The 278,420-nt window shown below is 45.0% G+C and overlaps 1 protein-coding gene across 1 annotated transcript; it reads right to left on the bottom strand.

Annotated features, from left to right (window-relative positions):
• Window positions 1-43,549: 43,549 nt before the first annotated feature.
• Window positions 43,550-241,545, bottom strand: LOC141121259 (von Willebrand factor A domain-containing protein 5A-like). Its single transcript, XM_073611071.1, has 18 exons — window positions 241,332-241,545; window positions 214,941-215,008; window positions 197,281-197,483; window positions 181,696-181,918; window positions 170,618-170,787; window positions 167,640-167,781; window positions 147,117-147,286; window positions 122,222-122,301; window positions 121,692-121,806; window positions 105,332-105,490; window positions 104,399-104,502; window positions 103,787-103,995; window positions 100,481-100,627; window positions 93,172-93,246; window positions 84,039-84,098; window positions 61,327-61,499; window positions 51,618-51,744; window positions 43,550-43,945 (listed from the first exon to the last, which is right to left on the bottom strand). Exons 1-18 carry the CDS (start codon window positions 241,478-241,480, stop codon window positions 43,866-43,868), a joined length of 2,454 nt encoding a protein of 817 aa, XP_073467172.1. The 5' UTR covers window positions 241,481-241,545; the 3' UTR covers window positions 43,550-43,865.
• Between the last annotated feature and the right edge of the window lie 36,875 nt (window positions 241,546-278,420).

Consider the following 278,420-nt stretch of genomic DNA (forward strand, 5'->3'; position numbering starts at 1 on the left):
TTCCATAGACTTGTTATCAGTGTTGTGATACATTGTTGCACTGTGGACTATTTTTCTGTGTTGTGTCCTACTACCACCCTTTCTGTATGCTCAAGTTCCCCAATAAACACCCAGACAGTACAGAGGACCCACCTGCCCAGGGAAAGTTCTTTCTTTTGGCACTAAGGAGTTACAAAGAGAGCACCTCTGTCTGAGTATAAACCTGCTGGGGGGATGTGAACCTGAGACTGAGAGTGAGGACACCCAGGGGAAGTGCAGCACCGCCCACATCACAGATCCTGCGCTGCTGTCGCAAAGGGGCTGGAGCATCCACTCACCCTCTTCTTCCCACGGCTGATCACTTCAGGTTTTCAAGGAGAAACTGAGGGGCCCCTTCTACAGCAAGAGCCCAAAGCAGCAACCTGGTAGAAGGTGACCTAAAATCACCCCCTTAGACATCTAAGTAGACCATCCTTACACTGGTGATCTAAAAAAAAGACAACCTCGCCCCTTCTGACAATTGGTGGGAGATTCCCTTGTTGATTTCATATGCCAATGAGAAATATCTGGGCCTATGTACATGTTATCTGTGTTTATGTTTAGTTGCTTGTTTAAAGCGGAGGTCCGACCCAAAAAAAAATAAAATAAAAAGCCAGCAGCTACACATACTGCAGCTGCTGGCTTTTAATAATACGACACTTACCTGTCCTGGAGTCCAGTGATGTTGGCACCGCAGCTGATGTTTCTATCAGCTGTCGGGTGCTGCTGCTGCCATTGCGGGTAAGGGAACCCGGCAGTGTAGCCTTACGGCTTCATGCGGGGAACCCTACTGCGCATGTGCGAGGCCCCGCTCCTCTCTCCTACTGGCCCAGTGACAGGGGAAGGGGGAGGGAGAAGGAGGGTGCCCTGCAGTGATGTCACGGGCCGTGGCGCGGACTCCCAGAAGTGGGAACAGGATACCTGTGCCCCCTCCCCCCCGAAAGGTGCCCATTGTGGCACCGGAGGGGGAGAGGAGACAAATGAGCGGAAGTTCCACTTTTGGATGGAACTCCGCTTTAAGTTAAGGTAAAAGGAGAAGTAGGGCCAAAGTTACCTCTCTTGTAGGCCACAGGATTGCACTTAGTTCTGCACTCCTGCGACCTGTATTCACTGAGCCGGTACAGGCTCTGGAGAGATCCTGACTTTAATGTTGGGATCCACCCAGATTCCTGACCAACTGGCTCAGCCTGTCAGCGAGCCGCTGAGAGCCTGAGCCAACTGCTTCTGCATCCTCCACAGCCTGGTGCTCCAGTGAGCGCTGGAGGGACAGAGCAGAGAGTGCTGCTTATTGAAGACCGAGACCAGCGCAAACAGCGGCCTTTGATCACTCGGATCTCAGTCTTAAGCCTCGTACACACAATCAGATTGTTGGCCAACAAAGCCGTGGACTTTTGTCCGAAGGGCGTTGGCCCTAACTTGTCTTGCATACACACAGCACACAATTGTTGGCCAACAATTACGAATGTAGTGATGTACTACGTGGTATTTCAGCTCTTTAGCGCCACCCTTTGGGCTCCTTCTGCTAATTTCGTGTTATGCCGCATACACACGGGCGGACTTTTCGACCAGACTGGTCCGACAGACTTTCCAGCGGACTTTTGACGGACTTCTGACGGACTTTCTAAGGAACGGACTTGCCTACACATGATCACACCAAAGTCCGATGGATTCGTACGTGATGACGTACACCGGACTAAAATAAGTAAGTTGATAGCCAGTAGCCAATAGCTGCCCTAGCGTTGGTTTTTGTCTGTCAGACTAGCATACAGACGAGCGGATTTCTGGGTCCGGCGGAGTTACGTCATAAAGATTTGACGCCTGTTCAAATCCTAAAGTCCGTCAGAGTTGCGACTGGAAAGGTCAGCTGAAGTTCCGGTGAAGCCCACACACAATCGGATTGTTCGCCGGATTTGGTCCGTCGGCGTCCGTCAGACCAGTCCGGTCGAAAAGTCCGACCGTGTGTACGCCCCATTAATAGAAGTTAGGTGAGTGTTGATTCGTGCTTTTCATTTTGCGCTTTTCATTTCGCGATTTTCAGTTTGTTTCTAAACAGCCGTTCGTCAACCAGCCATGCTGCGGAATCAGAGGAGATAATGTGTTATTTATTATTGGCCTTGGAGTTATTGCTTTGACATGATTTTTTTGGTTGAATAATAATTTGATTTGTTATATTTTCTATATTTTTGGATGCAAAGAATGCACTTTTTGGTTAAGTTCTATTGGCAGATAGCATGTCTAATTTTATTTGTTTTCTTTTTTTAATGCACAATAAAAAAATTGTGGAGAATAATACTTGGCTATGTGTTTTACTTCATTTAACAGTTTGGGAGTAGACAGTTACAGATAAAAAAATACAATGTAAAATTGACAAGGGACACCAACATAGTTGTATCTTTGATCTTAAAAACTATGGGATAATGGTGATGTGGTAACTTGCCCAAAAAAATAAAAAATTAAATAATATTATTCTTGGTATTACTAGAAAAAAAAGCCTTGGAAAATGTGTTTGCAAAAACTCCATCAGTATCACCAACAAAGTTCACTATTATCCCATTAAAGAAGAAGAGAATTGTGCGCTGCATTTCCAGATTTCATAATTTGCCGCGTCACGAATGTTAATTCTCTATTACGAACGCTAGTTTACAAGACTGACCGCTTCTGGTTTGTCCTTGCTTCCGAGCATGCGTGTTTGTACTTTGGACTTTTGTCCCACAGACTTGTGTACACACTGTCGGAAAATCCGACAACAGACATTTGTCCGCGGGAAATTTTAAAACCTGCCATCCAACATTTGTCTGCGGAAAATCCGACAACAATTGTCCGATGGAGCATACAAATGGTCGGATTTTCTGCCAACAACCTGTCATCACACAATTCTCATCGGAAAATCCTATCGTGTGTACGAGGCTTTAGAGGCAGCAGGGGGCAGATGCAGCATCAGATTGATACTGCATCCTAGGCGAGTATGTATGTTTCGTTTTTTTTTCTTAATTGCCATACTTCTCTTTTAATGCTATGGAAGCTATGTGTTCGAAGGACGTCGTCCCATCTTCCGGTGGGGAGAGTATGTAAAAAGGTGCTGGACTACAGAAACATGGAGAAGACATTTCCCTCTTAACAACCAATTCACTTTAATTTACTACTGAAATGCTGATGTTATGCTGCACCATTCTCTTCTGCCCAGAAGAACCTTAACTATAGCGACAGGTGTTTTAGGGGGTTGTGGTCATCGTGATTTGTGCTCCACTTGGTGGCCCTGCCAGAAACTGACCGCATTTTCATCCAGAATCTTTGGCCTTCTTCAAACTTTATTTCACTTAGTGATTCCTAACGATGCTAAGATAGCTTTTCTCCATGGTCCGATTCCAGGCCTCTTTCCTTATCGACAGATATTAGCCATGTATCTATTTTTGGTTGACAGATGATAGCCAAAACTCTGAAGAAATCTTCCCATTCTTTTTTAGGAAGTCAAAGATCGAATGAATCTGATGCTAGTAAATGATGAAACTGTCTAGCATCCTCAAATGTCTCACAACCAAAATTCCTCCCTCAAAATATAGAAAATTGGTTCATTATGCCCTACCTTCCTTGAACCTTTCAAGCCTGACCTACTTATACAGTGGGGCAAAAAAAGTATTTAGTCAGCCACCAATTGTGCAAGTTCTCCCACTTAAAAAGATTGAAGAGGCCTGTAATTGTCATCATATGTATACCTCAACTATGAGAGACAAAATGTGGAAACAAATCCAGACAATCACATTGTCTGATTTTTGAAAGAATTTATTTGCAAATTATGGTGGTAAAAAAGTATTTGGTCACCTACAAATAAGCAAGATTTCTGGCTCTCACAGACCTGTGTCTTCTTATTTAGGAGGCTCCTCTGTCCTCCACTCATTACCTGTATTAATCGCACTTGTTTGAACTTGTTATCAGTATAAAAGACACCTGTCCACAACCTCAAACCGTCACACTCCAAACTCCACTATGGTGAAGACCAAAGAGCTGTCGAAGGACACCAGAAACAAAATTGTAGACCTGCACCAGGCTGGGAAGACTGAATCTTGCAATAGGCAAGCAGCTTGGTGTGAAGAAATCAACTGTGGGAGCAATAATTAGAAAATGGAAGACATACAAGACCACTGATAATCAAATCAAATCAAATGGGGGGACCTAGTGAATGACCTGCAGAGAGCTGGGACCAACGTAACAAAGGCTACCATCAGTAACACAGTACACCGTCAGAGTCTCAGATCCTGCAGTGCCAGACGTGTCTCCCTGCTTAAGCCAGTACATGTCCGGGCCCGTCTGAGGTTTGCTAGAGAGCATTTGGATGATCCAGAAGAGGATTGGGAGAATGTCATATGGTCAGATGAAACCAAAGTAGAACTGTTTGGTAGAAACACAACACATCATGTTTGGAGGAGAGAGAATGCTGAGTTGCAACCAAAGAACACCATACCTACTGTGAAGCATGGGGGTGGCAACATCATGCTTTGGGGCTGTTTCTCTGCAAAGGGAACAGGACGACTGATCCGTGTACATGAAAGAATAAATGGGGCCATGTATCGTGAGATTTTGAGTGCAAACCTCCTCCCATCAGCAAGGGCATTGAAGATGAAACATGGCTGGGTCTTTCAGCATGACAATGATCCCAAACACACCGCCTGGGCAACAAAGGAGTGGCTTCCTAAGAAGCATTTCAAGGTCCTGGAGTGGCCTAGCCAGTCTCCAGATCTCAACCCTATAGAAAACCTTTGAAGGGAGTTGAAAGTCCATGTTGCCCAGCGACAGTCCCAAAACATCACTGCTCTAGAGGAGATCTGCATGGAGGAATGGGCCAACATACCAGCAACAGTGTGTGACAACCTTGTGAAGACTTGCAGAAAACGTTTGACCTCTGTCATTGCCAACAAAGGATATATAACAAAGTATTGAGATTAGGGATGAGCTTCGTGTTCGAGTCGAACCCATGTTCGACTCGAACATCGGCTGTTCGATCGTTCGCCGAATTGCGAACGTTATGGGCCGTTCGCGCTAAATTCGTGTGGCGCGTCACGGCCCATAATTCACTGCGGCATCGCAGTGCATTGCTGGCTGATGATTGGCCAAGCATGCACTATGACCCGCATGCTTGGCCAATCACAGCGCTGTCAGTAGAGAGAGCTGTAATTGGCCAAAGCCAGGGTGGCTTTGGCCAATTATGGCTCAGGGGATTTAGTACACACCCCACACTATATAAGGCCGCCTGCACGGCGGCCCTGTGTAGTGTGTGTTCCGGTGTGCTGAGAGATAGAGAGAGAGAGAGACAGTGTCATTTGATTTGAGTTAGATAGATTAGGCAGAACAGTCAGTCAGTTAGCTGCACTTACAGTGTATTGTGTATATATATGCATCCCAGGTGTTGCATATATATATATACACTGTATTCAGTTTAGCTAGATCCGTTCCTGTTATCTTCTATCTAGACTATTTACATTTAATGCAGTGCGTCCTGCTCACAGTGTTCAGCTAGATCCGTTCCTGCTATTTACATTTAGTGCAGTGCGTCCTGCTCACAGTGTTCAGCTAGATCCGTTCCTGTTATCTTCTAGACTATTTACATTTAGTGCAGTGCGTCCTGCTCACAGTGTTCAGCTAGATCCGTTCCTGCTATTTACATTTAGTGCAGTGCGTCCTGCTCACAGTGTTCAGCTAGATCCGTTCCTGCTATTTACATTTAGTGCAGTGCGTCTTGCTCACAGTGTTCAGCTAGATCCGTTCCTGTTATCTTCTAGACTATTTACATTTAGTGCAGTGCGTCCTGCTCACAGTGTTCAGCTAGATCCGTTCCTGCAATTTACATTTAGTGCAGTGCGTCCTGCTCACAGTGTTCAGCTAGATCCGTTCCTGCTATTTACATTTAGTGCAGTGCGTCCTGCTCACAGTGTTCAGCTAGATCCGTTCCTGCTATTTACATTTAGTGCAGTGCGTCCTGCTCACAGTGTTCAGCTAGATCCGTTCCTGCTATTTACATTTAGTGCAGTGCGTCCTGCTCACAGTGTTCAGCTAGATCCGTTCCTGCTATTTACATTTAGTGCAGTGCGTCCTGCGCACAGTGTTCAGCTAGAGCCGTTCCTGCTATTTACATTTAGTGCAGTGCGTCCTGCTCACAGTGTTCAGCTAGATCCGTTCCTGTTATCTTCTAGACTATTTACATTTAGTGCAGTGCGTCCTGCTCACAGTGTTCAGCTAGATCCGTTCCTGCTATTTACATTTAGTGCAGTGCGTCCTGCTCACAGTGTTCAGCTAGATCCGTTCCTGTTATCTTCTAGACTATTTACATTTAGTGCAGTGCGTCCTGCTCACAGTGTTCAGCTAGATCCGTTCCTGTTATCTTCTAGACTATTTACATTTAGTGCAGTGCGTCCTGCTCACAGTGTTCAGCTAGATCCGTTCCTGTTATCTTCTAGACTATTTACATTTAGTGCAGTGCGTCCTGCTCACAGTGTTCAGCTAGATCCGTTCCTGTTATCTTCTAGACTATTTACATTTAGTGCAGTGCGTCCTGCTCACAGTGTTCAGCTAGATGCGTTCCTGTTATCTTCTAGACTATTTACATTTAGTGCAGTGCGTCCTGCTCACAGTGTTCAGCTAGATCCGTTCCTGTTATCTTCCTACTGACAGGCAGGCTTGTCTGGTTACAGTATATAAAGCTACCTGAAGAAAATTACAGGTGTTCTATTTGATCCTATTAGTACCACGGTCAGGCAGCTAGACTATTTACATTTAGTACAGTGCGTCCTGCTCACAGTGTTCAGCTAGATCCGTTCCTGTTATCTTCCTACTGACAGGCAGGCTTGTCTGGTTACAGTATATAAAGCTACTTGAAGAAAATTACAGGTGTTCTATCCCAGCTTAGTGCAGCTACAGGCCATTAGTATGTCTGGAAGGCCAAGAAGGAGAGGCAGACAGTCACAAGCCAATAAGAGAGGGCAAGCAGGCTCTGTGTCTAGTGCTGGTCGTGGAGACGGTGCATCCTCATCAGCACGTGGCCATGGGACACGCTTGGCCTTTTTTTCGGCAGCTGGCCATGTTGAGCCGCAACATGCGGAAGACTTGGTCGAGTGGATGACCAAGCCGTCCTCATCCTCCTCATCCTCTCTCACCCATGCCCAGGGTGCTTTGTCTGGCAAAGCAGCGGCCTCTTCCCTCAGCTCAATGTCATCAGTGACTCCTTCCCTAGCTCCACCATGTCCTCATGAGGATTCCCTCGAACTGTTTGACCACAGTGTTGGGTACATGCTCCAGGAGGATGCCCAGCGTTTGGAAGGCTCTGATGACGATACTGAGCTCGATGAAGGCAGTAACATGAGCGCGGACAGAGGGGGTGCCCAAGAAGGACAGCAATCTGGCAGTCATGCTCCCCCTGCTGCAGCATACTGCCAGGTTTGCTCCAGTGATGAGGAGGGAGGGGATGATGAGGTCACTGACTCAACGTGGGTGCCTGATAGGAGAGAGGAGGAGGAGGAGGAGGAGGAGGCGGCAGCACATCACCAACGAGGCAGGATGCCCTCCAGGGGCCAGCCTAAGGGCAGCACATTGACTGCATCACACCCCAAAGCTCCACATGTGCAGGGCGCTGCAGTCTCTGCGCGTTATTCAAAAAGTTCTTTGGTGTGGGCCTTTTTTGAGACGAGTGCATCAGATCGCACCGCTGCTATTTGCAACATATGTCTCAAGCGTATCTCGCGTGGCCAAAATATCTCCCGCTTGGGTACCACATGCTTGACCAGACATATGTTGACCTGCCATGCAGTTCGTTGGCAAGCGTATCTAAAAGACCCACACCAAAGAACAAAGAGGATCTCTCCTTGCTCCTCATCAGCTGAGATTTCCAACCCCACTAGACCTTCAGTCCTCTCTGAGACCTGCAGTGAGAGGAATGAAGGTGTAGAATTAGGTGTGTCACAGCCAAGTACTTGTGGGCAATCTGCTTTTGGTACACCGACGTCAGATTGTACCAGGCAAATTTCCCTGCCCCAGCTGCTGCACCGCCGAAAGAAGTTTGCTCCCAGCCATCCACATGCCCAGCGGTTGAATGCTAGCTTGGCAAAATTGCTAGCACTTCAACTGCTGCCTTTTCAGTTGGTAGACTCTGCCCCCTTCCGTGAGTTTGTGGAATGTGCGGTTCCTCAGTGGCAGGTACCCAAACGCCACTTTTTCTCACGGAAGGCGATTCCGGCTCTCTACCGGCATGTGGAAGGCAATGTCCATGCCTCGCTGGACAGGGCGGTCAGCGGTAAGGTGCATATTACCGCTGACTCATGGTCCAGCAGGCATGGACAGGGACGTTACCTAAGTTTCACGGCGCATTGGGTGACTCTGCTGGCAGCTGGGAAGGATGCAGGACAAGGTGCAGTAGTGTTGGAGGTTGTTCCGCCACCACGCCTCCAAAATGCTGATTGTGACACACCTCTCTCCTCCACCCCCTCCTCTTCTTCTTCCTCCATGGCCTCTTCCTCGGAACCAGCGGTGCTCCGTAGGCGTTCAAGGGGCTACGCAAGTACGCAGGCCAAAAGATGCCATGCGGTGCTTGAGCTGGTGTGCTTGGGGGACAGGAGCCACACTGGGGCAGAGGTTCTGTCAGCTCTGCAGGGGCAGGTTCAGAGGTGGTTGACGCCACGCCAACTTAAGGCAGGAATGGTGGTTTGCGACAATGGCACCAACCTCCTCTCTGCCCTCCGACAGGGACAAATGACCCATGTGCCCTGTTTGGCTCACGTCCTTAACTTGGTGGTGCAGCGGTTCTTGGGCAGGTACCCGGGCTTACAGGATGTCCTGAGGCAGGCCAGGAAAGTCTGTGTGCATTTCCGCCGGTCATATAATGCCAGTGCTCGGCTGACGGACCTCCAAAAGGAGTTTAACCTGCCCAAGAACCGCCTAATCTGTGACATGCCCACCAGGTGGAACTCAACGTTGGCCATGCTGCAGCGGCTGCACACGCAGCAGAGGGCCATCAATGAGTACCTGTGCGACTATGGCACCAGGACAGGGTCAGGGGAGCTTGGTTTTTTTTCCCCACGCCAGTGGGCCATGATCAGGGATGCATGCACTGTCCTGTCACCATTCGAGGAGGCCACGAGGATGGTGAGCAGTGACAGTGCATGCATCAGTGACACTGTCCCCCTTGTCCACCTGTTGGAGCACACGCTGCGTGGAATAATGGACAGGGCACTTGAGGCAGAACAGAGGCAGGAAGAGGAGGACTTCCTTAGCTCTCAAGGCCCCCTTTATCCAGACAGTGTTCCTGCGTGCCCGCCGATCACACAGGAAGAGGACGAGGAGGAAGAGGAGGAGGAGGAAGATTGTGTCAGTATGGAGGTGGAGCCTGGCACTCAGCATCAGCAGCAGTCTTTAAGGGATCAGTCCCAAGAAACACATGGACTTGTACGTGGCTGGGAGGAGGTGGCTGCGGACCATGTCGTTCTTAGTGACCCAGAGGACTCCGGACCGAATGCCTCAGCAAACCTACGCTGCATGGCCTCCCTGATCCTGCAAAGCCTGCGTAAGGATCCTCGTATTCGTGGTATCAAGGAGAAGGACCAATACTGGCTGGCAACCCTCCTTGATCCACGTTACAAGGGTAAGGTTGCGGACCTTATCTTGCCATCGCAGAGGGAGCAGAGGATGAAACATCTTCGGGAGGCCTTGCAGAAAGGTCTGTGCAACGCGTTCCCAGAGACTGGGAGGTTACAAACTCCTGTTTCTGGACAACGTGTTGCTGAGGCTTCGGTCAGTCAAAGAAGGAGCGGTGGAGAAGGTGGCCGTCTGACCGATGCGTTCAGACAATTTTTTGGTCCGCAGCCCCAAGGTATGATCGGTTCCAGCAACCATCGCCAGCGTCTGTTTTACATGGTGCAGGAATACCTAGGGGCAAGATCAGACTTGGACACCTTTCCCACCGAAAATCCTCTGGGTTACTGGGTCTTGAGGATGGATCACTGGCCAGAGCTTGCACAGTATGCAATTGAGCTACTGGCCTGTCCTGCATCCAGCGTTCTTTCGGAACGCACATTCAGTGCTGCTGGAGGCGTGGTAACCGATCACAGGGTGCGTCTGTCCACCGACTCGGTCGATCGGCTGACCTTCATAAAAATGAATGAGTCTTGGATCACCACCAGCTACCAAGCACCTGATGCTGATGTAACCGAATAATTTTTTTGAAATCTCAGATCCCTTCAAAGACTGCCTATGCTGATGCTGAGTGACTATCCCTGAGTAATTATCCTCTTCCTCCTCAATCATCACGCTGATAGCTTGTAAGAACATTTTTGGTTCTGGGCGCCACCACCAGTGCCTAAGGCACAATTTTTCAGCCCCTGTTTAACAGGGGCGTGTAATTACAATTTTTGATGTAATACTTTGCAGCAGGGCTCGTTCCTGCATTCCAACTAGAGTGTCTGTGAGGGGTTGCAGTGTTGTGGCACCAGCACCAGTGCCTAGGGCCCAATTTTTCTGCCCCTGTCTAACAGGGGCGTGTAATTACAATTTTTGATGCAATACTTTGCAGCAGGGCTCGTTCCTGCGTTCCAACTAGAGTGTCTGTGAGGGGTTGCAGTGTTGTGGCACCAGCACCAGTGCCTAAGGCCCAATTTTTCTGCCCCTGTCTAACAGGGGCGTGTAATTACAATTTTTGATGCAATACTTTGCAGCAGGGCTCGTTCCTGCGTTCCAACTAGAGTGTCTGTGAGGGGTTGCAGTGTTGTGGCACCAGCACCAGTGCCTAAGGCCCAATTTTTCTGCCCCTGTCTAACAGGGGCGTGTAATTACAATTTTTGAAGCTATAATTTGCAGCAGGGCTCGTTCCTGCGTTCCAACTAGAGTGTCTGTGAGGGGTTGCAGTGTTGTGGCACCAGCACCAGTGCCTAAGGCCTAATTTTTCAGCTCCTGTTCAACAGGGGCATGTAATTACAATTCTTGATCTAATATTTCACAGCAGGGCCCTGTGAGGGCTTACAGTGTTGTGGCCACAGCAACACCTAAGGCCCAAATTTCTGCTGAGTATATAGGGCAGGACCCTACTTTCAAACATCTAACTTACAAACGACTCCTACTTGCAAACGGAAGGAGACAACAGGAAGTGAGATGAAATCTACCCCTAGGAAGGGAAATTCTCTCCTGTAAGAGTTAATATGGGAAAACAAGTTCTCCTTTCCACTGATGCTTTCCAATCCTTGTTCCACAAAAAAACACAAATTTTCAAAAAACATTTTTCATTGGGACAAAAAAGTGAGGTGAAATCTTCTGAAGAGGAGGAAAGACAGCAAAACAAATGTCACAGGGGTGATAACCCTTCCCTATGTTTTCCAAAAAGCTTAGAAAAGATTTTTTGGCTGGAGCTAAACACGTTAAAAATGTTCAAAATTACAAACAGATTCTACTTAACAACAAACCTACAGTCCCTGTCTTGTTTGCACCGCCTGTATACTGCTGTTCAGAGTATATAGGGCCTGGTGGCCCCACACCTTTCCTTATTTTAATTTGGGTGCGGGGTTCCCCTTAATATCCATACAAGACCCAAAGGGACTGGTAATGGACTGGGGGGTACCCATGCCGTTTGTCTCACTGATTTTCATCCATATTGCCATGACCCGACATGACATTAAACCCGCAAGCAGTTTTAAATGAGATTTTTTCCTTTAAAAATGACATTTGGTGCAGGGACTGTTCTAAACATGGGAAACACGCGTCACTTTACAGGCATACTATAGACACCCCCCAGGTACGATATTTAAAGGAATATTTCACTTTTTTTTTTTTACTTTAAGCATCATTAAAATCACTGCTCCCGAAAAAACGGCCGTTTTTAAAAGTTTTTTTTGCATTGATACATGTCCCCTGGGGTAGGACCCGGGTCCCCAAACCCTTTTTAGGACAATACCATGCAAATTAGCCTTTAAAATGAGCACTTTTGATTTCGAACGTTCGAGTCCCATAGACGTCAATGGGGTTCTAACGTTCGTGCGAACTTTCGGTCCGTTCGCGGGTTCTGGTGCGAACCGAACCGGGGGGTGTTCGGCTCATCCCTAATTGAGATAAACTTTTGATATTGACCAAATACCGTATATACTCGAGTATAAGTCGATCCAAGTATAAGTCGAGGCCCTAATTTACCACAAAAAAATAGGAAAAACTTATTGACCCGAGTATAAGACGAGGGTGAGAAATGCACAGCTACTGTAAGTGGAAAAGAGCGTCAACAATGCCCATCTGCAGCCTCACTGTGCCCATTTGCATGCCTCACTGTGCCCATTTGCAGCCAGAGGTCCCCCGAACTTCACACACTGTAGTTAAGGATTCCAAGATGCCCCCTAGCTGCAGCCAAAATTTGGGGTCTCTGAACCCAAAGGGTTCTGAAATTACATTGCTGCAGATGGACACAGTTTACCGACTTTGGGGCCCCGTATCTCGGGGCCACTTAGTGCTAGGAACCCCAAATTTGGTGTGCACCATAAAATATCCAAAGCTGGGGTTTCTAGCACCAAGTGGCCCCGAGATACAGGGCCCCAAAAATCGGTTCAGAAAATGTCAAGCACTTTTCTACAGCAGAGAATGACATTTTCTGAACCTATTTTGGGGCCCCGTGTCTCGGGGACACTTGGTGCTAGGAACCCCAGCTGTGGATATGTTATGGTACCAGTTCCACTGGGTTTGCACACCATATTTGGGGGTCCTAGCCCCAAGTGGCCCTGAGATACGGGGCCCCAAAGTCGGTTTGGAAAATGAAATTTTTTGCTGCAGAAAAGTGCTTGACTCGAGTATAAGTCGAGGGGGGCACTTTCAGCACAAAAAAATGTGCTGAAAAACTCGACTTATACTCGAGTATATACGGTACTTATTTTCCACCATAATTTGCAAATAAATTCTTTCAAAAAATCAGACAATGTGATTGTCTGGATTTGTTTCCACATTTGTCTCTCATAGTTGAGGTATACCTATGATGACAATTACAGGCCTCTCTCATCTTTTTAAGTGGGAGAACTTGCACAATTGGTGGCTGACTAAATACTTTTTTGCCCCACTGTAACTTATCTAATTGGCTTTTACCATGGGGAATATACCCTAGGTTTCTCCCTCCTTTCCCCTGCTCTACCCTCTTCTCCTTCTACCTTTCTCTGAACCTCTCCCTTCCTCTTTGAAGTTTATTTGGGTTCCTGCAGGGTCCGGATTCATTTTGGTGCTAGCAGTACCCATGTACAGTCTTAGAACTGGGACCCCGGGGCAACGCAATTGTTTTTATTATGTGCTTGTTTTTTTTCTGCATATGTTCAAAATGCTCACTACAGGCTTCCTGACCCCATGGGCAAAAATATTGAAATGGAAATATAAAAGTAGAATTCCAGGTTTGTTTGACATCAAATAGTTTGCGCAGGCCAAGCTGATCCAAATAAACTATTTTCACTACTAAATGATCTGACTGCTGTGTGCACTTTAATATACTGTAGTAGCATTAGGCACATACAATAGTTGCCGCTCTGTTTCGGCAACTTCCTGTCTACTGATGGAACTAAATGAAGTCCCAGCCATTCAGGAGAAGCCTTGTATTTTTATCCATGAACACAAGCTTCCCCTCATTGGCTAATGTGTGACATCACCCAACTGCCTGTCCGCCTAGGCCTTGATAAAAATACAAGACTTCTCCTGAATAGCGGAGAAGCATTCAGGCTGGCTTGATTTCGTTCTGGCAGCAGATGGGAAGTCACCTGCACTGCTGCTGGAACACAGTCCATTACAGTGCACACAGAAGATGGATCATTTAGTAATGGTAATAGCTAGACCCAAACAAACTAAAGTCAAAGTAAACCTGGAGTTCTACAGTAAATAGTGGAATCTCTCACCTATCAGTAAGATGCTATTCCCTCTTTACATAAGTATTTTACAAGTGTGGGCTAATGTTTGTGTTCCCCTAATAACAGATCAGTACTTGAAGGGGTTCGCACACTAAACCAAATACAAAGCAGCTTCTGACCAGACTGAGTCCTCCACCATACTGAAACCAGGAGGAGTATTTTCACATTTTACCCTCAGTGCCCCCTGAAGGTACAATATGGAATGGGCCCTTACCCATAGAAATATACAGGCTCTCTTTGAGCAGTGTTATATCTCAGGGGCTCTCCAAACTTTCTAAACAAAGGGGCCAGTTTACTGTCCTTCAGTCTATAGGGAGGCTGTACTGTGGCCAGAGGGAGTAGATAGTGCCCCAGCCTCAGTGGGAGTAACAATGCCTCAGAGTTGGTGGCTAGTGGGAATTAAAAAAATGACATGACGCCTGTAGTCAGTAGGATGAGGAATAGTGCCCTATTATTAAGCTTCTTTCACATTGTGGTGTTGGGGGAGTCGGCGGTAAAGCGCCTCTATTCTAAGCGGCGCTTTACTGTCGTTTTAGCGGCGCTATTCGGCCACTAGCGGGGTGTTTAAACCTCCGCTAGTGGCCGAAAAAGGGTTAAAACCACCCGCTTCGCCGGCGGTTCAGCGGCGCTGCCCATTGATTGGTTGATTTGACAATGGGCACTGGCGCTGTTGTAGATGCTCTGCAAAGATGCGGCTTGCAGGACTTTTTTTTACCGTCCTGCAAGTGCACCGCTCCAGTGTGAAAGCACTCGGGCTTTCACACTGGAGTGAGAGATGAGGCTCTTTACAGGCGCTATTTCTAGCTCTAAAGGGCCTGTAAAGCGCATCAGTGTGAAAGCAGCATTAGTATTAGTGAAAGGAATAGTGCCCTGTCATTGGTGTCTGTGGAAAGAATAATGCCCCATCGTTGGTGTTCGTGGAAGGAATAATGCCCCATCGTTGGTGTTCGTGGAAGGAATAGTGCCCCAATGCTGGTGTCAGTGGAAGAAATAGTGTCTGTTGCTGGTGTCAGTGGAAGAATAGTGCCCTGTCATTGGCATTCGTGGAAGGAATAGTGCCCCGTCGGTGGTGTCAGTGGAAGGAATAGTGCCCCGCCATTAGTGTTCGTGGAAGAAATAGTGCCCCATTGGTGGTGTCAGTGGAAGGAATAGTGCCCCGTCATTAGTGTTCGTGGAAGAAATAGTGCCCCATTGGTGGTGTCAGTGGAAGGAATAGTGCACCGTCGGTGGTGTCAGTGGAAGAAATAAGGCCCCGTCGGTGGTGTCAGTGGAAGGAATAGTGCCCCGTCGGTGGTGTCAGTGGAAGGAATAGTGCCCCGTCATTGGTGTTCGTGGAAGAAATAGTGCCCCGTCAGTGGTGTCAGTGGAAGGAATAGTGCCACGTCGGTGGTGTCAGTGGAAGGAATAGTGCCCCACCCATCATTCATTGAAGCACAGGTGTGTCAGAAGGAAGGAGTCTCTGGAGCTGCTCCAGGTGATCCGTGTGAGAGGGGAGTGGTGGTGAAATCTATCCTAGCTCTCCTGGCTCCTTTCTGGGGAAGCCATGGAGGCCAGCAGGGCCTCTCCTGCTGGAAGCTCCCAGCCATCTCCTGGGCCATCAGGTGACATGCCTGCCCCTGTGCAAACCATGGCTTGTGATCTCTCTGCCCCTGGTGAGAATGAAGGCTCAGAGGCAATTCAGGAGCGAGTGGTGGCCGGGATTAAGGTCCTGAATAGGGAGAGAGACAAGCTCTATAAACTGAGAGCGGAGGTGAAGCGATTGAGAAGACAGCGTGAGGGCTTGCATAGCCAGAGACGTGGGTCCATGGATCCGGAGATCCAACTGGCCAAGGTCCGGGTGGAACACCAAGAAACCATTGTGGCCATGATGGAAGGCAGAGATGGGCCCCTTAAGGAAAAATTCTGCAATGACCGAAGGTTTGCCAGGATGACAAAAATGGAGGTGGAGGAGGAGACCCCCAGTTCAGACCCCCTGCCCCCTCAGGGAGAGGTAAGCAGCCCCATGCCTTCCCAGGACTCAGGAGGCATGCTCAGGGTAATCCAAGCAATGGAGTCTCCTATGCGGGGTGATCAGTTGGTATTTCATGAGGAGGACATTACAGATAATGTGCCTGACAAGGTAAAGCCTGTCAAGCCTCATGTGGTGCATAAAACTGTTTTTGTGAACACTGTGACTGATACTGACAATGTGCCCAGTGACAATCAGGCTGCTAATCCCATGTGTAGCAATGCTGTGCCTGCTGATGCTGCAGTGCAGCAAAAAATGCATTTAAAAAATGACATTCCTGCCGAGGAACTACAAGATTCAACAGAACCAATTAACCTCCCTTTAGCTGAGTCTAAAGTTGTTTGCCCCACAGCTGCTGAGGACTCTACAGCACAGCTTCAGGAGACAGCTGGTATTACATCAGAAACTGTGACTATTCCTGATGGGAATGGGAATGTTTGTGTGACTGATAAAAATCTTCCCAGCACAAGTATGATGGACAGTCCTACCAACTCCATTCCAGCAGATAATAATAATAATTGTAATGTACAGACTAATGTTACATCAGTGTGGGGCCTTGGCCCTGATAAGCCTACATTTGCTCAGGTGGTACGCTCTGCTCCTGGTAGCTCTGCCCCCAAGAGGGTTTTCCCCCTGCGACCTACCACCTTGAGCACCCCAGGATCTGGTCTTGGGTCTCTGGCTTCTGCTGGGGGTCCGAGACGAAATGTAGTGATTCTTAAATGGGAAGGTGGTGCAATCCCTCCAGCACGGCGTGGACATGATTTTGGAGATGGGTTTTGGGGCAAACGATCTGTATGCCCTAATACATGTTGCTGGGACACGGGATTATACCATTAGTTTCACCAGGCCAGAGGGTCTTGACCTGTTCTGGGAGAGATATGAGGCTCGGTGCAGGTCAAGACCCGAATGGGAAGGTCTGACCCCAGTTGCAGTTTCACAAAGGTCTACGGTGAAAAAAATCACAATTATTCTCACTAATGAGAGTGTTCCTGCTCGAGATTTAGAGGTCTGGTTAAAGAATTATGTGAGGTATTGACTAAGCCCAATAAAATACTTGATGAGCGTAACATCTGGACTGGGGGTTGGTCGGTTACAGTCAGGTTGGCCAGGGATGGGAATGTTGTCTGTCACCTGCCCTCCTCAGCTTTTATAGGGAGGGATAGGAGAAAAGGGTCATTTGAGTTCCTCCTGTTCAGCCTTGATATGTTCAGTGTGTCCGGGTCAGGGTCATATGGCCAAGGACTGCACCGAGATGATCAGGTGCAACCTGTGCCTGCGCCTTGGCCACCCCTACAGCAGATGTCCTGAAGCCTGGCACAATATAGAGAAGGAGGTAATTGATGACATGTCAAGGCTGGACAGGATGGAGGGTGAGGCCCCTGGTGTACCATCCTCCTCTGCGGTGACTGACTCCCCTGGTCCTGCTCAGGATCCCTCCCCAGTTCCTGTGGCCACCCCTCCTGTGTCTGTAAGTATTCCTTCTGTATCTGTATCTGTCTCCCCCCAGCCTACTGTACCCTCTCCTCATGTGTCAGAACCTTCCAAGTCTGTGCCCCCCGAGTCAGTTCCCCCCCCAGGAGTCTACCCCTCCTAAGTCTGACTCAAAGGGAGCACCCCCCCCCCCACCAGGAGTGGTAACATGTACTAAAAAGGTTGCTTCTTCCTCTGTAAAGAAGTCTTGTGGAAAGACTTCACAGAAAAAAAGTAAGAGATGAGGGCATCTCTGAAGCTGACCTGCAGTACCTGGAGGAGAGGAGGAAGGTTGGGAAGCGGAAGAAGCAGGTGGTGAGGACGGAACAGGCTCCAGTGCCTGTCTCAAACCATTATAGGTCCTCTAATTGGGATAGCTCTTCATCTGGAGCTTCTTCGGAGCGAAGTTCTGATTCCGAAATGGAGTTTGAGGCGGCCTCAAGAAAGAGAGGCATCTGGTGATGAGCAGCAGAGGGGAGCTAAGAAGCAATCCACCCAATAACCCAAATGGCGGTTCCCCCTCCGTTAAAAGTGGTGACAATAAATGTCGCCAGCATTAAGTCAGTAAGAGCTCGTTCTATGGCCTTCTTTTTGTTCAGCCAATTAGATGCTGAAATTTTATTTTTGCAAGAGACTAGGCTCACCTCCTTGGCAGATATTCATATGGCCAAGAGAGAGTGGAGGTATGGTCCATCTTACTGGTCTCTTGCGGCCGAGCCTTACGGCGGTGTGGCGGTGTTGTTTAAAACCGGCATGGTAACTGTCCGGCGGGTTATTGAGGTGGAGATTGGGAGATGTATGGTCTTAGACGTCCTTGTGGGAGGGCAGGACCTGCGCCTAATTAATGTTTATGGGCCGCACACAAAGTGGGACAGGAAATGCCTTTTACAAGGATCAAGCCATTTCTTTTTACATCCCGGCAAGTGGTCTTTGGAGGTGACTTTAATACAGTAACTAGACCCAAGGACAGGAAGGACTTCAAGGACAGGCTGGGATATGATAGCGTTTTTTTAAATAGTATGGTTAGGGATGCTGGTCTTGTGGATGTGCACATTAAGCACCTCCCGGATGACACTGGGTTCACCTTTCATCGAGGTAATAGTCAGAGTAGAATAGTTTTTTTTTAAGGAGACCTCTGCTTTCTCACCCCCAGTGGTGCAGGCAGTAGAGTTCTCTGATCACTGTATGCTATCTGTGGTCCTGAATGCTTCAGACGCCCCTCAGAGGGGCAAGGGCATCTGGAGATTGAATTCGACTCTACTCAAGGAAGAACATGTTAGACAATCCTTTGAGGAATTCTTTCAGGCACAGGTGACCATCCTGGACTTTTGTAGCAGCAAGGCTGAGTGGTGGGAGCTGACCAAAAAGAGGATTGCTGGATTCTTCAGGGGCCTAGCCAATAGAAAGCAGTTTAATAAATACATGACCTACCAACGTTTACGGAGGAAGCTGGATATTCTTGTCTCGAGAGGAGGAGATCCTGGGGCAATCTCCGAAGTGAAACTCCTTCTCAGGAAGTGTCAATATGACCGGCATGCCTCTTTGGTTCTGGAGAGGGACTATGGGAAGTACCACTCGCCTGACCCTTACCAGAACTGCAAACAAGGTGTAGCTGTTAAAACGGTCGTTGGCCTTAAGGACAGTACAGGTTCCTTGACAAAGTCCAGGTCAGGGATTCTGGAGGTCGTGAGGTCCTTTTATGCTGACCTTCTTGGGAGGAAAGAGCTTGACCGTGACAAGATGGAAAGCTTTTTGGACTCTACTCCAGGTCTAAATGATGAAGATGTCCCATTGATGAATTTGACAGAGGAGATCACAGTTGAAGAGGTGATAAGGTTGAACAGCTTGCCATCAAAAAGTCACCTGGACCGGATGGCTTGACGGCTGAGTTTTACAAAGCTTTTAAGTCTATTCTGGCCCCACATTTGGTAGAGGTTTTTAACAGTTGCCTTGCTGAGGGGGTACTTCCCTCTTCCATGAGGCACTCAGCTGTGATTCTTCTTTCAAAGGGTAAAGATCCTTCGATGGTTGAGAATTGGCGCCCCATCAGCCTTCTTAATGTCGATAGAAACATACTGGCAAAGATCATTTTCTGGCGCCTATCGTCAGTAGCAGAGTCTTTGCTTTCTCGCCATCAGCACTGTTCGGTCCAGGGTAGGTGCACCTTCACAGCAGTTTTAGCTGTCCGGGAGGCCTTGGAGCGGTGCAGGGCTGCAGGCTGGGGAAAGTATTTGCTGACATTGGATCAGGCAAAGGCTTTTGATCGTGTTAACCATGAGTACCTGTGGTTGCTCCTTAGTAAGTACGGTCTGCCGGGTGGTTTTGTCGATTGGTTAAAAGTCTTGTATGAGGGGGCAGAGAGCTTTCCTCTTGTTAATGGTTGGGTTGGGCAGTCCTTTGAGGTTGGCTCCGGGGTGCGCCAGGGTTGTCCCCTGAGTCCCCTGCTCTATGTGTTTGCAATCGACCCCTTCATCAGGAGGCTAGAGAGCGGCATGTTGTGTGGGATGCCAGTGGGGCTTCCGAGTGAGCCGCCTTTGAGGGTTGTTGCCTATGCGGACGATGTGTCGGTGATTGTCACTGGGGCGGATGAAGCAGAGGAGGTGGTCTCTCTGACATCACGGTATTCTGAAGCATCAGGCTCCAAGATCAATCAGGAAAAGAGTGAAGTTTTCTGGATGGGAAAGGAAGGTGAGGGGTTTGATCTCCCGGACACCTTTCCAGTGCCCCAGGAAAGAATTAAGATTTTAGGCATTGAATTTGGACCTGGCGATTATGGCCTCAAAAACTGGGAAGGCAGATTGGAAATTGCCAATACTAAGGTGGTCAGCTGGAAGAGATGGAAGTTATCTATGAGGGAAAGGGTTGATCTGATTAAGACTTACCTGATTCTGATCTTCTTGTATGTCAGCTTTGTCTGCATCTTGCCAGTGTCTCTCTATGCTAGGGTCAGTAGTGTGTTCTTCCAGATGTTGTGGGGGAACAGACTGAACCCCATCAAGAGGAATGTCACCTATCTATCCAGGAGGGAGGGTGGCTTAGGTATGGTCAACCCAGTTCTTTTCTTTTCACTGCTTTTTCTCAAGTTTAATATTGGTAATATGCTTGCAGTGGAACCTCCTGGATGGGCAGGCATATTTAGATCTTGGTTTAGGCCTTTTCTACGACTTTGGGAAGAAGGTGGCCAAGTGAAGAATCTCAGGGGTCATCGTGGTCAGCTACCAGCCTATGTCGCTCCGTGCCTGAAGTTACTACGGCAGTGGCGATTGTCGGCTGAAGATCTCAGATCGGTTCCGAGGAAAGTCCTTATGAGTCGAGTCTTGAGCGAAGTCTTTCATGACCCACTGGCCTTAAGGGATTGCCCAGGCCCAGTTTTGAGGGCAGGGTTAAGACTTATTAATTTGGACAGAGTACCCCCTAAATTCAGGGATCTGGCCTGGTTGTGCTTCCATGGGAGGCTCTATGTTAGGGGCAATTTGAAATTCCGCAGTGGGGTGGATCGTAGCTGTCCTCGGGAGGAGTGTGCAGGTGAGGAGGAGACTATGGACCATTTTCTGCTTCATTGCCCTTTTAACATAGAGGTGTACAAACAGGTGGGACGGGCCCTCGGTGTCCCTTTCCTCTCCAGGCTGGGTTATGCTGAGTGGGTGTACGGAGCATTCAATACTGGTGGGGTTTTTTTGTTTAGATACACTTTTTCTAGTTAGCCTAGTAGTCCGTTATTTCACTTGGAACGCACGGTGTCAGGTCTGCATTCGGCGTAAAATCCTTCCTGTTCAGGTGGTGGTGTATGACATTTTGCATGAGGTAGAGAAGATTCGGGTGCTCGAGAGAGACAAGCGGAGTCAGGGGGCTTGGTTGAAGGCGTGGAGGGGTTTCAAGCCTCCCTGACTGCCAGGAGTCTCTTTCCCGGGTGTGGCTGTCTGTCTCTTATCACCCTAGATTATTATTTTTTTTTGGATTAATTTTTGATAAATGGCTGCGTACATAGGTGATGGGTTGTGCCTCTTAGGCCCTCTCTGCTGCTTTATGTAAATAATTTTGGTAGTGGATTATGTATGTATTGTATATATTCTGAACATGGATGTGTATTCCTTGGATTTCTGTTGAAGTTTTGTACTATGGTTTTGTTTTTTACTTTTGTATAAAATTGGTTGCTTGATTCTTTTAATAAAAGATCAATAGTGCCCCACCCATCATTCATTGGAGCACAGGTGTGTCAGAAGGAAGGAGTCTCTGAAGCTGCTCCAGGTGATCTGTGTGAGAGGGGAGTGGTGGTGAAATCTCTCCCAGCTCTCCTGGCCCCTTTCTGGGGAAGCCATGGAGGCCAGCGGGGCCTCTCCTGCTGGAAGCTCGCAGCCATCTTCTGGGCCGTCGGGTGACATGCCTTCCTCTGTACAAGCAAATCTCTCTACCCCTGGTGAGGATGAAGGTTCCGAGGCCATTTGGGAGCGAGTGGTGGCCGGGATAAAGGTCCTAAATAGGGAGAGAGACAAGCTGTACAAGCCCAGAGCAGAGCTGAAGCGCTTTAGAAGGCAGCATGAGGGCTTGCATAGCCAGAGACGTGGGTCCATGGATCCGGAGATCCAACTGGCCAAGGTCCGGGTGGAACACCAGGAAACCATTGTGTCCATGATGGAAGGCAGAGATGGGCCCTTTAAGGAAAAGTTTGGCACCGACAGAAGGTTTGCAAGGATGACAAAGATGGAGGAGGAGACCCCCAGTTCTGACCTCCTAACCCCTCAGAGAGAGGTAAGCAGCCCGATGCCTTCCAAGGACTCTGGAGGCATGCTGAGAGTGATTCAGGCAATGGAGTCTCCTATGCGGAAGGATCAGCTGGTGTTTAATGATGAGGACATTATTGATAATGTGCCTGACAAGGTAAAACCTGTCAAGTCCTATATGCTGGATAAAACAATTTTTGTGCCATTCAACACCATGACTGATACTGACAATGTGCCCAGTGACAATCAGTATGCTAATACCATGTGTAGCAATGCTGTACCTGCTGATGCTGCAGTACAGCAAAGTTTGCATTTAAAAAAATGACATTGCTGCAAAGGAACTGCAAGAATCAGCAGAACCAATTAACCCCCCTTTAGCTGAGTCTAAAGCTGTTTGCCTCGCAGCTGCTGAAGACTCTACAGCACAGCTTCAGGAGACAGCTGGTATTGCAGCAGAAACTGTGACTATTCCTGATGGGAATGTGAATGTGTGTGTGACTGATAAAAATCATCCCAGTACAAGTGTGATGGACAGTCCTACCAACTATGTTCAAGCAGTTAATAATAATAATAGTAATGTACAGACTAATGCAACATCAGTGTGGGGCCTTGGCCCTGATAAACCTACGTTTGCTCAGGTGGTACGCTCTGCTCCTGGTAGCGCCGCTCCCAAGTGGGTTTTCCCCCTGCAGCCTACCACTTTGAGCACCCCAGGATCTGGTCTTGGGTCTCTGGCTTCTGCTGGGGGTCCGAGAAGAAATGTGGTAATTCTCAAATGGGAAGGTGGTGCAATCCCTCTAGCACGGCGTGCGGTGGTGGATTTGATTTTGGAGATGGGTTTTGGGGCAAATGACCTGTATGCCCTAATACATGTAGAAAAATGGAAGAGAGAAAAATCAGAAGCACCACATCCCAGAAAGTACATTTGTAAAGAGAGGGGACATTGGGGCCAGGTACAGGCCCCGGGACCTATTGAGGTTCATCCTTACTAACATCCTTACTAACAACATCTTTTTGTTTGCACGCTCCCACTACCTCCAGGTGCAAGGAGTCGCAATGGGGACCAGGTGTGCCCCCTCTTATGCGAACCTGTACCTGGGGGAGTGGGAGCAAAGACTTTTTTCAGGGAGGATATGCAATCCTTGGTGGAATACATACCGATATGGAAACGGTATATTGATGATGTGTTCCTTATTTGGACGGGCAGTAGAGAGGATCTCTCCCGTTTCTTTGACGGATTAAAAACTAATCCTTATAATTTAACCTTCACTATGGAAGCTAATCAAACCACTCTAACTTTCTTGGACATTACCATTCTGATTAATCCCGACAGAACCATAGGGACTACCCTATTCCGTAAACCATCAGCAGAAAATTCGCTCCTGCACGCCACCAGCTCACATCCATTGTCACTCATCAATAATGTCCCGTACGGACAGTACTTAAGACTAAGGAGAAATTGCAGTGAACACGTCCACTTCGAATCCGAGGCTAGAGCACTAAGAGCACGTCTCAAGGCACGAGGCTATAGTAATAAATGCCTTAAAAGAGCTTACCTCAGAGCCAAAAAGAGTGATCGCAGCCAACTCATTCATGGCCGCATCAATGCTAAACCAGATCCATGCTTAAGATCAATCACAACCTTTTCCGGTCAACATCAGCAAATGCGTGATCTGCTACAGAAGCATTGGTATTTGCTGATGGGTGACCCCAGCGTGTCCAAACATCTCAAGGATCACCCTGAGATCACCTACAGACGATCTCGGTCAATTAGGGATCACATTGTTCACAGCCACTATGCTCCCCTGTCCGCAACTGCTACTAAAAACAAGGGAACAATACCCTGTCACAAGTGTGACTTCTGTAGATACATTTATTCATCTCGCAATATCGTTCTTCCAAATGGACGGCTTTATAATCCAAACTTTTTAGCCACATGCCAATCCATCGGTATAGTCTATATTATGATATGCGAGTGTAATGCATTTTATGTGGGGAAGACCAAACGTCCCTTTTTACACAGAATCAGAGACCATGTTTCCTTAGTAAATAAAAAAAAGATGGAAACTCTCATCAGTCGACATATGGGGTTATGTCACCAGTTTGATGACAGCAAAATGCACTTTTTCGCCCTGGAGTACGCCCCCCCAACTGAAAGGGGTGGAGATTACGATAGGACTTTATTACAACGTGAGACTAAATGGATTTTTAGTCTAAACGCTTTGAAACATCCTGGGCTGAATGACGTTCTGAGTTACAAACCCTTTCTTTAAATTTTGTCTGTCAGTATGCAATACATTTATTTTTTTATATTTTATTGTTTTTTTTTTTTTTTTTTTTTTTCACACAATTTATATCGTGTTTCCAATTCCATCTGTTAGAATAAATGGTTTATGGATTTTGAATTTTGATGTTATACTCTACACTCTATATGCGATTTTCCATTGAGACCTTTTTTTTTTTTTTTTTTATTGACACAGCATTTTTATTAATTTGTGCATTATTGGGGTTTTTTCTCTCTCCCCCCAGCCCGTCACCTCCCCCCTCCTTTTTTGGCATGTATGGACACCCGGGGACATCGGTTCAGCTCTTAATCAATGTTTTGACTGTATGTTTGCCCCTTCATTGACAACCAATGCAGTGTCGTCTCTCCCAGGTATTCGTGCGTGAGAATAGTCTATTTATTTTATCTATTGATTTCCCCTTAGCCTTAGGGCTTCCGTAGTGCTTATCCTAGGCATCGGATTTTCAAAGATGGCCGCGGGTCAATCAAAGACCTCTGACGCCGCTTAAGCTGCTTCCGCACTGAGGCCGGGAGGTGCGCGCATGCGCGGTTGCCTTTTCTCGGTCCGCAGCGTGGCGGCGAGTCAGACGCCGTCACACTGGAGAGGGTTAAAAAGCGGGCTCTCCCGCTACTCTCTGTCATTCCCTCTAGACACGCTGGGCAGGCAGACGTCCCTGGATACCTTTGGCTGGTGTTACAATCGGCTTCTACACAAGTAAGCTCCTCTGATTGGTTCTCTGATTTCCTCATATGTAGCCTTATCTATTTTGCTTCTAATCACGTATTTGAACTTAGTCCATTTTTTGTTATTTTACCCATAGGTTCTTTGCGCTAGGCTGCAGATGACCTTCTAGGTCTGATCACCCACTATATATATTTTTTGTGGGTGCTCGAACACTGCATCCTGCCCCTTGTTCAGCTGCTATCCTGCTGCATAAAAAGAACCACCTATCTGCATATTCAGCAATCAGGCTTTTCATCGTCTTTTGGATGTTGATCCTTTATTTACGAATTGATTCTACTTACTATATTGAAGGTACCTTATTGCAACACTGCTATCCCTTTTACTTTGCCTAATGTTAGCTCATTTATGCTTTTGACTTATGCATCAGATCCTATGACACCTCTTTTCTCGTTTCCAAAGAATTTCATCCACTGTTGCAATATTTTTTATCCCTCTCTGCATGCTAATCAGTGAGGTGCGGACTGGAGGGAGAATTTTCCGCTTGCACAGATTTCCTTTTTAAAACCTAGATTCTTTTTTCCCCCGATTTACGGGTAAGATCAATGTACAAGTTATGACGTGATGTATGCTGAATCAAATGTGTACACATATGTATTGTGTGTTTTTTTTTTTTTTTTCCATATACATTATTTTTTGTCTATATTATTTCTTCGTTTCACGATACATTCCACCTTTGGGTCTATATATTGTAAAAACTCTCTCTAATAATTCTTTTCAACAATTGTCCTTTTTTGACTTAATGGATATATATTATGATATTTTAGCAGACATAAAATTCTTATTGCTGTTTTTTCTACCTTATAGTTGATCTAATGCCACATTATGTCTCCTGAAGAAGCTTAAGAAAGCGAAACATGTTGAGAAAGTGGTATCAACTCTTGTATCAATCAATTATCCTATTTGCTTTGTAAAAGTGTTTTTTTCTCTGTCTGTTTTTTAAAAGATTGTTAAATAAAAGATCTTTTTATTCTACTTTTTCTACCTCATTTACCCCAGCACCGTTAAAAGTCCCGGGGCCTGTACCTGGCCCCAATGTCCCCTCTCTTTACAAATGCCCTAATACATGTAGCTGGGACACGGGATTATACCATTAGCTTCACCAGGCCAGAGGGTCTTTGTAAAAATGTGGAGAGGGTGTAAAAACCTTCTCTTCTCACAGACACGTGTTATGTCAACAGTGTCTTAGGCGTTTTGTTCAAAAGTTCAGTAGCCAGGCTGTCTTAAAACAAAGTGTGAGTTTATTTGGTCACACTTGGCAACAACTTGAAAATATATACAAAGTTAAATTCTTCTTACAGCTTGATGTAGTAAAACAAAAATAATAGGAACAAAATCTTGTATCAAGAGAGTTCAAGAGATGTTTTCAGCTCCGTTTGTGCTTTTCTATGTCAGAGAGATGTCCGCTCTAGCAGCTGTTTGTGAGGTAGGCTGTATTTAGGCCTAATGTCTTCTTCAGTGTAAGGATGCGTGTGTCCTTCTTTGTATATGTGAAAAAGTAGTGAAGTCCTTCTGTGTGTGAGTAAAGGACATGTGTTGTGTTGTGTCGTGTAGTGAAGTGTAGTGAAGTGTGTGGTGCGTCCTGAAGTGAAGTGTCACTCTGTTTTTATACTATTTCAAATCAACTAGTCAGCAGACTAAAGCCATAGCCATATACGGCTAGAACTAAAAATGAAATGATCATATTTGTGATTCTTCTAAATATTCTCTTTGCCAACAGCTGACACGTCTCTTAAACTTCTTTGATTGTCAGTAACACACAACATATTCTTATAAAAAACTAAAGGTGAATGACCTTTCCAAATGGCCGAATTCTTGTAATGGATATTCTTTAAGCTACAGAAATGCAATTCTGTACCAAACCTTACAAATGCATATTAAACTATAATTGGAAACATATAAACATATATTACTTCACACAAACTCAATCTAGCTAACTAATTAAATAACTATATCAAATAACTAACTATATTATGGATAATATATGTTTTTACTTTTAAAAAGATCTTTACAATAAAGTCTATGACAGATATACTGAGTATATTCTTATCTGTGAATCCACTGACCTACTGACCTCTAGCCATTAACTTTGCACATGCAGAACAACTGGTACAAAAAATGACACGCACACAACCTAGCTATTTCAAGATTTGTCTTATGCTGAGCTGAGTGAGCTTTTTCAAAGTCAAAGCTTAAAAGGGACCCAGACTGCATACTTACAGATCTTGATTATAAAGCCGAATTAATATAATTATTCTACAATTCCCCCTGAATATAATTTATTATATTAACTAAATCACGCACACTCCATTTATGGCCCTTTCATACACATTTTGAATCAGTTGTTCCAGATGTACCACAGTCAATCACAGGATCAGATAAGCCAGAAGTAATTTTCCGACTAAAAATACCTGTCATAATTTTTTCACCTTTTTTCATCTCTTTCTTAATCAATTTGTAAAATTGTTTCATTCTAACCATAATACAGATTTGCAATAAAATACATAATATCATGATAATAAATATAATAACTATAGGATGCAATAAACAAAACATTATAATTCCAATGTACCTTAAAAATAACAAAATAATCTTTCCAATTGGCATCCCAGTTGACATCTCTGTTTGCATCCCTGGTACCTTAAGATCTATGATTCTTAACCATAACTTTAGCTACTGGAATAAATTACTAAACATACTCATAAGAAGTAGAAATCTCATTCAAGACATCATTTCTATTTCAATTTAGCAAAGGCCTAGCCATAATTTGTGAACAAACTTCTGAAATACCTGTACCTGTTGTTTGCAAAGTTTGCAACCACACTTCTTTCTATACAACAGATTATATAAAAATAATCTCAAAAGACATCCTGTCATTAACTCAAAAAGTTAACAAACCTAATGTTTAAAAAAATAATAACGTTTTTAAACTAAGACTATAACAGGTAAATAAGTCACCCAATCTTTACCTTATTCTTGAATCATCTTACCCTATTTAGACTTTATAATACTATTCATACGTTCTACAATACCTGAGTATTTAAGATGATAAGAAACAAAAACTTTACTAAATACCTAAAATTGCATACATATGCTGCAAAATTTTAAATCATAATCTGATTCCATGGTTTGAAATCCAACCCCAATGGAATATGACATAAGTTCACAACAACTTAGCTTTTGTTAAAAATATTATTTTTTCTAGAATAACCTCAATTAATTTATCAAAAAGAAACATTAACTAAAAAAAACAAATCCTAATATCCTCCTTTAGTAGGTGGAAAAAACTAATATAATCAATCTATAAAGATTTGCCAAATTCCTCAATACTTTGTAGTATCAGGTTACTCTTTCCTATTGGATTGTTCTATAAACAAATAAAACATTATTCAGAAGTTTGATGACAAAGTTTTCTAAAATGAGTAGTTCAGAATTTCTTTCATTAGCTTAAACAAAAAAATCAATCAGTCAGTCAGTCAGGTACCTGGATATGCAAAAAGAAAAAATTTAATTTAAAAATAACTCTATTCATTATTGTTGGAATTATTTTTTTTTTTTACAATAAATATTATCTTCATCAGTCTGTACTGATTCTAACTAAAACAAAATGTCATAGTCCCCCTTTTTATCCTGTGACTAATATTAAATCATGTAAAAGAATAATCTTACCAGATTATTGTATTTTTTCTTTTACACTGACAATTTAGGTTGGGCTTTCCCAAATATTCTATTTCTGAAAGAAATGTGATCATGTTGAAATTTCTTTTCAGAACCAAAAACATTCCTCTCATACAATATGATTGAATGAACCACACATGCTCTGTCACTCTGACTGCTAAACACATGGCAGTCTAAAGTTCAGCTTTTAATGCAGACACTTACAGAAAGTTTAATATTGTCATTCCATTGTGCCAATATTTGGATCCATCTATAGAAGCACAAGAAATTCTTTCCCAATAAATGTCCACTAAAAGTTGACAAAGTGACTTTTTCCTTCATTTATACAACTGTGGTTCTATCCCTCACACTGCATCTATTTAATCCCCATGTATTTTTATATACCACTACAACTGATCTTTTTAACATCCAATTGCCACTAGACAAAGCTGTGTGTGTTGACACCTTCTGTTTTCCTTGTAATAACACCTTTAGTGTAACATAAGATGCTTTTCTAAACAAATGGTGCAAAACCCACAATGTCTCTGATCTGTAGCATTGGACAATGCACTTCTAACACATTTTTATATTTTTTATTTTTTATTTTTTATAAATACCAATGAAATTGTCCCATCACCCACATACACTTAAATGTAAAATGGCTGAGAGAGATCTCTATATTAATCAAAAAATACTAAATTAATAAGGGCTTTCTTTAGATCTTCAAATTATTGTATATAAGTTATAATTAGTTATTAAAAAATATTTGCCCTACAGTAAGCCTATGTAATTCATTAAAATTCACTCAGACAAATTCTTTGTCTGCAAAAATCTCAATGAACTCTTAAGAAAAGTTATTAAGGCCCAAAAAATCTTTTTTTTTTTTTTTTTTTTTTAAACAATTACTTTAGTAAGTAATAATACCTTTTAAAAATACATTTTTCTCGTCAATGAATCCTCTTCCAGATATTTGGAAGACTTAACACAAAAATGTGTTGTGTTTTGATCCACAGAAGTGAAAACTGTCATGGCATGACGACTAGTCTGTGTAACTTGATCTGCATTTCTCTGTTGGTAATAGGCTCCACCGTATGTCACAAACTCTTCAGAGAATGATCTGTTACTGTCAGTCTTAGCTATCATGCTTTGTATACAATACACTGTGCAATTCGGTAACAATCTAGTTTTTCGTTTTTAAAATGTTTAACCTTTTTACCACTTTTTTAAACATATTTTGTTTGTACATCTGCCAAAAATCATGTACACTACGTTATATGACTTTCCTGATTATAGTAATGACAAAAAAAAATTGTTTAGAGGACAATCTCGTGAAACTCACAGATTGGATCCTGCCCAAAAACTGCGATTGGCCATATCCCCGAGAAAACTCCTCCCTCAATCAAAGTCCTCACTTTTACCAGAAATACTAATTTACAAAGACTTTTAACAATTGTTATTTTTACAATTTTTTAGATTGAACAAAACTTTCATATTTTAATATTTTCTCTGGGTAGTCTTAAATAAATTAGAACAATCTACTACTTTTAATTTAATAACCAAATCTAAGTTTGTAATTTTTGTATAAATTGTTCAATCCTTAACTTATTATTTCCTGCAACCAAATCTGTAGGATTTTTGTAAGACACTAAACACCATGTTATTTTCCATAATCTCAATTTCATACAGTTCTTTCCACAATCTTAATCAATACTTTTTCTCTGAAAACTTTTTTCTGCCCCCTATATATATGTTTTAAAATGACCACGTGTAATAACACACATTTCTGTTTTTCAGGGCTAAAATATTCATAAACATTTACATGCAGCATTAAACTTAGTTTCCTTATTAAATAACTTCTTTACACTCTGGAATTAATTAATTACCTTACTACTGCATGTATTCCTGATGGTACAGGAAAATACTTCTGAGCCTTGAGATGTTAACCATCCCATGTTACCCTTTTTATATAAACAAACACACTCACCCCTTGTTAGTATGATAGTCCTTGTGTGCACTTAAAAAAAAACAAGAGATGAATAATGTCCTTTAAATTTGTTGTTCTTTGCCTTTTCTTTCGTTTGTTGCTTTTTCTTTCGTTTGTTGCGTTTTCTTTCTTTCGTTGCTTCTTCTTTCGTTTGTTGCTTTTTCTTGGAAGAATCATTTTCTTGTAGCTTTTTGCCTTGTTCCTTGTATTGTGTGCTGTAGTGTGCTTTAGTGTGCTTTAGTGTTCTTGCCTGTTGATTTTTCTTTGCCTGTTTCTTGGACTTTCCATCTTCAAACATCAAAATCCGACTTTCATCTTAGCTCACCCAAAGAGTACTATCTGCCTGTTGTACACCAATGGTAGCTTTTTCAAATAACGTGAAGTCTCAGTTCCTGATTCAACATTTTTAGGAACTAACCTTGGCAGAAATCTTCACGTACGTAACGTTACGTTTTCACAAACAAAGTCTTGGATTTCCAACCATAGCTTGAAGCATACCGTCCAAATGGCCTTGACAATCAACTTCGTAGGCTGGGTCTTCCTTTTTTTTTTTTCTTCAAAGTTACAAATTTTGGCTAGAGGTGAGAAAACAGACATAGAAAAACTCACCCGCGACTTTTATTGAACTGTTGTCCACATCTGACGCAAACGCCTCCGTCTAGGTTCTTTACTTAGTTTCTTCTTGGAGCTGCTTGTTCCTCCATATTTGATTATCAGAAGCCATATCTTATTTAGAAGAATTTCTCGTCTTTAGCTGGCTCAGTTCCTTGGACCTTGCATCCTTGTCTGATGGAACACAAACGCCGCTTTCTAGGTTCTTTGATCGTTTTTTCCCGAGACTTGATCAATCATGAAAATGTGTGAGTCTCCCCCCTTTGTCGAGGAACAGGGAAAAAAAACTGGACTGGCTGGCAATCGCCAATGTAAAAATGTGGAGAGGGTGTAAAAACCTTCTCTTCTCACAGACACGTGTTATGTCAACAGTGTCTTAGGCGTTTTGTTCAAAAGTTCAGTAGCCAGGCTGTCTTAAAACAAAGTGTGAGTTTATTTGGTCACACTTGGCAACAACTTGAAAATATATACAAAGTTAAATTCTTCTTACAGCTTGATGTAGTAAAACAAAAATAATAGGAACAAAATCTTGTATCAAGAGAGTTCAAGAGATGTTTTCAGCTCCGTTTGTGCTTTTCTATGTCAGAGAGATGTCCGCTCTAGCAGCTGTTTGTGAGGTAGGCTGTATTTAGGCCTAATGTCTTCTTCAGTGTAAGGATGCGTGTGTCCTTCTTTGTATATGTGAAAAAGTAGTGAAGTCCTTCTGTGTGTGAGTAAAGGACATGTGTTGTGTTGTGTCGTGTAGTGAAGTGTAGTGAAGTGTGTGGTGCGTCCTGAAGTGAAGTGTCACTCTGTTTTTATACTATTTCAAATCAACTAGTCAGCAGACTAAAGCCATAGCCATATACGGCTAGAACTAAAAATGAAATGATCATATTTGTGATTCTTCTAAATATTCTCTTTGCCAACAGCTGACACGTCTCTTAAACTTCTTTGATTGTCAGTAACACACAACAGATTCTTATAAAAAACTAAAGGTGAATGACCTTTCCAAATGGCCGAATTCTTGTAATGGATATTCTTTAAGCTACAGAAATGCAATTCTGTACCAAACCTTACAAATGCATATTAAACTATAATTGGAAACATATAAACATATATTACTTCACACAAACTCAATCTAGCTAACTAATTAAATAACTATATCAAATAACTAACTATATTATGGATAATATATGTTTTTACTTTTAAAAAGATCTTTACAATAAAGTCTATGACAGATATACTGAGTATATTCTTATCTGTGAATCCACTGACCTACTGACCTCTAGCCATTAACTTTGCACATGCAGAACAACTGGTACAAAAAATGACACGCACACAACCTAGCTATTTCAAGATTTGTCTTATGCTGAGCTGAGTGAGCTTTTTCAAAGTCAAAGCTTAAAAGGGACCCAGACTGCATACTTACAGATCTTGATTATAAAGCCGAATTAATATAATTATTCTACAGTCTTGACCTGTTCTGGGAGCGATACGAGGCTCAGTGCAGGTCAAGACCTGAATGAGAAGGTCTGGCCCCAGTTGCAGTTTCGCAAAGGTCAACGGTGAAAAAGATAACCATCATACTCACTAATGAAAGTGTTCCTGCTCGGGACCTAGAGGTTTGGTTAAGGAACTATGGTGAGGTTTTGACTAAGCCCAGCAAAATCCCTGATGAGCGTAACATCTGGACTGGGGGTTGGTCAGTAACAGTCAGGTTGGCCAGGGATGGGAATGTTGTCCGTCACCTGCCCTCCTCAGCTTTTATAGGGAGGGATAGGATGACTATTTTTTTACCCTGGCCAGCCGAAGCTGTGTCACCGCTGTGGAGAAAAGGGGCATTTGAGCTCTTCCTGTTCAGCCTTGATATGTTCAGTGTGTCGGGGTCAGGGTCGTATGGCTAAGGACTGCACCGAGATGATCAGGTGCAACCTGTGCCTGCGCCTTGGCCACCCCTACAGCAGATGTCCTGAAGCCTGGCACGATATGGAGAAGGAGGTAATTGATGACATGTCAAGGCTGGACAGGATGGAGGGTGAGGCCCCTGGTGTACCATCCTCCTCTGCGGTGACCGACTCCCCTGGTCCTGCTCAGGATCCCTCCCCAGTTCCTGTGGCCACCCCTCCTGTGTCTGTAAGTATTCCTTCAGTATCTGTCTCTGACCCTCTCCTCTTTCCTCTTGTGTCAGAACCTTCCAAGTCTGTGCCCCCCGAGTCAGTTACCCCCCAGGAGTCTACCCCTCCTAAGTCTGACTCAAAGGGAGCCCCCCCCCACCAGGAGTGGTAGCGTGTACTAAAAAGGTCGCTTCTTCCTCTGTAAAGGAGTCTTTTGTAAAGACTTCAAAGAAAAAAACAAGAGATGAGGGCAACTCTGAAGCGGACCTGCAGTACCTGGAGGAGAGAAGGAAGTTTGGAAAGTGGAAGAAGCAGGCGGTGAGAACGGAACGGGCTCCAGTGCCTGTCTCCAACCGTCATAGGTCCTCTAAGTGGGATATTTCTTCATCTGGAGCTTCTTCGGCGTCCTCAAGAAAGAGAGAGGCTTCTGGTGATGAGCAGCAGAGGGGAGCTAAGAAGTAATCCACCCAATAACCCAAATGGCAGTTCCCCCTCCGTTTAAAAGTGGTGACAATAAATGTCGCCAGCATTAAGTCAGTAAGAGCTCTCTTCTATGGTCTTTTTTTTGTTCAGCCAATTAGATGCTGAAATTTTATTTTTGCAAGAGGCTAAGCTCCTTGGCAGACCTTCATATGGCCAGGAGAGAGTAGAGGTATAGTCCATCTTACTGGTCTCTTGCGGCCGAGCCTTATGCCGGTGTGGCGGTGTTGTTTAAAACCGGCATGGTAACTGTCCGGCGGGTTATTGAGATGGAGATTGGGAGATGTATGGTCTTAGACGTCCTTGTGGGAGGGCAGGACCTGCGCCTAATTAATGTCTATGGGCCGCACACAAAGTGGGACAGGAAATGCCTTTTTAAAAGGATCAAGCCATTTCTTTTTACATCCCAGCAAGTGGTCTTTGGAGGTGACTTTAATACAGTAACTAGGCCCAAGGACAGGAAGGACTTCAAGGACAGGCTGGGATATGATAGTGTTTTTTTAAATAGTATAGTTAGGGATGCTGGTCTTGTGGATGTGCACATTAAGCACTTCCCGGATGACACGGGGTTCACCTTTCATCGAGGTAGTAGTCAGAGTAGGATAGATAGGTTTTTTTTTAAGGAGACCTCTGCTTTGTCGCCCCCAGTGGTGCAGGCAGTAGAGTTCTCTGATTACTGTATGCTATCTGTGGTCCTGAATGCTTCAGACACCCCTCAGAGGGGCAAGGGCATCTGGAGATTGAATTCGACTCTACTCAAGGAAGAACATGTTAGACAATCCTTTGAAGAATTCTTTCAGGCACAGGTGACCATCCTGGACTTTTGTAGCAGCAAGGCTGAGTGGTGGGAGCTGACCAAAAAGAGGATTGCTGGATTCTTCAGGGGCCTAGCCATTAGAAAACAGTTTAACAAATACATGACCTACCAACGTTTACGGAGGAAGCTGGATATTCTTGTCTCGAGAGGAGGAGATTCTGGGGCAATCTCTGAAGTGAAACTCCTTCTCAGGAAGTGTCAATATGACCGGCATGCCTCTTTGGTTCTAGAGAGGGACTATGGGAAGTACCACTCGCCTGACCTTTACCAGAACTGCAAACAAGGTGTAGCTGTTAAAACGGTCGTTGGCCTTAAGGACAGTAAAGGTTCCTTGACAAAGTCCAGGTCAGGGATTCTGGAGGTTGTGAGGTCCTTTTATGCTGACCTTCTTGGGAGGAAAGAGCTTGACCATGACAAGATGGAAAGCTTTTTGGACTCTACTCCAGGTCTAAATGGTGGAGATGTTCCATTGATGAATTTGACAGAGGAGATCACAGTTGAAGAGGTGATGAGGGCAATTGAACAGCTTGCCATCAAAAAGTCACCTGGACCGGATGGCTTGACGGCTGAGTTTTACAAAGCCTTTAGGTATATTCTGGCCCCACATTTGGTAGAGGTTTTTAACTATTGCCTTGCTGAGGGGGTGCTTTCTCCTTCCATGAGGCACTCGGCTGTGATTCTTCTTTCAAAAGGTAAAGATCCTTTGATGATTGAGAATTGGCGCCCCATCAGCCTTCTTAATGTCGATAGAAAGATACTGGCAAAGATAATTTTCTGGCGCCTATCGTCAGTAGCAGAGTCTTTGCTTTCTCGCCATCAGCACTGTTCAGTCCAGGGTAGGTGCACCTTCACAGCGGTTTTAGCTGTCCGGGAGGCCTTGGAGCGGTGCAAGGCTGCAGGCTGGGGAAAGTATTTGCTGACATTGAATCAGGCAAAGGCTTTTGATCGTGTTAACCATGAGTACCTGTGGTTGCTCCTTAGTAAGTATGGTCTGCCGGGTGGTTTTGTTGATTGATTAAAAGTCTTGTATAAGGGGGCAGAAAGCTTTCCTCTTGTTAATGGTTGGGTTGGGCAGTCCTTTGAGGTTGGCTCCGGGGTGCTCCAGGGTTGTCCCCTGAGTCCCCTGCTCTATGTGTTTGCAATCGACCCCTTCATCAGGAGGCTAGAGAGCAGCATGTTGTGTGGAGTGCCAGTCGGGCACCCGGGTGAGCTGCCTTTGAGGGTTGTTGCCTATGCGGACGATGTGTCGGTGATTGTCACTGGGGTGGATGAAGCAGAGGAAGTGGCCTCTCTGACATCACGGTATTCTGAAGCATCAGGCTCCAAGATCAATCAAGAAAAGAGTGAAGTTTTTTGGATGGGAAAGGAAGGTGAGGGGTTTGATCTCCCGGACACCTTTCCAGTGCCCCAGGAAAAAATTAAGATTCTAGGCATTGAATTTGGACCTGGCAATTATGGCCTCAAAAACTGGGAAGGCAGACTGGAAATTGCCAATACTAAGGTGATTAGCTAGAAGTTATCTATGAGGGAAAGGGTTGATCTGATTAAGACTTACCTGATTCCAATCTTCTTGTATGTCAGCTTTGTCTGCATCTTGCCAGTGTCTCTCTATGCTAGGGTCAGTAGTGTGTTCTTCCAGATGTTGTGGGGAACAGACTGAACCCCATCAAGAAGAATGTCACCTATCTATCCAGGAGGGAGGGTGGCCTAGGTATGGTCAACCCAGTTCTTTTCTTTTCACTGCTTTTTTTCAAGTTTGGGAAGAAGGTGGCCTAGTGAAGAATCTCAAGGGTCATCGTGGTCAGCTACCAGCCTATGTTGCTCTGTGCCTGAAGTTACTACGGCAGTGGCGATTGTCGGCTGAAGATCTCAGATCGGTTCCGAGGAAAGTGCTTATGAGTCGAGTCTTGAGCGAAGTCTTTCATGACCCACTGGCCTTAAGGGATTGCCCAGGCCCAGTTTTGAGGGCAGAGGACAGAATACCCCCTAAATTTAGGGATCTGGCCTGGTTGTGCTTCCATGGGAGGCTCTATGTTCGGGGCAATTTGAAATTACGCAGTGGGATGGATCGTAGCTGTCCTCAGAAGGAGTGTGCAGGTGAGGAGGAGACTATGGACCATTTTCTGCTTCATTGCCCTTTTAACATAGAGGTGTACAAACAGGTGGGGTGGGCCCTTTGTGTTCCTTTCCTCTCCAGGCTGGGTTATGCTGAGTGGGTGCACGGAGCATTCAATACTATTGAGGCTTTTTGTTTGGATACACTTTTTTTAGTTAGCCTAGTAGTCCGTTATTTCACCTGGACAGCACGGTGTCAGGTCTGCACTCAGCATAAAATCCTTCCTTTAGAGGTGGTGGTGTACAGGGGCGGACTGACAACTCATGGGGCCCCCGGGCAATAGAAGATCATGGGGCCCCCTGTGTCTGTGCCCACATGCAAGCCGCACCTACACAAAGCCCCACTTACATGGGGCACACAGTAAGGCACATCACATGGCACACAGCAGAGCACGGGGCACATTATGGGGCACAGGGCATACAGTAGGGCACATCACAGGACACATAATGGGGCACCCAGCAGGGTTTATTATGCTGTACACATCAGGGCACATTATTGAGCACAGCATGGTGCATCACAGAGGGTACAGGGCACATCAGTGGGTACACAGCGGGGCACATCACAGAGCACATCAGGAGATACACAGCAGGGAGCGTGCCGCACATCACAGGGCATGTGGCAAATAGTAGGGCACACAGCAGGGCACACAGTAGGGCACATCCTTGGGAACAGGACACAGGCGGTACACATCAGGGCACACATCCCAGGGCATGGGGCACACAGTAGAGCACATTACAGGGCACACAGTAGAGCACAACAGGCGGTACACAGCAGGGCACATCACAAGGCACATCACAGGGCAAGGGGCACAGAGTAGGGCACATAAGGGGGTACACTAGCAGGGCACATCACAGGCCATGGGGCACGCAGTAGGGCAAATAGCAGGGCACAAACCAAAACACAGGGCACACAGTACAGCACTGGGATCCTCCAGGCTTAACACAGTGTCTTTCAGGGTAGCCATCAGGGGGAAGGCGACACAGTGGGGGTGGAGGACACAGGGAGACACCATGGGGGGGGGGTTGGAGGGCACAGGGGGACACTGTAGGTGGGTGGAGGGCACAGGGGGACACTGTGTGAGTGGCACAGGGAGACACCATGGGGGGGGATAGAAGACACAGGGGGACACTGTGGGGGGTGAAGGGCACAGGGGGATACTGTGGGGAGGTGGAGGGCACAGGGGGACACTGTGGGGAGGTGGGGGGCACAGGGGGACACTGTGGGGGGGGTGGAGGGCACTGTGGGGGGAGGTGGAGGGTACAGGGGGGCACTGTGGGGAGGTGGGGGGCACAGGGGGACACTGTGGGGAGGTGGGGGCACAGGGGGACACTGTGGGGAGGTGGAGGGCACAGGGGGACACTGGGGGGAGGTGGAGGGCACAGGGGGACACTGGGGGGGGTGGAGGGCACTGTGGGGAGGTGGGGGGCACAGGGGGACACTGTGGGGGGGGGGGGGTGGAGGGCACAGGGGGGCACTGTGGGGAGGGGGGAGGTGGAGGGCACAGGGGGGCACTGTGGGGGGCACAGGGGGACACTGTGGGGAGGTGGGGGCACAGGGAGACACTGTGGGGGGGTGGAGAGCACAGGGAGCACTGTGGGGGGGTGGAGGGCACAGGGGGACACTGTGGGGGGGTGGAGGGCACAGGGGGGCACTGTGGGGAGGTGGAGTGCACAGGGGGACACTGTGGGGAGGTGGAGGGCACAGGGGGACACTGTGGGAAGGTGGGGGGGCACAGGGGGACACTGTAGGGAGGTGAGGGCACAGGGGGGCACTGTGGGGAGGGGGGAAGTGGGGGGCACAAGGGGGCACTGTGGGGAGGTGGGGGGCACATGGGGACACTGTGGGGAGGTGGGGGGGCACAGGGGGGCACTGTGGGGAGGTGAGGGCACAGGGGGACACTGTGGGGAGGTGGAGGGCACAGGGGGGCACTGTGGGGAGGGGGGAGGGGGGGCACTGTGGGGAGGTGGGGGGCACATGGGGACACTGTGGGGAGGTGGGGCATTGTGGGGAGGTGGGGGGCACAGGGGGACACTGTGGGGAGGTGGGGGGCATAGGGGATCACTGTGGGGAGGTGGGGGGCACAGGGGATCACTGTGGGGAGGTGGGGGGCACAGGGGGTCACTGTGGGGAGGTGGGGGTCACTGTGGGGAGGTGGGGGGCACAGGGGGACACTGTGGGGAGGTGGAGGGCACAGGGGGACACTGTGGGGAGCACAGGGGACACTGTGGGGGGCACAGGGGGACACTGTGGGGAGGTGGGGGGCACAGGGGGACACTGTAGGGAGGTGGGGGGTACAGGGGGACACTGTGGGGAGGTGGAGGGCACTGTGGGGAGCACAGGGGGGCACTGTGGGGAGGTGGGGGCACAGGGGGTCACTGTGGGGAGGTGGGGGGCACAGGGGGACACTGTGGGAGGTGGGGGGCACAGGGGGACACTGTGGGGAGGTGGGGGTCACTGTGGGGAGGTGGGGGGCACAGGGGGTCACTGTGGGGGGTGGAGGGCACAGGGGGGCACTATGGGGAGGTGGGGGGGCACAGGGGGACACTGTGGGGAGGTGGGGGGCACAGGGGGACACTGTGGGGGGGGGGGGGTGGAGGGCACAGGGGGGCACTGTGGGGAGGGGGGAGGTGGAGGGCACAGGGGGGCACTGTGGGGGGCACAGGGGGACACTGTGGGGAGGTGGGGGCACAGGGAGACACTGTGGGGGGGTGGAGAGCACAGGGAGCACTGTGGGGGGGTGGAGGGCACAGGGGGACACTGTGGGGGGGTGGAGGGCACAGGGGGGCACTGTGGGGAGGTGGAGTGCACAGGGGGACACTGTGGGGAGGTGGAGGGCACAGGGGGACACTGTGGGAAGGTGGGGGGGCACAGGGGGACACTGTAGGGAGGTGAGGGCACAGGGGGGCACTGTGGGGAGGGGGGAAGTGGGGGGCACAAGGGGGCACTGTGGGGAGGTGGGGGGCACATGGGGACACTGTGGGGAGGTGGGGGGGCACAGGGGGGCACTGTGGGGAGGTGAGGGCACAGGGGGACACTGTGGGGAGGTGGAGGGCACAGGGGGGCACTGTGGGGAGGGGGGAGGGGGGGCACTGTGGGGAGGTGGGGGGCACATGGGGACACTGTGGGGAGGTGGGGCATTGTGGGGAGGTGGGGGGCACAGGGGGACACTGTGGGGAGGTGGGGGGCATAGGGGATCACTGTGGGGAGGTGGGGGGCACAGGGGATCACTGTGGGGAGGTGGGGGGCACAGGGGGTCACTGTGGGGAGGTGGGGGTCACTGTGGGGAGGTGGGGGGCACAGGGGGACACTGTGGGGAGGTGGAGGGCACAGGGGGACACTGTGGGGAGCACAGGGGACACTGTGGGGGGCACAGGGGGACACTGTGGGGAGGTGGGGGGCACAGGGGGACACTGTAGGGAGGTGGGGGGTACAGGGGGACACTGTGGGGAGGTGGAGGGCACTGTGGGGAGCACAGGGGGGCACTGTGGGGAGGTGGGGGCACAGGGGGTCACTGTGGGGAGGTGGGGGGCACAGGGGGACACTGTGGGAGGTGGGGGGCACAGGGGGACACTGTGGGGAGGTGGGGGTCACTGTGGGGAGGTGGGGGGCACAGGGGGTCACTGTGGGGGGTGGAGGGCACAGGGGGGCACTATGGGGAGGTGGGGGGGCACAGGGGGACACTGTGGGGAGGTGGGGGCACAGGGGGACACTGTGGGGAGGTGGGGGTCACTATGGGGAGGTGGGGGGCACAGGGGGACACTGTGGGGAGGTGGGGGTCACTGTGGGGAGGTGGGGGGCATAGGGGGTCACTGTGGGGGTGGAGGGCACACAGGGGGGCACTGTGGGGAGGTGGGGGCCACAGGGGGACACTGTGGGGAGGTGGGGGGCACAGGGGGACACTGTGGGGAGGTGGGGGCACAGGGGGACACTGTGGGGAGGTGGGGGGCACAGGGGGACACTGTGGGGAGGTGGGGGTCACTGTGGGGAGGTGGGGGGCACAGGGGGTCACTGTGGGGGTGGAGGGCACACAGGGGGGCACTGTGGGGAGGTGGGGGGCACAGGGGGACACTGTGGGGAGGTGGGGGGCACAGGGGGACACTGTGGGGAGGTGGGGGGCACAGGGGGTCACTGTGGGGGTGGAGGGCACACAGGGGGGCACTGTGGGGAGGTGGGGGGCACAGGGGGACACTGTGGGGAGGTGGGGGGCACAGGGGGACACTGTGGGGAGGTGGGGGGCACAGGGGGACACTGTGGGGAGGTGGGGGCACAGGGGGATACTGTGGGGAGGTGGGGGGCACAGGGGGGCACTGTGGGGAGGTGGGGGCACAGGGGGACACTGTGGGGAGGTGGGGGGCACAGGGGGACACTGTGGGGAGGTGGGGGCACAGGGGGACACTGTGGGGAGGTGGGGGGCACAGGGGGACACTGTGGGGAGGTGGGGGTCACTGTGGGGAGGTGGGGGGCACAGGGGGTCACTGTGGGGGTGGAGGGCACACAGGGGGGCACTGTGGGGAGGTGGGGGGCACAGGGGGACACTGTGGGGAGGTGGGGGCACAGGGGGACACTGTGGGGAGGTGGGGGGCACAGGGGGTCACTGTGGGGGTGGAGGGCACACAGGGGGGCACTGTGGGGAGGTGGGGGGCACAGGGGGACACTGTGGGGAGGTGGGGGCACAGGGGGACACTGTGGGGAGGTGGGGGGCACAGGGGGTCACTGTGGGGGTGGAGGGCACACAGGGGGGCACTGTGGGGAGGTGGGGGGCACAGGGGGACACTGTGGGGAGGTGGGGGGCACAGGGGGACACTGTGGGGAGGTGGAGGCACAGGGGGATACTGTGGGGAGGTGGGGGGCACAGGGGGACACTGTGGGGAGGTGGGGGCACAGGGGGACACTGTGGGGAGGTGGGGGGCACAGGGGGACACTGTGGGGAGGTGGGGGTCACTGTGGGGGTGGAGGGCACACAGGGGGGCACTGTGGGGAGGTGAGGGGCACAGGGGGACACTGTGGGGAGGTGGGGGGCACAGGGGGACACTGTGGGGAGGTGGGGGGCACTGTGGGGAGGTGGGGGGCACAGGGGGTCACTGTGGGGGTGGAGGGCACACAGGGGGGCACTGTGGGGAGGTGGGGGCACAGGGGGACACTGTGGGGAGGTGGGGGCACAGGGGGACACTGTGGGGGGGTGGGGGGCACTGTGGGTGGGAAGCTGTGCAGCAACTTTCTAATAGCAGCACGTGGTACAAGCTGCTGCACTTTCCTTCCTACATGCAGAGTAGCGCGGGAAGCGGCTGTATACAGACCTCTCGTGATGCGCTCCTCCTCGCCGGCCCCTCCTCTTTTCTGTCCGTCCGAGGTGATGACAGATACAAGCACCTGGGGTGGACGGGAGGGAAGGAGGGGCCGGCGGGGAGGAGGAGGAGCGCATCACGAGGTGTTCTGTATACACTGCAGTCTCAGCAGTGAGCAGGGACCCGATCAGCCCGTCAATCACAGCTAGCTGACGGGTAGATCGGGTCCCGACTCCCAAAGTGGAAGCTGCCATGGGGCCCCCTACTGGCCACGGGCCCTCGGTCAGCGTCCGAACTGCCCGATGGTCAGTCCGCCCCTGGTGGTGTATGACATTTGGCATGAGGTGGAGAAGATTCGGGTGCTTGAGAGAGACAAGCACAGTCAGGGGGCTTGGTTGAAGGCATGGAGGGGTCTCAAGCCTCCCTGGCTGCCAGGAGTGGCTGTCTGTCTCTTATCACCCTAAATTTTATAAGTTATGATTCATTTTTAATAAATGGCTGCGTACATAGTTGATGGGTTGTGCCTCTTTGGCCCTCTCTGCTGCTTTATGTAAATAGTTTACTAAAAATGTGTTGGTAGTGGATAATGTATATATTGTAAATATTCTGAACATGGATGTGTATTCCTTGGATTTCTGTTGAAGCTTTATACTATGGTTTTGTTTTTTACTTTTGTATAAAAGTGGTTGCTTGATTCTTTTCATTAAAAGATCAATAGTGCCCCGTCGTTGGTGTCAATGGAAGGAATAATTCCCCCGTCGCTGGTGTCAGTGGAAGGAATAGTGCCACATCCTTGGTATCAGTGGGAGCAATAGTGCCCCTTTGTTTGTGTCAATGGAAGGAATAGGTCCCCATCATTAAAGTCAGTTGAAGGAAAAGTGCCAGATAACTGGTGTCTATGGAAGGAGTAGTGCCCATCCTTGGTGTCAATTGGAGGAATAGTGCCCCATCATTGGTGTCAGTGGAAAGGTTTGGTCCCCATCATTGCTGTCAGCAGGAGGGATACTGCCCTATTATTGGTCAGTGGAAGGAATGAATAGTGCCACATTCTTGGTGTCAATGGGAAATACTTCCCCATCCCTTGGAGTTAATAGGAGGAATCATGCCCAACTGTTAGTGTAAGCAGAAGGAATTTTGTCTTGTATGAGTGAGAGGAATAGTGCCCCTAAGGGCCGGATAAAGATAGTGAAAGGGCCACAACTGGCCCATAAGTGGCAGCTTGGAGACCACTGCCATGTCTAACAAAACATACACAGCAGGACAAGGACACATCTATGATGATTGTGGAAACTGATGAACCATTACTACACTGAGAGGTTTTTCAGTTAGAGGGGATCCCCTTTAATTTATTAGAAATACAGACAATGGAAACTTAAAAAGGTTTATTCCTTTAAACATTACTGCATCAAAGTATTACGCAGAATAGTAAAAAAATAATGACCTGTAATAGTGCAAACAGTTATTATTTCCTGAATAGCAAACTCGGCACATCTAACTTTGGTATCGCTCACAGATACAGGAACAGAGTACAAAGGCACACAACTGCGAGGAATTTATAAGAGCACAAAGGCACAAAACTGGTTAGGTAAAAAAAGAGATGCAGCAACATTCCAGGAAGATTCCAGAATCCATCAGGAGAAGCCTTCCGTAATCTTGGTTCCTCCAGACGTCTACTCTTACCTCTTACAGGCCGAACACTTTGAGATCCACGGAGGATTTCAGCAGCTCGTTCCCGGCTCTGACAAACTCCCATAGAGAGGAACCTGAGGACACATCAAATGTCAACTTTTATTTATTCCGGATGCAGAATAATGGGTGATAAATGAACAATCTGAGAATTATCAAAGGCTTAGTTCACCTTTACAAAAAAAAACTGCTTATGCAGGCAAGCGGCATCTGTGGATAAATACAAACTGTGCAGCTTTAACCAAAATTTAATAATGCCCTTGCTATACAGTAGGTGTAGGTAATTTATGTACCTCTTGAAGCCTGACTGAAAAAAACTTGGGAGACACACAATGGTGCGCTGCAGTAATGTTTGATGTGTTGACAACTCAAAGTTATTGGGCTGTCTTAAAGAGGACCTGTAATGGGAAAGTTGCTCACAAATAATAAGACAAGCAAAGGGCAAAGTCCCCAGTGCTGCTTTTGGTCTCTCTGCAGCTGATCTTTTTCCCATTGCTAACTTATCATGCCTTCTTCTTCAATGTGTCTCTGTGTGGGGTCAGCCAACTTCATATTGGCAGGACAATGCATCATGTTAGTCTCCCCCCAGGCCCAGACTGGGACAAAAAATAGGCCCGGGCATTTTAGACTGAGCAGCCCATGACATATTTACCAGGAGGCACGGAGAGCATTAGAGGGGGTGGGGGTGGGGGTGGAGAGCACTAGGGGGGCAGGGAGCACAGGGGGATGAAGAAAACGGGGGGTCGAGGCCACTAGGGGGAGCCGGAGAGCACAGGGGGGCTGGAGAGCACTGGGGGGGTTGGAAAAAACTGAGGGGGCGGGGACCATGGGGGGGCTGGAGAGAACAATCAGGGCAGAGAAGAGGGAGACGGGGAGCACAGAGGGGCAGGAGAGCATGGGAGGCTGGAGACCACGGTGGGGCCGAAAGTACAGGGGGGGGCGATGAGCACAGGGCCTGAGAGCACTGGGAGGGGGGTGGAGAGTACAGGGGGGCTGAGGACCACAAGGGGGCCTGATAGCATGGGGAGGGGCTGGAGAGCATAGCATGGGGGGGGGAGGTGGAGAGCATGGGGGGAGGTGGAGAGCATGGGGGAGGTGGAGATCACTGGGGGGGGGGCCCAGAGAGCACTAGGAGGGCCGATGAGCACTGGGAGGGGCTGGAGAGCATGGGGAGGGGCTGAAGATCACTGGGGGGGTCCGGAGAGCACTAGGGGGACCTGGAGAGTACAGGGGGGCTGATGAGCCCTGGGAGTGGCTGGAGAGCATGGGGGGAGTGGTAGATCACTGGGGGGGCCCAGAGAGTACAGGGGGGCACCTGAGAGCATGGTGGGAGCCTGAGAGCACAGGGAAGGAGGCCTGAGAGCACTAGGGGACAGTAGAAAGAAGCTGGATAGGAGGAGAGGCTGCATACACAGTAGAAGAATACATCTCCTTATTTTTCTCCTACCTACAGCCTCTAAATGCCCATGGGAGAGAGAGAATGAAAAGCAGGCTTTCAAAGACACAGTAGAAGAATACATCTCCTTATTTTTCTCCTACAGCTTCTAAATGCCCATGGGAGAGAGAGAATGAAAAGCAGGCTTTCAAAGACTGTAGGAGAAAAATAAAGAGACAGATTCTTCTACTGTGTATGCAGCCGCTCCTCCTATCCAGGCACACATATGGGGGGCCGCACTCACTTTGCCTCCTGTCCGGCGTCTTGTGTAGATCCCCTCCCTATTCATGGTCACAGGTAACGTAACGCAGGGAGAGGCCGAGTGAGCGGCGTGGGCTCAAAGAGCAGCTCAGCTGCCTTGGCCCCACAAGGACATGCGGCCCCGGCCCCCCGGGCAAGTGCCTGTGTGACCCATTTGGCCAGCCCGGGCCTGGTCTCCCCCACCTTGATGATTAGTAATCTGATGACTTGTGGGGTAAAAATTAACCACCAATACTGGGCACATATACACCTTCCTGCCCAGACCAATTTTCAGCTTTTAGCATTGTCGCAGTTTGAATGACAATTGCGTGGTCATGCTACACTGAACACAAACAACATTTTTATCATTTTGTTCCCACAAATAGAGCTTTCTTTTGGTGGTATTTGATCACCTCTGGGATTTTTATTTTCTGCTAAACAAATAAAAAAAAAGACCGAAAATTTGGTAAAAAAAAATGTTTTTTTTTGTTTTTGTTACAAAACTTTGTAAATAAGTCATTTTTCTCCTTCACTGATGGGCACTGATGGGGCTGCACTGACGGGAACTGATGGGCACCGATGAGGTGGCACTGATGATGGGCACTAATATGGGGCACTGATAGGTGGCACTGATGGGCACTGATAGGTGGAACTGATATGCAGCACGGATGGGCACTGATAGGCAGCACGGATGGGCACTGATAGGCAGCACGGATGGGCACTGATAGGCGGCACAGATGGGCACTGATAGGGGGCACAGATGGGCATTAGGATTGCCACATCATCCCTTTAATTCAGGACACACATTAATTTGTGGCTGATTAAGGTGGCAATTAAACTCACTTGGTGCCTTATCTGTATTAAATCGGCCTCAGAACCTGTGTAATTCATATGTGTCCTGGATTAAAGGGATGATGTGGCAACTCCAATGGGCACTGATAGGCGGCACAGATGGGCATTGATAGGTGGCACAGATGGGCACTGATAGCTGGAACGGATGGGCACTGATAGGTGGCACTGTACACTAATAAATGTTACTGATGGATGCCAATCAGTGCCAAACAATAATGCCTGCCAATCAGTGATGCCCATTGTGGGCACTGATTGGCATCCCTGGTGGTCTAGGGTGGCATACCTGGTGGTGACTAGTGGTGGCATCCCTGGTGATCCTAGTGGCTTCCCTGTTGGTCCAGTGTGGGCATTCTTGGGGGGAGGTCTGCACTGATAATCGATCAGCACAGACCCCCCTGTCAGAGGAGCAGCCGATTGGCTCTCCTCTACTTGCATCTGACAGACGCAAGTGAGGAAAAGCCAGTCACTGACTCTTCCTGTATACACTGTGATCAGCCGTGGTTGGACACAGCTGATCACGTGGTAAAGAGTCTCAGTCAGAGACTCTTTACCTAGATCGGTGTTGCGGGGTGTCAGACTGACACCCCACAACAACAATCGCAGCGATGCACGCCCCCGGTGCGAAACCACTTTGCCGCCGTCATTTTGCTATATGGCGGGCGGCAAGTGGTTAAAGTAGGAAAAGTGTGGGAGTGAATAAATAAAACCAAACACATACTCAAGTCTATGGCTCCAGCATCTCTGTGATGCTACAGCTGTCCCACGCAGACTCAAAGACTGAGAACTCACATGACCGCTGATTGCTCAGTTCTTGGTCCACTCAGCAGAGAACTGTCAGTCACCGCTCTCTGCTTTGCCCCTCCAGTGCTGTGGAGAGTACTGAAGCAGCTGGCTCAGGATCTCAGAGATGCACTGAGAGGCTGAGACAGCTTCTGTTTAGGTATCTGGGTAGATCCTGACATTATTTTCCTGATGGCTTTGTGACATTAGCTGACAGCTGGATTTAGCCCGCTGTTGGCCGATTCTGGGTCAAAGGGGTGCAAAAGTAAGTACGCTCCTTTGTCCCAGAAGTAAAAGTATGACCAAAAAAGCTTTGGCCATACTTTTCTTTTAAAAAGCATCAGGTAGCTGAATGAAGGTATCAGAAGCAGGGAGATCCTACCACTGCAGGTCCTCAAGTACAGTTTCCTCTCCAGCAATGAGAACAGTTAACAGTACAGTAGTGACATCACCAACTACCTAGGCACAATTGAAAATTCTAGATGTTACTTTTACCATAACAAATCTTTACGTTTTGAGTTCAGGTCCACTCTACTACAACTCATTTGACACAATAACTCACACATATATGTAAAGAGGGTGTGAGAACTAAATTAAGTATGAGAGTTCTCATATTTGAGAAACAGGGGAATGAGAACAAGAATCCATACTAGGGGGTTGCCAAACTTTTCAGTATATGGACTACATCGTATATATCATAAATATTCGAGGGCTGAACAAAAAATCAAATCATCAGAGTTCCCCCTTACATCAGGCTCCCCATCAGAGTACCCCCTTTCAAGAGGTTACCCATCAAAGTGCTGTCATTTCTCCTGCGCCCACACTCAGGGGCGGCCCGTCCATTAAGGGCACACGGGCGCCGCCGCCTCATCCATTTGTCTAGCCCATTTCAGGACGCCGGATGCATGAATTCCAATGACGGGGGTGTTTTTCAAAATATTCAAAATATGGTGGTCTCGGAGCAGCAGAGAATGCGCTCGGAACCCACCCAGGTGTGATAGAATAGCGAATGAATATTCACTATTCTCACACTGAGCCTAGGTTCAGATTACTGCGATGCGATTTACTGCAAATTTGATGCATTTTTTTGTCCTGTGTAAGGTGCGGATTTACCTTGCGTTTTGAGATAGACAGGTGTGAATTTACTGCGATTTTTCCTGCAAATTTCAGGAGACAGACAGTGAACAATTTGCAGAGATGTGAACTGTGTGCTGCGAGTTTACTGAAAGTTCAATTGAAGCCTATGAAGATAAAATTCGCACTGCACCATAGAAATACGCATCGCACCTGCAGTCAACACGCACGGGACCCTTTTTTTTTTTTCTTGCACCAAGTTCGCAATGCATAAATGTGAACCTAAGCCATGGAATACCATGCTTTTTACATGACCTGCAAATCTGTGTGTTCCTAAATGCATCAAACCCGCTGTAAATTTGCATCAGTGTGAACCCAGGCTAAATCTCCTTTTCCCGATTGGCCGAAAGAAGAAGCGTTGTGATTGGCCGCCGAGGAGGAAGGAGGAGACGGAAGCCACAGGGGAAGGAGAAGCTGCTCGTGATGCCTACAGCCGTGATGCCCATGGAGGAGAGCAGGGGAAGCCGCCCGTGATGCCAGAAAATGGATGGGGTAAGTGCATGGAACGACCAACCCAACTTGCCGCCCCCCTCAATAAAAATTACCAGCCACCACTGCCCCCACTGCAAGGGTTAATAGCTAATTTTGTCTAGGAGAGATGAGAAACCATTTTACCTACCTGATCCTCCGCTCCCTGGAAGGTGATGCTCTCTCATGTTCCAGCAGTGGACTGTTCCTTAGGGCTCATTTATACTTGCTTTGACTTCAACACACATTAAAGCGCCCACCGCTTCAACATGCTTTTATGATGTGTTTTTGATGCTTCGATGAAGCTTTAGTGATGTTTCTGTTATGTTCTTTTGAAGCCTTGACAAATTCCCCGTGTGTGTGGGTATCTCATACCTGCAGTTTCTCCAAAACTAAGCAAAGCTAGAGCTGAATTAAAGCCTCTCAAAAGCTGCAGGTGCTTCAAGCGAGCTTCAAGGGAACTTTGTCTTACACTTCTATGGAGGTTCTGAAGACGCTTTGAAGCACCACTAAAGTGACATGGGGTATAATTTTTAAAGCAAAGCAAAAGCAAAGCAAAAGCAAGGTGTAAACAGGACTGTAAGTTAACCATTTTATTTAGTGACAGGAGCTTTGACATTCAGAGAGCTTTTACAAAGCGTGTCCGAAGCCTTGTTTTGCAGCAAGTGTAAACTAGCCCTAAGCCCAGGTTCACACTTGTGCGATCTGAGACATCGCATTTGATTCGCACCCACACCGCAGGTGCGAATCACATGCGATGGCTGTGCAGTGCGAGTTCAGCCATACAGTTGTATGGCTGAACTCACATTAGATTTGCAGGAAAAAAAGTGCAGGGACTTTTTTTTCCCCCCGCAGTGAAATCTGATTGCATGGGTGTTCTCACCTATGCGATCCGATTCCTGTGCGAGTTCACAGTTTGCACTGTGATCTGTGAGCCGATCTGTGGGTGTCATCAACGCTGAATCTTGGCCTAGGCCGACAAGGCCCAGGCCTAGGGCAGCATTTTGCAGGGGGGCAGCACAGAAAGAGTCCCCGCCGGCTTTTGCTACACTGTTAGCGTAGCACCAGTCTTATGGGGCAGACTGGGCTGGGAGGCAAATTAGGCTAGCTCCCCATAAAGTGGCCGCACTGCTTCCGGTATGCGGGCGGACGGCATTCAGCAACTGTGGGGGGAGGGGCGCTGCTTTTGATTGTCCTATCATCCTCGACCACAAACCTTTCTCACTGTGCTATGTTTTCTGCTGCACCATTGGTATGGTTATATCTTCTTAGTCCTCTCCATACAATTATCAGAAATTTGTGCTTAAAGTAGAACTATAGGCAACACTTTTTTTTTTTTTTTTTGATAGAATAAGGGAGGGTTATAGTCCCTGTTAGTTTATTTTTTATCATCCCTGTCCCATTGCAGAGATTTCCCTTCACTTCCTGCCCCATAGCCAAACAGGAAGTGAGAGGAAATCTATGCAAATTAAGGGAATCGATTGCCCCCCCCCCAGGCCCTCAGAACAGTGTTCCCACTGGAAAATTTAAGGGTGGGTCTTAAACAGTGTGTGGCCTTGACAGGGAGGGTGGGTCATATTTAAATTAGGGGGCGCACGAGTTTAGTCAGACCCAGGGCAGCACAAAACCTAAATACACTACTGGGTGTCATTAACAATGTATTGACACCCACAGCGGTTCGCGGAGGGCAGTGTGAACTGCCTGCGGGAGAAGTGCGAAGTGGGAACCAGCGTTGTAATCACCCTGCTTCCCGCATCGCACTAGTGTGAACCCAGGCTTAGTGTCCTCATGTCTAGAGCAGGGCTATGGACCCTGTTCTGGTCTTGATGACGTCAGGCCCAAGGATGGGCTAGGGCGTGTTCGCAACTCCACGTGCCCGAGCCCGCCAGGAAGTTGACACTCCGCAGGGCTAATCACAGGCAGTGAGACATTTCCCAGTCTGTTTAGCCGCCGATCAGGAAATGTACCTTTGGCTGTGATTAGCGCTGCTCTGTGTCAGCTTCCTGGCGGGCTCAGGCACGTGGGGTTGCGAACGTGCCCGAGCTCATCCTTAGTCAGGACTCTAGACCAGTGGAGCATGAGAGTGCAGAGGATAGAGTACGTAAATCTTTTTTTTTGTTCCCCTAGACAAAAACTATTTTTTTTGCCCGGGCTTGGGCTTTAGGTTACTAATGCCTCGTTTCCACCGAGCGGATCGGATCAGTTCAGTTTGGTACGGTATGCTATTTTAAATGTTTCCATTATGAAAGCGGCCCATATAACCAAACCGCTCCATTCAGGTTCCTGCTTCAGATGTGGGGCCATAAAAAAATGGAACGGTTCGGTTAGGGCGGAGCTACGATACATTCCACGAACGTGTGACGCCATGCTAGGCATTTTTTATAAACCCACATATGGCCCCTGTCGGTCCGACTTGCAGTGGAAACACTCGCCTGAATAGGCCAGACCATTCTAGGCCTTCCAAACTGTACCGACCCGAACTGATCCGCTCGGTGGAAACGAGGCATAAGTTTGGAGGTTTGCTTGTGTACCACACCCCATGGGGAGCCATTTGTTCCAAACATGTAGCAATTGCTCGATACACTAATTAGTGATCAACTGCAAATGATTTTGGGTGCATAATTGTACTACTAAAAATCATCTGTGTACTCCTGGCCTCAGGGGTAATTAAGAATTATTTACATTAAAAAAGCAAAAAAAAAAACTAAATGGAAAAAACACTCAAAGTGATGTAATTGTAGACCTTAAACAGAATTTGTTGTAAGGGAGTCATATCATTAAAATGTGGGTTCTGATTGGTCCGTGAGGGTACTCCAGCCTATACTTACAGTAGCACTTACCTGCTTTAGCCTTGACCCAGTAGATGGCTTTCTCCTCCAGCAGCTCCCACTCCTCTCTCTGATCCACACAGGTGGTGTGAAGCCAGATCACCGCCAGGACCGTCACCCACACCGACACCTCCATGTTCTGCAGAGAAGGGAGGAAGTTTATATAAGACCTGAAATGTTACATATCGGTCTAATTCTGGATTCTGAATTCCTGTACTCTTGTCAAGCCAGGCTTTATCTAGATCTGAATGCAGGGACCAGCTTGGCTTTTGGAGGCCACAAGTCAACCGTCAAAACACCGTCTGCAAATAGGTGAATGTATGTATCATGGTAATAGAAGTTTTTTTTTCCTATGAGTCTGTGCACAATGCTGAGATCACAGACCTGCATTGAGAGAGAAGAAGCGCAGGACCAAAATTTATATTTTTGTAAAAACCATGAGCAGACCGATAATATTACTAGTCTAAAGCTGAGCTATGGCCTCACGTACAAAACCATATTAAATGCTAACACAGCAAGTCATGTGATACCATCATTAAAAAAATATATAAATATTTTATATATATATATATATATATATATATATATATATATATATATACATATACACACACACACACACACACACACACACACACACACACACACACACACACACACTATAATGGCAAAAGTATTGGGACACCTACCTTTACACACACATGAGCTTTAATGGTATCCCAGTCTTAGTCCGTAGGGTTAAATATTGAGTTGCCCCCCCCCCCCCCTATAACTTCAACTCTTATGGGAAGGCTGTCCACAAGGTTTAGGAGTGTGTCTATGGGAATGTCTGACCATTCTTCCAGAAGCACATTTGTGAGGTCAGGCACTGATGTTGAACAAGATGGCCTGGCTTTCAGTCTCCACTCTAATTCATCCCAAAGGTGTTCTATGAGGTTGAAGTCAGGCCTGTGCAGGCCAGTCAAGTTCCTCCACCCATATATAAATATACACACATATACTCTGCTTCCAGTGTAGCCTATATCTACAGTGCATTTGGTGGTGTACTGTTTCTAATACACTTTAGGTGGTGTACACAGTACTGTATCTAATACAGTGTGTACAGTTTCTACTACAATTCTGGTGGTGTACACAGTATCTAATAGTGTGGTGTTGCAAAACAAAAAATACATCATGTCCAGAAGGCCACCAAGGAGAGGCAGACGCTCACAGACCACTAAAAGAGGGCAAGCAGCCTCTGTGTCTATAGTCAACAGTGGTGGTTGTGGTGCAGGTGGCCGTGGGACACGCTCGTCCTTTTTTTTTCTGCAGCTGGCCGTGTTATTGAGCCACGACATGCAGAAGAGTTGGTGGAGTGGATAACAAAGTAACAAAGCCGTCCTCATCCTCCCAATCCTCTGTCACCCAGACTCAGTGTAGTTTGCCTCCCAACGCAGCTGCCAAAGCGGCCTATTCCACCGGCTCCTTGTCCACAGTTACTCCTTCCGTAGCCACACCATAATGCATGGAGGAGTCCCCAGTATAATTCGGCTACAGTGTTGGGTACATGCTGCTGGAGGATGCGCAGTGATTTGAAGGCTCCAATGTTGGTTCCCAGGTTGAGGAAGGGAGTAATGTGAGCCTAGAGAGAGGGTGTGCCACAGAAGGACAAGAAACTGGCAGTCATGTTCCCCTAGCTGCAGCATACTGCCAAGTTTGCTCCAGTGACGAGGAGGGAGGGGATGATGAGGTCACTGACTGTACTTGGGTGCCTCAGAGGAAAGGAGGAGGAGGAGGAGGCACAACTTCAACGAGGCAGGATGTTCTCTAGGGGGCAGCCACCCTATTACATCACACCGCAAAGCTCCGCAAGTGCAGAGCGCAGCTGACTCCCCACTGACTCCTTGGTGTGGGTTTGACACGTGTGCAGCAGATCGCACCATTGCTGTTTGCAACCTATGTCTGAAGCGGATCAAGCGTAGCCAAAACAGCAGCCGCTTGGGCACCACATGCTTGACCAGACACATGACGACTTGCCATGCAGTCCGTTGGCAACAGCACTTGAAAGACCGACATTAAAGAAAAAGGCAGACTTCTCCTTGCTCCTCATCTGGGATCTCCAACCCTACTATACCTCCAGTCCTCTCAAAAACCTGCACTGAGAGGAATGAAGGTATAGCAATAGGTGTCCTAAGTACTTGCAGCCAATCTGCTAGCAGTACACCACCAATTGATGATTTTAGCAGGCAAATTTCCATACCCCAGTTGCTAAACCGTAAGAAGAAATTCGGTCCCAGCCATCCACATGCTCAGCGTCTAAATGCTAGATTGACCAAATTGCTAGCACTGCAACTACTGCCTTTTCAGCTGGTAGACTCTGCCCCTTTTGTGAATTTGTGGAATGTGCTATACTTTAGTGGCAGGTTCCAAAACGCCATTTGTTTTCACGGAAGCCATTCCAGCTCTCTACCGGCATGTGGAAGGCAATGTTTTGACCTCGTTGGATAGGGCGGTCAGCAGTAAAGTTCATATTACCGCTGACTCATGGTCCAGCAGGCATGGGCAGGGATGTTACCTTTCCTTCACAGCGCACTGGGTAACTCTGCAGGGTTTAGTATTGTTGGAGCTTGTTCCACCACCACGCCTCCAAAATGCAAGTGGTGATTCTGCCACAGCTCTCTCCTCCACCCTCTAGTCTTCTTCTATGCCCTCTTATGCAGATTTGTCCTCTGAACCAGCGGTGCTCCATAAGCGTTCAAGGGGGTATGCAAGCAGTCAGGCTAAAAGATGCCATGCAGTGCTTGAGTTGGTCTGTATAGGGAACAGGAGCCACACTGGGGCAGAGATTCTGTCAGCTCTGCAGGAGCAGGCTCAGAAGTGGTTGACGCCATGCCAGCTTCAGCCAGGAATGGTTGTATGCGACAAGGGCACTAACCTCTCCGCTCTCTGACAGGGACACTTGACCCATGTTCCATTTTTGGCACACGTCCTGAATTTGCTGGTGCAGCGGTTCTTGAGCAGGTATCCAGGCTTACAGGATCTCCTGAGGCAGGCCAGAAAAGTCTGTGGTCATTTCCACTGGTCATACAATGGCAGTGCTCGGCTGGCTGACATTCAAAGGGAATGCAACCTGCCCACCAACCGCCTCATTTGTGACATGCCCACCAGGTGGAACTCAACATTGGCAATGCTGCAATGGCTGCACGCACAGCAGAGGGCTATCAATGAGTACCCATGCGAGTATAGCACCAGGACAGGGTCAGGGGAGCTTGGCTTTTTTTCGCCACGCCAGTGGCTACTGATCACGGATGCATGCACTGTCCTGTCACCATTTGAGGAGACCACAAGGATGGTGAACAGCGACAATGCATGCATTAGTGACATTGTCCCTTCCTGCTGGAGCACATGCTTTGAGGAATCATGGACAGGGCACTTGAGGCAGAACAGCGGGAGGAATAGGAGAACTTTCTTTCCTCTTAAGGCCCCCTTTATCCAGATAGCATTCCTGTGGGCCTGCCAAACACAGAGAAAGAAGAAGAGGAGGAGGATTGTGTCAGCATGGATGTAGAGGATAACACTCAGCAGCAGTCTTCAAGGGATGGTTTTCAGTCCCCAGAAACCCAAGGAGTTGTACGTGGCTGGGAGGAGGTAGTTACGGATCATGTGATCCTCAGTGACCCAGAGGACTCAGAATTAAATGCCTCTGCAAACTTACGCTGCATGGCCTCCCTGATTCTGCAAAGCCTGAGAAAGGACCCTAGGATTCGTGGTATCAAGGAGAGGGATCATTACTGGCTGGCAACCCTTCTTGATCCACGTTACAAGGGTAAGGTTGCAGAACTCATCCTGCCTTTGCAGAGGGAGCAGCGGATGAAACATCTTCAGGAGGCCTTGAAGAAAGGTTTGTGCAACGCATTTCCAGGCCCCGGGAGGTTACCAATTCCTGGTGCTGGACAACGTGTTGCTGAGGCTTCGTTCAGTCAGAGGAAGAGTGGTGGAGAGGGTGTCCGGCTGACCGATGCCTTTAAACAAATTTTTAGTCCTAAGCACCAAGGTCTGATCGGTTCAAGCAACCATAGCCAGCGTCTGCATTATATGGTGCAGGAATATCTAGGGGCAAGAGCAGACTTGGAGATCTTTCCAACAGAGCATCCACTGGGTTACTGCGTCTTGAGACTGGACCACTGGCCAGAACTTGCTAAATATGCAATTGAGCTACTGGCCTGTCCTGCATCCAGCGTGCTTTCTGAACGCACATTCAGTGCTGCTGGAGGGTTTGTAATGGATCAAAGAGTGTGCCTGTCCACAGACTCCATTGATGGCTCACATTCATAAAAATGAATCAGTCTTGGATCAGTAGCTATCAAGCACCTGATGCTTATTGTCATGGCCGGGATATATAAATATCTTCATAATTCATGAAACACTCAGCTAAGGAGTCGTCATACCAGAGGAGTGCCCCCCCCACTAGAAAAGGTCGAGTGGATCACCCTCTCCAAGTGGAGGTCAATATACAAACCTCATGTTGAAACAAAGTCACCTGCATAATAGTGCCCTTTACACGAAAACAAAAGATAATTACCTGTTTTGTTCTCCTTTTGAAACCACTTAAGACAAGAATAGAGAAAAACTGGTTCTTCAGACAATCAACTCATTGTGAAGCATAAATCAAAGATATTTACCTGTCCTTGTTGGGTAGATAAAAGGATAGACCCAACACTGCCATAGAAAGTTACACAGATATGTAAATGGATTGTTCTCACGAAGAAATTACCCTTATCTAACGGAACCCATTGTTTAGACTCAAGAAATTGTGTAGACAGCTAAACTCTATGTAAATATTCATTGAGTCTGTCCAAACTTCACTTCAGAAGACTTTTAGGAAGACATGTGAGAGTTGTGCATTCAGCATTATTTTAAAATACCTATATTTGATTATAAATCACTCAAATTATATATTATATTCCAGGGCATAGATACAATTATGATTTTAGTGTCTACTGACCCAATGATAATTCTATCGTAGGGTAAAAACATAGACTTAGATGTAAGAACAAATTAGAAATAAGAATTGTTTTAAAATGCCAATCAGTGTTATGAAAGACATATGAATTGTGACTATAACTGTATAAAAATATACCTCTAGCATGTGGTGTTTTCCTAGATAAACAAGTATTCACAGGATATACAAGAATTATACATTTATCCATGTATATACCGTATATACTCGAGTATAAGTCGTTCCGAGTCCCTAATTTACCACAAAAAAATGGGAAAAACTTATTGACCCAAGTATAAGACGAGGGTGAGAAATGCAGCAGCTACTGCAAGTGGAAAAAGAGGGTCAACAATGCCCATTTGCAGCTGTATACCTCCCTGTGTCCTCTGCATGTATCATGTGTCCTGTGCATATGTGTCATGTGTCCTGTGTATATGTGCATGTGTCATGTGTATATGTACCTGTGTCATGTACCTGTGTATATGTGCATGTGTATATGTACCTGTGTCCTGTGTATGTGTATATGTACCTGTGTGCATGTGTCTGTGTGTCTGTGTGTGCATCCTACCTGTGTCCTGTGCATCCTCCATGCGCCGCTCTGCACCGATCAGCGTGTAGTATTCGGCGGCCATTCACTGTTCAAAAGCCGCGCCTCCTCCTCGTCCAAAAAACTCCATTTCCCAGCAGTCAGCGGTCAGCCTATCACGGACATTCTCTCATCCTCATACCACGGACGAGGATGAGAGAATGTCTGTGATAGGCTGTACACAGACTGCCTATCACAGACGAGGAGGCGCGGCTTTTGAACAGAGAGAGCCGTTGTCGAGTCTATGCAGCACACGCTGGCCGCCGTCTGCCTGCATGACACGCTGATCATGTAGGCAGATGGCGGTGACTCGTGTATAAGTTGAAGGGGGCACTTTCAGCCCCAAAAAAGGGGCTGAAAAATTTGACTTATACACGAGTATATACGGTAACCATTTTTTGTGATATTGATTAATCAAAATTATACTGAGCGTATGTTATATTGCAGCGGTCCCCAACCATTTTGGCACCGGGGACCGGCTGTGTGCAAGAAAATTGTGCCAAGGCCTGGGGGGGGGTTATAAGCGCGCGGGGGTAAGCGATTTTTGGCGGGCAATTTTTCAGGGCAATGGCTGGTGTTAGTGCTTCAATCATCCCAGCACTATGGTTGGTATGGTGTCAGGATGATTGAAACGCATTATTTCTATCATTACATTGTAATATAAATAAAATAGTTCAACTCACCATAATGCAGAATTATTGGGAGCCTTAAGCGTGTCACTTGCCACCATCGCTTGTCACTTGCCACCATCGCTTGTCACTTGCCACTATGCCTGTCACCAGATGGGGATGTCACTTGCCACTATGCCTGCCACCAGATGGGGATGTCACTTGCCACTATGTCTGCCACCAGATGGGTTGTCACTTGCCACTATGCCTGCCACCAGATGGGGATGTCACTTGCCACTATGCCTGCCACCAGATGGGGATGTCACTTGCCACTATGCCTGCCACCAGATGGAGATGTCACTTGCCACGCTGCCTGCTACCAGATAGGGATGTCACTTGCCACGCTGCCTGCTACCAGATGGAGATGTCACTTGCCACGCTGCCTGCCACCAGACGGAGATGTCACTTGCCACGCTGCCTGCTACCAGATGGAGATGTCACTTGCCACGCTGCCTGCTACCAGATGGGGATGTCACTTGCCACGCTGCCTGCCACCAGATGGGACTGTCGCTTGCCACGCTGCCTGCCACCAGATGGGGATGTCACTTGCCACGCTGCCTGCCACCAGATGGGGATGTCACTTGGCATGCTGCCTGCCACCAGATGGGGATGTCACTTGCCACGCTGCCTGCCACCAGATGGAGATGTCACTTGCCATGCTGCCTGCCACCAGATGGAGATGTCACTTGCCACACTGCCTGCTACCAGATGGGGATGTCACTTGCCACGCTGCCTGCCACCAGATGGGAATGTTACTTGCCACGCTGCCTGCCACCAGATGGGACTGTCGCTTGCCACGCTGCCTGCCACCAGATGGGGATGTCACTTGCCACGCTGCCTGCCACCAGATGGGGATGTCACTTGCCACGCTGCCTGCCACCAGATGGGGATGTCACTTGCCACGCTGTCTGCCACCAGATGGAGATGTCACTTGCCACGCTGCCTGCCACCAGATGGAGATGTCACTTGCCACACTGCCTGCAAGCTACATTTAAAATCAATCTCCCCCCAGCATTGCAGAGTACTTGCAGCCAGGTACAACGCTGTCAGCCTCTCCTCAGCGCAGTTACAGCTGCAGGTGAAACACAGGCACATGCGAGTGAGAGATGAGAGTAAGGGCGGGCGGTGAGAGATTACGTCATTCTCTCTCTTCTGGGTCGCGGCTGCAGCTCTGTGTAGAGCAGCCTTCGCGACCCTGTAAGTAAGGGCAGAACAGCGGTGCAGGCAATGAGAGATGTTGATCTCTCCCCCACCGCCGCACCGCTGACATTACCTGCCTCCCAGCAGCCTGGCAGCAGAGGCGCCACGGCCCGGTGTTGGGCCGTGGCCCACAGGTTGGTGACCTCTGTTATATTGGACCGGTTACAGGAGTATTTAAATAATATATATATTCCAGCACCAATATACAAACAGATACACATTATGAAAATAGAATATATTATTTAACAGATAGTTCAGAACATGTTTTCCTGCCCTCAGATATGCCTAGTGGTTGAAGGTGATATTACCTGAACTCGCCAAAGTAAATCATTTGATTTTTCCAACCAATGGAAAATAAGCCATACCTTCTGGGCTGAGCTTATTATAATTTTATGAGCTTATTGTCCCAGATAGTATAAAGTATGTGAGGTACCATAGAGCGGGAGACAGACCCACACACTGACATACACCCTCTGGACGAACACAGATTTGGTAATAAGCGACCACTCCCCATCACGTTGGACATTGCTGCTAGGACAAATTGAATATACATCCTTTCCTTTAACAGTGGTGAGATGCTGACCAAACATTGATAATATTTTCTCTTCCCAAAATCATACGAATTGTATCTTACTGTATACATTTTATCTTATCCAATACTGTGTGAAGGGTAGTTTAGTATTAAACAATTGTCCCACGTTATTGGCCTTGTGTCTTGAAGCCGCTTGTGGGTGAAATTAAGGTCAAACTGTATTACAACAGATTTGACTACTGTGGTCCCAGGGAAATCATTTATCGCCCCATTCAATCTGGTAGCTCTGTTAAATTAATACTCCCTTCAAATTTATAATATCTATCTGTTGACTCCGCTAGACATACTTTGTATTCCTTCCAGCTGGAGAAATTCAGAGGATTGTTTTCCTGAGCGACAATAGATATTGGGGGTTATTTACAAAAGGCAAATCCACTTTGCACTGCAAGTACACTTGAAAGTGCACTGAAAGTGCACTTGGAAGTGCAGTCGCTCTAAATCTAAGGGGTAGATCTGAAATGAGGGGAAGCTCTGCTGATTTTATCATCCAATCATGTGCAAGCTAAAATGCTGTTTTTTATTATCCTTGCATGTCCTCCTCGGATCTGCAGCGACTTTACTTCTAAGTGCACTTTCAAGTGCACTTGCAGTGCAAAGTGGATTTGCCTTTAGAAAATAACCCTCATTGTGCTTTTGAACTTAAGGTGTGATTACCGCAAATCTTTTTAACATAGTCATTTGTACTATCTTTAGGTTATTTATCAAATATTAAGGAAAATTGTTTTATTGCCGCGTTGATATCTTTGGTAGGGTGTATGAAATATTAATCACCAGAAATCCCAATTCTGTATGAAATTGTATAATTATACTTGTAAATTAATAAAAAATTATTTACTTATTAATTTTATTGGGAGATATGCATACATTGGTAAGAATTCCCAATAGATTAATGAACTCAGGACATTATTGTGGTATGTTACTGATTGTCTGAACAAAGTTCACATTTTTACCATAAGGTTGGAGGCACTGCGCAAAACATTAAAATTTTATGTAATTCAAATTCCCCATATGTATTATTAAGATTCCATACCACACTCACAACATGATGTAACTGATTGAATTTGCTATGGATGTGGGATCCCTTGAAGACTGCCTATGATATCTATCCTATTCTCCTATCCTATACTCCTCAATCTTGATGATGCTAGCTTCCAACAATATTTTTGGTTTAGGGCACCACCACCACCCAAGTCACAATTCTTCTGCACCTGTTTAACAGGGGCATGTAAATACAATTTTTGATCTAATATTTCACAGCAGGGCCCGTTCCTGCGCCCAACAAGAGTATCTGTGAGGGGTTACAGTGTTGTGGCACCACCATCCAAGGCCCAATTGTTCTGCCCCTATTTAACAGGGGAATGTAATTAAAATTTTTGAATATAATATTTCACAGCAGGGCCCGTTCCTGCGCCCAACAAGAGTAACTGTGAGGGCTTACAGTGTTCTAGTACCACCAACACCTAAGGCCCAATTTTCTGCAGAGTATATAGGGCAGGCCGTATAGTATATATACTGCTGGTCAGAGTATATAGTGCCTGGGGGCCCCCCACGCCATTTTTTTTTTAAATTTTGGTGCGGGACATTTTCATTTTTTTTCTTCCTTTATTTATTATGGTCAGAAATGAAAAAATTGAATCCAAAATTTTTTTTTGTAAGGAAAATATAAAATATTGCAGATATGGTCAGTAACACAATACCTGGTCAGGGTTCCCGGTCTTTATGTCTGCCTCAGATATTCCCAGGACAGCAGAGATTTCGGAGGTCAGGTTCCAGGATCCGTCCGCATTCTGCACAGTGATCAGCCTCACAAGAGCGGGGGTCCCCTCTGGGACAGGGGGTGAGGGCATAAGCTCCATACCTTCAAATACATCTATAATATACATATATATAAATAAATATAAATATATATATATATATATATATATATATATATATATATATATATATACACACACACAATTATCACTGTTAATATCTGGTCGCTGCAACCATTTTTTCAGGTTGTTTTTCCTTTATTATGAACTGGTGATCCTGCCAGTAACACGCTCCCTGTCCTAGGGTGACAACGCTCACTGTACTGCACCTATGAAGAAGCAGACTTGTCACCCTAGGCTGCTTCCCTGATTTGAGCTACAAACACCCCCCTTGCCTCATTTCTGTTACAGTGGGGAAGGTGTTTTTTAGTCCAGAGAAGTGGAAGTGGAAGAACCAATAATACTGCTTGATAAGCAGCGCAGAGATTACAGAAATAGATCAGCTCACTGGATTCCTGGCAGAATCACACTGTATTTTTTGCACTTATTCAACAGATATAAGAAAACGTTTTCAATGGAATATTTAAAGCGTAACTCCACTTTTGTTGAGAGAAAAACATTCTGGGTGATTTATGTACATTATAAGGATTTTAACAAACTTTGTCGCAGATTCCTATCTTTTGTTATTCTGAAGAAATCCCTGTGTGTTTGTCTGCGTCCTTGAGTGAGTCTAATGGGAGTGGTTTAATAATTATCAATCAGCTGTGCACCTGCAGGGCACTAATGAGAAAAGCTGCTGCGCCTGCATCCCTTTAGACATGATTTCCTATTGGAAGTATCTTAACCAAAATTACATTTTCTTTTCTTTTTTTTTTTTTTCAAACTTAGTTTTATTGTATGTTTTTCCAAGTAAAAATGAAATTTTTGTTGCAGGGGATGAAATCTGGCTTGAAATCTGACTTATATCTTAGTGTAGACTTCTGGGAAAATCAGTGAGCCAATCACACAAGCAGGAAATTATGTTTCTGGGGGATGTTCTGTACATTATCTGTGTACAGAACACCTCCAGGTCACCACATTGCATTTCCAGAAAATGACAGCGGCTGCAGATTGAAAAGGAAAGGTAATTTTTAATAACATTCCATTGCAATATGACTTGTGTCACAATTGTATACACTATACTATTTTTTCTTTATTTGCTCCCCCCCCCCCACCAAAGTGAAGTTACCCTTTCACCACTTGCCGACCAGCCACAATACATATACTGCGGCAGGTCGGCTCTATTGCGTGAAACTACGTACCTGTACATCATTTCGTGCAATAGAGTGCTGGGGCGCACGCTGATTGGCCAGAGGGGGAACCAATCAGCAGCGATGTGCACCGGGACCCGCTGATCGTTCCCTCAGACGGATGTTGGCTCAAACTTGTCTTGCATACACACTGTCACACAAAGTTGGTTGGAAATTCGTAACGTCAAGAACGCGGTGACTTCAACAGCCAGTGCGGCTCTTCTGCTTGATTCCGAGCATGCGTGGCACTTTGTGCGTCGGAATTGTGTATACGCGATCTGAATTTGCGTGATCGGATTTTGTTGTCGGAAAATTTGAGAACCAGATCTCAATTTTTGTGCAACGGAAATTCTGATGGAAACTGTCCGATGGAGCCTACGCACGGTCGGAATTTCCGACAACAGGCTCCAATCGCACATTTTACGTTGGAAAGTACGATCGTGTGTACGGGGCATTATAATGTCACTGGTTCCCAAAAAGGTGTCAAAAGTGTCAGATAGGTGTCAGATAGGTGATTTGTCTGCCAAAATTCGCAGTACCGCTAAAAATCGCTGATCGCCACCATTACTAGTAAAAAAAGAAAAAAAATGCCATAAAAATATTCCAGTTTGTAGACTTGTATAACTTTTGCGCAAACCAATCAATATACACTTATTGGGATTTTTTTACAAAAAACATACAGCAGAAAACATATTGGCCTAAATTAATGAAGAAATCAGATTTTTTACATTTTTTTTAATTGGATAGGTTTCATAACAGAAAGTAAAAAAAATGATTTTTTTTTTTTTAATTGTCGGTCGCTTTTTTTGTTTATAACGCAAAAAATAAAAACCGCAAAGGTGATCAATTACCACCAAAAGAAAGCTTGATTTGTGGGAAAAAGGGACATAAATTTTATTTGGGTAAATCGTCGCACGACTGCACACTTCCTGTTGTAGGGCTCTGTCCCTTTCTCCCAATTGTGCTCCTGCCTTGTCACCCATTTAGCGCGCTCAGAGAACAGAGACGGTTAGGGAAAAGCCAAATGGATAAGCGGAAAGCCAGCTCACAGCATGGGACCTTAAAGGTTATCTCCAAGCATCTCCAAGAGGACATGACCATACAGCTACCCACGCCGTTGATCTTCTGTGATACCTTACCTGGGAATACCGCTCTCAGCGGTAATAAGGTATATGGGGACTCAACGGTCTATGACACATGCTTATATTATTTTGATACATTGTAAGTGTACATCTATATGGGATCACTTTGTTTTTTAAATAAAAGTATTTTAATTTACTGGATTACGCTAAGGGCACTTCTATTTCTTCGCTCGTTATGAGCTTAATTTAGATGGAAGTATGCAGAGTGCGCTGACAGCTATCCAAATATCCATTCACGGATCCAGTCCTATTTGAGTGAACTAAGTCCGTCGATATTAAACCAGTGAAAGGCACACTGTTAACCCATCACCTTCTGGTAAGTGAATTACCTATAGGGGATTCCCATAAAAGCAATGTGGTGAAGGATTTATCTGGGATTCTGATCAGCAGAGAGTTGGTGTTCAACATTCTTTATAAACGGATCAGCTACCACCCCACACCCTGCTGTACACAATTAAGACACAAGTGGAACTGCTGCTAATGTTTGAAAGACTTTTGTTTTTTTAACATATTTTTTGATACAGTTTACACTTTTATAGTAGCAGCTTTAACCACTTCAGCCCCGGAAGGTTTTACCCCCTTCCTGACCAGAGCACTTTTTACAATTCGGCACTGCGTCGCTTTAACTGCTAATTGCGCGGTCATGCAATGCTGTACCCAAACGAAATTTGCGTCCTTTTCTTCCCACAAATAGAGCTTTCTTTTGATAGTATTTGATCACCTCTGCCGTTTTTATTTTTTGTGCTATACACGGAAAAAGACCGAAAATTTTGAAAAAAAATGATATTTTCTACTTTTTGTTCTAAAAAAAATCCAATAAACTCAATTTTAGTCATACATTTAGGCCAAAATGTATTCGGCCACATGTCTTTGGTAAAAAAAATGTCAATAAGTGTATATTTATTGGTTTGCGCAAAAGTTATAGCGTCTACAAACTAGGGTACATTTTCTGGAATTTACACAGCCTTTAATTTATGACTAATAATAATAAAAGGTGCAGCGCTAACTCAATGGGTGACCATACAGAGAAATATATAATATATAATAAACCGGAAGCAAAAAGAAATGTCCAACAGTAAATGTCCCAAAAAGACTGACATAAATCCACCAGAGGTGTGATGATAACAGCAGACAATGATGTGTGATACTGGAACCCTTCACCATAGATCGAATGGCCTCTCACCTGGTCCTAAAGATAATCAGGCAATGATACAAGATCGGCAGACAAGGAGATCTACATGACAAGGGACTCCTCCGGATGATCAGATGGCAGGTGGGTATCATAAGCATGTAATCACAAAAGGGACAGACATAGTGCTCTCCGTATTCAAATGTTTATTGTAAAACGAATAAAATCAAACTTACATATCAGGCACTTCACAAGTGCCAGGAAACGAACATGGACACACAGTGTGTGAGCGGTGGAGCATGCGCAGTAGCAGCGGATGACGTCACGACGTCACGTTCTAGACGCGTTGCGTCCCAGTGGGCGGGGACTTCCTCAGCAGATGTCGTGACTACGTGGGCACCCGCGCTATAAGGAGGTAAGTTGTCATGGCAACACCAAAGACAACTAAGATGACGTGTACCGGAAATGGGCAGACTCCGGAAGTGTCTCCACATACATCATTCCGAGCCTATGTAGCCCAATTAAGTATAGAGAAGGCTCAAAAATACATATAAAATAGTAAAAGTATATAAAACAATCTGGTGTCAGCACAAGACATACCCGAAAGTGAAGTCTTGAAAGAGCAGTATCAGAGCACCATAATGTCTAAAATAAAAATGCAAAAAAAATGCATGATAACTGTCATCCGCGGCCACCGACTGCTCCCCATCATAATATAATAAAAACATTATTACCATCATGGTACTAATTGTTACATGATATGGTAAAATAAGGACATTATTACCGTCACAATACTTTCTCATTACACAGACAATAAGAAAAGGGAAAAAAGAAAAACTAAAAAACTAAAAAACTTTATCGATCAGATAAAAAACAGTTGGTATCGAATTCTACATTTAACCCATCGGGGTGCATGACCCCTGTCTCATAGATCCAGTGGGATTCTCTTTTACTAAGCTGCCGGATGAAGTTACCCCCTCTCCAGTGCTTAGTAACCCTTTCAATGCCCCAAAATTTTAAATACTTAGGGTTTTGTTGGTGGGAGATCTTGAAATGTCTAGACACGCTATGGGTCTTGAGACCTTTCTTGATGTTATTAACGTGTTCAGCCAGCCTGACATGTAAGGGTCTTGACGTTCTTCCAACATACTGTAGACCACAGCTACACTCCAGCATGTAGACCACCCCAATAGTGTCACATGTAATGAGCTGTTTAATCTCATACTCTCTGTTAGTAACCGAGGCCAAGAATTTTTTCCTCTTTTTGATATTACCCTTAGAATGTTTACAAGGGACACATCTACCACAGGCATAAAAGCCTCCCAAAAAGGAAAAAAGCTTATCTGAGGTAGGTACTGGGGGGTCAAGAACACTGGGTGCCAAGCGATCCCTAAGCGTAGGGGCTTTTTTGTATATAAACTGAGGTCTATCAGGTAGTATGGGGCCTAAGACTCTGTCTTGTTTCAAAATAGCCCAATTTTTTTGAATAATTTTCTCAAATTTCCGGTGTTGAATATTGTAATCCAACACCATTTTGAAATTGTGGCTATCATTAGCAAGGGGCTTAGAGGAATTGGCAATCAGTTCATTCCTCTCTAATAACATGATTTTAGATACCTCTTCATCTAATAAGGCCCTATTGTACCCCTTCTGTTCGAATCTCGAGGTGAGGACCTCAGACTGGCTGACAAAATCCTCCACAGTAGTACAATTCCGACGCAATCTTATATATTGCCCCCTGGGGATGTTACACAGCCAAGAACTGTGATGGCAACTCCCCAGGGGAATATAAGAATTACGGTCGGTGGGCTTAAAATAGTTAGTAAGAGAGAATTTATTTTGCAAGATACTAATAGATAAATCCAAAAACACCACTTTTTCAGAGCTGATGGTCCATGTGAGAGAAATATTTCTGGAGTTGTTATTTAATGATTGAATGAACTCATCCAACCTGGATCTCTCGCCATTCCAGATCAAGATGAGATCATCAATAAATCTCCTGTAGCACAACAGCTCGGGGGGGCGATGGAGAAAGACAGCTTCATCCTCCCAGTGGGCCATAAAGATATTAGCCACACTGGGAGCAAAGCGGGCCCCCATGGCAACACCCCTGGTCTGCAGATAATATTCTCTGTTATACCAGAAATAGTTCCTCTTGAGGCAGAAATCCAAGCAACTCAAGAGGAACTCCTGGTGACCACCAGAAAGGGAAGACGAAGCTAATGCCCATTCAACTGAAGTCATTGCATCCTCATGGCCAATGATAGTATACAGTGAACTTACGTCCGCTGTTACCAAGAATGTGGAAGGCGAGCAGTTTAAAGTATCAAGAATTTGAATAATATGTTTTGTGTCCTTCAAAAATGCTGGAGTTTGCATGACCAAGGGCTGCAAAAAAAAGTCGATATATTGTCCTAATCTTGCGGATACAGAATCGATCCCATTAACAATGGGTCGTCCCGGGGGGTTAACCGTGTCCTTATGGATTTTAGGTAAGAAATATATGATGGGTGTTCGACAAAATAAAGGATCCAAGTATAAAGCCTCTTTTTTATTCAGGATTTTACGGTCTTTACCGTCCTCAACAATGCTATGTAGCTCGTCCTTAAAAGATAACATGGGATCTTTATTAAGAACATGGTAAGTGTCACGGTCTGATAAAAGGCGGGACATTTCATTTTGGTAATATTCTTTACTAAGGATAACCAGCCCACCTCCCTTATCCGCCGGACGGATCACAATGTCCTTTCGTTCAGTTAAGGATTTAATTCCCCGTTTGATGAACAAAGGGTCAGAAACTTTTTTAATATGTAATTTCTCCAAATCTTTGGAGACCATATTTTTAAAAACATCTAAATGTTTATTGTCTGAGATCTGAGGGTTAAATGTAGATCTGTTACGTAAAGTGGAGTAATTTTGTCCAGAGGGCCTGGGCCCTTGAGAGGGATGGGACAAAAAATATTTTTTCATATTCAATGTTCTAATGTATTTTTGAATACTCACATACGCACTAAATTTGTTGAGATTTTTTATGGGTGCGAATTTTAAGCCACGATCAAGGACCTTAACTTCATCGTCACTAAGGACAGCATGACTAAGATTGTAAATCCCTAAACCTGATGTGGCCTGGATTTTTTGTATTCGCTTCCCCCCTCTGCTTCCTCTCTTTGTTTTCGCTTTAGGGGGGGATTGGGATTCGATGGTGTGTGTGGTGCCCGGTGTCGCCAAGGTTCCTCTTGGGCAACCGGATACTGAGATGGGGGGTATCTCGGTGCCCCCCGTTGTCCTAAAAAATCATCATTATTGTAACGGTAATTATATTCTGTGAGTGGTGCATACCTATTCTGTGTAGTGATAGATTTTTCATACACAGGATAAGGACTATCTCTAAAATGACCCTCTCTTCTATCATTTGGATAGCTGTTCCTATAAGGAGGGGGGTTAGGGGGGGGTGGATCTCTCAGATTCTGTGATTGTTGAGTGTATGGCCTGGAGCTTCCTCCTCTCCCTCTCCCTCTTCCCTTTGTGTTTTTCCCTCTTTTGTTATTAACTTTCCTGAAGACATTTTGATTATGGTAAGGTTGGGGTTCAATAGGGTAGGGGAGGTCATATTCATAAACCGGATTCACTCTAGAAGTACTGGAAGGAGCAGTTTCAGCACTCGATTGAGAGGTTTGAGAATTAGGGGCAGTTTCCTCTACTATGGGAGTGTTTTGCCATTTAAAAATTACCCCTCCATTGAAATCATCAAAGTCCCTGATGAATTTTTTCTTTTTCTTATTCTGCGTCTCTAGATCCCATTTTGCAAGTTTATTTTTGAGTTCACCTGATAATCTCAAAAACTCTTCGCTATCCTTAGATGCTTCAATAATTTGAGTAATCTCCCCAATTTGGGAATCTAGAGCCAGCATTCTTTTCCTTTTACGTATCAGGAGAAATTCCAATAATTCAAAGCCTCTTTTGATAAAAAAATCGCTCCATTCTGACATGGACTGTACGTCCGTGAGACCATCGTTAGGGGGTAAATCCCACCTTAACCGTCTCGGAATCAGTCTGGCGGTCAAATATTGCTCAAAAGAGGTGATGTCCCACCATGTTTTAATTTTTTTCTCATAAATATAACCCAATTTCCTAAATGATTGGGGGAGATCATTGCGGGACTCAAATGTTGGATTCCTAGAAAATACTTCATTAATCTTGATATCTCTTTGATCAAAATACCTAAAAACATCCATACTGCAGCTAGATATGTGAACGTTGTAAATTAGCAAAAATATAAAAGTATATCAGCGCACGTATGTCACAAAATAAAAATGTAAATAAAAAATGAAGCAGCTGAACACCAGGGTAAACGATCAAATCCCTCTAGACAAATAATAATAAAAGGTGCAGCGCTAACTCAATGGGTGACCATACAGAGAAATATATAATATATAATAAACCGGAAGCAAAAAGAAATGTCCAACAGTAAATGTCCCAAAAAGACTGACATAAATCCACCAGAGGTGTGATGATAACAGCAGACAATGATGTGTGATACTGGAACCCTTCACCATAGATCGAATGGCCTCTCACCTGGTCCTAAAGATAATCAGGCAATGATACAAGATCGGCAGACAAGGAGATCTACATGACAAGGGACTCCTCCGGATGATCAGATGGCAGGTGGGTATCATAAGCATGTAATCACAAAAGGGACAGACATAGTGCTCTCCGTATTCAAATGTTTATTGTAAAACGAATAAAATCAAACTTACATATCAGGCACTTCACAAGTGCCAGGAAACGAACATGGACACACAGTGTGTGAGCGGTGGAGCATGCGCAGTAGCAGCGGATGACGTCACGACGTCACGTTCTAGACGCGTTGCGTCCCAGTGGGCGGGGACTTCCTCAGCAGATGTCGTGACTACGTGGGCACCCGCGCTATAAGGAGGTAAGTTGTCATGGCAACACCAAAGACAACTAAGATGACGTGTACCGGAAATGGGCAGACTCCGGAAGTGTCTCCACATACATCATTCCGAGCCTATGTAGCCCAATTAAGTATAGAGAAGGCTCAAAAATACATATAAAATAGTAAAAGTATATAAAACAATCTGGTGTCAGCACAAGACATACCCGAAAGTGAAGTCTTGAAAGAGCAGTATCAGAGCACCATAATGTCTAAAATAAAAATGCAAAAAAAATGCATGATAACTGTCATCCGCGGCCACCGACTGCTCCCCATCATAATATAATAAAAACATTATTACCATCATGGTACTAATTGTTACATGATATGGTAAAATAAGGACATTATTACCGTCACAATACTTTCTCATTACACAGACAATAAGAAAAGGGAAAAAAGAAAAACTAAAAAACTAAAAAACTTTATCGATCAGATAAAAAACAGTTGGTATCGAATTCTACATTTAACCCATCGGGGTGCATGACCCCTGTCTCATAGATCCAGTGGGATTCTCTTTTACTAAGCTGCCGGATGAAGTTACCCCCTCTCCAGTGCTTAGTAACCCTTTCAATGCCCCAAAATTTTAAATACTTAGGGTTTTGTTGGTGGGAGATCTTGAAATGTCTAGACACGCTATGGGTCTTGAGACCTTTCTTGATGTTATTAACGTGTTCAGCCAGCCTGACATGTAAGGGTCTTGACGTTCTTCCAACATACTGTAGACCACAGCTACACTCCAGCATGTAGACCACCCCAATAGTGTCACATGTAATGAGCTGTTTAATCTCATACTCTCTGTTAGTAACCGAGGCCAAGAATTTTTTCCTCTTTTTGATATTACCCTTAGAATGTTTACAAGGGTACAGTTCTTGGCTGTGTAACATCCCCAGGGGGCAATATATAAGATTGCGTCGGAATTGTACTACTGTGGAGGATTTTGTCAGCCAGTCTGAGGTCCTCACCTCGAGATTCGAACAGAAGGGGTACAATAGGGCCTTATTAGATGAAGAGGTATCTAAAATCATGTTATTAGAGAGGAATGAACTGATTGCCAATTCCTCTAAGCCCCTTGCTAATGATAGCCACAATTTCAAAATGGTGTTGGATTACAATATTCAACACCGGAAATTTGAGAAAATTATTCAAAAAAATTGGGCTATTTTGAAACAAGACAGAGTCTTAGGCCCCATACTACCTGATAGACCTCAGTTTATATACAAAAAAGCCCCTACGCTTAGGGATCGCTTGGCACCCAGTGTTCTTGACCCCCCAGTACCTACCTCAGATAAGCTTTTTTCCTTTTTGGGAGGCTTTTATGCCTGTGGTAGATGTGTCCCTTGTAAACATTCTAAGGGTAATATCAAAAAGAGGAAAAAATTCTTGGCCTCGGTTACTAACAGAGAGTATGAGATTAAACAGCTCATTACATGTGACACTATTGGGGTGGTCTACATGCTGGAGTGTAGCTGTGGTCTACAGTATGTTGGAAGAACGTCAAGACCCTTACATGTCAGGCTGGCTGAACACGTTAATAACATCAAGAAAGGTCTCAAGACCCATAGCGTGTCTAGACATTTCAAGATCTCCCACCAACAAAACCCTAAGTATTTAAAATTTTGGGGCATTGAAAGGGTTACTAAGCACTGGAGAGGGGGTAACTTCATCCGGCAGCTTAGTAAAAGAGAATCCCACTGGATCTATGAGACAGGGGTCATGCACCCCGATGGGTTAAATGTAGAATTCGATACCAACTGTTTTTTATCTGATCGATAAAGTTTTTTAGTTTTTTAGTTTTTCTTTTTTCCCTTTTCTTATTGTCTGTGTAATGAGAAAGTATTGTGACGGTAATAATGTCCTTATTTTACCATATCATGTAACAATTAGTACCATGATGGTAATAATGTTTTTATTATATTATGATGGGGAGCAGTCGGTGGCCGCGGATGACAGTTATCATGCATTTTTTTTGCATTTTTATTTTAGACATTATGGTGCTCTGATACTGCTCTTTCAAGACTTCACTTTCGGGTATGTCTTGTGCTGACACCAGATTGTTTTATATACTTTTACTATTTTATATGTATTTTTGAGCCTTCTCTATACTTAATTGGGCTACATAGGCTCGGAATGATGTATGTGGAGACACTTCCGGAGTCTGCCCATTTCCGGTACACGTCATCTTAGTTGTCTTTGGTGTTGCCATGACAACTTACCTCCTTATAGCGCGGGTGCCCACGTAGTCACGACATCTGCTGAGGAAGTCCCCGCCCACTGGGACGCAACGCGTCTAGAACGTGACGTCGTGACGTCATCCGCTGCTACTGCGCATGCTCCACCGCTCACACACTGTGTGTCCATGTTCGTTTCCTGGCACTTGTGAAGTGCCTGATATGTAAGTTTGATTTTATTCGTTTTACAATAAACATTTGAATACGGAGAGCACTATGTCTGTCCCTTTTGTGATTACATGCTTATGATACCCACCTGCCATCTGATCATCCGGAGGAGTCCCTTGTCATGTAGATCTCCTTGTCTGCCGATCTTGTATCATTGCCTGATTATCTTTAGGACCAGGTGAGAGGCCATTCGATCTATGGTGAAGGGTTCCAGTATCACACATCATTGTCTGCTGTTATCATCACACCTCTGGTGGATTTATGTCAGTCTTTTTGGGACATTTACTGTTGGACATTTCTTTTTGCTTCCGGTTTATTATATATTATATATTTCTCTGTATGGTCACCCATTGAGTTAGCGCTGCACCTTTTATTATTATTTGTCTAGAGGGATTTGATCGTTTACCCTGGTGTTCAGCTGCTTCATTTTTTATTTACATTTTTATTTTGTGACATACGTGCGCTGATATACTTTTATATTTTTGCTAATTTACAACGTTCACATATCTAGCTGCAGTATGGATGTTTTTAGGTATTTTGATCAAAGAGATATCAAGATTAATGAAGTATTTTCTAGGAATCCAACATTTGAGTCCCGCAATGATCTCCCCCAATCATTTAGGAAATTGGGTTATATTTATGAGAAAAAAATTAAAACATGGTGGGACATCACCTCTTTTGAGCAATATTTGACCGCCAGACTGATTCCGAGACGGTTAAGGTGGGATTTACCCCCTAACGATGGTCTCACGGACGTACAGTCCATGTCAGAATGGAGCGATTTTTTTATCAAAAGAGGCTTTGAATTATTGGAATTTCTCCTGATACGTAAAAGGAAAAGAATGCTGGCTCTAGATTCCCAAATTGGGGAGATTACTCAAATTATTGAAGCATCTAAGGATAGCGAAGAGTTTTTGAGATTATCAGGTGAACTCAAAAATAAACTTGCAAAATGGGATCTAGAGACGCAGAATAAGAAAAAGAAAAAATTCATCAGGGACTTTGATGATTTCAATGGAGGGGTAATTTTTAAATGGCAAAACACTCCCATAGTAGAGGAAACTGCCCCTAATTCTCAAACCTCTCAATCGAGTGCTGAAACTGCTCCTTCCAGTACTTCTAGAGTGAATCCGGTTTATGAATATGACCTCCCCTACCCTATTGAACCCCAACCTTACCATAATCAAAATGTCTTCAGGAAAGTTAATAACAAAAGAGGGAAAAACACAAAGGGAAGAGGGAGAGGGAGAGGAGGAAGCTCCAGGCCATACACTCAACAATCACAGAATCTGAGAGATCCACCCCCCCCTAACCCCCCTCCTTATAGGAACAGCTATCCAAATGATAGAAGAGAGGGTCATTTTAGAGATAGTCCTTATCCTGTGTATGAAAAATCTATCACTACACAGAATAGGTATGCACCACTCACAGAATATAATTACCGTTACAATAATGATGATTTTTTAGGACAACGGGGGGCACCGAGATACCCCCCATCTCAGTATCCGGTTGCCCAAGAGGAACCTTGGCGACACCGGGCACCACACACACCATCGAATCCCAATCCCCCCCTAAAGCGAAAACAAAGAGAGGAAGCAGAGGGGGGAAGCGAATACAAAAAATCCAGGCCACATCAGGTTTAGGGATTTACAATCTTAGTCATGCTGTCCTTAGTGACGATGAAGTTAAGGTCCTTGATCGTGGCTTAAAATTCGCACCCATAAAAAATCTCAACAAATTTAGTGCGTATGTGAGTATTCAAAAATACATTAGAACATTGAATATGAAAAAATATTTTTTGTCCCATCCCTCTCAAGGGCCCAGGCCCTCTGGACAAAATTACTCCACTTTACGTAACAGATCTACATTTAACCCTCAGATCTCAGACAATAAACATTTAGATGTTTTTAAAAATATGGTCTCCAAAGATTTGGAGAAATTACATATTAAAAAAGTTTCTGACCCTTTGTTCATCAAACGGGGAATTAAATCCTTAACTGAACGAAAGGACATTGTGATCCGTCCGGCGGATAAGGGAGGTGGGCTGGTTATCCTTAGTAAAGAATATTACCAAAATGAAATGTCCCGCCTTTTATCAGACCGTGACACTTACCATGTTCTTAATAAAGATCCCATGTTATCTTTTAAGGACGAGCTACATAGCATTGTTGAGGACGGTAAAGACCGTAAAATCCTGAATAAAAAAGAGGCTTTATACTTGGATCCTTTATTTTGTCGAACACCCATCATATATTTCTTACCTAAAATCCATAAGGACACGGTTAACCCCCCGGGACGACCCATTGTTAATGGGATCGATTCTGTATCCGCAAGATTAGGACAATATATCGACTTTTTTTTGCAGCCCTTGGTCATGCAAACTCCAGCATTTTTGAAGGACACAAAACATATTATTCAAATTCTTGATACTTTAAACTGCTCGCCTTCCACATTCTTGGTAACAGCGGACGTAAGTTCACTGTATACTATCATTGGCCATGAGGATGCAATGACTTCAGTTGAATGGGCATTAGCTTCGTCTTCCCTTTCTGGTGGTCACCAGGAGTTCCTCTTGAGTTGCTTGGATTTCTGCCTCAAGAGGAACTATTTCTGGTATAACAGAGAATATTATCTGCAGACCAGGGGTGTTGCCATGGGGGCCCGCTTTGCTCCCAGTGTGGCTAATATCTTTATGGCCCACTGGGAGGATGAAGCTGTCTTTCTCCATCGCCCCCCCGAGCTGTTGTGCTACAGGAGATTTATTGATGATCTCATCTTGATCTGGAATGGCGAGAGATCCAGGTTGGATGAGTTCATTCAATCATTAAATAACAACTCCAGAAATATTTCTCTCACATGGACCATCAGCTCTGAAAAAGTGGTGTTTTTGGATTTATCTATTAGTATCTTGCAAAATAAATTCTCTCTTACTAACTATTTTAAGCCCACCGACCGTAATTCTTATATTCCCCTGGGGAGTTGCCATCACAGTTCTTGGCTGTGTAACATCCCCAGGGGGCAATATATAAGATTGCGTCGGAATTGTACTACTGTGGAGGATTTTGTCAGCCAGTCTGAGGTCCTCACCTCGAGATTCGAACAGAAGGGGTACAATAGGGCCTTATTAGATGAAGAGGTATCTAAAATCATGTTATTAGAGAGGAATGAACTGATTGCCAATTCCTCTAAGCCCCTTGCTAATGATAGCCACAATTTCAAAATGGTGTTGGATTACAATATTCAACACCGGAAATTTGAGAAAATTATTCAAAAAAATTGGGCTATTTTGAAACAAGACAGAGTCTTAGGCCCCATACTACCTGATAGACCTCAGTTTATATACAAAAAAGCCCCTACGCTTAGGGATCGCTTGGCACCCAGTGTTCTTGACCCCCCAGTACCTACCTCAGATAAGCTTTTTTCCTTTTTGGGAGGCTTTTATGCCTGTGGTAGATGTGTCCCTTGTAAACATTCTAAGGGTAATATCAAAAAGAGGAAAAAATTCTTGGCCTCGGTTACTAACAGAGAGTATGAGATTAAACAGCTCATTACATGTGACACTATTGGGGTGGTCTACATGCTGGAGTGTAGCTGTGGTCTACAGTATGTTGGAAGAACGTCAAGACCCTTACATGTCAGGCTGGCTGAACACGTTAATAACATCAAGAAAGGTCTCAAGACCCATAGCGTGTCTAGACATTTCAAGATCTCCCACCAACAAAACCCTAAGTATTTAAAATTTTGGGGCATTGAAAGGGTTACTAAGCACTGGAGAGGGGGTAACTTCATCCGGCAGCTTAGTAAAAGAGAATCCCACTGGATCTATGAGACAGGGGTCATGCACCCCGATGGGTTAAATGTAGAATTCGATACCAACTGTTTTTTATCTGATCGATAAAGTTTTTTAGTTTTTTAGTTTTTCTTTTTTCCCTTTTCTTATTGTCTGTGTAATGAGAAAGTATTGTGACGGTAATAATGTCCTTATTTTACCATATCATGTAACAATTAGTACCATGATGGTAATAATGTTTTTATTATATTATGATGGGGAGCAGTCGGTGGCCGCGGATGACAGTTATCATGCATTTTTTTTGCATTTTTATTTTAGACATTATGGTGCTCTGATACTGCTCTTTCAAGACTTCACTTTCGGGTATGTCTTGTGCTGACACCAGATTGTTTTATATACTTTTACTATTTTATATGTATTTTTGAGCCTTCTCTATACTTAATTGGGCTACATAGGCTCGGAATGATGTATGTGGAGACACTTCCGGAGTCTGCCCATTTCCGGTACACGTCATCTTAGTTGTCTTTGGTGTTGCCATGACAACTTACCTCCTTATAGCGCGGGTGCCCACGTAGTCACGACATCTGCTGAGGAAGTCCCCGCCCACTGGGACGCAACGCGTCTAGAACGTGACGTCGTGACGTCATCCGCTGCTACTGCGCATGCTCCACCGCTCACACACTGTGTGTCCATGTTCGTTTCCTGGCACTTGTGAAGTGCCTGATATGTAAGTTTGATTTTATTCGTTTTACAATAAACATTTGAATACGGAGAGCACTATGTCTGTCCCTTTTGTGATTACATGCTTATGATACCCACCTGCCATCTGATCATCCGGAGGAGTCCCTTGTCATGTAGATCTCCTTGTCTGCCGATCTTGTATCATTGCCTGATTATCTTTAGGACCAGGTGAGAGGCCATTCGATCTATGGTGAAGGGTTCCAGTATCACACATCATTGTCTGCTGTTATCATCACACCTCTGGTGGATTTATGTCAGTCTTTTTGGGACATTTACTGTTGGACATTTCTTTTTGCTTCCGGTTTATTATATATTATATATTTCTCTGTATGGTCACCCATTGAGTTAGCGCTGCACCTTTTATTATTATTTGTCTAGAGGGATTTGATCGTTTACCCTGGTGTTCAGCTGCTTCATTTTTTATTTACATTTTTATTTTGTGACATACGTGCGCTGATATACTTTTATATTTTTAATTTATGACTGCCTATGTCGTTTCTTGAGGTGCTAAAATGGCAGGGCAGTACAAAACCCCCACAAATGACCCCATTTTGGAAAGTAGACACCGCAAGGAATTTGCTGAGAGGCATGTTGAACCCATTGAATATTTATTTTTTTTGTCCCAAGTGATTGAATAATGACAAAAAAAAAAAAAAAAAATTACAAAAAGTTGTCACTAAATGATATATTGCTCACACAGGCCATGGGCATATGTGGAATTGCACCCCAAAATACATTTAGCTGCTTCTCCTGAGTATGGGGATACCACATGTGTGGGACTTTTTGGGAGCCTAGCCGCGTACGGGGCCCCGAAAACCAAGCACCACCTTCAGGATTTCTAAGGGCGTACATTTTTGATTTTACTCCTCACTACCTATCACAGTTTTGAAGGCCATAAAATGCCCAGATGACATAAAACCCCCCCAAATGACCCCATTTTGGAAAGTAGACACCCCAAGCTATTTGCTTTGAGGCATGTTGAGTCCATGGAATGTTTTATATTTTGACACAAGTTGCGGGAAAGTGACACATTTTTTTTTTTTTTTTGCACAAAGTTGTCACTAAATGATATATTGCTCACACAGGCCATGGGCATATGTGGAATTGCACCCCAAAATACATTTAGCTGCTTCTCCTGAGTATGGGGATACCACATGTGTGGGACTTTTTGGGAGCCTAGCCGCGTACGGGACCCCGAAAACCAATCACTGCCTTCAGGATTTCTAAGGGCGTACATTTTTGATTTTACTCCTCACTGCCTATCACAGTTTCGGAGGCCATGGAATGCCCAGGTGGCACAAACCCCCCCCAAATGACCCCATTTTGGAAAGTAGACACCCCAAGCTATTTGCTGAGAGGCATGGTGAGTATTTTGCAGCTCTCATTTGTTTTTGAAAATAAAGAAAGACGAGAAAAAAAATTTTTTTTTTTCTTTTTTCAATTTTCAAAACTTTGTGACAAAAAGTGAGGTCTGCAAAATACTCACTATACCTCTCATCAAATAGCTTGGGGTGTCTACTTTCCAAAATGGGGTCATTTGGGGGGGGTTTTTTGCCACCTGGGCATTCCATGGCCTCCGAAACTGTGATAAGCAGTGAAGAGTGAAATCAAAAATTTACGCCCTTAGAAAGCCTGAAGGCGGTGCTTGGTTTTCGGGGTCCCGTACGCGGCTAGGCTCCCAAAAAGTCTCACACATGTGGTATCCCCGTACTCAGGAGAAGCAGCAGAATGTATTTTGGGGTGTAATTTCACATATTCCCATGGCATGTTTGAGCAATATATCATTTAGTGACAACTTTGCGCAAAAAAAAATTAAAAAAATAAAAAATTGTCTCTTTCCCGCAACTTGTGTCACAATATAAATTATTCCATGGACTCGACATGCCTCTCAGCAAATAGCTTGGGGTGTCTACTTTCCAAAATGGGTCATTTGGGGGGGTTTTGAACTGTCCTGGCATTTTATGCACAACATCTAGAAGCTTATGTCACACATCACCCACTCTTCTAACCACTTGAAGACAAAGCCCTTTCTGACACTTATTGTTTACATAAAAAAATAATTTTTTTTTGCAAGAAAATTACTTTGAACCCCCAAACATTATATATTTTTTTTAAAGCAAATGCCCTACAGATTAAAATGGTGGGTGTTTCATTTTTTTTTTTCACACAGTATTTGCGCAGCGATTTTTCAAACGCATTTTTTGGGGAAAAAACACACTTTTTTACATTTTAATGCACTAAAACACACTATATTGCCCAAATGTTTGATGAAATAAAAAAGATGATCTTAGGCTGAGTACATGGATACCAAACATGACATGCTTTAAAATTGCGCACAAACGTGCAGTGGCAACAAACTAAATACATTTTTAAAAGCCTTTAAAAGCCTTTACAGGTTACCACTTTAGATTTACAGAGGAGGTCTACTGCTAAACTTACTGCCCTCGATCTGACCTTCGCGGCGATACCTCACATGCATGGTGCAATTGCTGTTTACATTTGACGCCAGACTGACGCTTGCGTTCGCCTTAGCGCGAGAGCAGGGGGGACAGGGGTGCTTTTTTTTTTTTTCTTTATTATTATTATTTTTTTATCTTATTTTTAAACTGTTCCTTTCATTTTTTTTTCTTTTTTAATCATTTTTATTGTTATCTCAGGGAATGTAAATATCCCCTATCATAGCAATAGGTAGTGACAGGTACTCTTTTTTGCAAAAATTGGGGTCTATTAGACCCTAAATTTCTCCTCTGCCCTCAAAGCATCTGACCACACCAAGATCGGTGTGATAAAATGCTTTCCCAATTTCCCAATGGCGCTGTTTACATCCGGCGAAATCTAAGTCATAAAATGCTCGTAGCTTCCGGTTTCTTAGGCCATAGAGATGTTTGGAGCCACTCTGGTCTCTGATCAGCTCTATGGTCAGCTGGCTGAATCATCGGCTGCATTTTCAGGTTCCCTGTTGAGACAAGAGAGCCAGAGAAAAACACGGAAGACGTTGGGGGGGGGAGGGGCATTCCCTCCCACTGCTTGTAAAAGCAGTCTAGAGGCTAATTAGCTGCTAGGATTGCTTTTACATGAAAGCCGACCGCTGGCTGAAAAGAATGATACCAAGATGATACCTAAACCTGCAGGCATCATTCTGGTATAACCACTCAAAGTCGTGAATGGCGTACCGGAAGACAAAAAAATGGTTAACAATAAAGCACAGTAAACGGTAAGGTATAAAAAATTGCATACCTGAAAAGCAAACATGATAAAACATAATAACAATAAAACATTGCAGAATAGAATACAGTAAAAAAGAACAGAACAATAGAGAGAGAGAATAGAGAGAGAAAGAACAATAAAACGACAACTTTTTTTTTTTATTTTATATTTTTGTATGTGTTTTTTTTTTTTTTTTTTTTTTTTTCACTTTTTTTTGTAACTAACTTTTATAACTGTAACCGGTTCCAGGTTCGGGTCTCTCAAAATGCGATGGCATCTTGGGAGACCCTGTGAAAGTGTGCCTAGTCTGTGCAATGCTGTACCCTACGCTAATACTCAACTAGTGAATGGTAGCGTTCAAAACATTCACCAATGCAAAGACCAGGATTGTCAGGACAGGAGGGACAATAATAGCGGGTGTCACGCCTATATCCGCGTTTGCTGCAGACACAACATCTTTTTTGGGGGGGTTCGTTGGGTAGGGGTACTCGGGAGGACATAAAGAAAATGCCTCTCATGCAGCCGACTGCATTTGGTTGGGGATGTGAATGGGGGAAGTACGGGTGCTGCAGAAGCGGTGGGTTCCCAATTAGGATTGGCGAATGCAGCAGGAAGGGCATTATGGGCACGACGGGCCTGTGTTTGTCTTCTTGGTGGCAGCGGGACACTACTTGTGCTTGCCACCTCACCAGCTTGAACTGCACTTATGGGACTCGCCATGTCACCAAGTGTTACTGCAGTGCTGGTTTGACTACGACCGGGGTGTACTAGGCCGCTGGTGCTTGCCAGTTCACCAAAACGCTACCAAAAAAACTGTTAGCGATCGCAAGGATCAGGCCTGACTCTGCGAACGCTGCAGTTATGCGTTTAGTGTTTTGTAAGTGTCAGTGATCGATCGATACTGCACTTGGGTGGGCTGGGCTGGGCCGGGCGGAGGGGCAAAACGCAGGTGCTAGCAGGTATCTGGGCTGATCCCGCTAACACTGCGTTTGTGGGAACCCTAAACTGCTGGGGACGCTAGTATAGATCTGATCGGATCAGATATTGATCCGATCAGATACTATACCACTAAGGGAGGCGTATGCTGCGTGCGTGGGTGTTAGCGGTACTGGCGCTAACCTGATGCTGCCTGGGGCTGGTGCTTGCCAGTTCACCAAAACGCTACCAAAAAAACTGTTAGCGATCGCAGGGATCAGGCCTGACTATGCGAACGCTGCAGTTATGCGTTTAGTGTTTTGTAAGTGACAGTGATCGATCGATACTGCACTTGGGTGGGCTGGGCTGGGCCGGGCGGAGGGGCAAAACGCAGGTGCTAGCGGGTATCTGGGCCGATCCCGCTAACACTGCGTTTTCGGGAACCCTAAACTGCTGGGGACGCTAGTATAGATCTGATCGGATCAGATATTGATCCGTACAGACACTATACCACTAAGGGAGGCGTATGCTGCGTGCGTGGGTGTTAGCGGTACTGGCGCTAATCTGACGCTGCCTGGGGCGACGCATATCACCGCCGGGCGATCAGGGGGCTAAACCTTTATTCGGTAATAAACGGCGGGTGCCCTGACACTATAAAAAATAAACGAACTAACCAGCGTCACCCGTAACAGTTATACGGTGATCAGTGGTGAAAGGGTTAACTAGGGGGCAATCAAGGGGTTAAAACCTTTATTAGATAGTATATGGGGGTCCCTGTCGCTATAAAACGCTGACGGCGAACCTAAATATTTACGTCCCTAACTAGCGTCACCAGCGACACTAATACAGCGATCAGAAAAATGATCGCTTAGTGACACTGGTGACAGGGGGTGATCAAGGGGTTAAAACTTTATTAGGGGGGGTTAGGGGGGTATCCTAGACCTAAAGGGGGGTAATACTCACTGCCCTAACACTGTAACTGTCACAAACTGACACTGTGCAGTAATCAGAAAAAAAAAAAAAAAAATACTGCTAATGTCAGTTTGTGACAGGGGGGGGGGTGATTGGGGGGGGATCGAGGGGCGATCGGGGGGGGGATCGGGGGTGTAAAGTATGCCTGGCATGTTCTACTGTGTGTGTGTTGTGCACTTACATGTCTTCTCTCCTCGGCGCTGGGACGGAAACTGCCAGACCGAGGAGAGATGACATCACATCCTCTGCCTGTGTGAAACTACACACAGGCAGAGGAGGATTCCTATTGGCTGGGAGCGATCGCGAGGGGGGGGCCACGATCGGATGGTCTCCCCCTCGCCTCCCGACGCTCCCAGTCAGATGCCGACCGCCGCTGGCACCGGGGGGGGGGGGTCCGATTGGACCCCCCGCCCGCGGGAGGCAGATCACGTACAGGTACGTGATTCTGCCTGCCCGTGCCATTCTGCCGACGTATATATACGTTAGGCGGTCGGCAAGTGGTTAATACCTTATATTTTATTTTGCATGAGCGCTGAGGGAGAAATACTTTGTATCTGTTTATTTCTCATTGTTTGTGAAAACTATTTTTTATACGTCTCTTGGTCTGTATTGTGTGGTATACAGTTTTAACACCATTTTATACATGCTCTGTACTATATACGTTTTTGGTATTTATCCTGTCTAGAGCGCTGGGATGTGGACAACCTTAGAGCTTAGGAGAACTCATCACTTACCATGTGACACTCCTCCCAACTAGCCACTCCCCTTTATGTCGGTCCACAATACTGTACAGACCTTTCTTGTCGTTCTACAAGGCTCTGATGAAGAGGTTTCCCCTCGAAACGCGTCAGCCAAACTTTAGCACTTGCCCTTGTATGGGCATGTCTAATTCCTAATTTTAATGTGTATATTTGTAACCCAGTTTTTATGAACACGTAGATACTTTTTGTATTGTTCATCTTTTTTGTATATGAATAAACTGTAACATTTTGATCAATGCGTTATATCACGCGCCTTCCATCTCTTTCTTACACTTTCTTACACCTTCTTCGGACCACCCCTGGTCAGTTTAGGCAGCAGGACTCGCATGATCTTCTTCCAATTAATCTTTTCCTTTTGAAAGTACTACCAATTTATATCAACAACGCGTTCACGAGCGCAGGAGAAATTGTTTCTTTGTTTATATTGGCACCTCTGCATGCCCGCTTCAGAGCCATCGCTCTATGCATTCATAAAACACATAGATCCACGGCTCTGCCCCGTCCTCCCACCCCGCTCTCTCCTCATTGGCTCACTGGCTGTGATTGACAGCAGCGGTAGCCCATTGGCTCAGCCAATGAGGAGGGAGAGACCCGGGACAGTTGAGGCTCTTGTGAACATCACTGGATCAGAGGGAGCTTAGATAAGGATGGAGGGGCGCTGCACACAGACATTTTTTTTACCTTCATGCATAGAATGCATAAAGGTAAAAAAAGTTCAGCCTTTAGAATAACTTTAATTATTCTCTGTGAAATTGACACCAGACTTGTTCATTTCTTGCAAAGGCAGCTCCGTTCCTATTGATGCAGACACACCAGTACAGGGACAGTGTTGTCCAGGGCAAGGATCTGAAACAGCGCCCCCCTCCCCCACTGTTACTACATGCCATAGAATGGGTCAACCACCCTGGGTTTTTTCTTTGTCCCCTTACTTCACTGTGCCTGGGGCAGCCACCCCTCCTGCCCACCCTTTGTCCCAGCCCTGAGACACCCCCCCAGATCTACATTTCCCTATACATTGTGGGGGCAGGCTCTTGGGAGGAGAGGCAATGGTATTGTTTTACTTGGAAGGAAATTAATGTATGCATCTGGGCAGGGGTGGAGAAGGGCATGGATGGGTGAAGATCTATTGTTCAGCAAGACAGAACAAGGGGGGGGCTGACTGTGGATTTCAGTGTTGTCCACCCAAAAACAGGAAGTTAAGAGCTCACTGGATTTCTGGCAGATCAATTGGTATTTTTCTGTACTGGAAGCATTTATATGGACAAAACCTGGGGACATGTACATGTAATGCAGAGATATTTGTTTATTGCTTGACATACACTTTAAACATGACTGGAAAATAAGGATGGCTGTTCCTACCTAAATCAAAAACATTGCCATAGAAACCCATCGAAAGTGATGTCTCAGGACTAAATGATCCTAAAACAGAACAGAAAGAAAACTAAAATTAGTATTTTTATTTTGCCCTTTTACCTTTAATCCCTGGCAGATTTCCCTACTTTTTTCCTATATACTGTACCCGATAAATTTCCCAATGTCACATGTCCTGGAGACGAGACAGCTATTGATCTTTTGAGATGCCCCCCCAAATCATTCATTCATGACCATCAGCTGCCAATTCTAAAATCTGCCATATTGGTTTGGAATGTGGTTAAATGCCTAGTCTAGGACAATGGGAGACAGGGCTTTTTGCGCAGCTGCTCCGCGCTTGTGGAATGCCCTACCTGACATTTTGAGGCCTCCTCAATCCACTGACTGTTTTAAAAAAGGTCTTAAAGCGGGGTTCCACCCAAATTTTGAACATTATCTCTATGCATTCTCTTCCTTGCCTAGATGCTGACATGCTGCGTAAAAAAATTTAAATCGCCATAATTACCTTTTTTTTTCTAATCTTCTTTGCACTTCCTGGTTTTCCTCCCATGGGAGTAGGCGTGTTTCTAGCCTCTCCCAGACCTCCCACAGTCCCTAGGAGCTAGTCTCAGGCTTCCCAGCATGCATTGTGCAACAGCGTCATCACAACATCTCTGCTCCCAGCATTCACCGCATCCAGGAAATACATGCTTGTGGGCTTCAAATGCCCACAATGAAGATGGAAACCGCCTTCAGTGAATTTTATAAGTTATTCTTTACAACGAAATCGGACACAGGCGGACTTATTACACAGAACATGTGAGTAGATAATCATGAGAAGAAAAGTTTGTGAATGAACTCCAAAAAAAAAAACGATAGATAGGTGGACCCCCGCTTTAAGACATTTCTTTTTAGCAAAGCTTTTTGCTCTTCTTATATGTTTGTTTCTTTGTATAAATTGCTCATTTTAACCTGTAGCGCTCTGAGATCTATTGATGTAAAGCGCATTATAAATAAAATGTATTATTATTATTATTATTATTAATCGTCAGCACACCTTGAGCCAACCCTGCCTCCGCCAATGAGGTAAGACCTATTATTTTCCCCTTTTCCACACATTTTGTTTAATCCCTACCTTACTACAGCCTAGCTAGTCAAACCCCAGTCATGTAGGCCTTCCGCTTATGCTGCGCCTGCAGCAGCTCTTGGCCTGTGACTTTTTATAAATAAGACTCAGCCATCTGTCTTTTGCTCATGAAGAGATTCTCAAAATTCTGCTAATAGAAGGTTTTTTAGGTTGGAAATATCACAGGGCACCCCGAGCAACGGTGCCAACTTCAAAAACACGTGACTAGTCCCCCTGCAGTGTACAATCTCTTGTGGTGCACTTCTCTGAGATGACCTTACATCTGTATATTAAAGAAAGGCTTTATCAAGACGGAAAATCACTTAAAGTATACCGTAAGTAAATCCAAAATCAATTTTTCAGTAGGTTTGGCATCATGTCTCACTGTATAGTTTTCTATCAAAGCAAATCCTTTTTTGTGAATCTGTTACACTATTTACAACACTTCCTTCCTGTTGCAGGCTGACAACATTTAGCATTTAGCCACTGCCTCGTAATAAAGAGCAGCACTGTCAGTCTGTTGTGCACGTTCCTTCAGTTGGCCACTGAGCTGCCTATCTGATAGACCCGATAAGCAGCCCAAAGCCAACTGACACAGGACAAAGCCGGAGATAACATTCAAAATCTTTAATGACACAGATGTTCTGGTGGGGCACAGCCCTTGGGCATTATATGTTTAACTACTTCCAGCCCAAGCCAATTCTGACACTTCTCTCCTACATGGAAAAATCATCATTTTTTTTTCTCTAGAAAATTACTCAGAACCCCCAAACATTTTATATATATATATCTAGATATATATATCTATATATATAGATATATATATCTAGATATATATAGATATATATATCTATATATAGATATATATATATATTTTAGTACTCTAGAGACTCTAGGGAAAAAAATGGCGGTCATTGAAACTTTTTATGTCACACAGTATTTGCGCAGCGATTTTTCAAACGCTTTTTTGGGAAAAAAACTGTTTCATGAATTAAAAAAAAAAAACAAAAAAAAGTAAAGTTAGCCCAATTTTTTTGTATAATGTGAAAGATGATGTTACGCCGTGTATAGATAACATGTCACGCTTTAAAATTGTGCTGCGGGGAATGGCGCCAAACTTTGGTACTTAATTATCTCCATAGGCATCGCTTTACATTTTTTTACCTGTTTAGACTTACAGAGGAGGTCTTGGGCTAAAATTATTGCTCTCACTCTAACGCGCACGAAAATACTTCACATGTGTGATTTGAATATATGGGTACGACTCACGTATCCCATCGCTTCTGTGCGTGAGCATGCAGGGTTGGGGGCAGTTTACATTTTTTATTCTTTATTTTACTTTTATTTTTTTATTTTTACACTTTCTCTTTGAAATGCATTATTTTATCACTTTTATTCCTTTTACATCCCTTGTAATATGACTATTGCGTGACAGGTCCTCTTTATGGAGAGATGTGGGGGTCGGAAAGACCGAGATCAAAAAAAAAAAGAAATAAACTGTCTCGCCATTTCCAGCTGATTCTCCGGCGTTGTTTACATCCGCCGGCCCGGACGTGACGTCATAATGTCACACCCGGGCCTCCAAGGATCATATAGATGACTGGGGACCATCTGGTCACCAGAAATCTCTATGCTCAACTTCCGCCGGCGACCGATTCGTTCTCCGGCTCGCCGATCGCATGGGTGAGCACGGAGAAGCACCGGAGGGCGGCGGGAGGGGAGGTCACCTCCCCTCCCACCGCCTGTAAGAACAATCAAGCGACTGAACTGCCGCTGTGATTGTTCTTACAGTGAAGAGAATCGCCAGCCAAAAAAAGAAGATATCTGGATGATGTCTGTAGCTGTACCCATTATTCAGATATCCCCACTTAAAGTCCAGGACGTCGTATGACGTACCTTGGGCGGGAAGTGTTTAATAATAATGGGATTTTTGACTTACCAAAAAAAACATTTGTCTGAGTTCATTGACAAACACAGCACTCCATTATTCAGAATCATAGGGTTATACCGCCCCCTACAGGAGTAGTAACACTAGGCAGAAACTTGACAGAGACTTGGCTACGCCTATGGGCAGTCCTAGGTGGTATACACCCCTCTCTCTGCTATAGGCCTTCAGTTTAGTAACAAGCAGTGTCAGAAGTATTAAAACTCCTTAGAGGGGTGGGTGCTGTGTCTGTCAATGAACTCAAAGAAATGGATTTTACAGTAAGTCAAAAATCCTATTTTCTCTTTCGTTCATTGACAGACACAGCACTCCACTATTCAGAGCCATAGGGATGTCCCAAAGCAGTGCCAAACATGAGGGGTGGGACAACGAAAAATCCCAAGGCTAACACAAGAGCCAACCAGGTAACAAGAGCTCAACACAGAACAAGCTGGAGCCCAACCTGAACAATACCACTTCAAGAGGGAATATAGACTCTCTAAACAGTAGCCTGTAAAACCTTGTGGCCAAAAGAGGCATCTGCAGATGCCAACACATCCACTTCGTTGAACATTGTGAAAGTGTACACCGACGACCAGTGGCCGCCTTGCAAACTTGCGCAATGGACGCCTAATGACAGAAGGCCCAAAAAGCACTAATCGCCCGAGAAGAATGTGCCGTAACAGGGAAAGGAGGAACCCGATCCCCGACAGAATAGGCCAGAGTCATCATCTGTCAGATCCATCCAGAAATGGTTGCAGAAGAAGCAGACAGTCCCTTTCTTGGCCTGTCCGTGATCACATTCAGTCTGACCTCCAAAAAGACTCAGTGGCTGCCAAATACACCCAAATCCCCCAAACCACATCCAGGGCAGATAAGGCAAATTCCTTAGGATGTGTTGACCAGGGACACAAGGAAGGCAACACAATGTCCTTATTCAAATGGAAATCCGAGGAAGGAGCAATGGAAAAGGGGGAAGAACCACCTTAACCTAGTATAACCCTGGGTAAGGTGTTCGACAAGATACACATTTCTGACACCCTGCAAGCAGAAGTGATAGCCTCTAAGATGTCACCTTCTGAGACAGAGTAAGCAGTGGAATCTCCAGAATATTTTGAGAGAGAGGCTTCTGGAGAACCAAAATCACCAAGTTCAGATCCTATGACGGTAGAAGAGACCGCACTGGTGGAAACAGGCATCAAACCCCTTGAATAAAGAGGTACACATCAGGGAGTGCGAGACCAGGGGACGCTGAAGAAGACCACCAAGGCTGACACCTGGCGCTTGATGGTACTCGAGGCCCATTACTGCTCACCCCCGTGAAGGGAGGTCAGAATCAGAGCCACCGCGAATATAGGATATATGCACTTTTCACATCCGGAGGTAGAATCTCCTAGAGGTAGACTCCCTAGCCATCAGCAGCGTCAGAACTGCAGCACCTGGCTCATCACAGCCAGGCCGTTAAAACCAGAGGCTCTAAAGCAGGATGGAAGAACGGCCCTTGGGACAGTAGATCCTCCCTGAGAGGCAGTCGCCAAGGAACGTCGACGACTAGGCGCACCCGGTTCGCGTACCCAGACCGACAGGACCCATCCGGAGCCAATAGAATGACCAGAATCCCCACATCTATCACCCTGCGCAAAAGCCACAGCAGAAGCTGGAGAGGAGGAAAGGCATAGAGCAAACGTTACCGGCCCCATGGGCCACCAGAGCGATTGAGGTGCCCACCAGAGGATCCTGTGACCTTGCCAGAAACCTTGGTACCATCCTGTTGAGCCAGGATGCAAACAGATCTACCTCAGGAGTGCCCCATCGGTCCAACCCTAGCCGACTGAGGCATCCGACTGTCAGTATTCCACTCCTGGAATGCGTACGTCAGAAAGGGCCGGAACGATACGTTCTACCCACCAGAGGATACTAGAAACTGCCAGGGCTGCCAACACCCTATTTGGCCCGTCCTGGTGATTGACATAAGCCACCGCCGTTGCATTGTCCAACTGGATCCGTACCTGGAGCCCCTGAAGTCGATCTGTCCATGATCCAGACATAGTCTGATCGCTCGGAGTTCCAGGATATTGCTTGGTAGTTCGGATTCCACCAGCGTCCAACGACCCAAAGCTCAGTCCCAGGACATCTCTCCACTGGACAGACTGGCATTGGTGGTCACCCTGTTCAATACAAGGGGAGAAAGGGTGTACCCCGCCGAAGAACGGGAGAGCAAAGCCACCAGACCAGAAAACCTCTGGTTTCCTGGCTCAGCCGAATCCTATTGTCCAGAGACCTCGGGCACTTGTCCCATAATGCCAGGATCTCCCCGAAGGGAGCTTGTATGGAACTGTGCAAATGGAATCCCCTCAAAAGGTAGATATCATCAGACCGAACACCCACATGCAGGTCCACAGAGAGGCCCACCTGCCAGACAACAGTAACTGAAAAATGCAGCATGCAACTTCTGGAGTTTGTCCAGAGGAAGAAACACTCTGGCCAGAGCTGAAGCCCGAGTCAGTCTCAGATAATCCAAAGTTCTGGAAGGGTCCAAAGCAGACTTCAGATAGTATAGAAGCCAACTGAATCCATCAAGGTCTGTATAGGAGCTACGTTGCCCCTCGGTGTAGTCGAGGACTCGCAGAAGATCGTGGACCTCAAACCCCCACTGACATAACCACGACAGTTTCTGGGCCAACACCTTGTGAACATCTGAGGAGTGGTGGCAAGACCAAAAGGCAACACCATGCGCTGATAATGATCAGCACCCACAGCAAACGGAGGAAGTGCTGGAGTTGGGCACATAATGGAATGCGTAAGTAAGCATTTGTGATGTCGATAGAAGCCAGAAAGTCCTCATGATGAAGGGGTGCCACCGCTGTGCGGACAGACTCCATCCTGAACTTCTGTACCCACACAAAGCAGGTCAGGGCCTTGAGGTCCAGAACTGGACGTACTATGCCCTACATCTTTTGGACTATGAACAGGTTTGTATAAAACCCCTGAAACCGTTCCCGATACGGGAACCGGGACAATCACACTCTGAAGCAACAGGGCTTTCACAGCCCCACGAGGAGAACAGCAAATGGTCCAGCGACAGAGGGACATTTGTAGCAAAAAGACTTTTTGGGGAACAAGGCCGGAAAAATATCCAGACAAAATCAAGACCTGTAATGATGCCATCCAGGGTAGCCCCCACAATACATGTCTAAGCACCACCAAGAGGCATAGCAGATAAATTGCAGCACTTAGACCAACAGGTCTGCCAATGCAGCAAAGGCAGGGGGATTCTGCTCCCCCTCTAGATATGTCAGCTGGATCTTTAGAAGCCAGAGATTCCTCTATTGGAATCATGGTTGCCTTGAGCAGCCTAAAGACAAGGGGGTCCACTACTGGTGGAACAGTCCACTTCTGAAGGAGGGACTCCTCAAAGGGGTACCTCACAGCAAGCATTTTCGGAAGCACAAAGGGCACTTTGGGCACTCCCAGTCTTCAAGGACAAATTTGACAAAATAAGAGGGAGAAGGAAACGCTTTTGCCGCGCAAGACCGCTTATGGGTGCCATAAGGGAACCAGCCACCGCTGCATTCCCCATCTTGAAAGGTTCCCGCACAGATGTAATAAGTGCGACAACAGAGCCTTTTTGTGCACCACTGCAGTTGTGGAGGAATCATCCTCACTCCCTGACAGGACAGGGAGTGTTGCCACTAACCCTGCAGAGTGGGCCACGATTGTGGCGGCAGAGCCAGATTTAGGATCGTTGGAGACAGAGGAAGTAGAGGAGGGTGGGGGGGCATTTACTAGGCTATATGCCTAAGCGCCACAACAAAAAACTCAGGGAGGGGGCCACCAACTGAGACCCCCACCACCCGAGGCCTGCACAGAGGATGTCGACTGAGGTCCCGCACAGGGAACGCCGAGGCCCCTCACAGGGGGCACAGACCGAGGCCCCTCACAGGGGGCACAGGCCGAGGTCCCTCACAGGGGGCACAGACCGAGGTCCCTCACAGGTGGGCACAGACCAAGGCCGCTCACAGGGGGGCACAGACCGAGGCCCCACATAAGGGACGCTGACCGAGGCCCCGCACAGGGGGGCGCTGATGGATGTCGGCCACATGAGGCAGGCCAGTCACCCGCCTCCCAGGCCCAACCACTGCAGCAGGTGGGCCCAAGGGATACCCCCCAGTAGCACCCCCGAGTGTGGAAGGGGGGGACAGTGTGTCCCAAAAGCACCTATGCCAGAAGCCTAGGCCTCAAGGAAGGGAGGGAGGGGGTTGGAGGAGAACCCAGGAGGGACCGACCACCCCAGGGAGTACCCGCGCCCCACACCACGTCCATGGTAGGAGAGGAGGGGGCCCCGTACTTACCGATCCAGCGAAGCGTGCGGGTAATGCTCCCAGACAGGTCCCCTCGCCACTGAAGTGGGGGGCTGTCGGCCATGAGGAACGCTGCGAGTCAGGCTGAAACCCGGTCATACGGGACCTCGCGAGACGTTTAATTTGCAGGGCCAGCCCCCGTCCTAGCGTGTGTGGTCTGCATGCACTTGCTGGCCAGACTGGGGAGACCACTGGATCTTAGTGTCCAGCCCGTTGCCCAGCCCGGCAGTTAATTGTAGATCTCACCGGAGAAAAATCCAGGAAAAAAGAAAATAACAAACAAGAAAATTCCCAGGAATAAAGATCCCAGCAGGGAACTAGGTCCTTACTCCTGACAAGGCAGAAAAAAACTGAAGGCCTATAGCAGAGAGGGGGTGTATACCACCTACGACTGCCCATAGGCGTAGTGTCCTACTCCTGTAGGGGGCAGTATAACCCTATGGTTCTGAATAATGGAGCGCGACGTCTGTCAATGAACGAAAGAGAAATAATTTTTCTTTTTCCATTGAGGAAATGTTCACAAAAGTTCTGCTGTATTGCACAAATACTGTACCAGGACATTTATAAGAACACCATACAATACAACTCCCCAACCAATCCACCTTACTCTGCACATTCTAAAATTTGGGGGAGGGGAAGTTTGAGACTTTAAATGAGGCCATGACTGGGTAAAGCCATGTGCCTCCATCCATGTCACTCTGACAATGAAAGCACAATTGCGGCAGGAGGCAGCAAAGAAACTAAAGGGTGGGACTTTATATGAAGCTCATGATGACAAAATGAATGTTACTCTGCACATTGTCCCATGATCCCTGTGATCCCTGCTGGCCAACCCCCATCCCCCACGAGCCAAATACAGCACTCAACTCCCTGGACATTGGTCCCCCATTGCTGACTCTCCTTGCACTGTCCACCACCACCAAATCCAGCTCACTTCTTCCAGAACCTCAATAGGGATGGTACCAGGCAGCACCCCACCCATCTCCACACCAGTCTTCCACTCACATGCTGACCAACCTTACCTTTATGTCTCTGCTGTTAAATGTACTCTTCTTCCCCATGCAGAACTCAGATCAGCTGGAATATGTTAAGAGGAAGATCTTCTCACATTTCCCTAACTTCATTTACACCCCTGATAAGTGATGCACCTGCCCATCAGTGTACAGGGAAAGTCTCCGGTCCCCGACGTTCCTCGCTAGGTCATGTGACATGCAGAGAGCCTCAAGAGAAGTCAAAGTTAAGATTTCCCTGTATCTGTTTAATGGGTGCATCGATTATCAGAGGAGTTAGGGAGAGGGTGAGAAGATCTTTCTAGTGACATATTGTACATGAAGTTTTGGTTCCAGCCGAGCCAATATGAGGGCTGTATGAGGGAGGGGTATTAGTCTCACTGCCCCATGGCACCTGACTTTCTTTTACAATTGCAGTGCTTACCACAGCCCTCTGGTTGCAGTACCTCTGTACCACCTTTCCCTCACTGGTCTCCCTTATATTCCCTGTTCACAATGCCCACTGTAATGGCAATGCGTACTGGGCTAATGCATAGCTGTGTGGGTAGCAGCCATTTTGGTCATCCCAGCCATGTTGCCTTGTGAAGGGCACAGTGTCCTTCCCCCACCTTTTTCTTTAAGTTACACAATACACAAACTGTTAAAGGGGTTGTAAATGCATTCAGGTGAAAAACCTTCTGCAGTGCAGCAGCCCCCCGTCCCCCCCCCCACTTTTACTTACCTGAACCCGATCTTTCCAGTGACGAAAACGAGCCTAGCAGCTCCAGCTGCTGTCCTGGGTCCTTATTGGGCATTTCTAAAAAAATAAGCTGCGCTGTGTAAAACTATATACATATGGTGACATAAATCCACATATACTAAAAATCAGTGTCAAACGGAGGATGTGATAACTTCCAATCTACTGGTAATAAACACTGAAATAGGTTGCTCCAAAATGTGAACATATAAAGTGCGGTTGTTAAACCCAAATAATAAAAGCTGATAAAAAAATATATATAAATCACAAAATGTTTTTAACCACTTGACCACTGGGCACTTAACCCCCTTCCTAACCAGACCAATTTTCAGCTTTCGGTGCTCTCACATTTTGAATGAGAATTACTCAGTCATACAACACTGTACCCATATAAAATTTTTGTCCTTTTTTTCACACAAATAGAGCTTTCTTTTGGTGGTATTTAATCACCGTTGGGTTTTTTATTTTTTGCGCTATAAAAGAAAAAAGACGGAAAATTTGGTAAAAAAATGAATTTTTCTTTGTTTCTGTTATAAAATTTAGCAAATTAGTAATTTTTCTTTGTAGATTTTGGCCAAAATTTATATTGCTACATATCTTTGGTAAAAATAAGTACAACTTGGTGTATATTATTTGGTCTTTGTGAATGTTAGAGAGTCCAAAAGCTATGGTGCCAATATCTGAAAATTGATCACACCTGAAGTACTGATGACCTATCTCATTTCTTGAGACCCTAACATGCCAGAAAAGTACAAATACCCCCCAAATGACCCCTATTTGGAAAGAAGACATCCGAAGGTATTTAGAAAGATGCATGGTGAGTTTTTTTAAATTGTCATCTTTTCCCACAATTCTTTGCAAAATCAAGATTTTTTTTTTTTTTTTTCACAAAATTGTCATATTAGAAGGTTATTTCTAATTTAGTTATTTCTCACACACAGCATATGCATACCACAAATTACACCCCAAAACACATTCTGCTATTACTCCCGAGTATGGCGATACCACATGTGTGAGACTTTTACACAGCGTGGCCACATACAGAGGCCCAACATGCAGGGAGCACCTTCAGGCGTTCTGGAGCATCCAGGCCAATTCTTATATTTCTCTCCTACATGTAAAAATAATCATTTATTTGCTAGAAAATTACATAGAACCCCAAAACATTATATATATATATATATATATATATATATATATATATATATATATTTTAGCAAAGACCCTAGAGAATACAATGGCGGTTGTTGCAACTTTTTATCTCGCACGGTATTTGCGCAGCAATTTTTCAAACGCGTTTTTTTTGGGAAAAGAAAACAGTTTTGTGCTTTAAAAGAAAAAAAAAACAGTAAAGTTAGCCCAATGTTTTTGCATAATGTGAAAGATGAAGTTACGCCGAGTAAATAGAAGGGTCACCCTTCAAAATTGCACACGCTCGTGGAATGGTGCCAAACTTCGCTACTTAAAAATCTCCATAGGTGACGCTTTCAAATTTTTTACTGGTTACATGTTTTGAGTTACAGAGGAGGTCTAGGGCCAAAATTATTGCTCTCGCTCCAACGTTTGCAGTGATACCTCACATGTGTGGTTTAAACACTGTTTTCATATGTGGGCGGGACTTACGTATGTGTTCACTTCTGCATGCGAGCACACGGACAGGGGCGCTTTAAAATTTTTTTTTTTTTTTTTATTGTTCATTTTACTTTATTTATTTTAGTTTGACACTTTTTTCCCCCCCAAAAAAAATTTTGATCACTTTTATTTCTATTACAAGGAATGTAAACATCCTTGTAATAGGAATATGGCATGACAGGTCCTCTTTACAGTAAGATATGGGGGTCAATAAGACCCCACATCTCACCTCTAGGCTGGGAAGTCTGAAAAAAAAAAAAAAAAAAAAACGATCCTGGCTTCGATCGTAGCGGTGAGTCGGTAGAAGCACCGGAGGGTGGCGGGAAGGGGGGCGTCCCCTCTCGCCTCCCATAAGAACGATCAAGCAGTGGAACAGCTGCTATGATCATTCTTATGGTGTAGGAAATCGCCGGCTGAAAAAGCTGATATCTGAATGATACCTGTAGCTGCACCCATCATTCAGATATCCCCGCACAAAGTCAAGGACGTCATATGACAGCAGGCGGGAACTGGTTAAAAATTGCGGGGTATTGTGGAGTATTGCAGAGTATTGCGGAGTAGTGCAGGGTATATTGCAGGGTATATTGCTGGGTATATTGCAGAGTATTGCAGAGTATATTGCAGAGTATTGCTGGGTATATTGCAGAGTATTGCTGGGTATATTGCAGAGTATTGCAGGGTATATTGCAGAGTATTGCTGGGTATATTGCAGAGTATTGCAGGGTATATTGCAGAGTATTGCAGGGTATATGGCAGGGTATATTGCAGAGTATTGCAGGGTATATTGCAGAGTATTGCAGGGTATATTGCAGGGTATATTGCAGGGTATATTGCAGAGTATTGCAGGGTATATTGCAGAGTATTGCCGGGTATATTGCAGAGTATTGCCAGGTATATTGCAGAGTATTGCAGGGTATATTGCAGAGTATTGCAGGGTGTATTGCAGAGTATATTGCAGAGTATTGCTGGGTATATTGCAGAGTATTGCTGAGTATATTGCAGAGTATTGCAGGGTATATTGCAGAGTATTGCAGGGTATCTTGCAGAGTATTGCAGGGTATATTGCAGAGTATTGCAGGGTATATTGCAGAGTATTGCCGGGTATATTGCAGAGTATTGCAGGGTATATTGCAGGGTATATTGCAGGGTATATTGCAGAGTATTGCAGGGTATATTGCAGAGTATTGCAGGGTATATTGCAGGGTATATTGCAGAGTATTGCCGGGTATATTGCAGAGTATTGCCGGGTATATTGCAGAGTATTGCAGGGTATATTGCAGAGTATTGCGGGGTATATTGCAGAGTATTGCCGGGTATATTGCAGAGTATTGCCGGGTATATTGCAGAGTATTGCCGGGTATATTGCAGAGTATTGCCGGGTATATTGCAGAGTATTGCCGGGTATATTGCAGAGTATTGCCGGGTATATTGCAGAGTATTGCCGGGTATATTGCAGAGTATTGCAGGGTATATTGCAGAGTATTGCCGGGTATATTGCAGAGTATTGCCGGGTATATTGCAGAGTAGTGCAGAGTATATTGCAGAGTAGTGCAGGGTATATTGTAGAGTAGTGCAGGGTATATTGCAGAGTTTTGCAGGGATGGCTGAGCACGGAGGGATGGATGGATGTGACTGCAATTGTCACTGAGCAGCGCTGTGGGCACTACACATGCAGCCCACAGCGGTGCTTCCATCCGATCCCTCCCTCTCTCCCCTCGCACTGTACCGATCAGTACAGAGAGGGGAGGGAGGAACCGGCGTCATGATATGACGCCAGTTTGTTTACATATGATCGCTCCGTGATTTGACGGAGCGATCACATGGTAAACGGCCGCGATCAGCGGCCGTTTACCGTGATCCGTGATGCGCCGGGTCCTCTGGACCCGGCGGTCACGGAAGTTCTCAGGTGTGCGCCCCAGAGGGCGTGCGAGAGCAGGATTTTGGGATGACGTCCATGGACGTCCACCCAGAACTAGCCGACCGCGCTGCAGCCATCTTTCGGCTATGGCCTGGTCGGCAAGTGGTTAAAAGCTGAAAGTCCTGTGGGAAAGTCCACACCACAAATGTTTAAAAAGAAGGTTCCACAATCAAGTAGCACTCCCAGTGTAAGTTCATATAGGAAATCCTCAGCTATGTAACTATTACGAATATATCCGAAGTTACGAATTATCCGAAATAACAAATGCCGCATCTAAACGAATGGAACGTAACAAATTAATAATAAAAAATAACAATAATAATAATAAAAACGTTTTATTATTATTATTTTTTAATAATTTGTTCCTCTCTATTTGTTTAGATGCGGCATTCTTTATTTTGGATAATTCGTATCTTCGGATAAATTTGTATTTGTTACGATCACTAACAGACAAATTTGAAAGGAAATTCCAATACCTATGATTTAATAGTTAGTTATTACTAGTTAGTTATTATTTCAAATTTTCGTTCTTTTGAATTTTGGAATTGACAAATTTTGGAATTTACGAATTGCGATCATAACGAATAAACCAAAATAGGGAAAAAAAAACGAATGAAAGGAAAACAAACAAATTTTTCGTCAGTGAACATGTCAATGAACCACTGGCACCCCTTATTCCTCCTAGGTAAAATAGACATTGAAAACCTGCCATGTTTATATTTGTTTTGAAGCATAATTTCACGCTGGATAATATCTGGATCTGCTCGTTCTCAAACTGTAAATTGGAGATATTCCGAGATATGTACACTTATCAGAAATTGTATCTGAGACATGATCATGAACAGTGGCGGCCCGTCCATACAAGGCACCACCCCCCTAATCCATGCACCCGGCCAATAATCTCTAAGCAGGGTGCCGGACGCATGGATCTCAATGGGGTTTTTTTTTTTTTTTTTTTTTTTTTTTAGAAGCATGTGATTAGAGCCTGAGTGCATCTGCCAAGTTTGAGAACCGATAACACCTGGCTCATCGCCCGAACCCTGTTCAACCCAAGTATATTGTGCAAGGATATCCTTTGATAACGTCCCGTGGGAGGGACGAAACGTGTCAGTGACTGCTGGAGGTGACGTCAGATCCGGCCGGTGACACACAAGTCGCGGCGCACTTCCGGTTTCGGTTTTTATGTTTGTTTGTTTTGTACTAATGTGAGTGGATTACTTTGTCTTATAATATGTTTTAACCACCTCCCGCCTGCGCTATAGCCGAATGACGGCTACAGCGTGGGCCTTAATTGCTGGGAGGGCTTCAATAGACATCCTCCCGTGCATGCGCTGCCCAATCCCGGCCCCTTACCACGTGATCAGCTGTCAGCCAATGATAGCTGATAATGTGATGTAAACAAAAGATCGGTAATCAGCTTTTTAGCAGAAGAAAAAAAGCCAATCACCAGCTTCTGTCAAAGGGACAGCGGCCCCGAACGTTAAGAGCCACCGCCGCCTCATCTGTGCCCACCTGCAATCTGTGCCCACCCTGTGCGCTTTCGCCTCATCTGTGTCCACCAATTCCACCTGCCAGTGTATATCAGTGCCACCTATCAATGCCCATCAGTGCTGCCAATCAGTGCTCAGCAGTGCCACCCATCAGTGCCACCTATCAGTGTCCTTCAGTGCCACCTCTCAGTGCCCATCGGTGCCACCTATTAGTGTCCATCAGTGCCGCCTTATCAGTACAGCCTATCAGTGCCCATCAATGAAGGAGAAAAATTACCTGTTTGCAAAATTTTATAACAGGCTATAAAACTTATGTTTTTTTGTTTTTTTTTTAATTTTTGCTCTTTTTTCGTTTTACTTTTAGCAAAAAATAAATACCCGGCAGTGATTAAATACCACCAAAAGAAAGCAGTATTTGTGGGGAAAAAAAAAAAAAATGTCATTTGGGTACAGTGTTGTATGACCGCACAATTGTCATTCTAATGCCCCGTACACACGGTCGGATTTTCCGATGGAAAATGTCCGATCGGAGCGTGTTGTCGGAAATTCCGACCGTGTGTGGGCTCCATCGGACATTTTCCATCAGATTTTCCGACACACAAAGTTGGAGAGCAGGAGATAAAATTTTCTGACAACAAAATCCGTTGTCGGAAATTCCGATCGTGTGTACACAAATCCGACGGAAAAAGTGCCACTCATGCTCAGAATTAATAAAGAGATGAAAGCTATTGGCCACTGCCCCGTTTATAGTCCCGACGTACGTGTTTTACGTCACCGCGTTTAGAACGATCGGATTTTCCGACAACTTTGTATGACCGTGTGTATGCAAGACAAGTTTGAGCCAACATCCGTCGGAAAAAATCCATGGATTTTGTTGTCGGAATGTCCGAACAAAGTCTGACCGTGTGTACGCCCTAAAAGAGTGACAGCGCTGAAAGCTGAAAACTGGTCTGGGCAGGAAGGGGGTTTAAGTGCCCAGTAAGCAAGTGGTTAATAAATGGAATTGCGCTATATACTGGTATTCTTTTCCTGTTTTGCCATTCAGTATTTATATGAGCAAATCCCCACCTGCAAACAAGGAGCCACGTTGGAGGACTACAAAGCCCAGCATCTGAGACAATTTCAAAGCGACTTCTGTTATGGGAGTCTATGGAAGCTGGTGAATGAATGGGCACATAGGAGGGGAGCACGGATCGCACCAAATTATGTTTACAGTATTTTGGCTAGACATGTTCTGAAAAATTTGTTCGTTTTCGTTTAATTAATTTTTTTTCTTTTTCATTTTTCAGGTCATTATTCGTTGATTCGATGATCTAAATTCGTAAATTTGAAAACCCGAAAATAAGGAAGAAAGTCTGAAAATTCGTAAGAACGAAAATTCTAAATAATAACCAACTAGCTAAACTAATAATCACTATTAAATTATAGCTATTGGAAATTCCTTTCAAATTTGTCTGTTAGTAAATGTAAATAATACGAATTTATCCGAAGTTATGAATGATCCGAAATAACGAATGCCATATCTAAACGAATGGAACGGAGCAAATTAATAATAAATAATAATAATAAAATATTTTTTTATTATTATTGTTATTTATTATTATTAATTTGTTACGTTCAATTTGTTTAGATACGGCATTCGTTATTTCGGATAATTCGTAACGTCGGATACCGTAAATTTGTATTCATTAGTTTCAATAATAGCCAAATTTTAAAAAGGAAATTCCAATACCTATAATTTAATTTACTAATTATACTAATTACTAATTGCACGTTTAATTTTGGCATTTTCGGTTCACACGGAGGCAACCTGTCAGGCAACTTAGCCGCCTGACAAGTCGCGTACGATTCAGTGCAATGAATCGCAGCGACTCAAGTCGCTCCAACTTAGAAAAAGGTCCCTGTACCATTATGGGGCGACTTCAGAGCGACTTGCATTGACTTCTATTACAGAAATCGTTTGCAAGCCGCGCTGAACGGGGCCGGCTTCAGAGTCGGGCGAATTTGAAGCTGCCCTAGTGTGAACCCCGAGACTAATATCTCACTGAGAAGATCACCAATAATGATGGACTGTTTGGACGTTTGAGTAATTGAAGATAGGAGTTTAATTATTTGTTTCTGAAATTATTTTAATCAGGTATAATAGTAGGAGCGCTCTTTACACGTAGGCACAGAATTCCTAGAGTGTCAATGGTTTTCTAGAGTGACAGCATATCAGAATCAGCAAACACAAAAAAAATAATATGGCACTTACCGATTTCGCCCATCTGAGGCATTGCCGGGGAAGTACAAATCATCTTACATGCCAAATAGGGTTTTGAGCTCATCTGAGGCATTGCCACGGGAGCACTACACGCCATCATTCTATGTCCTCCATGGAATGCTGAGCCCATCATGAATGCTGTAAGAGAGGACAGATGATGAGTGATAAGCACCAAATTACAGACTCTATAGGATACTTGTGGATTCCTCACCATGACATGTGACTGCGGTCATCAGGGCTGGAAGAATGTAAAGTGTCTCTAAACCCAAAACCAAAAATGTGATATATTGCAGCTTACCAGTACTTAGATGTGGTGGCTGCATTTGTTTTCTTTTGTTCTCATACCCCCCCCCCCCATTTAATTTTCACTTGGTGGTCTCACAAATAACATACATATATCAAAAGCAGCGCTATCGATCTAACAAGTACTGTGCAAAAAAAAATTGCAATATGAGGCAGCAAATGAAGTGCAAAAGGTGCAATGTGAAACATCAAACTATAAAAGTGCAATATGGGACAGCAAATATTTAAACACGCCGAGGGGAAAAAGTCAGCTCCCTCGGCGGTGACCAGGAGGCGATGCCGGCACTCCGATCTAAGGTAAGTATGCAGCATTTCTGGCAAGATCAACAGGTATTTTTTGAAAATGTTCTTAGCCTGAAAAGGAAAAACTAATTCAGCCACCTCATCTACAACATAAGTACAGATAAGCTAAACTGATTTTTGATTAAGATACAATTTAATGCAGTATTGAGAGGTTATAGCATACACTATATTACCAAAAGTATTGGGACAACTGCCTTTACACGCACACATGAACTTTAATGGCATCCCAGTCTTAGTCCGTAGGGTTCAATATTGAGTTGGCCCACCCTTTGCAGCTATAACAGCTTCAACTCTTCTGGGAAGGCCGTCCACAAGGTTTAGGAGTGTGTCTATGGGAATGTTTGACCATTCTTCCAGAAAAGCATTTGTGAGGTCAGGCACTGATGTTGGACGAGAAGGCCTGCCTCGCAGTCTCCGCTCAAATTCATCCCAAAGGTGTTCTATCGGGTTTAGGTCAGGACTCTGTGCAGGCCAGTCAAGTTCCTCAAACTCGCTCATCCATGTCTTCATGCACTTTGCTTTGTGCACTGCTGCGCAGTCATGTTGGAACAGGAAGGGCCATCCCCAAACTGTTCCCACAAAGTTGGGAGTATAAAATTGTACAAAATGTCTTGGTATGCTGACACCTTAAGAGTTCCCTTCACTGGAACTAAGGGGCCAAGCCAAACCCCTGAAAAACAATCCCACACCATAATCCCCCCTCCACCAAATGATTTGGACCAGTGCACAAAGCAAGGTCCATAAAGACATGGATGAGTGAGTTTGGGGTGGAGGAACTTGACTGGCCTGCACAGAGTCCTGACCTCAACCTGATAGAACACCTTTGGGATGAATTGGAGTGGAGACCTTCTCGTCCAACATCTGCCTGACCTCACAAATGCACTCCTGGAAGAATGGTCAAACATTCCCATAGACACACTCCTAAACCTTGTGGACGGCCTTCCCAGAAGAGTTGAAGCTGTTATAGCTGCAAAGGGTGGGCCAACTCAATATTGAACCCTACGGACTAAGACTGGGATGCCATTAAAGTTCATGTGCGTGTAAAGGCAGGCGTCCCAATACTCTTGGTAATATAGTGTATATATTTACATATATAAATATATACACATACACATATATATATATATATATATATATATATATATATATATATATATATATATATATATATATATATATATCATATTCATGCAGCAGGTGGATCTCTAGGCTCTTTTTATGCATTATCCGTTGTATTCTAAGCTGCTCTGTTTCACAAAAATCCTGTTGATTACAGAGCTCATTAGATGAACCTGTATATAATACATTAAACTGTATGAATCTAAGGAGTTATAGCTCCACCCTTCAATCTTATTATTTTAAATCATAAAAAGGGTTATATATATATATATATATATGGCAGGCGTCCCAATACTTTTGGCAAGATAGTGTATTTCTCTGGGCAGTGATTAGAGATGTGTCCTATTACACAGACCTGACTTCCTATGTTTCCTTATATTTCTGAGTTAAAGGAGCCCCTGCCTGGAAGGATCAGGTGGAAAGACAGCAAGTAACATTATAAAGTATTACATGAGGAGGAGTAGTTTTAATAAATCAGCTATTAGTATTCCCATTAACAATATCCAAATCTATATTCTGGGATGTGATCTGTCCCCACAGAAAAGTAATAGTAACTATAGATAGACGGACGGATTATTTAGACCAGAGTTTACCTTCCTTATTTAAATGTGAAAACTAGAGATGCACACGATGGAAAAAGTTGTTTTGTTTCATAATCGTTCGTTAAGCTAATAATTTTTTTTTTTCATATTCGTTATGTTAGAATGATTAGTTTTCAGAATTTGTTACTTTTATAGGGGCACAATTATTTACATTTGTGTATGTTGAGGTTGTTGCATGTTTTACATATATGTGGAGATTTGATAGAATTTCATTGTCATTTGTGTTGCAATGATAATAAAGTATTTATCTTATCTTTATTCTATTTTCTTCTTTTCTATTCTCCTTAATTCTATTTTATTCTGTTAATTTCTTTTAAATTCTATTCTGCTTTATTCTACTCTATTCTTTTATTTTCTATTTGATTATATTCCTTTATATTCTTTTCTATTCTGTTCTATTTTATTGTATTCAATTATTTTATGTTCTATTCTATTCTATTCTATTATATAAAGCAGCCTAAGTAGGAATCATCTTCTTCTTTCACTTTTAGTGGAAGTGTTACATATTATGGTAAGTGTGCTTATCACACTTATTTTTGTTTATTTATTCTACTATTTATCATTTTTAGTTAGCGCCACATACCCCTTTATTCATTTTTTTTTTCTGTGTGGGAACACTTTTATATGTTGGCAGCTTCTCTTATCCTTATTTTGTTTATTTTAGAAAGTCTAGGTTTTGCGCATTAGTTTCTTTCCTTTCATTAATTGCAATATGTTTCAATATCGAATTCAAATTATATTTCAAATTCAAATTTGGATAACGCTTTTCATTATTTATTTCGGATTTGTTGAAATTTGTTACTATTATTGGTTGAACTGGTAGACTTGTGTGTTTTTTCAACTAAACTAACTATGTACCTATTGCGATTTGGAAATTCAGATACATCCAAATCTCTGAAGAGCAAAAATTTCATCCGAACTTCAGTTCATAACAAAAACGAATCGCACATGTCTATTGAAAACAGCATACCTGGAGCTGGGACATCCCTGCGCATAGGAGGACCCTCCACACGTGTCTTGGTGTCCTTGTTGACAGCTACATAAGCTGTGAGAGAGGAGACAACACCAGACTGCAGACTGGTCTCCAAGATCTTCTTCTTCACATCTTCAGATGGTGACTCTGTTCCATGTTCCAGTTCAGAGATCAGAGCTTTGGCTGCCAGCCTGTGAATTGTGGGCCTGGAAAATAATAGACAGTGCATGAGGAAACCCAGACAATGACCATTAGTGGATGGTGGCTAAGAACACCAGAAATCTAACAGTCTATGGATGTGGGTCTTAAAAAAAGATAGCCAGTGCGTGAGGAAATCAGGACTATGGTCGTCTGTGGATGGTGGCTGAGAGAAAATAGACAATGAATGAGAATATCTGAGCTCTGCCAGTCTGTGGATGGTGGGCCTCAAAAAAGATAAAAAGTGCATCCGGATGCCACAGCTTTGCTAGTCTGTGAATGGTGGATAAGAGAAGAAAGACAGGGCATGAGAAGATCTGAGCTCTACCAGTCTGTTAGTGGTGACTCTAAAAAGATAACCAAGGAAATGTTTCATATTAATGTGGGGTGTTTCAAATACTAAATATTGACCTTTCCACGTTCTGCACCTTCAGGGGGAAACAAAGATCATTCTTTATGATTTCATCTTTAAACTTGTACTGCAGACAGACCTCACCGTCAGCTTCATTCTCCACCTAGGAAATATTTAAAGAAAGTGTAAATCACTTCAAGCTCAGAGTCATTATATATAATGGATAACATACAGTGTAAATGGGCGTTAGGATTAAGTTAAGAAACACCTAGTAACCTTGCTCTCACAGTTCCATTTAGCAAGGCAGGTGGGCTTTGTACAGCAAGTCCTTAGCATATAACAAACAAATCATCTGCTTTTTCGAGCCATTACCTAAACTGAGGTTAGTTCCTGACAAACAAGGTGTCTCCTAATGAGTTCCCTAAAGCAAACAGGCAACTCTTGTATCTTCTTAGTGTTCTGTCAGCAATCAGCCTTTTCACCCAGCAGAATGCTCCCAGCAGAAAGAGTGAGAGAAAAAGATAGCCCTAAGTCAGGTCATATATATATATTTAAATTAATAAGCAGGTCTGGTTACCATGATGTAAGATGCAGACCAAGGAATAGATGCTTTTCACACTCAAAGCTCTTATAAATCCTCCGATACCCAGCACAGAACTTATAAAGATTCGGAGATGCTTCTCTTATGGTACTTTGTTTTTTGTGATCTTGGAACATACTGCATATTTATTAAATTCCACCCACACCTTAAACCATAGCCATCTTCACAGAAAGCCTGCGTACTCTGTATATATGTTGTCCACTTTCCCTCAGATTGGGTCTTTTGTACCACCAGCAAAGCCTATAATCAATCTGGAAATATACCCAGACCTCTTCATTTCTGCCAAACCCCATCCCACCCCAACTTTGTAATCTTCATTTAAAAATATTTTTCTGCAGTCTTGAAACTGAAGTAACACACAAAAAACACATTCTTCCCTGGGCTCACAGACCTTTCCCTTCAGCTGAGTATAGACAATAGATCTTTGACCGTGGAAGATGGCAGTTGGGACTTTGGACAGGACGATTGATTCCACACTGGAAGGAAGGGTCCATGTGAGAGAGATGTCCTTCACAATGGGCTGTAAGGAGCATTTTAGTGCCCGAAGAACCTAGAGAGTAAAGTAAAAAGGAACAGAAAAAATAAGTGTAACTTAAAAGTAGAACTTGGGCCACAAATAACAAGATAAAAATGTAAAACAGACTTTAATGCAATATCCACCTTCAATTCAGAGATTTTCCCACAGTACTTTTTTTTCTGTCATCAGATGTCCTCAGGCTGATGGCCAACATCATTCAACCCACTTGCTTTGAACCCAGGTCCTCCTAAGCCCCAGCTTGTGACTGGACAGTGAAAGGAGAAGCAGCACAGTGGTCATCATTCTGTCATTCAGGATAGGGGGGTGTATGAAGGGGAGTTGCCTATATGGCAAACCTGAATAGCATACACACACCTATAAATGAATCCCAGCTTTCTTACTATTTTATAACTTTAAGATCAAGGTTCAACTGTGGGCTGAACTGAGTACCTCTTTTATCCTTCACCCTACCGGATTTGGATCTACCCAAGGTGAATCCTGCCTGTTCGTGGATTGCAGTCCAGACAAACACAGGATTATGCAGGGTCGAATGCTTTGTAACCATAATGCACTGCAAAGGCCTTTGTTCTTAGGTCATCTGGCTTAGAAAAGGCAATCATTGCGGCTTTGTTGGGTGATTTTTATTGCATGTTGGGGTGCTCAAAGTGCAGTATCATTTGCCTGGGTAAGAGTCTGGTTGGAATATTAAGGTAAACCCTATATGTTTACGTGGGATTTAAAGATATGTTTTGTGGGATTTTTTCCTTTTTTTTTGGGAGGGAGGGTAAGATTTATTAGAAGTTTCATGTGAACAGTGTTGGAGTTTGTTGATAAAGTGGTGTGTGTAATAATTTTTTAAAGAAATTTTGTCATGGTTATGCAACAGTTTGTCAGCTTACCTGTCTCCATGTGTTCATCTCTAGAGACCAGCTGACCCTCACCTGACTGCTTTTATAAACTCTCCTCTAGCATATATTAACCTGTGCACTGCAAGCCAGCAGTGCTGATCAACCATTGTGTGTTAGCTTTCGTGTGTACTTGCTGTGTTTCCTACGTCTGATTCCAGTTACCGACTTTGGCCTGTTCTCAACTATTCCTGTCTGCTCGTAACCCTGACCTTTGGTGTGTCCCTGACCATCTCTGTTTGCCTGTGACCCTGAACCTTGGCGTGAACTTTGTTGTCCTTGTCTGCTTGTGGCCCCGACCTTGGCTTATCCCTTACTTTCCTTGTTGTTCCAGCCTGCTGCCTCCTTCCTCTTCTCCTGTAGTCTATCGTGAGCGTGAGCTGTGAGACCCTGGGGGCCGTGACTTGGAGCCAGACTGCAGCACAGTATATCCTCACCACTAGAGGCTCTGGTGAACACCTGCTGGCTCTTAGACTCCGCGCCCTGGGGAATCTATGCTCTAGCTCCCAGTGGGATCTGTGTTAGTGATCCAGTAGACCTGCTTCCTGAACCTCCCAGGGTTCAATCCGCAGCAGTCAGTCCTAGGGTCCACTACCTAACGGTGCACTTCCGACTCCTACAGAGTGCATCTCTGGGACAGTACGCTCTTCATTTTCGTACTTTGACTGCTGAGATGAGCTGAAATAATGAGGCCCTAGGTGCAACCTTTTTACATGGCCTCTCTGATAGAGTAAAGGATTAGTGGGAATATCCCTCCCTGCTGATCTGGACGGTGTCATCACCTTGTGTAACCAGATCGATATTTGCTCTCAGGAGAGGGCCCTGGAAAAAAGACGCCAGCACTCCCCGTTCACCTAGCCTCAAGGTGACCTGACAGTTAGATCAGCCATGGACCCGGCTGACGTGCAGCTTCCTGCAGATGATTCATTACAGGGCATAGTCCGCAGACTTGAGACTCAGGAATCGCATCAGACCCAGGTGATGTGATTCCTTCAGAATTTGACCTCTTGTTTTGAACAGGTTCAGGCCTCATTAGGACCCCCGGTTCAACAACCTCAACCGCTATCTGCTGCTGCACCTATCGCACCAGTCGCAGCCACACATTCATTACAACTACCAGCTCCGGCCCATTTCTCTGGGGACTCCAAGGCCTGCAGGGGGTTCCTTAGCCAGTGCACAATTCATTTTGAGCTTCAGCCCCAAAACTTCCTGTCCGATCGGGTAAAGGTAGCCTATATTATATCCCTCCTGTCCGGAGAGGCGTTAGCCTGGGCTGCCCCTCTGTGGGAACTGAATGATCCAGTTGTTTCTAGCCTGTCTGATTTCTTGAAACTTTTTCGGAATATCTTCGAAGAACCGGTTTGTGTCTCCTCAGCGGCCAGTGCCCTTTTACGTCTCCGTCAAGAGTCTGCTTCTGTGGGACAGTACGCTCTTCATTTTCGTACTTTGACTGCTGAGTTGAGCTGGAATAATGAGGCCCTAGTTGCAACCTTTCTACATGGCCTCTCTGATAGAGTAAAGGATGAATTAGCAGGAAGATCCCTCCCTGCTGATCTGGACGGTGTCATCACCTTGTGTAACCAGATCGATATTCGCTTTCAGGAGAGGGCCCTGGAAAAAAGACGCCAGCACTCCCTGTTATTTAGGCAGCCTGAGCTCTATGTCCCTTCTCTTCATTCTGAGAAGCACCTCCTGCCTGCTGAGGAACCTATGCAGCTGGGCCGGACCAAGTTATCACCCGAAGAACGTGCTAGGCGCAGAACTCTGGGCCTGTGCCTCTACTGTGGCGTCAAAGGTCATTTTCGTGATACTTGTTCTCTTTGTCCGGAAAAACGCTCAGGGCTAATACGTCTGGAAGGTGGAGTATTGGATCCTGAAATATCACCTTCACCTTCTCGTCTTCTCCTTTCTGTGTTCCTTCATGTCAGCGCTTCCCCTCGTTCGGTCTCGGCATACCTGGATTCCGGAGCCGCTAGCAATTTCATGGACTGGGGAACTGCATCTTCCATGAGACTTACCCTTTTGCCTCTCACAACGCCATTGGTGGTCTTGGTGATTGATGCCACTGTTCTTCCAGGGGGTCCTATCTGCTTCCAGACCCTCCCTGTTAAGATGTCGGTAGGGACACTCCACCAGGAGTGGATATCCTTCCTTGTCTTACCTAAGGCTTCATATCCTATCATATTAGGTCTTCCTTGGTTATGGCTCCATTCTCCACATGTTGACTGGACTGCTGGACAGATCTTGACTCCTGCCTACTCAAGGTTACCCCAAAAGAGAAACTTCCTGTTGCCACCATCCCAGTATCTTCTGCTCTCCTCACTGCATATAGCGATTTCTGGAATGTCTCCTGCAATAGACGGGCTGAGGCACTCTCTGGGTCGTGTGGCACTCTGGATGAGGAGCCCACCTGTGAACCTGAGCCGATCATTCACTCCAGTTTGCATGGCCATTTCCCTTTGCCTGTCCCTGGACCCCCTTGGACACACACCCAGGCTGACTCGTCCACCAGTTCCACAGTCGCTACACCCTGTGATGCAATTCTGGTGGTCGCTGCACCTGGCGATGCTGTTCAGTCAGCCTCTGCACCAGTCCAGCCTATGCCCAGTGAGCTTCCTGCTTCTTGTTCAGGACCTTCTGTAACCTGGCCTCACCCTACTGCTACTGCGCTTGTTCAAACCTGTTTAAGAGGCTCAATCCATCCTTTGGATAGACTGCCTCATTCGGCCAGGTGGGGTTTTCAATCTTTTGTTCAGGGCTCTCTGCATTCTGTTTGTGTTTCAGCTATCCAGCCTAACTCTTGTGACACGTCACCTTCTAACCAACCTGACCTCAGGGATCCACTGACCTCTACCCAGTCTGATGGTCCTGTGTTGGATGTCCAGCTCATCTTTAAGGTTCTGGGGGACCCTGCTCAGACTCCTGATGGTCTTCTCGTGCCCTTACCCATTCCTAAAAAGCTTTTAGTCCTCAATAAGTCCTTTCCTCCTCTCCCTACCTCGGTTCCGGTCTCTGAGGATAATCTAAAGTACGAGGTTAGTCAAGTTTTGGATTCCCGGCTCCGTAAAGGCATTCTTCAGTACCTCGTACATTGGAAAGGGTTTGGTCCTAAGGAGAGGTCTTGGATCACTGCATCTGAGGTCTTTGCTCCTCATCTGTTGAGGAGGTTCCATCTGGAGTTTCCCTTTAAGCCTGGGCACAGGCGGGGGAGGGGGAGGCCTCATAAGAGGGGGGTACTGTCATGGTTATGCAATAGAGTTTGTCTGTCAGCTTACCTGTCTCCATGTGTTCATCTCTAGAGACCAGCTGACCCTCACCTGACTGCTTTTATAAACTCTCCTCTAGCATGGCTCCACCCCAGATCCTATCAGGGAACCCTATATTAACCTGTGCACTGCAAGCCAGCAGTGCTGATCAACCATTGTGTGTTAGCTTTCGTGTGTACTTGCTGTTTCCTACGTCTGATTCCAGTTACTGACTTTGGCCTGTTCTCAATTATTCCTGTCTGCTCGTGACCCAGACCTTTGGCGTGTCCCCGACCATCCCTGTTTGCCTGTGACCCTGAACCTTGGCGTGAACTCTGTTGTCCTTGTCTGCTTGTGGCCCCGACCTTGGCTTATCCCTTACTTTCCTTGTTGTTCCAGCCTGATGCTTCCTTCCTCTTCTCCTGTAGTCTACTGTGAGCGTGAGCTGTGAGACCCTGGGGGCCGCGACCTGGAGTCAGACTGCAGCGCAGTCCATTCTCACCACTAGAGGCTCCGGTGAACACCTGCTGGCTCTTAGACTCCGCGCCCTGGGGAATCTGTGCTCTAGCTCCCAGTGGGATCTGTGTTAGTGATCCAGGAGACCTGCTTCCTAAACCTCCCAGGGTTCAATCCGCAGCAGTCAGTCCTAGGGTCCACTACCTAGCGGTGCACTTCCGACTTCACAGAGTGCATCTGTCACCTAGCCTCAAGGTGACCTGAGGAAACCCTATACCACTTTCCCCACCCTTTTTTCTTTTAATTCTACATTCAATATGTTATGAATCTTATTGGGGTGCTGCAGTTGTATGTAATCTAAGCTAATTTAAAAAGAAAAAAAATTAAATTCTACAGCCAAATATGTGCTGCCAGTGTATGCTGTCACTGAGACTGTCTGTGATAAGAACACTGGTCCACAACACTACATACAGCTTCAAGGCATTCCCCAACCATGGTATTTAACCACTTGCCGACCGGCTCACGCCAATATACTTCGGCAAAGTGGCACGTTCCCGCAAATCGCCGTATGGTTACTTCGTCCCCTTTAATAGCCGCTGGAGGCACGCGCCCGTGGCACCGAGGGGGACCCAATGCGTGTGGCCGGCGGGCGCATTTGCCGTTGGCCACCCGCGATTACGGGAACAGGAGCCAGAACGGGGATTTGTGTGTGTAAACACACAAATCCCCGTTCTGTCAGGGGAGAGGAGACATATTATTTGTTCCTACTAAGTTTTTTCCCCAGTCTGTCCCATCCCCATACAGTAAGAAACACTAACTAGGGAACACAGTTACCCCCTTCATTGGCCCCTAATTTTAACCCCTTCCCTGCCAGTGACATTTACACAGCAATCAATGTATTTTTATAGCACCGATCGCTGTATAAATGTCAATGGTCCCGAAAATGTGTCAAGTGTCCGACCTGTCCGCTGCAATGTCACAGTACCGCAGTGCCACTAAAAATCGCAGACCACCGCCATTACTTGCGCAAACCAATTAATAAATGCTTATTGCAATTTTTTTTTTTTTTAACAAAAATATGTGGAAGAATACATATTGGCCTAAACCGATGAAGACATTAGTTTTTTTACAAACATTTTTGGGGATATTTATAATAGCAAAAAGTAAAAAAATATTGTTTTTGTTAGAAAGTTTCTTTAATCAAATATACATCAATTAACTAATATTAACAAATGAATGAATGGATTAGATCTTTACAGAATAATTGAGTTGTATATATCTATACAGTGGGGCAAAAAAGTATTTAGTCAGCCACCAATTGTGCAAGTTCTCCCACTTAAAAAGATGAGAGAGGCATGTAATTGTCATCATAGATATACCTCAACTATGAGAGACAAAATGTGGAAACAAATCCAGACAATCACATTGTCTGATTTGGAAAGAATTTATTTGCAAATTATGGTGGAAAATAAGTATTTTGTCAATATCAAAAGTTCATCTCAATATTTTGTTATATATCCTTCGTTGGCAATGACAGCGGTCAAACGTTTTCTGTAAGTCTTCACAAGGTTGTCACACACTGTTGCTGGTATGTTGGCCCATTCCTCCATGCAGATCTCCTCTAGAGCAATGATGTTTTGGGGCTGTCGCTGGGCAACACGGACTTTCAACTCCCTCCAAAGGTTTTCTATGGGGTTGAGATCTGGAGACTGGCTAGGCCACTCCAGAACCTTAAAATGCTTCTTACGAAGCCACTCCTTCGTTGCCCAGGCGGTGTGTTTGGGATCATTGTCATGCTGAAAGACCAAGCCACGTTTCATTTTCAATGCCCTTGCTGATGGGAGAAGGTTTGCACTCAAAATTTCATGATACATGGCCCCATTCATTCTTTCATGTACACGGATCAGGAGGACCCCTGGCAAGTATTTTAGCCAGTCCTTCATGGTACCGTTAGTAGCCTTTTTTAGTTTGTCTTTGATTGTTCTATTCATTCTTTCCACTATCCCTGAACTCTGTGGGTGGTATGGGATGTGTAGCTTCCACTGTATCCCTAATACCCTTGTCAATTCTTTCACCAGTTTCGAGGTAAATGCCGGGCCTTGATCAGAGTATATGGTGGCAGGAAGTCCGTATCGACTGATCCAATGATTGATCAGACACCGGGCTGCAATGCCTGCGGTTTCCCCTGTAACGGGTATTGCCTCTGGCCAAGCTGAAAATTTGTCCACCAACACGCACAAATATTTGAGATTACCTCTCTGCCTGGGCATATGTGTGAAGTCTATCTGTAAGTCTTGTAGTGGGCCTAATGGTGGTGGCAAATGTCCATGTTTCCCATGTTGGGGGGCCCTGAACATTGTTCTGAGCACAAGTCAGACAGGAAGAGACAAGCTGTTGTACTAATTCATATGCCTTGTGTGTGCTAAAACAGTCTTCATACTTTTTTAAGAGTGGTCTGGGTCCTATATGTCCTGGACCGTGGAGATATGACAGCAATAGGGGCGCTGCTGCTCTAGGTACCCCTATGACTCCTTCCTTGTTTGTCCAGAGACCTGTAGTGTCTCTGGTCAAACCTGAATCGCTCCAGTAGTCCAGGTCATCAGCCGATGCCTGTTTTTGCAAGAATGCAGATGTGTGTTGGAACGAGGGGGTGTTAAAGTCATTCTGGAATAATAGGAGCTTCGTGTCATGTGGTTGTGGCTGTCTTTCTGCTGCAGCTTTTGCTACTCTGTCTGCTAGAGCGTTTCCCTGGGACTCTAGGGATCCGTCAGTGGCATGTCCCTTAACTTTGACAATGTTTAATTTATCGGGTTGTTGTATTGCATTAATTAGATCGTATACATAACAACTGTTATTTATTTTTTGTTATCTGCGGTGCGGAATCCGCGCCTAAACCAGATCATACAATAATCGTGCGCGACCCCGAATGCGTACCTGCTGTCTGTGTAAATGTTCACTTTTTTTCCTTTGTGTATTAAACATGCCCTGGTGAGTGCATACAGCTCAGCTTGTTGTGTGGAGGATGCGCCAGTAAGGTAACCATCTTCTAGAACAGTGGTTCTCAACTCCAGTCCTCAGGACCCACCAACAGGCCAGGTTTGCAAGATAGCTGAAATACATCACAGGTGATATCACTTGCTGCTCAGTGATTGCAGTATTCGAGTCTGCAACTCCCCAAGGTAATACTTAAAATCTGGCCTGTTGGTGGGTCCCGAGGACTGGAGTTGAGAACCACTGTTCTAGAATGAGATCCGGTAGCATTACCACCGAATAGCCTGTCTTGTATTGATTGTCTGCTGGACGTGTGCAGCTACCATCTATAAAGAAGTTAGGGTAATCTGAATCAGGCATATCAGTGAGATCTTTGCGAGGTGCTGTGACAGTGAGAAGTTCTTGTGTGCAGTCATGACAGTCTTGGGGAGTGATTGGGAGTTTTAGCAAAGCGTGTAAGAGTTTGATTGCCGGTGTTACTTCAGCACAGCTTTTGACAGTTAAGTTGTGCGTGTTTGTAAGAATGATTTCATACCCTGATGAACGTTGCGTAGTCATGTGTTGGGTGTTCATGTTTTGTAACAAATGGAGGACACTGTGTGATGTGTACAGGGTGGTTGGAGTCCCTAAAGTGATCTTTTGTGCTTCTTTTACGGTCATTGCACAAGCTGCCAGCGCTTGCAAGCAGCCCGGCATCCCTTGGACTGTCACTGGTAGTTTTTTTGAGATGTAGGCTATGGGGTGGTAGTGGGTGCCATGCATTTGGGCTAGAACTGCAGCAAAAGCTTTACCCCTGACCACACAGTATAGGGCATAGGGCTTTTCATAATTTGGCAAGCCAAGGGCCGGAGCCGAGGCCAGTGATTTCAAAAGAATTTGAAAGGCTTCAGTCATTTCTGGGGTGTATGTGACCAGTTTCGGTGCCTGTGCTGTTGTTGCCTGCCTTAGCAGAGAGTCATAGTAGGAACAGTCAGGTATCCACTGCCTGCAGTATACTATTGAACCTAGGAAGGACAATAGTGACGCTTTGTCCTTTGGTGGGCCGAGACAAGTGAGGGCTTCGACCCGTTTTGGAGACACCATCCTTGTTCCCTCTGCAATGGTGCACCCCAGGTACTCTACCTGCTCTTGGGCCCACTGAATCTTCTTTCTCGATGCCAGGTGACCCTTGAGTGCTAGGTGCGACATCAGACTCTCGGAATCGACCTCACATTGTGCCCTGCTTTCACTACATATCAGTAGATCATCAACATACTGCAAGAGTGTGGATTTCATTGGGGGGACCCAGTCATCTAAGGTGGCTTTAAGCACCATTGAGAAGGCGGCCGGACTGTCTACATAACCTTGTGGAAGCCTGGTCCAGGTTAGCTGCTGGCCAATGGCCAGTTCGGTGGACCATGTGAAAGAGAAAATGTTTTGGAAGTCCTCATGCACTCCTATACTGAAAAATGCATTTGACAGGTCTAGTACCGTGTATATGGAGGACCGTGCAGGAATATTGATGAATATTCCTGTAATGTCTGCCACTAGTGGGGGTAAGGGTTGTATGCTTTTGTTGACTACCCTAAGATCCTGCACCATCCTCCATTCCCCGTTAGCCTTCCTTACTGGGTTAACTGGTGTGTTCCAGGGACTAATGATAGGCCTTAGAATACCTAATCCTAGGTATTCTTCTATCAGGGGCTGAAGTCCTATGATCTTTTCTTTTGGCAAAGGGTATTGTTTCTGGAATGTGGGTACTGTGTCTGGTTTGAAGGTAGGTACATATGGTGTACAAGGTATGTGTCCTACATCAGTTTTGGATTTTGCCCAGATGGGGTGTTTTTCTAAGTATGTAGGAACTGTCATGAAGTAACACAGAAAATCTTGTCTCTTTGGCATCTGTAAATCACAATGGGGGGATTTGGCAACTATCCCTCCTTCTGCTGTAAAAGCTATATGCAGTTTCAATTTTGACATTAGGTCCCTGCCCATTAGGCATAGGGGATATTGTGGTAGTATTGCAAACTTAGATTTAGTTAACACTCTGTTCTCCAAGTCACAGACCTCTAGGAGTGGTGTAATTTTGTGTACCACATCGGTTCCATCGATCCCTATAGAGCAACCCTCCGTACAATCTTCACATAAAAATTTCTCATTGTTTAGGCAGCTAGTGGTCACCCCTGTATCAAGTAACATACTGACCACTTGACCCTTGATCTTAAGGGTCACTTGTGGTAAGATTTTCCAATGATCTGAAAACATGTGAAGTACCAGGGCTGGAACCTGCTCTGGGTATCCTTATTGTCTAAATGGGTTATTATAACTGGCTAATTCATTTGGACCCTCTGCAGGGTATTGGTGTTCGTTTGGTTGGGTTGGTCATTTCTAGGATTAGGACTTGGTCTAGTCTGACTATGTGTTCTGTCTGGATTGTATCCTCTACCCCGTCCCCTTTGAGGTGGGCCATTACCTCGTCTGGGTCTGTATCCTCTCCTATGTGGGCAGTCTGATTTCCAATGTGATAGGTCCCCACAATTGAAACAACCCTGGTCAGTTTGTTGAATATTATCTCTGTTTTGGTATTGTTGTCTGTATGCATAGGTGGGCATTGGAAGAGAGGTACACATCGGTGTGATTTCTTGTTTTATTCCAGAGTCCTCCACTATTGTAAAAAGTCCTCCTTTTGAATTAAAGACAACAGATGTTGCCCTTGTTTGTATGTCTTCCACAAATATCTTTGCTGCCTGTGTCGCCCAGTTAGTATTTACCAGTTTTATAATTTGGGCCGACTTGGGGTCCCCATTGTTCATTGCCGTACTGACAAATAAGGGATCACTGTCTATTCCACATGCTACATAAATTTTATACAATCGTATGACAAAGGAATGAAAAGATTCCCCCGGCAACTGTTTACACGAGAATAAATCATTGATTGGCGTTTCAGGCCTATAAGCCTTCCTCCAGGCAGCCAACAATGATGCCCAGAATTGTTCCCAATCCTCCCCCGCTTGATATAGTTTACTTTCAGTTACCCATGCGTTTATTGTAATCTCGGCTGTACTGTCAGGATTTACTGCATTAATGATAATCTGTAGATCCTCCGCTGACATTCTTCCACCCAAGCAGTATCTTTTTAAAAAATTAACTGCTTGTTTTGGATCCTTATTAGGTTTGGGGCAAGTGTCTTTTATTTCTTTAATTGTTCCCAATGGTAGAGGGATCTGAACTTGAGTAGTGCCCATGGTGATGAGGGGGAACATTGCTTGGGCACTATTTTCAGGGGTTTGGGCTTGGGACGTTGTCTTGGGTTCAGCTAAAGGGGGAACGGTTTCTGTTACCACCGTGGGAAGTGATGCCGTGTCTGCCGTGTCTACTGCCTCGCGTACTTGTGTTTCTGCATTTTTTGTATCGCTGTCCTCGTCCTCTGAAGATTCTAATTCTTCTGTCAATTCACTGTCACTCTCGTCTGCCCCATGTTTGTTAAATATGTCCTGAGATTTCTGTTTTGCCGCTCGAGTAATCATTTGACCTTCCTCGTCTATTTCCCGTAATATTTTTTCTGAATCTCTTAGTAACCTTTTTATTTCGTTCTGTCTTGTCCTTTTTTGTTTCTTATGTTCTACCTTGGTTCTAGCTATCTCTAGGTCTTTGTCTACTGTTGTGGATAGCTTATCCATGGTTGTAACATATTCTTTAATTGCTAGCCTCTGATTTTCTTGTTCTTCTAACCAATGAGTACCCTTTTCCTCAGCTATCGCCAATAATCCCCCCCAGTGTTAGTTCTAGGGAGGGATATAATTTCTTTTTCTGTTTATCTGTTTTAGTTGTTTCTATGGGGGTCTCATGATTCACTAGTTTAATTGTTTCTATGGGAGTCTCAGCATTCTCTGGGTCAATTGCTTCTCTGGGGGTTTCAGGTTTATTAGGTTCCTCCTTGGGTTGGTCAATTTTGGGAAACACATAAGGAGGTGGGGCGGAATAGGAATCATAAAAAGGATTACAAGGCTTTGGAGCATCTACAGGTGGATCAGGTGCTGTGGGAAAACGTAAGGGGTTTTTGTATATAGTCTGTGGGAATTTCTTTTTATAGTCCTTCAGTGCTTTAGACCATATTTTATAACACTCTTTCATATAATCATTGTTAGAAGGAAACGGTGGATAATTATACTGTTTGTGTTGCCCACACATTTTAGTAACTTCTTCCCAATCATTCTGGCTACAAGGGCCATAGGAAGTTAATCCCGAAATTTGCAGACTATGTGCCCGTTTTAGTACATGTGCCCAAAATGGATCAGTATAATATTTTCCACAGTTTCCAGACACAAAATCAATTGCGGTGGGCTGCTCTGACTTACCACCAGAACTTGCCTTTTCCAATTGATTTCCCATTATTTATACAAATCTCTGTGATCACAGACCAACAATGAATTAGGACAAACAGTATAAGATTGTTTATAGTGACGTTCAATAAGGCTTCTTACACCACCTACTGTCAGATTTGGTTTTAAAGGAACCTGATTATGAATGTTAAACCTTATAGTCCAAACCTTTGGATCTCCTCCTTCAAAATAAGGTCCCTTTCCAATTCTATGAACGTAACCACCTGGGCACGTTGCTTTCAAAATTGCTTTAGATCCGTTATACACAAACAACAATCCAAGACTACAATTAACGCAGCGTCCTGCGTGAAATCTCTCACTTTTGGTGGCCACCTTATGTTTATCAGACATAACTCAATACAACATAATACAACATAGACGTTCTTGATGTCCAGTCCTATTTCTTAGTAAAATATTTACAATATTCTACCAGTCCTGGCCAACCTAGCGGGGACACTTATACAATTATTTTCCTATTATATTTTGACAAGCTACTTGACCTTACCAGATCCGACCTTACATATTCTGAAGTCCGGTCAAGCACAAGAAAACCACCTTGCAAAAGAAATTTAAAGAGACCTTACCTTTTTTTGGCTTTGGCCAAAATTCTTTTGGCTTTGGCTTGACCACCGGACTTCAGAATATGTACCCCACTTCTGGTACCATCTGAGAGGGTAGGGGTCAACTGGTCAACTGGTCAACTGGTCAAGTGCGCCCCCAAACCTTTTCCTTGAGCTCGAGCTGGACTCCAAGAAGGCCTCTTCAATCGATTGGAAAATGAGTGATATAAACGACACCACACAATTATGTTGGATATCGATAATATATTCTATTATATTTTTCTCATATGTTATATATGACAACAATTCATTATACATCATTAGGGGCAAACCAAGGGGCGGTCTCTTAGTTATCCAATCACAAGAGTACAAGTATCACAAGTTACATGGTATATGACTTATATGTAAAGACAATGATATTTCTGCTAAATGACGTGCTTAAAAAGTACCTAACAAAAAAATACCCAAAATTTCCTTATCAAAATATATTTTTCTTAGCTTAATTCCGAGAAAAGGGTGTAATATAGAAATAACCTTTTAAGATACCTTCGATAAGGTGCCGTTTGGCATTAGGCCCAGACTTGCGGTGGGATGTTCTAACTTGTTCCCGTACATATTCACAAGAATTGTCACCGCAAATCTTCTGTTTTTGCAGACAGCTCGCTCAATAAAATTTCCACTTAAACATTGTCAAAGCCTTGCATAAAAAAAGCGTTTCGCCTATCTTGTATAATAAAAGAAAAAAAGTTCAGGCCTCTTATCTAAAATATATATAGTGAACCAAGTGAACCAAAGTGCAGCCATTTTCCTTACAGTCCTGTTCCCTTTTCAGAGAAACAGCCCCAAAGCATGATGTTGCCACCCCCATGCTTCACAGTAGGTATGGTATTCTTTGGTTACAACTCAGCATTCTCTCTCCTCCAAACACGACGAGTTGTGTTTCTACCAAACAGTTCTACTTTGGTTTCATCTGACCATATGACATTCTCCCAATCCTCTTCTGGGTCTACCAAATGCTCTCTAGCAAACCTCAGACGGGCCCGGACATGTACTGGCTTAAGCAGGGGGACACGTCTGGCACTGCAGGATCTGAGTCCCTGGCGGCGTAGTGTGTTACTGATGGTAGCCTTTGTTATGCTGGTCCCAGCTCTCTGCAGGTCATTCACTAGGTCCCCCATGTGGTTCTAGGATTTTTGCTCACCGTTCTTGTGATCATTTTGACCCCACGGGGTGAGATCTTGCGTGGAGCCAAAGATCAAGGGAGATTATCAGTGGTCTTGTATGTCTTCCATTTTTTTATTATTGCTCCCACAGTTGATTTCTTCACACCAAACTGCTTGCCTATTGCAGATTCAGTCTTCCCAGCCTGGTGCAGGTCTACAATTTTGTTTCTGGTGTCCTTCGACAGCTCTTCGGTCTTCACCATAGTGAAGTTTGGAGTGTGACAGTTTGAGGTTGTGGACAGGTGTCTTTTATACTGATAACAAGTTCAAACAGGTGCCATTAATACAGGTAATGAGTGGAGGACAGAGAGGCCTCTTAAAGAAGAAGATACAGGTCTGTGAGAGCCAGAAATCTTGCTTGTTTGTAGGTGACCAAATACTTATTTTCCACCATAATATGCAAGTAAATTCTTTCAAAAATCAGACAATGTGACTGTCTGGATTTGTTTTCACATTTTGTCTCTCATAGTTGAGGTATACCTATGATGACAATTGCAGGCCTCTCTCATCTTTTTAAGTGGGAGAACTCGCACAATTGGTGGCTGACTACTTTTTTGCCCCACTGTATATATCTTTTAGTTATGGAAAAAGTGAATTTATATAGACTCTTATACTTGTAAAGGTATACATATTGTTATAAGCTTCATAAACATTCCTATGGAGAACCAAACATGTGTTAGTAATTAGGAATCTTGCGTTGGTTTCCCTCACCTTCCCCCATCACATGAGAAGGAAGGATTCACATTTCTTAAGATGTAAAAGATTATGTTTAAATTAATATTATAAGTTCTTTATACTACAATATTTCTTCATTAGGATATTAATAGGTATGAAGACAAAAAAAATAGGTAGTACTACGTATTACCAGGGGGGCTGACTTTTTAGGCTGAGAAACACTGGAGAGGAAGTAACAGTATAAAATATAAATTTATTGAAGGTTACAAATACATAAAAATAAGAATGAAGATTATAACATAAATGCATCTATGAATATTGTGCAGTGAGCCCTTGCATGTCTACGCGTTTCGCCGATAGGCTTCCTCAGGACACGGCAAAGGTTCACAGATGAGACAGATAAGAGAATCTGAAATGAGATATAATGTCATTAGACACACATAACTAACACATAAACAGACTGTTTATGTGTTAGTTATGCACAATATTCATAGTTGCATTTATGTTATAATCTTCATTCTTATTTTTATGTATTTGTAACCTTCAATAAATGTATATTTTTATACTGTTACTTCCTCTCCAATGTTTCTCAGCCTAAAAAGTCCGCCCCCTGGTAATACGTAGTACTACCTATTTTTTTTGTCTTCATATATTTACGGACGTGGCCTATTTTTGCACTTTCTTCGTTGTGGATATAAATAAGTACATTGGGTTTTCAATGAATATAATATATACTGATTTATGTAGTATTTGACTTAGATGTTAAAGAAGTTATATCCTATACTTAAAATAGTTTCACACATTGTTCTTGCCCACGCCTCAGGAATGTCAATGCATAGAGACTGAGCAACTCTCACCATAACTTGAGGGGGCTAAAGCCTGCGGTTTTCTGTAGAACTACAAGACAATTGAGAACCTTAAACCAGCCTTTTTAGAAAGGAGGGGTCAGATTTTAGGAGTAAAAACTAGGAACAGAAGCACAGTTGGGCAGATTTGCTGGAGTTACACCATGACACATTGAAGGAAGCTGACACAGATTCATACACACACACACACACACACACACACACAAACATATGATTCACTCTTCATTTTACAATTATTAATGTTATTTTTACATTTTACATTTTGATATTTGTTCTTGTAATATTCTGTTTTATTAAATCAATTTTTGAGTTTTTACATGAGAACTGAACAGATTTTCTTTGAACTTTCCCCATCAATATAATTTACAGAATATCAGTATTAATACCATAAAAACTGTATTTTAAGTTTTTTTTTCAAAACTGTCGCTCTTTTTTGTTTATAGTGCAAAAAATAAAAACCGCAGAGGTAATCAAATACCACCAAAAGAAAGCTCTATTTCTGGGGAAAAAAGGACATCAATTTTTTTTAGGTACAGCGTCGTACGACTGCGCAATTGTCAGTTAAAATGATGCAGGGCCGTATTGCAAAAAACGGCCTGGTCATTAAGCAGGCAAATCTTCCGGTCTGTAAGTCGTTAAAGGATTTATGTGTTTTAAAATGTTGCCCTTGAAGCCTCATGAAAAGACTCTCTCCCCGGTGTACATTATTTTTTAAAACCTTTTTCTTTTTGCAGTGGTACATTTCTACCATAGCAGTGCCCAGCCCCCCTGCACTTTTACGTCACGTGACCTTGTGACTTCATCAGTCACGAGGTCACTTGACGTAACGCGTGGGATCCTTGCCAACCAACGCTGCCGGAGGTTTTACCATTTTCTGCATATGGAAGATTTATTCTCATTTTGGTATTCTAGAGGCATACACTGTATATGCAGGTCTCCAGTATACTCATACCTTGGGTTGCATGCGGTCTTTTCCAGTGATAAACTCAAAGGTTCCACTTCCTGCCCGGGCCATGCCTTTAATAAGGGATGTGGAGGCTCCTTCACCGATTCCAAATGTAAAACACCTGCAAAGATCGAATTAAGTTTTAATAAGTCCTTGTTATTGGCTGTACAGGACAATAACAAATGAAAGCTCTCTAGCATCAGGCCATTTTGATAGACAAAGATTTGGCACTTCTTGATGGTCCCGAAGCTAGCCTGTCCCTTTCTGCCTTTTGCACATTTCTATTGGCCAGTGAGGCAACCTATTATAGTGCTGGGCTAGTAGAAGAGTGTGTGCGTGCATGGGTAGGGCGGGGCAGGCTTGGAGTGTGCCTGCCAGAATGGTCCTCTGTCTCGCCAGCAGGTGGCAGAATTCTCAGGCCATTTTTAAAAAGGCAGGTGGTGGAGGATGATTGGACTCCATTTTACTATACAGAGAGGCAGGATGCAGTGGTCAGATTTTCATCTTAAATAGAAGGGTGGAATATTTATAATTACCGGTGTTTTTTCGAATTTTTCTGAACTTCATTGATCACTTGCTGTGTGTTCCCAACTTCTCCGTCAGTAAAGACAAAAAGCTGAAGAGAGGACAGAGAAGGGATCAGATACAACAGAATGAGGCAAAGCTGAACAAATCACACTGGATCCAGCATGCTGCAAGTATTAACAGAGGTTATCAACACAGTTTAAACCTTTCTATTGCTTCCAAGTGACCCTAAGCTGTATTGGTCCTTGTGAATCAATAAAAGTGGCGCTAAATGACAGTATATATACTGTCTAGTGCATATTAAAGTGATCTAGTGCTCTAGCAAAAAATGTATATAAATAAATCAAGAGTAAAAAACATTCATGGAAAATCTCATCAGTGTACAAAATAAAAATCGTGATAATCCCTGTAAAGGTGTACCATACACACAGCAATATATATTGCAAAATAATATTAAACGTGAAATATGAATAATTTTAGTCCATAAAGATTCCACAGACAGGACACCGTGAAGAAAAAGTGCGGTATCTGGAAGCAATCCACCAATTCACTCAGTGTTAGTGATTCCTCTCCCCTTGAATTCAACACTCACCAGCTCAATATGCCTCACACTCTCGTGTTTTGGCAATAAGGCATAGGCATATAGTTGGTCAATTGAAGGTAAAAGGATCCAGATTCTTTATTTATCCAAGTGTCACCTCAATTCATAAAAAGAACTCAAAATAGTGTGATACCGTAAAACATATAAAATTTATTCAACTTAAAACTTCAATCATTACACTCACAGGACAAACTCTTGATTCAAGCCAAACTGACACTGCAAATCAAATCCAAATCAAACTCAATCCTCCTCTGTGAAATGCCCAGCACCACTGTGGAAATGAGGGTCACGGCGGACCTCAAGAAGCAGCGTTGGATAAGTTCTCACCCCTCTCCGCTGACACTCTACTGATGTGGATCACCTGCTGGCAACCAAGCCCAGGGGGCAGCTCCTCTAATGCGTTTGAAGGCTCCCGCCGATGCACGGAGATCCGAAACCACGTCCCGTCCGTCACTAATTGTTAATGATAGGTGCCGTACAGCCACGCCCCGACATGTTTCGTCATATCAGACTTCCTCATGGGATTGGCTGTACGGCACGGCACCTCCTACCCTTATACTCCTCACGTCTTTCGACGTAATAGTATGCAAATCAGTGTTCACGTTCCCAGATGTCTCCACGGCCCTCAAAAGCAGCGATGCTGGGCCGATCACGTACACCAGAGAACAAATAAACTGCAAAATGTCTCAAAAATGCCGAAGCAAATATAATCAAATATATTGCATAGATCGGATTATAAAAGATAAAACAGAGAAAAAAAACTTTGAATTATAAACCTCATTCATGGAGTCCTAATTGACAGTGTATCAACGTCCTATTTTTTGAACGTCCTGTTTTTTGAACACTCCCCATATGGAGTATAGAGTCATATATCTAGAAGTGTTACATAATGGACTTGCCCTAGCGGTTTATAATATATGGTCAGACCATGCAGCCCATACATTGCCCGATCATGACTATAGAACGGGACATTTCCCTAAATATACCCCTCATTCCCCCTAGCTAATAGTGAAACCTCAAATGAGTATAATCATAACTCCTTCCCTAAATCTATATTTTATGCTATCTATAGCGAGTAAATAATATTAAGCCATTGGTGAATCTTTGTAAACCACTAAAGAGCCATCATGCTGTTGACCAGCAACGTAAGCCCTCTAGTGGTAAGAGTGAAAAGTATCTCCTCAATGTTTCAAAAATAAATTCCATTAAATTAAACCACACAATTACCACCCCTTGTGGGAAGTATAACCCCCTAAATTTATTAGTAAGCTACATCAATGTGAATTCTAATAATAGTGCAATGTGCCTAAACATATAAGTATTAAAGTATCCATTAGCCAATATTTCAGGTAAAGCTTGTGTAAAAAAACTGAAAAAAGTTTTTTATCACAACAATCATCGAGTGCAGTGCAATCTATAGAGGAATATATAGAGAGAGATGTCAAAAATATCATCATCCGCCCAGCGGACAAGGGGGGAGGAGTCGTCCTGTTGAATAAAGAGTTCTATCACCATCAGCTCATGGAGCTCTTGGGTGATAAAATTACATACAAGAAACTGGGAGTTGACCCAACGGAAGCTTATAGAACACAATTGAATGCGTTGGTCGAATGGGGTTACCAGATCAATGCTCTGAATGGTAAAGAGAAACGTTATTTAGTGCCTTCAACATGCAGGATCCCCATCATTTACACACTGCCGAAAATCCACAAGAACGCACAAACACCACCGGCCCGTCCTATTGTGAACGGGATTGGTTCTGTTACGGCACGTATGGGTGAATACTTAGATAAATTCCTGCAGCCCAGTGTTTTAACTACCAAAGCCTATTTGAAGGATACATCAGACCTGTTACAACTCTTAAGGGAAGTAGTCATCAACCCTAAAGTAGAGACTTATTTAGTAACGGCTGATGTATCCTCATTATATACCATCATAATACATGAGGATGCACTGCTGGCACTTAATTGGGCACTCAGTAGGAGGGATGAAGTCCCTCACACGCAAAAATGTTTTTTGGGACATGCCTTGGATTTTTGCATGTCCCATAATTATTTTTGGTACCACGGTTTTTTCTTTTCACAACAGGTTGGCGTGGCGATGGGAGCTAGATATGCCCCCAGCCTCACCAACCTGTTTATGGCTGAGTGGGAAGATAAACGAGTTTTTAGTACCCATAGGCCCCAGTTGAAGTTTTATCGTCGCTTCATAGACGATTTGATGTTCATTTGGGAGGGGTCCAGAGAGTCAGCGATCGAATTTTTGGGACATTTGAACAATAACCCCAACGGCATTAAATTAGAGTTCCAAATTAGTGACACTTCTGTCAACTTTTTGGATCTAACCATAGAAATACATACCAACGGTCTGAAAACTAAGACTTATTTCAAACCCACGGATCGCAACAGTTATTTGACCATCACAAGTGGGCACCATCCCACCTGGATCCGTAATATACCGAAGGGGCAAATACTCAGGGTACGAAGAAATTGTACTGAGCTGGAGGATTATCATACCCAAGTTAAATTACTAAAGGACAAATTTATGCAGAAAGGTTACCGTGAACAGGGACTGGATAATACAATACAGGAAGTAGCACTTATACCCAGAGACCAGTGTTTTGGGAGTAGACGTCCACCAGTAGAAAGTACCCAACAACAAATTAGGTTCATCACAGGCTTTCATTTCCAGTATAGGGATATTGAGGCAATATTTAGAAAGCACTGGCACATCTTGGAAAGGGATAGACACTTAGGCCAAATCTTGCCCTCATCACCCAGGTTTGTTTATAAACGAGCTCCAAACTTTGGGGATAGAGTGGTAAGAAAGATCCTGGACCCACCAGGGCAACAGACTTTAAGAATTGACCTACAGGGTTTTTACCCATGTAGGAAATGTGTATGTTGCAGAACTGTGCGGGTCTCCAATAGGGGGATGACAACTGTCACTAGCACAGACCAGAAAATCTTTGAGATTAAGGAATATATATCGTGCAATTCTTCATACGTCGTCTACCTTTTATGGTGCCCGTGTGGGTTACTGTATGTTGGACGGACGAAACGACTACTCCGAGTCCTTATATCTTAGCATCTCACGAATATTAAAAATGGCTATAAATACCACAGTGTATCTTTACACTTCAGAGAGAAACATCATCAAGACCCCTCCCTAGCACAATTTTGTGGATTAGATTGTGTATATCCAGCTTGGAGAGGGTCTAATAGAGTTAGGGACCTCTCACAAAGAGAGACCCTATGGATATTTCGTCTGAAAAGCCTTGCCCCTAGGGGCCTGAATATTGAGGTAGATTTGAACTGCTTCATTAGTGACGTTTGAATAATATATCCAAGGGAATTTCTCTATACATCCCTCTCTATATATTCCTCTATAGATTTCACTGCACTCGATGATTGTTGTGATAAAAAACTTTTTTCAGTTTTTTTTTACACAAGCTTTACCTGAAATATTGGCTAATGGATACTTTAATACTTATATGTTTAGGCACATTGCACTATTATTAGAATTCACATTGATGTAGCTTACTAATAAATTTAGGGGGTTATACTTCCCACAAGGGGTGGTAATTGTGTGGTTTAATTTAATGGAATTTATTTTTGAAACATTGAGGAGATACTTTTCACTCTTACCACTAGAGGGCTTACGTTGCTGGTCAACAGCATGATGGCTCTTTAGTGGTTTACAACGATTCACCAATGGCTTAATATTATTTACTCGCTATAGATAGCATAAAATATAGATTTAGGGAAGGAGTTATGATTATACTCATTTGAGGTTTCACTATTAGCTAGGGGGAATGAGGGGTATATTTAGGGAAATGTCCCGTTCTATAGTCATGATCGGGCAATGTATGGGCTGCATGGTCTGACCATATATTATAAACCGCTAGGGCAAGTCCATTATGTAACACTTCTAGATATATGACTCTATACTCCATATGGGGAGTGTTCAAAAAACAGGACGTTCAAAAAATAGGACGTTGATACACTGTCAATTAGGACTCCATGAATGAGGTTTATAATTCAAAGTTTTTTTCTCTGTTTTACCATTTCTGATCTTTTATAATCCGATCTATGCAATATATTTGATTATATTTGCTTCGGCATTTTTGAGACATTTTGCAGTTTATTTGTTCTCTGGTGTACGTGATCGGCCCAGCATCGCTGCTTTTGAGGGCCGTGGAGACATCTGGGAACGTGAACACTGATTTGCATACTATTACGTCGAAAGACGTGAGGAGTATAAGGGTAGGAGGTGCCGTGCCGTACAGCCAATCCCATGAGGAAGTCTGATATGACGAAACATGTCGGGGCGTGGCTGTACGGCACCTATCATTAACAATTAGTGACGGACGGGACGTGGTTTCGGATCTCCGTGCATCGGCGGGAGCCTTCAAACGCATTAGAGGAGCTGCCCCCTGGGCTTGGTTGCCAGCAGGTGATCCACATCAGTAGAGTGTCAGCGGAGAGGGGTGAGAACTTATCCAACGCTGCTTCTTGAGGTCCGCCGTGACCCTCATTTCCACAGTGGTGCTGGGCGTTTCACAGAGGAGGATTGAGTTTGATTTGGATTTGATTTGCAGTGTCAGTTTGGCTTGAATCAAGAGTTTGTCCTGTGAGTGTAATGATTGAAGTTTTAAGTTGAATAAATTTTATATGTTTTACGGTATCACACTATTTTGAGTTCTTTTTATGAATTGAGGTGACACTTGGATAAATAAAGAATCTGGATCCTTTTACCTTCAATTGACCAACTATATGCCTATGCCTTATTGCCAAAACACGAGAGTGTGAGGCATATTGAGCTGGTGAGTGTTGAATTCAAGGGGAGAGGAATCACTAACACTGAGTGAATTGGTGGATTGCTTCCAGATACCGCACTTTTTCTTCACGGTGTCCTGTCTGTGGAATCTTTATGGACTAAAATTATTCATATTTCACGTTTAATATTATTTTGCAATATATATTGCTGTGTGTATGGTACACCTTTACAGGGATTATCACGATTTTTATTTTGTACACTGATGAGATTTTCCATGAATGTTTTGTACTCTTGATTTATTTATATACATTTTTTGCTAGAGCACTAGATCACTTTAATATGCACTAGACAGTATATATACTGTCATTTAGCGCCACTTTTATTGATTCACAAGGACCAATACAGCTTAGGGTCACTTGGAAGCAATAGAAAGGTTTATACAGTTTATTTAATTTTAAAGTGGCAGCTTTATAGTTATTTCATTAGGACGTTTTTTTCTGTAGGGGGTGAGCACCCCTTTGCCTGGCATTTGAGCGCAGTGGTGAAAACTCGAGAGGGGCGTATAGATCTGAGTTTTCTCATTTGTCACATATCAACACAGTTTACCAGCTTGCTGCCCAGTTTACATACATTGTATATAAATGGCTGCAGCTATGATTCTGGTACCATTTTTTTTTTTTTGAGACGGTGATTGGCATTCCTGTAAACGTGATCAGAAGGGCTTTACAGCTGCTTGATCACTTTTACAGCGCTTGGAGGAGGCTGCCCCCTCCCACCACTGCCAGCCACCTCTGGAGTCCAGGACCTATGTTCCCTGATCTCTTCTACGACAAATGAAGCCAGAAGCAATGAGAATTTAATCACTTCTGGTTTCAGAGCCATCACTCGGCGGAAGGAGATGGGTCCCCAAAACGCGTTAGTCTGCCGACATCGCCAATCATTTGGTCATCCATCGCCACGTTGAATAACCATCAGAGAGTGTCTTGCATATTACTTCTGTTGTTTGTGAGTATTGATTTGGCTATTTGGTTTCCTTTAATAAACCTTGGGTAACGCACTAGGCGTTTGCGTCCCCTGTGTGTTCTTTTTTCAGAGCTGTCACTCCCTGGCTGATACAGCCAAGGAAACAGCTGATTAAACAGGTCTGTGTTTGATAAGCTGCCTTGGAGGCCATAAGGAGTACTTGTCACTGCCCAGAGCTATCACAAGGGATGTGTTCACCTCTTGTGATAGCAATAAAGTTAAATGAAAAAAGAAAAAAAAAAAGAAAAATGTAAATTAAAAAAATAAAAAATAAATCACCCCTATGCTCATGCACAAATGCAAATGGTCCTGTAGGTTGGGCATGCATATGTAAACGGTGATTGCACCACACATAATGTATTACTGAGAACATCAGAGTGGGAGCAATAATTCTAGCACCACAGTTCACGTTTAACTTTAAATTGATAACTTGTAAAAGCTTTTAATTTGTTGTCTATGGACAATTTTAGGTACTGTAGTATGTTGCCTTTTCAGGAGGCAATTTTAAATCTTGACATATTTGGTATCTATTTACTCAATGCAACATCATCTTTTATATTTTAGAAAAAAACAGGGTATTGTGTTGTGTTTGTGTGCACTAAAATTCATTCAGTGTATCTTTTCCTAAAAATGTAACATAAAAAATTACAACAGCCACCACTTTATTCTCAAAGGCCTCTCCTTTCAGAAAATATATAAAGTTTGGGGGTTCTAAGTAATTTTCTGGCAAAAAAAAATGCAGATTTTAACATTTATGACATTCCCCATTGTAGGCAAGTGGTTAAACTTTATTTTACTGTTTTGCCTCACAATATAAAATGTATGCTGAAGTTATACTATGTGGCAGGGCGAGCCAGTGCCACTAATATGGCGGTCTGGGCCAGGTTTTCTTGGAAGCAGGCACACTAATAAAGTAGGTGAGTGCTGCATTCATCTTAGAATCATAAGTAGAGGTGAGTGCCCCACCCTCCTGAGGGGGTCAGTGACTGCAAGGGAGCTGTCTGTGAGAGGTGCACGTTGCACCATACTGTCCAAATGCAGGACAGATTGAGGCATGAGCCTGAGAGAGAGACAGTCTGGGACAGATGGAGCAGCTAGGATGCTGTAGTAAAGGCGCAGGGCTTAGGTACAACAGGCGTGCAAGAGCACTGGATGTGTTTGTTGGTCAGAGAGATCAAAATTACTAATGAGATCAGTAGAGCTGCATAGAGAGCATCTGGCATGGAGTAAACTCACGGTTTGGCACTACCAATGAGCTACAAAATTCCCAAATTGTCACAACTATATGAGAACTTCAGGCAAAATTCAAAGTCATACAGAAGTTGTTAATAAGCTCTGTAACCCCATAACCCAAGAAACTCTCCTCTTTCACAGAAAATAGCGATATGGGTGGGTGACAAGAAAATATATGAAAATGGGCACCAACATCCCTGTAAACAAATGTAGAGAGGGGAAATTATTTGGCGGGACTTTATGGGTGCCAACGAGAGAAAACAAGGAATTTTAGTCCATACTGGATAGAAAAATTACAAGTTTATTAATGTTAAATATAAAGCATAATAAAATTTTTGGTATAAATTATGTGCACAAATACAGGGTTACATCAAAGATTCAAAGTAGATGATAAGTAGAATCACTCTGAGATGACATTGGAGTGATGATCACGACATGTTTCGCCCCTCTGGGCTCATCAGGGGATAATTTAAGAACAGTTGTATGTAACACTGCATGAAACCAAACCAAAGTTAGAACCGTTGCATGGACTAGAAATACAACAAAACAAAAATTAGAATGATGATGGTAAAAAATGAGCTGTTGACTAACATGCTCATCAACAAATGCTCACCCAAATGAAGATCTTATAGTTGCGACTCAGGGTCAAATCACGGAAAACCGTCAATGGGTAGTGCACATGGAAAAACGCCAGTTGAGATTTGAAGGAAGTTGAAGACTAGAGTATAGCCTACAATATAGTGTCTAAAATAAATGGAGGTGAAAAATGAAGGTGAAATGACTGTGTTGATGTGAAGGAGGAGGGGATGAAGGAAGAAAAACGAGGAAGAAGGAACATGGGGAGGGAGGGGAGAGAGGAGGGAAGATAAAAGAAGGAGGGGGGAAGGAGGAAAGGAGGGGAGAGTGGGGGGAAGAGAGAGAGGAGAGAAGAGGGGAAGGGGAGTAGGGATAAGAAGAATAGAAAAGTGAGTGTATGTGAGTGAATAATGAAATGGGAATGGGAAGTGATGGAGGCTGTGGAAGGGCTAAGTGAAATGATAAATAACTAAAAAGCAAAAAAGGTGTGGGAGTGAAGGTGAATATGTATATAGTGGTAATGCATCCCAAGATGGAAATATATAATTTACTTACATAGATAATGCAATGATTGGGAGAAAGATCAAAGGTACCTGAACTGGAGATGGAGGTCTGTTAGGAAGGTTATTAACATAAATAGCTTGCAGAGGATGGAATAAGTGATATTAAATTGGTATAAACTAGATAGATCAATGAAAATATAAATATAGGTATAAAAATAAGGATAATGAATAATGAAGGGGAAGGGGACATAGTTCATGATAGTATAAAAAGAGAGAATGGGTCATCCAATTTAATATCACTTATTCCATCCCCTGCAAGCTACTTATGTTAATAACCTTCCTAACAGACCTCCATCTCCAGTTCAGGCACCTTTGATCTTTCTCCCAATCATTGCATTATCTATGTAATGTTGATGAGCATGTTAGTCAACAGCTCATTTTTTACCATCATCATTCTAATTTTTGTTTTGTTGTATTTCTAGTCCATGCAACGGTTCTAACTTTGGTTTGGTTTCATGCAGTGTTACATGCAACTGTTTTTAAATTATCCCCTGATTAGGGATGAGCTTCGTGTTCGAGTCGAACCCATGTTCGACTCGAACATCGGCTGTTCGATCGTTCGCCGAATTGCGAACGTTATGGGCCGTTCGCGCTAAATTCGTGTGGCGCGTCACGGCCCATAATTCACTGCGGCATCGCAGTGCATTGCTGGCTGATGATTGGCCAAGCATGCACTATGACCCGCATGCTTGGCCAATCACAGCGCTGTCAGTAGAGAGAGCTGTAATTGGCCAAAGCCAGGGTGGCTTTGGCCAATTATGGCTCAGGGGATTTAGTACACACCCCACACTATATAAGGCCGCCTGCACGGCGGCCCTGTGTAGTGTGTGTTCCGGTGTGCTGAGAGATAGAGAGAGAGAGAGACAGTGTCATTTGATTTGAGTTAGATAGATTAGGCAGAACAGTCAGTCAGTTAGCTGCACTTACAGTGTATTGTGTATATATATGCATCCCAGGTGTTGCATATATATATATACACTGTATTCAGTTTAGCTAGATCTGTTCCTGTTATCTTCTATCTAGACTATTTACATTTAATGCAGTGCGTCCTGCTCACAGTGTTCAGCTAGATCCGTTCCTGTTAAATTCCTACTGACCGGCAGGCTTGTCTGGTTACAGTATATAAAGCTACCTGAAGAAAATTACAGGTGTTCTATTTGATCCTATTAGTACCACGGTCAGGCAGCTAGACTATTTACATTTAGTACAGTGCGTCCTGCTCACAGTGTTCAGCTAGATCCGTTCCTGTTATCTTCCTACTGACAGGCAGGCTTGTCTGGTTACAGTATATAAAGCTACCTGAAGAAAATTACAGGTGTTCTATTTGATCCTATTAGTACCACGGTCAGGCAGCTAGACTATTTACATTTAGTACAGTGCGTCCTGCTCACAGTGTACAGCTAGATCCGTTCCTGTTATCTTCCTACTGACAGGCAGGCTTGTCTGGTTACAGTATATAAAGCTACCTGAAGAAAATTACAGGTGTTCTATTTGATCCTATTAGTACCACGGTCAGGCAGCTAGACTATTTACATTTAGTACAGTGCGTCCTGCTCACAGTGTTCAGCTAGATCCGTTCCTCTTATCTTCCTACTGACAGGCAGGCTTGTCTGGTTACAGTATATAAAGCTACTTGAAGAAAATTACAGGTGTTCTATCCCAGCTTAGTGCAGCTACAGGCCATTAGTATGTCTGGAAGGCCAAGAAGGAGAGGCAGACAGTCACAAGCCAATAAGAGAGGGCAAGCAGGCTCTGTGTCTAGTGCTGGTCGTGGAGACGGTGCATCCTCATCAGCACGTGGCCATGGGACACGCTTGGCCTTTTTTTCGGCAGCTGGCCATGTTGAGCCGCAACATGCGGAAGACTTGGTCGAGTGGATGACCAAGCCGTCCTCATCCTCCTCATCCTCTCTCACCCATGCCCAGGGTGCTTTGTCTGGCAAAGCAGCGGCCTCTTCCCTCAGCTCAATGTCATCAGTGACTCCTTCCCTAGCTCCACCATGTCCTCATGAGGATTCCCTCGAACTGTTTGACCACAGTGTTGGGTACATGCTCCAGGAGGATGCCCAGCGTTTGGAAGGCTCTGATGACGATACTGAGCTCGATGAAGGCAGTAACATGAGCGCGGACAGAGGGGGTGCCCAAGAAGGACAGCAATCTGGCAGTCATGCTCCCCCTGCTGCAGCATACTGCCAGGTTTGCTCCAGTGATGAGGAGGGAGGGGATGATGAGGTCACTGACTCAACGTGGGTGCCTGATAGGAGAGAGGAGGAGGAGGAGGAGGAGGAGGAGGAGGAGGAGGAGGAGGCGGCAGCACATCACCAACGAGGCAGGATGCCCTCCAGGGGCCAGCCTAAGGGCAGCACATTGACTGCATCACACCCCAAAGCTCCACATGTGCAGGGCGCTGCAGTCTCTGCGCGTTATTCAAAAAGTTCTTTGGTGTGGGCCTTTTTTGAGACGAGTGCATCAGATCGCACCGCTGCTATTTGCAACATATGTCTCAAGCGTATCTCGCGTGGCCAAAATATCTCCCGCTTGGGTACCACATGCTTGACCAGACATATGTTGACCTGCCATGCAGTTCGTTGGCAAGCGTATCTAAAAGACCCACACCAAAGAACAAAGAGGATCTCTCCTTGCTCCTCATCAGCTGAGATTTCCAACCCCACTAGACCTTCAGTCCTCTCTGAGACCTGCAGTGAGAGGAATGAAGGTGTAGAATTAGGTGTGTCACAGCCAAGTACTTGTGGGCAATCTGCTTTTGGTACACCGACGTCAGATTGTACCAGGCAAATTTCCCTGCCCCAGCTGCTGCACCGCCGAAAGAAGTTTGCTCCCAGCCATCCACATGCCCAGCGGTTGAATGCTAGCTTGGCAAAATTGCTAGCACTTCAACTGCTGCCTTTTCAGTTGGTAGACTCTGCCCCCTTCCGTGAGTTTGTGGAATGTGCGGTTCCTCAGTGGCAGGTACCCAAACGCCACTTTTTCTCACGGAAGGCGATTCCGGCTCTCTACCGGCATGTGGAAGGCAATGTCCATGCCTCGCTGGACAGGGCGGTCAGCGGTAAGGTGCATATTACCGCTGACTCATGGTCCAGCAGGCATGGACAGGGACGTTACCTAAGTTTCACGGCGCATTGGGTGACTCTGCTGGCAGCTGGGAAGGATGCAGGACAAGGTGCAGTAGTGTTGGAGGTTGTTCCGCCACCACGCCTCCAAAATGCTGATTGTGACACACCTCTCTCCTCCACCCCCTCCTCTTCTTCTTCCTCCATGGCCTCTTCCTCGGAACCAGCGGTGCTCCGTAGGCGTTCAAGGGGCTACGCAAGTACGCAGGCCAAAAGATGCCATGCGGTGCTTGAGCTGGTGTGCTTGGGGGACAGGAGCCACACTGGGGCAGAGGTTCTGTCAGCTCTGCAGGGGCAGGTTCAGAGGTGGTTGACGCCACGCCAACTTAAGGCAGGAATGGTGGTTTGCGACAATGGCACCAACCTCCTCTCTGCCCTCCGACAGGGACAAATGACCCATGTGCCCTGTTTGGCTCACGTCCTTAACTTGGTGGTGCAGCGGTTCTTGGGCAGGTACCCGGGCTTACAGGATGTCCTGAGGCAGGCCAGGAAAGTCTGTGTGCATTTCCGCCGGTCATATAATGCCAGTGCTCGGCTGACGGACCTCCAAAAGGAGTTTAACCTGCCCAAGAACCGCCTAATCTGTGACATGCCCACCAGGTGGAACTCAACGTTGGCCATGCTGCAGCGGCTGCACACGCAGCAGAGGGCCATAAATGAGTACCTGTGCGACTATGGCACCAGGACAGGGTCAGGGGAGCTTGGTTTTTTTTCCCCACGCCAGTGGGCCATGATCAGGGATGCATGCACTGTCCTGTCACCATTCGAGGAGGCCACGAGGATGGTGAGCAGTGACAGTGCATGCATCAGTGACACTGTCCCCCTTGTCCACCTGTTGGAGCACACGCTGCGTGGAATAATGGACAGGGCACTTGAGGCAGAACAGAGGCAGGAAGAGGAGGACTTCCTTAGCTCTCAAGGCCCCCTTTATCCAGACAGTGTTCCTGCGTGCCCGCCGATCACACAGGAAGAGGACGAGGAGGAAGAGGAGGAGGAGGAAGATTGTGTCAGTATGGAGGTGGAGCCTGGCACTCAGCATCAGCAGCAGTCTTTAAGGGATCAGTCCCAAGAAACACATGGACTTGTACGTGGCTGGGAGGAGGTGGCTGCGGACCATGTCGTTCTTAGTGACCCAGAGGACTCCGGACCGAATGCCTCAGCAAACCTACGCTGCATGGCCTCCCTGATCCTGCAAAGCCTGCGTAAGGATCCTCGTATTCGTGGTATCAAGGAGAAGGACCAATACTGGCTGGCAACCCTCCTTGATCCACGTTACAAGGGTAAGGTTGCGGACCTTATCTTGCCATCGCAGAGGGAGCAGAGGATGAAACATCTTCGGGAGGCCTTGCAGAAAGGTCTGTGCAACGCGTTCCCAGAGACTGGGAGGTTACAAACTCCTGTTTCTGGACAACGTGTTGCTGAGGCTTCGGTCAGTCAAAGAAGGAGCGGTGGAGAAGGTGGCCGTCTGACCGATGCGTTCAGACAATTTTTTGGTCCGCAGCCCCAAGGTATGATCGGTTCCAGCAACCATCGCCAGCGTCTGTTTTACATGGTGCAGGAATACCTAGGGGCAAGATCAGACTTGGACACCTTTCCCACCGAAAATCCTCTGGGTTACTGGGTCTTGAGGATGGATCACTGGCCAGAGCTTGCACAGTATGCAATTGAGCTACTGGCCTGTCCTGCATCCAGCGTTCTTTCGGAACGCACATTCAGTGCTGCTGGAGGCGTGGTAACCGATCACAGGGTGCGTCTGTCCACCGACTCGGTCGATCGGCTGACCTTCATAAAAATGAATGAGTCTTGGATCACCACCAGCTACCAAGCACCTGATGCTGATGTAACCGAATAATTTTTTTTGAAATCTCAGATCCCTTCAAAGACTGCCTATGCTGATGCTGAGTGACTATCCCTGAGTAATTATCCTCTTCCTCCTCAATCATCACGCTGATAGCTTGTTGCAGTGTTGTGGCACCAGCACCAGTGCCTAAGGCCCAATTTTTCTGCCCCTGTCTAACAGGGGCGTGTAATTACAATTTTTGATGCAATACTTTGCAGCAGGGCTCGTTCCTGCGTTCCAACTAGAGTGTCTGTGAGGGGTTGCAGTGTTGTGGCACCAGCACCAGTGCCTAAGGCCCAATTTTTCTGCCCCTGTCTAACAGGGGCGTGTAATTACAATTTTTGAAGCAATAATTTGCAGCAGGGCTCGTTCCTGCGTTCCAACTAGAGTGTCTGTGAGGGGTTGCAGTGTTGTGGCACCAGCACCAGTGCCTAAGGCCCAATTTTTCTGCCCCTGTCTAACAGGGGCGTGTAATTACAATTTTTGAAGCAATAATTTGCAGCAGGGCTCGTTCCTGCGTTCCAACTAGAGTGTCTGTGAGGGGTTGCAGTGTTGTGGCACCAGCACCAGTGCCTAAGGCCTAATTTTTCAGCTCCTGTTCAACAGGGGCATGTAATTACAATTCTTGATCTAATATTTCACAGCAGGGCCCTGTGAGGGCTTACAGTGTTGTGGCCACAGCAACACCTAAGGCCCAAATTTCTGCTGAGTATATAGGGCAGGACCCTACTTTCAAACATCTAACTTACAAACGACTCCTACTTGCAAACGGAAGGAGACAACAGGAAGTGAGATGAAATCTACCCCTAGGAAGGGAAATTCTCTCCTGTAAGAGTTAATATGGGAAAACAAGTTCTCCTTTCCACTGATGCTTTCCAATCCTTGTTCCACAAAAAAACCCAAATTTTCAAAAAACATTTTTCATTGGGACAAAAAAGTGAGGTGAAATCTTCTGAAGAGGAGGAAAGACAGCAAAACAAATGTCACAGGGGTGATAACCCTTCCCTATGTTTTCCAAAAAGCTTAGAAAAGATTTTTTGGCTGGAGCTAAACACGTTAAAAATGTTCAAAATTACAAACAGATTCTACTTAACAACAAACCTACAGTCCCTGTCTTGTTTGCACCGCCTGTATACTGCTGTTCAGAGTATATAGGGCCTGGTGGCCCCACACCTTTCCTTATTTTAATTTGGGTGCGGGGTTCCCCTTAATATCCATACAAGACCCAAAGGGACTGGTAATGGACTGGGGGGTACCCATGCCGTTTGTCTCACTGATTTTCATCCATATTGCCATGACCCGACATGACATTAAACCCGCAAGCAGTTTTAAATTAGATTTTTTCCTTTAAAAATGACATTTGGTGCAGGGACTGTTCTAAACATGGGAAACACGCGTCACTTTACAGGCATACTATAGACACCCCCCAGGTACGATATTTAAAGGAATATTTCACTTTTTTTTTTTTACTTTAAGCATCATTAAAATCACTGCTCCCGAAAAAACGGCCGTTTTTAAAAGTTTTTTTTGCATTGATACATGTCCCCTGGGGTAGGACCCGGGTCCCCAAACCCTTTTTAGGACAATACCATGCAAATTAGCCTTTAAAATGAGCACTTTTGATTTCGAACGTTCGAGTCCCATAGACGTCAATGGGGTTCTAACGTTCGTGCGAACTTTCGGTCCGTTCGCGGGTTCTGGTGCGAACCGAACCGGGGGGTGTTCGGCTCATCCCTACCCCTGATGAGCCCAGAGGGGCGAAACATGTCGTGATCATCACTCCAATGTTATCTCAGAGTGATTCTACTTGTCATCTACTTTGAATCTTTGATGTAACCCTGTATTTGTGCACGTAATTTATACCAAACCTTGTATCATGCTTTATATTTAACATTAATAAACTTGTAATTTTTCTATCCAGTATGGACTAAAATTCCTTGTTTTCTCTCGTTGGCACCCATAAAGTCCCGCCAAATAATTTCCCTTCTCTACATCTCCTCTTTCACACTTAAACACGGAATAGCAGCTAGGCTACCAAATGTTATATAGCCTCTCTGACCTGCCGGGGGTGCTCGGCTCTCCCGGCTGTTTGGTAGATATTCTTTAGAGGTTGGAGAATTATTGTTCCTCCAAAGCTGGCGTCCATTTCTTTCACCTTCTTCACCGCCTCCTCCATAGACTGCTGTGTGTACTCCACACTCTCCCTGAGGAACATTTAACAAGGTCATGTTATACAGTTATACAATTTTTTACTTATTATAAAACACATTTCTTGAAGTTCATTGAGGGACACAGGAATTTAGGTGCAGTTGGGTTATCCTGCTGACTACAGGAGAAATTAGACACGGGTAAACAAAAAAAAATGTAGGCCAGCCCAGTATAACCTCCTACTCCATTAATGTTGTTGAAAAAGCAGTACTGACAGTGTGACCAAAGAAACAGAGAGGTGGACCCGTGTCCCTCAGCAAATTCCAAGAACTGGATTTTAGGGCAAGTACAAAAATCCCATTTTCTTTCTTATTCATTGAGGGACACAAGAATTTAGAAACTGACGGGAAGTCCAAAAGCAGCCCAATTGAGGGGTGGTCAACAGCAAAAAACACTAGTAGACCCACATTAAAACTACAGAGTGCCTGCAGCTCGAAGAGCAGCTGCTGTCAAACGAGGCCTGAACGTCCACCTGGTAAAACTTAGAGAACACACAAACGAAGACCAGGTGGCAGCCTTACAAATTTGGGAAACAGTGGCATGTGGCAGAAAAGCCCAAGTAGCACCTACTGATTTGGTAGAGTGTGCCCTCACAGATAATGCTGGAAGCCGATCCTTAAGAATATAAACTTGAATGAAGATCTGTCTGAGCCACCTGGAAATGGTGGCTCAGACAGATTATGATTATGGGGACCAACAGGAACGACAAAGAGAAAGTCAGTCTTCCTAATGGAAGCAGTGGCTGGGAGGCAGGCAGGCACAGCTCAAACTACATCCAAGCAATGGAAAGAGATCTCTGATAAACTGAAGGGACAAATGCACAACATCCTGGAATTTCTGGTCCTCAAAATCAGATGGTTCCTGTGTGGTAGCAGAAAGGATTCATTTAGTTTAAATGGGTGACATTTTTTTTAAAGTGAAATAAATTCAGATCCCACAGTCACAGGGAAACTACGTGAGAAAAGGTCTTAATAAACTTAATAAAAGAATGGGAAGCTATTGATCTTTCAAGCACAAAAGATGTGTCCCTTGATGATACTCAGGGCTACATGCTGATTTGGGCCCATTTGTAGAAAGACCAGGATCCGCCCCTGAGAAGAACGTTTCTTGCCAAGCGAAGTAATCTTCCCATGGGCGATCATAGACCTTGCAGGAAGCAGACTTTCTAGTTTTAAGCCTCATGGGGATCACCAACTGATAAATGTCTCTGTCTTTCAGAACCTGGGTTTAAACAACCATGCCACTAAAGCCAGTAGCCATGAGGGAGAGTAATAAACAGGTCCTTGAGACAGAAAACCCCCAATGATCTGGAAGAGCCCACAGAGCATTTACCAGGAGTGTGATCGGGCCAGAGTACCACATCCACCTAGACCAGTCCAGAGCTATGAGGATCACCTGGGGAGTAGATGAGGAAAGAGTTTCAGGTGGGGAAATGCATAGATGAAATTGCATTGATTACACAGAGCCACAAGAGCATCCACTGTTTCACCAGAGGATCCCGGTACCTACAGACAAGTTGTTGTTGAATATAGAGATCAGGAGATCCACTTCTGCCATTCTCTGTGACTAATGTCCAGGAACATTTTTGGGTCCAGATGCTGTTGGCGTAGGTAGTCTGCCTTCCAATTTTCAAGGTCTGTAATGTACATCGCATAAGGGTCTGGGATGTGGAGTCCGGCCCAGGACACAACCATTTCTATCTCTCTTGTCCCTGAAAGACTTCTGGTTGCTCCCTGATGATTGATGTATGCCACTCCTGCAGCTTTGTATAACTGAATCCTGATCATTTGACCCTCCAGTTGACATTTCCAACAGTGCAAGGACAAACAGATCACCCAAGCCTCCAGTACGTTTAAAGGGAGACGTCCAAGTCCCCTGCTTCAACAGGACACCTGTCAATAGGACACCTTCCCAGCCTGATAGGCTGGTGTCCATTGTGAGGATCTTCCATGAAACTAGAAGGATGGACTTCCCCAATTCTAGAGCAGTATTCCTGAGCCACAAGCCAGAGACAACACAATCTTTGGTGGCAAGTAAATCTGTCTGTCCACGATGACAGGGTGTTGCATTGTAGGGATCTGGAGTGCAACTGGGCAAATGAGACTTCTTCAAAGGAGGCTACATACAGCTAGGGATGAGCTTCGAGTTCGAGTCAAACTCATGTTCGACTCGAACATCGGCTGTTCGCCAGTTCGCGGAACAGCAAACAATTTGGGGTGTTTGCGGCAGATTCGAAAGCCGCTGAACACCCTTTAAAAATCTATGGGAGAAATCAAAAGTGCCAATTTTAAAGGCTTATATGCAAGTTATTGTCATAAAAAGTGTTTGGGGACCTGGGTCCTGCCCCAGGGGACATGGATCAATGCAAAAAAAAGTTTTAAAAAGGCCGTTTTTTCGGGACCAGTGATTTTAATAATGCTTAAAGTAAAACAATTAAAGCGTAATATTCCTTTAAATTTCGTACCTGGGGGTGTCTATAGTATGCCTGTAAAGGGGCGCATGTTTCCCGTGTTTAGGACAGTCTGACAGCAAAATGTCATTTCAAAGGAAAAAAGTCATTTAAAACTACTCGCGGCTATTAATGAATTGTCGGTCCGACAACACACATAAAGTTCATTGATAAAAACGGCATGGGATTTCCCCACAGGGGAACCCTGAACCAAAATTTTAAAAAAAATGGCGTGGGGGTCCCCCTAAATTCCATACCAGGCCCTTCAGGTCTGGTATGGATATTAAGGGGAACCCTGCGCTAAAATTTTTTAAAAAAATGGCGTGGGGTCCTCCCAAAAATCCATACCAGACCCTTATCCGAGCACGCAACCTGGCAGGCCTCAGGAAAAGAGGGGGGACGAGAGAGCGCCCCCCCTTCCTGAACTGTACCAGGCCACATGCCCTCAACATTGGGAGGGTGCTTTGGGGTCCCCTCCAAAGCACCTTGTCCCCATGTTGATGGGGACAAGGGCCTCATCCCCACAACCCTTGCCCGGTGGTTGTGGGGGGTCTGCGGGCAGGGGGCTTATCGGAATCTGGAAGCCCCCTTTAACAAGGGGTCCCCCAGATCCCGTCCCCCCGTGTGAAATGGTAAGGGGGTAAAAAGTACCCCTACCATTTCACAAAAAAAGTGTCAAAAATGTTAAAAATGACAAGAGACAGTTTTTGACAATTCCTTTATTTAAATGCTTCTTCTTTCCATCTTCTTTCTTCTATCTTCCTTCAGTTTCTTCCTCCATCTTCTTCTTCCTCTGGTTCTTCCTCCGATCCTCTGCTTCTTGCACCGGTGTTCTCATCCGGCATCTTCCCCCGCCCCCCTCTGACGCACAGGTACTTCCCCGTGGCATTCCCCGTGACATCAGAGGGGGGTGGGGTCACCTGTTACGTAACGGGTGACCCCGCCCCCTCTGACATCACGGGTAATGCCACAGGGAAGTCCCCATCAAGTCCCCGTGCGTCAGAGGGGGGCGGGGTCACCGGGTGGCCCCACCCTCCGATATTTAAGAAGTGTCAGAAGATGAGAAATGTCACACAGCGGGAGCTTCCCATCATGGATGCAGAGCGGCCCGAGAACGAAGAAGGGAAGAAGACGCTACGGAGGAAGATGCCGGATGAGAACACCAGAGCAAGAAGCAGAGGATCGGAGGAAGAACCAGAGGAAGAAGAATATGGAGGAAGAAACCGAAGGAAGATAGAAGAAAGAAGATGGAAAGAAGAAGCATTTAAATAAAGGAATTGTCAAAAACTGTCTCTTGTCATTTTTAACATTTTTGACACTTTTTTTGTGATATGGTAGGGGTACTTTTGTACCCCCTTACCATTTCACACGGGGGGGACAGGATCTGGGGGTCCCCTTGTTAAAGGGGGCTTCCAGATTCTGATAAGCGCCCTGCTCGCAGACCCCCACAACCACCGGGCAAGGGTTGTGGGGATGAGGCCCTTGTCTCCATCAACATGGGGACAGGGTGCTTTGGGGGGACCCCAAAGCACCCTCCCAATGTTGAAGGCATATGGGTTGGTACGGTTCAGGAAGGGGGGGCGCTCTCTCGTCCCCCCCTCTTTTCCTGAGGCCTGCCAGGTTGCGTGCTCGGATAAGGGTCTGGTATGGATTTTTGGGGGGGACCCCATGCCATTTTTTAAAATTTTGGCACAGGTTTACCCTTAAAATCCATACCAGACCTAAAGGGTCTGGTATGGATTTTGAGGGGGATCCCCACGCCATTTTTCTTTAAATTTTGGTTCGGGGTTCCCCTGTGGGGAAATCTAATGCCATTTTTATCAATGAACTTTTATGTGTATTGTCGAACCGACAATTCATTAATAGCCATGAGTAGTTTTCAATGACCCCCAGGTACGAAATTTAAAGGAATATTACACTTTTATTGTTTCACTTTAAGCATTATTAAAATCACTGCTCCCGAAAAAACGGCCGTTTTTAAAACTTTTTTTTGCATTGATCCATGTCCCCTGGGGCAGGACCCAGGTCCCCAAACACTTTTTATGACAATAACTTGCATATAAGCCTTTAAAATTAGCACTTTTGATTTTTCCCATAGACTTTTAAAGGGTGTTCAGCGGCTTTCGAATTTGCCGCGAACACCCCAAATTGTTCGCTGTTCGGCGAACAGCCGATGTTCGAGTCGAACATGAGTTTGACTCAAACTCGAAGCTCATCCCTAGCGGTATGTAGTCTCCTTTGAAGAAGTCTCATTTGCCCAGTTGCACTCCAGATCCTTACAATGCAACACCCTGTCATCGTGGACAGACAGATTTACTTGCCACCAAAGATTGTGTTGTCTCTGGCCTAGTGGCTCAGGAATACTGCTCTTATGACAATACCTTGCATATAAGCCTTTAAAATTAGCACTTTTGATTATTCATGTTCGAGTCCCATAGACTTTAACGCCGTTCGCGTGTTCAAACAAATTTTTTGCCTGTTTGCATGTTCTGGTGCGAACCGAACAGGGGGGTGTTCGGCTCATCCCTACATACAGCACAAGAACTCTCATGCAAAAATGAAGTTGAGTGACTTCTGGGCTGAAGATTCCGAGTCTGGTAATAGAGAACTTAACGTTTTTTTCTGGAGAGGAAAACCTATTCCAAGCAATGAGTCAATTCAAACGTCGACTTCTGAAAGTTTAGGACCCAGTTGAATCTCTACAAGCTCTAGATGGCTTGCACTACATTGTCAGCCGGAACTTGCACCAACTGTGCCTCCAAAAGAAGATCATCCAAATATCCCACAATGGAGATGCTCTGCAGCAAGGCTAGCACAGGAGCTAGCATCTGAAAACTTGAGGAACACAAGATAGACTGAAAGACAGAACAACAATCAGAAAGTTTTTGGGATCCACAGCAAGGTCAAGGACCTTGATGTCCACAGAGGCCAGAGGATCTCCCTGAATGCGGGAGGCTATGGCATACCTGGTGGATTCATTACAGAATTTTTTTAAATGAATGACGGCATTTATTGCTTGACGTCCAAGATGAAACTTGAGGTTACGGAAAACCCTGTGCCCTCCAGTTATCTATTTAAACACAGATAATTACTGTTTCTATGACTGGATGCTTTCAATTTACACAGGTTCACCTTATTTTCTACTGTAAGAAATCAAGCCCAGGTTCGATTAACTTCTCTAAACATTACACTTAAAGCGATATTAAAGTCTTGTTTTTTTTATACATATTATACTTATCTGCTCTGCGCAGAAGTTTTGTAAAGAACAGCCCAGATCCTCCTCTACTCGGGTCCCACGCCAGCGCTCCTGGCCCCTCCCTTCTGCCAGACCTAAGCACCCCCTGAAGGAGTGCGATTCCTCTAGCGGGACTTTTTTCACGGGGTTACCTCTAATAAAGTAGAAAGTAGTAGAAGTTTATAGTTTTTGTATAAAAGTATTGTAGTTTATTAATTTAGCATCTAAAAATCATTACACATGACCTAACCATATAGACAATAAAATGGATGCATGTAAATGGGAAAAAGTAATTCTACAAATAAATGACCAAATGCAATGATACAGCTAGTAAAGAACCAATGATCATAGAACCCGACGTTTCGAGGTAAGCAAAAGGGGTTGACCTCTTCTTCAGGGGTAACGACAATTGGTCAAAATGGATATTTCATCTAGAAAATTAACAAAAAGCAGAGCAAACATAAATTGATGAATATCTCAGGCATTCACAGCAGGAGGCAGTAGAGAGCATCCAGTTTACATTATAAAGGTCAATAGACATTAACATATGTTACATCTTTAGTAACACTTTTAACTCCTTTTGCTTACCTCGAAACGTCGGGTTCTATGATCATTGGTTCTTTACTACCTGTATCATTGCATTTGGTCATTTATTTGTAGAATTACTTTTTCCCATTTACATGCATCCATTTTATTGTCTATATGGTTAGGTCATGTGTAATGATTTTTAGATGCTAAATTAATAAACTATAATACTTTTATACAAAAACTATAAACTTCTACTACTTTCTACTTTATTAGAGGTAACCCCGTGAAAAAAGTCCCGCTAGAGGAATCGCACTCCTTCAGGGGGTGCTTAGGTTTGGCAAAAATTGGGATGGGGGCTTACCTCTAGAAAAATATACAGTGACTACTGGGATGACACCTCCCTCCTTTCTCCCTTCTGCCAGGTGCCCACATAGGAAGCACCCAAGCAGGCACGCTTCTGAGCCATAGCTTGGTGTGTCCATTCACACACAGCTTGGCCCCATCCCCTCAGTCCCCTGATTGGCTCCAGCTGCTGCCAAAAGCCAATCAGGAGTGCAAGTCCCCATAGAGGTGGGCAGTTTGAGCTACTTGTCAGCTCACATGCAGAAAGTAAACAGTGAACAGGAGAATCAATTAGGGGATGCAATCATACATCATAATCTAACATTTGTAGACATTTTATCTTTCAGTTATTAGAAGATTAAAGGCTGAGAAATAGATATAATCACAGGTAAAGCAAATTAGATTAAAGGACAACTGTATGTTTATTAAAAGATAAGTCACCCCACATCCGGTAGACCATGTGCTGCCACATAAGCACCTGACCAGTGCCAAGATCGGCACCTTTTGCCTTCAGCTCTTCTGATGCACTGTGAGGCCTGTGCTTTACTTTTGCGGCTTCAGCATTGTGGTTCATCCTGAGGGAGGCTCTTGTAAAGGCAGAAGGTTTTTTATCTTAATGCATTCTATGCATTAAGATGAAAAGCCTTCTGTGTGCAGCAGCCCCCCAATACTTACCTGAGCCCCTTCATGATCCAGCGGTGTTGCATGAGAGACTCGGCTGTCCGGGACTCTCCCTCCACATTGGCTGAGGCAGCAGCGAAACGCCATTGGCTCCCACTGCTGTCAAAGTGGAGAGAGGGGGTGGGGCTGGGCTCAGACTCCGTGTCCAAATGGACTCACGGAGTTGTGGCTTGGGTGCCCCCATAGCAAGCTGCTTGCTGTGGGGGGCACTTAACAGGAAGGAGGGGCCAGGAGTGCTGAAGAGGTACCCGAGAAGAGGAGGATCTGGGCAGCTCTGTGCAAAACCACTACACAGAGCAGGTAAGTATAACATGTTTGTTATTTTTAACAACAAAAAAAAAGACTTTAGTATCACATTAACCACTTACGGACCGCCCACCGCAGTTTTACATCAGTGCTTTGAAGAGGAATATCGCTGTTATGGTAGCAGCTAGCTGCCATAACCCCGGTATCCTCTTCTTTAGCGGGCGGTCCGCTTTCAGATAAAAGTGGTCTCTGCGGCAGATTCGCCACAAGATCACTTTTATCGGCGGTGAGAGAAGGGACCGGTGCCCTCCACCACTTACCAGAGCCGTCGGTAGCAGCGGAGGCGATCGGATCCTTCTCCTGGCTTAGTATGGAGACGAGTGAGGGGAAGATGGCCCCCACCCGTCTCCATATTATTGCAGGGCGGAAGTGATGTCAAAACATCACTTCCGCCCATAGATCTTAAAGGGCCATTTTTATTTTTTGTATTGCATTTTAGTATAAATATGAGATCTGAGGTGTTTTTGACCCCCGATCTCATATTTAAGAGGTCCTGTCATGCATTTTTTTATTACAAGGGATGTTTTCATTCCTTGTGATAGAAATAAAAGTGACACAATTTTTTTTTTTAAAAGCACAGTGTAAAATGAGAAAAAAAAAGAGAAAAATAGGAAAAAAACATTTTTTAAACGCGAGGTCGCGTGCAGAAGCGAACGCATACGTGAGTAGCGGCCGCATATGAAAACGGTGTTCAAACCACACATGTGAGGTATCGCCATGATCAGTAGAGCAAGAGCAATAATTCTAGCCCTAGACCTCCTCTGTAACTCAAAACATGCAACCTGTAGAATTTTTTAAACATCGCCTATGGAGATTTTTATGGGTAAAAGTTTGTTGACATTCCACGAGCAAGCGCAATTTTGAAGCGTGACATGTTGGGTATCAATTTACTCGGCGTAACATTATCTTTCACAATATTAAAAAAAAATTGGGCTAAATTTACTGTTGTCTTATTTTTTATTTTAAAATGTGCATTTTTTCCAAAAAAAGTGTGCTTGTAAGACCGCTGCGCAAATACGGTGTGACAGAAAGTATTGCAAAGATTGCCATTTTATTCTCTAGGGTGTTAGAAAAATATATATATATAAATAATGTTTGGGGGTTCTAAGTAATTTTCTAGCAAAAAAAATGTTTTTAACTTGTAAACAACAAATCTCAGAAATAGGCTTGGTCCTTAAGTGGTTAATGCCTTGCGTTGGTTCTAGAATTAGTGGCACTGGAGGTGCCAAATTGCAAAAAAAAAAACATAGGAAATGTTGAGCACTAAAGGCACTTACATAAGGGACAACCCATGGCCTGCCTGATGCCAAGTGGCTTTTCCATAAATGTACAACTGTTTAGTATTTACAAGTATACTGAAAAACTGTTTCATTCCGTCTGTCTTAGATGGTCAATTTGGGCAATTTACTGACCCTGGCACTATGAATCCGCTGAGGGGCATTTGGCTCAGAATTCATTGACCATTCCATACTCCCAGACCGGTCCACGAGGAAAATAAACTCGCCGCAATTGGACTGCTCCTGTCCAGCTGGGAAACTCGGGTAGAAATTCAACATGGCCACCGACTCCGCCATAATGGACCCTACAGAACACAGGGAGAAAATAAGATTGTAACAAAGAGACTAAGAAAAAAAATGCCACAGACTATTATTGTTATTACCAGCAAATGTGTCTTTCACCAACAGTTATTTAGGGGTGGACATATTTACCTGGTTCTGTCATATTCTCCTCATTTTCTTACCCTAATTCTGCATACACATGATCGGACATTCCGACAACAAAACCGTGGATTTTTTTCAGAAGGATGTTGGCTCAAACTTGTCTTGCATACACACGGTCACACAAATGTTGTCAGAAATTCCGAACGTCAAGAACACGGTGACGTACAAGACATACGTCAGGACTATAAAAAGGAAGTTCAATAGCCAGTGCGCCACTCGTACTTGATTCCGAGCATGTGTGGAATTTTGTGCGTCAGACTTGTTGTCGGAAAATTTGAGAACCTGCTCTCAAACATTTGTGTGCGGAAATTCCCACAGCAAATGTCCAATGGAGCATATACACAGTCGGACTTTCCGACAACAAGCTCACATCGGACATTTCCCGTCGGAAACTCCAACCCCGTGTACACGGCATTATACTGGCTATCCCCCCTTCAGTTCATCATGAACGATGCTGCTAGACTCATCCAACTTACCAACCATTCAGTGTCCCCACCCCTCTCTGTCAATCCCTCCACTGGCTTCCGCTGACCTAACATATTACATTCAAAATACTAACAATAGGTACAAAGCCATCCACAGCTCTGCCCCAACTACATCACTGACTTAGTCTCAGAATATCAATCAAATGGTTCTCTTAGTTCCTCCCAAGACCTCCTGCTCTCTAGCTCACTTGTCACCTCATCCCATGCTCACCTCCAGGACTTCTCCAGAGCCTCTCCCATCAGCTGGAACTCTCTACTCCAATCTGTCCGACTATCTCCTAATCCACTTTCAGACGATCCCTGAAAACTCATCTCTTCAGAGAGGCTTATCCTGCCCCCACCTAACAACTGTACTTTTATTTTCTCCACCAGCCCATCCCACACAGTTACTACCTTTTGTATCTTTTGACCCTCCCTCTTAGATTGTAAGCTCTAACAGGGCAAGGCTCTGATTCCTACTGTATAAAACTGTATTGTAATTGCACTGTCTGCCCTTATGTTGTAAAGCGCTGCGTAAACAGCCAGCGTTATATAAACCGGGCCGTCTTTAACGCAAGGCAAATGGGGCAGCTGCCCTGGGCCCATCAGGGGCAAAACAGCTGCCCCTGATGCCCATGCTGCCTGCACATAGGGGGCCACCCACGCCCCATGATGGCACTGCCTGTGGAGCAACCAGGTACATAAAGACAGCGGTTTTCCACAGGAAGCAGGGAAGGGGGTGGGACCGGGTGCCCCACTGGCAATTAGACCCTGCCCCAATGCAGTGTGTAAGGTCGGTAGAAGGCTGCGACTGAAGGTGGAGCTGTGTAATGGATTTGGAGTGGGAGAGCCCCAGAGCGCGGATTGGATGTGGAGTGAGCTAGCAGGTAGGGTGCACTGATGAGGCTGCACTAATGAGGAGGCACTGATGAGGTGGCACTGATGAGGCTGCACTAATGAGGAGGCACTGATGAGGCAACACTGATGAGGTAGCACTAATGAGGCTACACTGATGAGGCACTGATGAGCCTGCGATGATTATCAGTGTAAATGTCCCGTCACAGGAAAGTCACCTGCTGGCTTTCCTTTCATCAGACAGTGAGAGCCATTGGCTCTTTACTGTGATCAGTAATGCGCTGTGTCTGAGGGACACAGCTCACCACCGATCGCCGTGTTGTGCGTCCCCAGGGGCGCACATGTGTGGCAAGAATGGAAGGACGTCACATGACGTCCTCCCAGAACAAAAGCGGTTCCACCCCGCCGTCATTATACAATAGAGTTTAATGTTGCTGATGTGCAATAGATCTAAATGTGGGAGCATCCAAATGGCAGGCAAAATATTTCACTGCAGAGCAGTGTTTCTATCTATTGTAATTTCTTAGAGGTGGATGTCCAAGCCTTTTTTTTATCCCAAGGCTTAAAGAGGCTGTAAAGGGTAAAGATTTTTTACCTTCATACATTCTATGCATGAAGGTAAACAACCTTTCAGTGTGCAGTTCCCCCCAGCACCCCCAACTTACCTGAGCCCGACTGCGGTCCAGCGATGTGCACGAGAGCCTCTCCCAGGTCTCTCCCTTCTTATTGGCTCAGACACAGCAGCGGGAGCCATTGAACAGACCTCTAATTGAAAGGAGGCCTTGGGGCCAACCCAGAAAACTCCTCTGGCCAGGTGGCCAAAAACAACCTTGAAACAGAAGAACAAAGGCGGACAATAAACAGTCTAGTTTGGCCTGCTCAGTCTCACCACCACGGGGATCAAACAAAATGGATGACAACACACAAAAGTTTTCCACAAATTTTAGTACAAGTGATTTTCTTTTAAAAAATTGTGAAAATACCACAACCCCCATCCTCCCAAGAATCTGAAAAGTTATTGGATAAAAAATAGATGCTAGTAATTTCTACAAATTATGTAAGTCTTCATACTGTGTATAGGCAAAATGGGATTCCTGACAGCTGTGTAACTACGATTCTATAATAATTATTTTCAAGAGCCAAAAGGAGGATGGAAAATGATCATGCCAATATTCTACAACATTAGCGAACAAAACAACCATGTGCTGAAAGATATCTCCTTTAAAAAAAAAAAAAAATCACACTTTAAAACTGAACTGCAGGCATGAAAACTTTCATTTAAATATATGCTGTGCGTTGTCCACTGCTGCCATTGTGTGACAACACGCGGCGCTAGGACATATCCTTTGACGCTATTCCAACACATATATCTGAATGGCCCTAATGGTTTCTGTACTGTTCCAGTAATTTTGTTTATTCCATCCTCATTTTGTACATTAGCTCCACCACTTTCCTTTGTATACACAGAACCATGACATTGGGGGAGATTTACTAAAACTGGAGTGTGCAAAATCTGGTGCAGTTCTGCATAGAAACCAATCAGCTTCCAATCAGGCAATGCAGTCTGACTTAGGGGGTGATTTGACAGACATCTGTGTGGGGTCCTTCACCTATGTCTATACAAATCACCCCCCTGAAGTCGCCAAAAGTAGTACAGGAAGTACTTTTGGGAATCGTTGCGGCCCTGCACCAATTTGGACGGTGCCATTGCCGGCAATATCCGCCACTTTGGCATGCAATTTAACATGTCAAAAAGCATGCAAAATCGCTCCAAATGTGAACCTACGCTTGTTGTCAAAGCTTAATTGAACAAGGTGAAATTAGAAGCAGATTGGCTACCATGCACAGCTGCTCCAGTTTTAGTAAATGTTCCCCATTATGTTATAAAGGGTCTACATTCTAACAGGTGGCCACGCTTGACTCTACCATGATGATTGGCTGTGCCTAGATTCCGTCAATCACTTCTGATAATCGAACAAATATCTGCGTGTGTCAGGAGAATTGATTGTAATTCAGAAATTTCTTATTTTTGCTAGACCAGTTACATTGTAAGTGGTAGATCATATTTTTGGTCATTATTTTCAGTCTATCACAAAATGTGAAACAATACCATCTATGCAGCATCGGTCAAAAGTTTAATCAATGATTGTGATCACTCCTACTTAACACAGTATTGATATGATCATTCAATCAGTATTTTGATGCAACTAAAATGATCAAATTGCTTACTCTTCCAGTATCTGGCGCACTTTGAGGCTATCCCCCCCCCCCAGACACAATAGGGGCTGACATATTGTGGGAACATTTTCTCTAAGCAAGTTGTGGAACCATCAAGTTTCAGATATTGGGCCAATATGCCATAAGGTTTTTGGAACTATTCATATGAAAATAAGTTTATATCCCTGGCTTGAAAATAGTTGATGAGATTTTTGCAAATATCCTTTTAATGGAAGAAATAATAAGGTCCACATACCTGAGATGGCCCACATGATGCACTGGGTGCTGGAGAAGCTCCCCCCCCCCCCCCGAGCACCTCTATTGGGAATTGATATCACTGGTTTCACCATTCTAGGAGCCAACTTACACTCGAGCTCCTGATGAAGCGGATTGTCTCAAATCCGGGAAACACGTTGAGTTGATAATACCTGTTGTGACGGGAGTCACTTTGGGTGGGGGGGCTTGTGGAACCCAGCTTACCTTGGAGAAGTGGTTCTCAACTCCTGTCCTCAGGACCCACTAACAGGCCAGATTTTAAATATTACCTTTGGGGAGATGCAGACTAGATTACTGCAATCACTGAGCAGCAAATATCACCTGTGATGTATTTCAGTTACCTTGCAAATCTGGCCTGTTAGTGGGTCCTGAAAACAGGAGAACAACTGCCTTAGAGAGCTCTGAAAACTCCTTGTCCAGCTCCCCTGGCCCCTCCTATGTGTAAGTCACCCTGTGTCTACTAGGGGTACAGGTTATTTTCCCCTAATGTTCATTTATGCAGATGTAATCCAGTGAAGTGGGAAGAGTATAAATAAATTGAGGTCTCCATTGCCATTTTGCTCTTGTTTCATTTTAGATTTAGATTTTTTGAATTTCAGCCAAACCTGATTGAACCCTCCATTCTCCTCTTTGGGGGCCAGATGTAAACAAACTTGTGTCTGTATACACCTAGCTACTTCTGGGTCCATTCCAATATGGCGAACCCCCCCCCCCTAAAAACGGAAAGGGGGTCCGTTTCCCTCCAGCTGTCCGGATCGGATAAGAGGGCAGCCAGGTGTAAACAGACAGCTGGTCAGTTTACATCTGGCTGCCCAAAGAGCAGGGCGGGCTGTGTCCGTTTTTACTCTGCATAAGTGGAGCGGGAGCAGACCTGTCATCCATCTGCTCTGCTCAGCCAGCAGGGGATCAGCAAAAATGGATCTGACTCGCATAAAAGGGGCCTTAAAGAGGAAGTAAAGTCTTCCTCTTTAATTGTACCTACAGGTAAGCCTATAATAAGGCTTACCTGTAGGTGTAACAGAATCGCTTCCCACACTCCACTTGAGTGCTTCCGTCATATACTGCTTCCTCCAATCTGAATATAGATATTACAACCATGAACTAGGCAGGACTCGTTTGGCTGCAAAGCTGGAACATGAACTGTTTATTTGAACAAAAGTCACACAGATCTACACTCAAGGGACAACCCCCCCCTACTTTGCATAATGACACACATATACATCCCATAATACTTTTCTCCCAAGGCAGACAGACACAATAGAACAATGAGATACAGGCACTTAACACATAGCAACCCCCACCCCACCTCAAACCATCTAGCAATGGTCTTTGAAGAAAGGGGGACTTTATCTTCATATATTCTTGAGATCAGACTGGGGTTCTTGGTCATCCTGTGCCCCTAATAGACACAAGGTAACTTACACATAGGAGGGGCTGGGGGAGCTGGACAAGGAGTTTCCACAGTTCTCCAAGAGAAGCAGGGTTCCACAAGCCCCCCCGCCCAAAGTGACTCCCGTCACAATAGTTACTGTCAATATCCCCTAAACTTGCACCGTTTAGGAAATATTCACTATATACACTACCGCCAATGTCAATCGGCGCTTGCACCGCTCGTGCCATTTCTTTATGGCCCGTTCTGTGACCGGAGGACCACTCATGCGTGGGAGTGACGTCATCGCGGCAATCACAGTGCCAGAGCCCGCAAACCCAGAAGTAACTCCGGGAAAGATGTCGGCCCTGTCAGTGGTGTGCCGGCGCCGATTCAGGGCATCATTCCAATGTAAGTATTTCATAATGAGCTAGTATGCGATGCATACTAGCTCATTATGCCTTTGTCTTGCAGGTTTGTTTTTTTTTTTTTTGGAGGTTTGCAACCTCTTTAATGTGAAAATTGGAAATGATCTCCCCATTGTTTGCGATTAACAGGTCCAGTAGAGTATCAAATCTAGCTGGGGCTTCTATAATTTGTCACATTATATGATTCTATAATAAGTTTATACATTTCCACGCTTTCAATTTACAAGCAGTGTTATAGCACCAGTCAATATCAGGGTAGTTAACGTGTCCATTAACACTGTTATCCCAGCCCATGCCCTAATTGTTTCCATTTGTGAAAGGGTCTGAGTTTCTACCTCATCATTAACACTGGGAAGTCTGTAATAAACACCAATATTCAACTTATTACCATGCACATCCATATATAACACTCCCTATAATGCCTCAACCAAGAGGGCGATGGCTGCTCTGCGGCCAGGTTACGTGCGATTTCCTATACCCACTCTAGTTGCGCAGTTGCGCTCTCTTTTGAAACCAACACTTCAATGTTTTTTTTTACCTGAACATGACATTTTTTCAGTATTTAACCATTTGCCTCCTGGAGAAAATGACCACTTACCCAGCAGATTGTGACACTATTGCGCTCAGGAGCTTGATCTGAAACTTTACACACCAGTGTTACACTAACCTATTGTGTTTAATATGACTACCCACTTCAATAGTGTCGTGGAACATTTGGGGTGTGCATGATTCGCTAAAACGCACCACGATTAGCTTGTCTCCAGAAATTCCATCCGGCCATAATAGGCCTACAGGAAACCAGCCTCACGTAAGACACGGTGACATTTTTACAATGTTCCTGGGTGGGCAAGGCTTACCACTCCATGTACTCTGCATACTCTCGCGCAGTGAGTGTATTGGTCCATAAGTCCTTGGCTTACCAGGAATTAGACTCTGTGGTGGACCCCATGGGAAGATATGTGTTTCTGTACTGTAAATTGTTTACCTTGAATATCATACTGTTACTCAAATCAGGCAAGGACCTATTAGATGCTAGCTCATACAGACCCATCTCATTGCTCCAAAGGGACGGCAAAATACTAGCCTTAAAGCGGAGTTCCCCCCCGATGTCTTCTGGGAGACACATGTGTCCCAGAAGACAGCAGGGACCAGGACCAGTGAGGACGCGCAGCACGACTCATGCATGCGCAGTAGGGAACCAGGCTATGAAGCCGCAAGGCTTCACTTCCTGATTCCCTTACCGAAGATGGCGGCGGGTGCTGATATCGTGGGCACCCTGGACAGGTAAGTGTCCTATTTTAAAAGTCAGCAGCTGGAGTATTTGTAGTCTGGCTGCATCCATTTTAACTGTGGGCAGCTGAAGCTGCTGCCTGTTCACTTCCTGGATTTACACAGAGGCACACCTCCAGCTCTGCAGCTCTCATTGGCCCTCTTATGACTCACCCCCCCCTTCCTGGCAAACTCTCAGGAGAGTGAGAGAGCTGTTCATGACGTCAGAAGCCTAGGCTAATGACCAGACAAGAAACAGGAAGTGGGCTGTATAAAGTATTTACTGTCAGAAAGAAAAAAAAATTACAATCCAAAAGGTAAAACAACAACAAGGGCAGAATGTTTAATAGATGAAAAGATGAAAAAATTACTAAGGCTGCATTCACACCTGAGCATTTCACCGCGCTTTTGCCAAGTTTTTTGTTCAGGTCACCAAAAAGGGAGAAAAATGTCTGCAATCTGCCTCAAAGAAGCTCATGTTCTTTTTTTGAGCTTACGGCGTTTTTCAGGTGTTTTGCTTCAGGTGACAAAACACTCAGATGTGAACAGGTGCCATTGAAATGAATGGGATTTGAGCATTTTCCAGGCTTTTTTTTCTGGCGTTTTACAAGCTTTTTATGAGCTGAAAACGCTCAGGTGAGAATGCACCCTGAAGGTCCGCTTTAAGGATGATCCACTTTCCATGTATTCCATCACTGGTTTCAACATGGGCAAGCAAGCTGAGTTGCACCCAGCCCATCCCAGTTATCTTACTCCCAGTCCAACCATATGCTGAACCTTGACACCAAAGAGACAGCAAAATCATTTGGTTGAGGTGAACCTGGTGACAAAATTACTTCTTTTGTCTTCTTGATGATTACAATACCTATCAATAGTAGGAGGGCTGCTTTGGGTCATTTGATAGGACGCTCAAAGAAAAAAAAGACCATTACTTACCTGCTCAGTAAGCAAGAGATCCCTCCCCTGGTTGACAAACCCCCCCCCCCCCCGAGTACTAAGTTCTTCTGCTCCAGATCTTAAATGAGAGCTTCCAAACATGCTCACAACTAACAGAAGTATTCACCATTTAACTGTTGTTGTTCCAGCTGTGCATATATGTGAGCATCTATCCAGTGACGGACTGTAATGCAGGGCATAGGGGCACCGCCACCCCTATCTATGCGTCCGGCCCCCTAATCACGGATTCCAATGGGGATTTTTTTTGAAGCACGTGATTAGAGCCAGAGGCTCTAATAGACTTGAAAAAAGGGTGGGCTCGGGGCGTAGAGCACTTCCTCCCCCCCCCCGAGCCCACCCAGTTGTGGGACAATAGTGAATAAATATTTGCTATTGTCTTCCTGATTCTCCTCCCAGGCAATCAGGAAGCGGGTTATGACACCCGTCACCCGATTGGCCTAAAGGAGAAGCACTCCTATTGGCCGCCAAGGGAGGAGGAGGGAGGAGACGCATGGCGGAAGCTGCCATGATGCCGAGGAGGAGGAGGAGACGCAGGGGAAGTCGCCGCCCCAGAGGAAGCGCTGCCCCGATAAGTGCAGGGCTGGTGACCGACCGCTACCACCAGCCGCCACTGCATCTAGTACAAGCAGCAGAAAAACTCTAGTGTTTGGGGACTTTGTTCCCATCCACTTCATACACAGACCACTGCTTAAATCACTTCTCCAATGATCCATTTAAAGTGTTACTAAACCCACAACAGTAAAATCAGTCTGTATATGCAGTAAAGCATGCTTGTTATACTCACTGTGCAACCTAAGGGGTTAATCCTCCGCATTGTGTAAAATGGTTGTTTGATCCTGTCTTCTCTGATCTTCCCCTTCTTACATTGCCCCCCAAAAACAGCTCGAGATACGACAGAGTGAATGGAGTCAGGCTGCACATGCTCAGTTTGGTGTGTATTGATAGAGTTTTTTTTTTTTTTTTATTGGGAAAGTGCATGTGATTAGCACAGGGCCAATCAGCAATGTCCAGACAAAGGGTCTGGGGTCCTGCATCCTGATAGGACAGCCAGTGCAGTATGAAAACTCTTCCTACAAGCTTTAACCACGCACTGATAGAAGTCACAAGACTGTTATATACTGCTGATGAGAAAAGGTATTTAGCAATTCATTGTGGGAGAACAGATATAGTGAATGCAAGCTCCTGGGTGTAGTAACACTTTAATGTCCAAATAGGAAAGTTTTAGCTACAGCCCAATTACATACAAATACAAATCATCTCAAACTTACCAGGGATCTTTTTTGGATTAAAATTTTATCTGAATTTTCGGTGGACTAGGGCCCACAATTTTTGTGCAACTATAACAAAAACAAATCAGATAAATTTCTCATTTAAACGTGTGAGCAGAAAAAAAAAAAGAAAGGTGTGGGGAAATTAAGTAACAGGTAACCTTTGATTTGAGCAGGAAGGTTCAAAAAGACAAATATTCTGTGTAGAAAAAAGGTTGAAGTATGAATGAAAAAGATCACCCATGTGTCTCTACAAGATCGGACTTTTTGACAACAAACATGCAAATTAGCTGTTTTTAAGGCAATATCTGACCGTGTGTACGCTCCATCGGACAAACTTTTCTGGTTTTCATTGGATAAATATTCGCTGTGCGAACAGACAAACTTGGCGTCAACAAAAGTCAGATGGAGCAAAGTCCGATCGTGTGTACACAAAACCATCGGACTTTTGTACAAAGTACAAACACGTATGCTCAGAACCAATGCAAAAGATCAGACAACAATACAGAAGTGGACCAAAGGGTGGCGCCGGAGAATTGAACGTCCTCTTTTGAAGTGTCGTCAGTACGTTGAAACGTCACTACGTTCGTGTTTGTTGCCGAAAAAGTCCTGCCGTGTGTATGCTTAATAAGTTAACACCCTTTGTACAAAAATCCACGGGAAAGTTTGTACAAAGTCCGATCGTGTGTATGAGGCTTATGACTAACAACAAACATATGAACAATTATAAAAAAAAAATATACACTATATTAACAAAAGTATTGGGATGCCTGCCTTTACATGCATATTAACTTTTAATGGTATCCCAGTCTTATGCCCTGTACACACGATCAGACATTGATCAGACATTCCGACAATAAAATCCATCTGATTTTTTCCGACGGATTTTGGGCCAAACTTGTCTTGCATACACATGGTCGCACAAAGTTGTCGGAAAATCTGATCGGTGACGTCGGGACTATAAACGGGGCTGTAGCCAATAGCTTTTGTCTCTTAATTTATTCTGAGCATGCGTGGCACTTTGTGCGTCGGATTTCTGTACACACGATCGGAATTTAACAGATCAGATTTTGTTGTCGGAAAATTTTATAGCCTGCTCTCAAACTTTGTGTGTCGGAAATTCCGACGGAAAAAGTCCGATGGAGCCCACACACGATCGGAATTTCCGACAACACAATCCGATCGCACTTTTTCCGTCTGAGTTCTTACCTCAACCCGACAAAGCACCTTTGGGATGAATTAGAGGGGAGACTGGGAGCCAGACCTTCTCATCTAACATCAGTGCCTGACCTCACAAATGGGCTTCTGGAAGTATTCCCATAGACACACTCCTAAACCTTGTTCCTAGAAGAGTTGAAGCTGTTAAAGCTCCAAAGGGTGGGCCGACTCAATATCCCCCCCCTTTCTCTCTTTCCCCTCCCTCCCCTTTCCCCACCTTCTCCTTCCCCCCTTCCCCCCTCCCCTTTCCTCCCCTCTCCCTCCCCTCCCTCCCCTTCCCCTCCTTTTCTGGGCAGTGGTCTACGACTAGACATATGCATAAAGTGTGTTTCGGTTACTAGGTACCAGATACAGGACTGCTGAGAATTTAAGCACTACATTAACACAAAGCAGTTTACAGTTCTTTCTAGTGTAAGTAAATAACTCCCTTTATCCACTTTTTCAAAAATGTTTGCCCTCCTCTTTTCACATTTCTAAACTTCTCCTGAATCATTAGGTCCGTCTTCATTTTGCCCTGAGTAAGCCATTCCCATGTTGTGAATTTTACAGGATTTGACCATGTGAGTAGTTATGATGGCTAAGACGTTTTGTCCGCTCTAGCAATCTCTTACATAGGTTTTTTTGCACTGTCCCTTCCCTCACCCTGGTAATCCACCTGTTTATTTTATCTAACTGTAGTATTTTGTGTCACCACAAGATGGCAGTACTTAGTAAAAATTACGTAGGCAAGTGATGATCATCATCAAATGATGATGGCTACCTACGTACAACGTCCAGACTAAATTCACGAAACGCAGAGGCGTAACTATAACCTTCAGGGCCCCAGTGCAAGAAACCATGAAGGGCCCCTGACCCGCACTATGATGGGGGGGGTATTGTGAAAGGATGAGGGGCAGTATGACGGGGTATTTTGACAGGAGGGGGCAGTGTGACCAAAGAAGGGTATCTGGAAAGTGTGACCAGAGGGGGGAGTGTGATAAGAGGGGGCACTGTGAAAGAAGGGGGGCAGTGTGACAAGAAGGGGCAGTACGATGGGGGCAGTGTGACAGGAGGGGGCAGTATGACAGGGGGATATTGTGACAAGAGGGGGGCAGTGTGACAGGAAAAGGATACCTGGGAAGTATTACAAGAGGGGGGCAGTGTAATGAGGGAGCACTGTGAAAGGAGGGGGACTGTTTAACAAGAGGGGGGTAGTGTGACAGGAGGGGGTAAATATGACAGAAGGGGGCAGTGTGACGAGGGGGCAGAATGATGGAGGGGCAGTATTACAGGAGGGGGCAGTATGACAGGAATGTATTGTGCCAAGGGGGCAGTGTGACAGGGGACAGTGAGACAGGTGGGGGCAGTGTGATGGGGAAATAGTATGACGTGGGCAGTGTGATAAAAGAGGGGCTATGAAATATTATAGTGATAATTCACGGACATATTGAATACTGTGTTAATTGCCTTATTTCTCATGCTACCCACATGGGTTCTTTTAGTTCACTACACTAATGGACACAGCTGTGTAGGTGAATACTGCTTGTTGATTGAGAGACTTTGCATTTATTTTTCCACCGTATACAGGAATAATTAGCTGCTATTTGACTGTTTGCTTTGAATAGTAGGATCAGTCTATCAGCGGAAGTAAGAAACTGGAGTGAAATGATAACATGACTGTCCACACTTCACTCTTAAAATATGAGCAATTGTTGATACATATATAGAAACTGTCCTTACGGACACTAGATATCAACAGTTTACTGGGGGCAGTATAAGAGGAGACTGCAGTTCTCATGCAGGACTATCCCAAATAATATCACCACTTTTCAATCCTTCCCTGGAGACAGGATCCCCGGAATGGAGTTTGCGGGGGGTTTTCTGAGCTTAGTGTCTTTTAATGACAATATTGTCAATTTTCTACAGTGACTTTTTATTTATTAAACTGGTACTTTGTAAGAACGTGGTTCACCAGAAGTGGTCAGTGTGCCACTCTCGCTGAACTCATTTTTGATATTCTGTGTTTCATTAATAAAGCCTTATATATTTTTGCTTAATTATACCGTGGTTGATCCTCCTTTTATTTACCCCCTCGGTGACATCCCTTTGTCTTAGCTTTCCAAGACTATACAGCTGACTGCTGGCGTTGGAGGAGGTATCCGGTCTGTATGACGAATCAGTCATTGCTTAATTATAATTTTTGTTTTCGAGTGGTGAAGATTCATTGATTTTTTAATTAGTGTCAATCCAACTCAATATTGAACCCTACGGACTAAGACTGGGATGCCATTAAACTTCATGTGTGTGTAAAGGCAGGTGTCCCAATACTTTTTGTAATATAGTGTAAATGCAAATGATTGGCCAAAGCTAAAAAAAAACTCAGGTAAATGCAAAAATGTTCTCTTATGATTTTTATGACCTGACTTTGGTACACAACTAATAAACCCTGGATGATTCTTCTCAGATGAGCCATATAGGTCACCTCCATTACAATATGTACCAAAGATGGCTTTGAAAACTGGTGGAACAGTAATAGATAAGGCTCTTCTCCATGGTCAACACAATCCAAAAGCCCAATGGTGATCTTGCAGTTTAGAAGAGGTATCATTGACATTGTTCCACATACTTGAAGAGAGCACAAAAATTAGCTTTATTCTAGGGCTGGGGGAATTAAAGATTAATTCCTCTATTAATCGTTAATTTTTTTGATCAATCAAAATTCTTTTGATTGGTACTCACCTCTCCGCAGGTTTCTAGGTCTTCAGGGAGTTCCGTCGGAGATCCGGTGACGTCACGGACATCGACGTCGCCAGACTCCTCCCCCTTCCCCAAGTGCCTCTGTCTGCTAACGAAGGGAAGGGGGGAGGAGTCCGGTGATGTCGATGTCCGTGACGTCACTGGACAGCCTGGACAGTGATGGTAAATATGGATGTGGTTAAATGGGATCATTCAGTGAGCTAAGTGTAGACAAATTTGATAACCTCCGCTTTTAACATTGTTGTCCTTAGAGGCTGATAAGCTGTTATATTTTTGCCGTGTGGATCGGCTTCTGCCGTTGCCATGATGGCAGCGCTTGCTTTTTGATTAACGTGTGATGTCCTAGCCATGCCCCGCTATGTCCGACTTACGTCAGTGCTACAGTTTGAATTTAAAACGTATTTGTGTGAACTGTGAAGTTAAGTCATGGATTGTGGAAACTAACTAGTCTCGGGTGATTGTATATAGTGTATACCACATTTATCATTGACTAATGCAGAGTTGCAATGCAAGGAGATCAGCTAAAAGTAGTTGGATCTGTATGTGCGTTTTAATTAATCAAAATTAGTCGATTAATCGATTAAAAAAAAAAACGATTAATCGAACACGAAAATTTTAATCAGTAACAGCCCTACTTTATTCCTATATCATCTACAGGAAGATTTACAGAGAAAGAATCTGCAAATGAGATGTGACCGGTTACGTCCTGGCAAGGAGCCCATAATGGCAGACAAACCATTATAAACATAGCAAAAATAAGATTTCTCAAAATAATGGATATTTAACCATCATTATGCTGTACACTGGAGGTCTTCGCTGATTTGAAGGAGGTTTGTTACCTACTGATATAACTTTAGAGAAAGGCTGAGAGGAACAAAACATTTTAAATCGGTGTTCACTCAACTTGCTTGGATTAAAAAGTAAATTAATGATCGCTGAAGACATTCATCCTAATTTTTTTTTGCAACAATTGGTAAATAATGGATTTTTAATTGGTGTCTTCAAGGGAGGTTTGAACTGTACAGGACCAAGGAAGGCATTTCTCTGGACATCTCTAACATACTCCTAAGCCTCGTACACATGATCGGATTGTTGGCCAACAAAACCGTGGAATTTTGTCCAAAGGGTGTTGGCTCAAACTTGTCTTGCATACACACGGTCACACAATTGTTGGCCAACAATTACGAATGTAGTGACGTACTACGTGGTTTTTCAGCTCTTTAGTGCCACCCTTTGGGCTCCTTCTGCTAATTTCGTGTTAGTAGAAGTTTTATGAGTGTTGATTCGCGCTTTTCTTTTTGCGTTTTTCATTTTGCGCTTTTCAGTTCGTTTCTGAACGGCCGTTCGTCAACCAGACATGTTGCGGAATCGGAGGAGATAACATGTCATTTATTATTGGCCTTGGAGTTATTGCTTTGACATTATTTTTTTGGTTGAATAATGATTTGATTTGGTATATTTTCTATATTTTTGGATGCATAGAATGCACTTTTTGGTTAAGTTCTATTGGCAGATAGCATGTCTAATTTTATTTGTTTTCTTTTTTTAATGCACAATAAAAAAATTGTTTAGAATAATACTTGGCTATGTGTTTTACTTCAAATGACAGTTTGGGAGTAGGCAGTTACATTTAAAAAAATACAATGTAAAATTGACAAGGAACACCAACATAGTTGTATCTTTGATCTTAAAAACAACCGGATAATGGTGTTGTAGTAACTTGCACAAATAAAAAAAAAAAGCATAATAATATTATTCTTGATATCACTAGAAAAAAAGAAGCCTTTGAAAGATCGTTTGCAATAACTCCATCAGTATCACCAGCAAAGCAGCTTCATTATTATCCCATTAAAGAAGAAGAGAATTGTGCGCTGCATTTGGAGATTTCATAATTTGCCACGTCACGAATGTGAACTCTCCATTGTGAACACTAGTTTACAACACGACTGCTTCCGGCTCATCCTTGCTTCCGAGCATGCGTGTTTGTACTTTGGACTTTTGTTCAATGGACTTGTGCACACACGATAGGAAAGTCTGACAACACACATTTGTTGGTGGAAAATTTGAGAGCATGCTAGCCAACATTTGTTGGCGGAAAGTCCGAAAACAAATGTCCGATGGAACGTACACACGGTCAGACTTACCGCCAACAACCTCACATCCAACATTTCACGTCGGAAAGTCCAATCGTGTGTACGGGGCTTTACAGATCTCATAAGTAAAATGTTTGAGCCACAACAAGGGTTACAGCATAAGAGACCCGTGGGCCTATGTCTGGGGTAGCAGGGTTACAGGGGACAAAAAAGGTACAAACATTTACTGAACGGAATACTTTTTTGTTGACATAACTAATCATTCTAATCAAGTGCAACCAAAAAGACAATAATTATTTTTAAAAAATGACCCTAAATTTCCAGATAATCTAGAACAGCTTTTCTCAAACTTTTTACCCCAGGGGAAACCTTGAACTAATTTTCAGGTCTTGAGTATCCCCTGCTAAAACCTATTCAGTGGAGGTCAGTAGGGAAAATGACCATTACATTGGTGGCCTTTTAGCCTCATACACACTATAGGACTTTGTACAAACTTTCCCATGGATTTTTGTACAAAGGGCGTTGGCCTTAAACTAATTAGACATACACATGGCAGGACTTTTTCATCCAACTTTCACCAAATCACGTGGTTTTTCAGCTCTTTACTGCCACCCTTTGGTCAACTTCTGTATCGGCGAGATTTGACACCTGCAAGCCCCATCGTGGGAGCCAGCGCCGAGCTGGCTCACTCATTGGGAAAGGAAAAATGTGTTTTTTCCTTTCGCGATGAGCGACAAGCATTGCTGACAGGTGTTTGGTATGAATCATGAGGGGGAACACCATGCCAAATTTTAAATAAAAAAATGGCATGGTTCCCTCCAGAAGCATACCAGGCCCTTAGGTCTGGTATGGATTTTAAGGGGAACCCCCTACGCCAAAAAAAACGGTGTGGGGGTTCCCTCCAGAATCCATACCAGACCCTTATCCGAGCACGCAGCCCAGCCAGTCAGGAAAGTGGGTGGGGATGAGCGATGGCCCCCCAAACCGTACCAGGCCACATGCCCTCAACATGGGGGGGTTAGCACTTTGGCCCCCACCCCGAAGCACCTTGTCCCCATGTTGATGAGGACAAGGGCCTCTTCCTGACAACCCTGACTGTTGGTTGTCGGGGTCTGCAGGCGGAGGGCTTATCGGAATCCGGGAGTTCCATCATGCCCCGGGACTGTGACGTCATAAGGGGTGGGGTCACCGGGTGACATCAACCGGTGACCACGCCCCATGCCTATATAAGTCGTTACGCACCTCGCACACGGCATTACAGCGGGAGACAGCGTTGTGTCAACATCGGAAGAAGAGAAGAAGGAACAAGACGACGGAGAAGACCAGACCACCGCTAGCAAAAGAGCGGCAAAAGAGCAGAAGATAGCGGAGGAGCCTGGCAGAAGAAGAGAGCGGGAGAAGAACCGGAGACCTGAAGAAGAGGCCGGAGAGCAGGAGAAGAACTGGACACTGGGAGAAGAGGCCAGAGAGCGGGAGAAGAACCGGACACCAGGAGAAGAGGCCAAAGAGAGCGGAGAAGTCAGAAGAGACCCCCGAAGTCGGAAGAGGACCCCCCGGAGCTGCCTAATAAATTATTTTAAAAACTTGTCTAGTGTGTTTCTTTATTGACACTTTTTTCCCCAGTTGAATGGGTAGGGGTACGATGTACCCCATACTCATTCACATAGGGTGGGGGGCTGGGATCTGGGGGCCATAAGGGGTCTCCCGGATACTGATAAGCCCTCCACCCGCAGACCCCGACAACCAACAGCCAGGGTTGTTGGGAAGATGCCCTTGTCCTCATCAACATGGGGACAAGGTGCTTTGGGGTGAGAGGGCCACCCCCTCATGTAGAGGGCATGCGGCCTGGTACAGTTCGATAGGGGGGCTCTCGCTTGTCACCACCCCTTTTCCTGACCGGCCGGGCTGCGTGCTCGATCTGGTATGGATTTTGGGGGGGAACCCCCACGCCGTTTTTTTGGCGTAGGGGGGTCCCTTTAAAATCCATATCAGGCCCTTATTCCCTCCCGCACTCGCTGCATTAGGAAAATGTGGATGATCAGGGAGCTGACAGGCAGGGATAGGAGGGGGGAGGAGGACAGAGGGAGACAGACACAGAAGAGCAAGCTGCGGATGACGGAGGCATGTAAACTGACCACGGTGTCAGGGCTCAGCAGCCATGATACACCGTGGTCAGTTTGCATAGGGGAGGGCAGAAACTGGTAGGATCAGCAAGGTATTTCAGCTGATACAGGGGGCCAAATTACACAGCGCAAGCATTGTGCTGTATAAAATGCTTTAAAGGAACGGGATCCATTTTTTTTTAAGTTAAATGCTTTAATGCAGAGAACGCATTAAAGAAGAGTTCCACCCAAAAATGGAACTTCCGCTTTAAGGTAAGGTGACCCCCTGACATGCCACATTTGGCATGTCATTTTTTTGGAGGGGGAACGGAAACCCTCTTTTTAGAGGAAGTCAGTTCACCTCTCCCCCTCCCTCTCGGCAATCATCTGGGACCTGTGACGTGTCCCAGATGATTGCCCGGCCAGTTACAGCGCACCACGCGGCTTGCGCAGTGCGTGCCCGTTTGTGAAGCCACAGCCGGGCGCCCACAGTGACAATGCCAGTGCCACAGAGAGGAGGGGGAGACGAGCGGGGCTTCATTCCCTCACATCGCTGGACCCTGGGACAGGTAAGTGTCTGATTATTAAAAGTCAGCAGTTGCAGTATTTGTAGCTGCTGACTTTAAATTTTTTTTTTTTTAAGCGGAACTCCGCTTTAAGTTGAAAAACCTTCTGCCTTTAGAACCACTAAGAAAAAAAATGGCACGGTACCTTGGTAAGTTAAAATTTGGTGGCTGTTCTTCATGACACAGTTAGGACATTTCTGCTTTGGTTCCCTTGGATTACAAATTATTTTCCTGGCGTTTTTGACAATTCCTTGCAGACCATCACCAATATCCACCTAGTTAGGGGTGATATGGGTTTGAGCGTAGTGGTACCCTGACTGGTCTTGCTCCTTCCCACTCTTTACCTTCTCTCACCCCCTCCCTTCCTCCTTCTTTTTACCTTTCCTTGTTTTCTTTTTCTTTTTATTTGGTCTTTTCATTTATGCCTTGTAGTCGGCCTGAATTGCTTATATCATTCATGTAATCCTTATCTCCACAACACCACCAAACCCTAGTCAGACTTTAGGAAGGAGGGTTGTTATAGAAGGTGTTTCCTGTTTGATATGGAACTCATTGTATGGTTATACTCTATCATTTGCACCCTTAGGTTGGATTCGCCTTTCTATGACACACAAAGTTCTGTACCTCTGCTCTTTTGTGCTGACCTTTATTATCAATGAAAATGTTTTCAATAAAAACCTACTGAAACTCAAAAATCACAGGAAAATAATGTAGGCGAATGCAACTACATGGAACCCCAAGGGAAGAGTACTTGTCGGTGTACCTATCAACTGCAAACTGGTAGTACCTTGTCCTACACATTGGTGTACAGTTCTGGCTCTAAGTGACACAGATAATTGCCACCAGACCAGTTCAATGAATGCTGTTTGCAATACAGAACAGTCGTTTTGTTAAAAAAACACAAAAGCCGCACTCCACTGTGTTTTTATGCTGAACCACAACAGGCTTTATTGGTGCCAGATTGGATCAGATAGACACAGTCACATGTGACTACACTTCTGACACTTTTCACCCAATGAGCTTAATCATTAATCAGGTACATCCATTGAGTGAAATTGTCAGCAGTAGACATGTGCAGAACGAAAAAAATAGTTTCGTTTTGGATTATTTCATTAAGTTACCAATGTCATTTTGCTGCATCTGTAACAAAATTTGTTTTGTTTAGTTTCTTTTTATTTTGTTTATTCATTTTCGACCGGATTTCAATTTTTCAAATGAATTTGAAGTATGCAAATCAAAAATGTAAAAATTATAATTTTCGAAAGACGGCTATGTTCCTTCTATTTTATCCTATTCTAATCTATTCAATTTTTTTCTATTCTATTGCAATATTTTCTACTCTATTCTTATATTTTCTATTCTATTCCTTTTTTTATATTCTGTTCTCTTCTTTTATTTTCTATTTTATTCTTTTTGAAATTCATATTTCAGAAGACTGCTATATTCTATTTCATTCTATTCGGATTTCAGAAGACGGCTATATTCTTTCTATTTTGTTCTATTCTATTTGAATTTCAGAAGATGGCTATATTTTTTCTGATTTATTCTATTATATTCTATTCTAAATTCGAATTTCAGAAGACGACTATATTCTATTGTATTTTATTCTATTTGAAATTTTAATTTCTGGAACACAGCTATATTCTATTCTATTGTAATCTATTTTATTTTTTTTTTGCTATTCTATTCTTCTAATTTATATTCTATTCTTTTATTTTTTATTCTTTTCTGTTTAATTATATTCTATTGTTTTTATTCTATTTTATAATATTCTATTCTTTTATATTCTATTTTATTATGATCTCTTATATTCTATTTTATTCCATTCCTTTATTTTATTTTCTATTCTATTCCATTCTATTTTTATTATATTCTTTAAAAAACAGCCTAAGTATGCTATCTTATTTATACCTTACTGTATTCATTGCAATATGTTTCCATTTCAAATTCAAATTCATTTTCAAATTAATTTTTGAATTCAATTTGTTTCGGATTTGTTTATTATTATTGCGATTTGGAAATTAGGATACATCTGAATAACTAAAATGTTCAAATTTTGATTTGTAATGAAACAAATTGCACATGTCTAGTCAGCGGGCAGAGTCACATCCGATGGTGGAGAGAATGTCTGGGGGACCGGATCTGGTATTAGTAAAGATTTTTGTGGTTTAGTTAAAAAAAAAAAACAACCTTATGGGGTTTTACTCCTTGAAGGGAGAAGATTGATTGTGGAGTCTGTGCACCTATGGCCAGCTGTTGCATGCTAGCCTGGAGCAGTGTCATTTCTCTTAATTTGCAGCATTTGTTATAATGCGGTCATTGGCCCAAATGTAACGAGCCATCATACTATGATGCAGAGTGCTAGCTGTAGATGTCACGTCAGCTTATTTTGTCACCTGATGGCGTCGATTCCGATTCTTGTCCAGCGTTTTTAGCTCCTAGCCCCGCCTCCACAGTGACGCTGGGTTTGTCCACATCCGTATAATAAGCCAATAACTCTACATCTTGCTCAAACTTGTACCCCTCCGCCAGTGACACCTACAAAAGGTGAAATAACATAACTAACTATAAATAGCACATTTGTCGTGGTAATCCATCATCTTCACTATATGGTAGAGCTGCACGATTCTGGCTAAAATGAGAATCACAATTTTTTTTGCTTAGAAGATAGATCACGATTCTCTCATGATTCTCACGGTGTAACATCATCTTTCACATTAAAACAAAAACAATTGGGCTAACTTTACTGTTTCATTTTTTTTTAAATTCATTGAAGTGTATTTTTTCCCAAAAAATTGCGTTTGAAAGACCACTGGGCAAATACAGTGTGACATAAAATATTGCAGCAATTGACATTTTATTCCCTAGGGTCCCTGCTAAAATATATATAACGTTTGGGGGTTCCAAGTAATTTTCTAGCAAAAAATATTGATTTTAACTTAAGAAACAAGTGTCAGAAAAAGATTTAGACTTTAAGGCTCGATTCACACAGGGGCAACACGACTTCAACGCGACTTTGCAACGCGACTTCAACCCGACTTCAACACGACTTGTGGATCCGACTTTCAATGAACGGGGATCCGACTTGGATCCCCGCCACTGTGTTTGGTATGAATCTTTAGGGGGAACTCCGCGCCAAATTTTAAATAAAAATCCGGCATGGGTTCCCCCCCCAGGGGCATACCAGGCCCTTGGGTCCGGTATGGATCTTGAGGGGAACCCCCCTACGCCGAAGGGATGGCGTGGGGGGTCCCCCCAATCCATACCAGACCCTTATCCGAGCACGCAGCCCGGCCGGACAGGAATGGGGGTGGGGACGAGCGAGCGCCCCCCCCCTCCTGAACCGTACCAGGCCGCATGCCCTCAACATGGGGGGGTTGGTGCCTTGGGGGAGGGGGGCGCGCTGCGGCCCCCCCCACCCCAAAGCACCTTGTCCCCATGTTGATGAGGACAAGGGCCTCTTCCCGACAACCCTGGCCGTTGGTTGTCGGGGTCTGCGGGCGGGGGGCTTATCGGAATCTGGGAGCCCCCTTTAATAAGGGGGCCCCCAGATCCCGGCCCCCCACCCTATGTGAATGAGTATGGGGTACATGGTACCCCTACCCATTCACCTAGGGGAAAAAAGCGTCAATAAAACAAACAGTACACAGGTTTTTTAAAATAATTTATTAGGCAGCTCCGGGATCTTCTTCCGACTTCGGGGGTCCTCTTCCGACTTCGGGGTCTCTCCGCCGTCTCCTCCCGGTGTCCGCATCTTCTGCCGGCTCCTCCGCTATCTTCTGCAGCTCAATTGCTAGCGGTGGTCCGGACTTCTGCCTTCTTCTTTTCTTCCAGAGATGTTGACACGACGCTCTCTCCAGCTGGAATGGTCTCTGAACGCTCCGCAACGGACTTATATAGGCGGTGACCCCGCCCCCTTATGAGGTCACTGTCCCAGGGCATGCTGGGGCTGTGCCGTCATAAGGGGGCGTGGTCATCACCCGGTGACCACGCCTCCTAAAACGTCACAGACCCAGCATGCCCAGGGACTGTGACGGCATAAGGGGGCGGGGTCACCGCCTATATAAGTCCCTTGCAGAGCGCACAGAAACCATTCTGGCTGGGGAGAGCGTCGTGTCAACATCTCTGGAAGAGAAGAGGGAAGAAGATGATCCAGAGGTCCGGACCACCGCTGGCAAAAGAGCGCCAGAAGATAGCGGTGGAGCCGGCAGAAGATGCGGACACCGGGAGAAGACGCCGGAGAGACCCCCGGAGTCGGAAGAAGATCCCGGAGCTGCCTAATAAATTATTTTAAATACCTGTGTACTGTGTTTTTTATTGACGCTTTTTTCCCTAGGTGAATGGGTAGGGGTACCATGTACCCCATACCTATTCACATAGGGTGGGGGGCCGGGATCTGGGGGCCCCCTTATTAAAGGGGGCTCCCAGATTCCGATAAGCCCCCCGCCCGCAGACCCCGACAACCAACGGCCAGGGTTGTCGGGAAGAGGCCCTTGTCCTCATCAACATGGGGACAAGGTGCTTTGGGGTGGGGGGGGCCGCAGCGCGCCCCCCTCCCCCAAGGCACCAAACCCCCCATGTTGAGGGCATGCGGCCTGGTACGGTTCAGGAGGGGGGGGGGCGCTCGCTCGTCCCCACCCCCATTCCTGTCCGGCCGGGCTGCGTGCTCGGATAAGGGTCTGGTATGGATTGGGGGGGGACCCCCTACGCCGTTTTTTCGGCGTAGGGGGTTCTCCTCAAGGTCCATACCAGACCCAAGGGCCTGGTATGCCCCTGGAGGGGGAACCCATGCCGGATTTTTATTTAAAATTTGGCGCGGAGTTCCCCTCAAGATCATTTGAGCACAAGTCGCATGCCGAAGTCGGATCATGCGAGACGGCGATCCGACTTCAATGATAGTCAATAGGCTGAAGTCGGATCAAAGTCGGATCAAAGTAGTACAGGGAGTACGCTCTGAAGTCGGAGCGACTTCAGTAGTGTCTATTAAGACGCTAGCGTTAACTCCCATTGAAACTATTTCTGGAGCGACTTGGGGCGACTTGAGGACGTACAAGTCGGATCCCAAGTCGCCCCAGTGTGAACCGAGCCTAAGTGGTTAAACTTCCTGCATTTACAGTTGTTTAAAAACTTGGCAGAGTGCCTGGATTTTTTCCTTTACACACAGAAGTTTCCCTTTGATCTAAGAAGGAAGAGTTATACAATGTTTCTTTTTTAAAACTTGCCTAATTTGCCATTTTCTTTCAGGACATACATGCAAGACTTCATGGTTTATTGACACTTTTCAACCCCGACAGCATTTATTAGAAGTAGTTATCCTATCCTATCCAAATCAACAAAAGAAATGAGCCTTGATATTATTCTGTGCTCCACTCACCTTGGCGCTGGTCCTGTCACTATCTGTGTACTCCAGGGGGGTGATGTTGCAGTTGGACTCGATCTTGGCGATCCCATATGCAGATTGGAACTGAGCATTCAGACTCAGTGTGTACGGGATCTCACCAATTGGCACCTGCGGATGTGTGGCTGTTATGCTGACATTGTGATCTGGAAGAGATAAAATGCAAAATGCATTCAATGTTCATATTTTGATATATTTCGATATATTAAAAGTGAACTTCATCTGAACTAAAATGTTTCTAAGATAAAAATAGTTCACGTACTCGTGTTAACCTTCAAATCGATTCCTGTGTATGTCCCTATGGAGCTCCTTGGATCCAGGCTGTAAAAAAAAGTCCTTGATTTCCTTCCAAGTGAAATTAAATCCCCTCCTAAGCCCCACCCCTTATCTTTCAACTCTCAAATACCCAAATCTCTACTGCTCTGATACCCCACCTGCTCCTGTCATTTATTTTGTGGCCATTGCAATCTGTATTTTCCTTATCTAGGTGCTTACAAAAGCCAGAGAGAAGAAAAATAGGATTTTTGTATTTGTTGTAAAATACTTTTCTAGGAGTCCGTTGAGGGACACTGGAATTCAGATACAAATATCGGGTTACACTGCCGTCTACGGGAGGATTGAACACGGGCAAAACAGAAAAACTGAAAGCCAGCCCCTTATACCCTCTTTCCTCTACACAACATGCTCCAGTTTTGTGATGAAGTAAGAACATGAAAAGAAACATGGAGGGAAAGGGGGGATTCAGAGACAATTTGGCTATACTGCCACCTGTAGGAGGAATTGGACATTAGCAGTATAAAAAGAGTAATCAGCATGGATAACCCCTCCCACTCCCAGCATGCCTCAGTATGTAGAAACAGTACTAGGAGTAAGGTTTCAAAATCACAGAGGAGTGCAAACTGTGTCCCGTAATAATCTCTTTCTTGTGCATTAACCAATTCAGCCCAGGAAGGATTTACCCCCCTTCCTGACCAGAGCACTTTTTGCGATTCAGCACTGTGTCGCTTTAACTGACAATTGCGCGGTTGTGCAACATTACACCAAAACAAAATTGACGTCCTTTTTTTCCCACAAATAGAGCTTTCTTTTGGTGGTATTTGATCACCTCTGCGGTTTTTATTTTTTGTGCTATAAACAAAAAAAGAGCGACAATTTTGAAAAAAAAGCAATATTTTTAACTTTTTGCTATAATAAATATCCCAAAAAATATATAAATTTTCCTCAGTTTATGTAGCATTAACTTCCTAGAATCTATCTGCCCTTAGCTCAAGCATGCATGCAGGAAGGTGTGCTTAGCTGAGTAAACCCCTCCTCCCCTCCTGAAGGCTGCTGGGATTTATGACATAATTTGCCTAAGCAAGAAACCAGGAAGTAAATAAAGAAATGTAAAAAAAAAAAGTTTAAAACAAGTAAATATGATATGCTTTCCTATCTATCTACTAATGCTAGCAGCATAAGTGCCTTCTTATCAGTGCCCATCAGTGTCGCCTTATCAGTGCCGCCTTATCTGTGCTATCAGTGCAGCCCATCAGTGCCCATCAGTGCAGCCTGATCAGCGAATATCAATGAAGGAGAAAAATTACCCGTTTGCAAAATTTTATAACAAACTATGAAACATGTTTTTTTTCTTTTTCAAAATGTTCTGTCTTTTTTTGTTTGTTTAGCAAAAAATGAAAACCCCAGTGGTGATTAAATACCACCAAAAATAGGATTTTTTATAACAGCTTACCTGTGAAATCCTTTTCTTTCGATGGACATCACGGGACACAGAGCCACAGTAATAACTGATGGGTTATGTAGGTACCACTAGGTATTGGACACTGGTCACACCCTAATCAGGAAGTTCAACCCCCTATATAATCCCTCCCCTTACAGGGATACCTCAGTTTTGTAGCAAAGCAATATGTGTATTAGAAGAGGGGCGGGACCTTTGTGTCTCGTGATGTCCATCGAAAGAAAAGGATTTTACAGGTAAGCTGTTATAATAAATCCTATTTTCTTTCTCGGACATCACGGGACACAGAGCCACAGTAATAACTGATGGGATGTCCGAAAGCAATGGCAACTGAGGGGGGGGGGAAATCACAACCAAGTAGGGTGCAATAAGACCTGAGGACCTTGTACCGCAGTCTGCAGCACACTACGCCCAAAGGCGATATCCTCATGCCTTTTCACATCTACCTGATAAAATCTGGTGAATGTATGGACTGAAGACAAGGTTGCGGCCTTGCAGATCTGAGCCATAGAGGCCTGGTGATGCACTGCCCAAGAAGCACTATTAGCCCTTGTGGAATGTGCCTTGATCTGAAACGGAGGAATCTTCTGTTTCAAACCGTAAGCCTGAATAATCAATTGTCTAATCTATTTAGAAATGGTAGCTTTTGACGCTGCCTGTCCTCTACTGGGACCCTCTGGCAGCACGAACAAAACGTCCGTTTTGCGAATTTGAGCAGTTGCTTCCAGATAGGCCTTGACTGCTCTTACTACATCCAAAGAATGTAGTGACCTCTCTTCCGGAGAACAGGGATCTGGAAAAAAGGAAGGCAGAACAATGTCTTGGTTTAGATGAAAATCTGAAACCACCTTCGGTAAAAAACTAGGATGAGGGCGCAGTACCACTCTATCCTTGTGTACAATCAAATAAGGCTCCTTACAGGAAAGAGCTACTAATTATGATACTCTTCTAGCAGAAGAGATGGCTACCAGAAAAATTAGTTTCCTTGTCAGCAAGATCAAAGGAATCTGACGTATTGGTTCAAAAGGCTGTTTCTGTAACACCGACAGAACCAAGTTCAAGTCCCAGGGGTTTAGGGGCGCCTTAACCGGAGGATTAAGACGCATCACCCCCTGCATAAAGTTTCGGACCAAAGAATGCGAAGCAAGTGGCCGTTGAAACAACACCGATAAGGTCGAGACCTGGCCCTTGATGGTACTCAAGGCCAGCTTCATCTCTAATCCTATTGTAGAAAATCAAGAATTCTACCTATCACTTATTTTCTGGGATGCCAACCCCTGGATTCACACAAGGATACATAAGCTTTCCAGACCCTATGATAAATCATTCTGGAAGCTGGCTTCCTTACATTGATCAAGGTAGATATCACAGGACCTGAAAGCCCACGACTCTTCAGAACGTGGGTCTCAATAGCCAAACCGTCAAATTTAGCGTTTGTAAGGCAAGATGGAACACTGGACCTTGAGATAACCTTGACCTTGAGCCTGGGTGTACCGGTAGGGTCCACGGGAAACCCACCGTCATCCTTACTATTTCTGCATACCAAGTCCTTCTGGGCCAAGCGAGGACCACCAGAAGTACTGACCTCCTTTCCTGCCTGATCCTGCGAAGGAGTCGTGGCAGTAGCAGAATAGGCGGGAATGCATAAATCAGTGAGAACCGATGCCACAGAATCACCAACGCATCCATCCCGCATGCAAGAGGATCCCTTGTCCTTGCCACAAATCTGTCTATCTTTTTGTTGAATCGGGATGCAAAGAGATCTACATCTGGAACCCCCCATCTTTGGCATATGGCCCGAAAGATGTCGGGATGCAGGGACCATTCCCCTGGGAGTAACTGCTAGCGACTTAGATAGTCCGCCTGACAGTTCTCTATCCCTGGAATGAAAACTGCCGATATGCATGGCACATGCATCTCTGCCCAGACTAAGATCTGGTTCACCTCAATTTGAGCAGCCCGGCTCCGGGTGCCTCCCTAATGATTGACATAAGCCACTGCTGTGGCATTGTCGGATTGGATCCTGACCGGGCAACCCTGTAGCCTTTTAGTCCAGGCCTTTGGGGCTAGATTAACCGCCCGGATCTCCAGAATGTTGATGGGTAAGATCCTCTCGGTCCTGGACCATAGCCCCTGGATCGCAGACTGTTCCAGAATTGCTCCCCAACCTGACAGACTGGCATCTGTTGTTACCACCGTCCAGGTCACCGGTAGAAAGGATTTCCCCTGCTGAAGGTTTTATGGGTATTAGCCACCAATCGAGGCCTGACGCACTGCATGAGACAGGTGCATCGGAAAGTCTAATGCCTGAACCTTCTTGTTCCAGGTCGACAGAATACTGTGTTGCAGCAGTCTTGAATGAAACTGAGCATAGGGAACTGCTTTAAATGAAGACACCATCTTTCCTAGCAGCCTCATACAAAGGCGGACAGAAGGACCCTTCTTGGTCCTGACTGTCAGAATTAGTTCCCTTAAAGCAGTAATCTTTGCCTGAGGAAGAAATACTTTCTCCTGGCTTGTATCTATGATCAGACCCAAATACTCCAGTCTTCTTACTGGTTTTAGGAAAGACTTTTCTAGGTTGAGGATCCAACCTAGGTGTTCCAGATACTTGACCGTGGTCCTCAAGTTCCCGTTCAAGGAGGCTACCGATTGGTCTATCAAGAGCAGGTCGTCTAGGTATGCTATAACAGTTATACCCTGAGCCCTTAATCTGGCCAGAAGAGGAGCCAAGATCTTTGTGAACACTCGAGGTGCAGTGGCTATCCCAAAGGGCAGAGCCACAAACTGGAAATGGCGCCCTCCTATCTCGAAGCGTAGAAACTTCTAATGAGCAGGAAAAATGGGCACATGCAGATATGCATCTCTGAAGTCTATCGATGCCAAAAATTCTCCTCCCTGCAGGATGGAGACTACTGTCCGAATTGATTCCATGTGGAAGAACTGAATCCTTAAGAATCGATTCAGATCTCTTAAATCCAGAATGGGTCTGACATCCCCATTTGGCTTTTGGACCGTAAAAAGGTTGGAATAGAAGCCCAAACCTTGATCCTTTGTGGAAACCACCATAATGACCTCTTGCGACAAAAGTCGCTCTAATGCTAGAAGGAGCGACCGCTTCTTTTCTGGGTCTCTGGGAACACTTGGTCTGAGGAAACAAGGAGAGGGAAATTCTTGGAACTCCAGCTTGTACCCTAAGGTTACTGTGGAGATTACCCATCCGTCCTGGAAATCCTCCTGCCAGAGCCTTGAGAACTGTAGCAGTCTTTCCCCCACTCGAGCGAGCGGGGAGCCCCTTCAGGAAGAGGCCTTAGTGTCTTGTCTAGAAGACTAATTCCCCCAGGACTTCTTTTGTCCCTGGGGTTGACTCTTGTTTCTTGCCCCAGACGGAGGAGGCCATCATGACTGCCTGGAGGCTGATGCCCCTGGCGCTGGGGAAAGAGTCCGTTTGAAAGAGGGACGCTTACTCTTCTTCTTAACAGGTAAGAGAGTGCTTTTCCCACAAGAGATTCTCTTGATATAATTATCCAAGTCTTCTCCAAACAACCTTGCACCACGAAAAGGAAACCCAGCCAAGAGCTTCTTACATGGTGCTTTGGCTGACCAATTTTTCAACCATAAGATTCTATGCATATGCACCAACCCAAGTGAAAGACGAGAGGTTTGCATGATAGAATCTCTGATGGCGTCAACAACGTAACATAAGGCCGCTGGAAGGTTAGCGAACCCCTGGGCCTGCTGTTCAGGTAAAACTTTGATGACCTGCTTAACATGGTCTTTTAAGTATTGACAGACTCCAATCGCTGCTACTGCAGGTTGAGCCACTGATCCTGCTAAGGAAAAAACATCCTTCAATAAGGATTCCATCTTTTTATCCACAGGATCCCTGAGCATCTGAGCGTTGTCTACAGGACAAGTCAGACTACTATTTATAGAGGAAATGGCCGTATCAATGGCCGGCATTCCCCACATCTTAATAAATTTTTCTTCCATAGGATAAAGTGTTGAAAACTTTTTCGGCGGAAGAAAACGCTTATCTGGATGATCCCACTCAGAATAAAGGAGCTTTTCAAGCAAATTATGAACAGGAAAAGCATGTGCTGTTTGAGAAGGTTTCAGCGACCCCAAAGAAGAAGAGGGTTCCCTAACTGATTCAGATACGGGCAACTTAAATGTGGAGCGGACCAATCCAGTAAGGATCTGTACTAAGACTTTCTCCTCTTGGGAAGTCGAAGAGGGTCCCTCTCCACCTGATTTCTCCGAAGAGGAATCATCCGTCCCATCCTGATCCTCTGAAAGGGATTCTTCTCCTTTATCCCAGAGCTCCTCTGCCTGAGGGTCTTGGAAAACAGAGGAAGGCCTAGTACATTTTCTTCCACTGAGTGAAGATGTAATCACGGCCATTAATCTTTCCTCTAAATCAGCAATGGTTGAGGAAAAAACCTCTTGTGTAATATATACAGGGGCTGAAGTGCCAGAAGCAGGTACAGCCCCAGACCCCAACGGCTCTCCCTGACTAGCCGTCCCTGGCCCCTCGGGGGGGGGAGGATACTGCAGACAGGGGGTCCTCAGAACCTGAACGAGATCCCCTAGTGTCTCTGGTTCTGGGGGTATTTGAACCTCTTCTACCCATAGTGCAAAGCAACAAGGTGGAGGTATCAAAAAATGAACACTGACTGCTGAACGATGTAGTCTGGCTAAAAGCCTTGCTACCAAATGCCCAGTCTGGTGTTACTTTAGTAAATGTAGCAATGTAGCCTAGGAGAATGCCTGTGTCCCACCTACATGCGACTGTCAGCTCTGTGTCCCTCCAAAGGCTCAGAGCACCTATAAAGTGTGCTTTAAATAGCCCTGTTTTAGGCAATGTGGGTGTCTGAGCACGCTGACGCTGTGCTGACACCCCGCCCCCCCCCCCCCCTCTACGCCCCCCCCTTCGTTTTTTGAAAAAACAAGCGCTTCCCGTGCGAGCCGCTTCCGGGACAAGCATGGAGGAAGGCTGTTGGTGGAGGAGAAAGGCTGGCAGAGATGGAGCCTGCATGATGCAATGGCGGCCTGGCAGCGGCGGCGGTGGCGGTGACAGCGTGGTGTAAAACTGCCTTACAGCCTTCCCGCAGCCTCCGCCTAGCCTGGGGGGAATATCCCAGAGGAGAAAACCCCCATCCCATCCTACCTGGAGCCGGTCGGAGGAGCTTGTGCAGCGTCGAATGCTGAGAAAGAAATCAGAATGAAAAGGTATGTGCTCTTGGCAGCCCCCGGTGGTCACAATAGGCATAGCATGCATTTACCTTAAAGGGGAAAACCTACTAGAATTCAAAAATTCTGTGGAATCTCCTCTTACCTTATCCAGCCGCAGGATTCTGTATATACAGACCCAATCTTCACCTCTCACGATGGGCTCCATTTGAAAAAATCATTACAAAACCAGAAAATTGTGAACTGCCTGAAGCTCAAATGGTTGCCTGAAGGACCTTACACCTTGAAGCTGGCATTGGATGAGTCCTGAACACCCATCTGGTTAGAAATAACATGCAAAACAAAAGATTAGTTGGCAGCCTTGCAAATCTGGAAAACAGATTGCCCGATGCCAAAAAGCCCAAGAGGACCTTATAGGTCTAGTAGAGTAAGCTCAACCATAAATCTTGAATATTGATCTGTCTGAGCCACCGGGAAATGGTGGAATGAGATGTTGGTTCCACTTTATGGAGACCATCAGGGATTTAAAAAAAGAGGGTTAATTTTTCTAATGAAAATAGCGGCTGCATAGCACATACTACATCCAAACAGAGAAAATAAATCTCCTTATGTACTGAATATGGACAGAAAGATTGGGCAACTGACTAAGGTGAACCAAAAACTACCTAAAGAAGAGAAGAGTTTCTGGGCCTAAACATCACGTTATCCTTTTGTAAGATCAGAAATGGTTCTTTTTTTTAGATAAGCACCTGAACGACCGCAAGATACAGGGATATATAATGTAATACTGACATATAATCACACACATAGGTTGGACTTGATGGACTTGTGTCTTTTTTTGACCTCACCTACTATGTAACTATGTAATAATACAAGGCTACCAGTTCCGATGCCGGCCTCACAGAAGTGATGGCAACAAGGAAGGCAACCTTATGAGCGTGGAAAGGGGAAAGGGCAGTTTTTTTAAGTGGAGAGTGAACTAAATTCAAATTCCACAGAACAACGGGTAATTTTACTGGAGGAGCTATAAGAGAAGTTGAGGAATAAAAAAAACAAACATAGATACTCACCCTAGACAGCTGTAGCACCAATCCTAGCAGCAGTAGTCCCCTGCCACCTCTAAGACCAAGAACTGAGTGATAAAAAACTGCTTGTCACTAAGTTCTTGGTCTGCCCCCTCCCCCCTCCAGCGCTCACATGAGCGCCGGGCTATGGAGGGAGCGTGAGCAGCTGAGAAACTGAGCCAACTGCCGGTCCAGATCCAGATGGATTTATTATAGAGCAACATCAGGTCTATTGCAGTAAGGAGCACTGGAAGGGAAACAGATGTTAAACAAATACAAGGAGATTTCCAAGCTCAAACTTACCAGCCAGAGACCATCCGAATTGACCTGTCTAACAATATGCGTTATAGTGGTTGTAAACCCGCAAAAAAAAAACCTGCAAGACAAAGGCATAATGAGCTAGTATGCATAGCATACTAGCTCATTATGAAATACTCACCATAGATTGAATCCCCCTGTAGCGTTCCCCGTACACCACTCTGGCCTGCGACATTGCTCCCGGAATTACTTCCGGATATCGCGGGCTCCGACGCTGTGATTGGCCGCGATGGCGTTACACATGCGCGCGGGGGCCGTCGGTAACGGCACACTAGCTGAAGCAATGGCACGAACGCACATGCTGATATAGGGGATATCTCCTAAACCATGCAAATTTAGGAGATATCTGGGGTAGCTACAGGTAAGCCTTATTATAGGCTTACCTTTAGTAAAAAGTGGTCTGTAAGGGTTTACAACCACTTTAAGAACAGGGGTTTTGTCTGCACACATTTGCCCTTCCAGTGCTCCTTGCTGCAATAGACCAGTTATAGGTGGGAGCAATGGCTATTTGTATTCTGATTATATTGGTCAGGCAACGCACTGACATCTTTGCTGCCATATTGCTATGTGCTGGGTGTTCAGTGTGCCCCTGTACCTTTTAAGGAGGGATGGGCTCCTTCCAGGGGTGGACTGACCATTGAGCCACTCGGGCACTGCCCGAGGGCCCTGGGCCACTAGGGGGCCCCATCAGGGTTGCCAGCCTCAGTAAAACCAGGGACAGTATGTAAAAATCAGTTTTTTTTACATCTGTCTCTGAAATGTGTATACTGTGTGACCCCATAATCTCTGATTGCCTGGGGGCCCCATAATCTCCTATTGCCCGGGGGCCCCATGAGTTGTCAGTCCGCCCCTGGCTCCTTCCAGGCCACCTGTCCTCACCTATCCTTTAAAATGCATGCGCTTCTACTGTGGAGACCCAGAAGTCAGTGTTAGTGACTACAGAAAACAGGGTGCCTTGGCGGGGCCTGTAGCTCACGCATGTATTTGCAAGTGTGTGCAGACTAAACCCCTGTTCTTAACACATATTGTTAGACAGGTCAAATTGGTTGGTCTCTGGCAGGCTGGTAAGTTTGAGCTTTAAAATCTCTTTGTATTTGTTTCATGTATGGACTTAAGCAGGGTACAATGGTCCAGGCTATCCATGTAGGGTCCATAGAGGGCGCACAGGCACTGCCCCCCCTATCCATGCGTCCAGGCCCCCTGATCTACATACCAGGGCACCGTACTATGGATTCCAATGGGGGGGAGGGTGTAATGGTTTTTTTGAAGCACGTGATTAGAGCTAGAGGCTCTAATAGGCTTCAAAAAGGAAAAAGGATGGGCTTGGGGCGCAGAGCACTGCACTCCGAGCCCACCCAGATGTGTGACGATAGCGAAAGAATTTTCGCTATTTTCACACTAAAGTTCCTCCCTGCAAATCAGGAGGAAGGTCGTGAGACCTGTTTCCCGATTGGCCAAAGCGTCAGGCGATCCCATTGGATGCCTAGCGCTTAGGCGGAAGAGAGAGAAGACACACGGTAGAGGAAGCCGCTGGAGGAGCAGACACACGGCAGGCAGACTATGCTGGAGGACACTACAGCCCTCCACCCAGAAAAGGTAAGTGCCTAAATCACCGCCTGCCCAGGGTGTTAGTGCCGTTGGGGGGGTGGTGGGTGGGATTCTGGGTGTCAGTGCCGCCCCCCCCCCCCCCCAAAAAAAAAGCTGCCACTGGTCACAGCAGGTCATCCCTGATGGGATAGTGAACTGTAAGCTAAGAGACCATGCAGAGAAACTGCTCCCCTGGCGCTTAGAATCTGAAATGTTGCACTGCCTGACAAAGACAACTTAATTAAAAACACCAGGAAAAAACCTTGGGAACTCATGAAATGGTTGCTGAAAGCACTAGAGGTTCAATAGCAAGATGTGACCAGGCCACTGTAGTTGGTGGCAAATACTTACTGAGGTGGAACCACCTGTCTCCTGCAAATAGGAGCAATACAGGAAGATGCTACCTCACAGTGAAAAGGTGGGAACAGAGTGCGGAGTGCGAACACGAGACACCTAGTGAAGTAGCATTCAATTGCTCAGTGTGCTAACCCTTTACTTTGAAACCAACATTAAAACAGTGGTATTATTAGGGACCAACAGTTCTAATAAATAAAAAGTAGCTTCTTATGCTCTGCCCTTACAGCCTACTCATATTGAGTCTTCAGGAGACAGGGACATACCAGAGGCCATATCACAGCTCTTGGATAGCAATCTGCGACTAAGACAGTACACAAAGGTCTGGAAAGCACTACCAGCAAAGCCTGGTGCCTGAAGGTCAAATCAACCCTGCAATCTACAGTCCAGCAAGGTCCAGGTATGGCTTCCAAAGCTATGGCTTATGATACGCTGATCAGGATAGCTACATAAAAGAGTATGTATCAAAGCAAACTATCTTTAAAACCAAAAAATGGCTAGCCGTCTTTACTTCACACAGAAGTTCTGGCATTTCAAATTTAATTGGTTGAGTTTATCTCTGGGATTCCAATTCGGAGAGAAGTCAAGGGCCATGTACAGTGTGGGTCTACGATGCAAAAGACTCCACAGGGACACACAGGAAATGGTTTGAGGTATAACGTATATGGCATCTGCACTTGTTGCTCTGGAAACATTTTAGGCAGGGTCAGGTTCAGTTTAGGGTTTAGTGGTCCTTTCAGAGAAGCAAATAAAAGCATTACAAAAAAATAAAAAAAAAATAAACTGCTTATCTGTACTTGTACCTTTTGGGGTGTATCTCGGGTTTAGGACAGCCGGGAGTGCAAAGCACACAGCTCCGTCTGCCTCCACTGGCAACTCCCGCACATATTTCAGGGTGACCTCGGCCTCCTGGCCAGGAGGGAGGTTCCCAACACTGCAGCTAAAGATGTCCGCCGAGCTCTCATCTTCCTTCAGGAGAAAGGCTTGCTTACCCTGGCTGATGGCCTCATCGTAGGTCTTGTGAGCCTGGAGAAGAGAGGGAGGAACAATAAAACTGTTACTGTTGTGTAATTTTAAAAAATTTCAGCAATTTAGATCTTTGACCCATGAACACAATTTCATTAATATCATTTTTTTTCTTTTATTATTTTGAAAATTACTGATCTGTATATGGTATACAGTAGGGATGAGCCGAACACCCCCCGGTTCAGTTCACACCAGAACTTGCGAACAGACCAAAACTTTGCACGAATGTTAGAACCCCATTGAAGTCTATGGGACTTGAACATTCAAAATCAAAAGTGCTCATTTTAAAGGCTAATTTGCATGGTATTGTCCTAAAAAGGGTTTGGGGACCCGGGTTCTGCCCCAGGGCACATGTATCAATGCAAAAAAAAGTTTTAAAAACTGCCGTTTTTTCGACAGCAGTGATTTTAATAATGCTTAAAGTTAAACAATAAAAGTGTAATATTCCTTTAAATTTCGTACCTGGGGGTGTCTATAGTATGCCTGTAAATGGGCGCATGTTTCCTGTGTTTAGAACAGTCTGACAGCAAAATTACATTTCAAAGGAAAAAAAGTCATTTAAAACTACTCGCGGCTATTAATGAATTGCCGGTCCGACAATACACATAAAAGTTCATTGATAAAAACTGCATGGGATTTCCCCACAGGGGAACCCCAAACCAAAATTTTTAAAAAAACTGGCGTGGGGGTCCCCCTAAATTCCATACCAGGCCCTTCAGGTCTAATATGGATATTAAGGGGAACCCCGCGCCAAATTTTTTTAAAAAAATGACGTAGGGGTCCCCCTCAAAATTCATACCAGACCTGATTTTAAGGGGAACCCCGTGCCAAAATTGAAAAAAAAATTGGCGTGGGGTCCCCCCAAAAATCCATACCAGACCCTTATCTGAGCATGCAACCTGGCAGGCCGCAGGAAAAGAGGGGGGGACGAGAGAGCACCCCCCCTACTGAACCGTACCAGGCCACATGCCCTCAACATTGGGAGGGTGCTTTGGGGTAGCCCACCAAAGCACCTTGTCCCCATGTTGATGAGGACAAGGGCCTCATCCCCACAACCCTTGGCCGGTGGTTGTGGGGGTCTGCGGGTGGGGGGCTTATCGGAATCTGGAAGATGAAGAGAAAAAGATGAAGAGAAAAAGATGAAGAGAGAAGCTTCACGCAGCGGGAGCCTCCCATCCAATCATGTATGCAGAGCGGCCCGAAAAGAAGATGAAGAGAAGAAGATGCCGCGGAGGGAGATGCCAGACGAGAACACCGGAAAAAAAAGCAGAGGATCAGAGGAAAAAGAAGATGGAGGAAGAAACCGAAGGAAGATAGAAGAAAGAAGAAAGAAGATAGAAGATGGAAAAAAGAAGACTTTAAATAAAGGAATTGTCAAAAACTGTCTCTTGTAATTTTTAACATTTTTTTGTGAGATGGTAGGGGTACTTTTGTACCCCCTTACCATTTCACACAGGGGGGACGGGATCTGGGGGTCCCCTTGTTAAAGGGGGCTTCCAGATTCCGATAAGCCCCCTGCCCACAGACCCCCACAACCACCGGCCAAGGGTTGTGGGGATGAGGCCCTTGTCCTCATCAACATGGGGACAAGGTGCTTTGGTGGGCTACCCCAAAGCACCCTCCCAATTTTGAGGGCATGTGGCCTGGTACGGTTCAGGAGGGGGGGGCGCTCTCTCGTCCCCCCCTCTTTTTCTGCGGCCTGCCAGTTTTTTTTTTTATTTTGGCGCGGGGTTCCTCTTAAAATCCATACCAGACCTGAAGGGTCTGGTATGAATTTTGAGGGGGACCCCTACGTCATTTTTTTTTCAATTTTGGCGCGGGGTTCCCCTTATTTCCATGCCAGACCTGAAGGCCCCCCCACGCCAGTTTTTTTTTTAAATTTTGGTTCGGGGTTCCCCTGTGGGGAAATCCCATGCAGTTTTTATCAATGAACTTTTATGTGTATTGTCGGACCGGCAATTCATTAATAGCCGCGAGTAGTTTTAAAGGACTTTTTTCCCTTTGAAATGTCATTTTGCTGTCAGACTGTTTGAAACACGGGAAACATGCGCCACTTTACAGGCATACTATAGACACCCCCCAGGTATGAAATTTAAAGGAATATTACACTTTTATTGTTTGACTTTAAGCATTATTAAAATCACTGCTGCCGAAACGGCCGTTTTTAAAACTTTTTTTGCATTGATACATGTCCCCTGGGGCAGGACCCAGGTCCCCAAACACTTTTTATGACAATACCATGCATATAAGCCTTTAAAATTAGCACTTTTGATTTCTCCCATAGACTTTTAAAGGGTGTTCCGCGGCTTTCGAATTTGCCGCGAACACCCCAAATTGTTCACTGTTCGGCGAACTGGCGAACAGCTGATGTTCGAATCGAACATGAGTTTGACTCGAGCTCGAAGCTCATCCCTAGTGTACACCATTATTTAAATCTCCCAAAATTTAAAGGAAGTACAGTAAGGCTACTTTCACACTGAGGCGTGTGGGCACTAAATATAGCGCAGTTTTACCGTCGTTTTAGCGGCGCTTTTCAGTTAAAACCGCCCCGCTAGCGGGCGAATAAGGGTTAGAACCACCCGCTTTGCGGCGCTTTGCGGGCGGGTTTGCAGCACTGCCCCATTGTTTTCAATGGGAAGGGGCACTTTAGGAGCGGTAAATACATCGCTCCTACAGCGCTCCAAAGATGCGGCTGGCAGAACTTTTTTGACCGCCCTGCAAGCGCACCGCTCCAGTGTGAAAGCCCTCGGGGCTTTCACATTGGAGTGCATTGAGCGGCTCTTTCAGGGCGCTTTGCAGGCACTATTTTTAGCACTTTAGCGCCTGCAAAGCACCTCAGTGTGAAAGCAGCCTAAAACCTTGGATTTTGAGTAACTTGGCCTGCGAGTGTTTTACAAGACGAGCACATTTTTTAAAATAAATGTTAACTTGATAGACGAGCGATGTCTTGCAATATTAGTGTCATGTTATAAGACATAAAAGAGTATAAAAGAGAAGAGAGGAGTTTCGTTGAAAAAAAAAGCTTATGCTCAAAAAAGCTCAATAAAAATGTGCATAAAAGCACAAAAAAAAGCATAAGTTTCTTCAAGCTGAAATAAAAGCTCAAATGCTAAAAGTAGATTTTTTTTTAGCTGCAGTGTGCATGAGCCCTAAGGCCCCTTTCACATTTGTACGACCTGAAAGTCCTGAAAGCGATTTGAAGCAATGCCTGTGTAATCTTGAGGTCTAAGGACCTCAAATCGTATCAAAGTCGGACCGAAGTAGTGCAGGGGCTACTTTGAAGTTGCTGCGAATTGAAGCCACACAGATATGAATGGTACTCATTGGAAATCATGGGGTACGATTTGTCATGTGACTTGGCAGTCCCAAGTCACAGGACAGGTTGCACAACTGTGAAAGGGGTCCAAGTCGGATCCTCATCTTAATTGATGTGATTTGGAACTGACATTACAGGAAGATTACCCCGGGCATTCCCTGAAGTTGCCTCGAAGTTGTCTTGAAATCACATTGCTATAATCTTTTTATATGGACTATAGACTGAAGGACTTATGAATAAATGGTTGTGGAAAGAATCATCTGAGTTTCCACTATTTCTTATGGGGAAATTCGCTTGGATATACAAGTGCTTTGGATTACAAGCATGTTTCTGGAACGAATTATGCTCACAATCTAAGGTTTTACTGCATGTCTATGACTAAAGATCGTAAAACCCAATACACTGTATATCCGCAGATCAGTGGATAATTTGATCACACATTCTATATGTAGTAATATGCCCAAAACATGCTCTGCCATTTCAGTATACAAGATGGCTTAAATTTGCAGTATAACAGAATGCTTGGAAAGATGCGTGCACAAGCACTGTGCTCTATATATGTCATTGTGGGTTGGTAAGCCATGGGACAGGATGTATGTGACTCATAACCAGACAGCCTGTCGACCTGTGTTAGTGTAAAAAAGCAGTACAGCGCGAACAGATAAAACAATCCTAAAATAAATAAATATAAAATTAAAAATCAGGAACAGTCCATGTTCTTCTTCATAAAATAATCTTTAGTTCAGGGATCTGCAATTAGCGGACCTCCAGCTGTTGCAAAACTACAAGTACCATCATGCTCTGCCTCTGGGTGTCATGCTTGTGGCTGTCAGAGTCTTGCTATGCCTCATGGGACTTGTAGTTCTGCAACAGCTGGAGGTCCGCTAATTGCATATCCCTGCTTTAATTGATCGGAGAACACCAGCGAATATCCAGTGGAATATTTAAATAAATGGAAAAAACCCGCTACGGAGCCTAATTAAAAAACAGACTGATAGCTGCACTAATAACACACCAATATCCGTGTACAAACTCATAAATAATATAAAAAAGTGTGCTTACAATCCATACAAATAAGTGATATTTTGCGTAATACAAAATATATTGAAATATAGCAAACAAATGCATAAAAAATGCAGCAAATAATTACATAAACAAAACCACATGTGAGGTGAGAATTTATCAAATCAGATATGGTACGACTTGTGAAATAAATGCAAACGTGAAAAATCACCAATACAGTTCAAAAAAACTGTGTATGTTATTGGGAAAGGTGAATCTAAAAAATTATATGAAAAATTGTGACTCCAGTCTATAAAGTGAAACAATATAAAGAAAGTTCATCAGTGTGAGGAACCATCATCCACCTTCCATAGACGTATCTTCCATATGTATAGACAAAAGGAAATAAGGATAAAAGAGTGATGTGACTATCCTCGCGGTGAATCCAAAGAGTAAAAATTGAAGATGGACCCTTACCCTCCACCGAGGGTGGATGATGGTTCCTCACACTGATGAACTTTCTTTATATTGTTTCACTTTATAGACTGGAGTCACAATTTTTCATATCATCGTTTTTGTCCGAATGCATTTTCGTCCGAATTTCAGGTATTTTCATTATTTTTTTAACAAACGATATAAAAAAATGCAGGATACTAAAACCGAAAGATCCGACATAAACAAATGCTTTATTTTCGTTTTCGTTGTGACAACTGTTCGATATAGATAGGAGATTCGATATGACGCTGACAATAACAATCTGTGTCTATCGAACCTGTGGTCGAATGTGCCTAACCTTTAGCCTGGGTTCACACATGTGCAGTGCGAATTGAAGCTCAGGTTTCACTGGGAAGATAAATATCAGTTGTTCAAAGGCTTCTCTGCCTTCTAGCTGCGGATCAGTGAGCAGGGAGAGGGGGAGGGAGGGGGGGAGAGGGGGAGGTGTAGTGAGGAGAAGGAGAAAATCCTTGTTCAGAACGCAATGCATCTGCGAATCAGATGCGTTCCCATAGGAGATAATGGGCTTGTAATTCGCACTGCAATGCCCAAAAAATGCACACGTTTTTTGTGCAATGCGCATTGCGAATGCAACGCACATATGTGAACCAGCCTCATTCAAATGACCCTAGTTTAAAATGTCCTGTGAATTGGATGCGTTGTAAGTCGCATCTAATTCGCATAGGTGTGAACCCAGGCTTACTCTATTAGTCCAAGATTATTCTACATAGAGAGAAAAGATTTGACACAGAGAGAAAAGATTCTACATAGAGAGAAAAGATCGCTGCTAGAATTGGGTGGGGGAAGTAAAATAAAAATAATGATGATAAAGAAATGTTATTGGCCGATTGTAACCAAAGAGGAGGAGCAGTAAAATTGCTAGAACTAAGTACACACGTACAGCCAACTTACTTTCACTTACGATTTGCTAGCAGAGGGAGACACACACACTGAATCATTTCAAAAGACAGTCAATCTTAGCTGGTCCGTTTGACAGAGAACCTGAATTATTTAGCAATTAAGCATAAGCACAGCAGCAGAACAATAGTGAAGCAAGCTACAGTTCAACTTAACTTTTTTATAATAATCTGCTGCTATTGTGTTAGTGTTGTGAACTTGATAGTGATACTAGTGTTGCTAGTGTTGTGATAGCCTCAGAGGCTGCCCGTGTTGTGGGGGGGATTTATTATTATAGATTCTATATTATAATGCCATAACAATATCTGACACAACGTCGGATGCTGCACCCGCCATTGCACTTGGAGATTGAGCAACGAATGTGAAAGTTAGCTGACTGTTGGGCTAGAGTAGACCATTCAACATGAATGACTTATGCCCCGTACACACGGTCGGATTTTCCGATGGACAATGTCCGATCGGAGCGTGTTGTCGGAAATTCCGACCGTGTGTGGGCGCCATCGGACATTTTCCATCGGATTTTCCGACACACAAAGTTTGAGAGCAGGCTATAAAATTTTCCGACAACAAAATCCGTTGTCGGAAATTCCGATTGTGTGTACACAAATCCGATGGACAAAGTGCCACGCATGCTCAGAATAAATGAAGAGATGAAAGCTATTAGCCACTGCCCCGTTTATAGTCCCGACGTACGTGTTTTACGTCACCGCGTTTAGAGCGATCGGATTTTCCGACAACTTTGTGTGACCGTGTGTATGCAAGGCAAGTTTGAGCCAACATCCGTCGGAAAAAATCCTAGGATTTGGTTGTCGGAATGTCCGAACAAAGTCCGACCGTGTGTACGCCCTATAAGATTCGACAAAGCAACGAAAAACATACAACATCGAATCTTTGGCTTATGGTGTCTGTCGAAAGTTCTAAGAAGATTCGACATAGCAGCTAAACTGTACGACGCTGCAATCGTACATTTCCGGTCAAATGCATCCGCCCATAGGCTATAGAAAAATTCTAATGTTGGTTGACTAGTAAAATAATTAATAAATATAATTATAACTAGTCATACAACATTAGAATTCTATTACAGCTAACTTGTAGGCGGAAAATTCGACCGGAAATGTACACGTACAGTTTAGCTGCTCCGTCGAATCTTCTTTGAACAATCAATGACAGATTCGACCTTAATTCATTTGGATTTTCGGACGAATGCAATTTTTAACGAAAAACGAAATAAATAAAAACAAATTTCGGGAGTAACTAAATAAATGTATTTTTCGGACAAAAGCGAAATTCCGAAACAAAATATTTCGGTGTGCACATGTCTAACAATCATATAAGGTGACTTATGTGACAACCTCCACCATCAAGAGAAATGGCCGCTCACCTCACGCGATGGACCCCTGAGTGAATCAGTCAGGTCAAACCAGCAGTTCCCTTTAAGGGTTGTAAGTCAGCAAGATCACACACTGGTATCGGATGAGATACTGGTAGTTGGCAATTTCACATGGTATTCATCATCAACTTCAGGACAGGTACATAGAATAAAAGCAATAATATCTAGTGCTCTCTGTATAATACGGAACGTTTTAATACAATGAATGAAAAGCACTTACAAATCACGCTCTTTGCCCCAGTGCTAAGGATGAATGGCAAAAGGTAACAATGTGTATCCACGAGGATCAGCATGTAAGACGCAGGTGACATCACGATCAAGGTCACGTGGTTTCCGTACGCGTTATGTCCCTAAGGGGCGGGACTTCATCATTGGGAACTGCTGGTTTGACCTGCTGGTTTGACCTGACTGAAGGGAACTGCTGGTTTGACCTGACTGATTCACTCAGGGGTCCATCGCGTGAGGTGAGTGGCCATTTCTCTTGGTGGTGGTGGTTGTCACATAAGTCACCTCATATGATTGTTATATCACCTATTCCACTGGATATTCGCTGGTGTTTTCCGATTAACTAAAGAATATTTTATGAAGAAGAACATGGACTGTTCCTGATTTTTGATTTTATATTTATTTATTTTAGGATTGTTTTATCTGTTCACGCAGTACTGCTTTTTTACATTGACATTTTGGGGATTTGATATTTTGACCCTCAGTATTTTCAGCTGCTGTATTAGGTTTTATATTTTGTGCTGGTTGATTTTTCTATATTTTGTCGACCCGTGTTAACTCATGATGAGGTATCTTGGAGGTTCACTGACTTGTATAACCATGTAACTATATATTTCTATTCAAATACATCATTTACTAACCACTTCCCTCTGCCCTATTTCTATTGGTATGTTGAACCATATAAAAGCTGTAACACACCTAATAAAGTCAGACATTTTACAAATGCATAACTTGCTTCTTGTTTCATGGTGTCTCCAAATATCTGAGGGCGCTGTTGGTGTACCTAATAGACGGGTGGTCTTCCAGAATACCTACTATTTCCTTCAGATGGAGGCTTTGGGAGACCTGAGTCTTTATTTAAGACTCAGTTCAGTATCCTTTTGGGAAGGGTATTTAGGTAACCAACAGGGCCCGCTAAATCTTTGCTTCTCTTTCTGTTGCATAGAAGTAATAAGATAACTTGTGATTGGTGATATTTTTTTAATTTACAAGGCAACACAGACAACTGTCATGTCATTGTAGCGGTACCCCCGCAGAGGCTGCTGATTGTTGTAGTCCACCTGTCACCCCGTCCAGCCAGGCACACGATTAGACACTCTTAAGCCTCATACACACGGTACAATTGTTGGCAGGGGATTGTCTGTTGACAGACTGTTGTCCTAAAATCTTACCGTTAGTACGCGCCTTTTGACAATTGTTTGTCCAACTTTCGACCAACTAATGTTGGATGGCAGGCTAGTAAATTTTCGGCGGACAACAGTTTGATGTCAGATTTTCGTATGGTCAGTACACAACTCCGTCACACAAAAGTCGAAGGTACAAACACGCATGCTCGGAATCAATGCTCACCAAACACGAAATTAGCAGAAGGGGCCCAAAGGGTGGTGCTCAAGAGCTGAAATTCCTCGTAGTACATCACTACGTTCCTGTTTGTTGCATGACAATTGTGTACCATTAGTATGCAAGACAAAATCTTTTGACAAAAATCAGACGCTCGGTTGGCCAACAATCATACCGTTTGTACGAGGCTTTAGACAGAAAACAGTCCATGCACTTTGTTTTGTATTTTTATTGAGGGGAATTAACTTGGGTGGGGTAAGGGTATATGGGATGCCCACTTGATTGCAGAGCATTTACATGAGACCAACTATATACACTCCCTGTATATACACTTTAGCACAACACTTACTTGCAGACTATTCTTCCTCAACACATTCAGCACTTCACTTGCTTACACTTCCAGGAACAGCTAGCACTGATTTGTAGGCCAGAACAGACTCAACCAGGCCTAAGGTGAATGCCCTTTGCGGTTTAGTGACAAAATATGGTAGTCCTTAGTGCTAGCTGTCCATGTGGCTACTGAGCCCAGTACCACATCTTCAGACCCTGCCAGCCCTCCTGGCTGCAGCTGCCTCTTTCCAATGCCCATGTTTCCACAGTCCACTCCACTGGCTCTGCACCCATCCCAGACTGCTCTCTTCCAGTCCTCTCAGGAATGTCTCCACAGTCCTCCCGACTGTGCATCACTCACCAGTCTTCTTGGCTGCGACCTGTTGTTCCTCCCTGGAGACTTGCCTGGCAGTGCTCTCTCCTGCAGTCCTCTCCTTGCCCCCATGCCGCCAGTCCAGGACACCTCCAATTGTTCTTAGAGGGGCCCGCCCGCACCCGAGCCCCAGGACCAAAGTCACCCCCCCAGACTGGAAAGCTCTCCCAAAGGCCACTGACAGCCTAACACTCCATCTCCTCCAGCTTCCACCTGAACAACTCCTCCCCAGCTGGGCTGACCCTGGATATTTAAGGAGGCCTGTCCCCTGCCAATCCAAATTGGGGATTGGTTAGGGCTCCCTAGAATACCCCAGACAGCTCCACTTCTCTTCTCCTCCTTCCTTTCTAGAAGACACTAGAATATTCTAGAAAAAAGTAGGAAGTCCCAGTGATGCTGCCTGTCAGTCACCAGCTCTACCCTGAGTCACTCCCAACCCCGATTAAAACAAACAGGCCTAGCTACCAGCTAGGCCTGCCTAAATTTGCCTACTCTGCCAAAAAAAACTTTTTACATCATCTAGCAACCTAGAGGGTGCTACACCATACATTACGGAGTAGAAACATAAATAAAACCAAAAGATTAAAGTCTACTTGTAGTATTAGTAAAGAGACATGGTGTGGTGGTTGGTTACATCCATTCTTTAAAGCGTTTTTTTTTTTGGGTTAACAAACACAGATTCTGTTCCTTTAAAGCATGTTACACAGTACAGTGCTTGGCAATTTTGTAACACCTGGCTGATCCTGCCTGGCTATACCCTCCCCTCTGCAAACAGACCACGATAATTATGGCTGCTGAGCCCTGACACCGTGGTTTGTTTGCATGCCTCCTCACGTGCAGAGGGGACATTTTAGCTTTTTCAATGAACATCTGTTTTTTATGCTAGTTTTGTGTGTATACCTTTTTATCTCTTGGGTATCACACAGCCCCGGTGCTCCTCCCCACTCCCCATTTCCCTTGTGGATTGTGCTTAAGACAAAGGGGTTTATTTAGTAAGGGCATTTCAAGTGTACTTGGAAGTGCAGTCGCTGTAGATCCGAGTGGAAGATCTGAAATGATGGGGAAGCTCTGCTGATTTCTATCATCCAATCATGTGCAAGCAAAAATGCTGTTTTCCTTGCATGTTCCCCTCAGATCTACAGCAACTGCACTTCCAAGTGCACTTGTAGTGCACAGTGGCATGCCTTTAGTAAATCAACCTCAAAGTTACATTTATTACAAAGAGTTAAAGTAGAACTATGGGCAAAACTTTTTTTTTGTCATTTTGGAGGGTTATAACCGCTGTCAGATATTTTTTCCCCACCATCTCTGTCCCACTGCGGAGATTTCCCTTCACTTTTTCCTGTCCCATAGCTAAACAGGAAGTGAGAGGAAATCCCTGCAAATTACAGGAATTTCTTGGGGACCCCCAGGTCACCAGAACTAGTGTTCCCATTGGAAGATTTCCCATCTATTACTTTTCTGGAGACAACCCAAAATTTGGGGTTTTCTTTTTACTTTCATTTTCAATGATAATGGTAAACATGACAAATAGAGAGGGTGAATCGCCTTAACGGGGGCACAGACAGCAATAAAAATAGACAAGGGCTCTAATCCCTCTTCACTCTGCCCAAAACTAAAAAAAAAAAAAAAAAGTTTTGCCTTTAGTTATAATTTAAAGTTTACCTAATCTGGAATAAAATGTGCCTAAGGTAGCAACAGTAATGATATAGAGGCACTTTGTGCCTGTACATGTGTGTGTTAAGCCGGTCATACATGGATTCAAATTCGGTCGTTTGAGCAGGGATTGAATTTTGATCCATGTATGGGCAGGCTGTACATTTATTGATTGATTTGTGCACAACCAGGCGGTTGGAAATTTTTCTCTTAACCACCTCAATACCGGGCACTTTCACCCCCTTCCTGCCCAGGCCATTTTTTAGCTTTCACTGCTGTCGCACCTTGAATGACAATTGCGCGGTCATACAACACTGTACCCATATGAATTTTTCTTATCTTTTTCTTCACACAAATAGAGCTTTCGTTTGGTGGTATTTAATTACTGCTGGAATTTTTATTGTTTACAAAAAAAAGAAAAGAAAAAAGACTGAAAATGTTGAAAATGTTTTTCTTAGTTTCTGTCAGTAAATTTTGTAACTATAAAAACGTGAGCAGCGCTACAGGAATTAAACATAATGTGTAAATCAGGATCAGGAGTCCATGACGGACCAGAATGAACAATATAAGTACAAAAAAAAAATGACATAGAAAAGAGTGTTTATCAACATAAAAGGGTGGTAAAAATTAGTCCCAACAGTGAAAATATAGGAATAATGAAAGTTCCGTGAAAAAACTCCTCCAAACAAAATAAAGGTGAAATAAATCGGTCACACCAAGAGCGACTTGTGAGAAGATCCACCACCATATGTCCTAAACGCTTACCAGATGGCAAGCCACAGCTTGTAGGTACCCAGACAATCGATGGTAAATAGCGTCACACCAAGACCTCTCAATGAAGGGCCAAAGACATACAGGGTTGCTCCATCCAAATCAGTAGGCAGGACACAGAAAGATAATAAAACAACAGCTCTCCATAGTGTAAATCAGTAAAATGAAGTTTTAATAAAGCTTAAAGGTTGCACTTACATGCGTATGGTGGATAAAAGCATAGACACGAAATAATAACAGCCGGCCGGCTAGCAATCAACCGTTCGGGACGAGGCAGTCAGCGATGACGTCAGCGCGTCAACCTTCTGACGTACGTTTCGTCTCACGAAGACATCGTCATGGGAACGGGCGACGCACTGAGTCATCGCATATATATATAGGCAAACAGACTCACGCCCCGTTGTGAAGCATCAGCGGCGGAGCCTGGTCTCCAGGACAAAACCCGGAAATGATAGAGAACATAGTTTTGTATTCATTGTACTTGGAGCCACTTTACAATGAAAATAATATATATCGGACACCTTACAAAAGGAAGGATAATTTACAAAAGAGATAAATATTTGGTAATATGGATAATAGCAAGCATAATATGCAAAAATCCACTACGCCATCTAGTGGGAAAAAAATAAAAAGGTTGTCTGCAAGAATAACCAAAAAGGGAATTGAATGATAATAATAAATATACAGATCCATGCATAATGAACTGACCAGGACACAGAGGACTAGAAAATCTCCTAGTCAGGAACTAATAATAGTTACTCTTAAATTACTTGTTATAAAAGTCTCATAAAAAATTAATTGATAATGGATATAAAGAAAAAAATCTACAAAAAATGTTATAATCCTGACCAAATGAATCCATGCCAAATGCCCTCCATGGAGACAGAAAAAATTGATATATATCTACAAAAAGTATATACAAAAAAAATATTATGAAAAAATATGAATAATTATATGTATTATAGAAGAAATAAAATATAATAAAAAAATTGAATAAAAAATGGAATAAAAAATAGTAGAAAATAAAACATATTGATAAAAAAATAAATGAATGATTCTATACATTACGGTTGTCCTTTTTATGAATAAATGGGACCCGGGATAAATCACAATAACGTACCAAATATAAGCATGGCTACCGAGGGTTCACAACAGGTACACATATTAAATAAATGGCAATTAGGAGTTATCAATAAATGCATTGAGAGCTACCTCTACATTGAGTCCAAAGGGTGTATAGCTCCTTAATCCAGGCCATTTCTAGCCTTGAGATCCCACATATCAAAGACCCACCCCTCCAATGAGGGGTGTACTTGTCAATCCCCAAGAAAATCGTCTTGGCAGGATTTTGGTTGTGGGCCTCAAGGTAATGTCTGGAGACTGGATGTTTGGGAAAACCAGTCAAAATGTTTGTCACATGCTCGTTTAACCTGACAGAGAGGGGGCGTTTGGTCCTACCCACATACTGCAGTCCACATGGACACTGAGATAGGTAGACCACCCTCTCTGTCGAGCATGTGATGAACTGTTTGATCTCGAACTCCACTGAGGTGCTAGTAGAGACAAACCTATGTGTTCTTCTATGTGTACATCCACTGAGAGAACTTACCCTACATTTTCTGCATTGATAAAACCCTGTTAGATTCTCAAAGAATCCTATCTTGTTAGAGGGAGGGTCAAGGATATTAGGAGCCACTCTCCCTCTCAGGGAGGAGGCCCCCTTATATATCACTTGTGGTCTAGCAGGAAGTACACTCTCCAAAGTATGGCCATTGGTGAGGATGTGCCAATGTTTCTTAAAAAGTTTGGCCACACTATTATGCTGTATCCAATAGGTGGTTATAAAAGGAATAGAGGGTGTTCTGTCTTGATTAGGTACTTTGGCCTTCAACAGATCTTTTCTATCAATTAATGATACCTCTTCAAGAGTGCTTCTAAGAGAGGTCTCAGGGTAACCCTTCTCTAAAAAGCGTTTGATGAGAATATCCGCCTGAAGTAGAAACTAACCATGATTGGAGCAATTACGCTTGAGGCGTATGCATTGGCTCTTGGGTACCGATCGCAGCCGCGCTCTATAATGGCAGCTATCAATAGATATATAAAAGTTGTGATCAGTGCCCTTAAAATAAGTGGCCGTAGTAAACTGACCGTCTTTAACCCCAATTTTCAGATTCAAGAAATTTATCTCAGTTTTGACTGGCTACGTAGTTAAGGTGAATACCTCTTTCATTAGTGTTTAACTCGCCCATAAATATATCTAGTTCATCTCGGCTACCATCCCATAGGAGGAGGATGTCGTCTATATACCGTGCCCACAGTACCACCCGAGATTTCGGGTGGGTATAGACGACATCCTCCTCCCACAGGGCCATGAAGAGATTAGCCAAATTGGGGGCACATTTAGCCCCATGGCGACCCCTCTGTCTTGCCTGTAGAACTGACCCCCAAACCAAAAGTAACTCCGGGTGGCCGCAAAAATTTTGTAAATAAGTAATTTTTCTCCTTCACTGATGTGCGCTGATGAAGCTGCAATGATGGGCACTGATGAGGCGGCAGTTATGGGCACTGATTAGGTGGCACTGATGAGGAGGCACTAATATGCCACACTGATGGCCACTGACAGGTGGCACTGATATGCGGTACTGATAAGCACTGATAGGTGGCACTGTTGGGCACTGATAGGCGGCATGGATAGGCAGCACTGATGGGGGGCACTGCTGGGGCTTTCCTCTAATCGGGCACTGATGATCAGTGCCCTGATTACCTGTCCAGGTCTCCCCTGTGAAGATATGCCGCGGATCGGCACTCCTCGCCACACACTCTGTCAGTGTGAGGAGAGCCGATTCACGGCACTTCCGTATGTGACCGGCTGTGATTGGACACAGTCGATCACATGGTTATCACATAGCTGTTTACAGAGATTGGGGTCCTGCCCGGAGTGTGATAGTGGCCTCCCTGGGGCGCCATCATATGATGTCCTCCCAGAATGAGAGCAGCACCATCCCTCCGTCATTTGACGGTGTGTGGGCGGCAAGTGGTTAATCAATAGAAATGATCGGGGAAGTCTCCCTGCTGTCAGAATACAATAGCTCAGCAGGAGGGATTCCCCCTATCATAGTAACATACAAGTGTGTGGACGAGGGAAATGAGTAGTTTTTTTTGTTCAACACACTGAATGAGAAAGGAAAAAAAATGACTCATACGGCTAGCATTAATCTTCATATCGATCCCAGGAGTTCCTGTAGAATCTGTTTGCTGCTAGCTCCAGAATGTACAGGGGGTCTTGATTTTTTTCTCCAAGTCAAAATTAACCTCTTCCCGACCACCCCACGCAGATATACTGCGGCAGGACGGCCTCTCTGCACCAGATCATGTTCTAGATATACGTGATATGGCACTTGGCGATCTGTTCCCGGCAAGGCAAAGGGTGAACTAATCATTGTACTATAGGCCGTATAATCACATAGCAATCTAATAAAGACAAAGAGTGTATATTCATGACATTTGAATGTGTTTTGATGTGTTTGTCTTGTAATCCTCATTACCTGCTTCTTCTCCTGGAGGTTGGCTACAATCTTCTTCCCCTCTATTGTGGCCTCAAAGCTGTAGACGGCAGAGTCTTCATCCATGGGAAAGACAAAGACCGCTTCCACCGTCTTCTCCTCCTTGTTCTTATATTTGAGAGTTGCCGATACGTCCGCCACAAAACCTTTCACCTGGACGTCAACCCAGATCCCCTGTAGAGGGACTGGACACACACACAGGAGAATCACACAATTAAATCTTCTGTCTTGTAATGTGAGGTGTAAATTTGATGAACACTTAGGTGGAATACAGTAATTTCCAGCTTCTTTCTAGATCAGAGCTATCCAAATTTTCTAAACAAAGGGCCAGTTTACTGTCCTTCAGATTTTAGGGGGTGGATTGTGGCATTTGGGAGTTGAAAATTTCCTGGCGTCAGTGGGAGGAAATAGTGCCCCAGCGTTGGGGTCAGTGGGAGGAATAGTGCCCCAGCGTTGGGGTCAGTGGGAGGAATAGTGCCCCAGCGTTGGAGTTAGTGGGAGGAATGGTGCCCCAGTGTTGGGCTCAGTGGGAGGAATGGTGCCCCAGCGTTGGGCTCAGTGGGAGAAATAGTGCCTCAGCGTTGGTATCAGTGGGAGGAATAGTGCCTCAGCATTGAGGACAGTGGGAGGAATGCTGCCCCAGTGTTGGTATCAGTGGGAGGAATAGTGCCCCAGTGTTGGTATCAGTGGGAGGAATAGTGCCCCAGCGTTGGTATCAGTGGGAGGAATAGTGCCCCTAGCGTTGGGGTCAGGTGGGAGGAATAGTGCCCCAGCATTGGGGTCAGGTGGGAGGAATAGTGCCCCAGCGTTGGGGTCAGTAGGAGGAACAGTGCCACAGCGTTGGGGTCAGTGGGAGGAACAGTGCTACAGCGTTGGGGTCAGTGGGAGGAACAGTGCCACAACATTGGGGTCAGTGGGAGGAATAGTGCCACAACCTTGTGGGTCAGTGGGAGGAACAGTGCCACAATGTTGGGGTCAGTGGGAGGAACGGTGCCCTAGCGTTGGGGTCAGTGAGAGGAATAGTGCCCCAGCATTGGGGTCAGTGGGAGGAATAGTGCCCCAGCATTGGGGTCAGTGGGAGGAACAGTGCCACAGCGTTGGGGCCAGTGGGAGGAATAGAATCTTGGATCAGTGGGAGGAAAGTGCCCCAAGGGCCTTATAAAGGTAAGCAGTTTGGAGACCACTGATCTAGAGGGATCAGGTATGGTGTGTGTGTATATACAGTGGGGACGGAAAGTATTCAGACCCCCTTAAATTTTTCACTCTTTGTTATAATGCAGCCATTTGCTAAAATCATTTAAGTTCAATTGTTTCTTCATTAATGTACACACGGCACCCCATATTGACAGAAAAACACAGAATTGTTGACATTTTTGCAGATTTATTTAAAAACAAAACTGAAATATCACATGGTCCTAAGTATTCAGACCCTTTGCTCAGTATTTAGTAGAAGCACCATTTTGATCTAATACAGCCATGAGTCTTTTTGGGAAAGATGCAACAAGTTTTTCACACCTGGATTTAGGGATCCTCTGCCATTTCTCCTTGCAGATCCGCTCCAGTTCTGTCAGTTTGGATGGTAAATGTTGGTGGACAGCCATTTTTAGGTCTCTCCAGAGATGCTCAATTGGGTTTAAGTCAGGGCTCTGGCTGGGCCATTCAAGAGCAGTCATGGAGTTATTGTGAAGCCACTTCTTCATTATTTTAGCTGTGTGCTTAGGGTCATTGTCTTGTTGGAAGGTAAGCCTTCGGCCCAGTCTGAGGTCCTGAGCACTCTGGAGAACGTTTTCGTCCAGGATATCCCTGTACTTGGCCGCATTCATCTTTCTCTCGATTGCAACCAGTCGTCTTGTCCCTGAAGCTGAAAAACACCCCCACAGCATGATGCTGCCACCACCATGCTTCATCGTTGGGACTATATTGGACAGGTGATGAGCAGTGCATGGTTTTCTCCACACATACCGCTTAGAATTAAGGCCAAAAAGTTCTATCTTGGTCTCATCAGACCAAAGAATCTTATTTCTCACCATCTTGGAGTCCTTCAGGTGTTTTTTTAGCAAACTCCATGCGGGCTTTCATGTGTCTTGCACTGAGGAGAGGCTTCCATCGGGCCACTCTGCCATAAAGCCCCGACTGGTGGAGGGCTGCAGTGATGGTTGACTTTCTACAACATTCTCCCATCTCCCGACTGCATCTCTGGAGCTCAGCCACAGTGATCTTTGGGTTCTTCTTTATCTCTCTCACCAAGACTCTTCTCCCCCGATAGCTCAGTTTGGCCGGACGGCCAGCTCTAGAAAGGGTTCTGGTCATCCCAAACGTCTTCCAATTAAGGATTATGGAGGCCACTGGGCTCTTAGGAACCTTAAGTGCAGCAGAAATTTTTTTGTAACCTTGTCCAGATCTGTGCCTTGCCACAATTCTGTCTCTGAGCTCTTCAGGCAGTTCCTTTGACTTCATGATTCTCATTTGCTCTGACATGCACTGTGAGCTGTAAGGTCTTATATAGACAGGTGTGTGGCTTTCCTAATCAAGTCCAATCAGTATAATCAAACACAGCTGGACTCAAATGAAGGTGTAGAACCATCTCAAGGATGATCAGAAGAAATGGACAGCACCTGAGTTAAATACATGAGTGTCACAGCAAAGGGTCTGAATACTTAGGACCATGCGATATTTCAGATTTTCTTTTTTAATAAATCTGCAAAATTGTCAACAATCCTGTGTTTTTCTGTCAATATGGGTTGCTATGTGTACATTAATGAGGAAAAAAATGAACTTAAATGATTTTAGCAAATGGCTGCAATATAACAAAGAGTGAAAAATATAAGTGGGTCTGAATACTTTCCGTCCCCACTGTATATATATATATATATATATATATATATATATATATATATATATATATGCAGCGCAGGTGTTTTTGCTATCTAATTTACCATATGAATAGTGTAATGTTTATGAGTTAGAGAATGGCTCCCTCTAGTGGCCGCAATGACTATGCATGATACTGTGAAGCCTAGAGGAAGTGACTTATCTGTTTAACTAGGCTGTGAACTACTTACCCACGATGCCTTGGTCACCTACCCACAATGCCAGGGACAGTACAGCCTGCTGGGTAGGCCATTCTTCGCTCTCTTCTTCCCGGGACGTGAAACCTGCCTGCAGGGACCTGAGTGGGTGTGATCAGAAGAGCTGCGGCCTGCTTGCTGGGAGCAGAGTTGAAGCCTCTGGAGTAGGTTTAACACACAGTGCGCTGGGCCAGCGCGTGATCAGACCAGAGGATTCAGCAAGAGAGTTCCCGGTCATCTGACGAAGCGGTGCAGCTTGACGGTGTCACCTGGGAGCGGAACTGGGATCACAGAAGTGGAGCAGCACAGTTGTTCGGGTCCTGTGTGGTGAGGGGGCTGTTGCACAAGATTTATATATTACTTTGTCACTTTGCAGACTAGTCCAGAGGAGTGCTGAGACTCATAGTTCTACGGAGCGGCTTCACTACATAGACTGTGTTTGACTGCAGGCCTCAAAGTTTGCCTCTCACATCACATAGAGTGTTCGGTTGCACTTTTCACAGAGGAGGAAGTTTGCACGTGTTTCACAACTAAGTTCACAGGTCACCTACCATCTTTATCTTATCTTAACATTTGCTTACTCATTGGATTACAAATACTGCAGTATAATAAGGCTAGCTGAAGAAAGAAGATCAAAGACTTTGCCATTCACTATAAAGCGCTTATTATTTCTCTTACACACACACTCTGTGGACTGCAGTGCAATCTAGGGGGAGCCCTTGAGTATATGTACTGTGTTGCCTTGTTATCCAATACTGTATAGTGTGCTGCAGGTTAGGAGTGTGTTTGCGCAGCTGCATTGGGAGTAGGAAAGTGCTCAGTGTCAAGGTTTTACCGCCCTGAGCATCAGTCCCACTTTGACACACGCCCGCACGCATTACTCATGTGATCTTTGAATCTGAATATTTATATGTACCTTGATTGTTATTGTGTTAACCTTGTGTATCAGAATGAACATTGTATTCTATATTCTAAACCAGTTTTCAGTAAACTTATTGTGTGGTTAAAGTACAAATGGTGTGAGACGTTGTCTATTGCTATAGTAGGTGGAGTGACGGATACCCAGGTAACGGTAAGGGTACAATATATAATACTTTTGCTGGGTTGTCCCTTGCTATTGGGATTCACACCAACACTATTACACAGCTGTGTCAAGTGGGTTGAGTCAATTTCTTGGGGGTGGAGAAGCAGAGTACAGGCCCAATTAAATACCAGCAGCTCCTTCAGGGGTAAGTGCTGCACGTGTTGGCTTGTCCAGGATTCTGTTACTCTGCAATCAAGCCAACCTAAAGGGCAACCCTGTGGTCCAGTGGTGCGAAGTGGAAGGCACACGCTCAGAAGCGAGCGTGGCCATTGAACTCCCAGGGGATGCCTGGGAGAAAGAACAGGTCAGTCAGGTGGTGAAGGCATTGTCCCCAGATAGGAAGGCCTGGGTGACTATTGGAGTGGAAAAAGGGAATTCCTGAAAATTTCAGAGGCACGAGTGTGCAGTTAGCTGACAGAACCAAGTTTTAACTGACACACCCAGAGGGATCGGGTGGAAGCCCTGCCAGCCTTGGGCAAGTAGAACCAACTCCGACCAAAAGTGTTAGAGGGTCCCCTTTGAAGAAGAAAAGGGCCGTTGTTAGAACACTCAGGGCTCACAAGAGAGGTTCCCAGTCAGAACGACAACTAACCGACCTGAAACAACAGTACCACGATATACGGGAGTGGTTCCAAGAAACTTCCAGCATGATTGCGGAGCATATTAAAGAGATAAGTGTCACATGCAAAGACCCGAGTAATGGTCAGCCAACCACAAGACACTTGCCATAGGTGACGATTCGGAAAGATTTCAAGATCGAAGGTCAGATAGGAGAGAAGGCACAGAAAGACAAGCTGTCCTACACAAACCTTCTGCATCAGATCGACATGGGACTCCAAAAAGGGTATCATGAATCTGAAATTGTAGAAACTGTGGTCAACGCCTTTAGTCTGGGCTTAAGTCCCAGAGGTATGCTGGAGATGAAGAATGGACTGACTTTAGTACAACTCAGGAGAATATTAAAGAGCTACTACAAAGAGGAAGATGCGGCCGAACTGTACCATCAACTAGTAAATATGACACAGAGCAGTCAAGAGACTCCCCAGCATTTCTTATTCAGGGCCATTGAGTTGAAAGACTGCCTGTTGTCTGTCTCACAAGGAGAAGACTCAGATGAACACTTCGGGGCTGAACTGATACAAAAGAAATTTCTGAGGTCCGTGGCTACAGGACTGAGGAGTGACTACATCAAGTTCCAGTTGAGGTAGTATTTGCATGATCCCTCCATTCCAGATGAGGTGCTCATAGAAGAGACTAATGAAGCAGTCAAGATGGAGATGGAAAGGGAGAAGAAACAAAAGAGAGTTCAGTCCAACAACACAACGAGAACCAAAGAATGCCAGTCCAATTTTCTGCAGTGTTCTCAGGAACCCAGTGTTCTGAATGCTGATCAAATGTCTTGGTCCTCACCCATACAACATCTGCCAAGGTGTGATTCTCTCTAACGAGCAGGGCCCACTGATTCCTCCTGTATTGATTTGTATTGTAAGTGTACTGTCTGCCCTCATGTTGTAAAGCGCTGCGCAAACTGTTGGCGCTATATAAATCCTGTTTAATAATAATAATAATAATTCTGAACTAAAACAATTATTTCAGATGCAAAAGGAGATGTTAGAGTTGATGGCTCTGTTGACTGCCAAATTAATTGCTCCACAGAAAAATAAAGGCTCAGTACCCAAGACCCCGATGGGTTTTACAGCCGCTCAGGCAGAGAAGCTGGCGAAACAAAAGACCTGTTTAAACTGTGGAGGAGTTGGACATTACCTACCGCCAAGTATGTCCAAGTCCAGTAAAGCCTGAAGCACAACGCCAGGAGCCAGCGGGAAACTTCAGAGGGCCCCAGTGAAGGAGTCAACTGGGTGCCCTGTTACATCAACTAACTCCAAACAACCCAATGATACCCAGAAACCACAGAGAGAGCTCAAGCTCAAGGGATTCCTCCAGTGCTGTCCCTGGGCGACCCAGCAACTCATTACCTGAACCCCGGGAGGCCAGACGTTGGAGAGCCAATGCATGCCAGACTCCTGGAGCCCCACCTAGGCCATAGTCAAATCAGAACCTCCGGAAGAGAGGTGTCAAAATACAAATCACCAAACAGGCTCAACCTGTCACTTCCCACAGATTCCCTCCCAAGCTGGTGGGACCCTCTCCAATTATCTCCATTCAAGTGGAGGGAGTTTATGCCAAAGCCCTTTTGGATACTGGAGCTCAAGTAACTCTCCTCTATAGAGACTTCTATGACAAGCATCTCAAACACTTGCCACTATAGAAGTTGTAAGAGTTAGAAATATGGGGCCTAGGGATCCAGAATTTCCCTTATGATGGCTACCTACCCATTAAGCTGACCTTCGACCCCAGTGTGGCGGGAAAGGCCGAGACCTTTGATACTTTGGCTGTGGTCTGTCCTCACCCACCAGGGATGCACTTTTTCATCATTGGGACCAATACCGACCTGGTCAGAAGACTGTTAACACGTCTTGTCCAAGAGTGTACCAGAGCCTAGTACAAGAGCAAGAAGCCCCACTGGAAGGAGTGGGCAAAATCTGGTGCTTGGTCCGGAGTGAGAAGGTGTTGCAGCCAGGTGAAGTAGTATGTTTGACTTCATCAAGCTGAGTTGAAGGGAACCGGGCCCTTTCATCGTCCTTGAGGGGGACAGTCAGAAGGAAGACAAGGGGCTGGAAATATTTCCAGAAGTGATATCAACCAAGGCACTACAGAGAAGTCACGGGAAGGTCTCAGTCAGTGTTCGAAACACAACAGCCTCGCCTGTGAAGATGCCAGCTCGGATGTTACTGGAGCAAGTAAACCCAGCCACCCCAGTCTCCCCATGTGATTTGGGATGTGGTAGAGGTGATGAAATCCCTGTAGAAGAATTCTACCCAAAGGACACCCCTCTCACACCTGCCTGGATGGAGAGGGCCAAGACTCAGCTCCTAAGATGGCAAACTGCATTTTCAAAGAGTGAGTTCGATGTGGGTCTTGCAAAAAGTGCCAAACACAAGATCCGACTGGAGGAAGATAAACCCTTCCGAGAAAGGGTCAGACGTATCCCTTTGGGAGACTTGGAGGGCCTGCGGGAACAGCTGGCCGAGCTGAAAACAGGAATTATCCGCGAGTCTCAAAGTCCATATGCTTCTCCTATAGTGATGGTGAGGAAGAAGAATGGGTCATTGCGGCTATGTATTAACTACAGGATATTAAACTGAAGGACCATTCCCGACCAATACACCACACCCAGAATAGAAAATGCTTTGCAGAGCCTGTCAGGGGCGAAGTCGTTCAGTGTGCTGGATTTGAAAAGTGGATATTATTAAATTCCCATGCACCCTGAAGATAGGGAGAAGACCGCTTTCATTACCCCGATGGGGTTCTTCGAGTTTAACCGCATGCCACAAGGCCTGTCCGGAGCCCCAGCCACTCCAGAGATTGCTGGAAAAGACTGTGGGTGACATGAAGCTGATTGAAGTGTTCGTATACCTAGATGATATCATTGTGTTTGGCAAGACTTTGGAAGAGCACGAAGAGCGCCTGGAGAAGGTCCTGAAGAGGCTCCATGACGAAGGCCTGAAGCTCTCCATGGAAAAGTGCCAGTTCTACCAACCTTCAGTCAATTACCTGGGCCACATCGTGTCTGCCGAAGGGGTGGCTACAGGTCCTCAGAAGCTAGAAGCTGTCGCCTCTTGGCCTAGACCCACGAACGTGACCAAGCTTAGGTCATTCTTGGGGTTCTGTTCCTATTACTGGAGGTTTGTAGAGGGGTTTGCCAAAATAGCTCACCCACTCACTGAGCTATTAAAGAACCAAGAAGATTCTGGTTCAGACTCAGATAAACCTGGAAAGCCAGCAGAAGGACCCAGGAAGAAGAAAGAGTCTATCCAAGACCAGTGGACCCCTCAATGTGAACAGGCATTCAGGCAGCTGAAGTAGTCTTACAACTGCCCCGATCGTGGCCTATGCAGACCCTGCCAAACCTTATGAACTGCATGTAGATGCCAGCTGAGACGGGCTGGGCAGAGTGCTTTACCAGGAACATGATGGACATTTAAGGCCTATCACTTATGTGAGCCGGTGTCTGGCACCTGCCGAGAGAAATTACCCCACCCACAAGCTTGAATTCCTGGCCTTGAAGTGGGCTGTGGTGGATAAACTAAGAGACTACCTATATAGTGCAGAGTTCATGATCAAGACGGACAACAACCCTCCCACGTACCTTCCCACTACAGCAAAGCTAGATGCCACGGGCCATAGATGGTTGGCCGCCCTCTCGGGGTTTACCTTCAGCTTAAAGTATCGACCAGGGGTCGGGAACCGAGACGCAGATGCGTTGTCAAGAAGATCCCACTGTTCCCAGAACTCCTCAGTAGAATGGACCCAGCTGACCCCTGAAGGGGTAAGAGCCCTTTGGGAAGGGGCGGAACAAGTAAAAGGTGGAGCCAGGGCTGAGGAAGTTGGAGTGTCAGCTGCAGGGGTACCCAAATGCTATTGCGATATCACTCAAGATGGAGATGAGGGTCTGCCAAAGCTTTCTCGGAAGGACCTCCGTAGGGTCCAACAGTAAGATCCCCTCTGCAGTGTAGTACTAAAGGCCTTGGAGGGCCAATGCCCTGATTTACTTCTCACTAACACTCAGAAGGAAGCTCGCCAGCTGCATAAGAAGTGGGAACGGTTGCAGCTGCAACAAGTGGTGGTCTACCGAAGGGGCCCCTCTGAAGATCCCGAAGAAAAGTGGCAGTTGCTTCTACTTGAGAAACATAGAGAAAAGGTGTTGATCGCCTTTGCATGATCATCATGGCCATCTGGGGTCAGAAAGGACTTTTCAACTAGTGAGAGACAGATTCTATTGGCTTTACATGAGGACTGAAGTTAAGAATTGCTGCCACTCATGCCTCAGATGCGTCCAGAGGAAGACTTTACCTCAGCGAGCCACCCCAATGGGCCATCTGGAGAGTCAAGGGCCAATGGATCTGGTATGCATTGATTTCCTATGTTTGGAGTCTGACCTGAGTGGGCTGGGAAACATCCTTGTAGTGACTGATAATTTCACCTATTATGCTCAGGCATTCCCTACAAGGGATCAGCAGGCAGCTACAGTGGCAAAGACCTTAGTAGAAAGATTCTTCATCCATTATGGTTTGCCCCAGCGTATTTACTCAGACCAAGGAAGAGATTTTGAGAGTACCCTCATTAAAAGACTATTGGACTTGTTAGGCATTCAGAAATCCATAACTACTCCCTACCATCCTCAAGGGGATCCTCAACCAGAGAGGTTTAACCAAACCCTCTAGAACATGTTGGGGACTCTGGCCTCTGAGCAAAAGCAACAGTGGAGTAAACACATAGTAGCCATGGTACATGCCTACAACAGTACCATAAGTGATGCTACAGGGTACTCCCCTTATCGTCTCATGTTTGGACGAGAAGCCCGACTATCGGTGGATTTAGCTTTCGGCACTTCTCTGGACCATGCTTCAGTGACTTTACACCGAGGGTATGTGGAGAAGTCTGAAAACCACCTATGATAAAGCTCAAGCTGTCTCAGATGCTAGAGGACAGAGGAACAAGAGGAATTTTGACCTCAAGGTGGGGATATAAGATCTACAACCTGGTGACAGATTGTTTTTGAGGAATCTGGGCATACCCGGGAAGCACAAGCTGGCTGATCGGTGGAAGACACAGCCATACATTATATGCAAACGACTTCCGGGGCTACCAGTGTATCAGATTCGGCCAGAAGGAAGTACTGGGCCATATAAGACTTGGCATCGAAACCACCTCTTGCCTTTATCAGAAGCGATCCGGGTAACTCCTCGCCAGGAATTACCATCCTCATGCACCACCTTTCAGAGACCTCAACTGGTGACTGGGTCACAGTCTGGATCCCTTGCTAAAAATAATGAAGACAGTGAGGAGGAAAAGATGGGGATAGGCTGGTTATGGTCATCTAATATGTCAGAAGCTGATGAAAACTTTTTTCCCGCACAAGGGCAAAAGACAGTAGAGTTCTTCAGCCGGAGGCCCCTGAATTTGTGCCGCAAAATGGGCATTCTGAGGACTCTCCACACTTGATGCAGGAAGCTGAATCTGAGAATTCATTGTCTTCCAGTGAGACTGAAATACAAGATGCTGAAGTATCAGAGGACGAAGCGGGGAAAGATAGTGTCAGTGCACAGATGGCCCCAAAACCCAAAGAACAGATAGCCAAGAGAATTATCCAACCACCAAAAAGACTGACATATGATGAGTTGGGAAAATGCTCTGAAGAGGCTCGGTTTATTGCAAAAAGAAATCCTGAAAGGCCGGGTCCCTCCACTGTCGATTTAGTGAGGGACAACCCGACCTCACCCCTTGACACATTTGTACATGACACCATGGTGTCAGCTGCAGGTACACAGAACAGTCTCCCATCACACGATAATTGGTGGGAGGCTCCTCTGTCTGTTTTATGTCATTGATTGAAGGCAAAAACATGCAATAGGTCACGAATTTTAAATACCTTTGGGGACCAAAGGTTCAAAGCAGGGGGAGTATGTAGCACAGGTGTTTTTGCTACCTAATTTACATTATGAATAGTGTGATGTTTATAAGTTAGAGAATGGCTCCCTCTAGTGGCCGTAACAACTATGCATGATACTGTGAAGCCTAGAGGAAGTGACTTATCTGTTAAATTAGGCTGTGAACTACTTACCCACGATGCCTTGGTCACCTACCCACCATGCCAGGGACAGAACAGCCTGCTGGGTAGGCCTATAGAAGAGACAGTGAGGCCAATGCCTCGCTCTCTTCTTCCCGGGACGTGAGACCTGCCTGCAGGGACCTGGGTGGGTGTGATCGGAAGAGCTGCGGCCTGATTGCTGGGAGCGGAGTTGAAGCCTCCGGAGTAGGTTTAACACACAGTGCGCTGGGCCAGCGTGTGATCGGACCGGAGGATCCAGGACACCCAAAGGAGCCAGCAAGACAGTTCCTGGTCATCTGACGAAGCGGTGCAGCTTGACGGTGTCACCTGGGAGCAGAACTGGGATCACAGAAGTGGAGCAGCACAGTTGTTCGGGTCCTGTGTGGTGAGAGGGCTGTTGCCCAAGATTTATATATTACTTTGTCACTTTGCAGACTAGTCCAGAGGAGTGCTGAGACTCATACTGTAGTTCTACAGAGCGATTTTACTACATAGACTGTGTTTGACCGCAGGCCTCAAAGTTTGCCTCTCACATCACATAGAGTGTTCGGTTGCACTTTTCACAGAAGATGAAGTTTGCACGTGTTTCACAACTAAGTTCACAGGTCACCTACCATCTTTATCTTATCTTAACATTTGCTTACTCATTGGATTACAAATACTGCAGTATAATAAGGCTAGCTGAAGAAAGAAGATCAAAGACTTTGCCATTCACTATAAAGCGCTTATTATTTCTCTTACACGCACACGCTGTGGACTGCAGTGCAACCCAAGGGGAGCCCTTGAGTATATGTACTCTGTTGCCTTGTTATCCAATACTGTATAGTGTACTGCAGGTTTGGAGTGTGTTTGCGCAGCTGCATTGGGAGTGGGAAGGTGCCCAGTGTCAAGGTTTCACCGCCCTGAGCATCAGTCCCACTTTGACGCACGCCCGCACACGTTACTCATGTGATCTTTGAATCTGAATATTTATATGTACCTTTAATGTTATTGTGTTAACCTTGTGTATCAGGGGGGGGGCGTGACTTCCGCTGATACGACCGGATGTGAGCGGCGGAAGCTCTGAGTCAGCCTGAGTCTCCGCCAGTATCCTGAACAGTACATGCTACAAACCGAGACCCAAGACCCCGATATACCCGGCAGCGAGATGAGTACTAAGCAACTGGCAGCCGATCGCCTAAAAGAGTTTGTGAGGACGGAGAAAACTGAAAGCGTCCAGCGCCCTCCACAGACAAGGAGCGGCGGGCCTTCGGCGCTGGAAGTCCAGAAAACGAACGTGCCTCCGTCTCAAGCTGAGAAACCAGAGAAAGCTACGAAGCTAACACTGGAGCAGGTGAGCGGACAACTAATGGTGGCCATCCAAGCAAGCAGCGTGGGGCTGACAGGTAAAATGGATGAGATCAGAACGGATATTGGACTGATTAGGCAAGATATGCATAGTATCAGAGATAGGATGACCGAGGTGGAAAATAGGATATCTCAATTGGAAGATACAGTAATTCATATACCTAAAAAGATAGCAACAGCAGAAAAGCAGATTGGTACATGGCAGCAGAAAACAGATGATTTTGAGAATCGGATGCGCCGCAATAATATAAGAATAATAGGTCTTCCGGAGAAAGTGGAGGGGTTTAACCCGGGGGACTTTGTTGAAAAATGGTTGTTAAAAATATTTCCAGAGATGGAGGTATCAAAGGCATTTGCGGTGGAACGAGCGCATAGAGTCCCTGCAGTAATACCTAAGCCTGGGTTCCCCCCTAGACCTCTGCTGGCGCGACTCTTGAATTGCAGGGACAGAGATACAATTCTGCAAAATGCAAGACAAAAAAGAGAGATCCATTATGAGAACAGTAAAGTCTCAATATTTCCAGACTTTTCTTTAGAGCTACAAAAGCAGCGAGCAACTTTTTATGAGGTTAAGAAGAGTTTGAGAGAAGCAGGAATAGAATACTCCATGGCATATCCAGCCCGGTTGAGAGTGGAGGAAGGAGGAAAGACTGTCTTTTTTAATACACCGGAGCAAGTTAAAGAATGGATTCGAACAATCAAATCTGTACCTAAATAATATGAAATAGAAAATCGTGAGATGATCTAAAGAAAAAGAACTACCGGGACAGAATACTGGAAGAGAGGGGGGGGGATATGTTTGATGGATGGCGGGAGGGGGTGGGGGAGGGAGAAAAGAAATGGTGGGGTTTTTTTTTTTTTTCCTCTCCTTCCTCCCCCCTGTGACCCCTGCCGGAGGTTGATACAGGGGACATGGGGGAGACGCGGGAGAATGTAGTGTAACCCATTCATCACAGAGTGGGAGTAATGGTGTGCCCCAGAGGGGGATGGATAAGGGGGTTGCTGTGGATAGATACATTTGTTTTTGTGGAGTGACAACATTGGGAGGTGGGGTGGAATGAAAGTTAATTACACAGTACGATTTAATCACGGAAATACAGGAGGATGGAGATTCACTTTTCCTTTTTTTTTTGTCTCTCCCTCTCCCTCCCCCTCCCGCTTTTTCTTCCCGAGAGATAGGGAAGGATATATTAATGAAAGAACCCTTCTTTTCTTTTTTTTCTTTTTTTGGAGGGGGGGGTGGAGGAGTAGACAGGCTGAAACAAGACAAATTACCTATATAAAAGCTGATGCGATGTGTCGGTAATGCCCTAAACTTAAGTATGTGTTTGATGTATGAATGGATGAATGGAGAGAAAAAGAAAATATGGTTACCAAATTATTAAAAATGGGTAAAAATGAATAATAATTGTACCTTTATATCGTGGAATGTGAGAGGCATGGGTACACGAGTAAAAATGGCACAGGTATTTGCAGAAATTAAGAAAACGCAGGCCAAAATAATTTGCATCCAAGAAACACATATGGTTAATGAGAGGCTTGATTATTTAAAAAGACCATGGATACAATGGTCTTGCCACTCTTGCCACACAACTTTTTCGAGAGGGGTTTCATTAATGGTGCACCAGTCGGTGGCATGGGAGTGCATCAGGGTAAGGAGGGATTCAGAAGGGCGGTATGTTTTTGTCTTTGCCCTGGTGCACTCACTTCCAATGATTATTATGGGGATATATAATCCACCCCCAGCTACACTGGGAGTACTGAAAGAAGCAATGTTATTTATGTCAGAATATCCAGAGGCATATGTTATATGTATGGGAGATTTTAATATGTGGTTGGATCCAAAGATGGATAGATTTGGAAAAAAAAGTCTTGGGAGAGGTGAAGGGTCTAAAATGTTGGATTGCTTCCTAAAGGAGGTGGGGTGGCTCGATATTTGGAGGATTAGAAACCCAGGAGTCAGGGCCTATTCATGGCACGCTCCGGGTAGGGGGAGCATGTCCAGGATAGACCTGGCTCTGGGAAATGAGAGAATACTCCCAATGGTGCATTCAGCTGCATACATGATTAAAGGGGTGTTTGACCACTCGGCTTATCTTTGAGCTAAGGATGGGTCCCAGAGGAAGAAGGCCGGGTTACAGAATACAGCCCTACTGGCTAGCCTAGATTGGGACAAATGACCGTATACCGGAGCAAATGGAAATGTTTCTGGAGACCCATGGGGACAGTATAAAGGAGGGAGCAACATGGGATACTTTTAAGGCATATATAAGAGGGATAGTAAGATCGACAATATCATATATTAAACGCACCAATAGGCAAGAGGAAGAGGAAATGGAAACAGAATGTAAAAAGACTGAAACAGAGTTTATTGAGAACCCCTCTATTATGAATCAAATAAAATGGGTAGGAGCGGTGCGCCAATATAAGAACCAGTTATTAATTAAAAATAAACGTAAGAAGCTCCAGTTAAAACAAAAAAATTATGACCAAGGACACTATGCCAATAAAATAGTAAATTATCTGATAAAACAACAAGTATCCACACTGGCTATAACAGAAGTAAGGACTGAGAAGGGGGAAATAGTCAAGTCAGTGGAGGACATTAGGGAAACCTTCTATAGATATTATGAGAAAATGTATACATCAACGCTGACATGTACAGGAGAGGACATAGGAAAATATCTAGAGGATTTGGAGTTCCTGAAATTATCAGAAGAGCAAAAAGAGGAGCTGGAGAAAGATATTGAAGTGGAGGAAGTAAAAGAAGCTATAGAGTCTTTGGGAAAGGGCAAATCACCAGGACCCGATGGTATCCCATTGGAAATATACCAGAGGTATGTGGAGATTATTGCCCCAACACTGACTAAGATGTATAGGGGGACATTTGATCGGGGGGAGATGCCTGTATCCATGTATGAAACAACAGTAATACTGATACCAAAACCAGAAAAAGACAGGAAGGAATGTGCGCCCTACAGACCAATATCTTTGTTAAATATCGACTACAAAGTATTGGCAAAGGTATTGGCTAAAAGGCTTAATGGGGTTATTCTATCTATTGTTTCAGAGGATCAAACAGGATTTATGCCTGGGAAGTCCACTACAAATAATATTAGAAGAACTCAGCTGATGGTTCAGATGAAAGATTATTTTCCGGAGTCGAGTGCCTTGGCATCGCTGGATACGGCCAAGGCATTCGACTCTATAGAATGGGAATTCCTGCAGGCAGTGTTGGAAAAAAGTGGATTTGGGGAAGGATTTAGGAAATGGGTGAGAATATTGTATAAACAACCATGCTCTAACCTCTTAATAAATGGAATTCTGTCCCCCACAGTCAAATTGCAAAGGGGAACGAGACAGGGGTGCCCGTTGTCCCCCCAATTGTTCTCACTTGCTATAGAGGTACTAGCCAATAGATTTAGACAATCTAAAATATATAAAGGGATAAGAGTGGGGGATAAGATAGAACACATAGGACTATATGCAGATGACATCATATTATATATGGAGGATGCACACAGCTCACTAGGGGAGGCGATGAAGATAATAGAAACATATGGGATACTATCGGGACTTAAAATAAACTGGCAAAAATCAGCTTTGATGTTACTAAAACCAGGAAAGGAGAGGAATTTTCAGACCCCATTAAAAATAGTGGACACCTTTAAATATTTAGGAATAAATATTACATTGGAAGCAGAAGAAGCCCTTAAAGCAAATATAGACCCCTTGGTAGAATATTTAAAGAACAAAGTGGGGGTATGGAAAAAACTACTGTTATCAATGGCAGGGAGAGTACAGCTGATTAAATCTATTATACTACCGAAGTGTCTCTATGTGATGGCGCACTCGGAGGTAAAAATACCAAAATATATATTTATAAAATTGAACTCCCTCTTAACTAGATTCATCTGGGCAAATGGGTGTTGTAAATTAAAACTCTCCACGTTACAAAGACCTAATAATGCAGCAGGACTGGCAATACCAGATCTCTACTTATATTATTTGGCGGGACAATTAAAACATTTAAGGACCTGGGTAGTTCAGGAACGAGAAACAAGGGTGGAGAAATATTTACTAAATAAAATGCAAGTAGGAGACCTGGTAGGATTAGAAATAGCAGAATTAAGAAAGATTGGAATAAAAATTCCTCTTCTAAAGCTGGCTAGGTGGAAGGAGGTAAAAAAATTAACGGGGTATGGGGATACTCCACCAGAAATACCATTATGGAATAACCCAATGTTTGAAAAATTAGAAATATTTGAAGATAGTAGTTACTGGAAACAGAACAAAATAAAAACAATTGGACAGATGTATAATAACAATGTAATAGTGACATATGAAAATATGTGTAAAAAATACAACCTCCAGAGTAAACAATTTTATAGATACCTACAGCTAAGACACTTACTACGAGAACAGTTTGAAAGGAAAGAACCAAAAATCTCTAGATATCCTCTCATAGGAATATTAAAATCTCAAGGACCAAAGGGACTGATATCTAAGTTGTATTCACACTTGCTACAGAGTAAAAAAAAGGGGGACCCGGTGGGTGTGAGGGAAAAATGGCAGGGAGTCATCCCGGGAATGAGTGAGCAGGACTGGGATGAAATCTGCTCCTCGCACCTGAAAGTATCACCGGCAATAAATAATAGAATAATTCAATTAAATATAATACACCAGACATATTTGGCACCAAATAGACTACATAGGATGGGGAGGATGCAGGCGTCAGACTGTACAAGATGCGGAGCGAGAGGAGCGGATTTCATTCATGTCATGTGGCAGTGTGGATGTATAGGAAGGTATTGGTAACAGGTAGTTAAGAAACTAGGCAAAGTCATAAATAAACCAATGACGGCTACGGTGGAGTTGTGTGTGTTGGGGGTGGTAAAAGATAGTGTGTGCGGTTACACTAGGATATTTTTACAAAAAGTATTATTCCTGGCCCGAAAACAAATAGTGGAAAAATGGATCCAGCCAAGCCCACCTTCAATAAATCAGTGGGTTAGGGTGGTAAACCAGATGGTCCCATGTGAGAAAATAATGTATGAACTAAGAGGAAATATACAGAAATACGATAAGGTTTGGGAAAAATGGAATAAATCACATTTGACGACAGATATAGGAAGACCAGAAATTACAGTATAAAACAAATAAAAGAAGAAAGAATTAGTGACCATAAGATGAATGAGAGGGAAGATTGAGTGTAAGTGTGGGAATGATTATGATATTTATGTAAAATATGTGAAAGTAAAAGTATAGAAGTGACAATGTAAGTTGTGTCAAATAACTTGTAAAAGTAAAATTTTGCAATAAAGAGTTTGAAAAAAAAAAAAAAACCTTGTGTATCAGAATGAACATTGTATTTTATATTCTAAACCAGTTTCCAGTAAACTTATTGTGAGTTACATTGGTCCAAGTTGGGGGCGGATATTCTGTAATCTGCCGTTGCTTGTACACTCACCTGGCTGGTGGGAAGCCACGATGATGAGACCACAACATGGAGGAAATGGCGGCATTTTTGCAAGTTTTCTGAAAGGAAATAAAATATATAAAGTGTCAGATTTTATAGCTGCAGCCTGTGTGTACAGAATACAGACTACCAACAGAGTCCTTTTCCCTCCTTCACCACCTACTGCTGACTCTTATGCACTGTACACACGGTCGGATTTTCAGATGGAAAAAGTGCGATCGGATTGTGTTGTCGGAAATTCCAATCGTGTGTGGGCTCCATCGGACTTTTTCCGTCGGAATTTCCGACACACAAAGTTTGAGAGCAGGCTAAAAAATTTTCCGACAACAAAATCTGATCGGTTAAATTCCGATCGTGTGTACACAAATCCAACGCACAAAGTGACACGCATGCTCAGAATAAATTAAGAGACGAAAGCTATTGGCTACTGCCCCGTTTATAGTCCCGACGTACGTGTTTTACGTCACCGCGTTCAGAACGATCGGATTTTTCGACAACTTTGTGTGACCGTGTGTATGCAAGACAAATTTGAGCCAACATCCGTCGGAAAAAATCCTAGGATTTTGTTGTCGGAATGTCCGATCAATGTCCGATCGTGTGTACGGGGCATTAGAACCCGCATGCATTCAGCTCATGTACTGTATGTCCTCCACTGGGTGGGCAGGAAGTCAGGTAAAGCCATCCTGGCCTTCCTTTCTTCCTGTGTATATTCTCTATTCACCGGACACACAAGGCCTTCTGTAAAACTGAACTCCAGGTCAACATATACAACCGATTCAATCATACAGTTTGCAATGTACATAGATTTGCAAAACAAATGGGATAAAGGAATATTCCTGAACTTTGTTTTTATCTCATGGTTACTGTAACGTGTGAATGCATCAATGCAGCGCATGTTATCTCATCTTGGCTTCATTGAGTGAGTTTACCAAAAATGTAAATATTGCAGAATATACAGCCTCATGCTACATAACTAAGATCCATTTCATGCTGAATAAACTAAATTATTAATGTATCTTTAGATAGATTTTTACTTCAAAAAGCATTTTATTAAAATAAATTTGATAAAAATAAAAAAAACAAATTTTTTTGGATTTAAAAAAAAAAATCATTGATTTTTATCCACCCTGCTGCAAACCGTAAAGCCCGGTCACCTGACACCCCCCCCCTCCCCCCAGGGAACAATAACAGACTGAACTCATCTCTGTTGCTCTGCTCTCTCCTTCTATCAGAGTATTTGTACATCCAGTACACCTGATTGGTCTCTCGTGCTGCTCTTCCAGTTGGGGCTTTTTCATACAGTAATAACTCGGATTGCAAGTAACGCGGTTTACGAGTGTTTCGCAATCGAGGTATTTTTTTTTTTAATCCTCCCATAACAATAGATGCCCCTCAGCAACAAAATACCCCCCCCCCCCCCCCACTCCAAGAAAACAACAGATCACCAACAAAAGACCCCACAAAAAACAAAAAACAACCCCCACAGCAATAATACATGCCCCACCTCTTACAATAATAGATCCTCCTCAGCAACAAAAGACCCCCTCAACAACAATAGATCTCTCGAAAAAAACAAACAACCTCGTAGCCAGCAACAGATGTTCCTCCTCCCACAAGGAAAAAAAGTCCCAGATATCTCCTCATCCAACTGCACCACACACACCGTGCCCCATTAATTCCTATGGATGAGCCCGACTCATGGGAATCCTCCCGTAGAAACAATTAAGGTAGCACTTTTTGTGAATAAATTCTACCCGTATTTTAGTGTTTGATGGGAAGAGATAAAACCAGTGTCAGAGTTTCTGTGTCCCATTGGGGGAGATATACTCACTTACTGTTTCACACATACACTATATTACCAAAAGTATTGGGACGCCTGCCTTTACACGTACATGAATGGCATCCCAGTCTTCGTCCGTAGGGTTCAATATTGGGTTGGCCCACCCTTTGCAGCTATAACAGCTTCAACTCTTCTGGGAAGCCTGTCCACAAGGTTTAGGAGTGTGTCTATGGTAATATACCATATTTATCAGCGTATAACACGCGCTGGAGTATAACACGCACCCCAAGTTTAGGAGGGAAGTTTAAGGAAAAAACTTTTAGGAGGGAAGTTTAACGAAAAAAATTTACATTTTAAATGCCCATTAATGCACCCTTATCAGTGTACATCTGCAGCCTTCCCCAAAATTGCAGCATGTTTGGGCTTTAAATTTACCGCCGCCGAGATATTCGGCTCTTCTCAGCTCTTCTCGGCTCCTCTCGCCGCCGACATAGGCCGAGCTGAGTGTACTGTGTACTTGTGTACTCGGCTACTCGGCTCCGCTCGCAATCACTCCCCCGTCCCGCCCCTTGGCCCAGCTCCTATGATGGACACAACACTGCTCCAATGGCGGGACCTAAAGGCTAGGAGGCGGGACTGGGCGTGACTGCGAGTGGAAGTATATTGGTACTGTTGGGTGGTACTGGTACTGCTGGGTAGTACTGGTACTGTTGGTTGGTACTGGTACTGCTGGCTGGTACTGGTACTGGTGGCTGGTACAGATACTGGTGGCTGCTTTCCCAGATCGTGGGTTTCTCCATCCTGACCCGCCATCCCCGAGTATAATTGTGACAGAAGTATGTAGCTGCAGTAGAGAGCAGAGCCGATGCTTCCTGTCACAGGCGGAGTACATTTGGTATCACTCCACCTGTGAAGGAGCCGGCGCTTTACAGGAAGCATGGGCTCTGCTTCCTCTAGTGGCGGCTCTATTCTTCGCACTAATTCTCGGAGACGGAACCTGTGATCTGGGCTTGCCGACCCGCCATCTCAGAGCAAGACATGGCGGGCCACATCGGAGGGCGACTCTTGCCACATGTGGCCCCCGGGCTCGCGCTTGGGCACCCCTGGCTTAGATGGTCATCATCCATATAATGGCTGGTTGGTGGTAAGCCTAGATCTAGGGTTGCCACCTTTTCTTCAAGTCAAACCCAAACTTTTTTTTTTCCAACAAGGAAACCCGAACACTTTAGCGGTGCACAGCAATTTTTTTTATAGTATAAACTATACATATATTTTGCTATTAAATAACATTTCTAATCATATGAAGTTAATCACAAGAGTCCCTCCTTACATCGGAGGCCACAGAGTTCCCCTTTTACATCTGAACTCGCAGACTCTGATGTAAGGGAGAACTCCGGGGACTCTAACATAAGGGATGCTCTGGGAACCCTGATTTAAGGGGGAACACTAAGAACTCTGATGCACAGAGAAGATTCTGATGTAAGGGGGGAAACTGTGGCCTCTGGTGTAAAGGGGAACTCTGATGTAAGGGGTGCTCTGAGAACCCTGAATTACCTTAGTGTACTCACTCAGAGGCAGGAGAGAGAAGAGGGGAGGGGGGGAACTTCAGTCATAGACAGGGATGGATGGTGAGCTCACTCACCCCTTGGCAGTCCGCACCTCTCATCCAGATAGATCTGTGGCATGCTGGGCTTTAAATTTCCCGCCACCACTTCCCTTTTCTGAAACACAGCGCCGGAGATCGAAGTGTGGGTAGACACAGAGGGCTAGGAGCGGGAGGAAGAGGAGCAGGTTGAGCCCTCTCTCCTCTCCCGTCTGTGTGTGTGTGTGGTGGGAGGGGGAGACTTTTAGTGCTGGCTTTGGGCAGTGTGAGAGAGAGTGTAACAGACACTCTCAGCTTAGACAACCAATGCCAGCAACCCTGCTGGGATGCCATAGTCCGGTCTGAATAATGTGTCTGGGTTTCAGACAGTCTGAAACAAGGACGCATGATTCCAAACCCGAACTGTCTGGGTGAATCCCGAACAGGTGGCAACCATACATAGATCCCATATTCGCTCCACCTCCTGGTAAGAACGCTGATCAATAAAGCCACAACCTCCGTCTGGTATTTCAAAAATCACCTCATATGCATACAGGGAATAATAGAGGTGTTGCAATAGTGTAATTCCGTTTAAAATAATTTTAATGGCAACATAAACTCATCATGTTACACTCACATTCATTATATTTAAAAACCGCATTAAGATGTGCTTGTGTGTGGGGGTGAAAGGGGCACCTGTATTCTGGTCTGCAGTCCCGGTATACAGTGTTTCCCCTGTCCTAGTTTCTCCACAACACTTCCTGGTTCCTTGTGCATCAGTCAGCCAGACTCCTCCTACTGGTTTCGTCACAGCTCGTGACTTCCTCTGGGAGATAGACAGGGGAAACACCGTACGCCGGTGTTCTGACATATACTGTCCTCCTATCAGATAGTGTCCGCTCCGTACTGCGCAGGCGCAGCGCTTGCGCAGTACGGAGCAGAAGGAGATGCCGAAAGTGTCCAAAGTTGATCAGCTGACCATCAGCTGTACACGGCGCTTCGGCACTTCTTAGCGATGGCTGTGTAAGAGGGCCCCTCGCGGGCTCGCTTCGCTCGCCACGCCTCGGGCACAGCCTCGCTGCGCTCGGCAACTATTTGTTCTCACTCTATGTCCACTTGGATAGTAGGGAATGAACCTGGACATAGGGTGAGAATAAAAGCGCAGGCGCTGTGTACAGCTGATGATCAGCTGTTAAACTTCGGAGACTTTCGGTGTCTCGTTTGTCCTCCGTACTGCGCCTGGGCAGTACAGGGCGGACACTATATGATAGGGGACTGTATTTGACAAGACACCGGGACTGCAGACCGGAATACAGGTGACCTTTTCACCCCCGCACACAAGCACATCTTAATGCGGTTTTTAAATTTAATGAATGTGAGTGTAATGTGATGAGTTTATGTTGCCATTAAAATTATTTTAAAGGGAATTAAACTATTGCAATGCCTCTATTATTCCCTGTATGCATATGAGGTGATCTTTGAAATACCAGACGGAGGTTTTGGCTTTATTGATCAGCGTTCTTACCAGGAGGTGGAGTGAATATGGGATCCAAGCTTACCACCAACCAGCCATTATATGGATGATGACCATCAAGCTGTTACCATTTACCACAGGCTTGCTTTTAACCACTTCAGCCCCGGAAGATTTGGCTGCTGAATGACCGGGCCATTTTTTTTAGATTCGGCACTGCGTCGCTTTAACTGACAATTGCGCGGTCGTGCGGCACTGCACCCAAACAAAACTGACGTCCTTTTGTTTTCCCCCACAAATAGAGCTTTCTTTTTGGTGGTATTTGATCATCTCTGCGGTCTTTATTTTTTGCGCTATAAACAAAAAAAGAGCGACAATTTTGAAAAAGAATCAATTTAAAAACCATGCACTGCGCTTGAGTAACCCAAATATATATATTTTGGGTTACTCAAGTGCAGCGCATGGTTTTTAAATTGATTCTTTTGCACGGCACATGAAACGTGATCAGCACACGCAGCTGGGGGGTAATATATGCAGGGCACAGGACCATTGTGGCTCACAGGATTTCTTTCAGTTTGACAATTTTGAAAAAAAAGCAATATTTTTTACTTTTTGCTATAATAAATATCCCCCAAAAATATATAAAAAACAATTTTTTCCTCAGTTTAGGCCGATGTGTATTCTTCTACATATTTTAGGTAAAAAAAAAAAAAAAAATCGCAAAGCGTATATTGATTGGTTTGTGCAAAATTTATAGCGTCTACAAAATAGGGGATAGTTTTATGACATTTTTATTATTAATTTTTTTTTTTTATTAGTAATGGCGGCGATCTGCGATTTTTATCATGACTGCGACATTATGGCGGACACATCGGACAATTTTGACACTATTTTGGGACCATTGTCATTTATACAGCGATCAGTGCTATAAAAATGCACTGATTACTGTGTAAATTACACTGGTAGGGAAGGGGTTAACCACTAAGGGGCTAGGGAGGGGTTAAGTGTGTCCTAGGGAGTGATTCTAACTGTGGGGGGGTGGGCTACAAGTGACACAACACTGATCACCGCTCCCGATGACAGGAAGCAGTGATCTCTGTTCTGTGACAAGGTAGAACGGGGAAATGCCTTGTTTACATAGGCATATCCCTGTTCTGTCTCCGTGACACGATCGTGGGCACCCGGCGGACATCAAGTCCGCGGGACCTGTGGGTGTGATCACGGAGCACGCAGCGGGGGCGTGCGCACGGCGGCAAATTCAAAGGGACGTACAGGTACGCCCATTTGCGCAGCCGTGCCATTCTGCCGACGTAAATGTACATGCGGCGGTCAGCAAGCTCTTAAAGCCCTTAAGGTGAGGGCACACCTGAAGGGGGAGTGCACTTTGCATGAAGACACCATTTGTTTCACTTATTTCTTTGATATTTTTATGGACCTTTTCTGTTTGTTTGCAAATCAATATTGAGGACTGTGTATACACATATTGAGCACTTGCACTTTATTTATTAATTACTGAGCACTTGCACTGTAATTGAGGTTATATACATATTATTACCGTATTTTTTATTTAGAGTTATAGTAATTTATATGTTTTCTTAGCGTCACACATTGGTTATATATGTGTCTATGGGAATGTTTGACCATTCTTCCAGAAGCACATTTGTGAGGTCAGGCACTGATGTTGGATGAGAAGGCCTGGCTCGCAGTCTCCATTCTAATTCATACCAAAGGTGTTCTATCGGGTTGAGGTCAGAACTCTGTGCAGGCCAGTCAAGTTCCTCCACCCTAAATTTGCTCATCCATGTCTTTATGGACCTTGCTTTGTGCACTGGTGTGCAGTCATGTTGGAACAGGAAGGAGCCATCCCCAAACCGTTCCCACAAAGTTGGGAGCATGAAATTGTCAAAAATGTCTTGGTATGCTAACGCCTTAAGAGTTTCCTTCACTGGAACTAAGGGGCCAAGCCCAACCCCTGAAAAACAACCCCACACCATAATCCCCCCTCTACCAAATGATTTGGGTTAAGGTACAGACCAGTCAAGTTCCTCCACCCCAAACTCACTCATCCATGTCTTTATGGACCTTGCTTTGTACACTGGTCCAAACCATTTGGTGGAGGGGGGATTATGGTGTGGGGTTGTTTTTCGGGGGGTCGGGTTTGGCCTCTTAGTTCCAGTGAAGGGAACTCTTAAGGTGTCAACATACCAACACATTTTGAACAATTTCATGCTCCCAACTTTGTGGGGACAGTTTGTGGATGGCCCCTTCCTGTTCCAACATGACTGTGCACCAGTGCACAAAGCAAGGTCCATAAAGACATGGATGAGCGAGTTTGGGGTAGAGGAACTTGACTGGCCTGCACAGAGTCCTAACCTCAACCTGATAGAACACCTTTGGGATGAATTAGAGTGGAGACTGCGAGCAAGGCCTTCTCATCCAACATCAGTGCCTGACCTTACAAATGGGCTTCTGGAAGAATGGTCAAACATTCCCATAGACACACTCCTAAACCTTGTGGACAGCCTTCCCGGAAGAGTTGAAGCTGTTATAGCTGCAAAGGGTGTGGCTGCACTACTGCTGATCTCCTGAGCTCCAGAGAGGCCTACTGATCCAGGGAGCTTGATTACTCCCTATACCCAGGGTGGATGTATGAATCTGGGGTGGACCCAGGGCAGGATCCCCCGGAAGGCCAGAGTACCAGTCCTACCATACCAGTGTCTGAGGACCTGGGAAATGGCCCAGCTAAAGGCGAAAGCCTGTCAGCATACAGAAAGAAGGTTTGTGCGAGGATTGAGAGAATCGCCAAGGAGGAAGAGGTACTGGCGAAGTTAAAGTTTGACTTCAAACATAAAAAAATTGCAAATGACCGGCTTCACAGTTCCAAGAGAAGACAGATGCAGCCTGAGTTAATGGCTTTGGAGGCTAAAGTGGAAAAGCAGAGTCTGCTGGTGGCCACAGTGAAAGAAACCAGCGGAGCTTTCAAGGAGAAATATGGCAATGATGATCGCTTCCGTACAATGTGCAGAGGGGCCATAGAGTCCAATGGAGGAGAAGAATCACCAGAGTGCAAGAAAGAAAGGTCAGTGCAAAGCAAAAAAGTTTCTGTGGGCTCGGACTGTGTTTCTGGCCAGCACTCTGGAAAATCTTTAGATTCCGAGCCAAGTATCATTATGCCTGCAGAAAGCGGAGAAATCTCTGGCACACAGGCTGCGGGTGATCAGCAGTCAGGTGTTTTGACTGCCAGTATGTCATCGGGCCAAGGAAGTTCTGTGCCCTTGTCACCGCAGCAGGAGGCTATGGAGCAAGATGATCCATCTGAGCCTGTAAAGGGAGCAGGTATGCTAAAGTTAATCACAGAAATGGAATCGCCTTTGCATGGTCGCAAGTTGGCCGTGTCTGGATCATCTGAGGATGAAGAGGATAATGATGTCCCCCTAAAACCTTTGAAACATCGGGCGGCTGAAAAAGCTGTTTTTGTTAATGACTTGCCTATACAACATAATGGAGTTGTAGTTCCTATAGATGGTGCTGTAGAGGGCAGTGGAGAGCAAGCTCATCTCCTGGCTGAGACTACCACCTGTGTACAGAAAGCCAGTGAAGGGTGTGCAGACTCTGCTGTGAAGAGTGCTGATAAGGACATTTCCACTGTTGGTAACCCTTTAGTTACTGGTAATGAAGTAAGAATTACCAAGGGTAATGTAAATGATATTTCTATGCCAGAAGTATCTCTGCTCCATCTGTTGTTTCTACCTTATCTAAAGAAGGGTCTGTAACTAAAAGTGATGTGCGGGATGTTGCAAGGAGTGCGGTTATTTCCTATGCTGCAGCGGTGGCTGCACCTGTCCCAAGGGTGAGTAGGGCCAGTTATTCTGCGGTCACTAAGACTGATGTGAGCGAAGGTCAGGCCAATCTAACACCATCTGGTAGCTCCTTTAAATGCCGCAATGTGGTCCAATTGAGGTGGACTGGAGAAGGCCCCCCACCAAATAGGAGAGATGTGGTAGACCGTATTCTGGGGATGGGTTTTAAAGCAGAGGAGATTTTTGCCCTTATCAGCCCAGTTGGCTCATATGAGTATGATCTCTCCTTTGTCAAGGCGGACGGGTTAGATGTCTTTTGGGAGAGGTATGAGCAGAGGTGGAAGGAGATCGGCAGGTTTGTCGCCCAAAGTAGTCTCTCGCCAGCCATTATACATCACCATTCTAGTATGGAATGAGTCAATTCCTGCTGCGGATCTGGTGGTGTGATTGGGGAGATATGCTGATGTCCAAGCCCCCCCTGAGGAAAGTTGTAGATGATAGGGGGATATGGACAGGAGGATGGACAGTGTTAGTAAAACTGCATGTCATGGGTAATGTTGTTAAGCACATCCCTTTGTCTGCCTTTATAGGTTGTGACAGGATTATTACTTTTTATGCAGGGCAACCAAAGTTGTGTCATCGCTGTGGTGAAAAGAGGCATTTTTCAAGCTCATGTTCTGTGCAGAAATGTTTCCTCTGTCAGGGCTCAGGGCATGTTGCAAAAGACTACAATAGTATTCGTTGTAATCGTTGTAACAAGTTAGGTCACCCCTATAGCCTTTGCCCTGAAGCCTTCCATAATCAGCCAGAGGTGGTGGAAGAACTGCTGAGGATGGAGGAGGAGGAATGTGGGGGCAGCAAGGGGTTGGTGGAGCTGTTTCAGCTAGACCTGAGGGCCCCCCCCCAGGTGTCAGTTTCCCAACCTGAAGGTGTGACCCCTCTTGTATCTGCTCCCCAGTCTGTGCTCCCTACTGTGTCGGTGTCTACTTCTGTTGTGTGTTCTTCCCCAGTGTTTCAGGTGCCCAGTGTTCCAAATGTAAATAGGTCATCCAGATTGGCTGAGGCTGCCAAAAGGGCAGATTCGTGCAGATTTGAGGTGGCAGCTTCATCAGGGTCTTCCCTAAGGCAGCGTAAAACCTCTAGTGGAAGTTCTAAGGTGAAGAAGGGGGAAGTTGCCACTGCTAATAATGTAGATGAGGCTTTTCAGGGTAATGCTTCAGGGGAGGAGGGAGAGTGGACCAAGGTGGAGAGAAGGAGGAATAAGGTAGTCCTGAACTCTGCCTCCTCGGTTTCATCTTTAGAGGTAGATGATCTACCGCTGGGAAACAAGTTTGGGTCCTTTTCTGAGGGGGAGGAGGAGTCTTCTAATTCTGTTTCTCAGATGGAGGAGGATGAGGTAGAGTGTTTCCTAAAGAGGTCAAGGTCTCCAGTAAGGGGGGAGGGAGCTCAGGCTAAGAAACGCCTACCTCAATCATCCTGATGGCAGTTCCCACTGCGATAAAGGTGGCAACGATTAATATTGCCAGCATAAAATCTGTAAGGGCTCCTAATATGGCCTTATTTTTGCTCAGTAAGATGGATGCTGATATTTTATTTTTGCAAGAGACCCGGCTAAATAGCCTTGCCGATGTCCACCTGGCAAAGAGAGAGTGGAGGCGTGGGCCCTCTTTCTGGTCTCTTGCGGCTGAGCCTTACAGCGGAGTTGCAGCACTTTTTACTGGCATGGTAACGTGTCGGCGGGTTATCGAGGTAGAGATTGAAAGGTGTATGGTCCTGACATCTCTGTGAAGGGGCATGATCTGCGTTTAATAAATATTTATGAACCACAAACTAGATGGGAGAGGAAATGCCTCTTTACAAAGATTAAGCCTTTCCTTTTTACATCTCGGCAAGTTGTCTTTGGAGGTGATTTTAACACCATTACTAGACCCAAAGACAAGAAAGGCTCCACTGACAGCCTGAGATATGATAGCGTTTTTTCTTAATACGATAGCCAGGGAAGCAGGTCTGGAAGATGCGCATATTAAGCGTTGCCTAGACAGCACAGGGTACACATTTAAGCGAGGCAGTTGTGAGAGCAGGATAGATAGTTTTTTTTTTTAAAAGGGGACTCTGCCTTTTTTTGTCTCCTGAGTGTCGTATGGTGGAGTTCTCTGATCACCTTTTGCTGTCTGTTATTCTCAATATTTCAGATATGCCACCGAAAGGAAAGGGTATTTGGGGGATGAATTCGGCTCTGCTGGATGACGAGGAGGTAAGACAATCTTTTGAGGATTTTTTTCAGGTTCAGGTAACCATCCATGGATTTCTGCAGCAGTAAGTCGGAGTGGTGGGAGCTTGCCAAAAGCCGGATTAGTGGGTTTTTCAAGGCCATAGGAAAAAGGAAATGGCTTGGTAAGTACATTGCCTACCAGCAGCTGCGGAGAAAACTTGATCACCTTGTCTCGAGTGGTGGAGATTCCGGGGCAATCTCTGAGGTGAAACTTCTCCTTAGGAAGTATCAGTATGACCGGAACGCTTCTTTGGTTCTGGAAAGGGACTACGGGAAATATCACTCGCCCGACCCTTATCAGAACTGCAAACAAAGCGCAGCAGTTAAGACGGTTGTTGGGCTAAGAGATAGTACGGGCTCTTTGACGAAGTCCAGGTCAGGGATCCTGGAGTTCTCTAGGTCTTTTTATGTGGATCTTCTGGTGGAAAAGTACCTTGATCGGGCAAAGATGTTGAGTTTTCTGGATTCTACACCAGGTCTGGGAAATAACATTCCACTGGCAAGTTTGACAGGGGGCAATCACAGCAGAAGAGGTAGTCAAAGCTATAGAGGTCTGGCTATTAAGAAAACCCCTGGGCCAGATGGATTGACGGCTGAATTTTATAAGACTTTCAAATCCAGCTTGGTACCTTATCTTGTGGAGGTATTTAATGGCTGTCTGCGGGAGGGTTTGCTCCCTCTCTCCATGAGACAATCTGCTGTGATTCTGTTGTCAAAAGGCAAGGATCCCTCGATGATTGAGAACTGGCACCCCATTAGCCTTCTCAATGTCGATAGAAAGATTCTAGTGAAGATAATTTTCTGGCTCTTGTCGTCAGTAGGTGTATAAAGTGTAGCGCTGATTGGGATTTTTCAAATTGCAAAAAAAATCAGTGTATCAAACCATTAACCTATGTATTCCAAAGAACATTTGATAAGGAATTCCAATAGGCACCTATTACATATAAGAGATCTGGAGACAAACTAAAAAGTCCAACATAAATAGTGGTGTTCCACACCACGTGAAAAAGTAAACTGAGAAAAAGTGATATAAAATAAATGAGTCCTCCGTATGGAAGTAATGCAAGTGATATAAAATAAATGGGTCCTCCGTATGGAAGCAATGCAGGCTTACCGGAACCGTTGGACTCAGAGAGACGTATGTCACCTGAGTCAATAACGCTTGTGTTGTCACCAGGCAATGAAGTAGGGTTTCACAGTGGAACGTTGTAGAATCCAGACGTTTGTTCTAGGACTCTCGATAAACCTCTTTGGCATGTAACTGCCTGCCACAACTTTATTTTATAAGCGCTTTTTTTTACAGGGAATGTAAGTGTTCTACTTTTTAATAAATTTACTTTTAAAAACGTTATTACACTATGTGGCTACCTTTTTTACCTTATATGGGCCACTACGAGACCGGGTTACATGCCAAAGAGGTTTATCGAGAGTCCTAGAACAAACGTTTGGATTCTACAACGTTCCACTGTGAAACCCTACTTCATTGCCTGGTGACAACACAAGCGTTATTGCCTCAGGTGACATACGTCTCTCTGAGTCCAACGGTTCCGGTAAGCCTGCATTGCTTCCATACGGAGGACCCATTTATTTTATATCACTTGCATTACTTCCATACGGAGGACTCATTTATTTTATATCACTTTTTCTCAGTTTACTTTTTCACGTGGTGTGGAACACCACTATTTATGTTGGACTTTTTAGTTTGTCTCCAGATCTCTTATATGTAATAGGTGCCTATTGGAATTCCTTATCAAATGTTCTTTGGAATACATAGGTTAATGGTTTGATACACTGATTTTTTTTGCAATTTGAAAAATCCTTATCCCAATCAGCGCTACACTTTATACACCTGCATTATTTACAAATTTCCTTGTTTGTTGTGTTAGCTGCTACAGTATCGAGTAAGCGCAGTGTTTTTGGAGATTATTCTTGTCGTCAGTAGCAAACAGATTGCTTTCTCGTCAGCAGCACTGTTCGGTCCAGGGCAGAAGAACTTTATCAGCGGTGTTAGCTGTCCGGGAGGCTCTGGAATGTTGCAGGGCTGAAGGCTGGTGAAAGTATTTGCTGGCACTGGATCAGGCGAAGCCTTTTGATCGTGTCAATCATGAGTACCTCTGGCTTCTCCTTGACAAGTATGGCCTGGAGGGTGGGTTTATTGGATGGCTTAAGACTTTATACAGAAAAGCAGGGAGCTTAATGCTTGTTAACAATTGGGTTGGATGGCCCTTCGGGGTTGGATCGGGGGTGCACCAGGGGTGTCCACTGAGCCCTTTGCTATACGTGTTCGCAATCGACCCCTTCATCAGAAGGCTAGAGAGCAGACTGTTGTGCGGGGTGCCAGTGGACATTACTGGTGAGCCGCCCTTGAGGGTTGTAGCCTATGCTGATGACGTTCCTGTCTTTATCTCTGGGACAGAGGAGGCGCAGCAGGTGGTTTCAGTTATAGAGCAGTATTCCGAGGCATCAGGCTCCAAGGTCAACCGTGCTAAAAGTGACATTTTTTGGATCAGGGAGGGAGTGCACTTCCAGACACCTTCCCGAGGCCTCAGCAGAAAGTCAAAGGGTTTATAGTTGTTTCTTCCAATTATTATGGGGGAACAGGCTGAATCTTGTGAAGTGGAATGTGACTTACCTATCTAGGTGGAAGGGTGGCCTAGGGATGGTCAACCTGGTTATGTTCTTCTCCCTGAAGTTTTTAAACACAATTTTGGTAACAGGCTAGCAGAGAGACCGCCTTGATGGGTGGGTATTTTCCAGATCTGGTTTAGACCTTTTCTGGGCTGTTGGGAGAGTGGCCGGCCAGTGAAAAGCCTAAGGATCAAGCATGGTAAGCTCTCGGCTTATGTTGCCCTCTGCCTGAAAACTCTTAAATGGTGGCATGTGACAGCAGAGGATATCAGGTCCCTTCCTAGGAGACTCCTGGGTGAGAAGATCGTGGGTACTGTCTTTCATGCACCACTGGCCTTAAGGGATTGCCCAGGTCATATTATGAGGGAGGGTTTATGTTTAATAAATTCTGAATGGATTCCCTTGAAATTTAGGGACCAGGCCTGGCTCGCTTTCCATGGTAGGTTCTATGTGAGGGGCAACGTGAAGTGCCGCTCTTTGGGCAATCGTGGTTGTCCAAGAGCGGAGTGTCAAGGTGAAGTGGAAACCATGGACCACTTCTTGCTTCAGTGCCCTTTCAATATAGAAGTCTATAAAAAGGTGGGGAGGGCTATCACAGTGCATGTCAGAGCAAATGAGAATCATGAGGTCAAAGGAACTGCCTGAAGAGCTCGGAGACAGAATTGTGGCAAGGCACAGATCTGGACAAGGTTACAAAAAAATTCTGCTGCACTTAAGGTTCCTAAGAGCACAGTGGCCTCCATAATCCTTAAATGGAAGACGTTTGGAATGACCAGAACCCTTTTTAGAGCTGGCCGTCCGGCCAAACTGAGCTATCGGGGGAGAAGAGCCTTGATGAGAGAGGTAAAGAAGAACCCAAAGATCACTGTGGCTGAGCTCCAGAGATGCAGTCGGGAGATGGGAGAAAGTTGTAGAAAGTCAACCATCACTGCAGCGACAGAAGCATCTCCTCAGTGTAAGACACATAAAAGCCTGCATGGAGTTTGCTAAAAAAACACCTGAAGGACTCCAAGATGGTGAGAAATAAGATTCTCTGGTCTGATGAGACCAAGATAAAACTTTTTGGCCTTAATTCTAAGCGGTATGTCTGAAATGACATCAACGCATTTAGTGTATGACATTTAAGTCATTGGTTTTATGTCTATTTAGGGCTTGATTCTGCCCATGGGGATAAACGATGATGGAGTGGTGGTACATTATAGCCTACAAAATCCCACATTGACAGGTTTGGTGTGAACTTTCCATGAGGACAGTAATCTCAGCAATCCCACAGACAACACACCTCCACGTTCGCTATGGGTCATTTACTACGTGAGCCTGGAGATAAAAATGGACATTCCTCTACTCCCCCCAACACTTTCTGACCACAGCGGTGTCACCCATGATGTCAACAGCATACCCTGCTGCCCCCAGCATTGCTCAAATATCTTTCCCCAATCATCTATTGTCTCTAGCTACACAAGTTTAACAGGCTGTACTCATTTCACGTTTTGTATCTGTGAATTTCATATCTATTTTATTCTGATGCTTATAAAGGTGTCTTAAAGAGACTCTTTCTGGTCTCTACACAAATAAAAATGCCATTTTCTTGTAAAAGAAAAGGAAGTTTATACATCTTTCTGGCGACCCACATCTTTTACCTTCTAGCCCTGCAGCCTCTGTCAGCCTTTTTGGTTTTTGACACTTCTGAGAGTGTGGGAAGCCTGTCTCCCCCACTGCATGCTAGTACCTTCCTCTTACCCCCTACGTCACTAGAAGACTCAGCAGTGTTGTAGAAATACATCTCTAGGGAAAGCCTGTGTGAATGGGGTGACAGCACACAAAAACAATTGTATGACAGGGGTGTTGTCACCCTATAACCCAAGTGCCTGAACAAGGACACTAATGGCAGGATCACCAGGAACCTGACAGGAGATCCCTAGAGGGGACAAACAGCAACAAACGTATGACAGATGTGCTAACCATTTTGTTGCATCAACCAAAGCAAAATACAATGTTTTTAGTGGCTTAAGTTCAGGTTTTAAGTTTGAATCTGTGCATAAATAGTCAAACAAGTGTAAGGCTGACCTGCAGCCTGTTTTTGTAGGCAGAGTCAGGCTGCATAAAGCCTGCCCTCCTTTGCCTCCTTCCCTTGTGGTCGTAGGCTCTCGTCGTAGGCGCGTCATTTCCAGGCGACTCTGAGGTCACTTCCGGGTTTCGGGTCGACAAGGAGGTCGTGCGTTGCCTTGCTTCTCCTGGTTCTCGGCTTCTTCATTTGGCAGCGTTTGTCCGGAGGTTCTGGCACGCCACGGGCGCAGGTAAGGGGAGTCACGGCTTCGCTACTTTATCACCTCGCTCAGGGTTCAATATGACATGTGTGGTGTGCGTGGGGGGGGGGGGGGGGGGGCGGTGTGTGTTGAAGGGTCATATGGGGTGATTTGTTCTGTCAGGGTGACATCAGATCCTTATGCCCCGCACACACGATCAGAAAATCGTACGGAAAATATCGCTTTCGGAGCGATCGTACGATAATCGGATCGTTAGTACAGAGCTTTCGAGAGCCGATCAGGACAGTTTATCCGATTCTATCAGACATGCAGGAAATTTTTTTTCGTACGATGCCAGATCGTACGATTTTCGTTTTAATCAGTACAGCTATCGTTTCGAAAATGCAATACAAATGCATTACAACATATGACATCACTTCCGAATTTTATTTCTGTCGTGCAGGAATTTTCGTGACTTTAGAAAACTCATCAGATTCGATCTGAGATCAGCATGCAATAAAAAACGGACGATCATTCGTCCGATAATCTCATCGTGTGTATGGGGAATTACTGAGGGCTCTGGAGCAGGCTGGAAGGGGGCTCTGGTGGATTAAGGGGCAGCTCAACAGGGACTCCCGCCCTGGGCTCTGTGGCATCGTACCATTCTCGCCAGCCGCAATTCTCTGGTATCCTGGGCATGTCGCGTCAAGTATTTCTGGTTTAAAGAAAGGAAAAATTAATTTTTTAAAGAACCCTCATGTTCCTGTTTGTTTCCTTTTATAGTGGTTTTCTACATTGCAGCAGGGTTCTCAGGATTCTGTTTGGTGGTTCCCAGGCAGTTCAGGTATGTATTTCAGGTTTTAGTCTAGGTTTGACACTTTTCTCATGCATTAGGGACGACCACATCCTTCTACTGCTGGTTACCCATTACGTCTATGGGTTTTCTACAGATTGAGGTTTTGTTTTTAATTGGCTTGTTTCAATGACAAGTCTCCTCTTCTGTTCTCACGCAGCCTATCGTTTCTCATGCAATTCACGTTTTCTCCATACAATTTATGTTTCTCATGCAATTTATGTTTTTCTCGTGCAATTTACGTTTTTCTCATGCAATTTACGCATTTCTCGTGCGTTTTGCGTTTTCTCGTGCAATTTACGTTTTCTCATGCGATTCAAGTTTCCCATGCGATTTGTGTTTCTCATGCGATTTACGTTTTCTCATGCGATGTACACTTCTGATGCGATTTTTGTTTCTCATACGATTTTTTTCTCGGGTGAATCATGTTCTCAGGCAATTTTAAATTTTTTCAGGCAATTTACATTTTCATGTAGGTTGTATTGTTGCAACCACGTTCTCATGCTGCCCACGTTTCTCATGCTACTCACGTTTTGAATTTACTCACGCTTTCATATAAGATTTCGTTCCTCATGCAGCTTGCGTTTCTCTGACAGCTCACGTTTCTCACACAAGTCATGTACTTCTCCCGGTGTTGCTGGGAACCGTTTGTTTTTTCTGGTTTGACTTTCACTGTTTTATGGTTACATGGGTTTTGTGTCACATCTTCACGGTTAGTTTGGCATCTCCACTGCAATTACCTGTCAGGTTTTCAGGTTCACGCGGATTGAGTTGATCGTTTCTAATTGGCTTGTGCAGTGGCAAGTCTCCTCATCTGTATTACATACGTACACCTCAATTTTCCTCTTTTGTGTTACATGTTACCATTTCCATTGCTGGCCTGACACGTTTTCAGGCTTCAAGGCCTGAGTTTACGTTTTCAATTTGCCTGTTACGCCGCAGGTTGCTCGGCCTGGTAGTTTCACAAACTGGCATCTTCTGTCCCGTTTCTTATGTTGTTTTTAGGGGGGGTGGCCGTTGTTCACAGGCAAGTCATGGGGTCGGTTGTTATAGTTCTTTGTTATGTCAAGTTTATTCTTCGGTTTTGCAGGTCATGTCGCAAGCAGTGGATATTGGGGATTTCGCTTCCATCTCGCCTTCTTCGGCAAGGGGGTCGGAGCACGGTAGCTCACCCTCTCTCAGAACCTGGACTGTTCCAAGACTGATAGCAGAACATCAGCGCAGGGGGATTTCATACCCAGCGTTTGCCTGGAAAGCCCAGCTTTTTAGGTTACTGTTCCCTTGTACGTCCGATACAAGTGCGGAGCAAGTTACCCTACAGACTGTGGCTTCTTTCCTGGATTAAATCCACACTACCCTAAGTTCCCTGGCTACGTCCTGCCAGGGTTGTGTAATAGGGTGGAGGTTTTGGAGAGTCAGCCGAGTTCAGCTCCTGGAGCAGCTGCCGGCCCTGTGACATTAGCAGATTCCGGGACCCCCTCGGTACCTGGGCCTGTACCGGTAGGCCCAGGTAATATCTTGTGTGCTCCCCCTGTTACCCCTGCACATTTTATCCCGGGTAATATTAAGAAGGACATCCTGGAGGGGAAGGATGTTAACCTGGCATCCCTGTTAATTGCTGCCCATGAGGTTGCGGACAACAGGTCCTACGCTTGCGGGGATGTTTCAGTGGTGGTGAAGACCGGGGATCACAGGCTTAGTCGCAAGTTGTCCATCCTTGAGTTTGTCCTGGCCTTTAGTCTCTACAGAGACATTATTTGCTCTGTGAGTCCACTTAGGAGGGAAGAATTGGACCTGTACCTATATACGGTGGTCGAGTTAGGCCACAAGTATGGGGGGTCCAACTTTTTCCGCTAAAGCTGCGGCCCATTTTGCTCAATTTCAAGTGGTGATGGTTTGGAGCAACATAGATACTGAATTATTTTGCCGGCATTTCGCCGGGCTCAGGTCTCCGGTGTGTGCGACTTGTCAGTCGTCTAAGCACACGGCATACTGGTGCCCCAATTCAGAGGTTCCTGCACCTAGTATGTCCAGGGGGTCAGGTGTTGCACTCCCTTCCTCAGGCCATCCGGCACCCTTGAATAAGTTAGGCCATCCTATTCATTTTCTGGGAAAATCCCAGGTTTGCAACAACTACAACCTTGGGGTATGCAATTACAGTCAATGCTGGTTGCTGCATATCTGTACCGGGTGTTTCAGGGCTCACCCCAAGGCAGAATAAAACTTCATGACTAAGCCGTATCATTGTGCCTTTTTTGCAGGAGTGTTTAGCCGCCCACCCGTCACCTTCTTTGAGCGTTTTTTTTGGATAAGGGTTTCACTGAGGGGTTCCACACAGGGTTTGTCTCCTTACCATCTGATAGTTTTGAGTGTCAGAACCTTAGGTCATCTTCCATAGATACGGAAGCGGTAGATTTGTTACTGCAGTCAGAACTTGAAAAGGGGCCACTCAAGTCACCACCTTTCCGGGTATGGAGGGTCAACCCCCTGGGGCTTGTTAGAGGGAAATTTTCCAATAAACCACGATTAATCTATGATTTGTCTGCCCCTCATTGTTCACATATTGCTTGCCTCAATTCTTTGATCCCTCCGGAAGAATTTTCTCTTAAATATGCTTCGGTGGATCAGGCGATTCAGTCCATCATTGGAGTGGGTGTAGGTAAGATATTGCGGTTGCTTTTAAGCTTCTGCCTATTCTACCATCTCTCTGGCAGTGGTATGGTATCAAATGGAAAGGTGTTTACTATTTCGCCACCAAGCTTACGTTTGGGTCCAAAAGTAGCCCTTAGTTGTTCAACTCTTTTGCTCAGACTCTTAGCTGGATCCTCACGTACAGGGAGAATTGTCACAAGGTGATTCATTATTTGAATGATTTTCTCCTCATTGAAGGTTGTGATCAAGTCCCCTCTGACCTTCTGAAACTTACTTCAGTTTTTTCTGCACTCAACATCCCGCTTGCAGTTAAAAAGATGGAGGGACCAGTTACCAGACTTACGTTCCTGGGTATCACGCTGGATACGCAATCCATGCAGGCCAGTCTTCCCACAGACAAGCTCGTGAGAATCAGAGATCGCATTCATGCGTTTACAGTCTCCCGAGTCTGTACCAGGGTTGAATTACAATCACTTCTCGGCATGTTAAATTTTGCCATGAGGATTATTCCCCAGGGGAGAGCTTTTATTTCTAGATTATTATCATTATTGCCTTCAGCCCCCGACTCTGATTCTCGGGTGTTCCTGGACCCTTCCATGCTCTCTGACCTTCAGATGTGGGATGAGTTCCTTCAGCATTGGAATGGGGTCGCTATGTCTATCCTGGCTGAGTCTAATTCCTCCCCCAAATTTCTACAGACTCAGCAGCCACCAAAGGCTATGCAGCCATTTTTGGCTCACACTGGCTGGCAGGATCTTGGTCAGATGAGGTTTTGGCAATTCCTCAGTTTACTGTTAGTTTTGTTCGAAGTCTATCCCATAGTGGCAGCGGCTCAGGTGTGGGGGCATCTATGGGCAGGACAGACTGTGGTGTTTTCTACTGATAATCAAGCGATCTCCGAGATTATCAATAGTGGCAGATCCAGATCCTTGCTGATCATGAGATTTGTCGCAGGCTCGTTTGGTTATCCCTCCATTTCAACTTTCATATCCATTGTAGGTTCATCAATGGCATAGATAATATAGCAGCCGATGCTTTGTCCCGGTTTAACTTCCCATTATTTTTCCAGCAGGTCCCGGACGCAGACGCCTGTGCCACGCCTTCTCCACAGTTCCAGCAATTGGTGATGGATTAGACTCTCATTGGGTTGACGCAGCAAATTTGATCAATAAATCTTTATCTTTGAATACCAGGAAGGCGTATGCCACAGCTTGGAGGGTCTTCCAGGCCTTCCAGGCAAGATTTCCTAGCCTTGACAGTTATAACATCCAGCACCTACTTGCTTTTACCGCTTTTTGCCACTCTCAACTCAAACTGGCCCATAGTACCATCAGGACGTATCTGGCTGGCATTCAACATTTCATGTTTTTAGAAGACCCCAATAGGCCTTCTATTTTTTCTGCTCACCCAATCAGGGCCATTCTCAAAGGAATCCAGAAGTGTAGCCCTCCTGCCATGCTCAGTAGACTTCCCATAACTGGTCACATTTTTCGGGACATGTCCGATATTCTCACAAGATCTCCTTTTGGGTGGTTACCCAGCTTGGTGCTTAAGGCAGAGATTTATCTGGCCTTTTACGGTTTTCTGAGGCCAGGGGAATTTACAATGTAGTTGCCAACATTGTAAAAATATTTTTAGGGACACTTTTTTGGCTGTAGGTGGAGTCGCATTATAATTAGGGGGCGGGGCATGCATTTGTGGGTGTGACATAGCTGAAATAAAAGATGAGGCGCGCCACCAAATGGGCGTGGTTTACGTGTGAAAGTGGGCGTGGCTTAAATGGGCGTGGCTCACATGGGGTGTGGTTAGAGTCTGAGATGAATGAGGGATGGAGAGGAAAAGAGGGAACAGGGGGGACAGGGAGGGTGGGACAGGGATGGACGGACAGCAGCCCCAGATCCTACACCACAATAGAAATGTGTATTCCAGAGTTTACAATCAGCAGATAAAGATACTCCAAACACCTAGTGTTGGTGCTTTAATCATCCCGGCACCATGATTGTTATGGTGTCAGGATGATTGAAGCGCATTATTTCTATTATTACATTGTAATATAAAATGAAATCATTCAACTCACCATAATGCAGAATCAGTGGGAGCCCTGAGTGTGTCACCTGCCACGTTGCCTTCCACCAGATGCCATCAGGTGTCCCCAGCAGAGCCTTCCTCACATCTGTGTCCCCATCAGTCCTCCTTACATCTGTGTCCCCATCAGCAGAGTCCTCTTTACATCTGTGTCCCCATCAGTCCTCCTTACATCTGGTGCCCCCCTTGTGACATCCAGACTATACGCCCCCCCCGTGACATCCAGACTATACAGCCCCCCCCCGTGACATCCAGACTATACGCCCCCCCATGACATCCAAACTATATGCCCCCCTGTGACATCCACACTGTACAGCCCCCCCGTGACATCCAGACTATACGCCCGCCCCCTGTGACATCCAGACTATACAGCCCCCCCTGTGACATCCAGACAATATGGCCCCCCCCGTGACATCCAGACTATACGGCCCCCCCCGTGACATCCAGACTATACGGCCCCCCTGTGACATCCAGACAATATGCCCCCCCTGTGACATCCAGACTATACAGCCCCCCCGTGACACCCAGACTATACGGCCCCCACTGTGACATCCAGACTATACCCCCCATGACATCCAGACTGGCCCTCCCGTGACATCCAGACTGGCCCCCCCGTGACATCCAGACTGGCCCCCCGTGACATTCAGACTGGCCCCCCCTGTGACATCCAGACTATACAGCCCCCCCTGTGACATCCAGACTGCACTCCCCGTGTGACATCCAGACTATAGAGCCCCCCCGTGACATCCAGACCGCCCCCCCATGACATCCAGACTGGCCCCCCCGTGACATCCAGACTGGCCCCCCCGTGACATCCAGACTGGCCCCCCCGTGACATCCAGACTGGCCCCCCCGTGACATCCAGACTGGCCCCCCCGTGACATCCAGACTGGCCCCCCCGTGACATCCAGACTGGCCCCCCCGTGACATCCAGACTGGCCCCCCCGTGACATCCAGACTGGCCCCCCCGTGACATCCAGACTGGCCCCCCCGTGACATCCAGACTGGCCCCCCCGTGACATCCAGACTGGCCCCCCCGTGACATCCAGACTGGCCCCCCCGTGACATCCAGACTGGCCCCCCCGTGACATCCAGACTGGCCCCCCCGTGACATCCAGACTGGCCCCCCCGTGACATCCAGACTGGCCCCCCCGTGACATCCAGACTGGCCCCCCCGTGACATCCAGACTGGCCCCCCCGTGACATCCAGACTGGCCCCCCCGTGACATCCAGACTGGCCCCCCCGTGACATCCAGACCGGCCCCCCCGGGACATCCAGACCGCCCCCCCGGGACATCCAGGCTATACGGCCCCAAAGTTGGTCAAGCGGAGCCGCATGGTTACAGTAGAGATTGAGCTGCAGCGCCGATCATCCCCCGCCCCTTTCCATAACAGGTCACAGAGACTGGCAGCGGGGTGGAGCAGGCCGGGGGTGGGCGGCGCCACAGCTCAATCTCTATTGTAGCCATCTAGCCAGCCTACTTCTACGGTCTCCTTGAAAATGGCGGCCGGCAGAGACATCGTCTCCGACGGCCGCGGACCTCTAGCTGGCGAGAAAATCGGGAAAAAACGTATTTCTCGGGACATCTCCTGGGAAACAATTAAATCGGGAAAAGGGTTTTAATCCCGGGAATGTCCCGGGAAATTCGGGACAGTTGGCAAGTATGAGTATCAGCAATGAATGATAAAAGGTCCAGGTGATATAAATAATCCAGAGCCCAAAAGCAGACTATCATATAGGCAAGAATCCCTTGGGTGAAAAAACTTTTGGAACATCAAATCTTCACGTGAATGAGCCCCACCACCAGCACACAGATTGCTCGCTCACCTCAGTAGTCGGACCCCTGAACTAACAGGAAGGTCAATCGCACAGGTTCCCTATATCAAGGGATATCAAGGGATGACAGATGCAGACAGGTCCGGGCTGTTCCAACATTCACAAATATGACCGGGTGCATATAAAAGATAAAATGATCTAATGCCGCGTACAGGAGATGTTTGATGTGAGCTTATTGTCGGAAAGTCTGACTGTGTGTATGCTCCATCGAACATTTGCTGTTGTACTTTCCGCCAACAAATTTTGATAGCAGGTTCTCAAATTTTCCGCCAACAAAACTTTGAAGATCCACGTCTTGATTCAGGCATGTAAATCATGTATACAGCAGCACGTGACTCCTCCTCCCGTACACGTTATGTCCTGCGGGACTGCGTCAGCAGGGAACAGGGTACCTGTGCGATTGACCTTCCTGTTAGTTCAGGGGTCCAGCTACTGAGGTGAACAAGCAATCTGTGTGCTGGTGGTGGGCTCATTCACCCGAAGATTTGGTGTCCCAGAAGTTCTTTCACCCAAGGAATTTTTGCCTATATGATAGTCTGCTTTTGGGCTCTGGATTATTTATATTACCTGGACTTTTTATCATTCATTGCCGATACCGCGCTGCACTGTTTTTATGACAATAATGCTTATCAGCAATGCACTTTTTCAACAATGATATAACATGAGCTTATAGACCATACAATGCCTGAGTCGCACTTCCCTTGGAGGAGGTATATGATTACTGGGTCAGTTTCAGTTCCAGGAATCTGTCTAAAGAGACACCCTAAAAGGGAAAACTTTCTCCTTCATCATGTACCTCTCCCTATTACTGCTCCTACTCTCTCTCCCTATCCAGTGGAACTCTGTCCCTAATATGCTCCCACAAATTGACACGGACATGCTATTTAAGCACTTCTGCATCAAGACGGCTGCTCAAACCACCCAAAATGTTGGCATGCAGTAAGAGATGTTTTCTTCCCCAAGATGGTCACCTGGAGCTCAATAGCAGGGGACAATTTAGTCCTCAATGGTCTCCTGCCAGTTTGAAGAAATGTCAAAATGCCACCTTCAGATCAGCAGATGTACTGCAGCCCAATACCTGCTTTGGTGCTGCCTACAAGTGCAGTTCTGCCTTGAACCTCAAGTCTGAGAACCTGTCAAGGAGCCATCCTAAAGATTCAGTATCCAGCCACTATATCCTAGTGAAAATGGGGACCAGAAAGCCAGAGATGCTAGCAAGGAGACCAGAGACTTGGTGGAAAAAGTGCAGGTATCCTGTGCTCCCTTCATCCCCCTTCCCTGCTCTTCATGCACACTATACAAGAAAACTTTCAAAACCCAAAGCAATGTGACTGGTGTCCATCATTCTAACCAACCTAAAGGCAAGAACTTCACCCTGAGAGGAACGGGCCTGGGACATTTATCACCAAGTAAGTGTGCCTGGGACAATCATAATGTAGCTTTTCAGTTAAAGAGCTATATACCCTTTGAAATGTGACTGCTTGATAATAGTTCTACACTTAAAAAAATGATTTTGCTTGATGTACACTTTAAGGTTACATATATATAGTTACATAGTAACATAGTAGGTGAGGTTGAAAAAAGACACAAGTCCATCAAGTCCAACCTATGTGTGTGATTATATGTCAGTATTACATTGTATATCCCTGTATGTTGTGGTCGTCCAGGTGCTTATCTAATAATAAGGTAGACTTGTCACTGTGTAGGCTACAAAGCTAACCTCTCACAGAGACACCAGAAACAAGAAACTAGGTCATTTACAAGGAAGCAGAAAACCACAATAAGAAACAATTTCATAAAAAATAGATTACAGGTCCATTAAGTAATGGATATGTCTGCATTGTCCATGGAGAGTAAGGATATTGTTTAGTGTCACTTTAAGGTCCACCTCAACAATGCAATGCAGAGCACCTCTTAGAGGTGGTGTAGGTTATGGAAACCCTCTATATCGTTTAGTTTTGGGTGGAGCGGTGAGGGGGTTAGAACTTCTGTCAGGTTTTAATTGATGTCTGTTTTCCTGCCGACTAGATTTGTCTTTGTCTTTGTTTGTCCAGGTCACCATTGTCTCCGAGGCAAAAAGTGATAGGAAATCCAAAATGTTATAGTTCTCAACAGACCAAGAGTTGAGAGTAAATCTTTCAATGGGGTCATCTGCTCTGATGAAAACTGTCCTACACTTCTTAGCACTTTTCTCTCACTTCCTGCTGTGTCTTCAGGACAGGAAGTGAAAAGAAATCTTCCCAGCAGGAAACACACGCAGCAAAAAATAAAGTGAAAGGGGTTTAACCCTTTTCCTACTCTATCCAAACAAAATAACATAAAAAGTATTGGCAATACATACACTATGATAGGTTTGTGAGGTCCTCATGTGAGATGTTAATTTTTTTCTCTGCCCCTCCTCTCTCTTATTTTCACTCTCTTCTTTTTCTCTCTCTTTCTCTCTCTCTCTCTCTCTTTCTTCTTTTCTCTCCCCTCCTCTCTCTCTCTTCCTCTCTCTCTTTCTCATTTTCTCTCTCTTCCTCCTTTTCTCTCTTTTCCTCCGTTTCTCTCTTTCTCCTTTTCTCTCTGTTCCTCAATCTCCTTTTCTCTCTCTTCCTCTCCCTCTCTTTCTCATTTTCTCTCTCTTCCTCTCTCCCTCTTTCTCCTTTTCTTTCTCGCCCTCTCTCTCTTTTTCTTCTTTTCTCTCTTCCTCTTTCTCCTTTTCTCTCACTTCCTTGATCTCCTTTTCTCTCTCTCCCTTTTTTTCCTTTTCTTTCTCGTCCTCTCTCTCTCTCTCGTTCTCTCTCTCTCTTTTTCTTCTCCCCCCTCTCTCTCTCTCTCTCTCTCTCTCTCTCTCTCTCTCTCTCTTTCTCTCTCTCTCTCGCTTTCTCCTTTTCTCTCTTTTCCTCTCTCTTCCTCTCCCTCAATCTCCTTTTCTCTCTCTCCCTCTCTCTCCTCTCTCTCTTTCTCCTTTTCTCTCTCTCTCTCTCTCCTTTTCTTTCTCTTCCTCTTTTTCCTTCTCTCTCTCTCTCTCTCCTTTTCTCTCTCTCTCTCTCTCTCTCTCTCTCTCTCTCTCTCTCTCTCTCTCTCTCTCTCTCTCTCCCCCCCCCCCCCCCCCAGTATCTCTCTATTTGCAATAAATATGCAGCACCTGTCTATATGCAGTGTATAGGACACATGTATGATGTATATGGTACCTCTGTACAGTATGATGTTTCCTCTTCTGTTCTCTGTGTCGCTCTTCCTGGTGTGCTGGGAGTGTGATGATCTCTGTATAATCACTGTGGGGAGTGTCCTGCAGGGGGGAGAGGAGGGAACATAGAGGGGGGCGTAGTACAAGATCCATGATTCTGATTACTGTACAGTTTACCAGCAGTGTGTGGCATGGTGCCTAGGGTGACCATATTTCCAAACTGCCATTCAGGGACAGTTTTGCCAAGGACCGGGGGTGGGGGGGTAGGTGCTGAATGTAGTTTTGGGGTTGGCGGGATTTCGGCGGTGAGTGATTTGTCGGGTGAATGGCAGGTTTTGCACTTATATCATCCTAATACCCTGCTTATATCATCACTTTTACCATCCCAACACCATGCTTGAAATGTATTTCTATTATTACATTGTAATAATAGACCCCCCTCCCTTAGTACAGACCCCCTTCCCTCAGTATAGACCACCTCCCTCAGTAGGGACCCCCTCTACTAACTATAGACCCCCTCCCTCAGTCCGGCCCCCTCTCCACTAATTATAAGCCCCCTCCGTCAGTACGGACCCCCATTAACTATAGACCCCCCTGCCTCAGTACAGACCCCCCTCTCCACTAAGTATAGGCCCCTCCCTCAGTACAGATCCCCCCCCACTAACTATAGACCTCCTCCCTCAGTACGGACCCCCCTCCACTAACTATAGACCTCCTCCCTCAGTATGGACCCCCTCCACTAACTATAGACCCCTCCCTCAGTACGGACCCCCCTCTCCACTAAGTATAGGCCCTCTCCCTCAGTACGGATCCCCCTCTCCACTAAGTATAGGCCCCCTCCCTCAGTACGGACCCCCCTCTCCACTAAGTATAGGCCCCGTTTCTCAGTACGGACCCCCCACTAACTATAGACCCCCTCTCCACTAACTATAGGCCCCCTCTTTCAGTACTCACACCCCCTACTAACTATAGGCCCCCTCCCTCAGTATAGACCCCCCCACTAACTATAGGCCCCCTCCCTCAGTATTGACCCCCCCACTATGGGCCCCTCCCTCTCTCAGTACGGACCCCCCTCTCCGCTAAGTATATACCCCCTCAGTAAAGACCCCCCTCCATCAAGTATAGATTCCCCTCCCTCAGTACAGACTTCCCCCCTCAGTATAGACCCCCCACTAAATACAGACCCCTTCTCCATCAGTATAGACCCCCCTGACTAAGTATAGACCCCCTCCCTCATTATAGACCCCCCACTAAGTACAGAACCCCCCACTAAGTACAGACCCCCCCACAGTACAGACCCCCCACTAAGTAGAGAACCCCCCACAGTACAGACCCCCCCTTCCACTTGTGCTAGTGGAGAGGTGGGTGTCAGAAACATGCTGGGGGGGCACTTTTTACCCTTTTCCTGATCACTGTCCATGTCCCTCCTCTGTCCATCTACAAACACATATAATATGAGCTTAGAACAGACCTCAGGTCAGCGCCAGGAATGTACAGTGGTGTCCCTCTTCCCTCTCTGTGTATTTGTAAATAGCCGAGGAGGGGGAGGCGGCTTCGGTCTGTTCTGCGGTACGAGGCAGGGAGACATCCAGCAGAGCTGCGGAGATGGTAACCATGCCAGTGGATTCGTGTATTTGGGGCTGCACCCACTAAAAGCCTCGTCCAGCATGGTGGAGTGCGTTAGGCGTGGAGGAGGAGAAAGTTAACTTCCCCTCCGCTTTGCATGCTGGGCAGGCTGTGAGGACACTGGTTGCTAGCCACCAGGCGGCTATAGCAACCAGTGACCAAAGTCTCAGGTGGAGCTGGAGGCAGAGCGAGCACCAGCGCTATAGCGGGGTTTGCTCGCTCTGTCAATTCCATTCCGGAACACTGTATTGTCCCGGAATGAAGGTGCCCGGGACGCGGGACAGAGCTGCCAATTGCGGGAATGTCTAGGGTAATCCGGGACACGTGGGCACCCTACCATAGACACACTCCTAAACCTTGTGGACAGGCTTCCCAGAAGAGTTGAAGCTGTTATAGCTGCAAAGGGTGGGCCAACTCAATATTCAACCCTATGGACTAAGACTGGGATGCCATTAAAGTTCATGTGTGTGTAAAGGCAGGCGTCCCAATACTTTTGGTGATATAGTGTATATGTTTAGAGTATTAATTATTTCTATCACAGCTCTGGATTTGATGACAAATGTGGGCATACATTTATTTGGAAATATTGATGACTCCGCTCAAGAGGAGATTTGCTGTCATCTGCTCAAACAGCATTCATAATTGTGGTTCCAGTGCGGCCTTGCCATCCTTATTCTCAGCAGGTCATTTATTGGAGGACAGTATGGTCCAATGGTAGCCCTGCATATAAAGTGGATATCAGTAATGTCAAAAATCAGGTATATAAAAAATCCGCCCACTCATACACCCAAAAACGCTGCGCTGATGGAGACTAAAGCCTAACTCTAAGCTGCTGCTTAAATAATAACAAACATAAATGAAAAAATTGATTCACCACAATCTCGCCCCAAGTGAACTCAAAATAGCAGCGCTAAAGTAAACCCTAATCAAAAAATAAATAATAAAGAGTGATAAAACAAACAATCAACCAGTGATATAATTATATCATCACTCCTCCCTATTAATGTGCATTAAATAATATGATCAAAATTCACAAATATAGTGCGCAAAACCAATTACGTGAATAACATATCTGTGTACACACAAAAAATTAAATATTTAAAATTAAAAATATATATATGTAAACCAATGTGAATAAGTCCACAAATGTAAAGAAGTGTCCACAAAAAGTCCAAAAAAAAGTGTTATTCCGTGACGTGATACAGTGCAGATCTTCACTAAAATAAATCTTCCACCGCACCTCTGTGACTGTGAATCCACTCCCCTTCGGTAAATAAACTCACCAGCTCCTTTTGCCCACACTCTCGTGTTAGGGCCACCAAGCTTTTATCCCACACAGCAAGGGGAAATAAATGATCTCCAATGGTACACCTTTACATATCCAGAGTGTAATGCCAAAGAGCTCTTTCCGCATGAAAAAAAGAAAAAATCCAACAGTGTAATAACGTAATAATATTTATTAAAATAGCACACTCCTCCACCATTAAACTCACATCTTTAAAATTCACTGCAAGCCCAAAACAGCACAGTACAGCAAGCTGTCACAGCATAAACTCCAATCAGTAAAACCAAAGTATGGTGGTCGCGGCGGACCCAGGTACTGCGCTCTCAAAATACCCATCTCACCCGATCCCTGGTGTTGATAGGACCCACTTCCGTACTTCCTCGTATGGCACTCCCTGTCACAGCGTCCTACGTCACAAGCATTCGATTGCCGTGTAGCCACGCCCCGACATGTTTCGTCATGAAGACTTCATAGAATCCCATGATTGAGTCTTCATGACGAAACATGTCGGGGCGTGGCTACACGGCAATCGAACGCTTGTGACGTAGGACGCTGTGACAGGGAGCACCATACGAGGAAGTGCGGAAGTGGGTCCTATCAACACCAGGGATCGGGTGAGACGGGTATTTTGAGAGCGCAGTACCTGGGTCCGCCGCGACCACCATACACTGGTTTTACTGATTGGAGTTTATGCTGTGACAGCTTGCTGTACTGTGCTGTTTTGGGCTTGCAGTGAATTTTAAAGATGTGAGTTTAATGGTGGAGGAGTGTGCTATTTTAATAAATATTATTACGTTATTACACTATTGGATTTTTTCTTTTTTCATGCGGAGAGAGCTCTTTGGCATTACACTCTGGATATGTAAAGGTGTACCATTGGAGATCATTTATTTCCCCTTGCTGTGTGGGATAAAAGCTTGGTGGCCCTAACACGAGAGTGTGGGCAAAAGGAGCTGGTGAGTTTATTTTCCCGAAGGGGAGTGGATTCACAGTCACAGGTGCGGTGGAAGATTTATTTTAGTGAAGATCTGCACTGTATCACGTCACGGAATAACACTTTTTTTTGGACTTTTTGTGGACACTTCTTTACATTTGTGGACTTATTCACATTGGTTTACATATATATATTTTTAATTTTATATATTTAATTTTTTGTGTGTGCACAGATATGTTATTCACGTAATTGGTTTTGTGCACTATATTTGTGAATTTTGATCATATTATTTAATGCACATTAATAGGGAGGAGTGATGATATAATTATATCACTGTTTGATTGTTTGTTTTATCACTCTTTATTATTTATTTTTTGATTAGGGTTTACTTTAGCGCTGCTATTTTGAGTTCACTTGGGGCGAGATTGTGGTGAATCAATTTTTTCATTTATGTAAAGTGGATAACCAGCTCTGTGTAATAGGTCATTCTAGTGTTAATGTCCAATGTGTACCTGCCGATCGCACTTCAAAGCAGACGCCTGCTTTCATAATATAATAATAATAAAAAATATATAGAAGTATATTTATATATAGTTTGCATAGCAATTTAGACTGAAAGTGCATGTACATTTGTTCTGTGCCAATTGGTTAAAAAAATTGAAAATTACGCATTTGGCCACTAGATGGTGCTAAGTATCATAGAATTGGCTTCATAACATTGAACAAGTTCCATTGATTCATTATGGAAAATACTAGTCACTGGTTACTAGATTGCACTAAACATCATGGGAATTACCCTTACAATTTAGCACCATCTAGGGGCCAAATGCAGTATTTTGAATTTAAATCAATGAAAAATGTTCGACCAGCACAGGAACTACTCTAATAGCAATTGTTTTTTTCCCTAGTTCACAAAGAACAAATGTTTATGCACTTTCACTGGGTGAATTGCTAAGTCATTTTTTTTTATAAATGCACAGCATTGTTTTGGTTATCATCCACAAGAGCTATCAGATGACGGGCCAAGCATGAAACATCAGGGAAGAAGAACCTTATATGAAGATCTGTAATGTTGTAGACATTTCGTAGCTTGGATAGGCTTCGTTCTTGGACTGCAGAACACCTTCCCTTTATGTTATGAAGCTGAGGACAGGGGGATGTGTTCTTTTGGTGTAGCAGAAGAGAACTGGGCAGGGTTGACAACCCTACACTGGATTTCAGTGCAGCAGGCTCAGTGTTGAAAGCTCACTACAAAAAGTAAGGGGCTCGTTGGATTTGTGGCAGAATCAACAGTTTTTATTGTATTGCAGGATTTTAAAAGGCATGAAACATGGAGAAATATTCACAAATTAGAGAGAGAGAGATGTACTGATATTTTTTTCCCTAGACATAGGTCACAACAGTAGAAGCTTAGTACTTTAGGCAGCAAAAGAGGGGACGCCTTATGAAATGGGTGGAGCTTTATCAATCATCTGCTGAATTTGACCATGGCAGTATGGTCTCTAGGTCTAAACCTGGCAAAAGGTCATCTTTGTGATGTACCCAAGGCTTGGAAAGCAAAGTGAAGAAAATGTCATCAGCACACCAAGGATTCCTTTGAAAGGGTCCAAAGCTTTATTTCGTGGTCATATGATAAATATACAGCAACGTTTCTGAGCCACGCAAGGCTCCTTCGTCAGGCAAGTGACTGGGTCAGCTCCACCCATTTCATAAGGCCTCTTTTGCTGCCTAAATGACGAAGGAGCCTGTGTGGCTCTGAAACATTGCTGTATATCTACCATGTGACCATAAAATGGACCCATAGAGGAATCCTTGCTATGCTGATGACATTTTCTTCACTTTGATTATCCAAGTTTTCCAGCCCATGGTCATTACAGCACCCAGCATCACTGAACAGCCAGTTTTCGTGAATGTGTGCGTGGGGAACATTGCGTTTTGACAAGGCTTGGTAATAGCTCAGGCAGAGACATCTACTATAGTGCTATCAGGGACTGTGATTTGATAGTACAATACTTACCAGTACTTACGACATAGAATTAATATCACGATTTTCAAAATCACGGAGATCAGAGGGGAGGCAACCAGGACCCAAACCAAGTGAGTGGAATTTGCCCCATCTGGAGAACAAAAAGGAATGATTACTGAATAGGGAATCATGATGATGACCTTTAAATATTTTTATTTTTAATGTTCAACAAGTCACATCAGTAAACCAGAGGCATTTACATTTTAATATCCCCCCACAGTCACACACTATTAGTATTATACATTTATATAGCTCTGACATATACTGCAGTGCTGTACAGAGAACATTGAGCCGGTCACATCAGTCTCTGTACCACAGGAGCTTCTCCACCAGGTGGTGCTGTTTTGCAAGGTGCTGCTGGCTCACTCTGCTTTGGTCTCAGCTGACAAAAACAGCAATCCTGGGTGTCTCCTGCAGGCTTTTCCCCAGCAGGCATGGACCATGTTGGGGAAGACGAAGGTGGAGGCTCCCCAGAGGCACTGAGGCCTACACCATGTGCTAATGCTGCAGTGGATTCTGGGCCTGTCCCCATGCAAGGGGAGTCCTTTTCAGCAATCCAGAATAAAGTGGTGAACAGACTTCGCTGTATTACCAAGGAGGAACAGAAACTTGCTGTCCTGAAAGCGGATTTCAGAAAAAAGAAATCTCTGCACAGTAAGTCTGGGGGCAGTAGGAGGGCAGACTCCAAGCTAAAGTCTCTGGAGGAGGCTTTGAAGAAGCAGGAGAAGCTAGTCATTTCTCTGAAGGAAAGCAGTGGTGTTTTTAGAGAAAAATATTAGAATGAGGTGAGATTCCAACAGATGAAGGAGAGTGCCTGTGCAAGTACCAGCCAGAGGGCGGATGCCAGAGCAATGGCGACAGTATGGATGGGGGGTAAGGAAGTGGCTTCACATGGTGGCCCCAGTACTACCCCTTTCTCAGGATCTGTCGTGTATGAGTCGGTATCTGCCAACTCCCTCCCCACCAGACTGGGTCATCTCAGGAGGAGGTTGAGGAAAATGGCGGAATGCTGCAGGCATTATGGAAATGGAATCTCCCTTGAGTGGCACCAATTTATCAGATGAGGAGGAGGATGTCGTCCCTCAGCCTGTAAGGGAGAAAGTTGTGGAAACATTTTCATTTGTTAAGTCTGATCAAGATGGTGGCAGTGCTACAGTGTCTGCAAATGGAGGACAGGCTGTTTCAGTTCAGAAAAATGCTGGTTAAGGAATGCTTGTTGAGAATATCTCTCCGTGTATGGATGCCATTCCTGTGATTGCTGCTACAGACAAAGAGACTGCATCTGTCAATGGATCCTTGCAATTGGCAGGGAATGCAGGAGGAGATGGTGTCAATCCTGACAAAGGAGTTCTTGTTGTCTGTGAGAAGAAAGAGCAGGTGTCCCACATAAACACTAAAATCGCAGAGCAGGAATGTCACATGGACGCTAAAACAGCTGGTGTACCTAACAGCAGAACTGCTGGTAATTGTGGTACTTCTGGGACTAGGTTGAGTGGGACTGCTGTGCTGGAAGGGAGGAAGGAAGTTCAGGTGGTGGGTGAATTGCCAAGCCTGATTTCAGAGGTTCCTATACAGCCAGTTAATATTGCTATGCAGCCAGTTAATGTGTCATCTGTCCCAGTTAGGAACTATGCTAAGACTGTTTTGGGACAAAATCATGCTGCTGGTGGAAGGGAGCCAGTTGCGGAACTTTCACTTAAAGGTGCTTCTTCCATTGAACGCAAGAATGTGGTACAGCTAAGATGGCAAGGAGAAGGTGTTTCACCTATCAGGAAGGTGGTTGTGGATAGGATCTTAGCCATGGGATTTAAGGCGGAGGATATTTATGCTCTTATCAGTATGTCTGGTTCCTATGAATATGATTTGTCATTTGTGCATCCAGAATCACTGGATCTATTTTGGGAGCGGTTTGAGCATGTGTATGGGGGCCAGCCGACCTGGAAGGGGCTTGTCCCTAAGGTAGTCTCACGACAGCCCTTGATAAAGAATGTGACTATCCTGACTATTAATGAGTCTATACCCCCCGAGGATTTATGGGTCTGGTTGAGGAGGTTTGGTGAAACATGTCCCCTAAAAAAGATTGTGGATGATAGAGGAATCTGGACAGGTGACAGGTCTCAATGAGGTTGAGTGTGTATGAGAATGTGGTCAAGCATTTGCCCTCCTCTGCCTTTATTGGTAGAGATGGGATTACCGTCTTCTACACTGGTCAACCTAAGCTGTGCCATCAATGTGGAGTCAAGGGACATTTCTCCTGTCCGGAACAGAAGTGCTCTTTGTGTCAGTAACTGGGGCATCTGGCAAGGGACTGTAGGATCATTAAATGTAACCTTTGTGATAAGAATGGTCGCCCTTCTAGCCAGTGCCCTGAGGCTTTGCACAATAAGCCTGAGTTAGTGGAGGAATTCTTCCGTTTGGATAGAGAAGAGTCTAGGTTGGCGGAGGTTGTACTGGGGGATCCTAGTGTCTCTGTCCCATCAGAATCTGTGTCTGTGAGGCCGTCTATGGTGTCAGTGCCCCCCCAATCTGTGGTTCCCCAGTCAGTGTCAGAAAGTGTAGTTGTCAAGTCTGTGTCTGCACCTATTGTTTCTTCTAGTGTAGTGAAGGTAGTGGAGGTTGCTGGACCAGCGTGTATGGTTGTGCCAATACCTCCTCCTCGGCATGGCAGAAGTGCGGTTGAAGGTCAGCAGACACCGAGGGGTGGAGTGAGTGATGGATTGGATGATGGTGGGGGGGAGGTGGGAAGGGGGAGGGAATGAGAGTGGCTGGTGCAGAATGCAAGGTGAATGATGTGGAAGTCAGGGTGAAAGATGTGGAAGTTGGGGTGAATGATGTGGGGGGAGGGGTTAATGGGGGGGGTTTTGGCTGAGGATATCCTGGGGGGCGGGGGGAGGGGGTTCTGCCATTGGGATTGTCGAATGAGGATATGGAATGGTTGGAGGCGGAAAAAAAGAGGAAGGCTATCAAAGCTCCTGAACCTAGGAGGGTGGAGGTGGCAAATGCTTTTGAGGTGTTTTCTGAGGTGGAGGGTAGAAGATCTTCTGGTGACGAGTTAGTGATTTCTATGGAGGAGGAATCATAAGGGACATTGAAGCGTGTAAGGTCTCCGGGTAAGGAAGGGGGTAAGCAGGCTAAGAAACGTATACCTCAATCATCCTGGTGATGGTTCCCACTCCACTGAAGGTGGCGACCATTAATGTCGCCAGCATAAAATCAGTAAGTGCTTGTAACATGGCCTTATTTTTGCTCAGCAAAATTGATGCTGATATTTTCTTTTTGCAAGAGACCCGGTTGCCTAGTTGGCTGATATTCATCTGGCGAAGAAGTAGTGGAGGCACAGCCCCTGCTGGTCTCTTGCGGCCGAGCCTTACACTGGAGTTGCACTACTTTTTTCCAGCATGGTAACCTGTGGGCGGATTCTTGAGGTAGAAATGGGGAAATGCATGGTCTTAGACTTCTCCATGGGGGGGCAGGACCTGCGCCTGATCAACATCTATGGGCCCCAGACAAAGTGGGAAAATGCCTCTTCATGAAGGTCGAGCCTTTTCTTTTTTTTTATAAATTGTGATTTTTATCGAAAAATATTTCCATACAAACAAAAACGTGGAGAAACATTCAAGTTTTGTATACAACATATATCATATCTGAAAAAAGCAGTCACATCGCTACCAATATAACGAAAATCTAGACATAAGCCATCAGGCAGATAGATGGGTATCCAATGAGAGGTCATTTCAGAGGAGTGGTACATCAGCGGGGGATAAGGAACTAATACCAGGATTAAGGTCTGAATGATCCCACAGATCCCAGATTTTGGAAAATTGCGGGAGGGTATCATGTACTATTGCGGTAAGGCGTTCCATTCTACAGATCTGCTCCAACGTTTGTAGGACCTGTGAGAGAGAAGTCTGAGAGGGGGAAAGCCATTGCAATGGTATAGCCCATTTTGCAGCAAGTAAATTAAAGGTGGCCAATTTTTTAGCATATTTAGAGAGGCCAGGGATCGGCAGACCTAACAGAAAGTGGACAGGATCCAGTGGGAGGGAGTCACTAAACAAGTCCTGTATAAAGGTCTCAATGGCCATCCAAAATCCAAAATGGGCGTACTAGGGGGCAGTCCCAAAAAATGTGGAAATGCGAGCCAATGTCTCCACGGCATCTCCAGCATACCCGAGGAGTCTTGGGATCGTATCGATGCAAAATTTCAGGGGTTTTATACCAGAAAAATCATATTTTAAAAGCCGTCTCTTTTTGTTCCACACATTGTGTTGATTTGGAAATAGCCTCCCAAATCTTCTGCCATTGAGGGAGAGAGATAGAGCGATTTACTAACTGGGACCATTTTTGCATATAAGAATGGGAAGTGTCAGTAATAGGGGTTGTGTTATTTAAGAACCTGTAGATGTCAGTAATGAGATGTGTTTGATATGGTCCTTGAGCACATAGGAGTTCAAATGGGGTAGGTCTATCAAGGCTCAAAGTAGAGGATTTAGAGGCAATGTAGTGTTTAATCTGAAGGTAGGAGTAAAATAATTGTTTAGGGATCTGGTATTTCTTTTGCAATTCTTCAAAGGGTAGAAGTGTATGGGTGAGGGGATGTACAATGTTTTGAAGCTGGAAAATGCCTGCCTGTGTCCATGGAAGCATTCTATTGTATGATAGGCTGTCAGGGATATCAGGATTGAACAACACATTTAACAGCGGAGGACACGGGGAATGCGAGAGAGAACTGATGGGAGCATTTCTTCCATATGGCAAGGGAGAATAACATTGGGCCTAGGCATATGTTTCTAAGTTGGCTTATGGAAAAGTTTAGATCCGTCCAGATCATGGCAAAGGGATGTACCGGTCTAGTGATGCTCATTTCAATCTCTGCCCATATGTTGGGTGCCATTCTGGAGGACCAAGTGATAATTGTTTTAAGATGTGTGGCAAAAAAATATCTAATAATATCTGGGGCTCCCAACTCGCCCCGTGACTTGGGGGCAAACATTACTGAGCTTGCGATCCTATGTGCTTTAGCCCTCATGCACACAGGCTGTTAAAATAACGTTATGAAAACGCCAGTATCTTTGCAGTGATTTTTTTTTTACTTTTTTCAGCGTTTTTGCAATAGCGTTTTTGAGCGTTTTTTTTTTTTTTTTCAAATTTTTTTTTTTTTTTTTTCAATGGATCAAAAACATTAAAAAACGTTGGTGAATGACGTTTTTGAGCGTTAGAGCGTTTTTACAGCTGAAAAACGTCTCTCAGAACCCACTGGTCCTGGGTTTTTTTTACAGCTTAAAAACGCCTATGCCACTTGCAGCTCAAAAACGCCTAGGTGGGCATGAAGCCATAGACTAACATAGACAGGCCTTTTTAAGCTGCAAAAAAAGCTCAAAAAAGCAGCTGTAAAAACGTCCGTGTGCATGAGGACTTAAAGTGCTAAATGAAGTTAAGAAATGCTCTTTGCATGGCTTTAAGTTGTGACATGGGAATAGGGATCGGGAGGGTATCAAATAGGTAAAGGAGTCTTGGCATTATAGACATCTTCAGGACATTGATGCGGCCCAAGAGAGAAATAGGATAAATATCCCATTGTCGCAAGAGCATGTCAATGTCCCGAAAGAGTGAGGGATAGTTAGCTTAATATAAAGTTGAGTACGAGGAGGTTATGTTTACACCTAGATATTTGAAGGAGTCTGGACACCAATGAAAAGAGTAGTTTTGTTTGAGAATGATGAGATCTGAAGGCGGGATGTGTAGAGGTAGAGCTTCTGTTTTACTTGTATTGATTTTATATCCAGATATAGAGCTGAAGTCCTTCAAAAAAGCTATATGATTAGGGAGAGAAATATGAGGCCTAGTCAGAGTCAAAAGAAAATCATCTGCAAACAAGGACAGCTTATATTCTTTTTGGCGTAACAGAACTCCCCGTATATCAGGGTGAATGCGAATGGCTGCAGCTAGGGGTTCCAGACAAAGAATGAAAAGGAGGGGGGATAAAGGGCATCCTTGTCTGGTTCCATTACTTAACGAGAAAGATGATGATAAGTAAGAAGCTAGTTGAACTTGGCATGAATGACAGGAATTTGGGCACTTAGGGCTGCTATGAAAGGACCTTCAAATCCATAGTTGGAGAGGGTAGCAAACAGATATGGCCAGTTAAGCCGGTCAAAGGCTTTTTGCGCATCAAGACTTAAGACTAGGTCTGGCAGGGATGTCTTGTTTTAATAGGTCTATGAGGTCAACTGATTGCCCCCTGCATGTCTGGCCACCTGGTCCTTATGTATAAGCCTAGGGATTATATGAGATAGTCTATTAGCCAGCACTTTTGTGAATATTTTGTAGTCTGAATTAAGTAATGCAATGGGCCTATAATTATCAGGGATGGAGGGATCTTTGCCAGGTTTCGGGATCATGGAAATATCGGCATGAAGAAATTGAGGGTGTGGTATAGTCCCTTTGAATAGTGAAGCAAATAGAGAAGCAAATAGAGAAATCATATGGGGGCTTAGAATCGGTAGGAAGGTTTTATAATAAGAATAAGGTAGACCATCCGGGCCAGGGGATTTCTGGGTAGGAAGATGTTTAACTACCTCTTCCAACTCTTCGGGCGTGACTGCTGAATTTAGGGATGCAAGGTGTTCGGGTGAAAGTTTGGGTAGCTGTAGGTGTTCAAAGAATAGATTGAATTTCTCTTGTGTGAAACTATAGTTAGGATCTGTCTGTAGACAGTTATATAGTTGTTGATAAGATTCTCCAAAAAGTTAAGACATAGTAAATGGGCAATAGGTGGGAGTTCCATCAGTTTGTCTGAGAAAGTCAGGGGAGGATTGAAAGGGACAGGGTTTCAACTTGTTTACCAACATTTTATGAGGCTTATTTGAATATTCGTAGAATTTCTGCTTGAACCATAGAAGAGATTTATCAATTTTGCTCATCGTCAGGGATCTAAGCTGGTTTTGTAATGACATCACAGTCCGGAGTCCAACCACCGTGGGGGTGGATAACAATAGTTTCTCAGCCGATAGGAGTTTAGACATGATAGACGAGTATTGGAATGCTGCGTCTTTTTTTAGACGGGAACCTATAGCTATACATTGTCCCTGAAAGATGGCTTTATGCGCCTCCCACAGGGTGGAGGGCTCCGAGACTGTGCCTACGTTAAGTTGAAAATATTCCGTTAGTCCATTAGATAGGAGGTCGTTAGGTTCAGGGGTGCGAAGAAACGTCTCATTGAGTCTCCAGTGACAGGTTTTAGGGGAAGCAGAGGAGAGGTGAATGTCAAGATGGATGGAGGAATGGTCCGACCATGTTATGGGGTTGATTTCAGAAGAAACCGTTGATGTCAGGAGAGGTGTAGAAATAAAAAAGTGATCCAGTCTAGAATAGAGTTTGTGGGGATGTGAATAAAACGTATATTGTTTGTGGGTGGGGTGTTTAATCCTCCAAATGTCCAATAGATTTTTAGCTCTCATTAGTTTACGAAATGATTTAGAGAGGCTGTTAGTTTTAGAAGGTGAAGTTGATGGGAACAATGTACGTCTATCTTTGTCAGGAGACATAGTCACATTAAAATCACCTCCGATCACCATAAAGGGTTGGGAAAATTTGTCTAGAGTGTCAAACATAGAGGATAGAAAGCTAATCTGACCAGAGTTGGGAGCATATACATTGACAATAGTGAGGGATTGGGTGAGAAATGAGCATTTCAGAATAATAAATCTGCCCTGGGGGTCCAGGTGGGAAGATGTAACTCGTAGAGGGCAAAGTCGGTTAATCAAAATAGCTACGCCCGCCTTTCCAGATGGATCGGAAGCCAGAAAAGATGTCGGGAAGTGTTTGCTAGCGAATTTGAGGGATCCCCCAGGGCGGAAATGAGTCTCCTGAACTAGGATTATGTCTGCTTTGGAAGTTTTAAACTCTTTCAAAGCCAGCCATCTTTTTTGAATAGAGTTTAAACCTTTAACATTACACGTCAGAAATTTCAGTGCCATAACAACTTATTCAAAAGAAAAGCATTAAATACTTTATACAACATACAATAGGGGAGGGATTCCATGGTACGCTGTAAAAGAAATACATATCAAGAAACTTAAGAATATGTGCAACAGTGGTAACAAAGTGACTGAGCGATGTTGATTCTATGAAGATTAGCAGCCCCAGGTAAAGAAAAAAGGGAACCCGAGGAAAAAAACAAAATGAAGAAGAAAAAATAAAAATAAAAGTCAAAAGGAGAAAAAATTTCTCAACATCCAACAAGTAGAAACCTGGAAGGCCAGATGGCACCAGGAAGCCCAGGTCTAAGCCGTAGGTCAGGAGGGGGAGCATGGGGACTTACAAACACAGGGACCGGGAGGTCTCCCACCACTCTTAAAAATTGCCCGGAATCCAAAAACAAAAAATTAACTATTAACGAACCGTTAAACCAGGGCAGCTGTAGTATAACAAGCCGCACATCCCCCGGGCCAGGGGGTGTATGAACCCACTAATGGGTTGATGACCACTCAAAAAACACAGTGACTGGGGGTCAAATAAAATGGTATATTCAGCCTCAGTCAGTAGAAAGGGTATTCAGGTTGGGAACCTTGAGGTATGGCGCTTCTGGGGTGTGAAATTTGACTTGGATGGCTTTTGTCTCACCAGTGTCCAAATGCGACTCGGAGCCATCGGTGGTTTAGGAGTAGTTGGGAGAGGCGGAGGGTCTTCGTCAGGGAGGGGTGGTAAACCCAAGTTGCGCAGAAAGGTGTCACTCTCCTGCAGATCACGTAAGGAGTATTGTATGCCATCCCGCAATGCAGAAAGGCGAAAGGGGAAACCCCATCGATACATTACTTTGTGGGATTGAAGATGCAGGGTTAAAGGGCGAAGATTTCTGCTTCTAGCTAGAGTAATAGGTGAGAGGTCGCTAAAGATTTGGATCTTGGATCTCTTGAATTCAATTCGGAATTGGTTGCGGGTTGCCAAGGTCAGAGCTTCTTTACTATCATAATAATGGAACCTGACAATCACATCTCTGGGGTTAGCCCCTGCTGGAGGTTTAGGGGCAAGTGACCTGTGAGCCCTGTCCAAACACCAGTCTATGTCAGGGATATTGGGGGCAACCACATTGAAAAGGCTTAAAAGGTAGGAATGAGGTCTTTATCTTCTACAGCTTCAGGAATACCTCTGAATCTCAAGTTTTGCCTGCGTTCTCTGTTTTCCAGGTCTTCCTGCTGGGCTTGGAGCTGGGTGATTGTGTTTTTTGTGGTAGCAATTTGTTGTCCTCCAGCGCCTGTACATACTGCACCATCTCATCAAATTTATATTCTAGGGAGTCGGTGCATTCTCCTAGTTGGTCAATTTCCCCTCTCAATCCTTTGGCTAGTTTTTCCACTTCTTGTGCGATGTTGTGAGTGATAGCCTGGAGCAGGGAGTGTAATTTAGCATCTAAAACTTCCGCTGTCAGCGGGGGGGAAGGTCCTGATGTAGGGGTGGGGGTAGTGTCAAAAAGAGTACCTGTGTTTAGATCTGATTGCTCCGATGTGGTCTGTGTGTCTTCGAGGGCTCCCAAAGCCGTGGATGGCGGTCTACTTAGAAAGCGATCCATCATGGAAGAGGCTTAAGGGTTGCTGAGTAGTTGTGTCTTTGATCCCCAATTTTGCCCATGGGGCGCGCGGCCGTTGTGGAAGGCGGAAGAGGTGACTCCCGTGTATATTGTAGCTATAGGTCAGTCAGCGGGGGTCTTGGAGAGATGGCGGGAGACGGAGCCCCAGTCTCACATGTCTGCCATGATCAGAATCCTCACAAATCTAGCGTTTTGCTCTTTGAGGGCATGAGCATAAGGACTAGTGTCTTTAAATCTAATTGTAGGGGGAGGAATGTCATTTTAAAGGCCTGATGTCAGTTCAGTAGAGAATGTGTTGTAGGGCTGACAAGTATCTGAGATTTGTGTTATAGTTGTGAGGGGTGAGTGGTAACTCAGGTGACTCACCAAGCTGTGGGATGAAGGTCAGCCGTGCATCAGGAAAAGTGAAAAGAAATGAGTTAGGGTGTCCCTGGAGTAGCAAGATGGCCGCCGTCCTCCAAAGGTAGGCTGAAGCCTTGGACTTTCCTAGGATGTGTCCTGTACAGTAGGCCGCAAGATGGTGGCACAGATGGCCGGAATCAGCCTTTTCCTGATCTTCTGCCGACCGTTAGGGTTTTCACACCATCCAACTATCTCCCGGAGGTGTCCACTATAGGTAGGGATGTGTTAGCTGTCCCTCGCACCGCCGATCGTTGTACTCGAGCCCGGGGATGCTGGAGGCTTCACAGGCCTCAAGATGGCGGTGGGCAGCGAGTGTTCGGAGTTAGCTTCCACTGAGCTTCTGGAGTTTTTCCATGTCCTCACACCGCCCAGTATACCCCGGGGACAATATCCACAGATGCAGGCAGGTTAGCTTCCCTCCGCTCTGCCGATCATGGCACTCGAGCCCGGGGATGTTGAGGGCCTGCAGGCCTCAACATGGCGGTGAGTCTCTGTTGTGTGTAGCCGGCCGCGGCCCAATAAAAACTCGATCGGTCGGCCGGACTCCGCAATTTCCCCAGGGGTTGATGTGGCAGATGTCCAGTGGCTGTTGGGCAAAGTTTAGAAGTTCACTGAGCTGTTTGCTTTGCAGGATGGCGTTGGATTGCGGAGGGCTCAGCGGAGCTTCTCAGCAACACGTCCTGCCTCTTCAGCGTCCAGACACGCCCCCCCAGCCTTTTATTTTTATAGCCCAGCAAGATGTTTTCGGTGATGATTTCAACATCGTCACTAGGACTAAGGACAGGAAAGGTACCGGAGCCAGGCTGGACTATGACGGCTTTTTTTTAACAAAATAACTAGAGAGGCAGATCTGGTTGATGTGCACATTCAATGCTGCCCAGACGACACGGGATTCACTTTTCAGTGAGGTAGTAGTCAGAGTAGAATAGATAGGTTTTTAAGGGGAACTCTGCCTTCTCAGCACCAATGTGTCAGGCAGTGGAGTTTTCCGATCACTGTATTCTGTGACTCTGAATAGTGATACACCACCTAGGGGGAAGGGTACCTGGAAGCTAAATTCAGTACTCCTGGACGATGTGAAGGTGAGTCAATCCTTTGAAGATTTTTTTCAGGCACAGGTATCAATCATGGAGTTTTGCAGCAGTAAGTCAGAGTGGTGGGAGCTTAGAAAACAAAGGATCGTTGGGTTTTTCAGGGCCATAGGAAAAAATAAACAGCTTGATAAGTATTTCACCTACCAAGGTCTGCGGAGGAAGCTTGATAGGCTTGTGTCGAATAATGAAGATCCGGGGATGATCTCTGAGGTTAAATTCTTGCTCAGGGAGTCTCAATATGACAAGCATGCCTCTTCGGTTCTGGAAAGGGATTATGGGAAATATCACTCGCCCGACCCTTACCAGAATTGCAAACAAGGTAAAGCAGTTAAGTCAGTTGTAGGACTTGTTGACAGTACGGGTTCTTTGACGAAGTCCAAGTCGGGGATCCTGGAAACCGCCAGGTCATATTAGGCAGACCTCCTGGGCAGGAGGGACCTTGATCGGGCAGGCATATCAGGTTTTCTGGATTCTATTCCAGGACTGGGAAATGGCAGTTCTCTTGCGAGTTTGACAGAGGACATTACAGCAAATGAGGTGGTTAAGGCTATTGATAAGATTGCCATTAAGAAGTCGCCTGGGCCAGATGGATTGACAGCCAAGTTTTATAAGCACTTTAAGGTTACTCTGGTCCCATATTTGGTGTCGGTTTTTAATGGCTGTCTGACCGAGGGTTCGCTCTCTCCCTCCATGCGACAATCTGCAGTTATTCTTCTGTCAAAGGGTTAGGATTCTTTGAGAATTTAAAATTGGCGGCCCATTAGCCTTCTCAATGTTGATAGGATACTGCCAAAAATAATTTTCTGGCATTTATCATCTGTAGCGGGCAATCTACTTTCCAGCCACCAGCACTGTTCAGTTCAGGGTAGAAGCACTCTTTCAGCGGTGTTAGCGGTCCGGGAGGTCTTGCAGTGGTGCAGGGCTGCAGGCTGGAGAAAGTACTTGCTGGCATTGGATCAGGCTAAAGCTTTTGATCGGGTCAATAATGAGTACCTATGGCTGCTTCTTGGCAAGTATGGCCTGGAGGGGGGTTTACCGATTGGCTGAAGACCTTCTACATAGGGGTTTAAAGCTTCATGCTTGTGAATAGTTGAATCGGACGGCCCTTTGAGGTTGGCTCGGGTGTGCGTCAGGGGTGTCCTTTGAGTCCTTTGCTATACGCGTTCGCAATCGATCCCTTCATCCGGAGGTTAGAGATCGGACCTTTGTGCGGAGTGCCTTTGGGCATTCCTGGTGAGCCTCCTCTGAGGGTCGTGGCCTATGCTGATGATGTGTCTGTTCTCATCTCTGGGACAGAGGAGGTGGAGGAGGTGGTCCCGGTGATGGAGCAGTATGCTGAGGCATCTGGCTCAAAGATCAATCAGGATAAAAGTGAAGTTATTTTGGATGGGTAAGGAAGGCGACAGCTTCTAGCTTCCCGAAGTCTTCCCAGAGCCCCGACAGGAAATTCAAGTTTTAGGCATCAAATTTGGTCCTGGCGATTAGGGCCTCGCAAATTGGGAAAGCAGGTTACAAGATGCAGATGCCAAGGTTGCCATTTGGAAGGATTGGAAACTCTCTTACAGGGAAAGGATTGACCTAATTAAAACGTACCTGATCCCGGTATTTCTGTATGTCAGCTTTGTTTGTGTTTTGCCAGTGTCTCTCTATGCGAGAATCTACAGCTGTTTCTTCCAACTTGTATGGGGGAACAAACTGAATCTCATTAAGAGGTCTGTAACTTACCTTCCGAGGCGGATGGGTGGCCTATGGTCAACCCAGTGTTTTTTTTTTCTCTGATGTTTTTGAAACATAATTTTGCTAACATGCTGGCAGAGGAACTGCCTGGGTGGGTTGGTATTTTTCAGTCCTGGTTTAGGCCTTTTCTGGGAAGCTGGGAGAATGGTGGGCCAGTGAAAAGCCTGAGGGTCCAACATGGTGAGCTCCCGGATTATGTTGCTCTGTGCCTGAAAATGCTTCTGCAGTGGTGAGTGACGGTGGAGGAAATTAAGTCTCTTCCTAGGAAGGACCTGGAGAGGAGGGTTGTTGAATCTGCTTTTAGCGAGCCACCAGCCTTAAGGGATTGCCTGGGCCCTGTTATGAGGGAGGGTCTGCATTTGCTCAATCTAGAGAGAATCCCTTTAAAGTTTCGGGATTTGGCCTGGCGGTCATTCCATGGCAGACTCTATGTAAAGGGCAACCTGAAGCATCGCTCTACGGAGAACCGTGGTTGTCCAAGAGTGGAATGTGGTGGAGTGGAGGAGACAATGGACCACTTCTTGCTTCAGTGCCCCTTCAATATAGAAGTCTACAAGTGGGTGGGTGAAGCTCTGGGTATCCCTTTCCTTTCTCGGTTGAGTTATGCGGAGTGGTCGTATAGAGCCTTTGAGACACATTGGGATTTTGATTTTGAGACACTTTTTCTAGTTAGCTTAGTAGTCCGTTTCTTCACATGGAATGCACGGTGTCAGGTTTCCATTCTGAAAAAAGTCCTTCCTGTCGAGGTGGTGATGCATGACATTCTGGGTGAGTTTGGGAAGATTTAGGGTCTTGAGAAGGACAGGGGGTGGCCGGGGGCCTGGACAAAGGCGTGGAGGAATGTCAGGCCTCTGTAGCTGCTGTTTGTCAGTCTCTCGGTGTGCGGCTTTCTTTCTGTCCTTTCACATTCCCTAGATTTTTTTATATAAGATTGTATTTTTGGAAAAAGGCTGCATGCATGGGTTAAATGTGTAATGGTTTCTTAGCCTGAGGGTGTTTTAGGTGGAGGTTATGGCTTTGTTTAGGTTGGTATATTTCATTTTCTTTATGTTTTTGCTATGCTGATGTAAGCTATTTTGTTTATATAATTTTTTATTTATTTTGTAGATATGTAAATGTGTTTTTTATTATGTTTGTAATATTTTTAATACACAAAAATGTACACTCTTATTCTCTTACCTGCCCTATGGATATTTGTGAACACACTGTAAGGTTAGTATCAAGTATGGTGCTGCGCTAATCCAAAGGTAATTTAAGATCGTGCTAGAAGTAACAATATGGGTAAGTGTAGAACTATCCCTGTGGGAGAATAAGATATGCTAATTGTGTTTACACTGAATATAAAATGATGAAAATAGCCTGCTAATATACATAAATAAAGTGCAAAGTGCAATAAGGTGCATACATCCTACAAACTTGCATACCAATACATCTTAATGCAAATATACAATACTGGTGCATCCGGCATAACCATAGTGGAAAGTACAAATGATTCAGTGCAAGACAATACAGTGCTGTGCACCCAAATCGGGAAGCACTATAATAGCAAAGTGTCCAGTGCAAACAAAAACAGTGACAAATCTATAAGATTATCTATATATGATGTATAAAACAGACAAATACATAAAAGAATAAATAAAAGGGACAGGTGCAATAAATCCGGTGACATAGATTGCAAATCAGTCCATGTTGTGCCAATCAGTGGATTTAAACATAAAACGATATTTCTCCATAGGGCATTCTTTAAGATCAGTGGAAACCGTGAAGTGTATAGACCAGGGAGGAATAGTGGCTTCTCTTCGTGCACAAATCCTACACTGATAAGTAATGGCCCCTTACCTCATAATACTGAGGTCACAGCATAAAACAGCACCGCTGATACCAGCTCCTTCTCATGTAAATCCTGGACCCAGGTCTTGTTCTCCATATGTCTAAGTCCCTCAAGGGGTACGGGGGCCGTAAATGAAAAGAAAGGGGTGCCACATAGTGTAGTAATTTCAAACTAAAATCCAGGTTTATTATAGTAAAAGGTACTCGCATAAAACAGAGCAAAAATGACAGAACTCCAACGAGCGGCAGGCTCGTACGCATCTATCAGTGGAAAGTGCCCGAAGGGACAAATGCACAACATCCTGGAAGTTCTGGTCCTCAAAATCGGCTGGTTCCTGTGTGGTAGCAGAAAGGATTCTTTTAGTTCAAGTGGGTGAATTTTTGTTTTAAAGTGAACTAAATTCATATCCCACAGTCACAGGGAAACTATGTGAGAGAAGATCTTAATAAACTTAATAAAAGAATGGGAAGCTATTGATCTTTCAAGCACAAAGATGTGTCCCTTGATGGTACTCAGGGCTACATGGTGATCTGGGCCCATTTGTAGAAAGTACAGGATCCACCCCTGAGAAGAACGTTTCTTGCCAAGCGAAGTAGTCTTCCCATGGGCGATCATAAACCTTGCAGGAAGCAGACTTTCTTAGTTTTAAGCCTCATGAGGATCACCAATTTAGAAATGTCTCTGTCTTTCAGAACCTGGGTTTAAATAACCATGCCACTAAAGCCAGTAGTCATGAGGGAGAGTAATAAAACGGGTCCTTGAGACAGAAGACCCCCAATGATCTGGAAGAGCCCACAGAGCATCTAACAGGAGTGTGATCGGGCCAGAGTACCACATCCACCTAGGTTAGTCCAGAGCTATGAGGATCACTGGAATGTCCATCTGGGGAGCAGATGAGGAAAGAGTTTCAAGTGGGGAAAGGCACAGATGAAATTGTATTGATTACACAGAGCCACAAGAGCATCCACTGCTTTCACCAGAGGATCCCTGTACCTAAAGACAATTTGTTTTTGAACATAGAGATCAGGAGGTCCACTTCTGCCATTCTCTATCTGTGACTTATGTCCAGGAACACTTTTGGGTCCAGATGCTGTTGGCGTAGGTAGTCTGCCTTCCAATTTTCAAGGTCTGTAATGTACATAGCGTAAGGGTCTGGAATGTGGAGTCCTGCCCAGGACACAATCATTTCTATCTCTCTTGTCCCTGAAAGACTTCTGGTTGCTCCCTGATGATGTATGCCACTCTTGCAGCTTTGTCCAACTGAATCCTTATCATTTGACCCTCCAGTTGGCATTTCCAGCACTGCAAGGACAGACAGATCACCCATGCCTTCAGTACGTTTAAAGGGAGACGTCCAAGTCCCCTGCTTCAACAGGACACCTGTCAATAGGGCACCTTCCCAGCCTGATAGGCTGGTGTCCATTGTATGGATCGTCCATGAAACTAGAAGGAAGGACTTCCCCAATTCTAGAGCAGTATTCCTAAGCCACTAGGCCAGAGACAACCCAATCTTTGGTGGCAAATAAATCTGTCTGTCCACAATGACAGGGTGTTACATTGTAGGGATCTGGAGTGCAACTTGGCAAATGAGGCTGCTTCAAAGGAGGCTACATACAGCACAAGAACTCTCATGCAGAAATGGAGTTGAGTGACTACTGGACTGAGGATTCCAAGTCTGGTAATAAAGAGTTTAACGTTTCTTCTGGGGAGAAAAAACTATTCTAAGCAATGAGTCGATTCAAACGTTGACTTCTGAAAGTTTAGGACCCAGTTGAATCTCTACAAGCTCTAGATGGCTTGCACTGCATTGTCAGCCAGAACTTGCACCAACTATGCCACCAAAAGAAGATCATCCAAATATCCCACAATGGAGATGCTCTGCAACAAGGCTAGCACAGGAGCTATCATCTGAAAACTTGATGAACACAAGATAGACTGAAAGACAGAACAACAATCTGAAAGTTTTTGGGATCCACAGCAAGGTCAAGAACCTTGATGTCCACAGAAGCCAGAGGATCTCCCTGAACGCGGGAGGCTATGGCATACCTGGTGGATTCAATACAGAATTTTTTTAAATGAATGACGGCATTTATTGCTTGACATCCAAGATGAAATTTGGTTTGGGAAGTTTGAATAGGTTGGAGTAGAACCCCTGAAACTGTTCTGCCACAGGTATTGGAGCAATGACCCCCTGCTCCAGAAGATCTCAGGGAGCTCCAAGGAGATCTGATAATCTGTGGGTTGACACAGGTAGGTTGGAAGTCATGAATCAGGGAAGGAGCTGAGAGTGAAAATATAGCTTGTAGCCTATTGAAACCCCTCCCACACCCAAGCATCTGAGATGCTATCCAAATCTGGGATGCTATCTGGCTATCCAAATGTCCACAAAGGCTAGCAGATGTCACCCACTTTGGAAAGGGGTGTTGTAGGGTTCAGAGGACTTACATGTACAGGTTTTGCAAATGGTCTGGGATCCAGGTTTAGAGATTAACAAAAGGAACTTTTCTTTTGTGGAAAATATGAGCCTTCCCCGGCTGAGCCCTAGGCTTTTTCTGCTGGGTTAGATGGTACTCCTGCTCCAAGTGGTTGATAAGGGCCTTCAGGACAACTCTAAAAACTCTTTTTGTATGCTCATTCCGCATCCCAACATTTTAGTCAAAGGGTCCTCCCCATGTTGATGGACAGGAGGCTCAAACAAGAGTTGAGACAAGAAAACTCTAGCAAACTGTCTATGTTCCCAACAGCCACACACCAGTAATATGAAAGAGCCCATACTGTAATAAGGATAATCACAGATTCAAACCTCAGAATAAAACTGCTTCATTTAGACTGCCCAAACTTTATACTCACGGGAAGAAAGCCTCAAAATGGGAGCCAAAGCCATAAATATTAAAGTAACATCCAAGAGGTAAACTCTTCAATAGAAGAACCAGCGTCTCCTGCAGGGAAAAGATAATAAATAGTGTCAATGGAAAGGAAATAAATATATATTTTTTTTATAACTAGGAGTATATATAATATGGGTCGGGTTTTGACCCAGCTATTTAGATTAATGGCCAGGTTGACAGAGACAGGTTTTCCTTACCTGATTTCCTGGAAAAAGGCCCATTGTTTATAGCTCTATATTACACAGTTAGTCCCCTACATAAGAACCTTCAAGTTGCAAACTTTCAAAGATATGAACATGCGTTTGCATGTCCAATCGAGTGAGTTAGTCCACATTATCGGTATACATTTTAATGGGTGCATCCTCTGCCAGTGGTTGTGCTTCTGTGTGTACTTTACTGTATACACTACTGTATCTTTATTAACGTTTTTTTCCATGTATTATTTGTGTGAAATGTGTTATAAACCTATTACAGCAATTTATTGGGCCGATTGTGTCAGTTGGGTACCTTGGCTAACTTTGTTGGACTCACAACCAAATTGGACTCGCGAACGTGCTCTAGGAACGGAACTTGTTCGTATGTACAGGCCTTATTGTATAGGTCAATAGCTTAAGCTGAAATTTACACTCACAGCTCAATGCGTTGGAGGACTGCTTGTCCCTCCCTGTCTGCTCTGATCAGAACCATATTTATTTTAATGGAATTTTAATGTGCCCTCCAGTTATCTATTTAAACACAGATAATTGCTGTTTCTATGACTGGATGCTTTAAATTCACACAGGTTCACCTTTTTTCTACTGTAAGAAATCAAGCCCAGGTTCGATTAACTTCTCTAAACATCACACTTAAAAGCGATATTAAAGTCTTGTTTTTTTTCTAAAATAACAAACATATTATACTTATCTGCTCCGTGCAGCAGTTTTGTAAAGAACAGCCCAGATCCTCCTCTACTCGAGTCCCACGCCAGCGCTCCTGGCCCCTTCCTTCTGCCAGGTGCCCACATAGGAAGCAGCTTGCTCTGGGAGCACCCAAGCAGGCACGCTTCTGAGCCACGGCTCTGTGTGTCCATTCACACATGGCTTGGCCCCACCCCTTCAGTCTCCTGATTGGCTCACTGGCTGTGATTGATTGGCTGCCAAAAGCCAATCAGGAGTGCAAGTCCCCAGAGAGGTAAGGCTCCCGCGGACATCACTGGATTGAGAGGGGGCTCAGGTAAGTATTGGGGGGGGGGCTGCTGCACACAGAAGGTTTTCTACCTTCATGCTTAGAATGCATGAAGGTAAGAAACCTTGTGCCTTTACAACCACTTTAAGTAAATAAAGTCCCCTTATTTGATGATCAGGAAGGCTAACGATAGCATTGCAAATTAAGCAGTTTGAGCTACTTGTCAGCTCACATGTAGAAAGTAAACGGTGAACAGGAGAATCAGTTAGGGGATGCAATCATACATCATAATCTAACATTTGTAGACATTTTATCTTTCAGTTATTAGAAGATTAAAGGCTGAGAAATAGATACAATCACAGGTAAAGCAAATTAGATTAAAGAACAACTGTATGTTCATTAAAAGATACAGTAAGTCACCCCACATCCGGTAGACCATGTGCTGCCACATAAGCACCTGACCAGTGCCAAGATCGGCACCTTTTGCCTTCAGCTCCTCTGATGGACTGTGAGGCCTGTGCTTTACTTTTGTGGCTTCAGCATTGTGGTTCATCCTGAGGAAGGCTCTTGTAAAGGCAAAAGGTTTTTTATCTTAATACATTCTATGCATTAAGATAAAAAGCCCTCTGTGTGCAGCAGCCCCCCCCAATACTTACCTGAGCCCCATCATGATCCAGCGATGTTGCATGAGAGACTCGGCTGTCCAGGACTCTCCCTCATTGGCTGAGGCAGCAGCGAAACGCCATTGGCTCCCGCTGCTGTCAAAGTCAGTGAGCCAATGACGAGAGAAAGAGGGGGTGGGGCTGGGCTCCGGCTCCGTGTCCAAATGGACTCACATAGTTGCGGCTTGGGTGAACAGCCATCTTGCTACACCCCTCACTCATACACAGTAAGGATACACTGAGAAGGCGGCAAGCGGACGAGTGCGGGGTATAGCAAGATGGCGGCGGCGGAACGTCATTACCATTTCAAAATCTGACAGGTCGCCTAATCTGCTGAAACCCATAGACATCTATGCAGAACAGTGGGAATCCTGGGAGTTGTAGTTTGAGATGGCAGCCATATTATGGGACACATAGAATTTTTACACTTCAAATCCCTTAGACAGTGTGCAGTAGGAGGAGTGGAGAGAGGATTTTTATTGAACTGCCCATGTTCTATCAGAAAGTCGCTACCCATCAGAATATGTAACCGAAGTGACGTTGCGTCTAGGGTTGCCACTTACGGCCCGGCCTATAGCAGAATGACGGTTAGGCGGTTCAGTTATCCTGACTGGGCGTCATATAACGTCCAGCAGGATAACAGCCACCGTGCGCCCATGGGGGCGCGCATTGCGGCGATCGGTGGTGCAGTGTGTCAGTCTGATCATGGCTGATCACAATGTAAACAGGAAGAGCCGTTGATCCGCAGATGCGAGTAGAGGAGAGCCGATTAGCTGCTCTCCTGACAAGGGGGTCTGTGCTGATTGTTTATCAGCGCAGCCCCCCCTCGGATGCCTACCCAGGACCACCAGGATGCTGCCAGGACCATTAAGGATTTCCACCACCCTAGACCACCAGGGAAATGCCCATCAGTGTTGCCTATCAGTGGCCATCAGTGCCCACCAGTGCCACCCATGAGTGCCCATCAGTGCCGCCTATCAATGCCCATCAGTGAAGGAGAAAATGTACTCATTTACAAAATTTTATAACAGAAACAAAAGAAAAACTTTTTTTCAAAACTTTTGGTCTTTTTTTATTTGTTTAGCAAAAAATAAAAACCCAAGAGGTGATCAAATACCACCAAAAGAAAGCTCTATTTGTGGGAACAAAAAGATAAAAATTCTGTTTGGGTACAGTGTAGTATGATCGCACAATTGTCATTTAAACAGCGACAGCTCTGAAAGCTGAAAATTGGCTTGGGCAAGAAGGTGGCGTAAGTGCCCGGTATTGAAGGAGTTAAACCCGAAAACATGTTAATTACGCAGGCTCTGTGGCTGATTAAGGTGGTAATAAAACTCACTTGGTGCCTTATCAGCATTCAATTAGCCTCAGAACCTGTGTAATTCTTATGTGTTCGGGTTTAAAGGGATGAGGTGGCAACTCTAGTTGCATTGTGGCCATCTTGGTACACCCGCACTCATCTGCAGTAAGCCTAGAGTTAGAAGTTGGCAATCGGACATCTTTATACACCCACCAGAGTCTTGCTTTTCACAGATGTTTTTTAACAGTAAACTCAACTTATATAGTGAAATAAAAGTATTTACAAGTCTGTAACACTGTTTTGATGTTGAATTTTAAAAGCCTGATGATCTCACAGGATTGCTGATGTGACCGAACACCGCTGCTGTTAAAAATAAACATCAAAACAGTGTTACGGACTTCTAAATAATGTATTTCACTATATAAGCTGAGTTTACTGTTAAAAATAAGTGTGAAAAGCAAGACTCCGGTGGGTGTATAAAGATGCCTTTAACCCCCCGCTTTTAACACCCGCCAGCGGCCGAAAAAGGGTTAAAAGCGCCGACAAAGCACCGCTGCAGCGCTTCGCCGGCGCTGCCCATTGATTTCGCTTTAGGAGCAGTGTATACGCCGCTTCTAAAACGCCTGAAAGAAGCTGCTGGACCCAGCTGATCACATGTTAAAGGGCTGTAATCAGCTGTGTCCGATGAACACAGCGAGCACAGAGTGCGCAGGGGGCGGGGTTCTGGGAGGACATCAATAGACGCTCCTCCCAGAACTGGAGGACCGCGTTGTAGCCGTCTTTTGGCTATAGCCTGGTCGAAAAGTTTTTAATGCACTTGGTCAGTACAGTCTCCTGTATTCGGTGAATCAATCTTTACACATCTGCTGCACTTCATGTTACCTTGCTACTGTTGATGCTGATGTGGGCGATACGTGTCATCTTATGCCTAATCCCTATTATTAGTCACTCTGTAGGTTAAATTGTGTTATTACCTTTGTTAATCCATTTTCACACCTGCCTCATTACCCAACATATGGGATGACAATGCTTTAAGTTTTCCCTTAATAACTGGTTCAGAGTCTGTTTTCTTGGACATGGTATTATTACTGAGTAGGGATGAGCCGAACACCCCCCCTGTTCGGTTCGCACCAGAACATGCGAACAGGCGAAAAATTTGTTCGAACACGCGAACACCGTTAAAGTCTATGGGACACGAACATGAATAATCAAAAGTGTTAATTTTAAAGGCTTATATGGGAAACATGCGCCCCTTTACAGGCATACTATAGACACCTACCAGGTACAAAATTTAAAGGGATATTACACTTTTATTGTTTCACTTTAAGCATTATTAAAATCACTGCTCCTGAAAAAATGGCCGTTTTTAAAACTTTTTTTTGCATTGATCCATGTCCCCTGGGGCAGGACCCGGGTCCCCAAACACTTTTTATGATAATACCATGCATATAAGCCTTTAAAATTAGCACTTTTGATTTCTTCTATAGACTTTTAAAGGGTGTTCCGCAGCTTTCGAATTTGCCGCGAACACCCCAAATTGTTCGCGGTTCAGCGAACTGGTGAACAGCCAATGTTCGAGTCGAACATGAGTTCGACTTGAACTCGAAGCTCATCCCTATTACTGATTACCCGGTATTACTTTCAGTGGTTATCTGAGATATTGCATGCTTTGTACACTCAGCCCCGTGTGTGTCGGAGGGGCTGACGTTCCTATAGAGGTTGAGGCAAAGAACAGGGGACCCATCTAAACCAGCGGCTCCTACAGGGGTAGTGCTATACATGCATTCGCACTCAAGCGTGTTCTGACATGTTCTAACTGGCAGTCCCCTCCTGGGTTGAAGACCAGTTGGCTCGGTCTTTATGGAGTAGTAGAAGAAATAACATGTGTGCGTGTTGAGTTGTTGGAAAATGAGTGATGGGAATCTGGAGAGGAGAATTATCATCAAATTTTGTGTGAAAATTGCCAAAAGTTGGGGTGAAACTTTAGCTCTGTTACAACAGGCTTACAGTGCCTTGCAAAAAGTATTCATACCCCTTCCACATTTTGTCATGTTACAAACAAAAACATAAATGTATTTTATTGGGATTTTATGCAATAGATCAACACAAAGTGGCACATAATTGTGGAACGGAAGGAAAATGATACCTTTTTTTTAACAAATAAATATCTGTAAAGTGTGGTGTGCATATGTATTCAGCCCCCTTTACTCTGATACCCTAAACTAAAATCTAGTGGAACCAATTGCCTTCAGAAGTCACCTAATTAGTTAATAGAGTCTACCTATGTGTAATTTATTCTCAGCATAAATACAGCTGTTCTGTGAAGCCCTCCTTAGCCCTCCTTAGTGAACAAACAGCATCATGAAGGCCAAAGAACACACCAGACAGGTCAGGGATAACATTGTGTAAAAGTATAAAGCAGGGTTAGGTTATAAAAAAAATATCCCAAGCTTTGAACATCTCACAGAGCACTGTTCAATCCATCATCTGAAAATGGAAAGAGTATGGCACAACTGCAAACCTACTAAGACATGGCCGTCCACCTAAAATGACAGGCCGGGAGAGGAGAACATTCTTAAGAGAAGCAGCTAAGAGGTCCATGGTAACTCTGGAGGAGCTGCAGAGATCCACAGCTCAGGTGGGGGAATCTGTCCACAGGACAACTATTAGTCATGCACTCCACAAATCTGCCCTTTATGGAAGAGTGGCAAGAAGAAAGTAAGAGTCGAAAGAAAGCCATAAGTTCTGTTTGCAGTTTGTGAGACACCTTGAGGGGGACACAGCAAACATGTGGAAGAAAGTGCTCTTTTAAGATGAGAATAAAAATTGAACTTTTTGGCCTAAAAGCAAAATGCTATGTGTGGCGGAAAACTAACACTGCACATCACCCTGAACACACCATCCCCACCGTGAAACATGGTGGTGGCAGCATCATGTTGTGGGGATGCTTTTCTTCAGCAGGGACAGGGAATTTGGTCAGAGTTGATAGGAAAATCGATGGAGCCAAATACAGGGCAATCTTATGCCACATACACACAAGCGGACAAAGAAGAATGGGCAAAAATGTCACTCTCTAGATGTGCAAAGCTGGTAGAGACATCCCCAAAATGTAATTGCAGTGAAAGGCGGTTCTTTGACTCAGGGGGCCCTATACAAATTTAAACCACACTTTTCACATATTTATTTGTACAGTAATTAATGAGGTTGGAAGCCTGATCCCCAGTCAGGCGACCAGAAAAGTGGGGGCATATTGGACTATTACGGTACAATAAATGTTAGTAACAATATAAAGCATATAACAGTAGTAGTAAAAATTATGGTTGATTTTATTGATGCAAAAGACAAATCAATGGTAATACAATAAAACATGATAAAAATACAAGTATATCACCAATGGGATCATTAGTATACAGTACAACACATGATCTCAGATATCATATTCCTCGACTAGTTTCGTGGACATAAGCCGCTTCGTCAGGAGGGAATCTGAAGATGGTTTATTCTGACTAAACAATCTGAACCTAACAAATAAGGAAACATACAATGAGGTTTGCCAAAAGACACGAACAATAAAAATTGTATTACAGCATCAAAATTAACAAAAGAGTAATGGTCGGTGGTTGTGGGGGTCTGCGGGCGGGGGGGCTTATCAGAATCTGGAAGCCCCCTTTAACAAGGGGACCCCCAGATCCCGCCCCCCACGTGAAATGGTAATGGGGTACAAAAGTACCCCTACCATTTCACAAAAAAAGTGTCAAAATATTAAAAATGACAAGACAGTTTTTGACAATTCCTTTATTTAAAGTCTTCTTCTTTCCATCTTCTTCGGGTCTTCTTCCTTCCTGTTGCTTCCTCCATCTTCTTCTTCCTCTGGTTCTTCCTCCGATCCTCTGCTTCTTGCTCCGGTGTTCTCGTCTGGCATCTTCCTCTGCGTCTTCTTCCCCGCTTCATTCTTGGGCCGCTCCGTATCCATGGGAGGCTCCCGCTGTGTAACGCTTCTCTTCTTCTGACACTTCTTAAATAACGGTGGGCGGGGCCACCCTGTGACCCCGCCCCCCCTCTGACACAAGGGGACTTGACGGGGACTTCCCTATGGCTTTCCCCGTGACGTCAGAGGGGGCAGGGTCACCCATTACGTAACCAGGTTACCCCATCACCTCTGACGTCACAGGGAAAGCCATAGGGAAGTCCCCGTCAAGTCCCCGTGCGTCAGAGGGGGGCGGGGTCACTGGGTGGCCCCGCCCTCCGTTATTTAAGAAGTGTCAGAAGAAGAGAAGGATCACACAGCGGGAGCCTCCTATGGAGTGTATGACATTTAAGTGTAGCGCTTACCCCTGAAGGAGCAGCTGATTTAATTTGGGTCTTTGTCGTCACCCCCTTAACTATAGTTTCACCGTATCCAGAGCTTAGAGTCTGTATTAGGCCTTACGCCCACCAATGTATGCACCAGTCACTTCGTTCTTTTTCCAATGCTTTATTGCAAACGCTTTAAAAGAAGTAGCAGTAAAGAGGTAGAAGAGGAGTTGCAGGAGGGATTCAGATACCTTATGCAGATCACTGAGGAATTTGATATCTTGAAGGACAAACACTCCTTCAGTTAGCAAATCTTGCCCACCCGGATAGGCCCTCTCACTGACCTAGCAGCCGGAATGGCGCACGGACGAAAAGTCCCTGCCTCAGACTTGAGAAGAACAAAATGATTGAACAATCCTCTGCCACAGGATTTAGTATTAGTTGCACGATCCTCTGCCACAGGATTTAGTATTAGTTGCACGATTACACAGTACCAGAACCTTTAAGCCGACCCGGCAGTACTGTGAGGCAGGTTAGTTAAATATAGGTGCGTCCTCCAAGTAAGTTACCAGGCCCTCCCAAGAGACCAGCCTTCATCCTGGCTCTCTCCAGCAAGGGTCCTCCCCTGGATCTCCTCAGCTTGGCTCGGCTTCTTCCTAACAGGCAAGACAGCCTAAGGACCACCTCTGCGGTAGTAGGCCCCAGACAGGCTTCTGGGCCTACTTGTAGTCACATAGCCTCAGGCCAACGTGGCCCTGAGGCAGGAGAAGAGTCACCACATACCTTAGGCCAGGAGGGCCACGAGGCAAGAAAGAGAAAAACAAATGGCGTCTGCCCCTTAAGTACCCTCTCCCAGAACGCACAGCGGTGGACCACCCCCACTGGGCTGTTTCCAAGAAAGAAGAGCACTCAATACACTTCAGCCTGTTGCTCTTCCAACACTGGCCTGTGGTGACAACGACACCTACAGACAACAGTGTGGAACTACATGCAACACAGCCAATGCTGGAACAGAAGCTAATTTAGCCACAGATTAAATCTGAACTCTGTACAGCACAGATAACCCCCTAAATTTACATGCAAGCGCCTGATCAACAGGAGCAGGGCGCTACATAAGTCATTGGTATTATGTCTATTTAGGGCTTGATTCTGCTCACGGGGACAAACGATGGTGGAGCGGTGGGCACATTATAGCCTACAAAATCCCACACTGACAGGTTTGGTGTGAACTTTCCGTGAGGACAGTAATCTCAGCAATCCCACAGACAACACACCTCCACGTTCACTATGGGTCATTTACTACGTGAGCCTGGAGATAGATATGGACATTCCTCTATGCCCCACCACTTTCTGACAACAGTGGTGTCACCTACGATGTCCCCAACACTCCCTGCCACCCCCAGCATTGCTCACATATTTTTCCCAAATCATCTATTGTCTCTAGCTAGCCAAGTTTAACAGGCTGTACTCATTTCACGTTTTGTATCTGTGAATTTCATATCTATTTTATTCTGATGCTTATAAAGGTGACTTAAAGAGACTCTTTCCAGTCTCTAAACAAATAAAAATGCCATTTCCTTGTAAAAGAAAAGGTAGTTTATACATCTTTCTGGCAGCCTGCATCTTCTACCTTCTAGCCCTGCAGCCTCTGTCAGCCTTTTTGGTTTTTGACACTTCTGAGAGTGTTGGAAGCCTGTCTCTCCCACTGCATGCTGGTACCTTCCTCTTACCCCCTACGTCACTAGAAGACTCAGCAGTGATGTAGAAATATAGCTCTAGGGAAAGCCTGACAACATACAAAAACAATTGTATGACAGGGGTGTTGTCACCCTATAACCCAAGTGCCTGAACAAGGACACTAATGGCAGGATCACCAGGAACCTGACAGGAGATCCCTAGAGGGGACAAACAGCAACAAACGTATGACAGATGTGCTAACCCTTTTGCTGCATCAACCAAAGCAAAATGCAATGTTTTTAGTGGCTTAAGTTTAGGTTTTAAGTTTGAATTTCTGCATAAATAGTCAAACAAACCAAAATCTTTGATAGTGTAGTTTATAAAGTCCAGCATAGTGCAGTTTGTAAAGTCCCCCATGGTTCAGTTTGTGAAGCCCTCCATGGGCCAGCTTGTAAAGTCCTGCTTGGGCCAGCTTGTTAACTCCTACATTGGTTAGCTTGTAAAGTCATCAATTGGGCAGCTTGTAAAGTCATCCATTGGGCAGCTTGTAAAGTCCTCCATGGACTAGCTTGTAAAGTCCACCATGGGCCAGCTTGTAAAGTCCTGTATGGGCCAGCTTGTAAAGTCCTGCATGGGCCAGCTTGCAAAGTCCTGCATGGGCCAGCTTGTAAACTCCTCCATGGGTCACCTTGTAAACTCCCCAATGGGCCAGATTGTAAAGTCCTCCATTGGTTAGCTTATAAAGTCCTGCATGGGCCAGCTTGTAAAGTCCTGCATGGGCCAGCTTGTAAAGTCCTGCATGGGCCAGCTTGTAAAGTCCTGCATGGGCCAGCTTGTAAACTCCTATATGGGCCAGCTTGTAAAGTCCTGCATGGGCCAGCTTGTAAACTCCTCCATGGGCCACCTTGTAAACTCCCCAATGGGCCAGATTGTAAAGTCCTAAATGGGCCAGCTTGTAAGGTCCTCCATACAGCTTATAAAGTCCTCAAGGGCCAGCTTGTAAGATCCCCCATGGGGCAGCTTGAAAAAGTCCTCCATGGGCCGGCTTGTAAAGTTCTCCATTGGGCAGCCCCTCCAGTGGGGCAGCTTGTAAAGTCTTTCATTCGGCTGATCTGATTTTATTGGGGGGGGGGGGGGGGGGGGCTTCTCTCTTTTTTCACCTCTAGTTGCACTGCACTGTTAGATTGTTTTTATACAACCTTTCTTCGTGATGCGTTTGTATCCTTATCACTTTTCAACTTCTTACACCTTTCTATTCAACCTCTTCTGGTGATTCGTTTATACCCTCATCAATTTTCACTTCTTGCACCTTGGCTACCACCAATACTTTTTAGTACTTCAATCCCCCTGTTCTTTACCCAGCACAGGACACCTTGCATGTGTCATACTATAAGTCCTTCATTGATGGTCTCAGCGCTTATGGTCACTCTGACTACTTCAACTTCTTGAAATCTGGATGATCTTCTTGCTGGACAGCAGGCCACTCACACCACCTCAGCTCCCGTTGGAGATGCCCCTTTGGGGATCCCCGATCTACAGTGCCACACTTTTATTATATAGTCAATCTTGTAAGTATGGTAGAGAGTGGGTTTTTATACTTTGGTTTATTTTATTTTATTCTTTATGATTTTTATTTTTTCCTTGGGTAGGATCAGACCATACAGCAACTCCTTCTATTATATTTTATTGAACGCATGCTCCTGAAGAGTGGATCAATCCATAAAATGCATAGAGCTATTATATGCCATGTCCCTATGATTCAATTGATATCTGTCAGTATGTATAGTTTTTGATATTAATCGTTTATAATCATGTGGCAACCCTTCTACATTGTATGTATAGATATACATTTCTAGGAATTGTACAAGTTATTATAATTGTATTGGATATAAACTTACTTATGATTATGCGTTTGTATGTTAATTTATACAATAAACTGAATTCTTTATACCTACGTGCTTCATTCAAAGTCCCAAACCCTTTCCCCTCGTTTTTTGACACACAGATAGGGATGGAGGCAATTGACCTCACCAGGTCACCGCCTCATATAAAGTCCCAACTTTGTGCATTGGAATGCAACCGATGCAGCTTTGTGCATCGGAATTGTGTACACACGATCGGAATTTACGACAACGGATTTTGTTGTTGGAAAATTTGAGAACCAGCTCTCAAATTTTGTGTGACAGAAATTCAGATGGAAAATGTGTGATGGAGCCTACACACGGTTGGGATTTCCGACAACAAACACCTATAGAACATTTTCCGTAGTAAAATCCTATCGTGTGTACGGGGCATTAGGATATTGTTTAGTGTCACTTTAAGGACCACCTCAACAATGCAATGCAGAGCACCTCTTAGGTAATGGAAACCCTCTATATCGTTTAGTTTTGGGTCGATGGTGAGGGGGTTAGAACTTCTGTCAGGTTTTAATTGATGTCTATTTTCCTGCCGACTAGATCGTCTTTTTTGTTTGTCCGGGTCACCATTGTCACCGAGACAAAAAGTGATGGGAAATCCAAAATGTTATAGTTGTCACCAGACCAAGAGTTGAGAGTAAATCTTTCAATGGGGTCCTCTGCTCTGATGAAAACTGTCCTACACTTCTTAGCACTTTTCTCTCACTTCCTGCTGTGTCTTCAGGACAGGAAGTGAAAGGAGCTCTCCCTAGCGGGAGACACACGCAGCAAAAAATAAAGTGAAAGGGGTTTAATCCTTTTCCTACTCTATCCAAACAAAATAACATAAAAAGTATTGGCAATACATACACTATAATAGGTTTGTGAGGTCCTCATATGAGATGTTAATTTTTTCTCTCACCCTCTTCCTCTCTCTCTCTTCCTCTCTCTCTCTTCCTCTCTCTCTGTCTTCTCTCTCTCTGTCTTTTCTCCTTTTTTCTCTCTTGCTCCCTTTCTCTCTCTCTCTCTCTCTCTCTCTCTCTCTCTCTCTCTTCCTCTCTCTCTCTTTCTCCCTTTCTCTCTTCCTCTCTCTCTTTCTCTTTTCTCTCTCTTCTTCTCTCCCTCTCCTTTTCTCTCTCTCCCTCTCTCTCTTTCTCCTTTTCTCTTGCGTCCTCTGTCTCCCTCTTTCTCCTTCTCTCTCTTCCTGAATCTCCTTCTCTCTCTCTCTCTCTCTCTCTCTCTCTCTGTCTCTCTCTCTCCTTTTCGCTCTCTTCCTCTGTCTCTCTCCCCCCTCTCTCTCTTCCCCTCTCTTTCTCCTTTTCTCTTGCTTCCTTTGTCTCCCTTTTTCTCCCTTTCTCTCTCTTCCTGAATCTCTCTCTCTCCTTTTCTCTCTCTTCCTCTGTCTCTCTCTCCCCCCTCTCTCTTCCTCTCGCTCTCTCTTTCCTTTTCTCTCTCTTCCTCTCTTTCTTTCTCCTTTTCTCTCTCTTCCTCTCTCTCTCTCTCTCTCTCTCTCTCTCTCTCTCTCTCTCTCTCACTCTCTCCCCAGTATCTGTCTATTTGCAACAAATTTGCAGCACCTGTCTATATGCAGTGTATAGGACACATGTATGATGTATACGGTACCTGCGTACAGTACAATGTTTCCTCTTCTGCTCTCTGTGTCGCTCTTCCTGGTGTGCTGGGAGTGTGATCCCCCCACAGTTAGAATCACTCCCTAGGACACACTTAACCCCTTCATCGCCCCCTAGTGGTTAACCCCTTCCCTGCCAGTATCATTTACACAGTAATCAGTGCATTTTTATAGCATTAATCGCGGTATAAATTACAATGGTCCCAAAATAGTGTAAAAAATGTCCGATCTGTACGCCATAATGTTGCAGTCTCGATAAAAATCACAGCTCACCGCCATTACAAATAAAAAAAATGAATAATAAAAATGCAATAAAACTATCCCCTATTTTGTAGATGCTATAACTTTTGCGCAAACCAATCAATATACGCTTATTGCGTTTTTTTTTTTTTCCAAAAAATATGTAGAAGAATACATATCGGCCTAAACTGAGGAAAAAAATAGTTTTTTTATATATTTTTGGGGGATATTTATTATAGCAAAAAGTAAAAAATATTGCGTTTTTTTCAAAATTGTTGCTCTTTTTTTGTTTATAGCGCAAAAAATAAAAACCGCAGAGGTGATCAAATGCCACCAAAAGAAAGCTCTATCTGTGGGAAAAAAAGGACGTCAATTTTGTTTGGGTGCAACGTCGCATGACCATGAAATTGTAAGTTAAAGCGACGCATTGCCGAATCGCCACCTACCACCTTTATTCTAAGTTTACTGGAAAATGCCATGCAACACAACTATTTTTGGCATGATGGCTCTTATTATTTGCAAAATAGGGGTGTAGCCATGGGGGCTAAATTTGCCCCGAGCATGGCCAATCTTTTCATGGCCAAATGGGAGGAGGATGTCGTCTATCAAGAACCCAGGGTAGAGCTGGTGTTCTGGAAAAGATATATAGACGACATCCTCCTCCTAAGGGATGGTAGTTTTGAGTCCCTGTCGGAGTTTATTGCTGGTCTCAATGCTAACGATAGGGGTATTGCCCTTACATTTGAGGCTAGCACTACTGAGATACATTTTCTTGACCTTAGGATTAGAGTGAATGAAGGTGTTCTTATTACCTCCACCT

The sequence above is a fragment of the Aquarana catesbeiana genome, linkage group LG01 (genome assembly GCF_042186555.1).
Source record: "Aquarana catesbeiana isolate 2022-GZ linkage group LG01, ASM4218655v1, whole genome shotgun sequence".
In the NCBI taxonomy this organism is placed as follows: Eukaryota; Metazoa; Chordata; class Amphibia; order Anura; family Ranidae; genus Aquarana; species Aquarana catesbeiana.

Bases quoted from the DNA above. Each gene is read 5' to 3' on its own strand.
- LOC141121259 (XM_073611071.1), bottom strand. From the start codon at position 241,480: ATGGATCTTGTACTACGCCCCCCTCTATGTTCCCTCCTCTCCCCCCTG. The intron at 215,009-241,331 runs GTACCATATACA...ATTTCCTTTCAG, and splicing joins AAACATCATACTGTACAGAG to AAAACTTGCAAAAATGCCGC. The intron at 147,287-167,639 runs GTGACAAAATAA...TGTGTTCTGTAG, and splicing joins ATCGGAATCGACGCCATCAG to GGTCCATTATGGCGGAGTCG.